Source organism: Lepus europaeus, chromosome 1, assembly GCF_033115175.1.
Source record: "Lepus europaeus isolate LE1 chromosome 1, mLepTim1.pri, whole genome shotgun sequence".
In the NCBI taxonomy this organism is placed as follows: Eukaryota; Metazoa; Chordata; class Mammalia; order Lagomorpha; family Leporidae; genus Lepus; species Lepus europaeus.
The window spans coordinates 31,554,288-31,838,286 of NC_084827.1; the positions used below are offsets into that span (position 1 = coordinate 31,554,288).

General features: G+C 39.4%; 1 protein-coding gene across 1 annotated transcript; it reads right to left on the minus strand.

Moving 5' to 3' along the window:
- Positions 1-33,035: 33,035 nt before the first annotated feature.
- CFTR (CF transmembrane conductance regulator) lies at positions 33,036-241,204 on the minus strand. Its single transcript, XM_062207464.1, has 27 exons — positions 241,091-241,204; positions 205,226-205,336; positions 201,187-201,295; positions 183,147-183,362; positions 178,802-178,891; positions 177,777-177,940; positions 176,107-176,232; positions 170,866-171,112; positions 168,368-168,460; positions 160,821-161,003; positions 146,772-146,963; positions 117,374-117,468; positions 115,549-115,635; positions 113,536-114,259; positions 111,162-111,290; positions 103,787-103,824; positions 102,780-103,030; positions 99,484-99,563; positions 90,010-90,160; positions 87,279-87,506; positions 84,635-84,735; positions 70,938-71,189; positions 61,635-61,790; positions 47,508-47,597; positions 37,075-37,247; positions 36,054-36,159; positions 33,036-35,103 (listed from the first exon to the last, which is right to left on the minus strand). Exons 1-27 carry the CDS (start codon positions 241,141-241,143, stop codon positions 34,903-34,905), a joined length of 4,446 nt encoding a protein of 1,481 aa, XP_062063448.1. The 5' UTR covers positions 241,144-241,204; the 3' UTR covers positions 33,036-34,902.
- Positions 241,205-283,999: the final 42,795 nt, after the last annotated feature.

Genomic DNA, 283,999 nt, shown 5'->3' on the forward strand with positions numbered 1-283,999 from the left:
CACATTGAAAAAGGCATGAAAGAAAGAGCTGTAATGCTATCCAAACCCTAGCACTAACCAGTGCAGTGTGGAAAGAAGTGTCTCCCACTAAAGGGTGGGAAAGGTATTATGAATACTGGATTTAGACCTGAAACCAAAACTAGGCCTATCTATGACAAAGCCTCAAGTTGAACAGGACCCCACTGCCTCTACCCCTATGTCAGTACTTGTGGACTGAGACTTTGGCCAGGGGTCTGACTTCCCCACCCTTCCTAATATCCAGGAGATGGTGGAATGAGACTTTAGCCATCAGAGAGTAGGGCGAGACAGTGAACTTAAGGGCTTTGCTTTGAAGTTCAGTGCCAGCATCAGGCGGAAACCTACACTTTTGTAGAACAGAGGCATTTTGACCTGTATCACTGCCAGAATCACACAGGTGCCATACACCCTGAGAATGTACAAGGCCCAGCGACTGAGAGACTTGGGTGTCACTCAGCTTAGTGTCAGCCTGGGCAGTCAGGGATTGTGTCCATTCCCTGTTCTCTAATCCCAGGAGAAAACTTAGCAAGACTCCAACCGCTGAGGAGTAGGTGAGAAGTGGAACTTGGGTTTTTGCCTTGAAGCTCAAAGCTGGGCCTGCTGTGGTGAGACCCAGCATCAGATAATCTCAAAGGTCTCCTCTATCCTCAGATCACTCAAAGAAACAGACTCTAGATCTGTCCCAGCATCAAGCTGTCATGTGCCTTGGTGGGACAAATGAGTATGTCAGCCTATATTACCCCAGCCTCCCACAAGGCTCGGTATGCATTCACGAGACTGTGTGAGGTCCTGTAGCTACAAGACTGGCACCTTAGAGAACACAGACTGCATATTGGACCTGCTAAATTCCTCACTGGGATGATTCCAATGGTCTTGGTCCCTAGGTCAGTGACTACAGAGCCTTTGGCCCAGTTACAAGTGGAGACCTATTGCCGCAATCAATTGATTTTAATGCCCGATCAACATCACTTGTGTTTAGTTGCAGCAGTCTTGAACCACAAGTCCATTTTAGTAGCAGTCAACAACAGTGGGCCTTGGCCCTTCCCATGCTGGGCTGGTTGCGGAGGAGGGGGTGTCAATGGGCTCTAAATGTGACCTAGCTTGGCATAGTTGCCCACAGGACTGCTAACTCCTTTCCTCTCTCAACTCTGGGAAGCAAAACATACAATAATTGTGTGGGGGCATAGTGTGTAAAGCTGCTGCCTGCAAGGCTGGCGTCCTATGTGAGTGCTGCTCCATTTCTGATACCACTTCCTGCTGATGGCCTAGGAAGATCAGCAGAGGATGCTTCAAGTGCTTGAGTCCCTGACACTCACTTGAAAGACCAGGATGAAGCTTCTGGCTTTGGCCTGACCCAATCCTGGCTGTTGCGGCCATCTGAAAAGTGAATCAGCACATGGAAGATGTGTGTGTATGTGTGTGTGTATGTGTGTGTATGCATGTATGTATGTATGTGTGTAGCATTTTCAAATAAATATTTTTTTAAAAAAAAGAATACTTGTGCGCTTGGGGGAAGAAAAGATAGATAGGTACTAAGATATTTCATAAAAGCTTGGGGGTGGCACTGCAGGAACTAGTGTGCTCTTGCTGGACTTTGAATTAGTGCTACCATGATCCTGAATATACACATGCCAACCTGTGTGACCCCTCTAGGATTTCAGGATGGTATTCCTACAACACTAACCATACTGGAATAGAGTCAGAAATCCCACAAGCTGTTATTAAGACACATGCACACCTGCTGGGTCCAAAAGGAACATCCCTTGCCCCCACTGGTGCTGTCATTAATTTAAGTAAAGAAGATTCAGGGAAACTAGAATACAGAATTCAACTAGAAATAACAAACTATAATAGCCTACCAAACCAACATCCACATACACATCTTCAGGAAAAAGTCTTTCCACAAAAGTCACTCATTAAAAGTGATAGAAACAACTGATTTGCCAGATGTGCAAATACAAACATAAGGACACAGGACCCAGAAAAAAACAAGACAATATGATACCCCCAAAGGAACACATTAATGCTTTAGTAACAGACCCCAAAGAAAAGACTGATGAAATGCTGGGCAAAAGATTCAAAAGAATGATTTTAAGGATGTTCAAAGAATTATAAGAAAATATACATAGATAGTTGAATGAAGTCAGGAAAACATATGATACTAAAGGGAAATTCACAAAGAGATCATTTTTCTGAAAAGAACCAGACAGAACTCTTAGTAATGATGAATTAAGTAAAAAAAAATACAGTTGAAATCCTGAGCAACAGACTAGATCACTCAGAATAAAGAATCTGAACTTGAAGACAGGTGTTAAAAAGTGTGTCAGTCCTACCTAAAGAAAAGAGGTGGTGGGGTCTTGCTAGATGAAGAAAAAAAAAATGAAAACAGATTGACATTTTGGGGATACCAATAAATAAGCAAATATTTGAACTGTAGGAATTTCTGGGAGCAAAGAGTAGTAGAGGCTTAGAAAAGTTATTCAATGACATAAGTGCTGAAAACTTAATTTGAAGAGATATATGGAAATCCACATATAAGAGGCTGGTAGGACCCAAGTAGACATGATGAGCAAAGATCCTCAGGCTGGCACAGCACCAGCCATGGCAGCTATTAGGGGAGTGAACCAATGGAAGGAAGACCTTTCTCTCTCTCACTGTCTATAACTCTCTCTGTCTCTCTCTCTCTCACTGTCTAACTTTGCCTGTCAAAAAATAAAAAAATATAAAAAAAGAGAAAAGATCTTTGCCATGAAGCAAACAGAATTTTGTTGTTTGAAGGAAGAAAATATCAGGTCAGATTTCACCTCCATTAGGTAACATTAGGTAAACAGATCTTTCAGCAGAAACCTTATAGGCCAGGAGGGAATGGAAGGATCTATTCTGAGTTCTGAAAGAAAACTAAGTGCCAATCAAGAATACTTCACCAGGGTAGTAATCTTTCATAGATGAAGGAGAAATAAAGACTTTTCAAGAGAAGTGAAAGCCAAGGGATTCATTACCATCAATTCAACTTTATAAAAGATGCTTATGGGAGTTCTACACACAGAAGTAGAAGATAGATAAGAACCAATTTGAAAACATGTGGAAATATAGTCTACTAGAAACAGAACAAAGGATATCAAAAACAGACTTTTAAGACTGCCATTACTTATCAACATAAACTTAAATGTTGATGGACTAAATACCCCAATTAAAAGATATAGACTAAGTGAATGAATGGATTTAAGACACCCAATGATATGCTATCTATAAGAAATGCACTTTGTTGATTAAGAATTGTACAGACTAAAAGTGAAAGGTACTCCACATTAACAAAAAAATGCAAGCAAGAATAGCTAAACTTTCATCAGAAAAAAATACTCTATGACAAAAACTGAAAAGAGACAAAGTCACCATGTAAAAATCTACAGATCAATTCAACAAGATATGGCAATTGTAAATGTCATATGCACTTAATGCTGGTGTAGTACATTTTTTTATTTCTTGAAAGTGCAATATACACTCACTTAACAAAAGTAACTGGCAAAGTCAAACAGCACTTACATTAAGAGAAAAGCTGACTAGAGAAAATTTTATCTTGAACACCTTACAGTAACATATTTGCAGTTGCATTTAGTTGACCTCTGTTGCTGTGAAGAATACAGTTCTTGCACATGGGCGGATGAATGATTTGTACATTTTTCAAATGTTCACTGAATGCCACTGAATACATATGTACATTAAATTTGAGAAAGAATTGACTATCTCCAGATACACTTCATTTTTAGAGATCTAAAGAAAATATGCTGCTCAGACTTATGAGTCACATAGTGAACACATCCCAGACTCTGCCAAACATCAAGTCTCCCTCATTCCTCCTTAGACATCAGATGCATTTAGGGAACTTATTTGGAGGGTTCTCTGGGCAACATTACATGCTGGTACTCATAGTGCTCATCAAAGTACTTGCCTAACAAATCTGCTCACGGGCCATCCTGCTGGCATGCAGCAGGTGCAGAGAAACTGTAGCATGAAGAGTGGGTACAGCAACCACACATCCATGTCCGGTCAAGGCAACGACTCGAGTGAGAGCATCTGCACACTCCTTTTAAAGCAAACATTAGATCTAAAGAGAGAGATAAACCCCAATACAATAATATTGAGGGCATCCATACTCCATTCTCATCAATGAACAAATCATCCAGGCAAAATTCAACACAGAAAAGTTGAAATACAGTCTAGATTAAATGCACTTACCAGACATTCACACATGTTCCTCCTAACAGTTGCAGCATGCATATCCTTTTCATCAGTACATGAAAATAAAATTTCTCTAGGATAGGCCATGGATCAAGCCACAAATAAGTTTCAACAAATTAAAAAAACACCAAATCATATCACATATTTTTTACACCAATAGAATAAAACTAGAAGACAAAACTTGAGAAATTATAAAATATTTGGAGTCTAAAAAGCACACTCCTGAATGAACCATGGGCTATTAAAGAAACCAAGAGAAATTTAATAATTCCTTGCTACTAAAGAAAATGGAAACACAGCATACCAGAAACCTTTTTGCTACAGCAAAAGTAATACCAAGAGCAAAGTTTATAGTAATAAGTATCTACATCAAATAGAGCAACAACAACAAAAATTAACAACCTAACAATGCATCTCAACAACTTGGAAGATCAAGAACAAACTAAATCCAATATTATTGGAAGGAAAGAAATAAAGATCAGAGCAAAAATAAATGGCATAGAAAATAAAAAAGCAATACAAATGACCTTGGAATGTAGAGTTTGTTTCTCTTTTAATTGTTGGACTTGTAGCTAAACTTAGAAAACAATAGTGATAACAAGATCACAGAAGAAAAGTAGATATTATAACTGATACCATATAAATAAAAAAGATCAATAGGGACTATTATGAACCACTATAAGCCAACAAATTAGAAAATCTAGAAGAAAGGGAGAAATTTCTAGATACATGTAAGTTACCAAAAGTGACCCAAGACAACAGAAAAATCTGAACAGAACAGTAAAATAATGTGATTTAGTCAATAATCAAAAATCTACAAACAAAAGCTCTGGACCAGATGGCTTCACTGCTGAAATCTACCAAATCATTAAAGAAGAACTAACATCCATTCTTTTCAAACAATTACAAAAAATTAAAATGAAGAGAACCCTTCCAAACTTATTGTATAAGACCAGCATTATCTTGGTTCTGATCAGACAAAAACACACCAAAAAAAAGAAAACTATAGGCCAATATCCATGAACATAAATGCAAAAACTCAACAAAATTCAAGCAAATTGAATCCAACATCATGTCAAAAAGAACATTCATCATGATTTAATGGAGCTTATCCAAGGACCGATTCAACAACTACAAATCAATAAATGTGATAAATCAATAAATCACATCAATAAAGTGAAGGATAAAAGTCATATGATCAGGCCTAGTGTTATGGCACAGTAGGTTAATGTATCATGTGTGACAACAGCATCCCACATTGGAGTGATCTGCTTCCAAACCAGTTTCCTTCCAATGTCCTGGGAAGGCAGCAGAAGACAGCCCAAATGTTTGGACCCTGTCACCAGGTGGGAGATCAGGTTGAGGCTCCAGGCTTCAGACTGATCCAGACTTGACTATTGAGGCCATTTGGGAGTGAACCTGCATATGCAAGATCTCTCACTCTTTCCCTCTTCTGTCTTTTTGCCTTTTGAATAATTTTTTAAAAACAATCATATGGTTGGAGGGCAGCATTGTGGTGTAGTGGGTAAAGTTGCCAACTGCAATGCCAACATCCCAAATGGGTGTGGATTCCTGCCCCAGTTGCTCTACTTCTGATCCACTTCCTTTCCAAGGGCCTCAGAAAAGCAATGGACTATGGTCCAAGTATCTGGGCCTATGCCACAACATAGCAGATCTGTGTGAAACTCTTGGTTTTGCTGGCTCAGTCCTGGTCATTGCGGGCAACTGTGGTGTGAACTAGAAGATGGAAGATCTGTTTCTTCCTCTAATGTTTTCAAATAAAAAGCAAGTCTTTAAAAATCATATGATCATCTCAATAGGTGAAAAGCATTCAATAAGTTTCAATACATAACAATTTTGAATTTATGAAATATAGAAGGAACATATCTGAAATAATCCACATGACAAATCTACAACTAGTATCATTGAATAAAATAAAGCTGATCTGATCTAAGATGGCTGAACAGAGAAAAGATGTGAGTTTGACCACAGCAAGAAAACAGAAGAGGAGAAACTTCATTCCCAGAAGACAGCTAGAAAGAAGTTTGCAACCGAATTCTACAGAAAAAGAAAGACTCCATGGACCAGTGGGGATGGTACAGTCATGCAGCTGCCAGAGGGACATGGCAGTAGCAATTGGGATACCACCAGCAACTCCCATAGCTGGTGGCTGGAGGAGAAGCTATCTTCTTGGAGCGAGGTAAGACCATGTCACTGGTGATATTGCCTAAGGGAGAACCTCATAGACCCCAATAACTTTGAGTCTTGCCTGGAACACTAGAGAGGGGTAGGATGCCCACCTAAAAATTTGAAGGGAGAGCACATTGCTTTCTTCCCATCTCTACAAAAGGGTGCCCAGTGACAAGCAGAGAGGGGGCACCACCTTAATAAGGAAAGTAGAGGCTACTGTGGCCTGTGCAACTGGGTGATTTTATGAGAGGGATAAATTCATGGTTTTCACTGTCTTTGAGTCTGCCCTGGAGAGTTGGTTGGGTACCCACAGAGGCCTGTGAAGGACGCCCCTTCCCTCACTGTATCAAGGTATCTGGATTTTACTTGACAAGGCAGAACATTGACCAACTTCTTCTATCAGGCAGGCAAGTGGCTCCTGCAGCAGTTCTCTCCACAGAGGAGACTCATGGGACTGCAAGTGGATCCCTTGCTCTCTGTGACTCTGAGAGCCCTGTGTGCTATGACTGGGAATTCTGTGACTGTACAATAGGGTGTGGAGGTATAGTTGGGTCTCTGGACAATTGTGTCAGGCTTCAGAGGCTCAGAATTCCCCAAGTGCCTGGGGAGGGTCATCAAAGAGGGTTCTGTGCTCATACAGGAGAGAGCATAGATCCATTGTGTGGTTTGTGTACCTGCATAGGTGGGTTGTGTAGCCACTCTGGGTTCACCTTGTGCAGTTAGAACAACTTGGCAGAGAGGAGACGAGGCTGTGACCATGCCAGCCAATGTGATCATACTCTCCTCACTGCTGCTGATAGAGATCTACCACATTGACTTGGGTGTTACTCTGGACTCTTGCCCCACCCTCAAGCACTACCCAGAGCTCCCTGGCCCACCCATCACATAACTCTGGATATCCACTTAAGGAGCAGGCACTCCACTAACCCAGAGGTATACTTCAAAAATAAAAGCATATTCCCACAAATGCCTAAAATAGAAATACAAGAAACATGAATAAGGAAGACAATATGAATCCCCAAAAGGAGCATAATATGTAAATATTAAAATTGAAAATGAAGATTGATGAAATACCTGAAAAGTAATTCATAAGATTACTCAAATGCAGAGATGCAAATAATGAAAGTTAAAAATCCATATATGATATGAATGAGAAATTCTGCCAAGAGATAAATATTTAAATCAAACTGAAATATTAGAAATGAAGAATTCAATATGTCACATAAAATACATTAGAAAGCCTTAACAACAGACTTGATGAGGCAGAAGAATATCTGAGCTAGAGACAAAGAATAGCATTATAGAATGATTAAGGGATCAATTCTGTGGGAAAATGACTATTGAAAATGTATATGTACCCAATGGTAGGGCACCTGGCTGTTTAAAACAAATGTTAATAGATTTAAAGGGAGACATAGGCTTTAATATAATAGGGGACTTTGACACCCTACTTTCATCAATGGACAAATCAACTAGACAAAAAAAAAATTCAAAAAAAACAGAGCTAATCTATACTATATCTGATATTTACAGAACATTTACAGAACATTTCATCCAACAGTTGAAGAATACATATTCTTTTCATCAATATGGAGCTATCTTTAGGACATAACATATGCTAGGCCATAAAGCAAGTCTCCACAAATTCAAAAACTTGAAATCATATTTTGTATTATTTCTGACCTGACCACAATGAAGCTGGAAATTAACAAGAAGTTCTATAAAACATGCTATAATATGGACACTGAACAACACATTCCTGAATGAACAGTGGGTCATAGAAAAAAAAAATCGGGAAGAAAAAAAATCCTAGAAACAAATGACAATGACAATATAACATAAAAACTATGGGACTCAGCAAAAGCAGTGTAAAGAGGAAAAGTGTATAGCAATTAGTGCCTACATCAAGAAATTAAAAAGTCAAGTAATTGATCTAACAACAGATCTCAAGGATCTAGAAAAAGAACCAAACCCTTGGGGGCCAGTGCTGTGGTGCAGTGGGTTAACACCCTGGCCTGAAGGGCTGGCAATCCCGTATGGGCACCAGTTCAAGTCCCAGCTGCTCTACTTCCAGTCCAGCTCTCTGTTATGGCCTGGGAAAGCAATAGAAAATAGCCCAAGTCCTTGGTCCCCTACACCCATGTATGAGACCCAGAAGAAGCTCCAGGCTCCGGATCGGCGCAGCTCCAGCCATTGTGGCCAACTGGGGAGTGAACCATCAGATGGAAGACCTCTCTCTCTCTCTGCCTCGCCTCTCTGTGTAACTCCGACTTTCAAAATAAATAAATCTTTCTAAAAAAAAAATGAACCAAACCCCAAATTAGTAAGAAAGCAATACTAAAAATCAGAAGAGAAATAAACAAAATTGAAAAAAAAAAATGAAGCTGAAGATGAAGAGCTGTTTATTTAAAAAAATAAACAAAAATCAATGCACCACTGGCCAAACTAACCAGAGCTACTAGACAAGAAAAAGATACAAATGGGAAAAGAAGTCAAATTATCCCTGTTTGCAGAGGACTTAGTCCTGTACATAGGGGAAACAAGACTCCACTAAGAGGTTATTGGAACTCTTAAGAGTTTGGCAAAGTTGCAGGATATAAAATCAACACACAATAATCAATAGCCTTCATAACACAAACAAAACCATGACTGGGAAAGAACTTGTAAGATCAATACCGGAGCGGCAAGATGGCAGAATAGGAAGTGAGCACATTGATAGTTCGGAAACACACAGGTTAATAACAGTGGAGATACTGCAGGGTCAAGGAAGAGTAGGGGAAGAAACAGCAGAGGAAACTCTTCTGGAACTAGTGATTCACAGTGGACCTGCGTGGAGAGCGTGGGAGCCCAGGTTCGGGACACCAGCAGCAGAATCAATGCACCAGCGCTGGAACGCAAGGTGAGCAGAACCTCAATAGCCCGAGACACCAGCGGGCAAGCAGAAAGAGGAGACTAGAGGGAATGAGGCTTGAAACCCCGTGGGGAAAAGTTCACCAGGCTAACTAGAAGAGAGAGAGGAAAAAAAAAAAAGTGACCGATACAGACACGAGTTTCTCTCTCTCCACTCACCCCTCAAAGGCTAACAAGACAAAGAGCAGTCGCCATTTTGGACATACGTCATAAGCAGGGCGACCTCAGGTCAGCACCAGCCCTGAGCCTAGCAGAAAAACCTGACTCTGGGGGGAGGGGTGAAATAACAGGAGATTAGGATCTAACTTGGCAACCCAGTGGGAGACTGCAGGAGAATTGGAGCCCACACTGAGGGCAGCAGAGATTCCCTGTGTGGTTCTTGGGAAAGAGCTTCTGATCTCTGGCTCCTGTGGGTATATCATTCACCTGCTAACTACCTCCAATTACGTTCAGCTGTGCGGAATTACTTCCCTTTTGAATCAAAAAAAAAAAAAAAGAAAGAAAGAAAGAGATTTACCACGCCTAACCTGGGAGTGTCCTCTTTGACACACCCTCAACCCTGAGGAACCAAACACAGCTCTCAGGCCACACTCATTTCAAGCCTCTAAGGCTCCACCGAAAGCAGACAGTCCACTTAATATAGAGCCATATTGTAACAAGAAAAAACAACTCAGTGAAGAAACCAAATATCTCCAACATGCCAAACAACAAACGCAAAAACCGAGGAAACAAGAACAAGGAAGACACTATGACGCTCCCAAATGAAAAAGACACCCCAATTCAAGATTATGAAGATGATGAGATAGAAGAAATGCAAGAAGCGGATCTCAAAAAATTGATAAGAACATTAAGAAGTTCTCAAAAACAAATTCTTGAACTACAGAAATCCTTAATGGACAAGATAGAAAATCTCTCTCGTGAAAGTGAAATATTAAGGAGGAATCAAAATGAAATGAAACAACTAGTAGAACAAGAAACTGTTATAGTGACAAGAAATCATAATGAAATGAAGAATTCAATAGATCAAATGACAAACACATTAGAGAGCCTTAAAAACAGAATGGGTGAAGCAGAAGAGAGAATATCAGACTTAGAAGACAGAGAACAGGAAAGGAAACAGGCAAACCAAAGAAAAGAAGAAGAAATTAGAAATCTAAAAAATATTGTCGGGAATCTACAGGATACTATTAAAAAACCTAACATCCGGATTCTAGGAGTTCCTGAAGGCATGGAGAAGGAGAAAGGATTAGAAGGCATTTTCAGTGAGATACTAGCAGAAAATTTCCCAGGTTTGGAGAAGGACAGAGGCATCTTAGTACAGGAAGCTTATAGAACCCCTAAGAAACATGACCAAAAGAGATCCTCACCACGACATGTTGTAATCAAACTCACCACAGTGAAACATAAAGAAAAGATCCTAAAATGTGCAGGAGAGAAACGTCAGATTACTCTTAGAGGATCTCCAATTAGACTCACAGCAGACTTCTCATCAGAAACCCTACAAGCTAGAAGGGAATGGCGAGACATAGCCCAGGTACTAAGAGAGAAAAACTGTCAGCCCAGAATATTATATCTGCAAAGCTCTCATTTGTGAATGAAGGTGAAATTAAGACTTTTCATAGCAAACAGAAACTGAAAGAATTTGTCGCCACTCATCCTGCCCTGCAAAAGATGCTTAAAGATGTGTTACACACAGAAACACAGAAACATGGTCATCAATATGAAAGAAGGTAAAGGAAGGAAACCTCACAGCAAAAGATCACAGGAAGCTCAATTTCTCTTTGACATAGAATTAAACTCTGATGCTCTGTTAAAGCAATGTGTTATAGTAATCTATTATGTTCTCTTGATGTCTGTTAAATTCTAATTGTTCAAAAACAGCTGAATTTTTATTAAGAGCTATGGGTTATTTAAATATGTGCTTATTTTCAAAGATTTGAATAATCACCTTGTAACAATGATCAAATTTGGTCTATGTTATGTCATGATTTTAAGGAATCTTATTTCAACCAGATATTTTGGATTTTGAGCCTTCTTGGCATTCTTGACAGGCATTCAAAAAATCAAAGTTCCAAACAATCTGGACTCTAAAATTTCCAGTAAATCTTGGACTTTGGTTTTTCCAGTTTGGGCCCAACTGAAAAAATCGAAGGACCTATGTCTCTCATCTTATAGAGACACCAAATAATCAGGCTATTTGGATTATATTAGAAGTACTGTCAAGATGTGACATGGTACCAAATTTTAAGTTTCTATAATGGAAAATGCTATTAATACAAATGTTTGAGAATTAAAAAGTCTAATGATCTTGTGTTACTAGACATGATAGTTATCTTAATGAGAAAGCCCCAGAGGCCTAAAGGGTTAAATACTTGTAAAATCCTACAGGTGCTTTCAAAAATACTGTGAAGTAAGCAAGTGCCTCTTGTTGGTTGATGAGTTTATAATTTTAAACATGGCGACTTAAAGTCTTTTGTCATCCATACTTATATATGATGTGCTGCTCATAAAACTAAAGCGTTGTTGGTTCTGTATTTAGCTGTCCTCCTATAGGTTCCTATGGACTTTTTCCAGCCACTTCTATTGTAGTCAGTACTTTGGGATGGCTCTGTAAACAGATGAAGCCAATAATGTATTGACAGTACCAACTAAGAGAAAGTATGGTTAACAGGTTACTAAAAACAAAAAGGAATTCAAATCAATTGGCAATCTACAAAAAGAGTTAAAGATTTTAAAAGCTATTATTAAAATTGCTATATTGGACTATTATGCTATGTTATATGTGTGTATATATTGTATGTCCACATGGGGAAATTTTATTAAGAGTTTTATTTTAATTGGCTTATGATTGCCCATAAATTTAAGCTGCTAAATTTAATCAAAGATACATTTTAATTTGTGTGACCTGAATCTGTGTATCATATGTTTTAAACTTGTTGGTAGAAAGAAACTAAAATCATTTTATATGGTTGTGCTTAAGTTTACTGGTTAAACAAACTACACCATGTTAGATATTTAAGAGGTGTTTCCAAATACATGATTCTTAAAATTTATAGAAGGCATTGGACCTCCTGGTAAATGTTTTCTTAAGTTGTTATCTAATGGTTGAAACTGTTTGCTAAGTATTCATGTGATATTGCTATTGTCAGCAAGCGATCTAGGACTTGCTCCCTCATTTATCTATTCTAAGCCCAACTTGTTCTTTCATTTCTCTATTCTCAAGGTAGGAAACTAATTCTATTATGAAGGAATCTGTAGGACGCACAATTTAATCTTTAGACCTTATAAAAGAGATGGCTAACAATTTTCTGTAATAGCATAGCCAAAATAAGAACTTAAATAATAATCTCATAGCTAGATTTACTTCGCCATCAGTGAAGTATACAGTAAGTAGAAAAAAAACCTCCCTTTCAGACCAAAGGGAAAGAAAGTTTTAAAGTGAGAATATAATTTGCCTCATGGGCATTGTCTACCTTAGAAAAACTACTACAGAACATGCCTGTGACTATAGACTTGTAGTTCAAGCCACCGAAGATTAGAGAGGGGACACGGGCACTCCCTTGACTTGCATCCTCTGGTCTGCTTTAACACAAACCAGGAGGAAAAGAAAGCTAGGTGTCAGAAGCAATGGGTGGCAGGCCTATAAATGGCTGAACTGTACAGTGATCTGCCCTCAAGGAGACCCAACAGGCCAGCCCACTGCAGTGGATTTCAATGAGGTAAGCCTGGGCTTCAGCAGAAGTCAGCTTGTGAAGAGCCCTGGCAGCTCTGCCAAGAGTTGGATCACTGGAAATGGACCTGCCCTGGAGTCGAAGGATGCCCAGGTCAGAGCCACAGATCTTAGTGGCTCTAAGCTGAAAAGCCCTTCACTCAGCCCAACTTCCAAAGTGACCACTGCAGCTGAGGGGACAGCCAAGTAGGGTCAGCAACATTGAAGGCAGAACTGTAAATTTCCTGTTAGAGATGCCACCTGCCTTTACCTGGCCAGCTCTCCTCCCAGGCCAGCCAAGTAATGAAAGTCAACAGAGTGCCTTCCCCTAGGAGGTTCACACCTCCCTTAGGATATACCCCAAGTGAAGAGATAGATAGGTCTGGGCCTCTTAACTTACAAGGCCTAAAGCCCAACAGATTATTATCAAGCCCCTTCTATCAGGTTCTACTTGCTTCTCAATCAGAAAACTTAATTGTAGCTTAGACAGCACCTTTCTTAGCTCCTCTAATAATGACTCTGTCCTTTGTTCTAGACCCTGTCTAGTGCACTTGGGCCTCATTTCTTTGTAATCATAACCTCTACTCTACCACCAATGGCTCTACTCCCAACCTGTGTGTACTGATGGTCCTCTTCCCCACTTAATGCTGTATAATTGTTCAGACCTGGTTAATGCCTCTCTTAGGATCATTGGTTACTATCCTCACCCTGTCTTTTATGACCTTGTCTAAATATGATCAGAGTCGGCAAACTTGGAAGGCTTCCATAGCCTTGGCAACTCATGACGACAGCCTAGGGTGGTTACTGGCACCATAAACTAGAGTGTCAATTTGTTGGGTTAACAACAGGAGTCACTGTGCACTTGCTCCTCATGTGGGATCTCTGTCCATAATGTGCTGTACATTTTGATTTAATGCTATAACTAGTTCTCAAACAGTATGTTTCACTTTGTGTTTCTATGTGGGTGCAAACTGTTGAAATCTTTATACTAAATTGATCTTCTGTATATAAAGATAATTGCAAATGAATCTTGATGTGAATGGAAGGGGAGAGGGAGCGGGAGAGGGGAGGGTTGTGGGTGGGAGGGAAGTTATGGGAGGGGGAAGCCATTGTAATCCATAAACTGTACACTGGAAATTTATATTCATTAAATAAAAGTTAAAAAAAGATCAATACCATTCACAATAGCTACAAAAAATTTAAGTACCTTGGGATAAATTTAATCAAGGCTGTGAAAAATGTCTACAATGAAAGTTATAAAACATTAAAGAGAAATAGAATACACCAAAAAAGGAAAAATGCTCCATATTCATAGATTGGAAGAATTAATATCAAACTGCCTATACTATCCAAAGCATTTTACAGATTTAATGCAATTCCCATAAAAATACCAAAGATGTTCTTCTCAGATCTGGGGAAAAAATGACACTTCAATTCATATGGAATCACAAGAGACTTCAAACAGCTAAAGCAATCCTATAAAATAAAAATATAGCAAGAGGCATCAAAATATCTGATTTCACGACATATTACAGCTGACACTGTGGCATAGTTGGTTAACCATCTGCCTGTGGCACCAGCATCCCATGTGAGTGCCGGTTTGAGTCCTGACTGCTCCACTTCTGATCCAGGTCCCTGCTGATGGTCTGGAAAAGCAGTAGATGATAGCCCAAGTGCTTTGGGCATCTGCACTCATGTGGGAGACCCAGAGGAAGCTCCTGGCTCCTGGCTTTGGATCGATCAAGCTCCCACCATGTGGACATTTGGGAAGTGAACTAGCAGATGGAAGACCTCTCTTTCTCTCTCTCTGCCTCTCAAGTAAATGAATAAATCGTTTACAAAAAAAAAAATCACTGGCCTTTTTATATACTAATGATGAACTCACTGAGAAAGAAACTGTAAAAGCAATCCCATTCACAATAGCTATAAAAAAATACCTTGGAATAAGTTTAACCAAGGATGTGAAAGACCTTTACAATGAAAATTACAGAACACTGATGAAAGAAACTGAAGATACAAATGGTGAAATGACCTTCCACATTGATGGACTGGAAAAATATTGTTAAAATGCCCATGTTACTGATGTACAGATTCAAAGCAATCCCTAAAATGTCAATGCCATTCTTCACAGAAATAGATATAACAATCCTAAAATTCATAGGGAAGTATGAAAGACCTCAATGGACCAAACAATCTATTATTTTTTTTTTGACAGGCAGAGTGGACAGTGAGAGAGAGAGAGAGAGAGAAAGGTCTTCCTTTGCCCTTGTTCACCCTCCAATGGCTGCCGCGGCCGGCGCACCGCTGATCCGAAGCCAGGAGCAAGGTGCTTCTCCTGGTCTCCCATAGGGTGCAGGGCCCATGGACCTGGGCCATCCTCCACTGCACTCCTGGGCCACAGCAGAGAGCTGGCCTGGAAGAGGGGCAACCGGGACAGAATCCGGCGCCCCGACCAGGACTAGAACCCGGTGTGCTGGTGCCGCAAGGTGGAGGATTAGCCTATTGAGCCACGGCGCCGGCTGTGGACAAAACTATCTTAACAGCAATGAAGCTGGAGATATCACTACACCAGATTTCAAGACATACTACAGAGGTGTTATGACCAAAACAGCATGGCAGAGGATTAGCCTAGTGAGCCACAGCGCCAGCACACTGGGTTCTAGTCCCATTTGGGGAGCCGGATTCTGTCCCAGTTGCTCCTCTTCCTGTCTAGCTCTCTGCTGTGGCCTAGGAGTGCAGTGGAGGATGGCCCAAGTACTTGGGCCCTGCACCCGCATGGGAGACCAGGAGGAAGCACCTGGCTCCTAACTTTGGATCGGCACAGTGCACCAGCCGCAAGGGGCTGGCCGTAGCGGCCACTTTGGAGGGGTGAAACAATGGAAAAAGGAAGACCTTTCTCTCTCTCTTTCACTATCTAACTGCCTGTCCAAAAAAAAAATAAATAAATAAAATAAAAAAAGCATGGTATTGGCATAAAAATAGGTACATAGAATATAACAGAATAGAAATCCCCCCAAATTGATCGACACATCTACAACAAACTGATCTTTAGTTAAGATGCTAAAAACATACTGGGAGAATGACAGTGTCTTCAATAAATGGTGCTGGGAAAACTGAATATCCATATGCAAAAGATTTAAGCTTAACTCCTACATCTTACCCTATAAAATCAATTCAAAATGGATTAAATACACAGATATAAGACCTAAAACTTACAAAATTACTAGAACAAAACATAGGGGAAACACTTTAAGACATCAGCATAGCCAACAACTCTTTTTAGACAATACCTCAAAAGTGCAGGCAACTAAGGAAAAATATAGAGAAATCAAACTCAGAAGCTTTTGCACAGCAAAAGAAATAGTCAATAAAGAGATAAGCAAAATAGGAGAAAATATTCCAAACTATACAATTGACAAAATGTATTAATATTCAGAATATATAAGGAACTAAAAAAAACCCTAAAACTAAATAATCCAGTTAAGTAATGGAAAAATAGTCTGAATAGACATTTCTCAAATATACACATTACCTGTCTTTAATGTGCTGTACATTGCTATTTAATGCTATAATTAGTAATCCAATGGTAGTTTTTTCACTTGATGTTGCTATATGGGCAAAATGTTGAAATCTTTACCTAATATATACTAAACTGATCTTCTGTATACAAAGAGAATTGAAAATGAATCTTTACACGAATGGAAGGGGAAAGGGAGCGGGAGGGGGGAGGGTTGCGGGCGGGAGGGAAGTTATGGGAGGGGGGAAGCCATTGTAACCCATAAGCTATACTTTGGAAATTTATATTCATTAAATAAAAGTTTTAAAAAAATATATATATACACATTACCAACAAATACATGAAATTTTTGTTCACTAGTCATCAGGGAAATGCAAATCAAAACCACCATGAGGTATTATTTCATTCATTAAAATGGCTGTTACCAAAAAGAAAAAAATACTAAATACTGGTAAGGGTGTGAGGAAACAGGAACATGTATACATTAATGGTGGGAACGCAAATTAGTATATCCACCATGGAGAACAGTATAGCGGTCCCTCAAAAAGCTAAAACTAGATCAACCATGTGACCCAGCTATATCACTTCTGGGTATGTATCTCAAGGAAATGGAATGAGCATATGAAAGAGGTACCTGACCCATATGTTCATTGTGACACTATTCACAGTAGCCAAAACATGGAGTCAGCCTAGATGTACATCTTTTGATGAATGGGTTTTTAAAACACAGTAATTACACACAAAGGAACATTATTCAGCCACAAAAAAGTATGAAATTCTGACATTTGCAACATAATAGATGGAATTTGAGATTTCATGCACAGTGAAGTAAGCCATGCAAAGAAGAATGTTTTTTCTCTCATGTGTAGAAGTTTTAAAAAATATATGAACTTAAAATAGTGATTTCTAGAGACTGATAAAGATGGGGAGAGGGAAAATAGAGGCACATTGGAAAACTGGTACCAAAACATCAGATAGAAGTAACGTTCTAAATATTGCACTGACGCCATGAACAGGAGTGTCAAATTGTTAAATCAGCAACAGGAGTCACTGTGTACTTACACCCCATGTGGGATCTGTCCCTAATGTGTCGTCTAAAGCCAAGTGATGCTATAACTAGTACTGAAACAGTATTTTTATACTTTGCGTTTCTGTGTGGGCACAAACTGATGAGGTCTTTACTAATTATATACTGAAGTGATCTTCTGTATATAAAGAGAATTGGAAATGAAAAAAAAAAAACAACCTGGTGTTAAAATGGAAATGGCATAGAAAATTAATTAATTTGAAAAAAAAATTATGTAGGATCTCTGTCTTTAATGTGCTGAACATTACTATTTAATGCTATAATTAGTAATCCAATGGTAGTTTTTTCACTTTATGTTGCTATATGGGCAAAATGTTGAAATCTTTACCTAATATATACTAAACTGATCTTCTGTATACAAAGAGAATTGAAAATGAATCTTTACATGAATGGAAGGGGAAAGGGAGCGGGAAAGGGGAGGGTTGCGGGCGGGAGGGAAGTTATGGGAGGGGGGAAGCCATTGTAACCCATAAGCTATACTTTGGAAATTTATATTCATTAAATAAAAGTTTAATAAAAAAAAAGAAAAAAATAAATAAATATTGCATTGTACCCCATAAAAATGTTCAACCATTGCCTGTCAACAAAAAAATAGAACTAAAATAAAGAAAGCAATCAGTGTGAGGACATTGGAGGTTTGCCCCACACAGCATTCTGACTCCTGACCTACTCTAGGAGCTGCTGCTCACCTGAGGATCCCTTTAGAGTGCAATGATTCAAAAGAACTCTCCTGCCTATGTTGTCGTTGACTGTAGGCAACACTCAATATGGCTACACTAAGGATGGTTAGATGAAGCAGGGATTGAGGCCTGGTTAGAAATGGGATCATTTCCTCTCACAGGAAAAATGTACATGTGGACAGACCCTCAATCTGGCTTGTACCTCAGAGCGGAGGGGAAGGTAGCCATGGATCTCCAAGGCCTTAGGGGAAAAGTTCCCAAAACTAGAGAAGGTAACATCATAGAGGTGACTTGTTGGCAATGATTTCCAGTTGAAGGCTGCCATAGTGAAAAGAGAACATAAAAACATATCGGCCCGCCTTTCATTGTAGGTAAATAGTCTATTGTGTATCATCCAGGCTTTGAATCCCCGGGCCAGGAGGAATTGTGAGACTGATGAGAAAATTTCCCATCCTGCCCCTCCTATCCTAATAATATACTCGTGTCACTAAAGGAGAAGAGTGAAGGATTCCTTCTTGTGACCTTCAAAGACCAACAAATTCAGCTGCCCACATGTGTGCTAGGACATCCCCATGGGGTCACTCAACAGCATATAAGAAAGCTGGCCTCTCTCCTCCTTACCTCTTCCCTATCTATAGCTTCACGACAAAGCTAAAGACAGCCACATGCCAGCTCTTATGTTTGATAATGACTGCCTTGATTGCAAAAATCACTTGTTGGCCTCTTATTGTGGGCAAAGTACATAGTTTCTGGGTAATTGAACTCTTAAGTGAGTAATCTAGTAACTTGGAAAACAAGTACTCACAAAGTTGCCCAATACAAGGCTACCAGGGTAGAGAATTGCATCTCAATTAGAATTTGGCTAGAATCCCAGAATTTCCCAGCTGTCCCCCAGTGCACAGATGAAATGAAAAGAGTTCAAGTCCAGATGAGTTACAACCAAAAATCACACAGGTCACAATAGAAATATGAAGAGCTCCAAAGATCAGATCTGAGCCTGTGGGAACACCTCACTCCCCCTCCCCATACACAGACCCACCTGCCACCCTTAAATAGAGCTTTACCTCCTTAGACAGATGCTCTGCTCTATAAGAGGTAATGAGGCACGCTTATGATTTGTGTCAACGTTAAATCAAAAATCAAGGAAATTCGATGAAGAGGCTTTAAGAAGAAAGCCTTGTAAAAACCCGATAATCGCTTTTCCAGATTGAATTTTTCTCAAAGCTAGGGATTAAGACAAGCTCCTCTCATTCATGGAATGGATAATTTTGTGGAAAGTTTAAGAAAATAGTTAAGAGAAGGTCAACCAGTTTTCTCAGCTATATTTTTTTCAGAAATATATATTTCTCAGAAATATTTTCCGTCTTCAAAAGGAACATTCTCTGAGAAGTGGTAGCAGATACCTGTGGTTATTTAGCTTGAAATTTCCAAACTCCTAGCACTTGAGCTAAGGCAGCAACAGTAACAAGGAGCACCCAAACTCAAGTGGGGCCTCAACATTTAAACGCATCCCCGTACGACTACATATATCCCCTAGTCAGGGGACCCATGACAATCAGAGCTCTGAGCCAGTTGCTGCTTTGCCCCAATACATGTGCGCAAGGCTCCAAATCCCTTTCTAGTAGCCACCCACATATTCTCATTTTTTCTGAACATCATTACTTCAAAGTTCAGGGAAACCTCTTAGAGTGCAATTCATTCTTCCACCTTCTTATATCCCCAGCATTTCTGCTCCCATCCTCATTTATAACTGATGACTTCCTTCCCAATTTATTAATAAAATTTGAATTCACCAAAAGGAAACTCTCCCCCCCTTGCAAAATTTGGCATTGATAGAAAAAACTTTCACTTTTGCATCCTCCCACCTTTCAGCCTGCAGTCTCTCGTTCCTATGGGTAGAAGCCCATGTCCTCACTAAAGGTGATGCCCCCTCTGTGCCCTCTCACTACTCAGCATCTATCCTGAGACTCTTCTCAACTCTCTCCCCAGCTCCGCCAACTCCTTGTAGTTGATTGGCCCCCACCCCGTCCACTCTACCAACAGAATATTATTTCCTCTATCTTAACAAACTTCACTTGACCTACCCCACATCCACCCATTTCTCTCCTTTAGATAAAACTCACAAAAGTCTACATTCACTCCAGCTTCTTTCCTCCCAGTATTTTCAATCTCAATAAAATGCTCCTATAGAACTAACCATATTCTATTGTTTGTGTTCAATTCTCATTCCTCATAATTGACATACAGCATTTGACAAAATTGCTCCCTCCAAATCACACGTTTAACTCACATCTGAAGACGATTCTCTAAATTCCATTTCTCCATATCATGTCTGCTTCCATCTCTTTCTCCAAGGCATCAAGTTTACTTTTTCTTGAGCCCTCCATTCCCTATTCATTTTCCCATAGGCCATCCCCAACCTTTAAAGTGCCTGTTGTTCACCTGAAAATCCTAAGAAAAATGCTGATATTGATTCTATTGCTCTGGAGTAGGGTTTGAGATCATGTGTTTCTAACAAGTTCCAGGTGATGCTGCCAATATAATAAGAATATGGTTTGGACAGCTTTTCTATTTCTGTCTAATCTTGGGATCTCTCTTCTGAACTTCAGATTCTCTACGAAACTGCTCACTTGCCATTCCCCTAGGATGTCTCAAACTTAACCAGACTCAAGCAGGTCCCCTCCCCCACCATCTTCTCCTCTCTTCCAAACTCAGGAGATAACAATTTCATCCTTTTAACTTCTCAGACCAAAAACTTAGCATCACCCTGAGTCATCTTCTATTTTCCTACTTTATATTCAATTATCAGCTTTTTATTTTTTAATTCTATACTCCTGCTGTGAGTGTTCTGTTTGGCTCCAGAGATGGTCTGCAACCTGAGATCCCTGGGAGGGCAGAGCAGGGCTGAAGGGCTCTGCCGGGAGAGACAAGCTTAGAAGACTACAGCCTACCTGGCTCATCTAGCACCTTGCTGGAAAGCAGAGACATCACATGGAGAGAATCAGGGAATTACACTTGCTCTCAGCTTGGAAATAATGACTCAGGTTTACTCAGGTGTAGTTAGTGTTAGTCCCTCGGAAACATAGTGCATTAACTGTAAATAAATGCATGATCTAAATGTTGCCACTCTCTTCAGTCCACAAATTGCCATACAACAGAGGTGCATCATGATCTGTGGCCAGTTGTGCCCCTTCTTTCAAAGACTGATGGTGATTTGTCACTAAGCATCTGTCATTCAGTCTAGCAGCAAAGAGTGTGGAGTATGTGGTTGTAGTTATGTTGCCCCCTTGTCTCTCAGGGCTAAATCCACACGACATTTTATAAAAATAGATAATTGGAAGAGGGAACTGATTAACAAACATTAAAATGCAGCAATGAAACAAAGAGTGATAATACTGACAATGAAACTTAAACTGATTGGCGATGGAGTTATGGAAGAGAAAGCAGACTGTGGGAATGTCGACCCTTATGCTGCTGGAGAGAGTTTCCAAAGGCACTCAGTGGAACTTAATAAAGGCAAACTTAAAAGTGTAAATAAGAGTGGTTGTGACAAAAGGGACGAGGGTGTTCCAGAGGAATTGGCATCAGCAAGGTTCATTACATTAAATGAACGCTTGGAGATACTTCATAACATGGATGGCACAGAGGATACAATTTTTGGAAACTAATTAATACTTAGAAATGAGTATAACAACTTGCCAAGTCATATAAAAGGTGCTGTCTTCATATTGCAAGTTAGATGACCAAAGGCAAGTGTTGCTCTAACTACTCTTGACAATGTGTTTTAAGTTAAAAAAAATTAATTCTCCATGTTTTTTCTTATTTTTATTTTTTGACAGGCAGAGTTAGAGAGAGAGAGAAAGGTCTTCCTTTCCGTGGGTTCATCCCCCAAATGGCCGCTACGGCCGTCTCGCTGCAGCCAGCACATGCTGCGCCGATCTGAAGCCAGGAGCCAGGTGCTCCTCCTGGTCTTCCATGCAGGTGCAGGGCCCAAGCACATGGGCCATCCTCCACTGCCTTCCTGGGCCACAGCAGAGAGCTGGCCTGGAGGAGGGGCACCCGCGACAGAATCCGGAGCCCCAACCAGGACTAGAAACCAGGGTTCTGGTGCCGCAGGCAGAGGATTAACCAAGTGAGCCGTGGCACCAGCCTAATTCTCCATGTTTTATCATGTAAAATAGTTTTACCATTTTCTCATTTCCCTATTATAATCAGAGTTTTTCATTATTAATTTTTAAAGGTGACGGAACAATAGTTTTCTCATTTAAATTGCTTTTCATGTTCACATTTTACTAGTCCTGTGTAAAGTAAGGATTACACATATTTCAAGACAAACTAAAACAATGATATTTATTGCATGAATATTTGCAAATATTAAGGAAAATTTTATCAGTTATATTAATGGTGATATGATGTGTTTAAAAACAAATTAAAAAAAGAATGAGGGGCAAGAGTTTGGCCTACCAGTTTAGACACTGGATAAGATACCCATGTCCCATATCCAGAGTGCTTGGATTCTATCCCAAGCTCCTGACTTAGTCTTCCTGCTAACGTGGACCCTAGAAAGTGATGGCTGGATTGAGTTCTCAGCTCTCTACTTCAGCAACGCCACCCACTGAGCCATTGTGAGCATTTGGGGTGTGAAACAGTGGAAGGGCTCTCTCTTTGTGGATGTGGGAGACTGCTTTTCATAAATGTATAAATAAAATTTTACAAAAACAGAGAAAGCCTTGTCTTCAGAGATATATACGGTTAAAGTTACAGGTTGTTTGGATTTGCTCATAGTAATATAGAAGGTAACTGAGGGAGCAGAGAACAAATAAGATTGTCCATGAGTTAACTGTTGAAGCTTACTGAAAGGGACATAAAGCTTCCGATGCTATGTTTGCTTTTATATATATTTGAAATTCAAAAAACAGAAGCTTTAATTGAACCAGAAAATGATTTTAAAAACATAGTAAGTGTCTCAGGCTCACTGGAATGTTTAATTCTACTGTGTCTCAATGGCCTACAACATTGCTTGGTTCAACTACAAATGCCTGGTGTGGGCTCTTCACAGGAAGGAAACTGGGTCTGCACAAGGACACATTGACTCCCACTCTGGTTCCTCAAGGACACTGAGGCGTCTGACCCGACTGGGAGGCAGGACAAATCAAAATGTCTTCCTCCCAAGAGGGTTGCTTATGGTCACAAGTTTGCTTATCTAACTTTTACTTTAGAATATTAGTAAGTCTTTGGTACCTACTTCCAAAGAACAGGCAAAGGGGAAGAAAGATGGTTGTTTGAAAAATAACCTTGTTTTTTTTAAATTAACTTATAGGACTTCGACAAAAATGGTGGCCAATCAATTGTAACTCAATGTACTAATCCTTTCTTTGAATGAAACAAAGAAAGCTTAGATTCATTATACTATAATTTTTGCTAAATTATGACTTTATAGGGGTTAACTGCAAGGTAGATTTTTAAAATTTCTTTAAGTGCTTGTGTCAATCTTTGTCCATCAAAATACAATTCAGTTTTAGTTCCATATACCAACATATCTGTCACTGTGATAGTTAAAAATCACTCCTATTATTCCATCTGTGAAAGCTGGATGAGATATAACATAGCTGAAGAGCTATTTATATGCCCCAAATTAGTCAGGTTTAATTTTCAATATTCAAAATGTGAAGGATAAAATGTTTTGGAGATTTCTAAAAGCTAGTGTGTGAAGTTGGGCACTCATTTCTCTGGTTGGCACGTTTTGGGGAATTGGCTATGCTTTGCCATAGAAAAATCTCCACCAGGGGGCAGTTCTTGAAAGTTTATTTGTATTTTGTAATTTTGTACTTTCTTCAATGGAAGTTGTATTGGAATTGTACCACAATTTTTGGTCTAAGCAATGATTTAGAATGATTGCCACATTAATTTATTTTGCTACATGAAATTAAAGGTTAGCATTAGAATATTCACTTAAACAAAAATTTTACTGTCATGATACTCTGCACCATTCCATTTCACAACTAGAGAAATGGATATTTAAAAACAAATGAGTATTCCCACTGTAATAAATTAAGGAAAAGCTTGCCACTTACCAAGCAATCTCTCTTCTTTGAGAAAGTAGCAATTCCTTGTGCCATCAGTGGAGAGTAACTCCAGTCTGCTCAGTTGTGCACGTCAGGAATAGCTTCTAATTCCTAAGGTATGGAGTAGGAGTTCTCAGGCCCTGGTGTATTTGCCTTGCCTTTATAGGTTTTTTTCATTGTATCCTTTAAAAGGGAATTGTAATTGTCCACACCTGCTTTAACAGGTCAAACAGGTTTTTGTATTGAGCTCTTTATAAACCCCCTTCTAAATTGTCTACCAGATAATATTTGAAGTTCTTTTTTTAGCTAACTACTAAAATATTTACTTAGGGGGTTTTATTAGTCTTTCAATCTAACAGTTAGCAATTTCCTAATACTGGAAGGAAATGTATTTGTTTCAAGCTGTTTTGCATCTTTTGTTTCTCAGAATGAAGATAAAGCAAATGAGAAATAGGAGTAAATTAAGAAGGTGTGTGTAGGAGGGGAGTGTGCATACTTGGAGACAAGTAAATCCCAAAATTCCAGACAACAGTACAGAAAAAAACAGGTAAAAATAGAAAGCCTGTGGTTAAAACCTTTACTTTGAGAAACGGAAAATAAGACGACAGAAAATCTGACGTGAGGAGAAGCCAAAAGTTGGGATAAGTATAAGCGTGCATGACCCCCATCCTCAGTCTCAACACTTAACCTCAGCTTTTTTCTTTTACAGGCCTTTCAGAACTGGGAGTCTTTTGTCTCATTTTATTTGCAATCGACTCCCTACAGTTTTGCTTTTTTTTTTTTTTTTTTTTACCTAAAATGAATTAGAAAGATTTCCCAGTTCCAGCCCAGCTATCAGGAGCATGGATGTTTTCACTTTATCCTAACAAGCTGACTGAACCAACAGGCCTCTGAGACCCTCCCGAAAAGCAAGGTCACAGGGCAAACTGCTGGCCTACCATTGGAGAGGCAGACAGACAGGTGGAGAGCATCACAATTAGCTTTGGTGGAATCCCTTGCACCAAACTCTCTACAGGAAGCAGTGCTGGGAGGGTGGGAGGAACTGAGCTGCAACTGGAGGATAGTAGGGGCCAGAATGCACCACTCCTGGGAGACCAGTGAGAGGCAGTGCGTATTACCCCTAGCAGCTGCACCAGGTTACCACTCCTGGGAGACCAGTGAGAGGCAGTGCGTATTACCCCTAGCAGCTGCACCAGGTTCTCAAGGAGAATGTTGGAGAAAAATCACCCTGTGCTGCTGCTGGGGTGAGTGGGGAGTGACCATTGTTTTAAAGCCCCACAGCTTTCTGTTATGTTAACAAGCCTGCCTTCAGGAGAAAGTAACACCTGAGGCTAACCTGTGGTTCTTCTCAGATCCTAACCTACCAGAGCAGAGGGAAACAGCCAACTCCAGTCCCTCTAGCCATCCTGCCCCAACTAAGAGGGGGGAAAAGTCCAGGAAATACAAGTGAAGTTCAGAGTCCAAGTACTCAGGTTGCTGAGACCCAGTCATAGGGACCATGGAACACCATCGCGACCACCAGCCAGCCCTGCTCCGCTCACTGCTCACTGCTCCCAACCCAAACACACTTACCTACATTCCCCAAGGCCTATTGACCACAGTTCCTTTTCACAGTAAATGATGCCTGCATTTGAACAAAACATTAGCAGGCACACTGAAAGGGGAAAAAACGCAGCTGGAACACTGAACGAGCATTAGAACCAGAGTTAGACATGGCAGCATGTTGCAAGCATCAAACCAGTAACTTTAAAAGTTTACTAATAAGCTAAGGCTTCAACGGAAAGTATGGACAACATGCAAAGAACTGGGGGATCATGTCAGCAGAGAGGTGGAAATCCTAAGAAAGAATCAAAAAGGAGAACTAGACATGGAAACCACCCTAACACAACAAAAATGGTCTTTCTGGGCTCTTTCATAGAATGAATCCGACTGAGGAAAGAAACTCTGAGATTGAGATTAGACAACAGAAATTTTCAACAGAGTCAAAAAAAAAAAAAAGATTGAAACAAGGACAGAACAGTCAAGAACTATGGAACAAATACAAAAGATATAACTTAATGCATAACCAGAATACTGGATAGAGAACAAAGAGAGGAAGTAAGAGAAGGAATACTTGAAGTAATAAAGATTAAGAATTTCTCCAAATTAATGTCAGATACCAAACCACAGATCCAGGAAGCCCAGGTAACATGAAACAGATTGAATGCCAAAAACACTACACCTAGGCATATCATGTTCAAACTAGCCCAAATCAAAATTTAAAAAAAAAAAAAAAACTTGGAAGAAAGCAGAGGAAAAAGAAAACCTTATCTATAGAAAGGCAAAGATAAAAATTATATCTAACTTCTCCCCAGAAATCATGCAAACAAGAAGATAGTAAAATTTTCACTGTCAAGAGAATAAAATTTACTAACCTGAAACTCTGTACCCTGTGAAATTATCCCTCAAAAGCTTAATGAGAAGGACTGGTGTTGTGGCATCATGGGTTAAGCCACCACCTGTGAAGCCAGCATCCCATATGAATGCTGATTTGAGTCTCTGCTGCTCCACTTCTGATCTAGGCTTCCTGTTAATGCACCTGGGAGAGCAACAGCAGATGGGCCAAGTATTTAGGCCCCTGCCACCCATGTGGCAGACCCAGATGAAGCTCTGGCTTTGGGCCTAGCCAGTCCAGCACAGCCCAGCCTTGGCTATTGTAACCATTTGGGGAGTGAACCCAGTAGATGGAAGATATCTGTTTCTGCCCCCCCCCTCCATCTCTCCCTCTTTCTCTGTAACACTACCTTTCAATTAAATAAGCAAGCCTTTAAAAAAAGAGAAAGCAGAGTCACATAAAATGCTCAGTAAAACTTCAAAAGACAACCGTGGAAAACAAAATAGAAAAAAAAAAAAGAACAACAAATGGCAAACAGTAACAAATGTAGTAGATGTTAGTCTCACTATATCAATAATTTCTTTAACTGTCAAAGGTATAAATACATCAGTTGAAAGAAGGAGCATTTGACCTGGTGGCTCAAATGTCTGCTTCCCATATGGGAGCACCTGGGTTCAATACCTGGCTCCAGTTCCTAACTCCAGCTTCTTCCTAAAGCAGATTCTATGAGGCAGCATCAAAGGATCAAGTAGTTGGGTCCCTGCCATCCACCTGGAAGATCTGAATTGAGTTCTTGACTCCTGGGTTCAGCCTGATTCAGTACTCCCCCACCCCAACTCCACCCCATGCTGACAGTGGAGGGCATTTGAAGAGTGAACCAGTGGATGAGAACTCTCTCTGTTTCTCTCTCTGGAAAAAGGAAGAAAAGAAAGAAAGAAAAAAAAGAAATAATGAGACTCCAAGAAACCTACATAACTTTTTTAAAGATTTTATTTATTTATTTAGAGAGTAGAATGATGGGGGTAAGCAGGGGACAGAGCTTCCCTCCATTGGTTACTCCCCACAAACCTGCAACACTACAGGATGGGCCAGACCGAAACCAGAAGCCTGGAACTTCACCTATGTCTCCCATGTGGGTAGCAGGAACCAAATACTTGAGCCATTATCTGCTGCCTTCTCAGGCACATTAGTAGGAAGCTATATCTGAATCAGAGCAGCCAGGACTCCAGCCAGCCACTCCAGAATGGGATGTTGGCATCCAAAGCACCAATTTAACCTGCTGTGCCACAAAATCTGTTCCCCCTCATACTTAAAGTCCCATGTAGATTAATAAAAAGATCGATAAAGTTATACTATGGTAACACTAATCAAATTAGGAGCAGCTACATTAATTTTAGATGTAACAGACTGAGATCAAAAGAGATAATAGAGATAAAGGGACAGAAGTTTACACTCCAAGGAGACAAGATGCATACCCACAATCCTCAGTGGGGATGCATCTAACAACAGTGTCAAATTCCTGGGGCAAAGACTGCAGCAACTGCAAGCAGAAGTAGATGAATCTGCTATTACCTATGGGGTTGACCTTGCAGTAGGAGAGCGGAATCAGAGGACTGACAGCACCTGACATCGATGACTTTGGCTTCGAGTTGATTCAAAAGGCTGAAGTAGCACAATGTGAACACTGTCAATCTCTAAACTCTGTATGAAAGTCCTCTTTAATTCTCCCTATCTCCTCCCTCAGAGAAAAGCTATTCAGTGCTGAGACAAGTACCTCTGTACTGCACTTGATCTGACCATCCCTTCAGGCCATGGCTCTTACTTACTACTTTACACCACTGACACTGGTATTCCACACGGCTTGTCACTCCAAGGCTCATCCATTTGCTAGCCCTCTGCATTTGATGCTTCTTCCCTCACTCCTCTATACCTCAAACCAGGGTTTTTCACAGTTGGGTGGACATAACAACATTGGGAAGAGCTAAACCATGGTTCCCACTGTCAGCATTTCTGCTTCGGTACATCTGGTTGGAACTCCAGAATGTGCATTTCTTCAAGTTCTCAAGTGATCTAGATGAAGACAGTGCAGGGACCACATTTTGAGAGGCACTATTCTTGAGAATGACCAAAACCCACTTACTAGAACAATCTACTATGAATTTTCTAAGTCTTTTACTTCCTTCATTGTTTATGTTTTCAAAATCCATAATCTCCAACACTATGCTGCAGTCTTGACTCCCTTTACTTCCTTTAGGCATCCCCCAACCTGATCGAACCAATAGCTGCTTTTTGTGCACGCCCCATGCCTCCTGTTAGGTCTTCTGCCTGGAGCACCCTTCACTAGTTCAAGTGCACAGTTCATATATTGAAGCCTCATTCTAAATGTCACTTCCTGTATAGAGCCTTCCCTGAGTAACCCAACACCCTGCCAACTGATACCAACCGCTTCCTTTTCTGAATTCCTATGGCATTTGCTTGTTGATCTCTTATTCAAGGGCATATCAAGGAGTTTTTTTTTCCTAGAACTTACACAGTTTAAGAGTTGGCTCTTTGAAGAATAAGTACAACAGGGTTATAAACACAAATCAGTACAGACCTGAGGGTAGGACTCATACAAGTGAAGCTCATGGAAACATTAGCTTTGTTAGTGTCACCGGAAGCCTGCCTGGGGTCTTTGGATCTCACGTTCTCCCTATTAGAGTGTCATTTCCTGATGCAGACACTTGGTCTTGTTTTTGTCTCTCAGTTTCTCTACCTGTCCCCCTCTCTGCCTGTCTCTGTTATTGTACACCTGACTGACATCACCTGACAGGAACAAGGCTTGATATAAAGGTAGATATAGTAAGTAAGACAGTATAGTGTGGGCAAAAAAAAAAATGACAAATAGATCAAGAGAACTAAATACAGATTCCAGAAATATGTCCACATATATTTCATTAGTTGATCTTCAACAAAAGAGCAAAGCCAATGCAATGGTGCAAAGATAATCTTTTCAACAATGGTTCCAAAATAACTGAACATCCACATGTCAAACAATAAATCTAGACACAGACATATATTCTTCCCAAAAGTTAACTCGAAAATGGAGCATAGTTCTATTTGTAAAATTCAAGACTATAAAACTCCCACAAGGTATCATAGGAGAAAGTGCTAGATGACCTTGAGTATGACAGTGACCTTTTAGGTAAAATGCCAAAGGCAAAAATCCATAAAAAAATAATTATTAAGCTAGATATCATTAAAATGAAAACTGCTGCTCTAAGAAAAAAAGAATGAAATGGTAAGGACCGGGAGAAAACATTCACAAAACACATACCTGATAAAGGACTATTATCCAAAATATACAAAGACCTCTTAAAATTCAACAATAAGAAACAAATGACCCAATGAAACAATTGGCCAAAGACTTTAAAAGACATCTCACCCAGGCAGACAGACAGCTGGCAAACAAGCACGTGGAAAGCTGCTCTCCCTCAAGTGTCATCAGGGAAATGCAAATTCAACAAGATTCCACTTGTATTAGTCAGTGTTTCATTACTTTAACTAAAATACCCAAGAGCAGCTTCTCGGAAGGAAAAGGTTTATTTCAGCAGACAGTTGGCAGGGTCACAGTTCACTATCCTGTGGTGCTGAGGCTGGCAAAGGCAGAGAGGGTATACAGAAACTATGAAACGCAAGCCAGGAAGCAGACAGGGAATGAGCTGGAACTCTGCTTAAATAACCAAGCCTCTCAGAGAACGACCTACTGAGGGCAAGTACCTAATGATCTGACACCTGCCACTGGGCCCACCTCTTAGCTGCTCTAACTAGATGGAGTCTCCAGCCTGATCCATCACCAATCACCATTAACTCTTCAACCCTTAACATAAGACTTTGGAGTTTAAATGTCTGCATGAGCATGGGGAACCACGTTCCATTCAGTGCATAACACAACTATATACCTATTAGAATTGCCCAACTCCAAATCACTGGAAATACTGAATGCTGGCAGAGTTACAGAGCTACAGGAACTCTTATTCATTAATGATAAGAATACAAAATAGTACAGCTACATTAAAAGCATGGCATTTTCTTTCTTCCTTTTTTTTTTAAAGTTTAAAAGCAAGATGGCATTTTCTTACAAAACCAAATGCATTTTTTGTTAAAAAAAAAAAGATGTATTTATTTATTTGAAAGGAAGAGTTATGGGTTGGGGGGAAGGAATCTTCCATCGGCCAGGTCACTTCCCAAATGGCCACAACAGCCAGAGCTGAGTCAATCTGAAGCTGGGAGCCAAGAGCTTCTTCCAGGTCTTCCACATTTGTGCAGGGATCCAAAGACTTGGACCATCTTCTACTGCTTTCCCAGGGGCATTACTAGAGAACAGGATCAGAAGTGAAGCACTCTGGACTCAAACCAGCACCCATATGGGATACTGGCATTGCAGATGGTGGCTTGACAGCACCCCTAAATAATATTCTTGAAAAGGCAAAACTATGGAACAGTGAAAAGATCAGTAAGTAGTTCCTAGGAGTTCGGGGAAAGGGAAAGATGAATAGCACAGGGGAATTTTAGGGCAGTGAAACCATTCTGTGTGATTCTATGATGGTGACTACATTTCATCATACATTTGTAAAATCCCATCAAAAGTTTACCAAGGACAAGCCCTAATGAGAACTAGTTCTGTCACTCTTCTGTGAGGTTCTGTGTCAATGCAGGTTCATCAATGATGGCAAATGCACCATTCTGTTGCAGAATGCTGACAGAAGGGAAGGTTATGCATGGGTGCAGATAAGGGATATATGTGAATAGACTTATTGCTCAGCTTTGCTGTGAATTTAAAACTACCTTAAAAATAAACTTCAGTAACTCAAAAAGAATAATTAGAATAGAGAATGCTTAGAGACTACCCTCTTGGGGTTGTGAAAACAAACATCTCCCAAGAAGAAAACTTGGGGCTGGATAGAGAGCCTGGCACACGGCAGCACCTGTGTCCTTGAAGAAGCTAAATAAGAAAGCAATGAGGATCAAAGAAGTATCATCAATTGAAAAACAGCACTCTGGACAAAGAAAAACTACTCAATTTCTTTTTTTAAAGACTTGTTTATTTGAAAGACAATGTTACAGAGAGAGAGAGAGAGAAAGAGAGAGAGAGAATCTTTCATTTGCTGGTTCACTCTCCAAATGGCCACAATGGCCAGAGCAGGCCTATGGGAAAGCTGGGAGCCTGGAGCTTCTTCTGGATCTCCTACATGAATGCAGTGGACCAAAGACCTGGGCCATTTTCTGCTGCTTTCCCAGGCACCTTACCAGGGAGCTGGATCAGAAGTGGAGCAGCTGGGACTCAAACTGGCACCCATATGGGATGACAGCACTGCAGACAGTGGTTTAACTCACTGTGCCATAGTGCTGGCCCCAAACTACTCAATTTCTAATGAAGAAATAGTATTTCCTTTGATGAAGTTTTTTTTTTCTCCCTTATCAAGAGCTATCTAGTAGTTACCATTATTTGAATAAGTTTTCAAAGAAATACATGGACATTTATGGATTCTAAATATTTTATGCTCTATAAGCCTCCATTTTACAACAAAGATGGTCTTGAAAGTGATACAGGGGTATGAAGTGTTACTTGCACATCTCTGTTCCTAGAAGCATTATCCAAAAGGTGGAAGCAACTCAAGTGTTCATTGATGGATAAATGGATGGCAAAATGTAATTTATACATACAGAGATTATTATCCAGCCTTAAAAAGGAAGAAAATTCTGATCCATGCTATAACACTGATGAACCTTTAAAAATATTATTCTGAGTGGAATAATCACAAAAGAACAAACACTGTAGGATCCCACTCCTATGAAGTATTTAAAATAGTTGAATTTGTAGAGACAAAAAGTAGAACAGTTGTTGCCAGGGACTGGGGGTAGAAGGCAATGGGGAGTTGCTGTTTAATGCATAAGGAGTTTCAGCTTTGCAAAATGAAAAACGTCCTATGAACGGATTATGTTGATGGCTGCACAGCAACATGAATATATGAAATGCCACTGAACTGAATTTTAAAATGGTAAATGTTATTGTGTATGTTTTACCAAATAGGATAACTTTAAAATGTGTGTCTTATTTCATCTGAGGTTATTAAAAGGCTATGTGCAAAAGAAAAATTTTTGTTTTATGTTCCATGAAGCCTAGAGACTGGAGTAAGAGATGGAGGAGGTGGGATGAATGAATACATCTGGAAACAGCTAAGTTTCACACAAATGTATGGATTTTATTGACAGGTGTTATTTTCTTACAGTAATAAATACAATGCAATCTTCTTCAGGGTTAGCTTGAAGTAGGAATGGCAGTGTGTCCTTGGTAGGAGCAGTCGGACTTATGGTACCGTCTTCTTCAGAACTACATCTAAGAGACAACCTGAGTTCTGGGCAAGAGCCACGTAGGTGTGTGCAACATCATCAGCCCTGATGTTTCTCTTGACACTGTAAAAGTGAGTCATGGCCTGGGCCATATTACCCTAGGTTCTTCTCACCCAATCTTGACATAATATATCATAAAAATATCTAAAGGCATTAAAAAGTCAACATTGCAAATATAAAATTCTTTCATACAAATATAATTCATAATATGATCATTCTTAAAACACAGCATTGTTATGTAAGAGTTTGAAACATTATCAAAATAAATATTTTCTAGAGAAAATTTTATTTGCATCACAAAATTATAAAAAAAGCATATAAAACTAATTCATGATTGGCTCTTCTTTGAGGTGTCTCCCATTCCCTCTCTCCTTCAGAGCAGACAGTATGAAGCACGTATAGTTAGCCTGAAGACACACCACCATCACCATTTAGATCTAGATGCTCATATTTCCTGTGTGTCCACTATAGCACCCATGGCCTATCTACCCATGCATTTTCTACTGAGAGCTTCTCAGGTAAGAAGGGCTTCCCTGTGACAGTTTGCACAACACACGTCTCCAGCCATCTTCCGGTCCATATGCCTTATGAGCTTGTTATATCCTGGAGGTCAGGGAAAGTCCTGTCAATTTCAGCATCAACAGAGCTGCTCTGTGCATTCTAATTATCTGACTTGGCTAGATTTTTGGTAAAGCTGGATGGTACTAACCCTAATCTGCACAATTGGAAGTTCTCTTTCCTGACCACCACATGTTGAATGGGACACTTATACACTCCTCCAAATGCCTGCAGTGGCTGAGACTAGACTGGGCTGAAACTGGAAACCTGTAACTCAATCCAGGTCTCCCTTGTGGGTGGCAGGAACACAATCACTTGAGCCATCACCTCTGTCTCCCAGGGTTTGCATTAACAGGAAACTAAACTCGGGAACCAGAGCTGAGTACTGAAGTCCAATATGAGATGCAGGCATCTTCACCTGCATCTTAACTTCCAGGCTAAATGGAACGGGGCTTTTATTGATGTGATGCTTTTTGACTCTTACAGTATTCTAACACTTCCTCAGAAATGAGAGCCAGAATGCTTGGCAGACAATGAATTGTCATGTGCCACCTAAAGACAGGGACATATTTTGAGCAATGAGTCATTAGATAATTTTGCTGTTGTATGAACATCCTAGATTATTACTGCAAACCCAGGCTATGTGTTATACATATACATTGTAGATATAGTCCATTGTTGACAGAAACATCACCATTCAGTGCATGACTGTAGTTGTGTTTCTAAATATCTTGAAGAGAGGAGAGAAAGGGGGATATAAATTTATATGAACTACTAAAGTTTCCAGTTACCATTACTTAATCATTCCTCTAAGAAGCATGATTTCAGTTCTTCAATAAGACAAATGAACAAGTTTCACTAAACAGTAAGCTAAACATCTAACCTGGCTGAATTTTATAGCTGCCTTCCCAACTACTACCAAAGGGCAAAGAAAAACCCCAGGGGTTAATCTTCAAGGATTTGAAGTACCCTTCACATGATTTGACCATGGCCAGGAAGCCATCTATATAGATCATAAGAATGTCCTCAACTCTTTGTTCCAAAATGTTTGCTAAAAAAAAAAAAAAAAAACATTATTTCTCCTTGTTTTCTGAGGCAGAGGCAACTGTTTCTCCCCCAACTCTATGAGGGAATGTCCCATGCAAACATTTGCACTGGCTCTCTAGAGCCTTGTTTCTTGTACTTCTTCTTCTGCCTCCTCCTTCAGAGCAGTGATCTGGGGTCGAGACTTGTGCTTGCTTGAGTTCCTGTGGGGGAAGAGCTTTGCCCTGTCGGAGGAGCTGATGGCCTGCCGGAAGAGGCTCTTCTCACTCAGCAATTTCTGGATGGATTCATACTGCCGCACTGTGTTCTCTTCTATGACCTAGGGAAGTGGCCATTAGTGAGATCTCCCACAGAAGACAGGTCAAGCCAGAGTAGGGACAGAAACTGGCACAGGCTCAGAGGGTAATTGCAAGGAGGAATGATTCATGTGAGATCCCTTAAACGGTGTGAGTCCACAGCACCATAAAGAGCTGCATCTCTTCAACAGTGGACCTGAAGCTTCATTATTCCAAATTGGTCAGGAGGTACCTGACTTTATTATGCTTCCTTCCTGCGTTAAAGTGAGCAAACTCAAGGCCAGAGGAAAGAGGACTTCAATCACTTCTTGAACTTGCCCACAGGAGGCACAGAAGTTGTGTGTCTGCCCCCTAATTTGTCTCTTCCAGCTCTCAGTAATAATAATGATAATAACCATCCTGTTATCCTTTGCCACCTGTAGGCTCAAAATCCCAAGAGAAATGACATGATACATCACCCTCAGAACTTCCTCCTGTGACAGTTTTGAAAACACAATGAGAAGATGACTGAGAGAGGCAATAACCTGAGAGCCAAATGACTGGAAAAATGAAATCAAAGCCCCTCAACTACTACATTAGAATCGCAACTCAGATGTAAGATAACTAGGCCTGTCTTGGGCCACATCCAAGGAAGATTTAGTCACAGAATAAGAATACCTTTTTTATCCAAGATAGGACAGTCTTTTTTTTATGACTTAGTTTCCAAGTAAAGGGATCAAAAAGTGTAAACATCAATTTATAAAGTAATTTAGTAATATGCTGCTATTTTAGTTTACTGGATTTCAAGCTTACTTCACAGCTCAAATGAAAGTAAAAAGCTTGTGCAGCTATTTTGAGTAGAGCTGGGTGGTTACACAGCTCATTTTAATGAATAAATCTGTACATTGCTGCAATTTACAGGGATTATCATATATGAGATTGTTTTCAAGAATTACAGGAAAATGAGAGCTTAAGTAAATGTATAAAGACTCACCAGAAATCGTTGGCATTCCAACATTGCCTCTATCCTGTGTTCACAGAGGATTACTGTGCAATCAGCAAATGCTTGTTTCAGAGTTCTCCGAATTATTTGGTATGTTCTAAAAAAGAAAGAAATTACACATAAAACATCACAGAAATGGATAACCTGCCTTTATCCTTGCTAATAATTTCTTTAAATTACATCTCTATTTACATACTTTCTTTTAAAAAAAGATTTTATTTATTTATTTGAGAGGTAGAGTTGCAGACAGAGAGAGGGAGCAAGAATAAGGTCTTCCATTTCCTGGTTCACTTCCCAAATGGCCACAACAGCTGGAGCTGCACCAATATGAAGCTAGGAGCCAAGCTTCTTCCAGGTCTCCCACACAGACACAGGGGCCCAAACACTTGGGCCATTTTCTACTGCTTTCCTAGGCCATGGCAGAGAGCTGGATCAGAAAAGAAGCAGGAGGGATATGAACTGGTGCCCATATGGGATGCTGGCACCATAGGCAGAAGCTTAGACTACTATGCAACAGCACTGGCCCCTCTATTTACATACTTTTAAAATAATATTGTTTTATTTTAGAGTTAGCCACAATCTTTGGGGGTAGATTCTAGGTACCCATAAAGAGGTCAAACATTTTCAAGAAAATTTCATAAACAAGTACATTTTCATAAAGAATCACCAGGAGTTCTTAATTTTATATTATGTTTATGGTATAAATGAGACATAAAGGAAAGTCATAAGGATCAGATTATGCCAATGTAATTCTTTTATCATATGTTGACAAGGGGGAGGAATTTGTATGAAATTCCAAACTACACTCAAAAGGGTACACAGGGCTTTTATACAAATAAATGAGTATTTGTGTTCAAGTAGTGACTTTTTCACTGGGCAGTTATTAATATCTGCAGAATCTCCCATTGCAGACATGACAGCCTAAAGAGAATTTGTGTCAATATGAAGTAGGTTTCAATGTTTCTGCTCCCACTATGCTTTTATGCTATTATTCAGAATTTCTGAAACTCACATAGGATCCAGATGAGCACTGGGTTCATCAAGCAGCAAGATCTTTGCCTTACTGAGAACAGATCTGGCCAAGCACATCAACTGCTTATGGCCATGGCTGAGGACATAGCCCCCATCCACAAGGACAAAATCAAGCTTCCCAGGAAATTGTTCTATTACAGATCTGAGTCCAACCTGCAGAAAAAAAGAGGGAAAACATGTGCTTAGAGAGGGTAGTTCAAATATCTCAGGGATAAAATCACTCAAGAAGTTGACATTCTAAAAATAAACATGAGAGTTCTGGAAGCTTAAATTTCATATCTACCCCCATCCCAACTCCTACTATTCGAGTTTGATTGAGCAAAAGTCTATTTAAATCTTGGCAAGTCTAAAGGATCAGCCTATGACTTATTTCAGCTCTGTGCTTCAAATATCCATGAAACATTCAATAAGTATCTATTATATGCCAAGTACCCTGATATGCATCAAAGAATAATGGTATGTAGCTTCTGCAATGTTCAGTGTTTATAAAGGTCTACACAAATAATTCCAACACAATTGAATACATGCTGGAAAAGATAAAATTATAGAATGGAATTATTCACTCTATCATGACAACTTATATAGATAGGATAGAAGGTAGCATACAAGAGGAAGGGAAGGTTTGATATGCATGATTCCATCCATCCTCATGCTACCTTCCATCCCTACTTTACCATAACAGCAGACAAAAGCACAGAAGAATCAACAAGGAAGTTTTAAAATTTATATACAGCAATTCACAACTCATCTCTTTGTTTCCTAGATTCTGATTGTAAGAAATTAATAAAACTATGAGTTAAAAAAGGCTAGGGTTAAAGCAGTGGTATATTAGTAATAGATTCAAAGGCTCTTAGACATGAAGATTGTGTTAGAGTCAATGGTTTATTTTTTAAAAATAGTAAAATAATGGTAAAAAATAATATTTTTATAAAATAGTAAAAAAAAGTTTAAAAAAGCAAATGAGATAAAGATACTCATTCTATCAAAATAAGACCAACATTATTAAGTGTTTGCTCTCGTCATATATTTAAATGTATTTAAGTAAATATGCACTACATGTTTAGTCTTTGCAAAGTACTTCTGAGTAAATGAGGACCAAAGAGATAAACAGATGATTGTCTCCTGTCCTTCAGAAATCTGAAACTTCATATGGGTAGATAGCATATGTTTTCACCCAGCTCTAATATAGGTGGAATGAGATGATGGCCTTCATAGATAAATTCAGAACGACCCACATCATTGTGTTTCCCAGCAAAAATTCACTCTATGGCATCAGGTATATTGCGGATCTGTGTTCCTGAACTGATTTCTCATTAAAACAATGGTACTTTGTGAGAATTCTTTAAAGTTTGAAAAGTGTTTCTGAGATGATAGAGCATGTAAGAATATTCATTAGACAAGGGGCACTACTCTGCTGTATTCCCAAAAATTCAAACATAAAACTACTTTGGGACACAAAACCTAAGAATGTGAAGAAAGGATCTTGTCAAGGAGTTAGAGGATGTGTATCATTCTTTCCGTCTTCACACCATCGGTTTTTATTATTTCAGTCCATGAGTCCACCACAGACTCTCCCTTCTTGAACCAAAAACAAACCCCTTCCTTGCTCCAGGTTCTCTTCAGCTACCACTCAACATCTGCCCACTTTGTCATCTAGAAATCTCAAAAGATTAGTGTACACCTGTTGTCTTTACTGCCTCATACCACAGAACGTGTTTTCATCCTAAAACATCTATTTCGTCCTAAAATATCTATTTCTTCTTAGAAGAAGCCATTCACTCCACGGCCTTTTCTTCCTATTACATGTAGAGGTTCTCTCCCTCTTCCTGTTCCTTGAATTTAGTTTCCCTCACCCCCAACTCTCCAAACTCTCCCCAGAGAACTGTCATTTTCAGGGTATCGGTGGCCAGCAATAAGTTAATGATTTTCAAATCTTTATCTCCAGCCCTCTTTCCAGGTACTTCTTAAATCCTTCTCCTTGCTAACCCCATGATAGTGACCCTATTCTGAGCCATCATCATCTCTTAAGCATCTCACTCGAAGCCCCAGTGAGTTGAATCCTCCATTTGTGACACAAACACCCTAGAGATCTGCCTGAAATGCTAGTCTAACCACATCATTTCTCAGTTTTAAATTCTACAGTAGGGGCCAGTGTTCTGGTGCCAGCCATGGTTTAAGTCAGTCTGTGACACTGGCATCCCGTGTGGGCACTGTTTGAGTCCTAGCCTCACTTCTGATCCACCTCCCTGCTCATATGCCTGGGTGCATTGGTGAGGGGGCATCAGAGGATGGCCCAAGTCCTTGGGCCCCTGCACCCAGATGGAAGACCTGGGTGGAGTTCCTGGCCCCCGGCTTCAGCTTGGCCCAGCCTTGATCATTGCAGACATTTGTTAAGTGCTCCATCAGAGGATGGAAGATCTCTCACTTTTTGTCTCCCTCTCTCTCTGTAACTCTGCCTTTCAAGTAAATAAAATAAATCCTTTAAAATATTTCTATAGTGGTTCTCTTCTGGGTATAATAAAATCTGAGCTCTTTCAGATGGCATCTAAGGCATTCAGAATCCAGACCCCTCCACTCATATTCCCAGCACCAAATAGTCAGTAGTTCCCCAAGCACCTTGACATTCTCAGGTTTGTGCCTTCTGAATATCCCTGATCATCTCTTAGGGCATCCAGACACCCAGTCATGGTAGTATTTGTGCAATTCCCTCTGTTAGACTGTGAGTTTCTTGATGGTAAGATGTGCTCCTCAGCTCTGTGTCCTTTGTGCCCATTCTGTCCACTTTGTCAGCCTCAGCACTCTTATTCATGCAGGACTCTACCAGTGTTAGGAAACTTCTAACTTTATGAGTTGATTTTTAGAGAAGACTTACAGAATCACAGGTCAAGTGATATGTCTTAAATCACCCTCTATAATGAAGAGCTAAAACCAGGACTCACTCATCCACCCTTAAGTTTTGATTCATATTTCATTCAGTTATCATTCATTCAAATTGTTATATTTGGCCACCATTCATCTAGAAATTCCTTATTCTTTAAATACATATGTCAGTATAATCTTATTAGTACTATAATCACATTATTTTTTAATAGATAAAAATACAAAATTTAGTTCAGTTCTATCAAAACTAATAATTTTCATTCCTACCTATCATTAAAAATAAGTAGATTAAATAATCAAATAAAATGCAAAGAACTTTGGATCATAGGGATTTTCCAGCTTTATGCTGTTGAGTTAATAAATTGTATGTACTCCCCAAGCTGTTAATAAGAAAGGAGAAATTTTGCTTTGTGACACATAAAACTAAGCAATGTCTAGCAGTCTATAAAGGACTGGTCACTTTATACAGAATGTTGACTTTTGCTATTGCTGCACTCTGGAATGTTATGGAGTAAGAGTTTGCTCTTGTGACAGGGACACATGAAAAAAAAAATCCAAAAAGTGAACTGTGGTTTAACTGAATAGTCCATTAGTGGGCAGTTATAACAATAGATGCTGCCAACTCCTTCTGAGATTCCTTTTGCCACTCTCCAGGTTTACCAGGGCACATTTTCAACTTCAAAGGACACTCTTTCTGCTATTTAACTTGTTCTCTAAAACAACTTGCTTAACCATCAATAAGGATAGACACTATTTATAAGCAATTTAAAAAAGCAAGCATTTACCAAACAGGCATTTATTCTAAAACAAATAGTCCTAGGACTTAGACCATGGACAATGCTGCGACAGCTCACTGGGATAAGCCAGGCTATAAGGCAGGGGTCAGGGGATTACTTGGAGCCACGACATTCCCAACCAAGGTCCTCAGACCTCTCAAGGCTCAGTATACTCCTTGATAAAATAGGAATGGTGGTGATACCTGCTCTGTGTCAATCTCAAGTCCATTTTATATTTTTTATATTTTTATGTGTATTTATAATTTGATAGTATGCAATGAAAGGACCCTTCATTCATTCACTTAGTCAGTGTTTGTTGAACACTGTCCATGTGTACCACACTACGCTAAGCACTGGAAATATGACAGTGAATGGGACATGACCTCTAACTTACAGGAACTTGCAATTCAGTGGGGGACATGGACAAGTTAGGAGGCAAATCTCCATCCAATATGAGGAAAGGCATAAAAGAGCTGAGGGTAAGAGATCCATGTCAGACACCAGGAACCTCGGGCACATATATGAGAAGTGCTGTGTGAGAGGGACCCGGATGATGACTAGGACCTAGCAGTGAAGGGCTGAGAGTGGTTCCCAAGCGCAGAGAACAGCATGTGGAAAAGCCTCTGGTGTCTTAGAGAAACCAAAGAAACAGCACAGCTGATCATAGGAAGTGGAAAGGTAGGTATATTAGTCAGCTTTCCATTACTACCACAAAATACCTGATATAGGCCTGTAATGAAGTAAAGAGGTTTATTTTGATTTAGAGTTCTGGAGGCTCAAGTTCAAGACTGGTTGGATATCTGGTGAGGCCAGAGGACAACAACAGCAGAGCATGTGCCAAAGAACCACACGGTGAGCCAGGAAGCAGGTGTGGGAAAGCTGGGCCCAACCGGGCTTTTATAATTATCCTTTTTGTAAGAACTCCCTTCTGAGGGCACACCCTCAATGACCTAAGGGCCTTCCACTAGCCATATCCCTAAACATCATAGTGGATTGGATTAAGTGTCCACTTTCCAGTAGCAATCACATGATTTGGTGGTTTAAACATCTTCATGAGTTCAGGAGCTGAGTCCCATTTAAACTATAACTTTTAGGGAGAGGTTAGAAAGGCAAACAAATACCAAATCATGATCTGTAAGTTACCTTAAACAGTGTGGGCTCTGTCCACCAGGAAGTAAAGAGCCATAGGAAGGGAAGAAGCAAGTGGTCAGATGCAGAGATTAGAAAGATCACCAGAAGTGCAAGGAGCAGTGCCAGCCAGGAGCCTGCTTCAGGCATCCTCTCAAGAGTTAGCAGTGATGTCAGGTGGGGATGAAGGAAAGTCCACATATTCTAGGACAGGACTCGAAAGATACCCAGGGCCTAGTGGAGAAAGTTGGGGGTCAACTGTCCAGGTCTTGGCTTTGGGTAACTGGAGGACACTGATACCATTTGCTGCAATGAGGAATACAGGAAATGTGTGTGGGTGGGACAGATAAGAATTTTATTGACGTAAGGAAGTTTTCACCTGCTGAGACACCAGGTAGGCACTCTGGGAATAGGCAGATTTGGGAAGTATCGACACAGACATCTGAAAGCCAAGACGTGACATATAATTTCCCATGAAGTTTAAGTAAAGTGCGACAAGAATCAGAATCTCATCAAACATTTAAAGGATGACCAGGCAATGGCCAGGTGGAAACATGAATATAATAACTTTTACTTCATATTTATTATTTGTAAGGCATTGGGCTGGGTCCACTTTACATAAATATTTGAAAAGTTACAATAAGCCTAATAATTTATTAGGCCACAATCCTAGGGGGTCAACGTTTTCACCCTGGGATTCAGTCTCTCTCAAGATTCTCTTTTGTCTATGCAGATGGTAAAATCAGTTTGGCACTGTTTTGGAAAGCAGTTGTTTGGGTCTGACTTGTGTTGGGAATGAGCAGATTAGACCATTTAAGTTCAAGGTCTCTGAAACTCTCTTTCCTTCCATCAGAGTTGCTTTCAGTTCCCTTAAGTTCCCCCATCATCACAATGAAGGTACAGACTTATGGCATAAAGGGAAGGGAGGAGGGAGCCGTGCTTCCAAGCCTTCAAGTTAGTAACCAGACACAAATCGTCACGGTTTCACACAATCTAGAAAAAGGTTCCAAGTCCAAGCTAGAAATAAATGTTTAAGAAAACATGTCTTGCCTGACCCTGTCATCATGTATACCTTTTATTTCCATTTGGGAGAACAGGGAATTATGTAGGAGAAGCTACTGGGCTAGAATTAGTTGTCTGGCTGCCATTACTCAGTTCATTTCCTTTAGAGACACAGGCATGCAAAGGTCACAGGGAGATCTGGGTGAGATAACACACATCCCAGCTTGTTCCGGACAGTGCTGGTTTATACCTTTTGATCCTTTCTGTCCAGTTGAGAATTTGACACACCTCCAAATGTTCTTTTTGGATGAGTTATTCTACCAACCATATAGGACTAAAACCTAGCCCTTGTAACTTTTAAATCCAAATGCCTTTTCTTCTACTCTAGGCTGTTGCATGTTTACTTGTGTGTTATTGGCATATGCCCTCAATAAAAACTTGTCATTATTCCTCAAAGCACATCACATTAAAGTTATAACAGCCTAATTGTTATTTATACACATCAATTAATACAAAGAGGATCAGTAAAAAGATAAACCTAAATATGAACTACTCAAATAAAACTAAACAGATTTGCATCATACTGGCATTTAAAATCATAACCACATGTTCTAAAATTTTAGATAATTTTTATGATCCTGCTTCCCTGTAAATTTTATTGTGACTTGGCAATACTTGCAAATTTTATAGTCTAATGTCTTTCTTCCCAAGTTTCTCTCCCATTACACTGTGTTCCTATAGTTTAGCCTCTGAAGTCACATCAAAGATATTAAGATGTGTCACTTGCAACTTGGTTAATGTTTTCTTTAAAATCCCCGTGTTTGTTGGGTAATAAGGAAACTTTGATAATGAAAACGGTTAAATCTAAGTGCATTTTATTAGGGGCATGTTAAGGTTGGGCACTCAACAGGTAAGTGTTTAACACTTAGAAACATTCCAAAGCTTCTGGCAAGATCCACTCTGAAGGGAGGTAGGAGTGGGAAGAACATTTGGGATAAACACAAACTAGGCCATAAGGACCAAAAGTGCAGGAAGCAGAAGAATAAAGTTGTTCTCTAAAAAGACCTTTGAGTTTCAACATTCTTAGTTCCTGTGATTCTATTCTGCCAACATCCAGATGTTAAACTTGCTAAAGTTTAACAAAATAGGACACTCTGTGTTCCCTTTCTCTTTAACACAATGCCCATGTTTCAAAAAAAAAAATTTATAGCAAGAGTATTCTGTTAAAGAAAGCAAGAATTTCATTCTAGCTGTCCCTTCACCCCTCATGCTCAAGTTCTCTGCATAAAACCTCCACTTACAAGGTGTCACCTGCTGGCTAAATAGAGGATGCCATTTAGGAACTTTGAGTTTTGATCCATATATTTCCTACATGATACCTTAGTAACTTCAAGATGGTGTTTGCCTCATCCAGAACACGTGGCATTTTGCCCAGCAGCACTCACAGTCCCGTATCTCCAAGGCGCATGGTGCCTGGTGGCTTTCAGAGAAGGCTTCAGTCATCTGAAGGCCTTCCAGGACAAGCACTATCCTTCTGTGCTAAACCTACGCCTTCAGGGGAAGTCAATCACGTGAGACCAAAATCTTCTCCTTGTGCCTGAAGAGTGTCAAAGCTCAGGAAAGGAGCAGATGAGAATGTGTGGAGAGATGACCCCTTATATCAGGTATTTCTGATAAGCTCAGTGCACTGAAGGTGTTTGGATCTCTCCTAGATCATGTCTCACACAATGAAATTGGTCATGGGGAGAATGTCAAAGTAATGCCTTCTATGGGGTCTGCGATAGATTGAATGTTTACGTCTGCCACCAGATTCATATGTCCAAATCCTAACCTGGCCTTTGAGAGTGACCAGAGTTAGTTCACCCTTTCGGCCATGTAAGAATACAGTGAAAATACATCCATCTGGGAGGCCTTTGCCACATACCAAATCTGCAGACAGCTTGATCTTGGGCTCCCCAGTCTCCAGAACAGTGAGAAATTTCTATGGCTTACACCCCTCTTAGCATATGGTATTTTGTTACAGCATCACAAAGAAGCTAAGATAAAAATTGGTACTGAGGGTAGAGTGTCACGATAACAGATACCTAAAATTTTGGATGTGGTTTTGAAACTGGGTAATGCGTGGTAGAGGCTAGAATAATTTAGAGGTGAATGCTGTAAAAAGCATACGTCGCTGTGACTGAATGGACTCTGAAAGGTGATTCTGTTAAGGACTCAGAAGGAAAGGAGCACTGTAGACAATGGTATGAGCTTCTTAGAGAAAACCCAAGTGGTGGTAAACAGAATGGTGGCAGAAACACGGACAGAAAGGGCATTCTTATGAGTTCTCAAATGAAAATGTTATTGAGCAATGGAGAAAAGAGCATGCTTGTTACAAATGGTAAAGAATTTGGCTAAACTCTGTTCATTTCTCAGTGTTTTACAGAAGGCATAACTTGCAAGCTATTAAACTGAATATTTGGCTGAGGAAGCATCTAAGCAAAATGTTGAAGGAGTACCCTGGTTCTTCTGGACTATTCACAGTGAAATGTGAGATAACAAATGACTTAAAGATAGAAGTGTTAGTAGAAAGAGAAACAGAACTTGGAAAGTTCTCAGCCTATCCATATTGTAAACAAAATGAGAAGTCCTGCTTAGGAGAGAACATGAAGGGTATGGCCAAATTTTATAAAATTACTGTGGACCAGTCATTTCTACAGACTCTAAGAAGTAGTCATCAAGACAATGAGGGGGATTAGTTATCCATCTAAACAGAAACCAGCACCAATAGTCCACAGTATGGAAGGATGACCCTAAAGCCATTTCAAGGATCACCGGACTGTGCCTCCAATCATAGGCCTGGGGGCAAAGTCCTACAAGACAGAAGGATTTCAAAGGAGGGGCCATAGCTTCCTTGCAGCACCTCCCATCACAGCCTCCACTCCATGCTCTATCACCATGCTCCTCAGCCACACCCAGTATGGCTCCTGCAGACCCCAGTGTGGCATGGGCTTCATGCAGCAAAGCTGTAGGAGCATGGCTGCCTCCACCTAGACTTTGAAGGGTGCCCCAGAGAGCTTCAGGGCCCCAGAAGAGAATCAATACAAGGCTAGGGCTACCTCAGGGAGCCTCCACTGTTTTGCCCAGTGGAGCTGTTGGGGGAAAAGCCACACCTAAGATTTCAGACTAGTAGAACCACCAGCATGCAACTCTAGCCTGGAGGAGTCATGGCTGAAAGATTCAGGCACAGGACCACGGTAGGGGTGAGCCACCCAAATCCATGAGGACAGGACCTCTGACCTAGCAGGTCTTAAAGGTGGGACTCCCTCCCCCCTTCTTCTGGTCTCATCTAGTAGACCCAGAGGGCAGAGCACTGAACCTAAAATTATTGTTAAGCACTAAGGTTTTAGACTTGCTTGGGACCTGTCACTCCTTTCTTTCCTATTTCTTCCTTTTGGAAACGGAAGGTTTATCTTATGCCTGATCCAATATTTCATCTTGGAAACATATAACACGTTTAATTTCAGAGATTTGCAAATATGAATTAATTTGACTAAGGGTGAATAATACTTTAAAGTCTCAGCCCATCTGATTTAGATATTTAGATGAGTCTTTGGACTTGAAGATTTTTAAGTTGATGCTGGAACAAGTTAAGACATTTTGGGCTGTTAGAATGGGATGATGTATTTCTCATATGAAAAAGACATGGAATTTGGGGACAGAATGTTATGAGAACATAACATAATATTTGTGTTTCCCTAGTAATCTTATATGGAAATACTAACCCTCACGTGGTGGTAATAGATGAGAACTGTGGAAAGTAATTAGATCATAAGGATGGAGCCCTCAAGAGTGGGATGAGCACTGTAGAAAAGAGATGCCATTAGCCGGTGCTGTGGTTCAACAGGCTAATCCTCCACCTAGCGGCGGGCACACTGGGTTCTAGTCCTGGTCGGGGTGCCGGATTCTGTCCCGGTTGCCCCTCTTCCAGGCCAGCTCTCTGCTGTGGCCCGGGAGTGCAGTGGAGGATGGCCCAAGTGCTTGGGCCCTGCACCCCATGGGAGACCAGGAGAAGCACCTGGCTCCTGCCTTTGGATCAGTGTGGTGCACTGGCTGCAGCACGCTGGCCGCGGCGGCCATTGGAGAGTGAACCAACAGCAAAGGAAGACCTTTCTCTCTGTCTCTCTCTCTCTCACTGTCCACTCTGCCTGTCAAAAAAAAAAAAAAAAAAGAGAGAGAGAGATGCCACAAAGCTCATTCATTCCTTGCACTGTCTAAAGACATAGCAAGAAGGCACCATCGATGAACCAGGAACGATATCTGCTGGCTTCATGATCTTGGGCTTCCCAGGCTCCAGACTCTAAGCAATGATTTTTGTTGTTGATAAGCCTCACAGTCTATACTCTTTTGTTATGCCAGCCCCAACAGAGTAAAACAGAGGCTGCTAGGTGGAGTCTTGGCAGTGAGGAGAAGGGTAGGTTTAATTCAAAGTACTGGGTACTCCAGGTACACAAGTATTAGGTACTCCATTTAAAAAATCGTATGCCTATGCAAACACACACACACACACATGTGTAAAATTTCTCAACCATGACAACCAATCTTATATATGAGCTACTTCTAAAATCATCTAAGTTAGTATTCTTACCTCATCTGCAACTTTCCATATTTCTTGATCACTCCATTGTTCATAGGGATCCAAGTTTTTTCTAAATGTTCCAGAAAAGATAAATACTTTCTAGAGCAATGAAGAAAAAAAGAAAATATGAATATACTAAACATCTCTATTTTTCCTCATCTTATTGTGAAATAATTCATGTAGGAAAAATATTTTTAAATAATTTAACAAATATTCATGCACTTACCATGCAGTTTCCTTAAATTTTACTATTTTGTCATGTTTCCTTTATATTATTTTCAAGAAACAAAAAAACCAACATATTAAGCTCCTGAAAACATTTTTCTAATCCCAATGTCTTTAGAATAAAGAAATTCAGAAAAAGTTTGTTGTGGCAAGTTAATTTCTTTTATTTCTAGCAATGCTCCTTATTATAAGCAAATAGATATAAAATCTTAAAGAGTAACCTTCTGGGGCAGTGCTGTGGTGTAGCAGGTAAAGCCACTGCCTGCAGTGCTGGCATCCCATAAAAGCACTGGTTTGCCCCAGGTGCTTCATTTCCAATCCAGCTCTCTGCTATGGCCTGGGAAAGCAATAGAAGATGGCCCAAGTCCTTGGGCCCCTGCACCTGTGTGGGAGACCCAGAAGAAGCTCCTGGCTCCTGGCTTCAGAACAGACCAGCTCTGGCCATTGCAGCCATTTGGGGAGTGAACCAGTGGATGGAAGACTGACATATATTCTCTCTCTCTCTCTCTTTCTGCTTCTGCCTCTGCCTCTGCCTCTCTGTAACTCTGCCTTTCAAATAAATAAATCTTTAAAAAAAAAAAATGGGGCCGGCCCTGTGGCACACTAGATTAACCCTCCGCCTGTGGCGCCAGCATCCCATATGGGCACCGGGTTCTAGACCCAGTTGCTCCTCTTCCACTCGAGTTCTCTGCTGTGACCCGGGAAAGCAGTGGAGGATGGCCCAAGTGCTTGGGCCCCTGCACCTGCATGGGAGACCAGGAAGAGTCACCTGGCTCCTGGCTTCAGAAAAGCGTAGCTCCAGCTGTTGCAGCCATTTGGAGGGTGAACCATCAGAGGGAAGACCTTTCTCTCTGTCTCTCTCACTGTCTGTAACTCTAACTGTCAAATAAATAAATAAAAAATCTTAAAAAAAAAGTGACCTTACAAGCTAAAATTAACTTGTCAGAACAAATTTATGAGTTGTTAATTAATCTTCTTTGTATTGATTTGACAAATCTAGCTTCCAGGGGATTTTAAAAATTTATTTACTCCTGTATTTGAGAGGCAGAAAGACAGAAAAAAGAGAACTCCCCAAATGCCAGTGACAGCTGGGGCCAGGCCAAGGCCAAAGCTGGGAGCAGGAAACTCAGTCAAGATCTTTCACATGCGTGGCAGGAGCCCAGTCACTTCAGCCATCACTGCTGCCTCCCAGGGTCTGAGTTAGCAGGGACTTGCAGCCAGGAGCCAGAGGTGGATACTGAACCCAGACACTCCATATAACAAGCAGCTCTCCTAACCTCTAAGCCAAGCACCAATCCCTCAAAGGGATTTTGAATTTGCAACTTACAGATACCCACTCAAACACATATGTTGATCAAGGCACACTTCTACTTCTACTTCTACTCTACCAGATAGGTAGAGGAGAGGGTACTACCAAGAACTCAGTTTAAAAGAGGGAACCACGCTGGCGCCACAGCTCAATAGGCTAATCCTCCGCCTTGCAGCGCCAGCACACCGGGTTCTAGTCCCTGTTGCGGCACCGGATTCTGTCCCGGTTGCCCCTCTTCCAGGCCAGCTCTCTGCTGTGGCCAGGGAGTGCAGTGGAGGATGGCCCAAGTGCTTGGGCCCTGCACCCCATGGGAGACCAGGAGAAGCACCTGGCTCCTGTCTTCAGATCAGCGCAGTGCGCCGGCCACAGCATGCAGGCCGTGGCGGTCACTGGGGGGTGAACTAACAGAAAAGGAAGACCTTTCTCTCTGTCTCTCTCTCACTGTCCACTCTGTCTGCCTGTCAAAAAAAAAAAAAATGAATCTTAGTGAAGAATGGGATGGGAGAGGGAGTAGGAGATGGGATGGTTTGTGGGTGGGAGGGAGTTATGGGGAGAAAAACCGCTATAATCCGAAAGTTGTAATTTCAAAATTTATATTTATTAAATAAAAGTTTTCTAAAAAAATGACATCCAATAACAATATTTAGTTCCTTCCTTGCGCACATGGATGAATTGAAAGAACATTTTTGATGTTAATGTTTAGAATAAACAAAGGGGAGTAAAGAACATCATTGCACACCCTAGCTTGTACAGATTGCCTTATATGGAGAGAGAATGCTCAGTGCCCATCTCATCTGTGAAGAACTATACACAGCAAGCTGGCCCCACATTACTGTGCTGTGTGTCTAAGGTTGAAGGGGCGTGTCCTCACCAAGCCCAACAAGTTCAAGTGCAGAGGTCACATCAGAGAGCTCACCCTCACCCCACCCCCATGCCCCAGGAATAATTTATGGCTTAAAGAAGAAAGTTGTTGCCAAATATCTCAGGAATCCTCTAGAGAGGCAACCAGAAGCCTTTTGCTGATATTTCTCAGGTTAGGAGATACCTGCATTGCTCTACAGAAGTGAATGTAACAATTACGTATATGACTCATAGGACCATGAGACATGATGGATATAGCTGTACACCCTTCTCAAAGCTTCTAAGTAAATGAAAGGAATGTTCAAATAAGCTCAAAAGAGCAGGTCAAAGGGCATTACTCAGGAATTCTGACAAGCTAAAGAGAATTTAAAAAGAAGTGGCTCTGAGAACTTGAGTCTATTCATTATTTAAGCAATTAGGTTTATTTAGCACCTAAAAGTCGAAGGCTTGCCAATAGAAGTTTGCCACATAGCTTTTAAATATATATATCTTTTTATGCAGTGCTTCTTTATAGAAAAAGTTTCCAGCATTTTTTAGAAGGACAGGAAACAGTTATGAAAGGATCAGAGCATGGGTCGCATGCTTCAGAAAGCGGTGACTATCTGGATGCCCTGCCTTAGGGTGGGCTTACCATGTGCCCTCTCTTGGGATAGGCTCAGAAAAGGTGTGACTGCCATACATCTGCATGTCACCCTAATGAGATCAATTATTCTGCTGCACATGAAGAAATGCTGGCTTGGAAATAAAATTAGATTTAAGCAGACATTATTTAAAGGAAGACATACAAATAGCCAACAGGTACCTGAGAAAATGCTCACCATCACTAATCATCAGGGAAATGCAAATCAAAACCACAATGAAAGATCACCTCAAAATGACAAAAGATAATATGTGCTGGCCAGGATGTGGAGAACATAAATAAGTGAATCCTTTGTGAAAAAATTATATGGAGGTTCTCAAAAATCTAAAATCAGAACTATGATGTGATCCAGCAATCCCACTCCACAGTATATATCCAAAGGAAAAGAAATCAGTATGTCAGAGACATCTGCACTCCATGTTTATTGCAGCATCATTCACAATGGCCAAGAAATGGAAAGTCCTGAGTGCTCACCCACTGATGAATGGAAAAGGAAAACATGGTAGTACACACATCAGAATACTAGTCACAAAAATGGATGGTGGTAGGCATTTGGCTTAGTGGTGAAGCTGCTGGTTAAGATCCCACATCCCAGATCAGAGTTCCTGTGTTTGAGCCTTGGTTCTGCTCTTGATTTCAGCTTCCTGCTACTGTGCACCCTGGGAGGCAGCACATGATGATCCAAGGAGTTCGATCCCTGCCAGCCCTGTGGGAAGCCTGGGTTGAGTTCCTGGTTCTAGGATTCAACCAGGCCCAGCACTAGCCATTGAAGATATTTGGAAAGTAAACCAGCAGATGGGAGCATTCTCATTCTCTTTCTCCCTGTCTCTCTACCACTCAAATAATAAATAAGTAAATAAATAATTCACTTAAAAAGGATAAAACCTTAAGAGAATAAGCCACACACAGAAATACAAGTACTACATGATTTCATGCATATGTGGAGTGAAATAAAAAGTGACCTCAGGGAAATTAAAAATACAATGGTGGTGTACAAGTTACTAGAAGGTGAGGAGGGTAGAGGGAAGGAAGAAATGGGAAAAAGTTGGCTGATGGACACTAAATTATTTATGAGTAACAAATTCTGGGGTTGTATTCCACAGTAGGGTAACTATAGACAATGTCAATGCACTGTATATTCTTTTGCAAAACACTAGAAGATAGGATTTTGAGTGCTTTCACTACAAAGAAATAGTAAATGTTTGCAGATAGTTCTATTGACTCCAAATGGATATTACACAATGTATGCATGTATTACAATTTTACATACTTCCTAACAAATACGCATAATATTTATGAATCTGACACATTTTTTAAATGAAATAAACAGTGGAAAAAAAAAACAAGTTCTAGTGCTCCATTGCAAAGCAGGATAACTACAGACGACGATGGCAGCCTCCATCATCCAATGGGCTAATGCCTCCCTTCTTCTCAAATCTCCTCCATTTCTAGGCTTCCCCATCTCAGCACATAGCACCTTCAATTCCTGCATCCAGAAACTTGGGCATCTTCTGTGACTTCCCATTCTCCCTGATCTTCCAACATGAAATTAATCTTCAGTCCTATGGCCGGTTTTCCCAAAGTACATGTCAAATCTAATTATTTCTCTACGTTTACTGCTACCAAATAGTCAAAGCCACCAAAATCTCCCTCTGCACAACTACATGGTACAAATCACATAATTTTATTCACCTTTTAAAAAACCCTCCACTGCCCTGAGAGCAGAGTGAATATCCTTAAGATGCCCCAGGACACCGTCCATGATTTAGCCCTTCCACTTCTTCTGGCTGCTTGGTGTGCTTCTCCACTCCCTCCCCGTCCTCATTGCAGCCAACCTGGTTTGCTCTCCCACCTGCAACTGCACACGGTTTGTTCTCCCTTCCTGGGAATCTCAACCCCTACACTCCTCTCATGGCCACTACATCTTTCAGGATGCAAATGAAATGTTACTTCCTCAAGGGCATCTTCCCTGATCCTCAAGCCAAAAAAAAAAAAAAAAAGCCTCAGTTACATGGTCTCACACACCTATACTTTATTTTTCCACAATAGATTGAATATTATCTATGTATCTATGAGCATTTTAATGTTCATTTCACCTACTAGACCATTACTTTGCTGTGTATCTTCCCTTTAGCACAAGACATGTACATACTCATGCTCAATAAATGTTGCCTTATGAATGTTGAGCTGAAGCTAAGAAGTAAAAATAAAAAACATCAGAGTTTTCACCCTACTGAGGAATTTTTTTTTTGGCTTAGACGGAAAATACATATACATTCATATACCCTTCATGTATAGTTCTAACCCGCTGTGGCACAGCGGGTTAACACCCTGGCCTGAAACACTGGCATCCCATATGGGTGCCCGTTCGAGACCCAGCTGCTCCACTTCCAATCCAGCTGTCTGCTATGGCCTGGGAAAGCAGTAGAAGATGGTCCAGGTCCTTGGGCCCTTGCACCCCCATGGGAGACCTGGAGGAAGCTCCTGGCTCCTGGCTTTGGATCGGTGCAACTCTGGCCATTGTGGCCAATTGGGGAGTGAACCAGCGTATGGAAGACCTCTCTCTCTCTCTCGCTCGCTCTCTCTCCCTCTGCCTCTCCTCTCTCTCTGTAACTCTTTCAAATAAATAAATCTTTAAAAAAAAAAAAGAGATGTGGTACAAATGATTGGAAGTATCCCAATTTTAAAAAATAATTATATTAACGGCCGGCGCCGTGGCTCAACAGGCTAATCCTCTGCCTTGCGGCGCCGGCACACCGGGTTCTAGTCCCGGTCGGGGCACCGATCCTGTCCCGGTTGCCCCTCTTCCAGGCCAGCTCTCTGCTGTGGCCAGGGAGTGCAGTGGAGGATGGCCCAAGTGCTTGGGCCCTGCACCCCATGGGAGACCAGGAGAAGCACCTGGCTCCTGCCATCGGAACAGCGCGGTGCGCCGGCCGCAGCGAGCTACCGCGGCGGCCATTGGAGGGTGAACCAACGGCAAAAGGAAGACCTTTCTCTCTGTCTCTCTCTCACTGTCCACTCTGCCTGTCAAAAATTAAAAAAAAAAAATAATAATTATATTAAGAAACCACTAAAACTTTGATCACTTCTTATAATTGCTTATGAAATGGTCTCTCCTTTATTCATAATAGTGTAACAATTTATATGATATTTACATTAGTATATTACATGCTAATCAATTTTATTTAAAATAGGATATATATAATATTAAAAAATATGAAGGAAGAAATCTGTTTGTTCAGCACTCTGGCCTCAGAATCAGCCCTTAAGGCATTTGGATCTGGCTGAAGAGCCCATGAGAGTATTTTAGGCATGGAAAGCCAAGATACTCTGGAAACAAACAAACAAACAAACAAAAACCTAAATGAGAGATCTCTGCGAGTGAGATCCCAGTGGAAAGAACAGGGCCATCAATGAAGGAGGTACCTTTCTCTGAAGGGAGGATTGAACCTCCACTTTGACTATGACCTTGTCTAAATATGATCAGAGTTAGCGAAATCAAAAGGCCTCCATAGCCTTGGCAACTCATGACTAGAGCCTAGGGTGATTACCGACGCCATAAACAAGAGTGTCAATTTGTTAAGTCAACAACAGGAGTCACTGTGCATTTACTCCTCATGTAGGATCTCTGTCCTTAATGTGTTGTTCAATGTGAATTAATGCTATAACTAATACTGAAACAGTATTTTACACTTTATGTTCTGTGTGGGTGCAAACTGTTGAAATCTTTACTTAATATATACTAAATTGATCTTCTGTATATAAAGAGAATTGAAAATGAACCTTGATGCGAATGGAATGGGAGAGGGAGAGGGAGCGGGAGTTGGGAGAGTTGCGGGCGGGAGGGAAGTTATGGGGGGAAAAATCCATTGTAATCTAAAAGCTATACTTCGGAAATTTACATTTGCTAAATAAAAGTTTAAAAAAATCTGTTTGTTAATGTTAGACATCCAAAAGTTTTAGGTGCAGTAAATTTGATACCACTCAAATTCTGTAGTTTTTTTTTTTTTTAAGTTTATTCTCTAGCATAAGATAATGAAGTGAGTTCTCCTTTAATTTTAAATTAGAATTAACTAAACAAACTGGTTAAGTTAGAGATCAATTTCATAAAATCAATCAGACATTCCATTCTCATATTATAAATAGAGTCTGGCACTCTCTTGCTTCCAGGCGTGCTAGTTGATATCTTAAGTTCTGTTTTCAAACTGAACTTTCTACAAACTCATCCCTAAGCTGAAAGCTTTCTGGACGTCATCTAAGTTCTTTCCCCTGCAGTGCTCACGAACAGCTGGGGCCCTAACTACTTGCCTGGTTTGGCCAACATGGCACAGTCAGATCCACTGTGCAGCAAAAAATATACCCAAAACAATCCATCATAATGATTCTCTAATCTCTTCCATAATGATTCTTGCTTTAAAGAAACTGCTCACTAATAGAAAAGTTAGAGTGTTGCAAATATTTGATGTTTATTTAATCTCATGTATGGTATATAAAGAGCAATTCTTGAGACCGAGACAACTAAAAAGAGCACATTGCTCATGACGTGACCAATCTCTTTCCCAGCGCCAACTCCACAGCTCAGAGGAAAGAGCTGAGGCCATGCACAGTCCTCAGCAGTACTCATGTGTTACTGCAACCAGCAAAATGCTTAGCACTGAACGGCGAATGAAAAGCAAAAACGCAGTTTGCTTTCTGTGGTGACTCTAATATAAATTAAATTAGAGGGATGGCTTTTTATCCTTAAGCACGTGGTGCTGGTATTTTTAGGGCTCAGCACTACATATACCATGTATAGCACTGGAATTGGCCCAAATGCTTAAAATTTTCACAGTGATTTTGAACTTCCTCTTTGACAATGTCTGCAACATCTTATAAACTGAATCTGGGCAATAAAATTCCATAAAATGTGAACAAATCCAGATTTTTTTTTTTTTTTTTTTGGGCAGGCAGAGTTAGACAGTGAGAGAGAGAGAGACAGAGAAAGGTCTTCATTCCATCATTCCATTGGTTCACTCTCCAATGGTCGCTACAACTGGTGCCATGCCGATCTGAAGCCAGGAGCCAGGTGCTTCATCCTGGTCTCCCATGCGGGTGCAGGACCCAAGCACTTGGGCCATCCTCCACTGCACTCCCGGGCCACAGCAGACAGCTGGCCTGGAAGAGGAGCAACCGGGACAGAATCCGGCGCCCCAACCGGGACTAGAACCCAGGGTGCCGGCGCCACAGGCAGAGGATTAGCCTAGTGAGCCAGGGCGCCAGCCAACATTAAATGATGCTTAAAAATAAGTGTTCTGACCAGGTTTTTAGTTAAGATGCCTAATCTCACATCTCAGTGCCTGGGTTTGATTCTGGGCTCTGGCTCCAGACTCCAGCGCAGGGGAAGCAGTGGCACTGGTTCTGGCAATTGGATGCCTGCTCCCATGTCAGAGACCTGGACTGAGTTACCACCTTCCAGCTGAGTTCAGCCCTAACTGAGCCCTGGCCATTGCATTTGCAGACATTTGGGGAGTGAGCCAGTGGATAGGAGCTTTTCCCCTGTGTTCCTTTCTCCATATTTCTCTATATCTCTACTTCTCAATAATAATAAAGTGTTGCTTTGCTTGTAGGAACACCTGTTAGCTAGAGCAAGAGGAATAAAATATTTCTCAGTGAAAAATATTAGAAGTTTATAACAAATACCGGGCAATTCTATAATATTAATGTACATATATGTCATGTCATATTTGTATGTACATGATAGCACCTGTGATAGTCAATTAATGTTCATTGCAAAGTTATTTAATGGTTCACAACCTTTTGATAATTCAACTTTTTAGTGTACAATTTCAAACATAGCATTAGAAAAAGTATTTTCTTAGTCGTACTGTGTTATCAAAACTTCCTAATGTTTGACTCAGAAATTGTAAAAATGTACTTACATTCACACCAGTTACTTTTCCCTTTTTTCTTCATTCCTTCTTTTTTTGTTGTTTTCTTTTCTTTTCTTTTAGATATATTTAGGAGACAGACGGTGCCAGCATCCCCTATGGGCACTGGTTCCTGTCCTCGCCTGCTCCTCTTCTGTTCCAGTTCTCTGCACCTGGCTTGGGAAAGCAATGGAGGATGGCCCAAGTGCTTGGGCCCCTGCACCCACATGGGAGACCTGGGAGAAGCTCCTGGCTCTTGACTTTGGATGGGCTCAGCTCTGCCTGTTGCAGCCATTTGAGGAGTGAACCACCAGATGGAAGATATCTGTCTCTCCTTCTTTATCTCTAACTCTGCCTTTCAAATAAATAAGTAAAATCTCAAAAGAAGATTTATTTATTTTGAAGTCAGAGTTACAGGAGGCGGGGAGAGTTAGAGATAGGTGGAGAGGGAGAGGGAGAGGGGGAAGGGGAGGGAGAGGGAGAGGGAGAGATCCTCTATCCATTGGTTTCTTCCTCGGACAGCCACATCTGCTGGGGCTGGGCCAGACCAAAGCCAGGATCCTGGAGCTTCTTCCAGTTCCCCAATGAGGGTTCAGGGAACCAAACACTCGAGCCATCTTCCATTCCTTTCCCAGGTGCATTAGCAGGGAGCTCGATGGGAAGTGCAGCAGCCAGAGGCATGTTTACCAGCTACTCCATCACGATAGTCTTGTCCCAATCTTTTTAAAACCTACACACTTTAGGGATTTTTATGGGCTATCTTAATATCACATTCTTCATGAATCCAATACAAAGGTGAAGGAGATAGGACCCCTAACCTCAAAGGTACTATAAATAGTAGTAAAACCCACCACAGCACAGTATATTGTGCTTTTCTATGTATCAGGGAGGAGCGTAAGTACTTTTTTATTTTTTAAGATTTTATTTATTTATTTGAGAGGTAGAGTTACAGAGAGAGGGAAAGATAGAGAGAAAGGCCTTTCATCTGCTGATTTACTCCCCAAATGGCCACAACAACCAGAGCTGGGTCAACCTGAAGCCAAGAGCCAGGAGCTTCTTTTGGGTCTCCCATGTGGGTACAGGGGCCCAAGCACTTGGGCCATCGTGTACTGCTTTCCCAGGCCACAGCAGAGAGCTGGATTGGAAGAGGAGCAGCTGGGACTAGAATAGGCACCCATATGGGATACTGTTGCCACAGGCGGAAACTCAGCGTGTTACCCCACAGTGAGGCTCCGGGGTGTAAGTACTTAATTATAGCCGGCGCCACGGCTCACTAGGCTAATCCTCCGCCTTGCGGCGCCGGCACACCGGGTTCTAGTCCAGGTCGGGGCGCCGGATTCTGTCCCGGTTGCCCCTCTTCCAGGCCAGCTCTCTGCTGTGGCCAGGGAGTGCAGTGGAGGATGGCCCAAGTGCTTGGGCCCTGCACCCCATGGGAGACCAGGAGAAGCACCTGGCTCCTGCCATCCATCGGATCAGCACGGTGCGCCGGCCGCTGCGCGCCTACCGCGGCGGCCATTGGAGGGTGAACCAACGGCAAAAGGAAGACCTTTCTCTCTCTCTCTCTCTCTCCCTCTCTCTCTCACTGTCCACTCTGCCTGTCAAAAAATTTAAAAAAAAAAAAAGTAAGTACTTAATTAGATAACTCATTCAACTCTCACAAAGGCTATCACTATGCCCATTTTATAGGAAAGGAAGCCGAAGCCCAGAGAAATTAAGTAACTTGCCTAAGATTATACAGATTAAAATACATGACACTGGTCGAACCACAATCCTTAGTAAAAGTGATCAAGTGTTTACTGACTCAGGACAAAACAAGGTAGACCCAGTTCCTATCATGTAACTTGTGTTAGGCATATTATAAACCAAAAGAAAAGGGAAAAAAAGTCTGTTTTATTTTACATTTCTATTTTGTTTTTTCTACTAGTCTTCATCAACTGACAATTATTTTGAGTTTAAATCTTGCTTCCTTAACTAAAATGTCTGTGAAGTTTTACAATACTAAGTGGAAATTAAACAAGTAGACAGATGATTTTAATAGAAGACATAGCGGAAGTGCGAGGAGAAATTTATAATCAAGGTTATAGGTCCCATCTGGGACTGGAATTGGTCAAAAGTCTCAAATCCACAAAATCTGAAGGTTGCTCTTAAAAGTTTAATTTGTGTGTATCTTGTAATGAAGGAACACAAGGAAAATGAGGAGGAGAAAGGCACAGCAGTGGAAGCAGAAGGAAAGGAAGGAGACACCGATGTGATGGGCTGGGGTTTGTCATCATTACCCACAGTATTCACTGAATAAGCCATGACTCCATCAGTCGCCATATGAGTACCTATGTTGAATTCATCATTTTGGTTACATTCTTTCTTCCTTTGAACCCTGACTTACAACAGTGAAATTTCGAGCTTGTTATTGGAAATCCATAGGTTGTACTCAGATCTCACTGTGACATATCAAGGCCAAATGCTATCTCCACCTCTAACTGTAGAATCTGTAAGATTTACAACTTTAAGCATATGGAAATTTTAATAATCATTAAAAAGTCAATGATTAGTACACTGAGTGGGAACTGCTGAACACCCAATTTCATCGCTCTGACCCACAGATGCGTGTTTTTATCCTATCTCATGTACTCCACAGCAGAGATGTCCCAACTCTCTGATGGGAGTCATGTGAGCATGGATTATTTTATCATAAAATCGCATTGCAAGAACAGGCCTAGTCATTTCCTCAGAATAACCTTCAGCCTTTCAAACCTGTAAGTAAAACTCTACAAATAGTTAAAATTTTTTTTTAATGTTTTCCTGAATTCAGTGCTTAACAAGGTTCAAGGCTGTTGCGCAACTGTAAGCTTGGTGTTTGAATTGACTTATGCCAGTGGCACTCTGACTGTAAGCCTCATTGTCGTTACAACCTCACAGCTCACATGTAGAGGAGAACAAATGAAAGGAAATTCCACCTTGAAATGTACACAATATCCTGTCTACCAGGCTGTTGGATTCTCTGAGACTGCTCTCTCTGCTACAGGAGAGAACGGAAAGCAACCCGCAAGGACTTGCCAAAACCACTGGCATCTTGTGATTGCACAGCTGATGTTTTAGGGTCACTATCAGAGAGAGGGGAAGCTCACTGTTCAAAATTCCTGTGTCATGTGTTTGAAAACAAATGAGCACATGACCCAGGAATCTCTGCTGTCTCAGTGTCAGAGACCTTAGATCTATGTCCTTGCAAGTTCTGCAAGATAGAAGGAAGAAAAAATTGGGAAGGCAAACAAAAAAATAGCTCTCCTCGGATTTGTTTTTGTATTTCTTCTTCCTTCTTTATGATCATCCAACTCCAAGGAAGGAAAAAATTACTTAATCTGAACTTTCAAAGCAGATTAGGAAAATAAAGGCATCTCCGGTTTGCCCTCTTCCTCTCTTTTTGGGCATTCACATGATGTTCAAAGGTTGTCACTAGAGAGGAAATAGTACTGTCTACAGAGCCCTTCTGATCCTGAGAGAACAGTCCCAGAAACCATGGTCACCAACAGGCATCTGAGAAGATCTACATCAGCGTCAGCCAGCATTTGTAAAGGAACCTCTGAATGTATTTTGTGTTTAATTCTTATAAAGCTTGACCAGTTTACGCCACATGAATGTACTGAAACAATGCACTGTGCCCCAGAAAGATGTACACGTATTACATGTTAAAAGCTTTTTTGAAAAAAAAAAAAGTTATCATAAAGAAAAAGGAAAAGGAAATAAAGGCAAGTTTGGAAAATTTACTTGGGCAGAAAGGCAAGATAAAGAACTTTCACAACGCTGCTACACTCAGATCTCCAGATCTTGCACAGATTCCTAAGTAGAGTACATAGTAAAATAAAACATCACTACATGCACTGGAGTCCTAGTGAAATGGAAATTAACTCTTAGAGCTCGCTTATTCTAATGGGCAGATTTGTGTGAACAAGAACAGAAGAAAAAGGAAAAAAAGAAAAAAGGAAACAGAAGTTTTACTGTTGTTGTTTAAAAATGGGACCAGAAGATAGTCTACACTGAAAAACACACTTCTCTGACAACCAGATTCTATTCCAGGATCTTCAACATTTTTCTTTTGTCTCATGCTATCACCTCGGGATACCTGCATTTCCAGGTTTTCTTTATCTTACACCATCTGACAATTCCTCTTTTTCTTTCTGAAAGAAACAGTACTGTTTACAAAACCCCAACCAGAATTAATCTTCTGGCAACATGGTAAAGTCTAGACAAGTGAATTCAAGCACCAGCCAGGCAGTTACAATATTTAGTGCCTCATTAGTTGAAAGGAACAAATGTCTCCCCCAAGAAAATCTAGCAAGAAATGGAATTTCTTTTCTCTGTCTGGATGTGTAGTCAGTCTACCTGGACATGCTTCTGGCATTTTCATTTTGTATTAAAAACAGAGAACTGTTGGGAGAACCATGGTAGTACAATGAGTTCAGTCCTTATTAGAACAAAGAGATGGAAGTGGTCATGAAAACAGTGAGAACAGCCATAGAGATGAGAGCAAATACTGGCAGAAACACAGCAAATGCCTTTCAGATTTGGACCCATAAAGACATCTCTTGGTTTCCAATTAGATCGTTTTAAACTGGAACGGTAGCTATTTCTCTCATACACAAGAAGTCCCCTTGCACAATAACACAGAATAATACTAAGCCAGTGACGCTAGGGATACCTTTGTGACCCAAATCAGAGTGACATTTAAAAAAAAGTACAGACTAATCTGAGACGGTGTTTGTTACCTAAAGAACAAGAACCCAACCATTACACTTTGCATTTTCAATTCCACTACCAAGTGTTTGCTCTTTCAGGAGAATGTTTTATGTCTTGCACGGCATTTCTCAACCTGCTGTGACTGCTAACTTGGAGCTCAGACTATAAAGCAGTGAGAAAATCGCACGTGAAAACAAAAGCCCCAGGCTCTCACTGCAGATCATGTCTTCAGGGAAATGCAATCAAAACTATGAACAATTTCAAATAACTCTATGTCCCACAGAGAATTTCAGACTTTCAGAGAGAAATTTTTCTCCCTACCTGCACACACAAAAACAGACAGCAATTCGTAATGAATATATTTGACAGGGTAATCTGAATTTCTTAAGTGCAAGTGTCAAATAATGGTGAACATGTAATTCAGCTCTTGTTTTCTTTTTTTCTGGCTGAATCTCTTTACTCACCTGTGGGACCACTCCAAAGGCTTTTCTCCACTGCTGCAAAGTGATTGAATCCCAAGACACACCATCAATCTGGATTTCCCCTTCAGTGTTCAGTAGTCTCAAAAATGCTGATAACAAAGTACTCTTCCCTGAGCCAGTCCTTCCCAAGAGGCCCACCTACCAGGGGAAAGTGATAGATTACTTCTGTGACATAGATGCCACACTACACAAATAATTCAGAACAGCACTTCAGTAACAACCATCAGGAAAATTTCGCCCATCACCACGGAAAGATTTTTCATCTATTCATTCAAATGGTTTTGCAGGATCCCAATTATGAGCACTATTGACATGGTTGGGAAGAGCAACAGAATGTAGAGCTCCAATCCTGCTCCCTGCTAATGCGTCTGAGAAAGCAGCAACAGATGGCCCAAGTGCCTGGATCCCTGCCACTCAGTGGGAGATCTGGATGAAGCTTCAGACTGCTGCCTTTGGCTTGGCCCCAGCCTGGCCACTGTGGCCATTTGGAGAATGAACCAGTGGATGGAAGATCTGTGTGTGTGTGTGTGTGTGTCCTTCTCTGTGTAACTCTGACTTTCAAATAAATGAACAAATCTTTATTTAAAAAACTAGAAGCTGGCTATAAAGAACTAGACCCAGCACCGGCTTCATTTATTGCTGATCTTTACTAACAACAAAAAGGTTGGAAAATGCCTTTTTGCATTAAGGAAGAGCAATCACTGTGGCTTAATGCACATAAGAATGGACTCAACTCAGAAGTCCTAGAAACAGATCAATCGCTTGCATATAAACTTGAAAATTACTTAATAGAAGCTTATTATTTAGTTACCATCCCTGAAAAATTAGCCAAGTATCAAGTTCAAGCCTGACAATAAACAAGAATATGTACAGGGAGTACCTCTATAGCCAGAGAAGGCCAGTTGAGCCAAGTCCTCCCCACACCTCAGTGAATAAGCACTTGGATAGTTGTCAAATAAAATTCTTACATATACCCTGATTGGCAAGAGGGAAACTTGAGACAGCAAAAAGGCTATTAAGGAGAACAAAACAAAGCAAATAAACTATCCTTGTTACCTGAAGACTGTAAAAAGCAAGGCATAGACGTGCGGATACGTGCATTGCTGGAGAGATCCAGTGCTACAGACAGGCCACAGGGAGGCCAACTCTGTGTCCTGAGGTCAGCTCACCTCCCAGCACCTGAGGAAGGTGCTCTGATAGGGCAGAGCCTCCCACAGTCATCAGCTGACCTCTGAACAGACTGCCTGGCACTTAGTAACACTGAGTAAATGGCCTTCCCCTTACGTCATTTCTACTTTATTTGTAATTGTTTGGCCTCTTTACAGTATAGTGAGCATATGGTCTTTTTATTAATTGACACTTAAAAACTGTACCTATTGATGGAGTATCATATGTTTTGATACATGTACACAGTGTGTACAAGGGGTCTTCAAAAAGTTCATGGAAAAAGATGTTATGAAAAACAACACATAGATTTCAAAAAAATTGTACAAAAAAGCTTATTTTTTAATTCCATCTCTATAAACTTTTAAAATATTTTCATGATATTCAAATCAGGGTAAGCATATCTGTCTCCTCATTTATTATTTCTTTGTGGTCAAACCACTCAAAATCTTCTTTGTCTAGCTTTTCACACTATCTGTAGTAAAGGATAGCTTGATTTTTTTAGTTTTCAATTCATTAGAACTCAGAACTTTAAAAATACATAATATAAATGAATCTCTAAATGCTTATTCTCAATTTCTATACATATCACCAACCTGTAATAGTACATGGTCCACCACAAACGTCTTAGAGTATATAACAACCCATATGATATAATAATAATAACTTACTGAACACTTATTAGTGACCTGATAATAAAATAGGCCTTTGGGGTAAGCTGGTAACAACACTGATAATGGAAGATCTCTCTCTCTCTCTCTCTCTCCTTCTCCTCTCTCTCCCTCTCTATGTAACTCTTTCAAATAAATAAATCTTTAAGAAAATACAAATGACAATATCAATATTTCTAATGTTAAAGACTGTCCTCCTATCCATCACAAAGGCTCTATAATAAGATTTTCACAAGTGTTTATTCTCTGCTACAATTGAGAAAATCAGGTCACCTAAAGGTTATGCACAATGCTCTGTTGAGTGTCTTCATGGCACAAATCATAATCAATAATTATTTATTTTGTCCTTGGTTATTTTTTGTGCTTATCCTAAGAATGTAAATTCATAAAGGGCAGCATAGCCTATCTTATTTTCCATTTGATTCCCAGTACTTATACAAAGTGCTCATACAAATACTTGTTTGGACTGACCAAAGGACAGGCAAATGGAAGGACGAATGGATGAATCAGCACATGAATGAACACACATAATTAGCTGATTGAACTAATAAATAGAGTTAGTCAATTTTATCAACTCTTACTTTAAAATTCATGTGGAATTGCATACCCACATTTTCATTTCTGAATTAGCTCACATTACACAAACACATTCACTAGATGTCATGGGTTTTCCAACAAAATAGCAAGGTCTTCTATAAGCCATCTGAATGTGCCGGAAAGGCAAGGTATGAGGGAAGAGAAGAAAAAGTTCAACTGGGATGTGATTTGCTCTAAGTTATACTAAAAAAGTTTGCTAAAAAGTGGCTTCAGATCCAAATCCCTGTATCACTAGCCAAAGTTCTAATGAGTAGGATAAACGACTATGGTCCCTCTCCCCCAGAAGTAAAGAGTATAGTTTTTAGTGAATTCAGTTTTTATATGGGGAATCCACTGGATTGAGAGGCAATTTGTAAATCTTTGTTTAGCTTTAACGTTTTCAGCTATTGCTCTGGTTTCTCTGTATCACTGAGTCACTGGTAATGCATTATGTCTAACAGGTTTTTCAATAGCTAAGAATCTCATTGGTTTATACCTAACAAAGCCTTTTTGTTTATATAACTGGCACATATAATTCTTTTCCAGGATTTGTTTTTCCAGGCTTCTCAGTGATCTATTAAAAAAGACTAAAGTACTTCCCGCAAATAAGCTCTTAAGACATATCTTAATTCCAAGTCAGTGTTTTCTAGTAACTTCAGTGCACCTCCTGTCTGAGAATTTTGGACTGAGATAAGTCAAAGTATTATGTGGAGAGTTAAACAGTGCTGAGCGTGGTGCTAGTTGTAATTGCACTGTACCATGAATAGAACAGTCTCAGGACATTCCTCTCAGTGTTTTACTTGTCATTTTAAAGCTGTAACAGATAGAAATCTGTTGTAATTATTTTTCACATCCTTGTGGTCTCCAGAAATCAGGATGTTAAGTCAAGTGAAATTCAGATCCACAAGGTGACTATACTTGTTCCCACATCTCTGTTGAGTATTTGAATAAATAGAGTCTTGAGAATCTGCTGTACATACACCCAGGATGCGTTACTTTACACCAACTTTTTTCAAGACAGAAAATGAGACACATTTAACTAACCAAACAGGCTCTTAAGTGCTTGTGCTGATACGAGATGAATCTTTGGAACTATAACTTACTGCTAACATTTCGATATTTTGAAGGGGCTACAAATGGAGAAAGCAGATATGTCCACCCAAAAGAATATATCTTGAAGTACTGTTAAACATCTATTTAATCAAAAGAATATCTAGATATTATGACATACAACATACGTATCTGAAGAATTTTGGTAAGTCCAGGTTTATCATGAAAGAAGAGACTCCAAATTAAAACCCCAGCCTGCATTTTGAGAGGGAAAAGAAAAGGAAAAAAAGGAAGAGATACAATCAGGCTATTAAGATTCAGATAAAAAATCATCAGCTTTTAAGAACAGGCTATTTGAGATTTAAAAGAAAATAGACTTTTTTATAGTAATGGTTGCAAAATACTTGCTATATTTCTCATGCATTGAAAAAACACTTTTAAAGTGTAGATTCTATGAATTAAATGCCTCAAATAAAAGCAAATAAAGTAACAGGACATCTTCAAAGTAAATACTATGGACAAAATGTTTTAATATGAAGATTGAATAATTTTCTGTACAAAATGTTATTTTTTGCCATCTATTCACCATATCATCAAGAATATAGAAATCCACTAAAAATTAAATGATATGCTTACATAAGCCCTAAATTTCAACTGCTTTTTTTGTTTTGAAGAAAAGTAATCTACAGTGTTTCTGTATACCCAAAATGATAAATTAAATAATTAAATGTGAGTCTACTTCTTAATGGCCTAGTCCAGCCCTGGCCATTGCAGCCATTTGGGGAGTCAATTAGTGGAAGGTTTCTCTCTCTCTCTCTCTCTCTCTCTGCTTTACAAATAAAAGAAATTCATTGTTTTAAAGCAAAGAGATGGAGAATGCTATTCTATACTAACACTGTTTCGAAGGAAATTGTAGTAGGTATATTATTTTTGTAAAGCAAAGATTTTAGAGAAAGGAACATTATCAAGAATAAAGGGGTCAGTGTTGCAGCACAGATGGTTAAGCCACCAACTGCAATACCAGCAGCCCACATGAGCACAGGTTCCAGTCAGGCTGCTTCCCTTCTGCTAATGTTCCTGGAACGCACCAGACCATTTGAGAGACCAGAATGGAGTTACAGGCTTCCTGGTTTCTGCCTGGCCCAGCCCTGGTCATTATAGCCATTTAGGGAATGAACCAGCACATATAAGATTTTCCCACTAGTCTCACACTAGGAATAGAGGGAAACTTCCTCAACTTGATCAAGAATTACAGTCCTATAGCCAATACCATTCCTAATGGTGAGAAACTTGTGATTTTCTCAATAAGATCAGGAACAAAACAAGGATATCTACTTTCACCACTGCTTTCAACATTATATTGAAAGTCCTTGTTAATATAATAAGACAAGAAAAGAAAAATGAAAGATATAGAGATTGGGAAGGAAGAATGAAACTGTCTGTAATCACAGAGGATATGATCATCTATATAGAAAATCTTAAAGAATGATAAAAATTGGATGTTTTTATAAACATTAGTAATTACAGCAAATTTGTGAGAATGAAGGTTAATATACAAAAGTTGATCATGTCCCTGTACAACAGTAATGAATAAGTAGTATTTGAAATTAAAGTAGCAATACCATTTACATTATGATCTCCAAAATGAAATATTTAGATATAAATATAACAAAATACATATAAGATCTACATAAGGACAACTGTAAAACTTCAATGAAAGAAACTGAATAACTAAATTAGTAAATAATCCATGTTTATGGATAGGAAGACTCAGTACAAAGTGTTTTTGAATTATAATGGTTCAAATCATTATTTTTTAAAACTAATAATGATGTAATACACATTCAGTGAAAACTGAGCACACTTCAGATTTTGAATCTGACCTTTTCCCAGGCTAGTGACCTGCAGTTTGATACCATCTTGCTGCTCCCTATCAGCTGCATGATCATGATAAATAACTGATAATCTACAGAGCGTTGAGTTTCTGAGCTATAACATTCATCAGGATAGATGTATTAAACGCACTGAAACTTATTTTCAACTTATGGTGGTTTGATCAGGATGTAACTCCATTATGAGTCAAAGAGCATTATAATGTCACGATGTCAGTTAATCCCAACCTTATCTACAGATTCAAGGCAATCACAATACAAATTTCAGCGAATGATTTTGTGGATGTCTACAAACTGACTGTACAACTGACAAATTTATAAGGAGAGGCAAAAAAACACAGAGTAGCCAACATAAGACTGAAGAACAAAGTCAGAAGACTAACCCTCCTGACTTACATGACTTAATATAGTCAACTTAAAACCTGGAAGTAGCAGAATATCTTCAGTTGGGAAACATTTTCCTTCCCAATTCTTGGATTCAAGACTCTGTCTAACTCTACTTATCTCCTTTCCTCTTGTCTCACAGAAAATCTACTTTACTTCAGGCAGGGGCGAATACCTCCACACTGCATTTGGTCTGACCATCACTTCCCATCATCATCATGAGTGTTCTAAATGGCTTCTCGCTTCAATGCTCCCACATTCAACCAGCCTTTAGCAGCTGGACTTCTGCCCATACTCCTCTACGCAAAACAGCTCTCAAACAAGTTTTCTGACAGAAATACATGCATGGGCACACCTGGGAAGGCACTAAACACTGACCACTGTCTCCATCGGCAGTGTCTGACTGAGGTGCCCCAGAATGTGCATTTCTTCAAGTTTTTGAGCAATGCAGATGATGCTGGTCCACTGCTCTTGAGGATGACCAGAAACCACTTACTAGCAACATCTATTAGAACGTTCCAAGTCTTTTACTTCCTTCACTGGTTTAGTTTTCAAAATCTGTAAATTTTCATCATTATGCTCTAATCTTGGCTTCCTTTATCCTACAGGCATCCTCTAACCTAACCAAACCAGTTATTACTTTCTGAGTATGCTCCATGCCTCCTGTTAGGTCTTCTGTCTGGAACACTCTTCCTCACACACCTTCACTGGGTTAGGTGCACAGTTCAGATCTTGAAGCCTCATTCTAAATGTCATTTCCTGTATAGAGCCTTCCCTGAATAGCCCAACTCTCTGCCAACTGATACCAACTGCTTCCTTTTCTGAATTCCTATGGCATTTGCTTGCTGATCTCTTATTCAAAGGCATATCAAAGGGTTTTTGTTGTTGCTGGTTTTTTGTTTTTTTTGTTTGTTTGTTTGTTTTTTTTTTTTTTTTTAGCCTAGAATTTATACAGTTTAAGAGGTGGCTTTTTAAAGAATAACAAAATTATAAATACAAAATCAGTATAGGCTTTGAGTAGTTCTTGGACAAGTAAAGGTCTTTGAAACATTAGCTTTGCTAGCATCACCAGAAGCCTGCCTCAGCCTCACTGGATCTCACTGGATCTCCTGGTACAGACACTCCCTTCGCCCCCCTCTCTCATTCATCTGTTCCTCCACCTTCTTTTAAGTTAGAGAGGTGGCATATGATGAAAAAGAACTTCAAAGTCAGATGGATCTAGGTTTAAAACCCTTGCCTTCTCTAATATGAGTGATTTCCAATTCCCCAAGAGAACCTAAAGCACAACATGCAATGAATACTTACTGAACACACAAGGTCTACTCTGTTTATGAAGACTCAGAGACAATGAAATGCATGAACATAGTACTTCTTCCTCACTTTGCAACAACTCTGTAGACAATTCTCACATCCAGGAAATTTTCTACAGGTATGAGGTCTCTGCAAATTCTCTCACTCCTCTAGGGCTTCACTGAATTTGATTTACTGGGCAAGTAGACACCACTATAGCAAAGGACAGGGAAGATGTGTGTGGCATAATTTACCAAAGCTTTCACACCTAGTTGATATCAACCTATGTGTTGCTATTGTTTATAATGATACTAGCTAGCAGCTTTGGCATCCATTCTGTGATCCAAGGACAACACTCTCAGCTGCCGATGTAAGGCAAAACAGAGTAATTAATTGTGTTTTTTCTGATGGGAGGTAGGAGTCAAGACATAATTAATTTTACATAGCTCTAAAGCATAGCTAATATATAAGTTCAATATTGAAGCAAATACGTCAAAAAATTCAGACTTCATCAGGGTTCTAATCTCAGCACAAAGACCAGTCTTCATCTAGTACTGGAGTAAATTCTATCTAAAATGCAAAATCTTTCCATTTTGCCCCCTTTAAAACCATTTTCTCTCATAAATAGAAAAAAATAAGACAAATCCCATTTTTAATGAACAGAAATGTCTTAGAGAATTAATTTTATTGGTACATAAATTTATTTATTTTAAGAAAAAAGATGAGTCAAAAAGTCTAGCTTCTCATAGTAAGTCATTTAGCATGGCACTTTTTTCTTATCTTATACTCTTTTTAAAAATAACTTTGTCTCCTCTGCCTATCTGTAATTCTGCCTCTCAAATAAATAAAATCTTTTAAAAATAAAAAATTACTTTGTGCAATGCATTATATGTTTATCAAACATTAAGAAAAGTTAAGTGCTAACAATCTGTTCTTATGCCTGTGTTAGTGATGGTGGCCTAATAACTTTACCAACACTATATTAATAGTTTTTGAAACTCTATTTAAAATTAATCACAAAGATAAGTTCTTAAATTCGATTTTCTGAAGAACTGGCTCAAGTTGGTAATGTGGAGCAGCAGGTTAAGCAGCCACTTGTAATGCAAGCTTCCCATATTGCAGTGCCGGTTTGGGTCCTGGCTGCTGACCTGCCAATCTGGCTCCCTGCTAATGCACCTGGTAACATAGCAGAAGATGGCTCTAGTACTTGGGCCCCTACCACCCATGTGGGAGACCCAGATGCAGCTCTGGGCTCCTGGTTTGACCTGGCCCAGTCCCAGCCATTGTGGCCATGTAAGGAATGAAAGACTCTCTCTCTCTCTCTCTCTCTCTCTCTCTCTCTCTCTCTCTCTCTCTCTCCCTCCCTCCCCCTGTTACTGTGCCTTCCAAATAAATAAAATAAAGCTTAAAAAAAAAAAAGAACTGGCTCTCTTTTATATTATATCAATAAAAAAGAACATCAGTCAGAAGCATATAAAACCTCTGTCTGGATTTATAGCACAGTGTAGAAGGAGAGATTTGAAGACAAAACAAAACTATGTTTACAGAGCATGAAGTACACAGAGGATGACCATCTCCTTCTCTAAGAATCAATTCCAAGAATCAGTATATATTGACAAAGTTCCTTATATGAGTTCAGCCTAGTGCTGAGATCCATAAGAAACATTTCAAAATAATGCACAATTATTTATGCTCAGGAAACAAAATATTTCTTAGTAAATTCTTTTTGTTTAGTAAGTAATTTTTGCTTACTAAATAATTTGGGAAAAAATTAAACAATTGACATCTTAATGAAAATCCCTAAAAAGTAAAAGCTAAAAATCAAAAGCCACTTGTTTGACACTTCACACTGTGCAAATTAGATAAAATTTAAGAAGACATTACATGGAATCAGCAGGAAAATATTCTCTTATTGGAAGATATTTTCAAGATAAAAAATCTTAAACATGTTATAATTGGGGTTGAATAGTATCTTTAGTTAATAACTTAGCAACAAATGAAATATCCCATAATACAATTGAAAATATCCTGCAATCACATTGAACATTAACCTAGGACTCCACAAATTAAATTTTGCATGAAAACTAGTAACTCCATATAATCTCCATATAATAGTAACTTGAAATGTGAATGCTCAGTATTGATCCTAGTCTACAATAATAGTGTTACAAATGAATTCTCCTAACACATTGCTTTAGGCTATCGGGCTTCGCTTACTGAACACAGGTCTAACAAAGCAAGCAATGTTGAAATCTCACCCTCTGGCCAGGACTTATTGAGAAGGAAATGTTCTCCAGGATGGCATTTCCGCTGTCTATATATTTTGCTGTGAGATCTTTGACAGTCATTTGGCCTCCTGAGGGCCAGACGTCATCTTTCTTCACATGTTGATTCTCAATAATCATAACTTTTGATAGCTGGCAGTTACTGGATGGTTTGATGGATTTGGTAGGCTTAGTTTCTTCTGTTGGCATGTCAATAAACTTAAAGACTCGACTCACAGATCGCATCTGAAAGGAAATTAACAAAATTTTATTTTGGTTTAAGAATTGCAGACAATGTCATAATTAATTTGATGTCTCCTAAAAAGTAAAAATAAGATGTGATGCAGATTATTCATCACTCGGCTGTCAGTTTTCAGTGAACTAACAGGAAATAATTGGATATAATTAAAAGCTTAACCTTAGAGAATTAACCAGAAGTTACATAAATGGGTTCTGAATAGACCTGTTTATTTTTGTGATCACTTAATTCTCAGTTATGCAAGCCATACATAAACAACCAATCTATTCTCAAAGAGAATAGATGATGTCAACAGGAAATGTTTACTCTACAACAAGCAGTACTGTACAATGCTGTGCAGTGGGTATTTTATAATAAAATTTACCACACCTCAAATCACTACTGAATATTGCTTTTCTCTTGAACTACTTTAATAACTATCAACAATTCTTTATGTCAACGGGGTGGTAAGTGGACTCTTGATGCTTTGTCAATTTTAAGTAACTTCACAATAATCTTCAAATAAATTTAAGTCATCAGCAGGCATGCATCTGTAGTTAAATAATTAATTATCTATCTAAGTTTCATAAATGTCCATTTCCAGTGCTGAGAAAAATGAGAATACATATATTTGAAATTAAATATGCATTGACTTTTTCAACCTATTTATGTAACAATTATGTACATCTTTAATGTGCATAGAAATAAAGAATTTCAACTATTTTTAAAGGTGTTTACTTAAATTATAAGAACATATTTCTCAGAATAATTATGCTTTATTAGATTCAGAATATGGTTTTTATAACAGCTTTGCATATGCTAGGTACTCAATAGATATTTGGTCAAGTAATAAATGAGTGGAGGAATGGAGATGTTACTGAATAAATATAAATAAATAAAGATGAATAACAAGAAAGAATTTGAAAATTTTGTATCACTACAATTTTATTTTTAAAAGACCATCCTTGTCATTCAGCCCTTCCTATGTGTTAATAGCTTGCTAAACAAAATTTTTACTGCTATTTTTTGAGTCTTACTAGTAAATATTGATGTTGGTTTTGTTCTTAAGTAACCTTTACAATATTAATGTATTATCATCTTATTTATAGCTAAGGCTTAGATTTTAGAAACAATTTTTTTAAAAAGTGGAAGAAATGTATTTGGGGCATTTTCTTGTATTATTTCTATTTTTCATTATCAAAAGGTAAAATTTAAAAATTCCTATTCTTTGTATGGAATGATTGATGCACAATGTATATGAGTTTAGATACTGATCCTTAATTTAACACATTCAACACCAAGGATTCCATCTTAGCAATTCTAACTTTATTGCCTGTTTTCAATGCCATTTATCAAGTCCCCTGTTTGTGAAGTTCTTTCTTATTTCTAGCAGTTCTTACTTCAGTTATCTTCATCTTGAAAGTATCTTTGAATTATCATCAATAATCATTTAAGGTTCAAGAAGATAACCCTTTTAAGTTGAACCAATTTTTAATAGAATTGAAAGGATTCAAAGCCCACACCCATCATAAATAACTCTAGAGGAGGGAGGCTGTAATAACAATTGTTCTCACGTGTAATATTTTCAATTCTGAACTATGAATGACTTTAAAATGTTATTAATCCTGATTCATTACTAAACTTTAATTGAAGCATGCTCTTGAATTTCATTCTTTAATTTTCTTTCTTTCTTTTTTTTTTTTTTTTTTTTTTTTGACAGGCAGAGTTAGAGAAAGAGAGAGACAGAGAGAAAGGTCTTCCTTCCATTGGTTCATCCCCCAAATGGCTGCTATGGCCGGCACGCTGCGCTGATCTGAAGCCAGGAGCCAGGTGCTTCTCCTTGGTCTCCCATGAGGGTGCAGGGCCCCAGCACTTGGGCCATCCTCCACTGCCTTCCCGGGCCACAGGAGAGCTGGACTGGAAGAGAAGCAACCAGGACAGAACCAGCACCCCAACTGGGACTAGAACCCAGAGTACCGGAACCGCAAGCAGAGGATTAGCCTAGTGAGCCATGCCGCTGGCCCATTCTTTAATTTTCAAAGAGAGTTGCTAGTCTATAGAAGGTCTGGAAGAGAAATTAGAATTATCATCAAAGTGAAATTACCAGGGAAATAGCTCAAATGCTTTTGAAATACCACACTGTATTTATCCCACATACAAATAGCATCCTTCTCTTGAAATGATTTAGAGAAATACTCAAATGTAGCTTAACTTTATGAAGTTGGGACTATTATTGCTGTATGTCAATTCAATGAATAATTCTAAACTATTCTTTGTTAAGCACTTTAGTATATCAAGAAGGGCACTATGTTAATTCTTCCAAACAATCAGTAAAACATCTAAGTATTGCTGTTTAAATGACTCAAAATTATACATAGTATTTTTATTTTATTTTATACTATTTTTATTTTTCATTTTATATATTTTTCAATATTTTTATAACAGCTATTTTGGCACCAACCAGGAAAATGTTATATACAATTTTCTTGAGTCTAAGTACTTGTGTTTGATTACTGCAAATTACACTGTTCATGATTGAGGCTCAGCACTGAGGATGAATCCAGAACTTCTAATGTCAAATGTGGTAAATGGAACATACCCATCAAATTTAGAAAGTGAATCTTTCTCCAACTCATCATTTTTTATATAGGATAGTTGCTCAAAGTGGCTCCAAATAAGACCATTGTAGTTACAGCATAGTCAAAGAAAGTGGGTAGTGCAGACACCTGTATCACGGTTAGTTTCATAACCACTGATGTGACTAGATAATATAACGAATTTCAAACCAGTTCCTTGTATCTCATGGGTTCTTCACTTTAAATATTCTACCTCCATGGGCTCTGGAGGGAGAAGTCTCATTCTAACCAGAGCAATGAAAATCATCTCAAGTCTTTCAAGTTTCAAAAACTGGCTTTTGAAACTCAAAATTAGATATTGAGAGTTTAAAATTTTTGAGCCATAGGAATACTGGATTTTATGCTTCAAACACCAAAACCTTAAAGGCACAAAGCATCCAGTTCATTCAAAAATGGCAGCCAAGACAAACTTACAACTGAAATACAGCGACTCTCCCCATCCCACAATCTGAGTCAAGGAAGCTTATCCACAAGTGGCAGTAATAAGAGGGCTTAGATATCATTTCCTCTAAAAGGGAGTCTTTTCATGCAACCCTGGTTCTATTGGTTCTATCCTCAAGGAGATCTGTGGGTTCTAAGAACAGGAGGCTTGAGCCTAAACTCCAAAATGAAGCCCAGTAGCCCAGTGCATGGCATGACACAGGAGTGGTAGAGTTCATGTTCATATCATGTTCAGGCACAAATGACTTGATATGACCTCAAATTTCCCTGTAATTCCAGAGTGATTCTAAGAAGAAACGAAATTAACTCTTTTGATTCCTCAAGGGCATGGAAGAAGCAGAGAGAAAACTGAGCAAAACACAGTTCTCAGAACAGGAAAGCCAAAGATTACATCTACCAGGACCACACACCTCCCGGTCAGATAGAACATCAGTGCATCAGAGACAATGAGTGGGACCCCGGGACAATGTGGGGCTAGATAGACACTCCATTCTGTAAACTCTACTCAGAACCTGGCAAGATCTCTGAATTCACTGAGATTGTTTCTTACATTTAGTAGAATTCATGTTCAAATAGAAAATAAATACAACTACATTGAAAGTAAAGTCATATTTCACATGCTTGATTTCATAGCCAAAACTTCATGGCTACATCTAAAGATAAACCTAGCTTTTATGGAGCCTGAAGCTTAGGTAACTCGGGGGATTCCTTTATAAAAAGAATCAAAATCATGTATATACTCTGAAGTATAAGGCCTCCTAATGGGCTCATGTGAGTTAGAGGACCTGAAGCTTACATCTCAAGGGCTTTAAGCTAAAGCCATACTCTCTATTACCATCACCTTGTTCAAAGCGTTCCTTGTTGTTGTCAAACAATGGAATAGTCAAAGCATTCCTCTCCTTCTACAGCTTAGCACCATGCAGTTATTTTAATAAATCTTTGTTCATAATGAATGAATTCATTGTTCTGGTTAATCCTCCGCCTGCGGCACCGGTATCCCATATGAACACCGGTTCTGGTCCTGGCTGCTCCTCTTCCAATCCAGCTTTCTGCTGTGTCCCTGGAAAGCAGTAGAGGATGGCCCAAGTGCTTGGGCCCCTGCACCCGAGTGGGAGACTGGGAAAAGGCACCTGGCTCCTGGCTTCGGATTGGTGCAGCTCCAGCCATTGCAGCCATTTGGGGAGTGAACCAACAGAAGGAAGACCTTTCTCTCTGTCTCTCCTTCTCACTGTCTATAACTCTACCCCTCAAATAAATAAATAAATAAAATCTTTAAAAACAAAAAAACAAAAAGAAATAAACACTTAAAAGAAAAAAGATGATTCCTAACTCCTCTATTCATATGTCATTGACAAAGATTGAAAAAAAAAAAAAAAGAAGAAGAAGAAGAGAAGGTTTCAAAACCTCTTCAGGAAGCCAGACTCCTCTACCTCACAAAAATATCTGCTTCCAGCCTTTTGGTTGTTGAGAAGCCAGGGCATCAAAATTTTACGTAAAACCTAGACTATATGCCACAACACACCCAAAGCCATGGTAATATAAAATGTACTTCCTATGTTTGAGATCTAGCCAGCAATGCTCTAAAGAGACTACCTGATTGGGGCTGGCACCGTGGCTCACTTGGTTAATCCTCCGCCTGTGGCGCTGGCATCCCATATAGGTGCCGGGTTCTAGTCCTGGTTGCTCCTCTTCCAGTCCAGCTCTCTGCTGTGGCCTGGGAGGGCAGTGGAGGATGACCCAAGTGCTTGGGCCCCTGCACCCACATGGGAGACCAGGAAGAGTCACCTGGCTCCTAGCTTCGGATTGGCGCAGCGCACCGGCCGTAGCGGCCATTGGGGAAGGGGGGGGTGAACCAACGGAAGGAAGACCTTTCTCTCTGTCTCTCAATCTCTCTCTCACTGTCTAACTCTGTCAAAAAAAAAAAAAAAAAAGAGAGAGACAGAGAGAGAGAGAGAGAGACTACCTGATTTATTATAGGAAGATTGCAAGAATTAGTTGTACAGAGATCACTCTAAAAACTCTCAGAATAGGAAAAACATCACAAATATCACGTGCTTTACAGGAGAAAGTTTCAAACTGTGAAGTACTTAAAAGGGGAAAATAAAATACTTTTAGCCATAGATCCAAGTAGGTCCACACTAAATGCTCTTTTGGCACTCACTAACAAAGACCCAGACCCAGGATATAGACATTACGATAATCTTGAGGTCATGTATGTAGATTCCAGAGACAGTGGGTATAAAAACAGACTCTCCAACCACAACATATTCTTGAAAACTCAGTCTATCTTTCTGCTTCTTGCTTGTACTTCTAGAACACCTGAAAAGTCCATCAAGTACCATATTTCTATAAATTATTAACAACATAATGAGTTACTTAAGGAATACTATAAACTCTAGTCCTTTAGTAAGTTATTATAGTCTGCTTTCTACACAAATGGTTTACATATTCTAACTGGGGCCACTCCCAGGGCAAGTCAGTGTCACTTTTTTATGACTGTCAGAAGTGATAGAGAAGGTAATCTTGAGCAAAGGAGAAAAAAATGCATTACAATTAATGATAAAAGGCATATCCTACATAAACAATAATTTAGAGTTTCAGTAAACGTGATACTAAGTACATCAACAGGCAAAGGCAGACACCAATGTTTACCCCGGTTGAATAAAAATTACAGTAAGCCATTATTTTGCCTAAGCTCTTACACCAGACACCAACAGACTGGATTAAAAATCAAAATGGACTCACTCATGCTAAAACCTGAAACTGATCTGCTTATCTTCCTTCCCAGAGATGACAGCCAAATTTCCCAAACAGGTCAGCTGCACTCGGCATAATAACAAAGCTCCCCTCTGCCTTAAATCTTATTCAAAAAGGAAACTTGAAGTAACCCAACATTAACCCTTCAGTTAATTTTCTTTTATACATTTTTGCAAACTTCTTTTTAATATTCCAGAAATCCCTTGGGGTTCTCATTTGCCTCTTCTACATACTCAAGACTCTAAAATATAATAATGTTTTCTCTTTCTCGGTTCTTGTAACACAGTGGTTCAGTTCTTTGATCGCCTCTGATAATCGTGGTGGTGAACAACTTAATCCACGAATTTAGCATTTGGGGTTCTACACTGATAGGTGATTTGTATAATACCCAGAATAATGCCTGCATATTAAACTAATCAAGAGTTGAAATTGTTCATATAAAAAGGGTCCAGAAGATAGAAAATATCAGAACTGGCAGGAACCTTAAAAATTTTCCAATTAAAACTGCTTCATTTTACAAAGCAGATAAATGAGAACTTCACAGGCTGTGACTTGCCTAAGGCCTCACAGCTTCTTAGGTGTCAAGGTCAGCATGGACTGCAAGGGCACTTCTCCCCCTACTCCCTCCTACCCCTCATGTCCTTCTACATGATATGGAGAATGGATATACAGAATAGCCAGATGAAAAGACGTCTTGGAATAGAGGTCAAGAGAGGAAAATATACCACAGAGATCATGAAATAAAAAATAAAAAATAAAGAATTCATGATGAAGAGACCAATAAAGAGGAAAAACCAAAATGGATTTTCCCCCTTAGAGTGTTATGGCAGAAAGTACTTTCAGTATGGGAGAATGAAGGATCAGGAGCCATGAAGAAAAGCCAGGTTCCCCTGTTCTCCTCCCACCAGGTTTCTTGTTGGTCATTGAACAATCAGTCACTTGATCTTTACTGGAACTCAAAATAAACACAGGCAGTAAAAAGACAAAGGAGAAAGAGAGGGAGTTTCTATTGACAGAAAACTGTTCTCAGATTGCATCAATCTTTCAATAACTTTCTGAAGCCTCATTAACTGGAATTTAAATGTGAGCCCTGCAGATACCATGTCTTCCCTACTCAGCCCAGTGGCTTCCTTCCTCTTGTCTTATTAGGAACACACAGTTCAGTAGGGTACCATCGAATGGAAACAGGGCTGGTTTACCTGCTGCTTCACTCAGAGAATTAAGCAAGCAGGATAATGTTCCCAGATCTTTCAGTTGTGCTCACTCTGTGGCAAACACTTGGGAAATGACACAAATTAACTGCCTCATTACAACAATGCAGGTATGAGCACTTTATTGGTTGCCAGATGCCTTGATATCACGAAGCTTAGAACATCTCCTTGGGCACTTTTTCAAGCTCTTGTTTATTGATTTAACCTTGATGCATATACAAAAGTAGAAATCTAGATATGTACTGATTTTTTGAGTTATATAATGATTAAGTAGATAAGAATAAGAGAAAGAGAAGCTTTATGTTAATAAAAAATGGTAGGCCTCTAGTTAATCCAAAGAAAATAAACCAGTCACAGCCTTGCTAATTAAGGAAGCAAAAGATAAGATATAGGATCATAGCTTGATCAATAACAACTGTAAGAAAACCCACCTAATGTTTGAATTTGGAATATGAAGTTAAAAGGAATTAACACTTCACTTTTCATTCCATCTACAGGATGCTAAGGGAAACACAATTGAAATGAATAGAGATACATATGCACAATTTGTATTTAAAAGAACAAATGAGAAATAACAGTTCTTAAAACACTGAGCTATCGGCCGGCGCCGCGGCTCACTAGGCTAATCCTCCGCCTTGCGGCGCCGGCACACCGGGTTCTAGTCCAGGTCGGGGCGCCGGATTCTATCCCGGTTGCCCCTCTTCCAGGCCAGCTCTCTGCTGTGGCCAGGGAGTGCAGTGGAGGATGGCCCAAGTCCTTGGGCCCTGCACCCATGGGAGACCAGGAGAAGCACCTGGCTCCTGCCTTCGGATCAGTGCGGTGCGCCGGTCACAGCACGCCAGCCGCGGCGGCCATTGGAGGGTGAACCAACGGCAAAAAGGAAGACCTTTCTCCCTTTCTCTCTGTCTCTCTCTCACTATCCACTCTGCCTGTCCAAAAAAAAAAAAAAAACAAACAAACAAACACTGAGCTATCAATTGAAATAACAAAAAAAAAAATCTCCAAACATGGGATTTTCCAGTGAGAATTATTAAATATGATAGTGATAATTTAACTATTTTAAAATTTTTTCTGGGGGTGATCAACAGCCTATTAAAGTATATTATTCATTAGAAGATCATGTTCAGATGATTTTTAGACTACATTGGTAGGCAGAATAGAAGTTTGTCCCATTTCAGGCCAGTGCCATGGCTCACTAGGCTAATCATCTGCCTGCAGCACCGGCACACTGGGTTCTAGTCCTGGTTGGGGTGCCGGTTCTGTCCCGATTGCTCCTCTTCCAGTCCAGTTCTCTGCTATGGCCCGGGAAGGCAGTGGAGGATGGTCCAAGTGATTGGACCCTGCACCCGCATAGGAAACCAGGAGGAAGCACCTGGCTCCTGGCTTCAGATTGGCGCAGCGCGCCAGCCATTATGGCCATTTGGGGGGTGAACCAATGGAAGGAAGACCTTTCTCTCTCTCTCTCTCTCTAACTGTCTAACTCTGCCTGTTAAAAAAAAAGAAGAAGTTTGTTCTATTTTAATGATCTCTAGAGACCTTGCATATATTTTGCAGGGATACTGAAAAGGAACTCATCCTCTAAATGTCAAGTCTACTGGAAGACATTTGACTCATGTGTTTTATGAACATATAAACGTACCACGATGGCAGCTGGATGCTTATTTAGAGAGCAAGATAAAGGTCTAAGCTAGAGATACGAATTTATCATTTATCAAAAAAAATGGTTTGTGATCCATGGGGTTAAATAATAACAGCTAGAAAGAGGGGGGATGAAAGAAGGCTGGATTATAGCTGGCATTTAGAGGTCTACAAGAGGAGAGAGGCCAGCAAAGACGACTAAGAAGGAATCATGGAGGTAACAGTAAAATGAGAAGGGAGTCATGTCATGAAAGCGAGACAGAAAGGATCACAAGAAGGATTTGTCCATAGAAAATATCGCTGAGCAACTGAGGTAGATAAGGATACAGACATTGGCATTGGCATTCACATTGGCATTGGCAAGATGTTGGTCCTGAATCATGGGCATAATGAGAATGAAACGAAGTTACTTTGTGTAAAGAACAGAAGGAAAAAAATGGAGAAAGGCACTTTTCCAAGAAGTTTCACTGTGAATAGGTCAGACAAATGAGGTGGTAGCTAGGGACAACAGTAGAGTATTTTATGCCAGTACAAGTCCCACAAAGAAGGGGGACATTGCATAATATTGGCCTGTACCTAGGAGCAACGGCACAGAGGGGAGGGAGGGAAGTTTGAGTGAAGGTGCAGCAGGCTGGTGCCTCTGATGGGAAGAAATGGGGGAATTTTCTCTGGTTGCTTCTATCTTTTTTCTATAAGTATATATCAAGGTCATTGGCTGAAAGTGCAGGGGGTAGAACTATTGGAGCACCTGAGACGAAAGCTATCTTAGAGAACAAAATAAGGAATTTATTAGGAAAATGTAATGCAAGGGTTACTGGATGGTCTCAAGTGCCAGGATTTGAGATGTATGATCATAAATACCAAGTGACTCTGGGGAGCAGACGAGTGTTATTAGCCAAATCTTGCTTTTACTAGTTGCATGCTAAAGAAACATACACACCTGGTGTAAGCAACACTTGGAGGTTAAAAAAAATAGCACCATGTTGCCATTTTTTCTAACTTCATAGTTCTGTGGAAGTTTGACTCTGTATTCATGTCTAAGCTAGGCCAGACAGATAAATGTAACAGTTTCCTAAGTAGCTTTGCACTAAAGAGTTCAGAGTGTATGTGAAATAAAACAGCCTGTGTGTTCCAGTTTATAGTGAGCTGTAAATTCAGTTAACAGCTTAGTAAAATAACAACACGCTGAGCTTTTACTTCACACCTCTCATATTAACATCACCATAGAAACATGAAACCCAGGGCACAGCTATATCTACCTATCCACTACATGCAATATAGGCCAAGATGAAAATAAAAAGGCTTCCTATATAATTTGAGAAACTGCACAGGTGACAGCAGTATGATGGGAATTAACAATGAGATAAATGCCCACAAATGCCCAGGAAAGGCTATCTGGCAGGAAAACAAATACCCACATATTCAAACAAAAGAACATGACTTTTTAAAATGAGATCAAAGGCAAATATTGATACTTTTCATAGACCGTATAAGAACATAATAGGTCCTTGAGAAGATCCTTATGCCACAGATGAAAGACACAAGGTCAAAACACAAATTATAAAGCCTTGGATGCCCATGTGAAAAACGTTAGTGAAAATACCTTACAGAAATTCTCATGGAGATTGGGCATGCAGAATGGATATACTCCAACTAAACATATGACATCAATGTGTAGAGGCTACCACAGAAACCAAGCAATTAATATGACAAAGATAAAGGAACTGTTCAGAAATAAGGTGAAGAGATGTTTTTAGATAAAGAAGTATAGTGCGTGAGAATTTTAAAATGTTTTGTTGAAGTTTTAGAAAGTTTAACAAAGAATTCAACAAATGCAAGCACAATATTAATTGAATATTCTGCTACTTTCTAACAGGAACAGTTTTACTTACATTTATAAGACCCAACTCCAAAAACATACTGGAATAAAACTAAGTGAAGAAAAATGTGGAGATACCGAAAAGAGCTGGTAAAACTAAAAAGAATAATATTAAAGGAAAAGAAACTCTACTCACATCATGTTGAGGCTCAATTATATTACAATGAATTATTAAAGTACTTAAATAAAAATACGAAGACACATAGGAAAGAAGATTGAAAGGAAATTTTGAGGAGGGAGAGAGGGGAGAAATATGCTGACGAGGACACTGACTTCCCACATAAAAGTATACAGGTTCAATACTCAGGTCTTTATCCAAGTCCAGCTTCATGCTATTGCAGACCCTGGGAGACAGCAGGTGATGTCTCAAGTAGTTGAGTTCCTGCCACCCACATAGGAGTCCTGGACTGAATTCCCAGCTCCTGACTTTGGTACTGTCTAGTCTCAGCCATGGTGGGTATTTGGGGAAGCAATCAATGAATGGGAGCCCTCTCTTTCTGTCTCTACCTAACCAAATAATACATTTTTTTTTTTGACAGGCAGAGTGGACAGTGAGAGAGAGAGAGACAGAGAGAAAGGTCTTCCTTTGCCGTTGGTTCACCCTCCAATGGCTGCTGTGGCCGGCGCACCGCGCTGATCCGAAGCCAGGAGCCAGGTGCTTCTCCTGGTTTCCCATGTGGGTGCTGGGCCCAAGCACTTGGGCCATCCTCCACTGCACTCCTGGGCCACAGCAGAGAGCTGGCCTGGAAGACGGGCAACCGGGACAGAATCCGGCGCCCCAACCAGGACTAGAACCTGGTGTGCCGGCGCCGCAAGGCAGAGGATTAGCCTGTTGAGCCACGGCGCTGACTCCAAATAATACATTTTTAAGAGCCATGCAACAGTACTTTTTAAATATTTATTTATTTATTTGAATGGCAAAGTTACAGAGAGGCAGAGAAGGCGGGGAGTCTTCCACCTGCTGGTTCACTCCCCAAATGGCTGCAATGGCCAGAACCAGGCCAACCCATGCCAGGAGCCAAGAGATTCCTCTGGGTCTCCCACGCAGGTGCAGGGGCCCAAGGACTGGGCTATCTTCTGTTGCTTTCCCAGGCCATAGCAGAAAGCTGGATTGGAAGTGAAGCAGCCGGGACTCAAACAAGCACCCATATGATATGCCAGCACTACAGGTGGCAGCTGTGTCCACTATGCCACAGCGCCAGTCCTGCAACAATATTTTTAATTATCTTTTATCCTACAGTTTTTAATAATGATATTTGTTCTGATAGGAATTGGTTATACAAATTTTATAGCTGAATAATGTTCTTGGTTTGAAAGTAAATGACTGGTCTCAGGGAATAGGGAAAGGAACTTAAGTAAAAAGTGTAATTTGGGTTTCTGGACTCCACAACTGCTGTAATTAGGAATGAAGAATGATTTTAAGTGCATTTCTCCAGAAAGACCAAAAGAAGTCAATGATACCGCTACCCAGATCAAATATACAGTCTGACTGAAAATTATACATCTGGTTTTTAAACTAAAATTGGGAAAATCTGTATAGCTTCCTTTTCTCTCTTACATATAAATACCACTGTGGTTCCTGCAATTTTAAGGAATCAAAAGAAGTTCTTTGTACATACTAATAAAGAACACACATGTTGTAAAACATTGACCATGCAAAAAGGCAGAAGGTAAATGATTGACATGTTAGAAATAAGAAGGGTGCCATCTCTAAATACTGTGGAAAATTAAAAATAAAAAGATAGGGCCAGCACTGCGCTGTCCTAGGTAAAGCTGCCACCTGCGAATTTGGCATCCCATATGGGCACTGCTTCAAGTCCCAGCTACTCTACTTCTGATTCAGCTCCCTGCTAATGTACCTGGGAAAGCAGTGGAAAATGGCCCAAGTTCTTGGGCCCCAGAATCCATGTGGGAAACCTGGAAGAAGCTCCTGGCTTTGGCCTGACCCAGACCTGGCCATTGCAGCCATTTGGGGAGTGAACTAGCAGATGGAATCTCTCTCTCTCTGCCTCTCTGCCTCTTTTTCTCTGTGACTCAGTAATTCTGGCTTTCAAATAAGAAAATAAATTTTTTTAAAAAGGAAAAGTAATATTTATGAAAAAAGTTATGCTGCTAAATTTGAAAACCCTCTATATAGAAGTACTTATTAAACAAGTTACCAAAGCACAAACTTAAATAAGCACAAATAATGAAGAAAATCGTGAATAAGGTTAAATTCATTCAACTTAAAAGCTTCAATTCATCAAAAGACAGTATACTGAGGAATTATGCTTGAACTGTACAGAACTGATAGTTGGTCCAGAATTCATAAGCTCCTACAAATCAGTTACCAAAAAAATAACATTAGTTGGAAAATGAGCAATTGACATGAATAAGCATTCACAGAAGAGAAAAGCCAAATGGCAAATAAGCATGTACAAGCTACCTGTCTTTTTAGTAATCACTTTCCTTCCACCAGATTGCCACACTTAAAAAGTCTCACAACATCAAGTGTTGCCAGCAATATGGAGCTATGAAACTTCTGAGATTCTTTTGAAGAGAATCTACACTGGTACAACAGATTTGAAAGCAATTTGGCAACATCTGATAGAGTGTGGATCAATTCCATGACCCAACAATAGTACTCCTAGGTATCTGTACTAGAGAAGTCTTAGGCAGAGAAACATGTGAACAGTCTTCTGTTCACTGAAGCATTAGATCTTCATAGTAGTCATATGGATGAAAGAAGAGCTACGGGTTTAATGAAAGGTGCACGGTGGCCTTCAATTAGTTTGCAGAATTTTATTGCTTAAGCCATACATTGGGTATATAGTTATCCCTTATGTCATCATCTACATTTTTGTTTTTTCTTATATTTTTCACCAAACTAAAAAAAAAAAATAATGACTTACCAAGCTATCTACATCTATGCTGGAGTTCACAGCCCACTGCAACGTACTCATGATATTCATGGCTAAAGTTAGAACAATACCAACTCTTCCTTCTCCTTCACCTATAGATGGAAAAGACATATCAAAAAATGTTGTTTCTCTCTTCTGTGAACTGGTCTACTCATGTCTCTTTTATGCCATATTTCATACTAAATTCACATTTCAGTTGTATACTAACTTTAATGATCTTTCATTTCAGTTCACCACAGCCTCTTAGCAGTAGCAAATACCCTGCATATAGTAGGTGTTCAACACATGTGACTGAATATTGGGAAAAAATTGCTCTTTTTAAAAAAATAAAGCAGCTATTGAAAGGGTTGTTGATATTGGGTAGATATCAAGTTATCTTTTATACTATTACTCTATAAGTAGTAATAGTGATAGATACTGGAATAAGCAATAGAGAAAAAAAAATTCCTGTGTTCAAATGAGCTCCTTTAGTCAGAATCAAGAGCAAAGGGTATTTGAGAAGCATCTGTAAAATGTATACATGTGCTTCCCAGCTTTTCAAGGAGAATTTTCTCTGCTAATCACATGCTGTTGTAAAGAAAGTGGACTTAGAGCTCATTGGGCAACCAGAAGATTAAGAGGGCTACCATTTGAAAAGAGAAGATCACCCATTATGTTAAAAACAACAACAAAACCAACAAAAGATTAGTTTACTTGAGAAGAACTATACTTCTTGAATCAGACTAAATGGTTTTTCAGGGCTGGGGGGACCACTAATTAAAACTCATAAATATCCAGTATTATGGCTCTAAAATTCCCTAGGAGGAATATTCTTAAATTATTTATAAATTTGTTATCTTGCATGATAAAATTGTTACAAGGTTCTAAAACTGGGAGAAATAATTCATCCTGTTATTAATTGAAATTTTGGTAACCACAAAAATTTCCAAAAGAAGGTATAACATAGAGAGCACATACATGCTCTTTGTCCTAAATCATTTATTTTAAATAGGTACAAAGCTACTAAGAATTCAGTATATTGCTTGTTCTGAAGGTTAAGATGAGAATAAGATAAAATTTTAATACCATGTACTATAACATTTATTGGGTATTTAATATGAACCAGGCACTACACTGAGTTTTTTGCACAGATTGTATTTAATACTTGCCACAGACATTATGGGCTGGGCACTATTATTGTGTATATTTACAGATAAGGAAAATGAGGAGTTTAGGAAAGTTAATTCATACATACAAGTTAGGATTCAGCTAAAGACCAGAAGAGCCAAGGATGAAACAAGTTGGGTAGCCAACAATCACATTGACTGAGCGTCTAATTTGATTGGGAGGTTCCGTACTATACTGATTTTTAAATGTTTTGACTATGACCCCTGGCAAATCAGGACTTGATTCTACTCTTAACCATTATGTTAGAATACATGACACATCAACTCATTGAATTAATTGCTCACAATCTTCCTTCAGATGATTCTGACCTCTGAATCTGTTTCAAATAACTTAAAAAATGTAAGATTCTCAATCTATAAAGATGTTTCTTTCATAAAGTCATTTGTGACTTTACATTCCTTTCATAAAGTCATTTCCCAATGAACGAACATCATGAACCTGTTATCCTCATAGCAGCTAAGTAGACTACAGTTGGACGTCTCCCTGAGACAAAAGGAGTCCATTTTCTGAAAAACTCTCCTGTTAATTTAGGGGACCAGAATGAAAAGGCCACATAAAGTCCATGTGGCAAGAGTGGTAGTACACCCAGAAAACCAGACTTCAGGGAGAAAAATGAATGAAGGTGACTCAAAAATGAAACAGATCCAGGTCAGCATCTGGACTCAAGAGATGAGACAAATAGCTGAGATTGACTCTCTCATGACAATGGTGCCACCTGTCCTGGGTCTCCTTGAACCCTCCTTTTGATCTGTTCTCAAATCTAAGCAACACAGCAGAATGGGCATGGATCCTGCCTTTTTGTCCATTGTCATGTGGTATCATGTTTCAATACTTATGGCTCAGACGTTCAATTTCTTAAATTAGGGGAACTCATCTACATACATAGGTTTTTATTTCACCTTTTTTTGAAATATTCTGAAATTCAAAACATTCGTATTTGGAAAAGTATGGCAATTTTATTTATTTCTCTTTTGAGACAGTTTTTCTTCTTTCAAAGTTCCCATTACATAATGAATTTTATAAACTACTTGCTCAAAGAACAAAACTTACCAGCTAAGGGGATTATGTGTATCTGTGTGTGTAAATGTAGGTTTTCCCTCCTCTTATTCAAAGAGCTCTTTAAAATAGAGATCTATCAATTCTGAAGCCAGGGATGTTTACCAAGATGAGCATGAAGAGACAACATTTTTCTTTAAATCACAGATTGACATTCTGTGTGGCTCAGTTTTTTAAACAGTACAATCATGAATATTACTATATATAACTCCAATTCAAAGAAATTATTTGTTCAACAATAAAATAGTAGAAATTCCAGGAGATCATTTTTTCAACAATAATCCAAGTTTTTTTAAAATTTAAAAAAATTTAAGATATCAAAACTGTTTAAGCCATAGGAATATAGTATTTCATTTACTGACAGAGTTTTCACTACAAATGCTTAGCTGAATAGTTAATAAAGTCATTGTACCTGTTGTTAAAATGGAAATGAAGGTTACGGCAATGAAGAAGAGGACAAAAATCATTTCTATCCTCATTTGGAACCAGCGTAGTGTTGACAGATACAAGAACCAGTTGGCAGTGTGTAAATTCAGAGCTTTGTGGAACAGAGTTTCAAAGTAAGGCTGCCGTCCAAAGGCACGAAGTGTCCATAATCCTTTCAAGCTTGTAACAAGATGAGTAAAAATTGGACTCCTACCTGAAATGTTCCATATGAAACAATGCAAACAATGCAAACACACAATTCAATTCCATATTAGCAAGTACCTGAACAAGATTAACTTACAGTAATACCATAACTACTATGGGTCAGAGATGTTGATCATTCAGTGCCATACTTTGAATACATATGATTTGTTATGTTATATTTATTAAGGATTTACCCTTTTTTACTTACCTACAAAATATGGGAATTTATTATAAAATTACTACTATTATTTTTTCATATTTCTCTGCTGCCATTACTTTTTTTTTCATTAATCCCAAATACATTCCTGCTGGAAAAACAAATTTCTTTTCTCTTGAGACCTATTTTTAAGTGCCTCAATTAACAAAGTTTAAGGGAATTGATTCAGTGGATGATCCTGGAGGCACAAACATATTGAAAATTCATTCCGTGGCCGGTGCCGCGGCTCACTTTGCTAATCCTCTGCCTGCGGTGCCAGCACCCCGGGTTCTAGTCCCATTTGGGGCGCCAGGTACTAGTCCCAGTTGCTCCTCTTCCAGTCCAGCTCTCTGTTGTGGCCTGGGAGGGCAGCGGAGGATAGCCCAAGTGTTTGGGTCCCTGCACCCGCATGGGAGACTGGGAGGAAGTACCTGGCTCCTGGCGAGATCGGTGCAGCGTCGGCAGTAACGGCCATTAGGGGAGTGAACCAACAGAAGGAAGACCTTTCTCTCTGTCTCTCTCTCACTGTCTATAATTCTCTCTCTGTCTCTTTCTCTCACTGTCTAACTCTGCCTGGCAAAAAATAAAAAAATAAAAAAGAAAGAAAATTCATTCCCTGAAAATGCATCCCCACCAAAGCTGTTATGGAAAAAAGATGCTTTCCAAACAGAGATTGGGGCATGCAAAATGAGAGCCCCAAGACATAAAAGAAGGCTATCTACCCTGGCTCCTAGGTTCAGTTCACCCCAGCTCTAGCCATTGCTGCCATCTGGGAGTAAACCAGGGGGTGGAAGATCTATTTCCCTCTCTCTCTTTCCCTCTCTCTCTCCCTCTCTCTGTAACTCCACCTCTCAAATAAAATACTTAAAAACAAAAGAATGCTATATAAAGACAAAAAAAAAAAGCGAATAATTTTCTCTAATATAATTAGGGAAATTTTCTCTAATATAATTATAGAACCAGAGAAACCTTTGGTAATAGCTGCACTCTAATTTTTAAAATTTAATTGATATAAGTAAATTATGAATGAGTGTCATATACACCAACCCTGGTAAAACTCTCTATAATTGTCTTAAAACCAAAATGGAGCCACATGGTCATTAATTAACAAAAAGAATTACCATATTCCTAAGGTTGTAATTATGAAGTCTATGACGTTTGTAACTCTAAAGCTGTATATTTCTGCATACATTCCTATGGACTTACTTTTAAGGGAACAGTTTAAAAACTTGTCATGGGACCCAAAATCCCCTTAGGCTGGGTGGTAAAAATACCATCTTAAGTATTAAAGTGATCATATGGATAGAATTGAATATCTGGTAATAATAATATAATTAAAAGGGAGTGAATGCTCCAACATGGGCAGCAATCCACGCAGCAGACTCACAGAATGACAATCACTTTAAATAGCATTCTGACCTCAGAATCAGCCCTTAAGGTATTCTGGTGTAGCCGAATTTCAGGCATGGAAAACCAAGACACTGTGGCAAAAAATGTTCTACATGAAGGGCCTCTGTGAGAGAGATCCCAGTGGAAATAAGTGGTCATCAAAGAATTCTCTTAAGGGAGGAGAGAACTTCCATTTTGCTTATTGCCTTGTCTAAATGCTGATGGAGTTTGAGGATTCAAAAGCCTTCCAAGCCTAGGCAGCTTATGTCAAGAGCCTCAGGTGGTCATGACATCATACATAAAAGTGTTAATTGTTAACTTCTGTCCTCAGAGTTGTATTATAATTATGTCTAAGTGCTCACAAAAGATGTATCATTCTTAGGTGCTTCTTTAAAGTTAATTAAGTTTCTAAAAAAATAAGTGAAATTAACTTCAATATGCAATGATTTTGAACAGCCCTTGGCTTAATTGTTGAGGAACAGTGTTTTTAATGTGTTTTTTTTTGTGTGTGTGTGCAAATTGTTGAACTTTTTACTTAGTATAGAGTTGGTCCTCGTTATAAAGTTAATTGAAAGTGGATCTTAGTGGAGAATGCAAGAGGGGTGGGAGTGAGGGTGCGAGGGGGATATGGTGGGAAGAATCACTATATTCCTAAATCTGTACTTATGAAATGCATGAAATTTGTATTCCTTAAATAAAAGTTTTCATTGGGGAAAAAAATTAAAAAAAAAAACACTATGAATTGATTTCAAAATTTTGTTCACATCAAAATAAGCTTTTAATTCCAGAAAGAAAAAAAAAACAAAGAAAAAAAGATACAACAATCCATATGTAATTTGTGATGCAGTTTCCTCTTATGTACATATACTTAAATAGCTTACATGGCTTTTTTTTCCCCAAACTGATCACCGCATATTCAGCATCATACCTTCAGATTCCAGTTGCTTGAGTTGCTGTGAGGTATGGAGGAAGTATGCTCTCAATAAAATAAAGGCTGCTATCACCGGAACTGTTGCTAGGAAGATGTAAGGTTTTAAAACCGAAACCACTGCTATGGCTCCAATCACAATTAACAATAACTGTAGAATCAAAGAAAATACATAAGTTAGAAAATGCTGGAATTACAAAGCAAATAAGGTGACATCAGTGATGTTACCAGTCTGTTCTGTTCTTAGAGACAGATATCTTCCTAGGGAAGACAAGCATGTCAAAGAACACTTTTCACAGGTTCTGTGACACTGTTAAAAACATTATTTAAGTCACTTATAGTAATGTTTTTAGAGAGATTGAAAACATGATGTTTTTGATCATGGGGTATTCTTATTTTCCAGCCACTTTAAAGAGTTGAATGACAAAAACATTTTAAATAAATATGAATGCTCTGAGCTGATTCTCCTAAAATATAAATTAATTGAAATTTTTAAGATTTTGTTTTTATTTGAAAGCCAGAGTTACAGAGTGAGAGGGAGGGAGACAGAGAGGGATATCTTCCATCTGCTTGTTCACTCCTAAAATGGCTGCAATGACCAAGGCTGAGCCAGATTGAAGCTAGGAGCTAGGTGCTTCTTCCCACATGGGTATCTAAAGAAGTGCAATTTCTTTTTTTTTTTTTAATTTTTTTTCTTTTTTTTTTTTGACAGGCAGAGTGGACAGTGAGAGAGAGAGAGAGACAGAGAGAAAGGTCTTCCTTTTGCCATTGGTTCACCCTCTAATGGCCGCCGCGGTAGCGCGCTGCGGCCGGCGCACCGTGCTGTTCCGATGGCAGGAGCCAGGTGCTTATCCTGGTCTCCCATGGGGTGCAGAGCCCAAACACTTGGGCCATCCTCCACTGCACTCCCTGGCCACAGCAGAGAGCTGGCCTGGAAGAGGGGCAACCGGGACAGGGTCGGTGCCCCGACCGGGACTAGAACCCGGTGTGCCGGCGCCGCAAGACGGAGGATTAGCCTGTTGAGCCACGGCGCCAGCCAAGAAGTGCAATTTCTAAAGATGATGACTTAACCAAAGAATAATAGCCTAAAGATGTATTTAATTCCACCAGTAGTTCTGTCTATATAAAAATAAAAATTTTAAAAATTAAATTGTGCCCATAGATTTCAGTTGGATAAAGTAATTACATTTGGGTCATCCTCTGTTGGTTTCCCAGGCACATTAGCAGGGAGCTGGATCAGAAATGGAGCAGCCAGGGCAAACCAGCACCCACATGGGATGTGGGCATTTCAGGAGGCAGATTTACCCACTATATTATAGCACTGGCCTCCCTGAAATACTTTTACTTTGAATGAACTTTAGTATGTGTTTCATTTAGATTTTTTTTTCATCAGGCATTCAGAGCCAGAGTTGTGGTACAGCAAGTTAAGTTACCTCTTGCAAGATCAGCATCCCATATTACAGGGTCATTTCTTGGTTGATAGATTACTGGGTACATATGACCTACCTAATTTGAGTCATGAAGACATAGAAAACCTAAACAGAACAATAACCAAGACAGAACTCAAATCAGTAATAAAGACTCTCCCAACAAAAAAAATCCCAGGACTGGATGGCTTCCCTGCTGAATTCTACCAAACATTTAAAGGAGAACTAACTCCAAATCTTCTCAAGCTATTCAAAACAATCAAAAAGAAGGGACTCCTCCCAAATTATTTCTATGAAGCCAGCATCACCTTAATTCCTAAACCTGAAAAAGATGCAACAGAGAAAGAGAACTACATACCAGTCTCTCTGATGAACATAGACACAAAAATCCTCAACAAAATACTAGCCAAACAAATCCAAAAACACATCAAATAGATCATCCACCTGGATCAAGTGAGATTTATTTATGGTATACAGGAATGGTTCAACATTCACAAATCAATGAATGTGACACATCATATTAAGAAATTGAAGAACAAAAACCATATGCTTATCTGAATAGATGCAGAGAAAGCAATTGATAAAATACAGCAACCTTTCATTCTGAAAACTTTAAGCAAATTGGGAATAGATGGAACATTTCTCAACACAATCAAGGCAATTAATGACAAACCCATGGCCAACATCATACTGAATGGGGAAAAATTGGAAGCAATACCACTGAGATCCACAACCAGACAAGACGCCCACTCTCACCACTGCTTTTCAATATAGTCGTCAAAGATCTAGCCAGAGCCATTCGACAAGAAAAAGCAATCAAAGGGTTACAAATTGGGAAAGAGGAACTCAAACTAGCCCTATTTGCAGATTACATGATCCTATACATAAGGGATCCAAAAGATTCCATTAAGAAGCTATTGGAACTCATAGAAGAGTTTGGAAATGTAGCAGGATAAAAAATCAACACACAAAAATCAAAAGCCTTTGTATATGCAGCCAGTGCCACAGCTGAGAACAAGCTTCTAAGATCAATCCCATTTACAAATAGCTACCAAAAAATAAAATACCTTAGATTAAATTTAACTAAATATGTCAAAGATCTCTATGATGAGAATAACAAAGAAAGAGAGGAAGATATAAAAAAAATGGAAAAATCTTTTTTTTTTGGGGGGGGGGGCAGTGGTTCTTTTTTTTTTTTAACTTTTATTTAATGAATATAAATTTCCAGTATACAGCTTATGGATTACAATGGCTTCCCCTTCCCATAATTTCCCTCCCACCCGCAACCCTCCCCTCTCCCGCTCCCTCTCCCTTTCCATTCACATCAAGATTCATTTTCAATTCTCTTTATATACAGAAGATCAATTTAGTATAAATACTTCAACAGTTTGCACCCACATAGAAACACAAAGTGAAACATACTGTTTGAGTACTAGTTATAGCATTAAATCACAATGGACAGCACATTAAGGACAGAGATCCCACATGAGGAGCAAGTGCACAGTGGCTCCTGTTGTTGACCCAACAAATTGACACTCTAGTTTATGGCGCCAGTAACCACCCTAGGCTGTCGTCATGAGTTGCCAAGGCTATGGAAGCCTTCCAAGTTCCCCGACTCTGATCATATTTAGACAAGGTCATAAAAGACAGGTTGAGGATAGTAACCAATGATCCTAAGAGTGGCCTTAACCAGGTCTGAACAATTATACAGCATTAAGTGGGGAAGAGGACCATCAGTACACACAGGTTGGGAGTAGAGCCATTGGTGGTAGAGTAGAGGTTATGATTACAAAGGAATGAGGCCCAAGTGGACTAGACAGGGTCTAGAACAAAGGACAGAGTCATTATTAGAGGAGCTAAGAAAGGTGCTGTCTAAGCTACAAGTAATTTTTCTGATTGAGAGGCAAATAGAACCTGATATAAGGGGCTTGATAATAATCTGTTGGGCTTTAGGCCTTGTAAGTTAAGAGGCCCAGACCTATCTATCTCTTCACATGGGGTATATCCTAAGGGAGGTGTGAACCTCCTAGGGGAAGGCACTCTGTTGACTTTCATTACTTGGCTGGCCTGGGAGGAGAGCTGGCCAGGTAAAGGCAGGGGGCATCTCTAACAAGAAATTTACAGTTCTGCCTGCAATGTTGCTGACCCTACTTGGCTGTCCCCTCAACTGCAGTGGTCACTTTGGAAGTTGGGCTGAGTGAAGGGCTTTTCAGCTTGGAGCCAATAAGATCTGTGGCTCTGACCTGGGCATCCTTCGATTCCAGGGCAGGTCCATTTCCAGTGATCCAACTCTTGGCAGAGCTGCCAGGGCTCTTCACAAGCTGACTTCTGCTGAAGCCCAGGCTTACCACATTGAAAGCCACTGCAGTGGACTGGCCTGTTGGGTCTCCTTGAGGGCAGATCACTGTACAGATCAGCCATTAATAGGCCTGCCACCCATTGCTTCTGATGCCTAGCTTTCTTTTCCTCCTGGTTTGTGTTAAAGCAGACCAGACGATGCAAGTCAAGGGAGTGCCCGTGTCCCATCTCTAATCTTTGGTGGCCTGAACTACAAGTCTATAGTCACAGGCATGTTCTGTAGTAGTTTTTCTAACGTTCATGGATTAGGAGAGTAAATATCATCAAAATGTCCATACTACTGAAAGCAATTTACAAATTAAGTGTGATACTAATATAAATACCAAAGACATTCTTCTCAGATATAGAAAAAATGATGTTGAAATTCATATGGAAACACAGGAGACCCTGAGTAGCTAAAGCAATCTTACATAACAAAAACAATGCCAGAGGCATAATAATACCAGACTTCAAGACATACTACAGGGTAGTTATAATCAAAACAGCCTGGTACTGGTACAAAAAGAGATGACCAACAGAACAGAAAAGAAATGCCTGAAATCAATCCAAGCATCCACAACCAACTTATCTTTGACAAAGGAGCTGAAATCAACCCCTCAAGCAAGGACAGTCTCTTCAACAAATGGTGCTGGGAAAATGGACCGCCACTTGCACAATCATGAAGCAAGACCTTTACGTGACACCTTTCACCAAAATCCACTCAAAATTGACTAAAGCCCTAAATCTACAACCTGACACCATCAAATTATTAGAGAACACTGGGGAAAACATATAAGACATCAGCATAGACCAAGAGTTCTTGAAAAAGACCCCAGAGACACAGGCAATCAAAGCCAAAATCGATAAATAGGATTACATCAAATTGAGATGCTTCTGCACTGCAAAAGAAACAATCAGCAAGGTGAAGAGACAACCGACAGAATGGGAAAAAATATTTTCAAATTACACAACTGATAAGGATTAATAACCAGAATATATAAAGAGAATAACAAACTTAACAACAACAAAACAAACAATCCAGTTAATAAATGTGTAAAGTACTTAGACATTTTTTAAAAGAGAAAATCTAAATGCCTGACAGACACATGAAAAATGCTGAGGATCATTATCTGTCAGAGAAATGCAGATCAAAACCACAATGAAGTTTCACCTCACCCTCGATAGGATGGCTTTCATACAGAAATCAATAAAGAATAAATGCTGGCAAGGATGTGGGGGGAAAGGTGCCCTAATCCACTGTTCATGGGAATGTAAACTGGTAAAGCCACTATGGAAGACAGTATTGAGATACCACAGAAATCTGAATATAGACCCACCATATGACCCAGACAGCCCACTCCAGGGAATCTACTCAAGGGAAATGAGTTCAGCATATGAAAGATCTATATGCACCTCCATGTTTATCACAGCTCAATTAACAATAGCAAAGATATGGAATCAACCCAAATGCCCATCAACTGAAGACTGGATAAAGAAATTATGGGATATGTACACCATGGAATACTACACAACAGTCAAAAAAAGTCTGGTCATTTGCAACAAAATGGATGAAACAGAAAACATCATACTTAGTGAAATAAACCAGCCCTAAAGTAACAAATTCTCTATGTTCTCCCTGACATGTGATAACTAATAGAGCACCTAAAAGACAACATGTAGAAATGAAATTGATGATTTGAGAAGCAATAATTATGAACAGCCCTTCTCTTGACTGTTGAGGAACAGCTTCTTATTCTATATTTTTATATTTTCCTTTATAATATTTTCCTTATCTTTTTATGTTCCATAAGATTCACTGAATGCTATACATAACATAGAGTTAATCATATGTGTAAAGTCAATTAAAAATAAATCTTAGTAAAGAGTAAGAGTGACGGCCAGCGCCATGGCTTAACAGGCTAATCCTCTGCCTTGCGGCGCCGGCACACCAGGTACTACCCCCGGTTGTGGCACCGGATTCTATCCCAGTTGCCCCTCTTCCAGGCCAGCTCTCTGCTATGGCCCAGGGAGGCAGTGGAGGATGGCCGAAATCCTTGGGCACTGCACCCGTATGGGAGACCAGGAGAAGCACCTGGCTCCTGGCTTCGGATCAGCGAGATGCGCCGGCCGCAGCGGCCATTGGAGGGTGAACCAATGGCAAAAAGGAAGACCTTTCTCTCTGTCTCTCTCTCTCACTATCCACTCTGCCTGTCAAAAAAAAAAAAAAAAAGAATAAGAGTGACAATAAGAAAGAAAAGAAGATGAGGGGTAGGAGTAAGGAGGGAGGAGTGGTGGGCACAGTGGGAAGAATCATCAAGACCATAAAACTGTAATTGTCAAATGTATGAAGTTTTCAACAAAGCAGTATAGTTCTACATACACTCATACAGACTTACCTATAAGGGTATGACTTAACAACTAGCCATAAGACCCTAAAATCCCATAAGCTGGCTGATAAAAGCAGCAGCTTAAGTGTTATAGAGATCAAATAGATAGGAATAAGGGGTAAAGTGACTGTATAGATATGATGAAGAGTTAAGTGATTGCATAAATAGGACTAAGTGTTTGGAAACAATACTAGACAGAATCAAAAAGGAGTGAAGGCTCCAACATGGGAAGCAGTCCATATAGCAGCCATAGAATGACAATCACTTTAAGTAGCACTCTGACCTCAGAATCAGCCCTTAAGGCATTCCAGTCAGGCTGGAAAGCCCAGGGGGAGCATTTCAGGCATGGAAAGCTAAGGCATATTGGAAAAAAAAATGTTCTACATAAAGGATCCCTGTGGGTGAGACCCCAGTGGCCACAAAAGAAGGAAGTACTTATTTCTGAAGGGAGGACAGAACTTCCCCTTTGCTTATGGCCTTGTCTAGCTAGTGGATCCAAAAGGCTTTCATGGCCAAGGCAGCTCATGTCAAGAGTCTTGGGTGACCACTGATGTCATACATAAAGTGTTATTTGTTAAATAAGCAACAAGAGTCACTGTGCACTAACTTCCCATGAAGAACCTCTGTCCACAAAGAGTTGTACCATGAGACTTAATAGTAAAACTTGTTCTCAGGAATCACTTCCTCTCAGTCTTGAGAAAAGCAAGCACTTGCTCCATAAGAGGATCCTTTAGGAATCCACATCACAGCCTAATAATTTAGAAAAATTAAAGGCTCTGGTTTAAAATATTTGATACCTCAATTATACAAAGAAACCTGAAATTCTGCTCTAGTTTTTAATTAATAATAGATTAGATGGAAGTCCAAACACAGTATAGAAGTCCAAACTAAGTATAACCAGAGGAGTTCACAATTTGAAGGATTCCCTGTGATCAATTACTTAGCAAAGGCAAAATGAATTGGATTTGTACTATGTTTTACATTGTCATGTTTATGCTTCTGAATATTAGACACCTTTATACAAGAAAATAAAATGGATAAATTGAGTTCTACCTAACCATATGTAAGGCAACAACACCTGAAGTTAACAGCATTACAAGTTGAACAGAAACTATTCAAATTATCATAAAAGAAAGGATTTGAAAGCCACTACATGTGTCAAAAAGGGTTAATTTAGAAAATAAATATTTAGGAGCCAACATTGTGGCACAGTGGGTTAAGCTATAGCCTGCAATGCCAGCATCCCATATCGGTGCTGGTTTGAGTCCCGGAACCTCTACTTCCAATCCAGCTCCTTGCAAATACACCTGGGAAAGCAGTGAAAGATGATCCAAGTGCTTGGGCCCTGTACCCACATAGGAGACCAGAATGAAGCTCCTGGTTTCCATATGGCCCAGCCTAGCCCTGGCCATTTAGGCCAATTGGGTACTGAACCAGTGGATGCAAAACACCTCTCTTTCTCTCTGTCTCTCTACTTCTCTTTCTCTCTCTCTGTAACTCTGCTTGTCACATAAAATAATAAATCTTTAAAAAAGAATAAAATAAAAATATTTAACTCTCTCAGGGATTTGTGAACTTGAAATTAATGCAGAAGATTCTCAGTGCATCACAAAAGTATAAAAATAATCACCAAGGGACACCAATTCATGAACATTTTTACAATCAAGGTCAAGATGTTTACACTAGGGCTGGCGCTGTGGCATAGCAGGTAAAGCCACCTCCTGCAGTGCCAGCATCCTATATGGGTGCCTGTTTGAGTTCTGGCTGTTCCACTTCTGATCCAGCTCTCTGTCATGGCCTGAGAAAGCAGGGCAATATGACCCAAGTCCTTGGGCCCATGCACCTGCGTGGGAGACCCGGAAGAAGCTCCTGGCTCCTGGCTTTTGATCGGTGCAGTTCTGGCCATTGTGGCCAATTAGGGAGTGAACCAGTGGATGGAAGACCTTTCCCTTTCTATGCCTCTCATTCTCTCTTTGCGTAACTCTGACTTTCAAGTAAATAAACAAAATATTTTTTAAAAATAATCATCAAGATAATCTGCTATGAAAAAAAAAGATGTTTACACTGCAGTTTGCATCTGATTTAATAATATTGTGATTGGGACCAGTCATTTGTCAGCCTAGAATGAGGAACAAATGTCCAGCATTTAAGGAAAGATACAGGAAACTCCTTCAAATGTATGACCTCAAAACATGGATGAAAGCATTGCAGTAGCTGCTGCTGAGTTACATCTCTAAATAGAGCAACTGAAGGACACCCAAAGGCAAAAGGTCACCGGAGCAGTAAGTATACTTGGTTGTGTCAGTCATTTCAGATGAGGCACCAACAGTCTGGTTTTTCTGCATTTGCCAGTGTTGGCTGTGTACACACACATATATGGAGCCCCTACTTTCATTTTATAGGTTTCCTCAAGTGCAGAATTATTATTGTGGAGGAGTGGGTCGGTGACAAGAGGAGCATGACTCATGCCAATGGGCAGCACTCTGTTCCAACTGCTTTTCCAAAGAGATCATTGGGGCTGTGGTGTTTGCTCCTGGGAGCTTGACTTAAATCAGACAAGTCACTCAGGAAGCTATGCTCAAACCTCGTTCAACCGTCAAAGTTATCAACTCACAGCTGTCCTTAGGTCTGTCACTTATGCTGTTGTAACGCGGTATCCCCAAGGTCACTTTCATCTCCACTTTCCCCAGCAGTCAGTCATCCCACGTCAGAGAGCCAGCCTCACATTCAAGCCACCATGGAGGTCTATTCACAGCAGTCACTGAGGGACAGCTCACGACCAGCCTCGGAGAATCCAGAGCTTGTCTTTCCTTTCTACTCTATTTGAAAGCATATCTTCCTATCTCTCCCTGCTTTAGGGTCCTGTGGTGGGAGGACTGGCTAGCGGATCTATGCCAAAGTGTCCAGGCATGAGTCTAGCTTCAACTGTAGCCCACCCAGGGAGTTGGTCTTCTTTCAACACAGGCCTGTGGAGGTAAGGGGCCTTCTATCAGATCGTGTTGCCAGTGTTAAAACTGTCATACTTTACAGCCCGTGATTTGGGGGAAGAATATCTTTTATGGTCTTTTATGCCTTTCAAATTGTTTCCAAATAGACAGTCATTTCTTCTAAAGGTCGGATTATCTTGGATTTGGGTCAGATAAACAGTTCTTATTCCTGAATTTACTAAATTTACACCTATTTTGAAGATTTTTAAAATTCACAAAATTCATACAATAGCTAGGATTTCAACTCTCAAAAGACATGCTGAACTCATTTATTTTTGTATTTTTTAAAAAATAATAAAAATACAAAAATACTTAATAATGATTATTTTTACAAACCTGGATGAAGTCAAATATGGTAAGAGGCAGCAGATCATCCAGAACGGCTATATCCTTGGAGAATCTATTAAGAATCCCACCTATAATACAAAGGAAGATAAATTCCTCAAAAATAAATAATATTAAAAAGATATACCAATATGTTTAATACTGAGTTTGGAGCATAACAGAAACTCAAATAAGCATTATCACATACTCATATAAAGATTTCAAAAATCTCAGTGTTGTCCAATGATTCTAAGTAACTATGTATTCACTTTACTGTCTCTTACTTTTAAACCTTTGGAAAACATAGATTTCTGTGATTCAGATAAAAACCAATGCCTTTAATAGAACCCTTATTATAAATGATGTCAGGAGTGGATACTCATCCTAATATTACAACCTTAGTCTTGCAACTTTGAGTTTAATGATAGTTCACTGGTTATCCTATCATCATCTCCCTTCTGTCCATATTCCGTAACATAGGGCTCTCCTCTGGCCATATCTTTCTGACATACCCTGCAAAATCCATGGCTGCCCTCTCCCTGCCTGCTCATTACATGGATCTCTTTGTCACCTTCTCTCTTTCCATGGAAACTTCTTCTCTGGCAATCCAGCCTCTGCCTGCCTTCTATATTCCAGATGCATATTTATAAGTCTGATCATTTGTGGCTTCAATGACAAAAAGGCATATAAGTAGCATTAGCCATTTGCCAAGCATAACACCAAGTGCAGAGATAACACAGGGGAATAAGCCAGGCTCCTTCCCCTTGAGGAATACATTGTCTACAGAAATTAAACTTACAGTTAGGTTAAATGTAACATAATGCCATACAAAGTGACATTGAGACTTATCATTCAACCCCATTAACTGCAGGATAAAGTCCAAAATTCTTAGTTTAATATTTAATGCTTTCTACATGTGGCCTAAGTCCAGCTAACTAGTATAAGCTTCCCAGACCCAAATAGCCCACTTCAGCCAGAGTGGTCCATATTTTTAAACCCACTCTACACCTTCATACCTTTCTACTTTCGCCCACATGGTTACCTCTGTCTTTCCTCCTCATCTCTATTGGTCAACATCTGTATCTCTTCCCTTACCCAACTCAAATATCCCTCCTGCAAGGAAGGATCAGTGTTTGCTCCAGCTGGAATTAATCTCTTCCTCTTCTTCACACACTTAACACATTTTATCTACACCTCTGCATTACATATAGTGACTATATGTATCTCTTATAGTACAGTCACTTGTGCACATATCTTTTTTTCTAGATTTTAAATTACTAGAGGTCTAAGGGGATAATGCCACATTTATTTTGCATTACCCAGATTTCCAGGAAAATGCCAGGTAGGTAGTAATTATTCATGAATATTCATTGATGAATATATTTTTCAACATATTTGTATAACTTTCCACAAATAAGCCAAAAATTAACCCATGGTTTTTGCTTATGTTTAGAAAATGAAAGTGTGCTTTGGTGGAAAAGAATATCATTGTGGTGCTAATATTTCCAATGATAGAGTTTTTTCAAAATAGGCATTCACACTTTCATCTAGTCAGTGTATTTTGCTGAATGCCTATGATGTACTTGTGTGGCTTACGGTCATTTAAAAGCAACATGGTAAAATCTTTCAAAGAGTCAGAGAAAATCAGGATCAATGTACAACTGCAAAAGGGCATCCCGGAGAGAAATCACAAATACACACACAAGCAAGGAGGCCTTGTTTGCAGCTAAGTACAGTGGATAGTATCTGAGCAACACAAAGAGCACAATGAACCATGAATAGTAATGCAGATAGTTTCCAAAGCAAGCATAATGCTTGCATATAGAAATGGAGGGAACAGGTAGGGATAGGGAAGGAACAGAGCAATGTTGTAAGATTATCTTGCTGTCTCGGTTCTCAGGTCCATAAATGAGGAAGACTATGAATGACATAGACATATTTAGGAGTCATCCTGCAAGGCAAATGAAAGTTTGGGAAGTAAGATGAATGAAAAAAATGAAATAATTGATGATAAAGAAACAGTTTTGAATGGAATGAGAGGCTGGGAAAAGTAAAGAGGTGGAATCCAAAATGCACCCCTACAGAAGGGAAAATATGGGACACTGACATCTAGTTCCTGTTTGCTGTTAACAGGCAAGTAAATTCTCTTGTTCCATTCTCTCAAAGATAATTAATCTTTCTCTCACTTTACCAGTAAGGCCAGGGCTTAGAGGAGCAACCTGCCCATTATCACCTATCTTACTAGGTCGAGCCACAATTCCAGCAATGAGCATGTTCTTTCCAGTGTGTCTCATGGTCCATGTCTAACTCCACCAGAAACTCAGGAAAATCCCCTGCTCTCCCTGGATCTCATCCCTCTATGAAACTGAAATAGTTGTATTCATTTAATTGGACCTACTGTTGGGCCTAAAGTCCTTAGACTGAAACAGAGGGTGGTGACAAGCACATCCACCTGAGGCAAGGCTTTGGTGCCACTCGGGGCTTCTGAAAAAAGACAAACACCTTCCCATATCTTAACACTGGAATTTCATGACTTAGAAAAAAAGATGGGTATTTCTTATCTTGAGATTCTTAGATATGAATCACTGCAAAACAGATCTCTATAAGGGAAAAAACCCTGGGGCAGAGGAGGAAAGTGGGAATCCTGACTAATTTCGGAGCTCTTAATGTGAATTTATATAAGTGGATAACAATGGAATTGAAGGCTCTCAAAGTACTCTATTACCCTAAAGTTTTATCTTGTTTTGTTGTGTTTTAATGTTTGGTTATTACTCTTTCTGTGACTTTAAATATGGTAGCAACAAAAATGATATTAAAATGTATTTGGGGTTTCCAAAATACATTCCTCTCCCCAAAATACTACAACAAATTTATAGAACATTCACATGAAGCTAGATTATTCTACTCCATTATCAGGAGGAGAACGTTATATTTCCTTCGATCCCTTCAAATCTCCTCCTCTTTGAGCAATACTAGACCCAGGTAACAAGATGCCTGGATGAGAGCTAGACTGATATCTGAAAGGAGAAGGACAGTTGACCCAGAAGAGCCTGCCTCTGCCGCTACCGCCCCATCGGCATCACATCCTAACAACCGGAGTTACTCTGATTAGCTGGGCCAGGACTGGCAGAAGCAGCACATCACATGGTGTGGACTGCAATATCTGAGAAATGCATATTCACTCAAAAGGAGGCTGAAAAAGGACAAATGCACCTGCACAAAAACTAAAAGACTACCAAGTAACCAACTATACACAGGTCCTGCTGATGGCAGATCACCAGTGTCATTTCGCATTCTTAGTCAAGTACCTGCTTTCAACGTGTTGAGTGTTGACATGGGCGCCTGAAGAACAGAATGTAACATTTTGTGGTGTAAAATTTTCGACACTGTGATTAGAGTATGCACCAGTGGCAAACCTCTGAATAATCCCAGTGCAAGCAAGGTGTCAGCTACTCCCACATAAATGTAAAAAAAGTAGTAAGAGCTGGTGCTGGTGATAATCACGGCATAGCTGCTGTTCCCACTTTTTGTACTATTCTCTTTGTCTTGAGGAGCAGTGCTGGAAAGCAAAAGGGAAATTGTTATTTGGCAACCTGAATTGCCTACTGACTTCCCAATACATGTGAATGAAACTAAACTTAAGCCCAAAGAAACATAACCATTGTAAGACCAGAGCTTGTGCCTGTATTATCAGGAATTCACTATTCCTACAAAGTAGGTTAAGTTTTCTCAGCATTGAAACAGATATGATTGAGCATTACTAATCAAAATACTGAGAGGTAATACTAAATGTTTAATGTTTCAAATATTCTTATTGCATTTCATGGAAAAAGAACACACCTGGGTGCTGTAATGCTCATGATTGAAACCAAATACAGTTGGCCCTCCCCATTAACATGTTCCACATCCATGAATCCAGCTACAGATAAACATATGGACAAATATTTTTGTGCTGGACAAGTACAGACTTCTTTTTCTCATTCTTCTCTAAACAATACAATGTAACAACTAGTTACATAGCATTAACATTGTATTATGCACTCAAAGTGATTTAAAGTACATGGGAAGATTTACAAAAGTTACATGCAAATACTATGCCATCTTATACAAGGAACTTTAGCATCTATGGATTTCTTGACATCTGCAGGGGAGTCCCTGGGACCAACCCACATGGATATAGCGGAAGGACAATAACTCATTTTTCCACTACCACAATACTGGAGGGAGATGAAAAATAGTGAATATTACAATATTTTACAAGACAAAAAAATAAATGGAAACAAACACAATCCATAACAATACAAGGAATACTCACTTTCCAAATAGCCACAACACAACCAAGGAGGCAGCCACCTGGAATGGAACAACACAGTTATTTTCTTCTAACATCTTTTCCTATTCCTCCCACACCCACCTCTAAATTCACCATAAACAACATCAAAGGACACACAGTTTCATTTTTTCCTTCAATCCAGCAGCTACAGTCATTGTTCCAAGCACCACTACTTGTGGTAAGAACACATTCAGTTGATGGAATTCAGTTTTCACTGAAGTAAACATTTCACGGATCTTTTCCTTTATTCAATAGAGATTATTCATTGACCCTCATAGGAAAGCTACAAGCACAGCTGTTTAAATTTTAAAATTAGGGTGTTTTTTTTTTAAATAAAGAAACAAAGAGCCTTCTGGCAGATAATTAACCTCTATTCTTACCATAAATAATTTCATTTGCCAGGCCATGATTATGGAAGATTATTACCTGTGAGATTAATTAATTATTGGAAAAGGTGAGATTAATATTTACGAAAGTCAATTAAAGGTTTAAATGCTGAGCAACCTCACAGCTTATGAGTAAAGATAAGGTACATTCAGGTTAAAATATACATTTTTGGCACTAGAATTACTTAAGGCGGAGGGTCTTCTCCAGGTGGAAATATTTGGCTAAAGATTAAATGTTCTATAATTATATCTGGTTTTTTTTTTTTTTTTTTTTTTTTGGACAGGCAGAGTTAGACAGTGAGAGAGAGAGAGAGAGAGACAGAGAGAAAGGTCTTCCTTCCGTTGGTTCACCCCCCCCCTTCCCCAAATGGCCACCACAGCCTGTGCACTGTGCCGATCCCAAGCCAGGAGCCAGGCGCCTCCTCCTGGTCTCCCATGCGGGTGCAGGGCCCAAGCACTTGGGCCATCCTCCACTGCCTTTCTGGGCCACAGCAGAGAGCTGGACTGGAAGAGAAGCAACTGGGACAGAACTGGCGCCCCAACCAGGACTAGAACCTGGGGTGACGGTGCTGCAGGCGGAGGATTAGCCTAGTGAGTGGCGGCGCTGGCCCTATAATTATATCTAAACAAACAAACAAAAAAAATTAGCAACTATGATCTTTGACATTTAAATCATCTGCACTCTGTTCTACTCCAATTCAGCATTCCTTATTATAAATCTTGGGGACAAATTTAATTTTGTATTGGTGCCATCACAATTGTGATACTAGCAATGGCCCTTAAATTAAAATAATTAGCCCAGCAATAATTTTAACCAGGGAATGAAAGAGAAAAAGTAAGGCATTGTGAGTAAAATAATCTTGGAAATGAACATACAGAATAAAAGTAAATAGGAAAGGAGCAAGTGTACTTTAAATAAGATATCTACATGTCTTATTTCATATTTGAATTTACTTTAAGTATTTAAGAGTATTATATTAAAAGTTGGAGAACGTTCAGCATTTATTAAGAAACTACATTCTGAAGTATTGTCCTTTAAAAGGGTGTGTAAGTTTTAGTTGACGTATAAGTGAATTTATATATACTCAGATTCACATATATATTCAGATATAAGTACAATGGTTTTAATTATATTTTCGTTATTATACTCATAGCTTCCCCGTACTGTCTCAGTAAAAACTATCCTTGTTTACTTGAAATTTAAGTAAATTCAAAGTGAATTTACTTAAAATCAAGCAATAACCTTGCCATTTTAAACATCTTTGTTTGAGTATAAATGTCTTTTAATTTTTCAAGAAGTATCAAAGTACTCAAAATCCTATATAAGGGTATATGTCTAAGGCACTTTTGGTTTTTCATGAGTTTTTTTTTTTTTAGATTTATTTATTTTATTTGAAAGAGTTACAGAGAGAGGGCAAGAGAGAGAGAAATCTTTCATCCACCAGTTCACTCTCCAAATGACCACAACAGCCAGGGCTGGGCCAGGCCAAAGCCAGGAGCCAGAAGATTCTTCTGGGTCTCCCACACTGGTGCAGTGCCCCGGGGACTTGGGCCATCTTCCACTGCTTTCCCAGGCACATTAATAGGAAGTTGGATCAGAAGTGGAGCAGCTGGGATGCAAACTCACATCCATATGGGATGCCGATGTTGCAGACAGAGGCTTAACGTGCTGCATCACAGCACCAGACCCCACTCTTTGGTTATTATATTCACCTTTTGTTCCCATTATACGAGTGTCAATAATGTTGTCATTCCCAACATTTGCTTAATGTGAATAAAGCTTAGAAATGTATATTTTATAATCTTTACTAGTAGAACAAATAACCAAGGCAGTTTTCTAAAGAACTGGGTTAGTCATCATACTACACAGTGGTTCTCTGACTCAATCCACATGGAATGACTAGAACAAAAACATTTTTAAGAACTTGACATAACAGCTATAGTGAAAATATTTGAGGTAGATAGAAACAATTGAGTAAGTAAGTTCTATCATTTCATTTCCAAAATACTTTGTGGTTATAAAGTTCATACAATTTGTGATAGAGTGACAATCCTAGAATATTAAGTGGAAAGGAAGTAAGATCTTAATTTTCCATTTCCTCACAGTTTTAAATGGCACTCCACATCACATAGTCCATAGTATACTTAACACAGATAGCAATGATTTCCAGGTCAAATTATGATCCAAAAACACACAGACCAGTGGTTAAGTAAAGCCACCTTAAAAGTATTACTATCATTCAGGAATAGCAGTGATGGTATAACCACTGGTATAAAGTCACAGGGGGATTCCTCATTAACAAACAGACTTCAGATACACCAATCAAAACCAAACCCTTTGGTTGTTACAAAAGAAACTAGGGAAATGTCTCCTAATCTATTATTTGCATTTCTTTGTTATCTAGTCAGTGATGCACTGGCTAGCAGGTGCACTAGAAAGACCAACATTACAGAAATGTCATTTTCCACTTGCTTAGTGATAGTATCTCATAGGATATTCCTTTATAACAGATAAAATGGTACAAAAGTACAATGAGAGACTAGCTCCTTTCTCAAAATGACACACTAATGATAAGTGAACAGACCAGACCGAGTAATCTATTTTTTCAGTTTAGCAGCTTTGAAGAAAAAGCTATTTTTTAAAAGATTTACTTATTTATTTATTTGAAAGGCAGAATTACAAAGAGAAAGAGGGAGAGACACAGATCTATCTGCTGGTTCACTTCCCAAGTGGCCACAATAGCTGGGGTTGAGCCAGGCACAAGCCAGGAGCCAGGAGTTTTGTTGGGATCTCCCACATAGGGGCAGGGCCCAAGGAATTAGGCCATCTTATGCAGCTTTCCTAGGCGCATTAGCAAGGAGCTTGATCAGAAGTGGAGTAGCCTGGACTCAGACAGGTACTCAGATGGGATGCCAGTATCAAAGGCGGTGGCTTAACTAGCTACACTACAATACTAAGCCCCAAAGAATGGCCTATTTTATATTGCAAAAGGAAAGTATATTGGCCTTATTCTAAAAAAACATAAATATAAAAATTGAAATGTGACCATTATTAAAACTAAAAATAGATAATCACTATCATGGAGAAAGAAATGTATCTTAATCTTTCTTTAGGTTCTGTGATCACTAGTATGAGGCTCTAAATGGGGTTCAAAAGAATTAAACCTCTCATCCTGGATTAGCACCTATCCCATGATGTCAAATACCAATGAGATATTTCAAAGGTAATGAGAAGTGGACACTATACTAAGGAGCATAGTCTAAAAGAAAAAAATTATATAAAGTTTGATTCAAAGAAGGCAACAGAATTATGAACACTCATGAATGATTTAGCTGCATATCTGTGCATATAATTTTTTAAATTACTATTTTTCTTTTATTATCAAGGTTTTGTTGTTTATAATTTTACGTGCCAGTTAATTGGCAATGCCTCTAGGACACTGGCCAAAAGGCTCTTAATATATCAGATTATTTCTGGCCTGAAGATGGCATTATCAGTTATTTTGACTATTAAAAAGATAATTTTTGCCATAATTGCGATTTCAACTAATAATGGATCATTAAACAGCATTAACATCTGCTGCTGTAATTTAGTTTCTTGCCTGATAACAAAGACCATTGACTTCTTGATTGAGCTAATAATACTGTACACATGTACAGCAACTCAACACATTAATTAATAAATTATACACCATACTGAAAGATGCCTAAGTTCAATTCTTCAGAGTTGCATGAGATAACCATACTATAAATTATTAGAAATCACTGCCACATTAAGATCCTTTATTCTACATAAAGATAATCAAGTAATTTTATCTTTCCATGTTCAGGGTCAAAGGATTCACAATTACGAAGGGTTGGTTGAGATTAAATGGGGCATAGGCTGTTTCATTCTCATTAATGTTAGTCATTTGGCATGAATGGAAAAGATTAATGAGGTAAATGTGAAATACATTTCAATGCAATATTATTACTCATACAAGAGTGTGTCAAATTACCCAACCTCAAAGTTTCGTAAAAGTATAAAACAAATCATTGAAATATTCATCATATCTCTGTTATGGACTTGTTCACCTCAAACTACCTTGAGCTGTAGGGTTAATTATATGGAATTAAGCATATTTATGATAGCAGCAGCTAGCTTTGCTTACTGTATACCAAGCCCTGTACTGAGTGCTTAATTACCTTGATGTCTCTTTACCAACAAAATGGCCTACGAAGCTGGTACTATTACAATCTCCATTGTTTGGAGGAAGAAATTGAGTGTCAGGTTAATCAACTTGCTCAGCTTCACAGTGTTAATAAGACAGAGTTAGAACTTACACCCAGGGCAGGCTAGTTTCAGAGTGAGCACCCTACTGCCCTGCATCTTGCACTAAGCCTCCATTTGGCTTGTTAGTTTAAGACAACAATTGCAAAAGAGATCATCAATCTCAAGGACCAAATGGAAACCAGCGGTTACTTGGTGCAGTAATATGTTTAAATTTCTGCTAATACCTTTAGATACTGAACACCATCTTACATGATTATGGAGGAGTGATGAGACTTTATGTAGCCTTCTTAATTGAGGTTAGAAACTACCTAACAATAGGAAAAATGTATAGTTCCGACTATGGGCTTTGGTTATTTGTCCACTTCTATTTGTTTCAGAAGAAGCAGTTCCTTACCTCTGTCATTTCTTTCCTGAAGACATCATGGGATATTAGGTTACATTTAGGCGCTATATTGGGACACACCCAGGGTGTCCCCTGGAACAGATACCTGGAATTATTATTCACAGACTGAATCCAGCCCACAGATGGTTTTAGTTGTGTCCACATTGTGATCATTTACTGGCTTTTGCTTAATCAATCACCCAATTGAAAATGGGAAAATTTACAAAAAAAAAAAAAAAATCTGGATCTCTGGCCTACCTTGATAAATAAGATCTGTCAAAACTGAACCCAGATTCACTCATGGCAAGTCCTCAACTGGTGCTGAGCTGCAGTGGTTCCTTTTGGACAATCAGGAGCAAATGCTCTCCTCTCAGCTTCAGCCATTTCACTCACAGCTCTATCCTGCCAGGTCCCTTAGCCAGATCCATCCACCACCCAGTTTCAGGAACCTTTTGAGTTCATGTGGAGTTGAACTTACAGTGTTCTGTGCTATTTGCATTCCCCTCGTCTTTTTTCCCACCTGATAAGGTGAAGGACAGCAAAGGCATGGCAGAGAACCCATGCAGATGCCACTGAAAACATTTCTGTAAGCAAGTGGGTGATTTTTTTTTTAATTTGAGAGAGTGACAGAGAGAGAGAGAGAGAGAGCGACCATGCTCCTATAGGTTGGTTCACTCCCCAAATGCCTGCAACAGCCAGGACTGGGCCAGGCCAAAGATGAAAGCTACAAACAAAATCCAGGGCTCTCATATGGGTAGCAGAGACCCAAGTACTCAAACCATCACTGCTGGCTCCTAGAGTCTCCATCAGCAGGAAGCTGAAATCAGAAGCCACAAAGTGCACTGAACCTAGGCAATGTGAAATGGTATAGGGACATCCCAATCAACAGCTCAACAACTGCGCCAAGTGCTACCCTCAAGAGGCAGATTTGAATCTCTGAAAGTGTTGTTTCAAATATTTCCTAAGCCCCTAACATATATTTATCTCATTTTATGAGAAACACTCATTTGAAGAGTCACTATCTGCCTATTAAATAATGTCATAGCTAGTCAGTTATATTTAAAATTTAGCAAAAATTATTCTCAGTGTTTAATTTCAATCCATACAAATGCCTTCTGTTTCAAAATTCTGAATCAGTATATCAAAAACTGCTCATAGCTAGAGATCTAATGTGTAATATGAGGATTATAGGCAATAAAATTGTAAGGTATCTAGGATTCATGCTAATGAGTAGATTTTAGCTGCTCTTATCACACACACACAAATGTGGTAACTATGTTAAGATGATAGATATGAAACTTTATTTCACTACAGTAACATTTTACCAAATGCTTATAGGTATTCAAGGTACATCATATTATATGATAGACCTCAAACATACATAATTGGAATGGATATTGTAGCACAGTGGGTTAAGCTGTTGCTTAATCCATTTCTGAGTAACACTGAAGTACCAGCTACGTTGCATTCAATCCAACATCCTGCCAATGCACACCTTGGGAGGCAGCACATGATGGCTCAAGTACTTGAATCCCAGCTACCCACATGGGAGATCCAAACTGGGTTCTGGGCTCTTGGCTTTAGCCTGGTCCAGCCTTGGCTATTGTGGCGTGAGCCAGCAGATCTCTTGATCTCGATCTCTCTCTCTCTCTCTTTCTTTCTCTCTCTTGCTCTGCCTTTTAAATAATTTTTTTTTGACAGGCAGAGTTAAACAGTGAGAGAGAGAGATAGAGAGAAAGGTCATCCTTCCATTGGGTCACCCCCCCAAATGGCTGCCACGGCCAGCGCACAGCGCCGATCCGAAGCCAGGAGCCAGGTGCTTCCTCCTGATCTCCCATGCAGGTGCAGGGCCCAAGCACTTGGGCCATCCTCCACTGCCCTCCTGGTTCACAGCAGAGAGCTGGACTGGGAGAGGAGCAACCGGGACAGACTCCAGCGCCCCAACCGGGACTAGAACTCGGGTGACAGCACTGCAGGTGGAGGATTAGCCTAGTGAGCTGTGGCGCCGGCCAATAAATTTTTAAAATTCAAAAATATACACATAAGAAAATCTATTTTCTAAAAAAAAACTCTCGTATGTAGTAATTCTATTTAAACTTTTTTATATGCTATGATTAAGTAATAAATTATCCTTAACTATTCCATTTGTTGCTTTCTAAAAGCTAAGAGGTATTTTTTAAACCATGTCATTATATACCATAAGATTATATACAGTCATATGTATGTGTACATATACACATTTATATGTCTGTACACATGTGTGCTCTTAATTTAACTTGCAGTCACAGTAATATTCTTACAACATGACATTCTTACCTCAGCTAGAAAAATAACTATGCACCAAATTAGCACAAAAATCAAGCTCCTGTGGACAGTAATATACCGAAGGTATGTATTCCATGTGGTCACTGTTGGTATGCTGTCCACATCATCAATAAAGCATTCCTGAAAAAAAAATCACAGCTATTACAATGAGATAATCTCATTTCATACCACCACTGCTGTTTGATTTTGAATGTGTGGAAATAAAATAACACTATTTGAAGCTAAGCAAATTTTAACAAATATAAACCATTATGAATGCAATGTGTGATGTCACCCCATAACCAACATAATGTCCACAGGAGCAATACAGCTCTTTGAAAGAAACACCATAGTTTTCCAAAACTCTAAAAGTATATCATTAGTTCCATCAGTGTATTATTGTTGGACAATTTTACTATTATAATGCTTCCTAGAATGATACCATTAAGACGAAGTTCCCTGGAGCTCCCCTTGATTCAACTCGTTTCTTTGGGGGTTCAGAGGCAAGCAGAGCTTGGAATTTTGCTAGCTGAAGAGATCTTCCAAAGATTGAAAACCAACTACTATTTGCACATTCCTCAGTAGCCTAGGATTCCCGGCTGTGACTTAAATTACATAATTCTAATCCTATTCTCCCAGAAGTCTTCATGTGCAATTTGGCAAATATCATACAAAAGTTTAGGGAGCAAAAAAGATTTTGGATAGCCCAAAGGGAAAGACAGCTGTGTTTCTCAATCAGTCAACCAAATTCATAGAGGAAGATAAGAATTATGTAGAAGAGTGTGTAGGTTGTATGTGTCCAGGAATCTATCCATTTGAAATCAAATATAGCACACTGATTTTGGAGACAAAGAGGCCTAAATTTGAATCTAAGTCTATCATTGACATCCCAGAAACGACTTCAATCCAGGTAGATGACTGGAATTCTCTGAACTTTAGTTTACTCATCTGTAGATGAGGATAATGATAGACATCTTAGGATAGTCATAGGGACTAAGTTTATCCCACTTGGGACAGAAATCAATCTATGAAACAGAAACTAACTTGGGGCTGGCACTGTGGCATAGTGGGTAAAGCTGCCATCTGCAGTGCCAGCATCCCATACGGGCGCTGGTTTGAGTCCCTGCAGCTCCACTTCCAATCCAGTTCTCTGCTATGGCCTGGGAAAGCAGCAGAAGATGGCCCAAGTCCTTGAGCCCCTGCACCCACAAGGAAGACCGGGAAGAAGATCCGGACTCCTGGCTTTGGATCTGTGCAGCTCCGGCCATTGTGGCCAAATGGGGAGTGAACCAGCAGATGGAAGACCTCTCTCTCTCTGCCTCTCCTTCTCTTTCTGTGTAACTTTGATTTTCAAATAAATAAATACATCTTTAAAAAAAAAAGAAAATTGACAGAGTCACCAATTAAACAAATTAAAAAAATAGAAACTATTTTAATCAAGGGATCACTCTTAATTTTATAGACTCAGGTTTGCGAAATCCATTTAGATTTATATTAAACCATAAAGATGACAGGAATACTGAACGTATGTATTTTAGGGAACATCTATTGTTCTATTTCTTCATTTTACAAAGAAGGAAATGTTGGTCAAGAGACGTCAAATGACTCACGACTTGCCAAAGGGCACAGTATTCTTAGATAATCTATGCTATTAAACAGCAATTCATTACAACTCTGTCTGTGTTTATTTCACTAAAGGCACTTAAGTTTCCTAGTAAAAAACAGTAACAAAAACTCTCCCCTTGTATATGGCTTCCTGTTTTAAGAATAAAAGCATTCCATTTTTCAAAGCAGTACTTTTATCTGAAGTCTAGCATTCGTAGACGTAGGGTTTCACATACTCTAAAAGAAATCTTTTCAGAAACCCAATGTATAAACCAAATTCGAAAGATCAAAAAGCCTACACTCACTAAATTCAGGCAACACTGATGAATAAGCTAGAAAGTGAACTGGTCCTGTCTAGAGATTACATGCTTAAATACATCACATGCGTGTAGGCCACCTCGGTAAAGATATATTGAGAGACTGCTCTTTAAATAACCAAAGCTACTATTTGTTTACAGATTTATTTTTACTCTACCTCATCTGACAAGAGTGCAAGGTGGTTTTAAAGCAGCTGCTTCCCAATGTACAGGAATGATTTTCACATTAAAAGATCCACTAGCACGTCCTTACTCTGACTTTATATTTTAAGGAAAAGAAATAGCTAATTGTTTTAAATTTTGAAGTTACTTACATAATTTACAGACTTTAGACTTTCTAAAATCTTATAATAAACTTCATCTTAATCTAATTATTTGAGTAAGTTTTGCTACATATCACATACTGCAATCCACTCAGCTGCATCCTATAGGGGGAATACTTTATACTAATACTTTATACATACCTTTAAGTCTTCTTCATTAATCTCTTCACTAATTTCCAAGCCACTTTCTTGAGATAACCGTCTTGAATATATGTCCATTTCAGTCAAGTTTGTCTGAGGGGCCAGAGACATTTTTCGTGCAGATGTGGTTGTCCTTCTGTAAATGCTGGGACCTTGGCTGACCGAGTGTGTCATCAGGTTCAGAACCGACTGCCTCCTGCAGCCCTGCAGCATGGGGCCAGTGTTGATCATGTTGCTTCGAGGTAGAATCGCCTCTCCCTGTTCTGAATCTGGAACCAAGGATAGCCTCCGCTCTATGGATGCATCCGAATCTTCTTCAATGCCATTCATTTGTAAAGGAGTTTTTGGTACAATAGAAAATTTTCTCATAGAGTTGATTGGATTGAGAATAGAGTTCTTCCGTTTTTCCCCCAACTCTCCATTCTGTTTAAAAGATTGTTTTCTGGTATCATTCCAGGAGATACTAGCATCTCCTTCTAATGAGAAACGCCGTAAGGTCTCAGTTAGGATTGAATTTCTTCTTTCTGCACTAAACTGGTCAAAAGAATCATATCCCATGAGCTTTGAGCTAAAGTCCGGCCGTAGACTTTGGAGTTCAGAAAAAGTACCATAAAAATAGCTGCTGCCTTCATGTAAAATTAATATTTTGTCAGCTTTCTTTAAATGTTCCATTTTAGAAGTGACCAAAATCCTAGTTTTGTTGGCCATCAATTTACAGACACAGCTTTAAGAATATAAAAAGATAGAAAATCTCAATTTCATAAGTATCTCATTATAAATAATATATGTATTTTATGTTAGCATTTTATTTGTGTTTGTATAAAATCATTATCATTCCATTTTATTATTGTTCTTAAAAATGATTCATCCTCTGTGGTAAATATTCTATAGTAATTAATTGAGTACCCCTTTAATAATTACTGCATGAACTAGCATACTGCATTATAAAGTTGTATGCTAGCTCTAGAATGAAACTACTGTTCTAATAGCAAGTAAAATTTTGACTGAGCAAATAATTTATCTTCTGTGTCTTAGATTATTTACCTAGAAAATGAGGGAATTGTGAGGTTATCATTAAGGTCCCTGGAGGTCTATATTTCACATATCACCTAACATGTCAGAACTTTCTTGTTCTTTACATTTTCCTTTAATTTCCTTTTATATTTTAGGTTTACCACTAATTTAGTTCTCAAGATCTTACATTAAAATTAGTATGATTTGTTAACAACAATAACAGAATTGCATATAAAAAGTTGACTCCCTACTAATAAACATTTTCTTCTAGAAGCAAAAATTCTAGAAAGAATGCAGTCATTTTATACACACAGGCATATACATTCTCATTGCTTAAAATCTTTATTTATACAAGAGTATAATGACTTCTCTCTTAATAAATGACTTTATATTCCGTGAAATCATTTTCCAACTTTGAAATTGAGTCATATAAACAACTGTTCCTCTTAGGAACTTCACAGACATTGAACCCTCAATGAACTCCAAGAAAATGCAGATGTTAAGTTTAGTGTGACTGAGAAGCAGGTCTCCCAGGAGATTTTGGGGTAAGTGATTGGTCTGAACATTTACCTACAGTGAACCATTAAGCCATTCAGCCAGTGTGGCTCCTTCAGAAGTTTAGTCTCCAAGAAGGAGAGAGAATAACATACTAATACACACAAAAAAGGAAGTAAACATTTTAAGTATAGTAACCAATCTAAATAATAGAAGATATGTAATGAGACAATAATAGTTTAAAAACGACATAGATAGAGTTTGTTATATAACAGTACAGCAGTGGAAGAAGTTGGTAAAGCATGAGGTGTTAATGGACAGTACCTTCAACCTTGGCCATGACAGTGAGCTCAGATTTGAGTAGGTGCCATGCTATTTGCTGCCACTCAGTCTAATAATGGTGGACATATTTCTCAAGAAGTAATAATGCAGACTATTATGGCATAGTCATTCCTTCTTGTCATTTGTCATGAGCATTATAAGTAAATAAATTCAAAAACATACCTCTCAAATATTTCTTTTTCTGTTAAGACATCTAGATATCCAAAAGGAGAGTCCAATAGGTACAAATCAGCATCTTTGTATACTGCTCTAAAATGAAAACACAAATTGAATTAGCTTTCCTCCATGCATCCCATGTCATTATAGACACATTTCTTTTTTAAACAGTAACTACATTCACTTCAGTGTGGTCGCCACATTCACTCACTGAAATAACACTGTTGTCAACACAGTGCAGAAACAGTATTGCTAGAAACGTCTTTCACGTATGGGACTTTCATGATGTAGATGACTTGAAATGAGAAATGGAGAGACAAGATATAGATGGCTTTGTGGCTTTTTTTTTTTTTTTTTTGACAGGCAGATTTAGATAGTGAGAAAGAGAGAGAGAGAGAGAGAGAGGTCTTCCATCTGTTGGTTCACTCCCCAGATGGTAGCAATGGCCAGAGCTGCGCCGATCCGAAGCCAGGAACCAGGTGCTTCCTCCTGGTCTCCCATGCGGGTGCAGGGCCCAAGCACTTGGGCCATCCTCCACTGCCTTCCTGGGCCACAGCAGAGAGTTGGACTGGAAGAGGAGCAACCAGGACAGAATCTGGCACCCCGACTGGGACTAGAACCTGCAGTGCTGGCGCCGCAGTCAGAGGAATAGCCAAGTGAGCTGCGGTGCCGGCGGCTTTGTTGCTTTTTGCAACAAATTTTGCAATTCTTGATCCTTTTGTAAGAAGAAAAGTGTCATCAACCAGCACATGGTTAAGAAAAGTCACAAAAAAGCACATGTGGCAAAAAGCCAAAGTAAAATCTAAAAGAATTTTTGTAGTATAAATTGTTTTTGAAGACAGACAAGAGCTAATGTAACCCATAAAAATATACCCTCAAAGTCTTCCTCCTCCATCAGTTCTTACTTCTTTCATTCGTTCTCTCTCTCTCTCTCTCTCTCTCTCTCTTACACACACACACACACACACACACCAGAATAATACAAAACAACTGTAGGTACTCCATTAGATTCCTGTCTAGCAATTTGGAAGTAGGAGTTAGAAGGAAAAAGAGCCAAAACATCAATACATGTGATTTCTTCTTTACAACTATGGCAACACAATGAGAAGAACTGTGTTCCTACAAAACTTCAAGAACATTTGACGTCCCACATCACCAATACCTTTTTTCACTGAAAGTTACAGATTAACCACATGCCTTTCTCTTGACACAGGTTAAGGATCTCTACTTCTCTCTGACAGTTTCTCAATGCTTGGAACAAGAATGTCTTGACCAACAAATCTCTTAGCCCCATAATGTCAGATGTGCTTGTCTTATTTATTTTACTTTACAGACTACAGACTTTAAACCAACTGATATCATGTGCCTTGCCATTTAATCATAGAAATTATTAATTATAGTGAAAATTTGGATAATGTATGTTTGTATAAACCAAGAAGCATAAACAGAAGCCCAAAGCAGATAAGTACATTGTAGAGGGTAGAGGTGAGTGATGGAATTCACAGAAATTTACATCTTGCCTTTCCTTATTCTATGTAGAATCCCTAGGTTTTCTGTTTGTCATAAACTGCAGCATAAGGAAGACAAATATATAGTATATACATATCAAAATAAGGGTAATGTGTTTTTGAAAAGCCATCATATTTACCAAACCTGAATACTGTATCATTCTCTATAGTTATTAAAAGTGATTCTCAACCCACTAACCATAAAACTCCAGGAATTTTTAAAATTCTGGAAACAGATGCCAAAGCAATAGAGAAATGTCTATAATTTTCATATGCATGATAGTTACAGCAAATGCTTGGTAGACCAATAATAAGATACTCACCTTGCTAAAGAAATTCTTGCTCGTTGACCTCCACTCAGAGTAATTCCACCTTCTCCAAGAACGGTATTGTCTTTCTCTGTAAACTTGGAGATATCCTATTATCAAAATAGAAAATTAGAGAGGCATTTTGGTATGTTGCAGATGAATTTCAAAGGTACATTTTCTTTCAAACATTATCATATATATGTTCTTTAAGCACATTTAAAATTTTCAACATTGCATTTTTATTATTTCAAATGACATTAATTCATTTGGCAAAAATAACATTGTTAACATTTTAGAACTAAAATTTTCCTGAATTTTTAAAAGGTCATTCATGGTCATTAAATCAGATACCTAAAAGTAAAATATTTGAATATTTATGGACATGAAAATATACCAAGGTCACCCACAGGCCCATCACACAAACCCAAAGGCTACTGACACATTTCCTTCCAATTTAAATGCTTTGAAAGGAAATCTCCCGAAGTTTATAAACCTCCTAATAAGAGAAACTAAGTAATGCTGTTCACACCCCCTGCAGGATCTAAGCCTCTTCAGACCTGCCCACCCAGGTAAACCCTTCCTCACGCAGCCTCTGCATTCCATTCCTGAGTCCTCTCCCCAATCACTTGACCCTTCCTGTCACCTCTCTGCCACATATGTCATCCCTTCACCCAGTTAACAAATTTGGCAACAACCAATCTAGGTTTTCTAAGAGAAAATTAGAGTCTATAAGAAATAACCCTAGACTCCCAGGCATTGTTAGTCTAATTTACAAGGCAAGCCACACTGCTGGAAAACGTTAAATCACATTCCAAAGACTGAATTAACCATTTAAGACAGATGCTAAAACAGTACATAATTAATTGGTAAATTAATTGTACAGAAAATAGAAGTGTTTACACAATGTTGCAAAATGTATTCAAGAAGACATGGAGTTTGAACTGAGACTATAAGAATAGGTGGTAATCTTTTTAACACGCCTCAACCCTCAAACAAACAAAAACTCTTTTATCTCCATCAGTACACTGGCAATTAGCAAGACAGCTCACAAGTGTATTTTTCTCTCCTGCCCCATATTTCCATCCCCCAAATCCCACTCTCTGTTGAAAACTAAAATCATTTGAAGAAAAAATGATTTCCCCTATACAAGTAGATACAGACAAAATTCAAGCTTTTGTAGAATTTTGCAAATTTTCTAATCAATTATTAAAAAGAGAGAAGCTGCTAGGATTATTACTATTTTCCCTTTTTTTTCAAATTTGAACGCAATATCATATTAGTTGTCAGTTGAAATTTTAAATTTTTTTTAAATTTGCACATGTAAGTAGTTACCTTGAAAGTATGATTATAACAGTTAAATCTAGGGACTGGATTATAATTTTACAAGAATTTACATAATTCTAATTCAAAATTTATGTAATTAAAGAAGAAAGGAAGAAAGACAAGGGGAAATGAAATCAGTCAGATTTTAGGTTATAAAGAGGTATTTGCAAGAAAAGAAAATGAAGAAAGCTATACAAAGGGCATACAAAAAGAAGACTGGAAAAGAAATCATTGTCAGGAGATGTAGACACCTGGGAAAAAAAAGCAAGAAAATACTGGCAGAATAAAAGAGATAAGGAAAGTGAAGAAGGAGATTAAAAACAAAAACAGATAGAAGTTAATGAACTACAGGCTACATTTTAATAAGTACCCCTGAATTTAAATGTCCAAAGATCACAAATGCGATTTTATTACAGATAGGATAAATAAAAGGCTGCTTCAGATTTTCTCTCTTAGGATGCTATAATATTTATATTTTAAACAAGTAAAGCAAATAGGAGGAAGGAAAATAAAAAGTATTCTCTTCCATCTTTCCTATATGAATAGGGTGAAACAAAATATTAGAGGAAAAATTCAGAAAATATTCATGTGAGCTCAATCTTTACATGCTCAGATCAAATGGAACAACATCAAGTTCCCCCTACAAGGACCAGAAACAGCACCACCTGTAGCCTTCTTGATCTCCAAATTCTGATTTGAGGCTGGCTGAGGGAAAGGAGAAAACCTGTTTTAAAATTGAGAGATTCAGGGAAGGGAACTTCGAGAAGATCTCTTGGTATCATGTTGCTCTGTCCATGTCGATCATCAAAAGTTACTCTGGTCTTTCTCATTTTTAAAGCAGTATCCCCCTGAGCACTCTAGCAATGCACCTGTAACCAGCCTCAGGGCCAGGTCTTTTCAGCACTCTCAGCCAGCATGCCAGGGCCTGCAGCTCGAGTGTGCCACACCAGCCTGGGAGAACACCTGATGAGAGACAGGACCTGCAACACTCTTTTTCTTTGGCCTGGTTTAGAGAGAATGGGATTTCTCAATGTGAGACCTTCCCCCCATGCTTGGGAAAGTGTCCAGGTTGTGCATATCCTAAGGCAATAACATGAAGAACTGCATCCAAGCGTCCTTGCTCTGGAATCACTGGAGAATAGAAATGTGGATTAGATCTGTGATACCCACTTTCAGCACTACGGGATGTCACATAAACTGTGCTTGCAGTGGTTGCTCAGTAAGCACCCAAGCTGGAATACTGACTTGGATAACATGAGACCCAGAATCTGAACCCCTGTCTCTCAGCTTACTGTGAAATGTTACTCAACAGCTCTGTGACTCAAATCCTCTAACCCAAAATTGAGTCAAATAGTTTGTGTTTCATAAAGTGAGCTAAGAATGCAATTCAAGGAAATCGCACTTAAAAAGCAATTCACCAAACACAACCAATGGTTAAGAATGTTATACTACTATAGTATAGTGATTACTTTAAAATTTACTATATACGGGTGAAATGGTAATTTTTCCATTTAATTATTGCGTATAGCCTATGCCTACATTCCCACTAAACTATGTTCCTAGATCTGTCTATATGAAATACATGAAAGTTGTGTAACTTCAATAAAATGTTAAAAAAGAATTGAAATTATGTGTGTGTGTGTGTGTAGTTCAAATGTGGGTAGTTCAAATCCCAGCTACTCTGCTTTCAATTCAGCTTTCTGGGAAGGTAGAAAATGATGGCCCAAATACTGGTCCCTGCCACCCAGGTGAGAGACCTGGATGGAGCTTCTGCTTGACCCAGTCCTGGCAATTATGGGTATTAGGGGAGTGAACCAGCAGATGGAAGAGCTCCCTCTCTCTCTCCGTTTCTTCCTTCCTTTCTTCCTCCCTCCCTCTATTGCTGTCTCTCTCTTTCTCCCTTTCTGCCATTATGCCTTTCAAATAAATAAATATTAAAAAAAAAAAGCAAAGCAATGGAAAACCTGACAATCTAAGTGGAATCATTTTAATTCTAAAATAAAACTTCAAACAAATTAGAAGAAAAATGAGCAGCAATACTGGCCAAGAGCAAAGTGGTCTGTTTTCCAGCCCAGCCTCTACTTCTAACTGACCAAACACAGCTCAGACAAGTCTCTGGGCCTCCCTTGCCTCCTTTCCCCATCTGCAATTGTCCTCTATGAAGACAACAGTATCTTCCTTTCACAGCTGTAAAAATTTGAACTGAATTTAGACTGGTCCATAACATAGGGGTCCTTCAAAAAATTAATCGAAAAGGGAGCTAAAAAATAAGTTTCTTTTGGTGCAAAAAATTTCTAAAACCCATGTATAGTTTTCTCATGATATGTATCTTCCATGAACTTACTGAAGACCCTTCATACATCCCAGTACTGGCAACTCCTGACATTTTATAATGACATATTTACCAGTGTTCTATAAGAAGCCTTCTTTTCCACTGGCCTTGAGTCAAGCATTTACTCAATGTGCTAAGGTGCCCTATTCTCCCATGGGCAGAAAAGCAGATCCATGGTCTTTATCAGCATTTATTGTAAGGAATGTGCAAGGGAAGAGCCCAGAAAAAGTACTGTAATTGGACTCAGAGGCCCTGGGTTCAAGTCCCATGTTGGTTTGGCCTTGCCAGATGTACTGTTGTTGAAATTAAATATGTAGGGGACTTTAAAACAAAAAGTTAGGATTCTATTTTAGATGATTTTGTACTATCTTTTCCTTTTAATATTTTATTAATTTACTTGAAAGAGAGTTACAGAGAAGGGAGGAGAAAGAGACAGAGAGAGAAAGAGGGGGGAGAGAGAGAGAGAGAGAGAGAGAGAGAGAGAGAGAATCTTGCACCCGCTAGTTCACTTCCCAAATGGCCAAAATAGCCAGGTCTTGGTCAGGTTGAAGCTAGAAGCCAGGAGCTTTATCCAGGTCTCCCACATGAGTGGCAGGGGCCCAAACACTTAGGCCATCCATCATCTACTGCTTTAACAGGCCATTAGCAGAGGGCTGGATCGGAAGCGCAGCAGCTGGGACATAAACCGGTGCCTGTATGGATGCCAGTGTCACAGGTAACAGCTTCAACTGCTATACCATAATGCCAGCCCCAAGTCAGGATCTTAAGGGTAAGGTAAAGGTAGAGATGCTGTTCCTTCTCAGAGAGGATTTGATTTCTTTCTGCACCTTCCAAACAACACCACCACTCTGGAGATGGCCAGTTCATTTCATTCTACAATGTTCTATTGTTCTATAATACTTTTATATATCCAATTACCTTATTTTATACATACATAAACATATGTTTATATATTACAAATATATATACACATATTTTATATATATATATAAGCTGAAGGAGAGGAGGCAGGTCCTCTACCTTCTTTTTTCTAAGAATTTTATCGTTCTTTTAGAACTGTGAATAGTTGTTGACTTGAAATTTCTACTAACATATATTTTGGCAGTAAAAACAAACAGAAATATTTTTAAATTCTTGCATCTTCTGCTGAAGACAAATATACTACTGAATGAAAAATACCTAGTTAGATACATAAATATTTTAGTGATCAACACAACAGTAACCTTCTTTATGAGCCAATGTCAGAATAACATAATAAGTAAGTAGATTGACTGATACAAGCTACCTTCAAGACAATTCTGTGCTTGGGTTCATTTTATTAAGTTTTTTGCAGTCAGGAACAGACTGGACAGGAAATGTAAGATTTTGGATTTCACCCTCCATCCTTTCTTTAATTAAAAATTTTATCCAAGGAATAATTCAAATTTTTATTTGTCAATGCAATAAGAACATAATCTTCATTTCTTTGAATCAGGTAACAGGAATGGTTTATTAAATGCATAATTTTCCATTGAATTCATGTCATATACAATATTCTCATACTTACTAAGATCTATTTCTGGGTTCTCTGGTTCCTCTGACCTATTTGTTATTACCATACTAAAATACTAAAATTTATGTTCTCTGTGCTTTGATTTTTTTAGTGATTTAGTATTTGACAAAATCTAATTTTTTTATATTCGTTTTTTCAAAAGGCATAGATACAGACCACAAGAGGGAGAGAGAGATCTTCCATCTGCTGGTTCACTCCCAAAATGGCCACAATAGTGGGGGCCGGGCCAGGCCGAAGCCAGGCCGAAGCCAGGAGCTTCTTCCAGGTCTTCCACATAGATGTAGGGGCCCAAGCACTTAAGCAATCTTTCTCTGCTTTCTCAGGAGCATTAGCAGGGAGCTGGATTGGAAGTGGAGCAGCTGGGACTTGAACCGTTGGCTCTATGGGATGCCAGAGCTATAGGAGGTGGCTTAATCCTCCACATGCCAGCCCCAACAAAGTCTAATTCTTATTCACAAATATTTAGGCTTTTTGGTCATTTAGTCTCCCACATAAAAACAATATACACAATAATAATATAAACAATAAGAAAGCTAACACATATTGAGTGCTTACTTGTTATACACTGTTTTAAGAACTTTATATGTATCAACTGTTCTATTCCATTTATTTAAATATAAGGAACTGAAGATTGGAAAATATAAACAATCAAATACAGTCAATTGATTTTTGGAGCCAGGATTTCAATCAAGATACCTGCCTATGAAGCATGCATTCTTCAGTACTTTTTAAATATTTTCTCTCCATATGAAATTTATTTCATTTAACTAAATTTCATTTAACTAAATTCTTTTTTTATTTTTTATTTCATAAATGTGAATTTACAAAGTGCAACTTTTGTATTGTTGTGGCTTCCCCCCCCAACCTCCCTCCCTCCCGTGGCCCTCCCCTCTCCCTCTCCCATCCCACCCTTTATCGAGTGTCATTTTCAATTACCTTCATATACTGAAGATCAACTTCATTTAACTAAATTCTAAAAATAACCTTACTGAAATATACACAATTCTAGATAGTGTTCACGTTTTTAAAATGCTAATTTTTAAAAAAATTATTATCCATTAATTCAAATTTAATTTTAGATGCTTTAAGAAGAGTTTATTTTTCTTCATAAATGTCCTATAAATTTCCTATTAGATTTATCCCTAAATATTTTATAGTCTTATTATTTTGAATTGAATACTTATTTTACATTTTAATTTCTACATGGTTAGGACTTAGTACAGAGAAAAGTGAATGATTTCTGTATATTTATCTGTACTCCAGTCATCATATAACTAACATGCTGAGTCAGAGAATTTAAATAGTAATTAATTATAGCTTCTTAAGAAGAAGTTAAGGAACTGGCATTGTGGTCTAGCTGATTATGCCACCACTTGAGACACCAGTCTCCATTATCAGAGTGCTGATTCAAGTCCTGGCTGCTCCCCTTCCAATCCAGCTCCTTACTAATGTGCTTAGGGAAGGCAGTAGATGATGGCCCAATTCCATGGGCCCTTGCCACCTTGCCACCAGGATGGAGATCCAAGTTCCTGTTTTTGGTCTAGTCCAGATCTGGCTATTGAAGTCATTTAGGGAGTGAACCAGTGAATGAAAGAGCTCTCTTTCTGTCTCTCTCACACACACATACATATTCTCTCTCTCTTCCCCTCTCTCTGTTGCACTTTCAAATAAATAAATCTTTTTTTAAAAAAAAAAAAGCTAATCAATTGTAAATTAAATTGGAGAAGGAAGATTGACATTAGAAGGTTTATAGATATATTCTAAAATTTTTATATTTAGATATCTTCATTAGTAGAGTTGAAAAAATGGTTGTCATATTAAAATTACCTTAAGGAGAGATCTTCAGAATAACTTGAAAAAGCTCTATATTGGTAGGAAACTTATTAGGTTTCAAGTCCTGGACAAGGCTTTACATTTAGCAATACTTTTCTTAATAATATTAATGATTGGGGCCAGCACTGTGGCATAGCAGGTAAAGCCACTGCCTGCAGTGCCGGCACCCCATGTGGGTGCCAGTTCGAGTCCCAGCTGCTCCACTTCTGATCCAGCTCTCTATTATGTCCTGGGAAAGCAGTGAAAGATGGCCCAAGTCCTTGGGTCCCTGCACCGTGTGGAAAACCCGGAAGAAGCTCCTGGTTCCTGGCTTTGGATCAGCGTATCTCCGATCATTGTGGCCATTTGGGGAGTGAACCAGCGGATGAAGACATTTTTCTCTCTGCCTCTCCTTCTTTTTCTGTGTAACTCTTACATTCAAATGAATAAATAAATAGTTTTTAAAGAAAAAACTAATAATAATATTAATGATCTATAAAATGTGATCTTAATGTGATCTTCATTTGCAAATATAGTACATCTTTTTTTTTTTTTTTTTTTTTTTGACAGGCAGAGTGGATAGTGAGAGAGAGAGACAGAGAGAAAGGTCTTCCTTTTTGCCATTGGTTCACCCTCCAATGGCCACTGCGGCCGGCGCATCGTGCTGATCCGAAGCCAGGAGCCAGGTGCTTCTCCTGGTCTCCCATGCGGGTGCAGGGCCCAAGCACTTGGGCCATCCTCCACTGCCTTCCCGGGCCACAGCAGAGAGCTGGCCTGGAAGAGGGATAACCGTGGTAGAATCTGGTGCCCCAACCGGGACTAGAACCCGGTGTGCTGGCGCCGCAAGGTGGAGGATTAGCCTGTTAAGCCACGGCGCTGGCCCTTCAAATATAGTACATCTAACCGGAAGTTATCATAGTTATCATGCAGGCTATCCAAAATATTAATTGCAATGATTTGGGTACGTATTCATTTGACTGTACATAGATATATGCATATATATACACTCATGTATGTATGTATGTATACATGCATTGTATACTGTATATATGAGTACACATATGTACATATACATGTAGTCACAGAGCTTGCTCCATACCAGCTACTATTATGGTGCTTAGACTCAATTATTGTACATACATTAAAAGGAAATGATTATTTTCTTTCTGTGCTAGGTTACTAGTTCTTATAAAAAAAAAAAACATGTGAGAGATATGGAGTTCCTACGAATTTAGTTTTCCCCCTTTCCAAAGATTTATCCTCTTCAATCCTGTGATATAATATAACACAGTAACAATTGACTTATCAAGAATACGTGTTACATCCCATGACCCTAAAACCTAGGAAAGACAATTTCTTTTCAGTTAGTAAGCATAACTTGGTTGAAGAATAACTTTAAATACAGTAGACTCTGATCCACTTAACTCTGAACAATTCAATTGTTCACTCATTTAAACTGATCATGTCACATCCTTTCTCAAAACCACAAAAGAATTAGATCCATGTGACCTCTAGAATGAAATCCAAACTTAAAAAACTGACATACAGGACTTTTCCCTGGTTAATTCTGCAGTCTGAACTTTCAGCACTCCCTCATACTGACCTTATGCTTTAACCACAAATTCTAAAGTTCTCCAAACTTATCAGGCCTTTCATCATGATATTCTTTTGCATCTTCGGTTCCTTTCATCTAGAATGCCTGTCCTCTACTTCTCCATCTGACAAACTCCTTCAAAATCAATAAAGATGTCACTTCCTCTGAAAAGTCTCCCATGACTCCCCTGACAGTCACACCTTCTATTCCTGTATGTCATCCTTTTTTTTTTTTTTCTGTATATTTACACACCACTAACCTCAAAGACTCTGAACTCCTCACAGGTAAGGGGGAAATGATAATTTGTTCTCTGTCAGGGCAGGCTGAATTATTGTGGCACATGTGTTGCAAGCAGTGAGTGAAGCATTTTAGGTAGCACGGAGACAGTGAAAATAGAGCCTTGGGTTTCAAGAGCTTACAGCCTAGTGGAGAGGACGGTTCAACTGGGGCATGAGTTTTTGAGCTGAGCTTTTCTTCCTCTGCCCAGCCTTGTGGATCTGGGTCCTCACTTGTCTTTACGGCCAACTTGAGACCCTGTGATTCCTCCCAGAGGACAGAGGGCGTTCTCCAACTCTAAGTAATAAATATTGCTAAGTAATAAAGTATTGTCATTTTAAAAGTATATTCTTATGTGACAATAAGCAAAGACATGAATGGAATCCAATACATAACACATAAACTCATGCATTGATTGGAAATTAGATTAATGGTGCTAAAATGATAACCTGTAGGAAAAAGAGGGACTACTAAAAAAATTGTCTTGAGAGACATGGCTTCCCATATGGAAAATAATAAAATTAAATTCCTAACTCACACCAAATACAAGCATTAATTCTAATTATTTGTAGTCTTAAAAATGAAACATGGAACTTTGAAAATTATTGAGAATATGGAAGAATATATGTGTGATTTATGTTATAAAGAATGTCTTAAAGAGAAAATACAAAAGTACAAACTATATTGGAAAATATTTATAAAAGTGACCACATGAAAACTAAAACTCTCTATAACAAAAGATACCACATCCACATTAGAGGATGATAATGTGACATATAGAATGTAACGTTCAGGTCCTCCAAACTGTAGATGCCAAAACTGTATTATGTGCAAATAGTTTTTTAAGGGAAATATTTGTGTAAGAAAACAGAGAGGGAAGCAGGGAAGGTTATGAAACCTCAATGCAAATCTGACTGCTGAGTGAAAGAAGAAGGAAAAAAATGATGGATGGAAGGATGTTAGACCACTGTTCATCCAAGGGAGGTCTAGCAAAACCATCTGGGAGTACGTGAACCAAACACCAGTATGTAAAAAAAGCCCAAGGTCTCCCAAATTCAGAGTTGCTTTAGTGTTCCTGCCACAGGCATTCATTCACAAGAAAGGAATAGTGTCCAGGCAAAATCTTAGGGAGGATTATCATCAACTGGGGACCTTGCTTGAATATGATTCCTATAGCAACTGCCAGTAAGACACATCTCCCTCTACCACAAAAACTTACCCCAAAATTATACATATATATGCATAAACATACAAATGTGTATATGTACACATGAAACCAGAATGGTAACAAATATAAAAATATGTACAAACATAATTCATAAATAAAAACAGAACTGCTTTTTAGAAAACAAGAGGTTCTGATTTATAAATCAGAATGGCAAAAATCTCAGTATCTGCAAATAAAGAGAGCTTTCAAAGAAGGAAATGGAAATTCTTGTAAGATGGCTGATAGGGCTATAAATTGATATAACCACTTCAAAGTGCAATTTGGCAGTACCTAGTGAATTTTTTTAATATTTATTTAATTTATTTTAAAGTCACAGTTAGAGAGAAAGAAAGGGAGAGATAGAGAGGTCTTCCATCCACTGTTTGTTCCCCACCCAAATGGCTGCTACAGCCAGGGCTGGCCAAGCCGAAGTCAGGAGCTTCATCGGGGTCTCTCGTGTGGGTACCCAAGGACTTGGGTCATCTTCTGCTGCTTCCCAGGCACATTAGCAGAGAGTTTGATTGGAGATGGAGCAGCAGGGGTTCAAAGGGCGCCCATATGGGACACAGCATTGCAAGCAGTGGCTGAACCTGCTAAGCCACAATGCTGGTCCCCCTAGTGAAACTTAAATGTACATATATTTGCATATCCTGTGATCCTGCAATTCAGCTGCTAAGTACATATGTAAAAAAAAAAAAAAAAAAAAAAAAAAAAAAAAAAAAAAAAAAAAAAAAAAAACTCTTGCGTACATGCAAAGGAGAAATTTTCAAAAATATCCATTGCAGTGTAAAGTAATCTAAATGTTCATCAGGAACAGAATAAGAAAGTAAAATGTTAACACATTATAGGTACCACATCCAGTTAAAATGAAATATGGGTGGGTGTTTGGTGCAGTGGTTAAGATTCTTCTGGGGACATCCCATACCATAATGGAGTATCTGTATTCAAGCACTGGCACTGTTTCCAATTCCAGCTTCCTGCTAACATATATGCTGGGAGGCAGCAGATTATGGCTCAAGTATTTGGGTACCTGATATTTTTGTAGGAGACAAGGATTGAGTTCTGGGCTCCCACCTTTGGCCTGGCTCAGCTGGGCATTTGGGGAATGAACCAACAGATAGAAAAATCCCTTTCTTTCTTTCTCTCTCTTCCTCTCTCTCTCTCAAATAGGTGAAAATAATAAAAGCAAAAAATCTGACTTTTAAAAATAATAACTAGGCCGGCGCCATGGCTTAACAGGCTAATCCTCCGCCTTGCGGCGCCGGCACACCAGGTTCTAGTCCCTGTTGGGGTACCGGATTCTGTCCCTGTTGCCCCTCTTCCAGGCCAGCTCTCTGCTATGGCCCGGGAAGGCAGTGGAGGATGGCCCAAGTGCTTGGGCCCTGTACCCCATGGGAGACCAGGATAAGCACCTGGCTCCTGCCTTCGGTTCAGCACGATGCGCCAGCCGTGGCGGCCATTGGAGGGTGAACCAACGGCAAAAAGGAAGACCTTTCTCTCTGTCTCTCTCTCACTATCCACTCTGCCTGTCAAAAAAAAAAAAATAATAACTAAAAAATGAAATAGATTTTTACATATCAGCATGTAGCTAGATCCCACAAAAGTGACAAGAAACAAGCAAGTTGAAGAATTACGTGCACAAATTATACCATTTATATAGACTTTAAAATCATCCAAAAAAACTACTAAATATTCTTCATAGGTAACTATATGTATATTTGGGTATAAATTCATTTAAATAGATTGGGAAAATACATGTCACATTTATAACAGTGATTGCCTAAAGCTTGGAGATTCGTGGAAGAATGATGGTAAAAAGGATGGAGGGAAAAGCTCCACCTACACATTGTCTATGCCCCTAACAATCAAATTAAGGAAACAGGGATGTTGTTATATGAATATTTCCCATCTGAAAAGATGCTGGTAACATAGATCACCTTTTAAATGTGTGAAAATAAAATGGTCCTGCATCTGAAAATATTTGATGTCCTAAGTGAGCCACAGTGTTTCACTTCTTTTTCTGGACTGACACCATTCATGGAGAAAAATGTGTACCTCTGGATAACTGGAATTTAGTGAGTATCTCAGAAATAATCATATAAAGCTGTTGAGACTGAAATGAAACAAAACAGTGTGGACAGATTGAGGAGGACTCTGATTTAGCCCGCTATTTTAAACCAAATACATTGGTAACACCAGGATCTGTATGAACACAGCTATTCTGATTGCGTGGTTTATGGTTCATGCGGAGATTTACTGGCATTTGGCTTTCTCTATTTGATTTAACATAAAGCACTGTTTTGTATGCACTGTTATTTATCTTAGGGGTGTTGGTTTTCAGCCCTCAGATACTCGCCTCTGTGAAAGTCACAATCTGAACAGAAAGTTATACCACCTGGTGCTACCCTGAGTTGTTAATAAAGCAGTGTAAGAGAAGGGGCTGCTCAGAGAAGCCTTGAACAAGAAGACAAATGCTATTTCTCTGTACTCACATTGCAGGTTCCCTGGTGCTACCTTGCAGTTATCCACAAAAACTATTGGGGGAAATGAGGGAAATCACTGGAATTAAAATGCTGGGTATAATTTGGCATCATAAAAAATTAATCATAATATTTAAAAGTTTATATTTGATTTTAAAAATCTTGAATTGTATATCATATAGCAAATATATTATGGTTAATATTTTTGTGGAAAGACTCTGAAAAAAACTTTCTTTCAAACCATCCTCCAGTGCCATTTAAATTTAAATAATTTTCCCAGCACAGTTTACCTACAGATAAAATTGAATATCTGGATCATTAGTTCTTAAAGCATGGTCCTTCTGACCAGAATGGTCTGGACAACTTACTTTAAAACTGCTCCACCTCAGGGCCGGTGCCGTGGCACAGTAGGTTAAGTCTCTGCCTGGGGTGCCAGCATCTCATATGGGTGGCCGTTTGTGTCCTCTTCTGATCCAGCTCTCTGCTATGGCCTGGGAAAGCAGTAGAAGAAGGCCCAAGTGCTTGGGCCCCTGCACCCACTTGGGAGACCCGGAAAAAGATCCTGGCTCCTGGCTTCATTTCTGCCCAGCTCCAGCCGTTGCTGCTATTTGGGGAGTGAACCAACGGATACAAGACCTTTCTATGTCTCTCCTCCTTCTCTATAACTCTGCCTCTCAAATAAATAAATAAAATCTAAAAAAAAAAAAAAAAAAAATGTGTTGCACCTCGGGGCCACCATTATGGCATAGTAAGTAAAGCTTCTATGACACCAGCATCCCATATGGGCGCTGGTCTGTGTCCAGGCTGCTCCACTTCAGATCCAGCTCCCTGCTAATGTGCCTGGGAAAGCAGCAGAGGATGGCCCAAATGCTGGAGCCTCGGTCACTCACATGGGAAACCCGAAAGAAGCTCATGGCTCTTGGCTTCAGCCAGGTCCAGCTCTGGCCAGCCCTGGGGAGTGAACCAGAGAATGGAAGAGCTCTCTGACTCTCCTTCTCACTGCATAACTTTTTCAAATAAATAAATAAATCTTTAAAAAAAGAAAACATTGCACCCCTTAAGAGAACTTGGGCAGGGCCCAGGAATCTGCATTTTAACCTAAGACTACAATGTTTACGAAGGCCTGAGCTGCTCACTCAGACATGTGTTCATTCGCTGGCTTCCTTTACAACATGCTGGTCAGAAAGGCAAATGCCAACTTCAAAGGAGTCTGTGTATTGAGATTGTAAAACACTTGAAAATAGATAAAGAGTACTAGAGAGGGTCAAAGTAATATTATAGTAAGTGCACAATAAAGATTAACTTAGTTTATTATTAAGGAGTGTATAAAATATCCAGTGTGATATACTGCCTTTCCATGCAAGTGTGTACCATTTCACTTTCTTTAAAAAAAAAAAAAGGAACCAAACTCCGTCACCCTAACATTATTCAACTGGATCACATGAACCAGAAGTTGTTAAGGAGAAATTGCTAATACAAAGCTCATTAACTCTGACCTGAACATACAATGGGGCAAGGATATAGGGTGTTATTATATTGAGAGAGAGAATTTTAAAGAAAGGGTGGAGTGTTACACTTAAGGATCCTGTGTAATTTTGCAATATTTGCAGAGTACATTTGAGCTTCCTGTGACTATAAACCTTGGTTTATGGGTGGCTTATCACTTTTTAAAACAACCTTGACAATAGAGATGCTTGTGCGGAGAGGAGAGTGAGAAGCTGAGGTTAAAGGATCATGGACTTTGGAGATAATGTCATTCAATAAAGCAGGTATTTAGCAGTGAATCATTGGCCCACTACCGCCATTGTTATTAATATTTAGTAATTGCTAAGTACTGATATGATGATTTAAGTACAGGAAATTGGGCAACAGGATGAGGGGAAAGAAGTGTGAAGGGAGCAGAGGGAACAGATTGGGAGAAAAGAGGAAGGGAAATGAGAGAAGGTGACAGAGCCAAGAGAGTGCTGGAAAGAGAGAGAAAGAATTAATTAAACACTTTTTGCAGGTGGCTATTATAAATGAGAGTATGTTCCCAGGAGTGCTACATAGCTCTATATGATATATAGCAACACAACTAAATTTCCACAGTAGAAAACAAGACACCCCTGAACTCATAATTGAAAACTGGGGCTCTCTGTTAAATGTATATATATATATATATATATATATATGTATGTATATATATATATATAACATATGATCTTGTGAGTACATACATAATTCTGCTCATGTCTCTGTGTCTCTTTAGTTTTTATTTTTTTTTTCATGTGTTGGAGGGAGTCTGTGCTTGTATTTGAAACTGAATTTTAAAAACTAAAGCAGTTTTTGGGGTCAGCGCTTTGGCATACAGGGTAAAACTGCTGCCTGCAGTGCCGGCATCCCATATGGGCAGTATTTTGAGTCCCGGAGTCTCCACTTCCTATCCAGCTCACTGCTATGGCCTGGGAAAGCAGTAAAACTTGACCCAAGTCCTTAGGCCCCTGCACCCATGTGGGAGACCCGGAAGAAGCTCCTGGCTCCTAGCTCCTGGCTTTGGATTGGCGCAGCTTCAGCCATTGTGTACAACTGGAGAGTGAACCAGCAGATGGAAGACCTCTCTCTGTCTCTCTACTTCTCCTTCTCTCTCTGTGTTACTCTGACTTTCAAATAAATAAATAAATAAATATTTTTTAAAAAACCTCAAGCATTTTTTAAAAATGTAAGGTATTTGAGGTAAGTGTACCCAAGAAAATGAAATTCGAAAAGACACCTGATGGGGCCAGTGTTTTGGCATATTAGGTTCTGCCTACAGAACCAGCATCCCAAATGGGCACCAGTTGGAGACCTGGCTCCCTAGATGATGTAGATTCAGCTGGCCTACGAAGTGGCATATAAGAACTGCTAATTCCTTAACTATCTCTTCTGGGTCTGTCCACCCAAATGCAGGGACAAATTCAAACCCTGAAAAAGAATTCATGGTTCTTCATTGGTATATTGCTGTGTTTTCTTGAACGTGGTCCTGCTTTGGACTTCCTAACATGTTTTCCAGGTCCTTACTAAGTCTCCAGCTTTGCAGTTTAGTTCCTTAGGAGATGGGCCTCATACTTAACCATTCATCACGGCTGAAGTGCCTCTCATCACCTTATTCTTTGAAGAGCTGACCAACTTCCCCTAAGCAGCCTTCTCTGCTGGACTGGCTATCTACCTAATCAGGGCTCCATATTTTAAATTTAAGGTTCTGATGCCTGAAGAACAGCTTCTGCCCCAAGGGGAAAAGAAAAATAGAATATAATTCAAGAGACTATCTGGAAAGATGTGCTAGAATGGGTGGTTTTTCCAAGATATACATGTTAGTATTTTGGTAGCTGAGTATCTTTTATAGTAAAATAAATATTCTGAAAATCTTTTTAAAGTATGTCATGGGATCCTCAACACAATTAGCCCACTAATGTTTGATATCAAAATCTCCTTTACAAACGGCAAATTTATAGTCTCAAAGGTTTAATAATACTCACACTGTGAAATTTACTAGCACAAAATTCTAATTAAAAGCCTGCAATGTTGGTGCCGGCATTGTGACACAGTGGGTAAAGCTGCCACCTGTGACACTGGCATTCCATATGGGTGCTGGTTCAAGACGCAGCTGCTCCACTTCAGTCCAACTCCCTGCTAATGTGCCTGGGAAAGCAGCAGAAGATGGCCCAAGTCCCTGGACCCCTGAACCCACGTGGGAGACCAGGAAGAAGCTATGGGATTCTGGATTCAACCCGGCATAACCCCACCATTGCAGCCACTTGAGGAGTGAACCAGCAGATGGAAGATTCTCTCTCTCTCTCTCTCTTTCTCTCTCTCTCTCTCTCTCTCCTCTGTAGCTCTGACTTTCAAACAAATAAAAAATAAAAAATCTTTTTAGAAAACACACCTAAAACTCTGCAATGTGCAAAGGATAAGTCATTACTAAGATAGAATTTCTTTTCAAATATGCCACGCTTCTAGGGCATAACCAAAAGATAAGTAGCCAGATGATCTGGATTCTATTGCTGGTTCCACCAGTTATAAGACATAAAATCCTGAACAAGTTTGTTAACTTTTCATGCCTTTTCCTTAAAAAAAAAAAAAAAAAAGATTTACTTGAAAGACAGAGTTACAGAGAAAGGTAGAGCCAGAGAGAGAAAGGTCTTCCATCTGCTGGTTCACTCCCCAAATGGCAACAATGGCCAGAGATGAGCTGATCCAAAACCAGAAGCCAGCAGCCTCTTCCAGGTCTCCTGTACAGGTGCAGGGGCCCAAGGACTTGGGCCAGCTTCTACTGCTTTCCCAGGCCATAGCAGAGAGCTGGATCAGAAGTCGAACAGCTGGGACTCAAATAGGTACCCATATGGGATGCCGGCCCTGCAGGCAGGGGTTTTAACCCACTGTACCATAGGGCTGGCTCCTCATGCCTTTTTCTTAAAAAGTGAACAGCAATATTTCACAAATTCCTAGGCACAGCATCTTCATTATCTCCTTCCAGTTTCCATATTGACGTAAGTCAAATCTTATAAAATATTGCTTTGGTTATGGTGCTTCCTTAAGAAAGAAAAGCAGCTGTGGAGGAGACAATTATTAGGACACTAAGCACTGGGTTCCCAGGACTCATCTGCAGTCAGGGCCCTGTACAGAAGTGGATTTCACCAGTCAGAGGAAATATGAAAATGAAGGAGAGGCCCTTCCATCTTTCTGTCCCTTTTTTGGTCTTGGTTTTTGCTTTGTCTAGGCTGTAAGGGAACACACACACCACCACCTTCATTGGGGCGATAACTCTATAACAACAAAATGATGAGCAAACTGCACTGGAAACATAAACAGACAGACATGCTAGCACAGATGAAGTGGAACACAGAGGTCTGGAAAAGCACTCCCCCTCCCCCCCCCCGGCAGCCTATACATAACCCTCCTTCCAGTGTGCCTATTGTATTTACCACTGTTGGGGGCTTCTTGCTTATTTATAATCTGTCTTCTCTAAAGTAATTTGTACATTACATAAGAATAAGGACTGTCATGTTTATCACTGTTTCTAAAATGATGCTTGCCACATGGAATTAGCTCACTAATCATTTCTGACTGAATGACTCAATTTCCCACTACACTTCTGTCACAGAGGCATCTGCAGCATTTTATCTTTATTCTTCTTACTTCAACAGAAGAGCAGCATCTATACCTGGCTGAGTCTAACCCAGCAACACGTTCTAGGGTTTCTGCCTCCTTCTGCTGTAAGCCATCCCGTTTCTCTTTGCACCAAATCTTCAACTGTTTGCCTCCTCAGGCTCATCCTTGTTTCAGTGTCCTGTTCTTTACTGACAAATCATATTGAGTACTTTCTGATCATTTGAAAGGCTTTGATTTTTTTTTTTTACTTATTCATCTGTGAGGCACAGAGACAGGTTCAGAGATACGGCTCCCATCCACTGGTTCATTGGTTTACTCCTCATATGCCCACAATAGCCAGCCTGGGCTGCAGCCAAAGTTGGGAGCCAGGAACTCAATTTAGGTCCAATATGGATGGTAGGGACTCAATTACTTGGATACAGTTTCAGTTAGGATGAATAAGGTCAGGATATCTTCTGCACAGCATGTTGACTATGGCTGTGCTGTTTTATTAAAAACTGTTAAGAAACTGGATCTTAATATTCTTACCACACACATACACAACTATGTAATTGATAGACCTTAATTAATTTGATTGTGGTAAAATTTTACAACATTTACATATATTTAAGCATCATGTTATACATGGTAAACATACAATTTTATTTGTTGATTATACCTCAAAAAGCTGAAAAATTTTTTAAAATAATTAATTACATTTTTAAAACTCACTTGCTGGGGCCAGTGCCATGGCGTAGCAGATAAAACCACGCCTGCAGTGCCAGCATTTCATATGGGCACTGGTTCAAGTCCTGGCTCTTGTTCACTTCCAATCCAGCTCTCTGCTATGGCCTGGGAAAGCAGCAGAAGATGGCCCAAGTCCTTGGGCCCCTGCACCCACGTGGGAGACTTGGAAGAAGCTCCTGGCTGCTGGCTTCAGGTTACCTATGGCCATTGTGGGCATCTGGTGAGTGAACCAGTGGATGGAAGACCTCTCTCTCTCTCTCACTCTCTCTCTCTCTCTCTCTCTCTCTTTCTCTCTCTTTTGCTCCCCCACCCCACTTCTCTGTAACTATGCCTTTCAAATAATAAATAAATAAATCCTTAAGAAAAAACTTGCCACCATCTTTCACTCATCCCTTTTTCTCTCCCCTCATATCAAAATAATGACTCCAGCCATTCATTTGACCTTCTAATTATTTCAGGAACCAAGCAGTTTCCTTTTCCCTGCTGTCCTCACCAGCAGATCATCACCATCTCTCACCCAAGTCACTGAAACAGCCTCTAAAGGGTCCCCCTCCCCCTGCCATGCCCCTTCTCCAATAATCCATGCTCTATGCTGTAGCCAGAGACACCTTCAAAAATGGAAATATGCTCCTACCACCACTAACTCCTAGCCCTTCAGTGAGTCCTACGGCCCTCCACTTAACTGTCTTCATGTATCCTATAAAGTTAATATAACTTCCCTCTCCCAGTATCACCTCTCACCAAACTCCTTCGTTTCCAGACTCCAGCCTTACCACACCACTAACTCCTCAAAAGTGCCAGGTGCTCTCTTGAGTCCAGGCTCGTTTCATTCTGCACACCAGCTACAGAGAATTATCTATAGCTCCTTGAATGTACAAAATCCTCTCTTGGCTCTAGGCTTTGTACATTCTCTTCTCTTTCCAGAGTGTTCAGCAGGGTTGTTCTCCACCCAGATGACTTGTACTCATCCATTATCTCTCAGCTGAGATATCACTTCTACCAAAGAAGCTTTTCCGGACCTTCTACAACCAGATAAAGTGCTGTTTATCTGTGCCTACATAAGGACCTTACGTTAAGCAATATCATAGAACTTGTCAAACTGTGATGGCTTTTACTTGTTCATTTTCTCCACTAAAATGAAAGTCCTTTGAGGACAAGGACTTTGTCCAGAGTTAAGACAATCCCTAGTTTAATGTTTGCATTCATAAGTATTTGCTAAATGAATGAATGAATGAATGAGTGTGTATGCTTGTGTATTTCTCTCCCCCAAAGTATCTGTTAAGTCAAAAACTCCATACAAACATCTGTGTTATACTTGCAGGCAGCATCCAGAATGCCTAACACAGTGTTGTGTTCACAGAAGTAATTCAACAAATACTTTCTGAAATCATTATTTAATCAAATCCAACTCAAGGGTAAATAGCTTTGTAAATGAAAAGTAGGCATTATAGACTTGGTTCTATAAAAGTAGCAGTGGTAACACAATCTGCCACTTTAAGGATTGCTTTGAGTATTCAATCTTTAGGAACATCAAGGTTCCCTTCCTGGGAATATCTTCACGAACATTTCTCTCTGGCCATAGAGTCAGGAAGCTAATAAGACACCCAGAACCAGAACCAGGGTGGATTAGATTGTAAGACAGCTACAGATTTCTTTGAGGCCCCTTCTATATTTAAGGTTTTTAAAAACAAGTGTAAGATCTTTTCCCATGTCCTTAAACTAGACATCGCTTTACTATGGAGAACTCTGTAAGTACAGAATCAAGAATCCCAATTCTTCAAGAGAGTTGAAATATCAGTCACATATATAATGACACATTATGGTTTTTACCTATGGAAAACTTAATGATTTTTTGTCTCTTATCCACTCAGGCCTAGCTTAACTATCTTAATTTCATTATTTTAAAAGATTTATTTACTTAGTTATTTGAAAGGCAGAGTGACAGAGGGAGGGAGAGACAGAGAGAAAGGCCAAAAATGGCCTCAATGAATCAGACTAGGCTAAGCCAAAGCCAGGAGCCAGGAATTCCATCGGTCTCCCATGTGGGTGACACGGTTCTAAGTACTTGGGCCACCTTCCACTGTTTTCCCAGCAGGGAGCTCTATCAGAAGTAGAGCAGCAAATACTTGAACCCACACAACAATATGGCATGCTGGCATAACACACAGCAGCTTAACCCGTTGGGCCATAGCACCAGTCCTAATTTCATTACTTATTCATGGGATAGCTTGGTCTCAGACAGCTATAATTACCTTTGTGTGCTACTGTTCTGTTGACTTGCCCAAATCTGACTAGGAGGGGCAGGCTTAAAACTGTTTTGGTTTTGGAGACATATGATCTTTCATTTGTTAACTTAATAATTATTTCTACAGTTGTGATCTTAATCCTTAAATCTTAGCTCACACTTTTGGAATTCAGTATATTTGCACTTTAACTGCAAACTCTATGCAAAGCTGTCACTATGTAAGCGGAAAATGAGGATTCAATCAAAGCACGCCAATTCATGCCAATATCATATCAGCACAATGCTGATATGAATGCTGATATGAATGTTAGCTACAATTGGTTTTTAAGTTCCGGGACTCAAATTAAGCGAAACAGCAGTTTAACTTACCAAGTCCTATGGCTTTCCTGTTTGGTTCTGATTCAATAGTTTTAGAAAATGGATGTTCTTTTTTTTTTTTTTTTTTTTTTTTTTAACAGGCAGAGTTGATAGTGAGAGAGAGAGAGAGGCAGAGAGAAAGGTCTTCCTTTTTGCCATTGGTTCACCCTCCAATGGTCGCTGCAGCCAGCGCATCGTGCTGATCCGAAGCCAGGAGCCAGGTGCTTCTCCTGGTTTCCCATGCGGGTGCAGGGCCCAAGCACTTGGGCCATCCTCCACTGCCTTCCCGGGCCATAGCAGAGAGCTGGCCTGAAAGAGGGGCAACCAGGATAGAATCCGGCGCCCCAACCGGGACTAGAACCCGGTGTGCTGGCGCCGCAAGGCGGAGGATTAGCCTGTTAAGGCACTTTGTGTTTCTATGTGGGTGCAAACTGTTGAAATCTTTATACTAAATTGATCTTCTGTATATAAAGAGAATTGAAAATGAATCTTGATGCAAATGGAAGGGGAGAGGGAGTGGGAGAGGGGAGGGTTGCGGGTGGGAGGGAAGTTATGGGAGGGGGAAGCCATTGTAATCCATAAGCTGTACACTGGAAATTTATATTCATTAAATAAAAGTTAAAAAATAAATAAATAAATAAATAAGAAAATGGATGTTCTTGCTTCATATCACAATAAATAGCTGTAGGTGCTTTCAAACTTAATTACTTATCAGTGGAAAATCACAGGTAGTTCAAGGTACAGTTAATGTGCTTTTTCTGGTTTAGGGTACATAGTTGAATGTGTTTCAAATATCCATTTTAGACGTTCATTATGTGTTGGGTACTACTGAGTGCAAGTGCTAATATCTATGCCACCTTCTTTATTTTCAGTTCTCCCAACTGAATATTTGTGAATTCTCCGACAGTGGTGGGTTGACCATTCAAAAGTCAAGCCTCAAGTCTGTCCTAAAAGTTAGTTTTGGCCAGCCCTAGAGATCCAGAGGTCAAATTCACATTTAATTAGTCATGTGGTATCTACATGATGGAATTTCTAGAACCAATGTTAACTCATTTCTTTGCTCTCTTCCCTCCCATTTTTCATACTTCTTGCCAACTACCCTCCTAAGAATTTTTGCCAATTTCCTTTCCAATTTTATTTTGTTCTAGTGGCTTAAATATGAAAGCTACCAAGTGGTGGTAGAATAAAAAACACATGAAAATTTTACCCTCTTCATTTTACATGGTAAATATTTTCTTTACAATGCATATGTAATGGCTGTCATGACAGATTCTTTCTTAATGTGGATCAGTCTGTGGTTTCACAAGTATTGCAACAACTTTGTGGAAACCAGTTACAAATCCTAAGCTCCTGACCTCCTTCCCATACTCTCCACCCCTACCTCCCACCATGCACTACTATAAAAGCCAATGACTTATCCAAAACCAAGTACTTTCATGAGAGCGAGTCACTGAATAAAGACAGGCCAAGTATTCATTACCCAAACACTCTTCTGCCTAGAATTCTATTCCTGTTAGCCATGGAGCTATGTGGTAGACTATGGTATTGATCAACTGCAGTAGAAGTGGAATTCTGGACAAATAAAAGACAGGAGGACAGGGAAGTCTGTCTCTCCTTTAATAACAGAATACAATTATAATTTCATGCAGGATAAGTAAATGAACTAGGACCCAACGATATTGATTCCTCTTTTTAAGCTAGCACAGTCTCCAGGGGCAGTTACAATGGCTACATATGTTTAGGAGGACTGTAAGGCTAGTTTGGTTACCTGAGAAGAAAAATGAGAGGACAAGTTAACGGTTACAGAGAGGCATATGGTATTTTTAAAATTAACTATAAATTTGGCTAGGAATCCATTCTGTTTAATCTGGATTCAAAGCAGGATATATAAGTATAAAGCACTGAGCTGCTCCTAAAAGAGGACACTTAAAGGTGAGGAATCTGCACATGACTTGCCTACCCACAGCTTGCATTGCAAACTACTCTATCAACAGAAAACTATCTCCATGCCCTTCCCTGTGATAAAGTCTTCAGGCTATCCCATGAAGAGATTCAGTTCCAACAGCAAATTGAAAACAGAAAACTATGTGAAATATGCTGTGCATGCTTTCTCCTATCCAAATTTACACCTGCCTGCCTGCTCCTATGATACTGAGCATTATAACATGCACGAAGTGTTTTGCAGATCTCAGAGCTGAGCAAAAACAGAAGTGAGGAAGAGAAAATTCTGTTCTCACCTCCAATTCCAAGTTTGGATGTAACCCATTAAGAAACAGATCAACTTTGGCAGTCAGAATGAAAACATACTGATTCGCAAATGTTTGTGTTTGGTGATGAGGCCACACGGCGAATATTGAGGCCTCTGTGCTGGCACCATTGGCTTAACCCTTGGGGATTCTGTAGGTAACACAGGTTCCCAGGAGCAAAACTCCTCCACACTTGAAAAATAAAACCTTCATTTGTCCACAGGTATTCTACTGTATTAAGGTTCTCAGTGTCCATTTTCAAAGGTAAGAACACTTACTTAACAAGAACAAGATTAGGAACTTTCAAGCCACTGAACGTCGGGCAAGCTTCTGCCTTTGTCAAGATGGACTAGCACTTTCAGTTACTTGTACTTTTTACTTCTAGCCAACATGTGGTGCCATACAATTGTCTGCTCAAACTCTGAACTCTGAGGCTCACAGAAGAACATTTTCTGAGCAAAATTCTTGCAACGGGCATGCCTACTTCAAAACATTTCCAAGACAATCATCCAAGAAGAATTTACCATTCTCTCAATGTGCTAGGTGGAGTATACTAACATAATGTTTTTGGAGTTGCTGTTCTCAAGGAATTCACCATGTGGTTGCATAGATAAGAACAACAGATATGAAACATTCAGCATAGAGAAGAGAATTGCATACACTAATTTTCTCATTGGACTCACTATATTCTTCCAGTTTAAAGTACAGAAATTTAGGAAATACCTGGGTGCTTTTGCCTGTTGTAAGAATACTAGGAAAGCTTAAAGTTGTAGTTACAAAAGTCAGCAGGACAGGAAACAGTAGAGATGCAAAGATTCTTTGAAATAAAAAGCTGGATATTTTATTTGATACTGTTAAAACTTTCAAATAAAGGAAAAGTGTCAATTGTACACAAACAAATGAAAATGAATTATCAGGGCTTTGCTGTAGCATAGTAGGCTAAGCCTCCCCCTGTGATGCTAGCATCCCGTATAGGTACCAGGATGTGTCCAGCTGCTCATCTTCCAATCCAGCTCTCTGCTTTAGCTTGGTAAAGCAACAGAAAATGGTTCAAGTGGTTGGGCTCCTGCACCTGTGTGGGAGACCTGGAAGAAGCTCTAGTTCCTGGCTCCTGGCTTCGGATCAACCCAGATCTGGCTACTGCAACCATTTGGCAAGCAAACCAGTGGATGGAAGACCTTTGTCTCTGTCCCACTATCTGTCTGTAAATCTACCTCTTAAATAAATAAATAAATAGGGAGCCAGCACCATGGGTCACTTGGTTAATCCTCCACCTGTGGCGCCGGCATCCCATATGGGCACCGGGTTCTAGTCCTGGTTGCTCCTCTTCCAGTCTAGCTCTGCTGTGGCCCGGGAGGACAGTGGAGAATGGCCCAAGTGCTTGGGCCCCTGCACCCACACGGGAGACCAGGAGGAGGCACCTGGCTCCTGGCTTTGGATCGTTGCAGCACCAGCCATGGTGGCCATTTAGGGAGTGAACCAACAGAGGGAAGACTTTCTTTCTGTCTCTCTCTCTCACTGTCTATGACTCTACCTGTCAAATAAATAAATAGATAAATAAATAAATCTAACCAAAAAAAAAGAAAATGAATCATCAATATTAATGACTATTAAATCTCACTAGAGGCACCTTTCATTGTTATTTTGTTAGCAAAACCTGTGATCCTCTGCACTGATGAGATGTCTCACTTCCATTCAGTTCATCCCCACATCTTTCTCTCCTAAACCCATAGCACTTCTACCTATCCATGTTTCCAATTCCTGTTGGGAAACAATTTATTTGTTCTCAAATTTCCTGATGAAAAAGACTCACTTTCCCAAATTCCCATTTCTCCTGTTGCCTATTTCCATGGATATAAATAATACATAAATATGACATTCCTTATATTTCCATTCCTCTAATTTTTCTCTTTTCTATTCCATCTTAAATATTATCTAGATTAGTAAAATAATTTATTTTGACTGCCAAAGTTGATCCATCTAGTCAGAATAGTGACTAACATTAATTATAATAAAAGCTACTTATTAAAAACTTTCCTGTGCCAGAAGAATCTACAAAACTCAACAAAGTAGATAATATTATCCCCAAATTACAAAGCATAAAACTGAGTACATAGAAAAGTATAATAATGTTCTTTAGAAACTTGTTTTTTCCTTTTTCTTTCTTTCTTTTTTTTTTTTTTTTTTTTTTTTTTTTTGCTATTCCACATGTCCACCTTAATTCTGCTTCTCATTATCACAGGCAAGTGTTATACCTTAAATTTGAAGCTCCCCCCAAGACCAAATTTCTGAGCCTAGTATAGAAGGAGATGGCTCACCAGCTTCTGTCCTCTCTAATCATTATCCCCAAGTTATACTCTAGTTCCTATCAAAATGCTTGTGTTGGGCTGGTGCTGTGGTGCAGTGGGTTAAGCCACCATCTACAGTGCCGGCATCCTGTATGGGCACCAGTTCAAGTCCCTGGCTGCTCTGCTTCTGATCCAGCTCCCTGCTAATGCACATGAGAAAGCAGCAGAGGATAGCCCAAGTGCTGGGACCCCTGAACCCATGTGTGAGACCTGGAAGAAGCTCCTGGCCCCTGGCTTAGGATTGACCCAGCTCTGGACACTGCAGCCATTTGGGGAGTGAACCAGCTGAAGGATCTCACTGATTTTCCTCTCTCTGTGTAACTCTTTCAGAGAAATAAATAAAAATCAATCTTCAGTATATAAAGATAATTGGAAATGAAAAAAAAATATGTAGGATCTCTGTCTTTAATGTGCTGTACACTGTTATTTAATGCTATAACTAGTACTCCAACAGTATTTTTTCACTTTATGTTGCTATGTGGGGGCAAACTGTTGAATTCTTTACTTAATATATACTAAACTGATCTTCTGTATATAAAGAGAATTGAAAATGAATCTTGATGTGAATGGAAGGGGAGAGGGAGCGGGAAAGGGGAGGGTTGCGGGTGGGAGGGAAGTTATGGGGGGGAAGCCATTGTAATCCATAAGCTGTACTTTGGAAATTTATATTCATTAAATAAAAGTTAAAAAAAAAAAAAACAGCAAAAAACCTTGTGGTGGCCTATGTCAACCAAATGGTTTCATGTCTTGTGGATCTGTTCAAAGTTTCCTCTGTCTAGAATTTTTCTACCTTTTATTCACTCATGGTGATTGTTTTTACAGACAGTCCCTCTGAACTTGCCAAGCAGGCTGATAGCCTTCAGCTGAGTCCAGAGAGTCCAGTTAACCCAACCTTTGTTGCACCACAATGAACTGGTCACAAAGATCATCTGCCACTATATAAGTGACTATAATTTTCCAAACAACTACTTTTGTCATGATCAACATGCATATTGATGGCTTTTCACAATCCTTTAGCTTTATGGTTCCCTTACGGTTTACCTTAACTACACAAACCCCCATCTTATCATTCACTACCAAGGATAAATCTAAAAAGTATTTCTCCTATGTCAGGCTCTTAAACAGCATTCTCTACCTCAAAGGGAACAGGAAACAAGCAAATAGTACAGATTTTATGCTAGGCACCTTATATGTATGTCTCAACCTTCTCAACAACCCATTTACTCATCATGCTCCCAGTTTACATCAAATGAACCTTCTCCTCACTTCACTGGCACCTCTAATGTTTGTTCTTAAATGGAAAATTCCTCCAAGGCCATAGGTTTCATTCTTGTCAGCCTTGGAATTCCATTGTGAATCATTCCATCAGAGGTCCTTAGCCTTGTTTCTTCACGTAGAGATTAGTCCTTACAGCAGGCAGACCCAGAAGGAGTTCCCATTTCCTCTTTCAAACTTCACCTATAAACACACCTTTCATTGTCTACTTAAGCATCAATTAAACTCTGTATTGATATGTTTATCCCACTTTTTCATGAATCCTAGAACTTTATGGGTTATAGTCTATCCATATTTTTTTATTTCCAGCACCTATTGGTGTATTATATAAAATACATAAGTGGCCGGCGCCGTGGCTCAACAGGCTAGTCCTCCGCCTTGCGGTGCCAGCACAGCAGGTTCTAGTCCCAGTCAGGGAGCCGGATTCTGTCCCAGTTGCCCCTCTTCCAGGCCAGCTCTCTGCTATGGCCCGGGAGGGCAGTGGAGGATGGCCCAAGTGCTTGGGCCCTGCACCCTATGGGAGACCAGGAGAAGCACCTGGCTCCTGCCTTCGGATCAGCGCAGCGCGCCGGCCGCAGCGCACTGGCCACGGCGGCCATTGGAGGGTGAACCAACGGCAAAGGAAGACCTTTCTCTCTGTCTCTCTCTCACTGTCCACTCTGCCTGTCAAAAATAAAATAAATAAATAAATAAAATAAAATACATAAGTAAGATTCTTTACCTTCTTGTACTTAAAAAAGTTAGGCCCAAAATACTTATTGTATTTTACCATGTAAGCAAAATGTCCTGAATATCCAAACTTATAAAGATGGAAAGGAGATTAATGGTTACTTAGGACTATGAAGGAGGCGGGTTAGGGACAAGCGAATGGGCATTGATAGCCAATGGGTATGAGGTTCTTACAAAGGGGCCAAAAATCAAGTGATGGCTGTACAAACCTTTGAAAATGCTAAAACTACTGAATTATATTCTTCAAAAGTATTTTTAAGGTTAGCCACACAGTCAGAAAAAAAAGAATATATTCTTCCTCTTCTCTTCCTTCTTTCACTATTTTCTAAGAGTTCTATTTAGATATAAATCACATACTACACATACTACACAATCTTTCACAAGGCTCCCTACTATGAACCATTCAGAAGATGGACTAAGTCTTATTTAACTTGGTATTCCAGGACTTAGCTAAGTATTCAGAAATTAGTAATTGTTCATTCCATGAATGAAGAACCCACAGCTTTGAATTAACTACTAGTAGTATACCTAAGCTTTATTTTGGGTTAAATATATATTTTATTAGTTTCTATGGAGGATCAAACCACCATTTATAAAATCATTTCTATAGAAAACTTAGATTCAAAGCAAGAACCAAAATAGTCTACCAGAAATCTTCTAATACCTTTCTGCTCATAAGAAAATGAACTCCATGATTCATCTTGCAAGGCACTATGACTGCAAGTCCCAAACTTGGAAACACATCAATTTTTTTTTTTTTGTAATAAATGCAGGGTTCCAACCTCAAGACTGTGAAATACTATTTCTGGATGCTGAAATTTTGAAAAATGAAGAATCCAATACTTTTATACAACAAATTTTCATTATGCTCTCAAAGTATACAGAAACAAACTGGAGCTTTAAAAAAATTTTAATGAGTCAGTATACACTTGGGGTTCCATTTAGATAACCTTGCGGCTCTCTTGTAAGAACTGTATTTTCCATCTAATTCACATTTTCCTTTATTTATATTGTATTTAAGCTTAATTTTTCCCATTATAATTTTTCATAAATGGCAATGTAAAAAATTCATCAGCACCAAATACTATCTATCAAAGATACTAAGTTTTAATCAGAATCACTACTCAGGTAAAACTTTTGGCAAAACTCATAATAATATACTCTGGACCCTAACATTTACATCAGTAATTATTGAACCTACTATCATATCCTTTTATGGTCTCCACTTGGAAAATTTTATACTATTTTCAGATAATTAGCCTATTGGTCAATATTACATTTGCTAGGAAATGATTCAACAGTATCATCTTCATTTTGCCTGCTTCCGAGAATGGTAATCACAAGGTTATACTGCTGTATGTTCAACGTTGAGGGAAAGATACTGTCACAGTTTTCTCTCTCTGATCCTACACTGGCAGCTCAATACTGGCTCCATTAGCTTATGGTGTTATTAAAATTCTCTTACATAATTCTGAAGTATCTTTTTAAAAACTGCACACTGTATAAATGTCCATTGAGGACAGCTGTCCCACTAATGAGTGAACAAAATTCCCACCATTTCATAGTTTTTAATATACCAACCTAGCCCATCATTTAAAAAAATAAATTGCATCTATTTTATGTATTTGCAAACTTCTAAAAGCAGTAGTCACGTGTTTTATTAATGGATCTACCTGTAGCAGCTTACCCACAGAGAAACCTTCAATGTATAAATACTAAAATTAATAACAGGTAGTTTGGAAGTTTTATAAGCATAATCAGAAATTTTTCATGTCATTGATTACCTCTTCTAGTTGGCAAGCTTTGATGACACTCTTATATCTATACTCATCGTAGGAAACACCGAAGATGATGTTCTCTTTAATGGTGCCAGGCATGATCCAGGAAAACTGAGAGCAGAATGATATTCTTCCGCTGTGCTTAATTTTACCCTCTGAAGGCTCCAGCTCTCCCATAATCATCATCAGAAGCGAAGTCTGGAAACAAAGAACACCGACATGAAGTCATTCGATCAAATCACTGCCAGGATTCACTTGGCTCCAATTACCATCCTCAACAGAGGTTCCTACTCTGATTTTTTAAGAATCTGTTAACTCATTTGATTCAAAACATTTAAGTACTTCCTGTTCCAGGTATTCTGCTATGCACCAAAGAAACAAAGGCGGGGGTGGGGGAAATGAAAGACAATTACAATCCAGTGTGACAAGTGCCAGGTAGAGGTTCACAGAGAAGGGGCATCTAATTCAGAGTGTTGGGATAGGGTTGGAGGAGGCCCAGGTCAGATAAGTGCCAGCTAACATTTGTGTTGGGTGCTGAATCCCAGTGCTTGAATTATATTAATTTATTTAATCCTCACAATAATCCTACAAGGTACCTTCAGTATTCAGAAGACTGGATTAGATAAAGATTACATTAGAAGAGGTCTAATCTAAGGAAGATTAGACAAAAGGGTCTATTCAGGTAATATCGTCCTCACAAGACTCCTGAAGTGTAAAATCATTCAAGGTAGGATAGACCAAAAGGAAGTTTCACTGAGCAAAAACCTCATGTAACTGTGAAGTAAAAGTAATAGAATTAGCATTGCAGATCAGAATGTAAATGTTGTGTGACCAGACAGTAACAAGTATAAAAACTAAGTAAACCAAACAATGAAACGGGGTGTGGGTGTGGAATGTACAAGAAACTTGCAGATTGCTTTATCAGGAAAAGCTGGAAGTCAAAGGATATCATTTAAAGCTAACAAACCAAGTAACAGAAGCATAAGTGTATTTAACAATACAAAATTAAACATTAAGAAAGATAATAGTATTGACTAAAATTGACCAGAGGAAAAGGCAGTAGTAGAGGAAAAGCATTGATTTTTATCTGTGAACAATGATTTTATTGGGAGCCAGGGCTATGCCACAGCAGGTTAAACCTCTGTCTGCACTGCTGGCTCCTACACTTCCCATCCAACTCCCTGCTAATGTGCCTGGGAAAGCCCTGGAAAACCACCCGGAACTTCGGCCCCTGCCACCCTCCGTGGGAGACCCAGAAGGAGTTCCAGGCTCTGGGCTTTGGCCTACTAATGACCCAGCCCTTATGGCCATTTGGAGAGTGAACCAAATGATGGCAGATCTCTCTACCTCTCAGTCTCTCCCTCTCTGACTGTGTTATTCAAATAAAGAAATAAGCTCTTAAGAGTGATTTTATCATATTAGTGAACTAACATGCACACACAGGTATGTACATAGTCACAAATGCAAGAACCATCAGACAGCACAGCATATTTATAAAAAATAGAGAAAACAATATGATAGAACTCGACAAAAGATATTTACAAAGTCAGCTAATAAATCTCAGTAAAAGGAGGTGATGGTTGTGGAGCTATGTACATGCGCTTAATACCATGAAACTACATGATTAAAGATGGTTGAAATGGTAATTTAAAAAAAACTTACAAATTCCAAAACATATTAGGCAATATATCCAAAAATATTTGTGGAGGATATACTTATAATAAAAGTATATAAATTAGGATTTTTTTGGTTGGCTAAACACATACATTAAAAGCAAAACCAAAATTTAAAAAAAAAAACAAAAAACCTTCAACTCTATGTTAAATAAAAGAGGCACAATGAAAACAAAATAAAATAGAATCTGGTAAGTTAAATAAAGTTAAATCTGGAAAGCACAATCAAACAAAAAGAAAAATTGTAATTTACATATTAGACAAGGAAGAATTTAGGACTAATGTCATCCAATGAAAAAAAGGCACTCTGGGGCCGGCTTTGTGGTTAAGCAGGTTAAGTCACTGCCTGAAACACAAGCATCCCATATGGGCACTGATTTGTGTCCCAGTTGCTGCACTTCCAATCCAGTTCCCTGCTAACGTGCCTGAGAAAGCAGCAGAAGATGGCCCAAGTGTCTCTGCCCATGCCACCCATGTGGAGACCTGTGGAAGCTCCTGGCTCCCAGTTTCAGGCTGGCCCAGCTCCAGCTGTTGCAGCCATTTAGGGAACAAGCCAGAGGATGGAAGATTCTATTTCTAACTCTGACTTTCAAATAAACAAGTAAAATTTTTACAAATAAATAAATCAATTAAATAAAAAGCAATATTTATGAGGCAAAAATTACAGAACCTCTAAGGAGTAATAAGGAAAAACAGGTAGTGGAAGACTTTAATTCAACTCTTTGTTAAGAAGATCCAAATATCACTGAGTAATAATGTCAATTTAATATCTATATTGAACTCTATTCTATTAATAGAAAATATATAAATAAAGTCTCTTTTAAGTGGCCAGGGAACAAACACAAATATTGACTATTTATTAAACAGATGAAAATGATCATAAAACATGACAATGATCATCATTTCTAAGAAGTGGAAATAATATGGCCAACAGTCTCAGAAAAAAAAAGAAAATTTATTTTCTTTCTGAAAAATGCCAAGCTTTCCCTCAGGAAGCTTTTGGGTCAAAGAGCAAAGACCAACCAAAGCTACAGATTTTCTAGAGAACAATATAATAGAAACACTACATATCAAATAAAATCCACAATATATATCTAAAATGTTACCCAGAAGAAAAGGAAAGACTCAAAAATACAAAATTTTTTTTAAAAAAAGAACAGAATAACCAGAAGAAAAATAGAACAAATTAATAAACATTAAATCATAAATCAGGGGCCAGAGTTGTGGTGGAATGGGTTTACCTACTGCTTGCAACACCAGCACCCCATATGGGCTCCAGTTCAAGTCCTGGCTGCTCCATTTCCGATCCAGCTCCCTGCTAATGTACCTGCGATGGCAGTAGAAGATGGCCCAAGTGCCTGGGCCCCTGCACCCATGTGGAAAACCCAGATGAAGCTCCTGGCTCCTGGCTTTGGCCTGGCCCATACCCAGCTGTTGTAGCCACTTGAGTTATGAATCAGAAGATGGAAGATCTCTTTTACTGCCTGTCTCTCTATCTTTCAACTTCTCTCTCTCTCTTTCTCTCCCTCTCTCCCTTTCTAATTCTGCCTTTCGAATAAATAAATCTTCTTAAAAAATGAAATAATAAATAAATGAATTATGATACAACATAACAACTGAAATGAATAAATGTAAAAGCTAGTCGTTATGAAGTTTATTTTTTACATATTTATCTAGTGAACAAGAAAACCATGATCAAGAAAGCTGCAGGGGCCAGCACTGTGGTGCAGTGGGTTAAAGCACTGGCCTGAAATGCTGGCATCCTATATGGGTGCCAGTTCTAGTCCCGGCTACTCTTCTTCAGATCCAGCTCTCTGCTATGGCCTGGGAAAGCAGTAGATGATGGCTCAAGTCCTTGGGCCCCTACACCGAAAGAAACTCCTGGCTCCTGGCTTCAGATATCTGGGGAGTGAACCAGCAGATGGAAGACCGCTCTCTCTGTCTCTACCTCTCTTTGTAACTCTGTCTTTCAAATAAATAAAATAAATCTTAAAAAAAAAAAAGAAAACTGCAAACATACACTATAAAAAGATGGAATAAATTAACAGTAGAGGAGAGACTGCTTTGAAAAGCTGAATAAAATGGATAAATAAGAAAAACTGTGTGGCTAAACTAACCTTAGATGACAGAAAAAAAATTACATAAACTGATTTAGATAGAATAAATAAATAAAATTCTCAAAACCCATATCTAAAAAGAACAAGAAACCCACACAGCTTCTTGGATTCTATCAGACAACTGAACCTGCTCATAGTTGGGATGCCTTTGGGTTCACACTTTGCTCCTTTGGAATCTCAGCTGGTTCTGTCTTCACACCAACAGACTCCACTCCCTGGAGTCTAGTCTTGTACATCCTCTAGTTGGATGTCAAATATGCATTGCAAACTTAACATTCTAAAATCAAGCTCCACCCAAAGCCTGTTTCTTCCATAATCTTTCTAGTAAATGGTACTTTCATCATTCCAGTTACTCCATCCAGAAAGTTCCAACTCTGCCTTTACTCCTGTATGACTTTTCTTATATGCCATCTTTCACCAATCCTTTAATCCCATTGGCTCTTCCTTCAAAACATGTTCTGAATCTGACTACTTCATACCACTTCAGTCTCTGCAGGGATCAAGCCACCATCATCACTTGTCTGAATTAGCACAAAAGGCTTCTAATTCATCTCCTGGCTTCTGCCCTTGTCTTCCTACAGTCTATTTTGGAACATTGGCCAATGTGGTCCTGTTACAATGCAGGCAAATGATATTATTTTCTGATTAATACTCTCCAATGGTCTCTAATCTCACGCAGAACAAGAGCCTTTTTACAAGGCTCTCTATGGTCTGTGCACCATTAATTCTCTTACAATATTTTACCCTCCATGGCTCATTCTACCTGCTCCACCAACCCTTTTGCTGTTCTTTGAATCAGGCAAGTGCATTACATTTGCTCCACCCTCTACCTCCTACAAATCTTTACTCAAAGGGTACCTTTCAATGAGAGATTTCCCATTCCACCTATTTACAAAATTTCACCCTTACCCCAAGTCTTCCTTCCTTGTTTTATCTTAATAGCATTTGTCATCCCATGACATCCTACATCCTATATTTACTATTTGTTTGCCCTCTCCCAGTAGAACATGAGCTCTCTAGGATGGGAGTGAAGACATGTAGGGTTTGCTCATGACTGTATCCTCAGGGACTTGAACAGTCCCAGCACAAAGAAGCTATCCAATAAACTATAATTACTTGATGACTTGATTATATTTTAATGCCTATATTAAATGGTAAAGGCTCAATAACTTTAAAAAGTGTCTTATTGATACATAAATAGACAAAACTCACAGCCCAGAAGCCAAAGTATGAAAATAGATCCAATGCATAAATGCATTATTTGATAGAGGTGGTATCTAGGACTATGGAGGGACAGATGGAGTATTCAATAAGTGGTGGGAGATAACTGTATAGCCATCTGGAAGGAAAACAAAATATTTGTATCTGTATTTACACTAAATGCATAATGAAACCCAAGCAGGACAATGAAGTAAGAAATAAGACCATAAAATATTTACTTATAGAGAACATGAGAAAATGCCCTGAGTGAAGACAGATTTTCTGGGGTTGGGCACTGTGGCTTAGCTGGTTAAGCTGCTGCCTGGGACTCCCACATCCCATTACAGAGTGCTGATTTGAGTCCCAGAACCTCCACTTCTGATCCAGTTTCCTGCTAACACATCTTGGGAAGCAGAAGATAATGGCTCAAGTATTGTGGCCCTTGCCATCCAAGTTGGAGACCCGATGGAGTCCTGGCTTCTAGATTTGGCCTGGTCCATCCCTGGTTGTTGTGGGTATTCGGGGTCCAACAGATGAAAGAGTCCCCCACCCTGCCTTCTCTCTGTCAGTCAATTTCAAGTAAGTGAAAATAAATAAACATTTAAAAAATTAAGGAAAGTCAGAAAGTCATAAAACAAGTAAACCACATTTTAAAAATGTCTAATGTCAACATGACATAAATATTTTAACAAACGCCAAATAAGTAATTTCCCTTTTATATAAAGTGATTCTAAAAGAAAAAAGAAAAATACTACCAGCCCATTAGTAAAATATACAATGTATTTGAATAGATATTTCACTAAAATTAATTATATAAGTGACTTTTAAACATATAAAAAGAGATCACATATTATTCATAAGAGAAATGTGAATTTAAAATATACTGACATATGCTTTTCCCCTATGAGATTGAAAAATTTCAAAAATTAGATAATATCCTCTGTTGGTAATGCTCTGGGAAAATCAGCAATTTTAAAAAGATTTATTTATTTATTTGAAAGAGTGACAGAAAGAGAGAAAGAGAGCAAGAGAGAGAGAGAGAGAGAGAATCTTTCACCCAGTGGTTCACTCTCCAAATGGATGTAATAGCCCAGACTGGGCCAGACTACACGGATGGTGGGGGCCCAAGTACCTTGACCACTTTCTGCTGCTTTCCCAGGCACATTAGCAAAAAACAAAATTAGCACTCTTCTATTTATGAACATAAGTTAGTATAACCTTCTGGAAGAAAATTTGGCAATATCTATCAAAACTGTAAGAGTACAAATACTAAACCACTTCTAAAAGCTATCTGATACACTTGCAGACATTCTAAATGGCATGTATACAAGGTTACTTATAGTGTTGTTCTTTATGTTAGCAAAATACTGGAAACAATCCAAATGTTGATCAACAGTGACTCAGTGCAATAGAGAATATTGATCCACACAATGGAAGATTAGACAGCAATTTTTTTGAACGTGTGTCTGTCTGTCCATTGTTCTTTGGACTGCTGTACCAAAATACCAAACTCAGGTGACTTCTGACCCAAAGATTTTTCTTTCTGACAGTTCTGGGGGCTGAGCAGTCCAGAATCAAGGCACCAGCAGACTTGGTGCATGACGAGGGCTTGGTTCATAGACATAGCTGCCTTTGTGCTATGTCTTCGCTGGCAGAAGGGTAAGTGTCTCTCTGTGACTTCTTTTATAATGGCACTAATTCCATTCATGAAAATTCCACCCATGTGACACAATCACTCCCCCCAGCCAAAAAGGCCACAGAACTGTTTCCGTTGTGGTGTGGACTACAGAACTGAAAACCCCTGACCACAGAGAGATGCCATAGCCAAACTTTGCTCAAGGTTCTGGGATTGCAAGCTCTTACACCTGCAATGCTTCCTAAAAAGAATCCAAGGGAGTTTCCTCAGTATAGGACACTTAGTGTAGATGAGAACAACAAAAGTTGTCGGAAAGATGTCCAGTTGATTTGTGAAAAAGTGTGTATGCCCTGCTATGCACTACGATAGTCCTTGGGATAGAAAAATGAAGATGATGTGTGCTTTTTCAATCTAAATGATTCTAACAGGGGATAGTGATAAAATTAAGCATGACATTATTTCAGCAGAAAAGTAATATATATGAATTGTTGAAACTTTGGAAAAGCCAGGAATATAAAATAGATGTAAATTCCAGTGATAGCATTTGTCCTTCCAGATAACATATATAGACACACACACATACACACACACACTTACATATGCTGTAATAAAATGTAGCTCACAATGCACATACCATTTTGTAAGTGGTGGTCTTTCTGCACTTAGTTAAGAGTGTATCACTCACACCCTTCAAGTTCATTCTTTTTTTTTTTTTTCTTTTCTTTTTTGACAGGCAGAATGGACAGTGAGAGAGAGAGAGACATAGAGAAAGGTCTTCCTTTGCCATTGGTTCACCCTCCAATGGCTGCCGCGGCCGGCGCGCTGCAGCCGGTGCACTGCGCTGATCCGAAGGCAGGAGCCAGGTGCTTCTCCTGGTCTCCCATGGGGTGCAGGGCCCAAGCACTTGGGCCATCCTCCACTGCACTCCCGGGCCATAGCAGAGAGCTGGCCTGGAAGAGGGGCAACCGGGACAGAATCCGGCGCCCCGACCAGGACTAGAACCTGCTGTGCCGGCGCCACAAGGCGGAGGATTAGCCTGTTGAGCCAGAGCGCCGGCCCAAGTTCATTCTTAAATACCACTTTTATTGATGGAATAACATGTCATACACCAGCTCTTCCAAACCTTATCTCACCAATCCCCAATTCAAATCCATTTGCCATGCTTTTCCTCCTCCCCTCAATTTTAGGCTATGGAAAGAAAGGTTTTATGAAGAATTTTTTATAAAATCTCTGCGAACATATTAGGATAAGTCATAGAAGTAGAAGAATTATTATTTTTAAGACTTTTGATAGCTAATATTTAATGCAGTGGAGTGAGGTTTTACTTAAAATGTTACCATTTTCAAGGATCTGATCTTATATTTTAGCTAGATCTTTTGTCTGATAAAATTATAAACTGTTCCATCCCCAAAAAGGCAGCATCTTGGATAAGTTGGCAAACTTTATTTCTCAGAGAAGTTTACTTATTCCTGAGGGATCATTGCCTTCAGCTGAGTCTGTCTTTATAACTCCCTCCCATACCAGGCAGTTGTAACACCAGCTAATGATTATCTGCTTATTAATCTTTAATAGAACTGTCTGAAATGAAATTGCTAGCAAGTCTTGCAATTTTTAATTGCAACACTATTTTTACTCATCTTTCATAGAATTGGCCTTAAATACCTAAGCAATGAATTTTTAAAATAAAATGAAACAAAATTACTGCCTCTCGCCAGAAAACATCCTTGTTTAGATTATCTGTAACATCTTTAGTATCAACTGCTTTGATGGTGTAATTTCTTTTAACAGTGAAAATTCTAGTAATGTTATACTAGAAATAGAAGAAAAACATAATACTCTAAGAAGGAAAATGCTATGGTAAGAAGAAAATGCACAACTATAGCTACTTTACTCAAAAGGCCTATTTCACACATAGGAAAACAACCAAAGAAAGAAGCAAATTGTTTTACTACCATTGTGGATACCAATTCAATGATTAGAAAATTTCTGTGGCTTTTGCTTCCCATGTCTCACACTGCATTCTTAAAAATATAGCTCTCCTCATCTTAGATAATAGTAAACCACTGCCTATCTGGAGTCTTTGTTTATTTCCATTTTTACTTGATGGTGGCACTGTTGCTTTCCCCTTTCTTTCCTTCCTTTTTCCTCTCTGCTTCCTCCCCTCCTTCTCTATCTCCTATTCTTTCTCCCCACCTCCCCTTTTCCCCTTTCCCTTCTTTTTTTTTTCTGACCTATACCCTTAGGTACAGTTCCAGAAAGTACTTCAAAATGCTTCATAAGATCGTTACACTTTTTCTTACACACAGTTCAAATGAGAGTCAAATGGGAACAAGGACCTAGTATTGCCAACCCTAAGACAAATACTCATTGCCCCTGGTAGGCTTTTCCAATAAGAGGGAGCCTTTATTATCTCTAAGTTGATTACTTTATGTGCTTTGAACTTATTCCTCAGAGAATTAAAATAGAACAAATGTTAACCTTTATCTGCATGATAGCTGACATCCTTGAAAATCACTATAAAATCTTCTCTTCCTTGGATAATAAAGTTTGATCTGTTAGCTCTCTCTCTTTTTTTTTTTTTTTTTTATTTATTTTTGACAGGCAGAGTGGACAGTAGAGAGAGAGACAGAGAGAAAGGTCTTCCTTTGCCGTTGGTTCACCCTCCAATGGCTGCCGCGGCCAGCGCGCTGCGGCCGGCGCACCGCGCTGATCCGATGGCAGGAGCCAGGTGCTTCTCCTGGTCTCCCATGGGGTGCAGAGCCCAAACACTTGGGCCATCCTCCACTGCACTCCCTGGCCACAGCAGAGAGCTGGCCTGGAAGAGGGGCAACCGGGATAGGATCGGTGCCCCGACCGGGACTAGAACCCGGTGTGCCGGCGCCGCAAGGCAGAGGATTAGCCTAGTGAGCCACGGCGCCAGCCTGTTAGCTCTCTCTTTCTAACCCACTTGAGAAATGTTTTGCCAAATATCCTGGGTTTATGGTAAGTTATTCTTATGGTGGGATGTGAAGGAGAGACCAATAAGTGAATAAATTAATGTGTCTGATGGCGCTGTGGCGCAGTGAGCTAAAGCCCTGGCCTGAAGTGCCAGCATCCCATGTGGGCACTGGTTCTAGTCCAGGCTGCTCCTCTTCAGATCCAGCTCTCTGCTATGGTCTGGTAAAGCAGTAGATGATGGCCTAAGTCCTTGGGCCCCTGCACCCAGATGGGAGACCCAGAAGAAATTCTTGGCTCTTGGCTTCAAATAACGCAGCTCCGCCCGTTGCGGCCATCTAGGGAGTAAACCAGCAGATGGAAGACCTTTCTCTCTGTCTCTTCCTCTCTCTGTAACTGTCTTTCAAATAAGTAAAATAAATCTTTTAAAAAATTAATGTCTCTATGTTTTCCCTCAAAAACCACTCAATTCTATATTTTTTCCTCATAATATATCATGAGCAAGTCTATATTCTAAAATTCTTTGTCAACAAAATGGGGACCTGCTTACATCGATACTGAGGTAAAAATCTAAGCAATGATTTTCTTCTAACAGTGTAAAAAATGCCTATGCAAAAGACTGGTAAAAATGGATGTTTCAGTTGTTCAATGAAATTACTGAATGCCTATCATGTGTAAACACCATTCAAAATCTAAAGATGAGTAAGTAAAAGGTCACCAGAAATATCAGGAAATAAAAACCAGAGGACATTATTCTTGGAACCATTTATATTATACCCAAGCATTGTCCTAATATTAACGTAAGAATTTCTGAAAACACTTCTCTCAGAAAATGACATATGATGCAGACAGAAAATCAAATAAGAAACAGGAGAGTGAATGGGACCTACTAGACATCTATAGATCATTCCATCCAAAGCTGTAGAATATACATTTCTCTCAATAGCATATGGATAAATCATATGGTAGGTCACATAGATCATACAACTACAAAACAAGCCTGGACAATTTTTTAAAGCAGAAATCATATCAAATATCTTTTCTGACCTTAATGCAATAAAACTAGAAATCAGTAACAAGGAAAACTTTGGAAACTACATAAAAACGTGGAAATTAAGTAACTTATTCTTGAACAACCAATAGATAAAGGAAAATTAAAAAAAAAAGTTTTGAAACAATGAAAATTGAAACACAACATACTAAAACATATGGGATTCAGCAGAAGCAGTACTAAAAGGTAAGTTTACATCAATCGATGCCTATATCAAAGTAGAAATATCTCCAATAAAGACTTACCAAGGAACTAGAAAAACAAAAACAGATAAAACAAAAATTAATAAAAATTAAAGAAATAATAAAAGAGCACATGGTGAGCATCTGGCCGAGAGGTTAAGACACCAGTTAAGGTGCTGATATTCCATATCAAAATGCCAGGTCAAGTCCTGGCTCTGTCCCTGACTCCAGCTTCCTGCTAATGTGGACCCTGGGAAGCAGCATGTGATAGATAAAGGAGTTCTATCCCTGCCATCCACTGGGAGGCATGGATCCAGTTCCTGGATATCAGCTTCTGCCTGGCCCAGCAGATGGGAGCTCTCTCTATTTCTCTCTCAAATAACAGCAACAACGATACTAAAGACTCAGCACCAATAGATGACAGACACTAAAACATATACTAAAATACAATCAATGAAGCAAGAAGCTAGTTCCTTGAAAAAATAAAAAACAAATTGAAAAGCTCTTAGCTAGACTAAGTAAAAGAAAAGATTCAAATACATAAAATCAGACATGAAAATGGTGACATTACAACTACACCACAGAAATACAAAGGACTGATAGAGACTACTACGAATAACTACATGGTAACAAATTTGATAACCTAGAAGAAACACAAATTCCTGGACACATATACCTTACCAAGATTGACTCATGAAGAAATAGAGTACATAAATACACCAGTACTAGGTAGCAAGGTTGAACCAGTCATTAAGCTAACTCCATCAAAGTAAAGCGTATCACCAGACAGCTTCATTGCTAAGTTCCATCAAACATTTAAAAAAGAATTAACACTACTTATGCTTAACTTTTTTCACAACATAGAAGAAAAAGAAATTCTTCCAGTTCATCCTATGAGACCAAACTTAACCCTGATTAAAAACAAAAACAAAAACTGGGGCGGGCACTGTGGCATAGTAGACTAAGCCTCCACTTGCACCACCCAGCATGCTATAGTGGGGCCAGTGGGTGTCCCAACTGTTCCTCTTCTAATCCAGCTCTCTGCTTATGGCCTGGGAAAGCAGTGGAGGATGGCCCAAGTGCTTGGACGCCTGCACTCACATGGAAGACCTGGAAGAGGCTCCTAACTCCTGGCTTTGTATCGGCTCAGCCCCAGCAGGCTGTTGAGGCCATTTGAGGAGTGAACCAGCAGATGGAAGACCTTTCTCTCTGTCTCTCCCTCTATTTGTCTATAACTCTATTTATCTATCTCTCAAATAAATAGATTTAAAAAAAAAAAAAACCAGAACAGGACATAACAAAATAAGAAAGCTACAGGGCAATATCCTTGATAAACATACACAAAAAAACCCTCAACAAAATACTAACATACAAAAATCCAACAACACATTCAAGACATCATTCACTATAATTAGGCAGGAATCATCCTTGGAAAGGATAGTCAACATATACAAATCTATAAACATGATACACCACATCAACAGTTAACTGAACCAAGGACAAAAATTACATGATCAATTCAATAAATGTAGAAAAGATATTTGATAAAATTCAACACCCCTTCATGATAAAAACTCTAAGCAAATTAGATCTAGAAGGAATATAAATCAACATAATAAAGGCCAGATTTGTAAAAAGTCAACAACTAACATCACACAGACTTGAGAAATCTGAAGGGTTTTTTTCTAGGATCCAGAACAAAACAAAGATGTCCACTTGCACCATTTTATTTAGCATAATACCGTGAGTCATCGCCAAAGCAATTAGATGAGAGAAAGAAAGAGCACCCAAACTGGAAATGAGGAAGCCAAATTATCAGCTTGCAGGAGAGAAGATCTTATATATAAAATGCCAAAGACTTCACAAAGAAACTATTAGCACTAACAAATTCAGCAAAGTTGCAAGTACAAAGTCAACACAAAAAAAGGTAGTCTTGTTACATATCAACAAAAAAAGAAAAAGAAATCAAAACAGTACTCTCATTTCCAATAGTTACAAAATAGATACATAGGAATAAACTGAATCAAACAGGTGAAGGATCTATACAATGAAAACTATAATTTACTGATGAAAGAAACTGAAAATGACTCAAAGAAATGGAAAAGCATCTGAGTTTGTGAACTGAGAGTGTCCGTATAGTTAAAATGCCCATACTACCCAAAGTGATTTACAGACTGAATACAATCCCTATCAAAATACCAATAATATAATGACATTTTTCTTTCTTTCTTTCTTTTTTTTTTTTTTTTTTTTGGACAGGCAGAGTTAGACAGTGAGAGAAACAGAGAGAAAGGTCTTCCTTTTCTGTTGATTCACCCCACAAATGGCCACTACAGCCAGCATGCTGTGCTGATCTGAAGCCAAGAGCCAGGTGCTTCCTCCTGGTTTCCTGTGTGGGTCAGGGCGCAAGCACTTGGGCTATCCTCCACTGCCTTCCCAGGCCATAGCAGAGAGCTGGACTGGAAGAGGAGCAACCAGGACAGAATCTGGTGCCCCAACCGGGACTAGAACCCAGAGTGCCGGCGCCGCAGGTGGAGGATTAGCCTACTAAGCCACGGCGCTGGCCAACATTTTTCACAAAAATAGAAAAAACACTATTAAAATTCCTAGGTAGCCACAAAAGACCCAAATAACCAAAACAATCTTGAGCAAAAAGTACAAAGCAGGAAGCATTATATCACTTGATTTTCAATTACAAATTAAATATTACAAGGCTTCATAATTAAAACAGCACAGTATTGGCATAAAAACAGATTGATAGACCAGTGGAATGGAACAGAGAACCTAGAAGTAAAGCCACTCGAAAAACAATCAACTGATCTTTGACAGAAGTGCTAAGACTATGTGATAGAAAAAAAAACCAATCTTTTCAATAAATGGGTAGTAAGTTACAGTTAGAGTAAAAAGTTCTAGGGGTCTATTGTATATTAAGGTGAATATAATCATCATGTAATTTAAATAATATATATTTCTCTGTTTAAAACATGGGAGCTAGAGGATAGGATGTTGAATGTTTTAGCTATAAAGAAATGTTAAATGTTACAGGATTTGGATATATTTACCCCAACTGGACATTATACAATGTATACATGTATTGAAACATCGTATCATATGGCACAAATATGTATAGTTTTTGTTTCTGTTAAAAAACTTGAAGAATTTCTCCAAAACATCTTCGCATATTACAGAAAAAAAAGCTAGAGAAATAAGGAGGAATGCATGGCAAATTACGTTCTTAATGATGAGAAAAAACAGCAAATACCTTTCCAGCACCAGTAGATCCAGCCACCGCCAACAGCTGCCCTCTTTCTATCTTGAAGCTGATATCTTTCAAGACAGGAGCACCAAGAAGTGAGAAGTTACTGAAGAAGAGGTTGTTATCACCATTGGAGATTTTTCTATCATTATTGTTTTGCTTTGCTTTCTCAAATAATTCTCCAAATCCCTATAAAAAATTGAAAAGAAAAGATAGTGTTCTCAGATATTTTCAATAGATAACTGTTTTATGTATAACTAACTTAAAGCAGATGGCATATGACCCATTATACCACATATTTTATTAGTTTACAGTACAAAATTATATGTCACACAGTTTCTAGAATGCACAATCCAAGACATTGGAAACTTAGAGTTGTAATGAAAACACTATTGCACTTTCTCAAATCTTTGTCCATTATCAAATTAAATTACATTTAAATTAATTAAAGACTGAATATGCCCACACTTACTTCCTATAGACTAGTTTATAAACATTATTATTTAATACTCAGCATAAAACAAGAGGTAGATTTTTATAATGCTCTTCGTTCAAAGCTATAGACTGTGACTCAGAGAGGTTAAATGACTAAAGTTATATAATTAGTTGGTCACAGAGTGGAATTACAACCCAAACCTGACTTCTGTTCAGATTGGTGGCAGCTTCCAAGAAACTCAAAGCATTTCCTGAAGCAATTATCACTGAATATAAATATGAGCTGATTTAAATGAATCCATTTATGTGAGAGTAGCTGGCAAGGAGAAAACCCTTTGTCTATTACCTGCATGGGAAGTCTTAGGATGGTGGTCTTCAAACCAAGGGAACAGCCCTGCAGATTAGGAGGAAACTGGTTCACCTAGTTTTACGGGGAATCTGTTTTCAGATCCTCAACATCCAAATGTCCTCTCTCCTAAAATAAATCTGTCCAAAAGTTTGCCACATCATTTCTCTTGAGTTTTCCCTCATAGCTGTCCTTCCCTCACCTTACACAGAAGAGAGGACCCTCTCACCTACTCTGCGAGTGTGAGCCTTCCATGCCCCACTCCACAGAGGATGAAATCTATGGGGGGCAGTTAAGCCTCCAGCTGGGGTGCCCACACCCCCATCAGAATGCCTGGCTTTGAAGCCTGGCTCTGCTCCCACTTCCAGCTTCCTAAGGCTCACTCTTCAAGGCAGAAGTAGCTGGGTCCCTGCAGCCTGCTTGGGAGTCCTGGCTTGAGTTCTGATTCAGCCCTGGCTGTAAACCAGCAGATGAGAGCTCTGTGTGGCTGTGTCTGCTCCTGCCTCTCAAATAAATAAAAAGTAAATTAAAAATCTGTAGTTAATTTTTTTCATTTTCAATTATCTTTATATACAGAAGATCAATTCAGTATATACTAAGTAAAGATTTCATCAGTTTGCACCCACACAGAAACACAAAGTGAAAAATACTGTTTTAGTACTAGTTATAGCATCACTTCACATTAGACAACACATTAAGGACAGATCCCACATGAGATGTAAGTACACAGTGACTCCTGTTGTTGACTTAACAATTTGACACTCTTGTTTATGGCGTCAGTAATCTCCCTAGGCTCTAGTCATGAGTTGCCAAGGCTATGGAAGCCTTTAGGGTTCGCTGACTTTGATCTTATTCCGATAGGGTCATAGTCAAAGTGGAAGCTCTCTCCTCCCTTCAGAGAAAGGTACCTCTTTCTTTGATGGCCCCATTCTTTCCACTGGGATCTCACTAGCAGAGATCTTCCATTTAGGTCTTTTTTTCTTTTCCATGGTATCTTGGCTTTCCATTCCTACAATACTCTCATGGGCTCTTCAGCCAGATCCAAATGCCTTAAGGGCTGATTCTGAGACCAGAGTGCTATTTAGGACATCTGCCATTCTATGAGTCTTCTGTGTATCCCGCTTCCCATGTTAAATTGGAAATTGCGTAGAAAATTAATTAATTTTTTAAAAATATCATGTAGGCTCTCTGTCTTTAATGTGCTGTACACTGTTATTTAATGCTATAACTAGTACTCCAACAGTATTTTTCACTTTGTGTTGCTATGTGGGGGCAAACTGTTGAAATCTTTGCTTAATATATACTGAACTGATCTTCTGTATATAAAGAGAATCGAAAATGAATCTTGATGTGAATGGAAGGGGAGAGGGAGCGGGAAAGGGGAGGGTTGCGGGTGGGAGGGAAGTTATGGAGGGGGGAAGCCATTGCAATCCATAAGCTGTACTTTGGAAATTTATATTCATTAAATAAAAGTAAAAAAAAAAATCTGTTATTTAAAAAAAAAAAACCTGGGCTTAAACAAAGGGACCATATGAAATGTTTTTCTCCTGAAAGAGACTGTCCCATAAAAGCAAAGCAAGAAATATTGAAGAACCAATCTCATTTCACCCAGATTTCACATTTAAAGCAGTGTAACTATATGTCTTACCTATCTCAGAATAAAATTTCAGAAATGAATTAGGGGATTAGGCATTTTAATGAACTAGTTAAGTAGTTGTTTAATTTCTAATAATGAATAAATAAATTAATAAATTATTAAGGATCTAATCCTCATCATAAGATTTTTTTAGATAAATCTGATATATTTGAAAATAATGTCACACTATGTTGACAGAGAAATCATAGCTGATTGGCTTGACCATGAGGATTGACTTCATAAATGCATGTATTTTCTCTGAATTAAATGCTCTGAAATTGCAGCTCTAAACTTTTGACAAAAATTCATTTAACACACTTAGACAATGCAATAAAAAGGAAATTATATCATTTGTCCTCACTTAAACCTAGGTTGAAAAATCTATGCCAACTTAAAAATGTAGAGAGGGCATATTTTCAAAAATCCCCTTTGGGAATATATAAGCAATTAAACTTGAAGACCATCATCCTGAGTTCTTATGATATGTATGGGTGAGTAACACCTCCTCAGTCTTCAGACAACTGAAAACAGAGTTTTTAAGGAGTGGGCAAATAAAAGTATTTAAAAATGAAACAAAGGCATTTGTTATTCTCTTATTCACGCATTTACCTAGTAGATACTTATCATGGAGCGCCATCTCTGTATTCCAGGCCCCTTCAAAAATCCCACATGATAGAATGCCATGTGGTCAGCATAACAAGTAAAAATCACACAGAGCCCTATGGGAGTACATCGAGACAACAACCAACTCAGCCTTGACCAAGCAAATATCAGACACTCTGGGCTAGGAGGGACATAAGGGGGTGGCCGTGGGTTTCACAAGAACAAGAATGGTTATAGATGTCTCAAGAAGATCCATGTGCGCGCACGGTGATTTAGCCTTAAAAGAACAATATATGCCTCTGAAATGATGAGAGGCTGTGTCAAATGTGTATTGCAATATGACAAGGCTGACACTTGGGTACTGTGCTTAGAAGTGGGACCTTTACCCAGTAAGCATTCAGACCAATTGTTACTAATAACTTTTACTTCTGATTACATAAGACACTTATTGAATTCAGGATATGTTGGAAAACAGGAAAGCTGAAAGAAGAAAATGGAAATCATAGGCCATCCTACCACTGAGAAGTAACTGTTTTAGCATGTCAGTTGATATTACTTAAAAATCACACACACAACTCTTCCACTGACAGAAATTATATATGATGTTTGTGACCTGTTTATCCTGACTTTTAATAAGATGTAAATATTTTCACACAAGTTAAGTTGTCTTAACATAATTTTTGATTACATGAGATTATCATAAAGCATAGATAAACTATAAATGCTTTTCTATTATATGGTTTCCTTTTTATAAAATGTAATAAAAAGTTCTTTGATGTACATATTTTGCTATGACTCTTGGGGCATATGCTTTTTTTTTAATGCTAACCATAAAATTTAGTAAGTAGAATTTCCAAAGCAAAAGGCATCACTTTCTCAGTCTTTTGGCTAAGATCAAGCACAAAGCAAAAGGTATGTAAAATTCTAAGTATTTTGGAAGGTGGTTCCAAACTTCCCACCAGCAATAAATGTAAGTGCTGATTTTCAGGAATTCTTCCTTTTTTTAAGATGTATTGATCTATTTGAAATAGAGAGAGAGAGATATCTATCCACTGTTCACTCCCCAGATGGCCACAATAAGCAGGGATAGGTCAGGCTGAAGCCAGGATCCTGAAACTCCATGTGGGTCTCCCACATGAGTTCAGGGACCTAAGCACTTGGACCATCTGCTGCTTCTTTCTTCAGGCCATTAGCAGGAAGCTGGATCAGAAGTGGAGCAGCCAGGACATGAACAGGTGCCCATACGGGATGTAGTCACTGGATCCTCTGGCAGTGGGTTAACCCCCTATGCCACAAAGTTGGACCTGGTGTCCAGGAATTCTAGCAACACTGTTGCTTTTTAGTTAGGGTTTTGTTTGGTCTTTGACTTTATTTGTAGTTTCATATGTGAAAACATTATCTCACTGTATTTATTTGATTCCTATTCAGGCTGAACACTTCCCACGTTGAAGGGTCCCTGCAGTTGGGAGGGAATGGCTGAGACAGCCTTTTTCTTCCTCCCAACCTTGCTCTTATCCTTCAGCTACCTGGTGGTGGCTGACAAGTCTTCACAATGCTCAGAGCCTCAGTGTTTCGAGTTGTGGAGGGTAAAAATGAGTTCAAGATATAGATGAGAGTGTGGTTTACAGTAAAGCAACAGTCACTCTTTTGTTGTTTTTGAAAAATAAGTGGCAAAATGGTGAATGGAAAAGATGCTTTAAAGTCACAGAAATCTAGGCTGACATCTTAGCTCTGCCCTCACCAGTTGTGTGACTTTGTTCTAGTTACTTAAACTCTCTAAGCCCCATCTTCCTTTTTTCTTTTTTTTTCCTTTTCTTCTTTTTTCATTTATTTGACAGGTAGAGTTATAGACAGTGAGAGAGAGAGACAGAGAGAAAAGTCTTCCTTCCATTGGTTTACTCCCCAAATGGCGGCTACAGCCAGTGTTGTGCCGATCCGAAGCCAGGAGCCAGGTGCCTCCCCTGGTCTCCCATGCGGGTGCAGGGCCCAAGCACTTGGGCCATCCTCCACTGCCCTCCCGGGCCACAGCAGAGAGCTGGACTGGAAGAGGAGCAACCTGGACTAGAACCCAGAGCCCATATGGGATGCCAGTGCCGAAGGCGGAGGATTAACCTAGTGCGCCATGGCACTGGCCCAGCCCCATCTTCCTAATTATTTAGGCAGAAATTGTAGCTACTCACAGGTTGGGATCAAGGGAGGAGTTGTGTGTAACTCAGCAGGGACTTGCCTTGCATGACACCATCAAAGGAGATGGAGAATACAGTGGAAGGAGCAGAGCAAGGACGATTGGGGAGAGATGAATATGAAGGACTTGAGGAGCAAGCAGGGAACTTGGAAACACATATGTGAACCTCAGCAAGGAAACGAGCCAGAGATTTGCACTGCAGAGTCATCAGCACGTTGGTGTCAGTTAAGTCTGAGTGAGGTCACCCAGAGAAATGCATGAAGGAGAAATGGCGGGGGGACCCAGTGCTATAACACCTCTCTGAAGGAGTGGACAGGGCAGACTCAGAATCTGTGGTCTGAGGCTAAAATAACCCAGAAAGAGTGGTTCATTAAGGCTAAATTAAGTAGCGAATTCCAGAAGAACAGAACATTTTTTATAGACTGATAAAGGGAAAATTCAGTTTGTAATGTGGTGTGGTCCAAAAAGGTGAGGACGTGAGTGCAGTTTGGATAGTGAAGGATAGAGAGGGATAAGCTTTGAGGTAGACAGAAGCAAGGGAAGAGATGTTATACCTTGAAAATATGCAGGTGTGAGAAGTCAGCTGAAAAAAAAATGTGTTGCAGCTTCCAGGGAGAGAATAATTGCTAGCCGCTGTTCTGAGAAGAAGGAACAAGAGATATTGGCTCAGAAAAGGGCAGAGGGACATACACATCTCTCTTTAAGACAGGAAAGTAGGAGGAAAAGATACTTCCAAAGGTGAAGAGAGAGACTGAAAGCACTCAGACGTGACAATGGCCTCTATTTTCTATGTTGTAGAAGCCACGGCTGCCTACTGGGTGTGTGTGCAGGTCATGGGAGACATTGGGAATATCAGGAAAGTGATAAGCATTCTAGTAGCTTTTGGGAAAATGGAAAAGGGAATCAAAGACAAATGAAATGAGTTGCCCAGGATTATAGCCCCAGTTGAGGTTGCAACAATAAATGTATAAAATTTACAGCTGACTAACAATGTGTGATTTTCCCAGATTTCATTTCCTTCTTCTCAGCTGATAAAGGCAATGCTTTGCAGGAAAAATCAGCAAGAAGAAAAACGAATTGAGAGTGCAGCTGGGAGAAGAGCCAAGATGAATGGTCTTGGAATAAGCCAAAGGTAAATCAGGAGATTTTCCAAGGGGAGAATTCAAGAGCCTAAAGATCTTGATGAAACTGAAAGGCAGTAAAGGTAGGATTCCAAGATGGAGAATGCCAGTTAGGGAGTTCTGCACTGGGAAGGAGATGGTAGTCCTGTGACACTCCCAAAGCACAGTGGTCTGGGAGCTAACAACGCTCAGGATACAACTTAGAGAGAAGGTTTCTGAAGTCACCAGAAAACAAAAGTTCTAAGGACAGCACTGGAAGGAACATCCTTGGGGACCTTGAAGACTCAGACATGACAGCAGAGGTTTAACAAGTCCCACCACCCCAAATATACGCCATCAAGGACTGTGTGGAGGAGGATACCACCAGAAGGGAGGCTGTGGTACATTAAAAGGACTCTCGACTATGACATTTGTTCCAAACTCCAGCTTCAGCCCTTACCAGCTGTGTGAGCTGAGCTAAATCCCTCAACTTTGCAAAGCCTCCATTGTTTTATCAGTAAAATGAGAATATTAACATTATTTTGGCCCTAGGAATGATGTGGGGATCAAAAGAGATAAAACATAAAAAGGGGTTTATCCTGGTGCCTGGCAGAGGGTAACAGCTCCAGGAATGCCACCTGTTTTATTAGCTGAGGTCAGAGAAAAATGGAGGTGTTTTGCACTGGAGTGAAAAACAATGACCTGCAAATAGCAGTGAAACCGTCAACCTTCCTGTTTATCCTCTCTCATTCATCTGAAACTTGAGGCCAGTGAAGGTCATAGCTACTAAGGAACCAGTATGAGCATGGTACTCTGATGACCACTTTAAATAAATGATCTGTCAGTCTTCATAACAAACTTGCAATGTCAACATCAACACCCTCTTTGTAACATGGACAGCCAGAAGCCACACGAGGTGAAGTGGCTCCGTGGAGATTACTCAGAGTGAGCAGCAGAGCCCGGATTCAAACCCAGATCCAAAGTCTATGATCCTTGGTAATTTTCTGATCTGTTACATGAAATAAATTATACAACTGCGATAGGAATAGAGAGATTTTTATACTGTATCTAATATCCCCAGGTGTCTACTTCTTAACCTTATAAAATAAGTGGAAAGATCATCCTTTCAGTGCTAGCAGCTGTATCATCATTCTAACTTTATTTTACACCAGGATGAAATTCAAATTCACAAGGGAGAAAAATGTTTAAGTGTTTAGAGCAAACAAGCAAAAAAAGAAAAGTTCCGACCTCTTCCCAGAAGGCTGTTACGTTATCCATCACGACCTCTGTAGTTGTTAAGTTGTATTCCAGTGTTTTATATTCTTGCTTTTGTAAGAAATCCTGTTTTCAAAAACAGCAAAAACATATCATAGGATCAGAATAGTAATAACACATTATTATATCTATTTTACATTCTAATGGGGTTACATCTTGAACATGGAGTTTAGTAACTAAATTAGAAATAGTTTCTTACCAATTTTATAATGGTGTGCTAAAGTTAATTCGTCAAGCCCTTGGCCGGCGCCGTAGCTTAACAAGCTAATCCTCCACCTTGCGGCACCGGCACACCAGGTTCTAGTCCCGGTCGGGGTGCCGGATTCTATCCCGGTTGCCCTTCTTCCAGGCCAGCTCTCTGCTATGGCCTGGGAAGGCAGTGGAGGATGGCCCAAGTGCTTGGGTCCTGCACCCGCATGGGAGACCAGGAAAAGAACCTGGCTCCTGGCTTCGAATCAGCGAGATGCGCCGGCCGCAGCGGCCATTGGAGGGTGAACCAATGGCAAAAAGGAAGACCTTTCTCTCTGTCTCTCTCTCTCACTATCACTCTGCCTGTCAAAAAAATAAAATATAAAAACTAAATAAATTTGTCAAGCCCTGGGATTCATCCACCTTGAAATTTAGTCTTTAAACAAACAATATTTTATACAGCTTTTTATACATTGGGTTTTTTACATGCAATGAGTTTTTCCTTGCATGTTAGCCTTAGTGATGCATTTATAAAGGACCCCTGAGTCACCCACAAATGGGTCTCAGTCCAATATTAGGACAGAGGGAAAACCAATATCCGCATCTTCATAGAACCCTCCTTCTTCAAGTCATCATAGCATCACTACTCTGGGCAAGGTTAAAGTAGAAAGACCTGATCTATCTGGTCTTAGGCACCAGCACGGCTCTAAGGGATAGCCTGTACTGGAGACTCCCAGTCACAGTTTTCCTAGGGCAAGCAGGAGCTTAGGGAGAAGAAAAGCCTGGTTCTCGCCTTGCTTCTTGCCTTTCTTCTCTGCTCTTTTCGAACTCCTGTGTGGTTTCTCTCCTTTGGCTCAGCTCTGTTTTCAACACCTGTTTCTCTGTCTCTGTGTTCCTGTCGAGTGACTCTCTGAGACTCTATAACATCCTCTCTGGGTCTCTCTCTCTCTCCCCTCTTCCAGTCTCATTCTCCCACTCACAGGAATGATGGGGTTAACAGAGGCCATTTGACAATTCCCAGAGCTCCATGCACCACTTTGTCTGAATTCCAGATCTCAGTCTCAGCAGTGAGACAGGTGATACAGTTACAGAAGGGGCTAGCTACGGATCACCATGAGCCTGGCAGGGCAGGCCCTCTTGGGATGAAGGGGCTTCCCCAGCATGTGGGGAACAAGGATGCCGTTTGCTGGATGTCCCAATTCTTCAAAAAGGGCTGAAGACACGAACATGTGAGAGTATGTGTGCGTGTGCGTATGTGTGTGACAGAGAGACACACAGAGAAAAAAACAAACTCCCAAATTTTAGCCACTGATAACTAATTCAAGTTTTAAAACTGCAAAGGTTAACAAAACACATCTAGGAGCCAAAGTTAGGCCCATGGACCGCCAATTGCAACCTCTGGCACACGTTAAATGATGGCAGAACCACCTAAAAGTAGCTTACCCTCCACTCTATATTTTTATTTCTGCCACATGGCTTATTTTCTTATTTAAATAAGTATCTAAAAACAAATAATAAGATATCTTTATATGCTTACTAACCACATAAGGTCACTCAATTCGTTCTGTAGAAACTGAGTCTCCTCACCTGAAGACTGGAACTTCTCAAAGCTGAGAGTTCTGTTCCATTGTTGAGATTTTAAGGTAACTAATGTGGCATATAATGCTTTTCTCATCCATCCTACTGTCCAGGGAAATGTTGGGGAAAGTTTAAGGTGAAAAGTCCTAGTATTTGCTGGGGAGTTTTATAATGTTGTAATTAAGAAAGTTATTTTCTAAATTTTTTTGCACTTTTGCAAAGTTCATTTAAAATTGATCTATTGACTGATCACTTGGATGAAATTCTCCAGAGTACAGAAAGAATTTTCTTCAATTGCCTGGACTCGAGAGAATCTCACAGACCTTCATTCTTATTTTTTACTAGGATTCATTACAGGGGCTCTTAAACCATGTATATGAAGAAATTTCAAAGAGTTGTAGAAGAATGAAATTAAAGATAAGTTTGCTTTAGTATAAAAAAGCTTGAAATCCACGCAATGTCTCATAAAATGCCTCTCAATGAACTTTATGAAGACTCCTCTGGGCATGAATTTTAAAACTTTTTTGCACCCAAATAAGCTTACCTTTTAGTTCTATCTCCCATGAGCATCTGAGGTGCCCCTGTAGCCATCAGAAGAGGAAACCCTTATGCATGAAATAGCCCAAACCCAAGAATTCATCTGCTAGAAAAATCCCGAAACGTGTCGAAGCGTGAATATACGATGCCTGCGTGCGGTGCCTTACCTGGATTTTGTTTATTGCTCCAAGAGAGTCATACCATGTCTGCACAGCCCAGGGGAACTGCCGAGTAACCGCCATGCGCAGGACGATGCAGAATGAGATGGTGGTGAATATTTTGCGCAGGATGATCCCTTTGGTAAGTGCGTAAGGAAGCACAGATAAAAACACCACAAAGAACCCTGAGAAGAAGAAGGCTGAGCTGTTGAAGTATCTCACGTAGGCTGCTTTCCGGGTCAGCTTCAGTTCTGTTCTATTAAGAAATAAATAAGAATGGTAAGAACCTGGATGTTATTTTCCTTTTCAAATATCTGGCATTTTAGACTGTAAGCTCTGAACGTGAGCCATAGTTCTTTCCTCCTGTGTTCTGATCCTGGCTCTGTGTTATAGGAGCTGTGTGGCCTTGGGCAAGTTATTTAACCTTTCTGAGCCTCAACTACCTTATTTGAAAAGGAAATAGTAATGAACATACTTGGGATGCACACATAACCTATACAGATTATTTTAGGGGCTGACATTGTGGCGTAGTAGGTTAAGCCTCCCCCTGCAGTGCTGGCATCCCACATGGGCCCCAGTTCAAGTCCTGGCTGATCAAGTCCTCCACTTCTGATCCAGCTCCCTGCTAATGGCCTGGGAAAGTGGCGGAAGATGGCCCAAATACTTAGGATGCTGCACCCATATGGGAGACCAAGTGGAAGCCTCTGGCTTCAGATCAGCCCAGCTCTGGGCCAATTTGTGCCAACTTAAGCCATTTGGGGAGTAAACTAGCAGATGGAAGATTCTCTGTATCTCTCCCCCTGCCTCTGTAACTCTACCTTTCAAATAAACAAATCTTTAAAAATAATATTTTTAAATTATAATTATAATTTTCAGGTATTACATTATTATATATTTATTCACTTCATTATTAACTTGTAAGATTTGTAAGGCATAATTTTTTGTTGGTTGGTGGGTGGGTGCTTTAAGTAATCAAATGTGAAAATGAGGACAATATTGAAAGATTTATAAAAGATAATTCTCTGATTTCCTAGTGGATTTTTTTTCAGGCTTATAGGTTTCCCTTGGTTTTAGTTTTTCTTTATTTTTTCTTAGCAAAACAAATTTTTTGCCTTTTTATTTGTACTTTAAGACATGTAACATCATGCCTATGTATAGGGTACTATGTGAGGTTCTGTTACATGAATACCTTGCATAATATCCAGTTGGGGTAAATATATGTATCCTTTCAAATATTTAACATTTCTTTACAGTGAAGGCAGCCAAACTTAGGTTTTTCTCAACAGAGAAATATACAACACATTAGCATTATCTATAGGTACCCTACTGTGCAATAGAACTCCAGAACTCCTTATTCCTAGGAAGCTATAACCTAGTACCTGTCAATCAACCTCTCCCTGTCCCTCCCTCTGCAGACCCCTCCCCTGATTCTGGTAACCATCACTATGCTTTTAACTTCTACATGACACTTGTCTTTCCATGCTTGGCTCTTTTCACTTAACAACATGACATTCAGTTCTACCCATGTCGTTGAAGAAACAAGATTTGATCCTTTTTTATGAATAAGTAGTATTCCATTTTATAAATATGTTACATTTTCGTTATCCATTCATCAGTTGAAAAACACTTAGGTTGTTTTCCTTTCTTGGCTGCTGGGAATGCTACAAAAACATGGAAGTTCAGATGTCTTTTCAACAGAGTGATTTTATTTCCCTTGGACACATACCCTTGGAGTGAGATTACTGGATCACATGGTAGTTCTTTTCTTAATTTTTTGAGGAACCTCTGTCTGGTATTCCCCATTGCTGTACTAACTTACTTTCCCATCAAGAATATGCAAGGGTTCCCTTTCTCCAGATCGCAGCCAACATTTGTTATCATTTATCTTTTTGATAATAGTCAATCTAACTGGAGTAAAGTGATATCTCATGGTGGTTCTGATTTGCATTTCCCTGATGATTAGTAATATTGAGCATTATCAATGTGCCTGTTTGTCATTTGTATGTCTTCCTTTGAGAAATATCTGTTAAGATCTACTGCCCATTTTTTAAATTGGATCTTAATGGATTCTTAAAAGTTTAGAAATTTTAACATGGCTTTGAGGAACACTGAAAATAACACATAGGTCACAGGGGAGTGATTCTCAAACTGTAGCATGGATAAAGATCACCCCAGAAATCGTTCAAATGAAGTTTCAGGCCCACCTCTCAAAGACACTCAGTAAACCTGCAGTAGGGTTCTAGAAGCTACCTTTTAGGAAAAGAATCTAAGTTATTCTGTTACAGATGGTTCTTAAAAAATTATAGGATTAGGTACTGCATCCTGTCTGGCTCCCTTATTTCAGGGTAATTATTTGCAATCATACAATATTATGTTGTAATTCTCTAGCTTGTATTGTAAATGTGAACTAGATTACAACAGGCATAACATAGGGAATGAAGAGGGTGGCGAGAACTGTGGACAATGTTACCTCAACCCCGCTCTTCTAGGAATCATGAAGATTGAAGTCATTTGTGATCCTTCCCCTCTTGCAGGGAAAGGACAACTGAGCTATGAAGAGAGTACTCTGGTGGCAAGGAGCATTGCCTGGGCCATGGCATAATAAGGGTGGCAGCTGGCATTTGGGCACTAGTTCCATGCACTTATACAATTCAGAAGAACAGTTTTCATGCACAGGTGACAAAACTTGAAGGAAATTTTGTTAAGCCTGAAAAAACACTGTAACCCTGGGCACACTGATGAAGAAAATGGAGTTCCAGGTGCCTAGGGTAGATTGCAAGCACGGTATAATGTGAACTAACATTTACCTAATTCAGCCACTTGATACTAGAAACAGATTATGATGTTTGACCTCATCTGAGTTTGAATCCTGGCTCTGCCAGTTATAGCTATGTGTTCTTAAGCAAGTCACTCATTCCTCTGACTTTGTACAATCTACATTTAAAGAAGAGAAACATAGTACCTCCCTGTGGAGCTCTCAAGATTGAATGAGAGCATAGCAGAGGGTCTAATACTTGGAATCTACCATGTGTGTTATTTCTCCTCAATAGAAAACAGAAAAATATTGAATAGTTTCATATCAATAAAATGATAGAAAGCATTGGTTACAAAAATGTTAACAATAAGTCAAAATATATTAAAAACAATTGTGAAGAATAATAAGAAGAGGAGCTGTGAAAAAAAAAAAAAACACAACAAGGACCATTGCTATGGCACAGCGGGTTAAGCCTTAAGCTGCCACTTGTAAGCATCCTGCATCCCATGAGTCCTGGTTGCTCCACTTCTGATCAGCTCCCTGCTAATGCACCCGGCAAGGAAGCAGAAGATGGCCTAACTGCTTAGGCCTCCCTGGATGGAGTTCTACTTCTCCTGGCCTCAGCCTGGCCAAGCTTCAGCTGTTGCAACCAGGAGAGTGAACCAACAGATGGAAAGTCTCTTTCAGTCTCTCCCTGTCTCTCCCTCTCTCTCTGTAACTCTGCCTTTCAAATAAATAAATGTTTTAAAAAGAGAGACAGAGAAAAAAGAATAATGGATCCAAGAACATTTATAAGAACCACCCAGAAGGCAGTACTCACCATAATAAAATCACTAACACTTTATGAGTCATAAAAGTATTTTATCAGTTTCTTATAAAAAAAAATCAAAGTGATTTTATCACCAAAGAGCAATAAAAGAGTAGATTTTCAGGGAGCTTTGCATAGCCTTTGGTCCTATTCAACAGTGGCACAGGCTGAGGTCATTACTCCTTGGAAGAGCATCCTGTCAGTCTCTTCCAGAACATTCTATTTGCTCTGTTGAGAGGCAATTCTTGCTTCCCCATATTTACGTCAGTACTTTCCAGCCTTTTCAGGTAACAATTTCATGCTGGATTATACAGGTTACAACCAAACATTAGCTATTACAATTGGTCAAACCGAAATTCAGAGTTAAATGGATGGATTTCATCATTTAAGGAAGAGGAAAAAGAAAAAACCAAAGTCAAGAGAAGTCAGCAAGGAGACTGAGCTGCCCACGAGCTGATCATGAGGCTGAAAAAACCAGATCCTCCAATAACCTCCTCACCAGCCTTGCTGCGCCTGCACCTAGGCACAAGAGTGCCAGCAGGGACAGGTGAGATGGAGCACTCCCTTCTTGACGAGAAAAACTTCTGCCACTAAACAATCCCCCAAGATCCTCAGGAATGTTTCTGGAAAGAAAATGCTATTCCTTTCCTGGGTTTGTCTTAAAAAGGCATAACAGAAACAGGTGGCCCGAAATGTTGGGGAAATAAACACTCTTTTACTCCTTTTATTTACATGGCAAAGGGCTTAGCTTTTCAGCATTTCTTCTGTTGTTCCAATCACACACCTGCAGCTCAGCTACCACTGTCCATGATACAGCAGGCTGAACTCGCAGCCAGCCACACTCACTCCTTCCCAGAGGATGCTTGCCTTTCCAGTGTGTTTTTCCCTGTGAAACTCATGTGCTGCACATCTTGAAACTCTGTCCCTTTGCAGTATAATGACAGCTGATGAGTCTCTTAGGAGCTTTTCATTGTTTTAATCCAGTTTGTAGAACACGGAACTTGACTAATGAAAACGGGTTTCTTGGCTACAGAAATGCTCTAGTTTATATTTTACCCCAAATTACCTCAGCAATCACATCTACTCTGTGCTGTACTCTTTCTATTGCCAGATATAATCTTTACTAATCAGCAAAAGGTAATCTGAGGTGAAAAAAGACTAGAAATAGGTGCCAAATAGTGACTCTCTCTCAGAAGGTGGATTTTATTTCCTGAACTGACTTCTCAGGTAAATGGTTTACAGAAACACAATTTATGATTTTTACTATGTTAAGGAAGCATAAACATTATTTTGACCAACTGGAGGACTTTTTCCATTTTTTCATGAGTTAACATAGAAGTCAAGAAAAATCCAATCATGGAAAATCATTTATTTGGGTAAGAATTGTATGTTGCAATCAGACTGCAGCGTTCTCATCATTATTTTAATGAACCAAACGTGTTAAGCACCTAACAATACATAGGAGAGCCTTTCCTTATAGCGTAAAATAGTATGCTGGACCAACTATGTAAAACTGTATATAGTCCACGAAAATGATCTTATATAAATAACACATGAGTACTGAGAGAACTTAATACAATTATTTGTCCAAACTTCAAATTTATGCTAGCAGTCCACCAAGGCAGAATCATCTTAAAAATATTCAAGATAAAATTCTAACAATCTTGTAATTATCATAACCACTTACTGTCTTAGGTTTTCAATCATTTTTTCCATTGCTTCCTCCCAGCAGTATGCTTTAACAGATTGGATGTTTTCAATCATTTCTGAAGTGATCACTAGTCTCTCATTGATCTTTCCAGCTCTTTGATCCCTGTAAATCAATCAGTCAATTAAATACTAGAAACAAACTGTATTCTAAGAACTGCTCAAGTTTTTAAGAAAAGCCACATTTCTTTTATTAAACATTTGAGGCATTTATTTTATTATCAAATAGGTGGTAACAAAAAGAAGAGCTGCCATTTAGTAAATGCCTCCATTTTGAAAGTCACTGTTACATAGATTCCACGTAGGATTCCTAACCCTTATGGCAGTGGTTATTTCCATTTCAAAAACAAACAAACAAAAACATTAAAAAAAAAAAAAAAACGGAGACTCAGTGAGGAGAAGTAGCTTAACTAAGGTCACTTAACTAAGAAATGCGCAATCAGGATTCAAGCATAGACCTGACTGCAAAATTTGTCCATGTTTTTTCACACTCCAGCTGACAAACTCAAGAAGTCCTCTATCATAAAATGTAGTGGAATGAGAAGGCCATGCGAAGGTGGCCACTGGCAAGCGAGCGTCAGTTAGTCAGGAATGGCTTTGAAACCCACCTGGCTTTGGAAACTGCCTAGCAACAGGCTGTGATTGGATGGCTCTGGAAACTGCCTGGCGACAGGCTGTGATTGGATGGATTTGAAACTGCCTGGCAACAGGCTGTGATTGGTTGGGGTATAGACCGCCCCTTGACCAGATTGGCTGGTCTTGGCTATATAAGCTGTTGTACCAACTGTAATAAACAAGTCTGCCGGCTGCTCGCCTCAAGCCTGCTTTCACCCGACTCCCGGGGTCTGTGTGTTGACTCCGCGCCTCTTGCCCCCACCACGCTGCTCTTCTCAGAAACGAACCCACTGCAACATTGTGGAGAAATCAACGGCAACACTCTATCATAAGCAAGATGGGTATCACTGATTCTTTCTGTAATAAAAGTTTAACTAAGGCCCTGTGTGATGACCTAGGAAGCAGTGTATGGAAAGGCAATAGACTACACAAAATTTAAGCATTCTTTTCAATTGACATAAATCTTGTACCAATTTTAACCAAAATTTTACAATCTATAAAAATGCACAGAATCAACATATTTATCAAGAAAAATTTCTATAGAGGGGCCAGTGCTGTGGCACAGTGGGTAGGGCCACTGCCTGCTGTGCTGACATCCCACATGGGTGGTACTTCAAGTCTCTGCCATTCCACCTCCAATCCAGCTCTCTGCTATGACCTGGAAAAGCAATGGATGATGGCCCAGGTCCTTGGGCCCCTGCACCCATGTTGTGGGAGATCCAGAGGAAGTTTCTGGCTCCAGGCTTCAGATCAAGCCCAGCTTCGGCCATTGTGGCCATTTGGGGAGTGAACCAGCAGAGGGAAGATCTCTCTCTGTCTCTCTCCTTTTCTCTGTATCTCTGTCCTTCAAGTAAATAATTTTTTTTTTAAAAAGTCTCATCGATTTAGGAAGTATAATTTGCAGCATTAAAACCTCGCCTTTTTACTGACACCCAGGATCACAGTTCAGTGCACAGAGCAGTCTCGGTGTTACTAGAATGGACTTCTGGAAGACCTGGTTTAAAATCCTTTGGAGCCATGAAAACAGATTATTACCTGTACTTCATCATCATCCTCCCTAGCCCGGCTTGAACAAGGGCAAGGACTATTAGGAAAGCAAGGCCGCAGAAGGCAGAGGCCTGTAGTAGCTCCCAGAGCAGCCCCATCAGCAGAGTCACTTGCAGAGGTGCAATCCACACGAAATGGGCCAGCGCGAGCCCCTGGAAAATGAAAGCACAGGAGAACAAGTGGCATTCTATCCTCTTCCTCGCAGATCAGACAATTTTGTATGAAAGAACATGAGCCCTGTGGACTTCTGCAATCCAACACCTCATGCTTCTGAGCACACTGAAATCCAGGCATTCCTTACAGGAGCTCACAGCGATGTGCTGAAGCGTTCTCCACACAGCCTGGGTTTCCCCAAGGAACAAGCTTTGGATCACTGCATTTTTAAGTATGTTTTTATTTAGTGGAACTGATACTGAATAGCTCAAGTATCATGTCCAGAATTTATTTTCAATACATATTTCTTTTTAGATAAAGCAAGAACCATCATTTAGAACACAAAACAATGAAGAACTCAATCCAGACAGCTACACAACTCTACTAACAGAGATACGCAGATTAAAACATGCCTGATCCAGCAGAAATTGACGTAGTATTTGCTGTGAGTCCAATGTTATGTTAACTACTGGAAATGCAAAGTAAGTAAAACACATTAGTTGTCCCCAAGGACCTTGAGTGTATCTGTCACATAAGATGGCAGAGGACAAGAATTGCCCAGAGTATCATATTCAGCCAAAGTAAATAACCAAGTTAAAGTATTAAGGGGAAGCAACGTCTAATAACGATTAAGTTCTGAAAATATTATTAATAGCAAGCTAAGGTGCTTTCGAGCTGGGAGGCTCCCTCAGGCTCAACTCACTACCCAAGTTAGTTTTCTAGGTTTCCAAAAACAGGGAAGAGCAAGAGGGGTCCCACTTAACCACCTATTACTGTTATCGAACTTAGGAGAACTTCACCTTTGGGGATGTATGATTTATAACAACAATGCATAAGAGATTAAATCAATAGATACATACTTCATCAAATTTGTTCAGGTTGTTGGAAAGGAGACTAATAAGTTGCCCAATACTTATTTTATCTAGAACACGGCTTGACAGCTTTAAAGTCTAAAAGAAAAATGGGAAGTTAGGTGAGGTCAACAAGCAAAAAACAAATACATTTATAAGTAATGCAACAATACAGCTGAGGAATTAGGTTACCATGCATGCATTTTTAGGATGAGACAGTGAAAATCATCTCCAGTTCATCCAGCTTAGTATCTCTCAGAGTTATGAATACGTCTCTCAACAGCAAGCATTATGCTGATGCATCTCTGATTATTCTATTTTCCAGCATACAGACAGGAACTATTTTTTTCTTCCATAGTAGGAATGATATTGTACTTAAATACCCATTTTTATAATGTAGAAAGTCTTTTTCTCTGTTTTTTTTTGTTTTGTTTCATCTTAAAGGATGAAGCCAAAGCAGTATTGAGATTAAAAGCTTAGCCTCTAATTTTTCATGCAATCCCATATAACTCATTTGAATAAAACCAGTGTTAAAGGCAATACTTGCATGTTATGAAAAACTGAAACATTAATATTTTTTAAAAAATTATATTAATTCAAAATCTTAAATTTTATAAAGAAAAATACAATGACTTACACAAAATAGTTAAGTAGATAAAGTAACTTTTATCTACTTACTTATCTATAAATTAACTTAAAAGTGATTAGGTAAATGAATTAACTATGATGATGAAAGACCACAATATTAGTTTTCCTGTAAAATTTAATAGGATTTGATTTGCCATTAGATGCCTTTGATTGGAAAGTACCCATCTAATATTTGTTTCAACTGAATCCATCACATATTTATTGAGTATTTAGTAGACGAATCAATGTCTACTATGTCTGAAGGACTAATATTGATTTGTTAAAACTTAAGTCTTCCCTTAAGGGAAACTAATACACAAATAACTGAATAGAGATGATAAATTAGTCAAGGAAAATAGAAAATAATAAGATACTGATTTGCACAGTATACAATGTATACATATATTGGAATATCACATAAGTATTTAGAATTTTTATTGTCAATTTTTAAAAATTAAAAAGAAAAGAATAGGCTAGTTAAGAGAAAGTTCACACTTCTGGTTAGAAAATCTGGAAAAATTCTATAGAGATGGATTTGGAATAATGAAAAATGTTTATATAAGTAGAGATGGAGAAGAAACCAGGGCATTTCATTCCAAAACAATGTCAGAATAATTCAAGAGGGCAAAATCCAATAAGCTGGATCCTACATGATTAAGAAACAAACTCAATCTCAGGTGACTTTCTGCACAGGGCTTACCACATAGCTGTGTGCACAGTAAGCACTCAGTATTCGTTAGTTACTTCTGCATTTTTGAAATGCACAGGCAAAGCTCAATTTTTTTTTGTATGGAAAATTTAAAGTAAGATGTATCATAATTGCAGAATTTGGAATAAGGTAAAAAAAGAAAAAAAAAGAGTGCTCTATCACAAAATGTGGAACGTTGCAGGAAGGGTCCTAAGCACCTGCTACAAAGATACAACAGGTCATCTCTGGGAGAGGGTGAGACTTGAGAAGGACCAAAGCAGTGTCACATGAAAACACACTTGCATTCTTTGTTGATGATGTCAAGGGAGGCCAGTAAGTGTGGCTAGTGATGTAAAGCAAACTGGATAAGAACACAGATGTTCCATGTTGAGAAAGACAAGATAGTATCTCACTTAACATCAACCTATTCTGGCCCAGAAAGTACAGGTGTTGCTGTGTTTGTACTACCTGTTACACAAGGACTTATTTACAAACCAACCTTATCTGTCTCACCTCCCTCGTAGCCTATAGCACCTCATGCCTTCCTCTTCCTATGTCACACTCTTGGATTCACCACTGCCATTCTAGTATGTACTTCATTTTCTCTAATACTTGGGAAATCTCTCCATCTCAGGGACTGATTTATCTATTTTACCTTTATTTATTTACTTACTTACCTTTGGTATAGTTTGTGTACCAAGTTGGTCTTAAGTTTCCTTATCCAGAAAGTACAAATAATAGCACTGACCCCATGGAGTTGTGGGCAGATACAATGAGACTGTGTAATTGAATCATTCAGAAGCTTGGTATGCATTATCCCTACCTATTAGTTGTCATTACAACATCCACTTTTTAAAATATTTATTAAATTAAATTCAACTTTCTTTGACATGAAAACTGTGTAGATTCTCTGTCCTGAAGAATACCTAATAATTCCTTCAATTCTGTAAAATTTCTGCATCAAAACACAATTTGTGTTGATTGATCATCCATTTTCTCAGTACTTGTGATCTGAAGAAATTGCTGCGGAGGCAATTGGATTAAACTGTGAGCTCGATTTTTTTCATCTGCCTCCATAAAAGGTGTTTTAGAACAATAAAGTGTGGTTATCAAGGTTTTGTAGCACAATTGACCTTGTATATATATCATGAAGGTGTTATAGGTTAATTATTAGAGGTGAATTTCAGATCCACGCCACTTATAAGCCAAGTACATAATGTTTTTACACTGGGATAGAAAAAAATAGAAGAACAGTAGGGCAACATCCAAATAATTCGATCAAAACCACTTTCTGTGATGACTCAGCAGATCCAAGTAGTCATAACTGGTATTTAATCAGGTTGAGGAAAGAATATGCCATTGAAATGACCTGAAATCATGTTTATAAAGTAGCTAAATGTTAATTTGAATTCACCTAAATCATTCTTTAGTATCTTGGATTTTATCTTAGATAGTATACACACACAAGTGCAGAGTGTTTTTGTATTATGTCAATTCATGTACTATTCCAAAAACTTTAAATTTGCAAGAGTTACAAGATGATAAAAATCCAACTCAAAATAGCTAACAGCTAGTTAAATTGGAAGCTTATTGCTTGGTTTATCACTAACAATTGTACATTATACCAGGACTAAGTACTTCAAAATTTAGGAGCTTTTCCACCAGCAGGGAACTCCAAGAGCATCCAACAGAAGCTGTGCAATTATGTAAACCTCTCAAATCCTGTCTTCCTCAAGATAAACAAGAGTGGTAACCCTTACCTGTATACAGTGCAGAGCCTTCTCCGAAGCACAGAATATTTTTATATTTCCTTTATGTGAATTTTTAAGCTGCGAATCTGATGGCCTCAATTTTCTTTTGACACTGAACGTTTTGTAAAGGAAGTCATATCCATACACTTTGTTGCAAGATGTGAATTATTGACACTGAACTAACTGTGTACTGTCTGGAAAGGGTCCCTCAACTTTTTTGGCTTTTTTTTTTTGTATTTTTTTTAAGTTCTTATGAGAAGGGGAGGGGAGGGTAAATAAACCACTGTGTGTCTGGGTGTAATCTGAAGATTGCTCCATCTAGATTAGCAATCTGCTCTTGATTATCCTCTGCTATATATAACGGTGCTGTGAGGGAGGGGAAAGCATTTTTTCAATATATTGAAACTTTTATACTGAATTTTTTTGTAATAAACAATCAAGGCTACAAATTCTTTTAAAATAGAAAAGAGAAACTCTGTAAGAAGGCAATATTAATCTAATCATCATGTGAGCCCTCTGGATGAAGGATTCCACAACCTTTGTTTTATGGTTACTTCTAGATTCTTAATTCGTGCGGGGGGAGGGGAGGCAGGGAGGGGCGGGGAAGGGTTTCTCTATTAAAAGCGCATTAGCTGTGTTTTTTAAGATAGTGTAACATGCTTAAATTTCTTATGTGACGTTAACAAATAAAAAAAGGTGTTTTAATATTAACAAAAAAAAAGATAAGTTTGTCTTGCTGCAAAATAATTTTGAAATCCACAGATAGTTTTTCATAATTCACATTTTCTATGAACCATCTGAAGATCCCATCATAATGTAAGGATTTCAAAAAACATTTGCACCAAAATAAACTTGTCTTTTAATTTCAATTTCTACAAACTTTTTGGAGCACCCTCCTACTCTTGTTACTGAACATAAAGATACATGGTACTTAACCAAAAATTGATATTTTTGTCAATGACTTTTATGCAAACTTTGGGCATTATTTTAATAGAGAACCATGGATTCAAAAAAATTTGATAACATGACTAATGAAAAAAAGAAACCTATAATACAGGCAGCTTACAGAAGATGCTCAATAAAAAACAGTTAAAGTGAATTATTAAAGGAAATTAAAACTTAATTAAAATTAATTGCAAACATCAATCAAACACAGATTAAATTAAAAGCACTTTTTTTGTTTTGGTCAGTGTCTTATCCTTTTACTTACCAGAACCTATTTTATGGCATTTAAAATATGTACCAAGGAGAATATACAGACCATGGAGACTGTGCAAGGATGTCTTACCTTCTTATAAATCAAACTAAACATGGCTATTCTCATCTGCATTCCAATATGATGAAGACCAAAAATTGCTGGGTGTAGGAGTAGGGTCCTCACAACAAAGAGTAAGCACAGGCCTATGCCCAGGTAAATGGCAATGGAGCGCTCCACCTTGTTATCGGGATCATAGGAAGCTATGATTCGCCCCAGTAGGAGAGGCTGTACGGCTTTGGTGACTTCCTGCAGAAAGTGAAGAGGAGAGAAATTAAAAATCACCTCTCACAATTTCATCTTTAGGGGAGTAAGCAAAATGCACTTACACAGAGGATCACATCATATATAAAACTCCTGACACTATTTTTAATCGCTGAGTACTGTGAACTAAGATTTGTTTTAGGATTATAGCAAAAGTCGGTGGGAGACAAGTTTATGTCTAAGGCATTTTTAACTAAAAAGTAATAGTGACCATCAAGCAAAGGTGTTGCTAATTAGTAACACTTCCAGAGCACATAACAGCTTCTAGAATATTACCCATTTGATTTCAAAACAAATTTGGGGCTCAGAGTAGGCAGTATTATTTTCAGATGAGAAAATGGAGTTAAGAGAGACCTAGTGACTTGATGTCATTTCACAGAACTTGGAAAGTGTTCTGAGATATGACATCACTTTTGGAATGAACATCACTTCTCAAGACAACCAACCACAGAGAGAGGAGCCAGCAGCAGGAGGGAGGGCCATGCCAGCCCAACTGTATTTGAATGTGCTCCTTAACTGTCTCAATGGGGTGGACGTCAATGCAGGAGTTTGCTGCAGACTCACCTCAGGCCCTTTGCCCATGACTCATGGACTCCTCAAAGGCCTGATTCAAAGAGGGAACATGGAAGTTGTGTTTTTCCAAATCTCTCACCAGGTCTTCCACCAACTACTAAACCAATTGCCCATCAAATTCGCCACCACTTTTCTACAGTGCATAGGAATAGTTTTGAACCTGGGGATCTGAACTTGGGATATCCAATTCTTACTCTTCTTGCACAAATGCCTTCAGAAGGGAAAGACACATACTTCCCACCCCCATTTTGTTCTTTTGTGACCTAGTAAAGAGGGGATCTGGAGCTAAGTCATGCCAGGAAATGATGTTACACAACTGGGCCCATCCCAAATGCATATTGCTGAGCTTTAATGCATTGCCACCATACTGCCCAGGATTGCTCTGCTTTGCCTATAATTTTGCTTTTGTTTTCTATTTTATATATCTTGTCTAAACTTCAAGTGCCCAGTACTACAAGCTCCTCATTCTCAACAGATGACCATGCTTTCTACACCAACTTCAGCACTGCAAGGAATCCTGACCTAGAGACAACTGTCACTGACTGACTGCTGGCTTTGTGTAGCTTCCCACTCTACTTTACATTCAACACTTCAGTTTTGAATTAACTGTGTAGACCAAGGCGCCACACACACACACACACACACACACCCCTCAACCTTTACCTTTACAAAAGTTTTCAAACTAATAACAAACATGAAATACTATAGTACTCTCACTTCACATACCATATTTTAAATACCAGTTTGAAATATAGCATAGCATTTTCTCCTTAAGAGAAAATTGTGGTTTTTTTTTTTGTTTGTTCTACTTAATACTATTGGTTGAATTCTGTAATCAATACACAGTTATTCTTAAGTGTTGAAACTTAACTGAATATAAGAGTGGAAATAAGAGAAGGAAGAGATGTATAATTTGGGACATGCTCAAGCTGACTTGCCCCAAACGGTAGAGTTAGAAACATACCAGGGGATTCCAATTCAATTCCATCAAGGTTGCATGTACCAATGCCATCTCACTAGTCCAAGTGATCGATTTCAGTTCACAACTGATCATAATGATAGGACTAAGAGTCAAAGGGATCACATAAACAAGACTAGTGTCTGAATAATACTAACCGATAGAACAAAAAAGGGAGAGAACGATTCAACATGGGAAGCGGGATGCACAGCAGACTCATAGAATGGCAGATGTCCTAAACAGTACTCTGGCCTCAGAATCAGCCCTTAAGGCATTCGGATCCAGCTGAAAAGCCCATGAGAGTATTTCAGGCATGAAAAGCCAGGACACTCTTAAAAAAAAAAAAAATGACCTAAATGAAGGATCTCCACGCATGAGGTCCCAGTGGAAGGAACGGGTCATCAAAGGAGGTACCTTTCTCTGAAGGGAGGAGAGAACTTCCACTTTGACTATGACCTTGTCTAAATATGATCAGAGTCAGTGAACTCAAAAGGCTTCCATAGCCTTGGCATCTCATGACAAGAGCCTAGGGTGATTACTGATGCCATAAACAAGAGTGTCAATTTGTTAAGTCAACAACAGGAGTCACTGTGCAATTACTCCTCATGTAGGATCTCTGTCCTTAATGTGCTGTTCATTGTGATTTAATGCTATAACTAGTACTCAAGCAGTATTTTTTACTTTGTGTTTCTATATGGGTGCAAACTGTTGAAATCTTTACTCAATATATACTAAACTGATCTTCTGTATATAAAGAGAATTGAAAATGAATCTTGATGTGAATGGAAGGGGAAAGGGAGTGGGAAAGGGGAGGGTTGTGGTTGGGAGGGAAGTTATGGGGGGGGGCCATTGTAATCCATATGCTGTACTTTGGAAATTTATGCTCATTAAATAAATGTTAAAAAATAAAATAAAATAAACAAAAAAAAGAAAAAAAAAGAGAAAAATCGCTTAACTTACTACCCAGATAGAACATAATAATAGTTTGTCCCAGCCTCTGAGGAGTGCTGCTTTCTTTTTCTTTCTTTTTTTTTTTTTTAAGATTTATTTACTTATTTGAAAGGCAGAGTTACAAAGTGAGAAGAAGAGACAGACAGACAGAGAAATCTTCCAACCTCTAGTTCAGTCCCCAAATGGCCGCTACAACCAGGGCTCAGCCAAATTGAAGCCAGGAGCTTCTTTCGGGTCCTCACTTGGATGCAGGAGCCTAGAGACTTGAGCCATCCTCTGCTGCTTTCCCAGGTGCATTAGCAGGTAATTAGATCAGGAGTGGAATAGCTGGGACTCAAACCAGCACCTATATGGGAAACTGGCACTTTAGGCAGCAGCTTAAGCTGTTGTGCCACAGTGCTGCCTCTGAGCATTGTTTTTAAAAAAGAAAATAAGCAATACATTACTACTTAGTGTGTATCATTTTATGCATGCTTTGAACTTTTGTTACATGGGTATTCATGTTTAGAAGATATAAATATGTCTACACACATATATATGTATAGAGAATTGTTTCTGATGTTTTAAATTCTATATACATGACATTCTTTTTGTGCTTTTTCTTTTTTAATTTAACATATTTTTTTTTGACATTTACCCCCACTGATACTTGCATAGCTGCTTCCTTTATTCTAAGTGCTGTTTAACTTGCCACTCTTTGCCACCGAAAGACCAGGTGTACTTTCGAATTATTCTACAGTGGTGCAATTGGGTTGTTTCCACTCTGAAGCTGCATTACAAGCAGTGCAAGTGTAGGCCAGGCCATTTTTATAAAATTCCATTTATGCCTACCATATTTTCTCCAGAATGGATCGTTTCATTTCAAAATAACTCCTTATATTAGGAAAATTTGCAGTTGAGATAAATCTTGGATTTAAAAGTATATATCTGCACTACATTTTTTATAATGTGCTTACAGCAGCAATATTTCAACCTGAAAATTATTTTAGATTAATATTTCACCCTAGAATCTTTCTATATAATGCTGTTTTTCATAAACAAAGGTCAATATCACATTTACTTTGATTCCTCTTTCTATTAGTAGTGGCTTTACAGCTGGCTAAAAGGCTCTCTTGAGCTGCAAGGCTCTGGATGTATTATCCATATTGGAAGAACCACCTGTGGCCATGAAGCAACAAGCAGGGAGTATTGGTGTTTACCAGATAAAATTCCAAATGCAGCATCACTTCTTGTTTATTGAGAGACAATAACTGGAAGTGTATGAACTGTGAATGCACACCTCATGAAATTAACTGCTTATATCATGATTAGCATGAACACTTTCTCCCTTTTTCAGAACTCATTCCTCTACACGCACACACACACACATACAGATACTTCAAAAAGTTCACAGAAAATCAAATTAATGGATAAATGTATTATAGGGCTAGAATTTTTGAAATATGTACATAGTTTTTTCATAATATGTTTTCCATGAAATATTTGAAGCCCCTCCTATATATGAATTTCAAAAATTTCTATCCCAGAATACTTTTATCTTTTACTTCCATTTTTGTACAAATCTTTTGAAGTGTCTTTGTATATATTTATACACACACACACACAAAGAAACAGAGACAGAGGTGCCAGTGCTGTGGAGAAGGTTAAGCCTCCACTTACAGTGTTGGCATCCTATATGGGCACCGGTTCAAGTCCCAGCTACTCCATTTACCATCCAGCTCCCTGCTAAAGCACCTGAGAAAGCAGCTGAGATGGCCCAAGTTTTTGGGCCCTTTCACCCATGTGGGAGACACAGAAGAAGCTCCTGGCTCCTGGCTTCAGCTTGGCCGTGTCCCAGCCATGGCAGCCATCTGGGGAGTGAACCAGCCAATGGAAGCTTACTCTCTTTTTCTTTCTTTCTCTCTCTCTCTCTCTCTCTCTCTCCGTCTCTTTCTCTGTATCTCTGCCTTTCAAATAAAATCTTTTTAAAAAGAGAGAGAGAGAAAGATACAGGGAGACAAAGAACTCCTGATAGAAATTACATCAAAGAATACAGAATCAGTGTGAACAATACATTGCAAAAAGTAAGTATATAGATATTTCCAAAAAGTAACTCCTGTTTATGGAATGCTTAAAAGAACATTCTGAGAAAACAGATAACTATTTTAGCAAATGAGCTGTAGCACAGACTTTTTAGTTAGAAATGTTCAGTTTTGCATAAGTTTGTTTTTCTTCCTGTTGATTAATTTGAACTAAAGTCTCTCATTGGATCTCCATTACATTTTTCCATAGCCTCTCATCTCCATCACAATAAACTCGTTGAATTGTTATTTTTGTTGCAATTCATAGCAAAGCAATTAAAATGTGTTAATCTGAATGGTATGCTTATTTTATAAACTTTCTTCAGTGAGTTCGTTGTTATCTTGCCTCAACCAAAAAAGGACATCATCATCTTTTGAGTGACAGTGGCTATTTCACAAAGACACTGGTGGTATCACTCTGGCAGGGCATATGTTCACAGAATAAAATGCAGTTGATTTTTGGTAGAGAAAATTCCAATAGTAGGACCATCTGCAAATAGCAAACCAACATAAACTTCACCACCAAATAGAGCTGTTACAATTCAAGGACAAAATTAGCTCTCCATACCCCACCCCTACTATAGTTTTTCCTAATCTGTTTTGAGCATCATGTTCTCTAATATTGACAATGGAACCATTTACAGATATCACCTGATTATTTTTTATTTGGAAAAGAAAACAATGGTAACTGATACCCAGCTCAATCTATGAAAAGGCCAAGCCATTACGAAAATCGCTCCAGGAGTGAATGAGACACGGTCCTGAATTCTCCATACGCAACACCTCTACGCACCTTGCTGCTCTTTTTCAGGGGCTCAAGAAATCTCCTGGTTTCCACCTCATTAACTCCTAGCAGCAAGTTGAGCTTGCATGTATTGAGGATTATTTGAATATTTAGTGACGTTTTCATTGCTTTTTATGAGACACCGATGAAGATGGAATTCACTTAATGACTCATCTTGATAAGACAACTCTAATAACCAGGTTTAAAAATGTTAGCGTGACAGTGACAGGAACACCGACTCCAGAGCCATAAGCCTCAGGTACCTGCACCAGCACCTTAATGACACTCTCTCTGTCACCTTAGTCACTTTCCTTCTCTGGACAGTTTTCCTCACTCATAAACTGAGACACAGGGCAAACTGATCATGAAGGTTCATCCAGGGCTAACATCTCTGATTTTATGATCTGAGTCTTAGGAGTCGCATGGAAGAGATTAAGTGTTCCTTGGGTAATTGTCCTGGCCCACATCCTGCCACGATTGCCAGTGTTCTTTATGCTGAGAGGAATGCAGGTCTGAATAATGTGAGTTCAGAGATCACACATGGGTAGAGCAAGTAAGGTTAGCAAATACTTCAAGTGACTGTATTCTTGGTGGGAATAATCAGTGCCCTGGGAAAAGTTAGAATCCTGACAATACCTCCATGTTGTGCGTAGTCTCACAAGGAACTTTCAAGATCAGAGCTCAAAGTCATTGTAAATGAGTGTAAATTCTTTGACTCTTTCTTTGCTACCTGCATACAGAGAACAGCACCAGACATTTCTAGAGATGGAAAAGTCTGTGTTAGCTGGATCTTCAGCCCATGAAGAGAAGCTCAGTTGAAAATAGAAAATAGGACTCAGATTGTCAACTAAATTATATGAATAAGTCCTGAGATAACTTTAGTTTAAAAATTATGGTTTCAAGCCTACAGCACAATTTTTTCTAATATAATTAGAATGGTTGAAGAATTTCCAAGGTTATAGTTTCTGTTGCGTGTGGTCACTTAATAAAACCATCATCGTCATCTCCATTTGTTTTAAACATTCTTCCTAAGGAAATCTAGGACAGTTTAATACTGAGAAATCAATTAATAGAATACCAATAGACTACAGAAAACGGCATGATTATTTCAATAAGGACTAATGAATGTGATAAATCTTTAATCTTTGTGTCTGATAAAAGTTCAGAATAAACTTGAACATAAAGATAATTTGTTACCCTGAGAAATAACTTCTCCCTCAAAATAACAATCATCCCCACCATTAATAAAACCCTAGAAGCTTTACCTTTAAGGTTAGAAAAACAACAATAAGAATACTGGCTGTTATGAAAATTCAACTCTTTTCTGGTTGTTAAAGCAGTCCAACAAGAAAAATTATTGAGATATAAATATTGGAAAGAAACAGCAAGAAATATCATTATCAGCAATATGATTATTCATATAACACTTTTAATTGAATCCAGTGTTTACTAGATAGAGTTCAAAGATAAATATATTAAGAAAACAGATTTGTGTAAACCAAAAATAAACAACTATCCCATTCATAATAACAATATAAAAAAAGATATAACACCAATAAGATAGAAAAAGAGATATGTTGCAGAGTACATGCATATTTCTCTAGAACATATTTTATATAATATTACTAGAAGATATTTTAAAAGTCTCAAAGGGAGAGACTCAAAAGTTCCTAGAAATAAAAACTTGATTCTGCCAAGACTACATTCTCCTACATGTTATTTTATTATGTCATTTTCATCAAAATTCCAAGTGGACATTTTGGAAGTAAACTTTTAGCATCATAAGAACAGAGACCATCTATCTTAATTGTAGTGACAATGCCAACCCCATACACAACACCTAGCACGGAGCATCTCCTCAACAAACATTTGTTGAGTCAGTGGATAAGATGATTCTAAATTTCACTTGGAAAAAATGAGTCTAATCAAAAAGCACTTAAGGAATAAGAATAATATATCAGAGGATTTTCACTACTGGATAGTACATGATAAAGCTATATTATTAGGTGGCATGACAAAGGAATAGACTAATTGATCTGAAAAGTCTAGAAATAGATCCAAGCACATGTAGTATTTTCATATATAATAAAATATGTCATTTTAATTTAGTGGAAAAAGGTGATTAAGCAATAAGTGATAGAAAACAATACATTTAGCTTTTAAAAATTAGCTATCTATCTCATACATACATCAAAATGAATTCCAATGGATTAGATATTTAAATGTGAAAAATAAAAAAATAGGTATCTTCTTAAATAATCTTTGGGTGGGGTGGCCTTTATGAAAATAGAATGCCAAAGCAGAAAACAAAGAAAGAAAGAAAGAATATCGGATTTTCCAGCAAGTTTTTAAAAATTAAAAATTCTGATTGTTAAAAATAATCTAGGGGCCAGTGCTGTGGTGTAGCAGGTAAAGCCACCACCTGCAGTGCCGGCATTCAATATGGGCGCAGGTTCAAGTCCTGGCTACTCCACTTTCAATCCCGCTCTCTGCTATAGTCTGGGAAAGAGTAGAAGATGGTCCAAGTCCTTGGGCTCCTGCACCTACAAGGGAGAACCAGAAGAAGCTCCTGGCTCCTGGCTTCGGATCGGCCTAGCTCCAGCCATTGGAGCCATTTGGGGAGTGAATCAGCAGATGGAAGACCTCTCTCTCTCTCTCTCTCTCTCTCTGCCTCTGTCTCTCTGTAACTCTGCCTTTCAAATAATAAAAATAAACAAACCTTAAAAAAAATAACCTAAACCTCACCAGAAACAAAATTACAAGGTAAATGATAAGCTGGAGAAAATATTCTCTCTTAACCAATACAAAAAAGACAAATAAACCAAAATAAAAATAGACAATATGAAAAGACAAGTCACACACAAAAAGAAATATAAATGCATAATTGATATACAAAAACAGCTTAAACTCACATCCAACAGTAGTACAAGTAAAAATGATAATACTTTTCACTTAGTAATTTGAAAACATTTTAAAATGATGATCCATGGGTAATGACTGAATTTTCATACTTTAGTATTAGGCCAGTAAATCAGGTCAACTCCCCTGGAAGGCAATTTACTTGTATTTGTTCATTTAGAGTCTAGTAAATTTGTTAAGGTTTAGCTTTTAAAGGAATGTGTATTGAAGGACTAATTATAGTAGTGAAAAAGTGGAGGTAATCTAAATTTTCAACAATATTTAAGAACTTATTAAGTATATTTTGGTATAACATGATTCATTAAGACGAGTAGGTAGAAAAATATCTAATGGGGGCTGGTGTCTGGCACAGTAAGACACCATGAGATGGGGCCGGTGCTGTGGCATACATAGTAGGCTCACCCTCCACCTGCAGCTTGGGCATCCCATATGAGTACCAGTTGTGTCCCTGCTGCTTCTCTTCTCATTGATAGAGCTCTCTTTGTGGCCTAGGAAAGCAGCAGAGATGGCCCAAGAGCTTGAGTCCCTGTCCCACGTGGGAGACCCAGAAGAAGCTTCTGGCTTCTGGCTTTGGATTAGCTCAACTCTCATTTGGAGAGTGAACGAGTGGGTAAAAGACCTCTCTCTCTCTCTCTCTCTCTCTCTCTGTGTGTGTGTGTGTGTGTAAAACTCTGCCTCTCAAATAAATAAATAATAATAATTAAAAGGCACCATGGGATATCCACATCTCAAATTGGAATGCTTGGATCTAAGTCCTGGCTCCACTTCCAATTCCAGCTTCCTGTTAATGTGCACCCTGAGAGACAGTAGATGATGGCAGAAGTAGTTGCATTCCTGCCACCCACACAGGAGACCTGGATTGAGTTCAAGGTTGCTGGCTTCAGCTTCACCCAGTATTAGCCATTGCAGGTATTTGGGAGTGAGCTATCAGATGAGAACAAACTCTATTTCCTTGTTTTTCTCTCTGTGCCTCTAAAATAAATTAGAGAACATAAAAAGAAGAAAAGTAGATTTGTAACACATTATATAAAGGAATGATCACCTCTCCTGTTTAAATATATAATCCCCTGAGCAAGAGAGAGCTGCGAGGATAAACATCAAATTTATCAGTGAGAATCTGATTATTTTTTCTTTTCTTTTTTTTTTTGACAGGTAGAGTTAGACAGTGAGAGAGAGAGAGAGAGACAGAGAGAAAGGTCTTCCCTCCATTGGTTCACTCCCCAAATGGCCGCTATAGCCGGCGCGCTGCACCAATCCAAAGCCAGGAGCCAGGTGCTTCCTCCTGGTCTCCCATGGGGTGCAGGGCCCAATCACTTGGGCCATCCTCCACTGCCTTCCCGGGCCACAGCAGAGAGCTGGACTGGAAGAGGAGCAACTGGGACTAGAAACCAGCGCCCCAACCAGGACTAGAACCTGGAGTGCCTGCACCGCAGACAGAGGATTAGCCTAGTGAGCTGCGGCGCCAGCCCTGATTATTTTCATAATCAGTAAAAAAAAACCTACAAGAATAATAATGGAAGACAGTGAATATGCATCCACCCAGAATTTAAGCTAACAGTACCAGCTTAAAGATTAAAACACAGGCTCAGGCTTCTGCTGACAACTATTGTCAAATTCTGGCTTATTTTGATTCACTAGACTCTGATGGGAACATTCAGCTTCATACAAATTGTTGAAAGAAGAGTTCTTCCATTTCAGCACAGAAAATGCAAGTCTATTCACGCCTGATCCACTGAAAAATTATTTAAGAGGCTCATTTTTAAATATTTACCGCATTTTACCACAAGTTTTGTAGTTTTTGCAAAAAATATATCTACCTCATATGAAAAGGAATCTCAAAAATATATTCTTGAATCATGCTTTTTATTTAATAACTAATTAAAATGTTTTGCTTTTGGTATTTTCCTTTTAGTGTTTATTGATTTCATCATTGTTGGTAACATCTTCAATAGAAATATAAGCTATCTTCTCTATATTTCATAAGAAAAAATGACAGGGGTTTGCACTGTGGCAGAGTGGGTAAACCCACTGCCTGCAGTGCCAGCATCCCATATGGGTGCCAGTTCGAATGCCAGCTCTTCTACTTCTGATCAGGCTCCCTGTTAATGTGCCTAGGAAAGATGGCCCAAGTCCTGGGCTTCCAGCACCCCATGGGAGGCACCCACGTGGGAAACAGAGAAGAAGCTCCAGGCTTCTGGCTTCGGATCGGCCCAGCTGCGGCTCTTGCGGCCATTTGGAGAGTAAAACAGCAGATGGAGAATCAATCTCTCTCTCTCTCTGCTTCTGCCTCTGCCTCTCTGTAACTCTGCCTTTCAAATAAATAAATAAATCTTTTTAAAAAGTAACAGAATTTGCTGTGAAAGCAGCAATAATAGGTATAGTCCAGAAAATACAATGGACTATGTGTTTAAAGTACCATGCTTAATTCCTTAAGTAATATTTAGAATCAATCACTTTTCAACAATATTCTCCTGTATCCTGTAAAAATAAATTGTTGCTGTAAGACTTGCTAATAGCATATATAAAGTAACAAGTAAATAATACAGGTTTTATACACATTGGTAGAGAATCTACTTAAAATAAATACTAACAGCTAGATAATTAATGTAGCACTGAAAATGTAGAGCATGTTTTTTTTTTTTTTTTTTTTTGACAGATAGAGTTATAAACAGTGAGAGAGAGAGACAGAGAGAAAGGTCTTTCTTCCCTTGATTCACTCCCTAAATGGTCGCTACGGCCGGCACTGCGCCAATCCAAAGCCAGGAGCCAGATGCTTCTTCCTGGTCTCCCATGTGGGTGCAGGGGCCCAAGCACTTGGGCCATCCTCCACTGCCCTCCTGGGCCACAGCAGAGAGCTGGACTGGAAGAGGAGCAACCAGGACTAGAACCCGGCACCCATATGGGATGCTGGTGCCGCAGATGGAGGATTAACCAAAGTGATCCACGGCGTAGTCCCGAGCTTGTATTCTATATAGTTAACTCATTCAATCCTCACAACAACTCTATGAAATGCATGCTATCATTATCTCTACTTTAAAATAAAGAAACTGAAACAGAGAGAGTTTAAATAATTTGCCCAAAGTTATACAGCTCACAAATGGCAAAACTTGGAGTTGAGCTGAATGAGTGGACTCCAAAACCCCTCTTATGTTTCATAATCTTAAATTTTGATTTAATAACCTTAAATCAAAACGAAAATGTTATAACTGCATTCTCTCTCAGTGGATTACCAACCCAATCATGACAGCCACTTCAATATCAACATAACACATCAAGCTATAAGTTAATATCACTATAATTTAAGATAAATGCCATTTCTTTAGGCCCCCATATCATGGACACATACTTTTACAAAAGGGAGGGATAGTAGAGATGGTACACAATATTGTAGCCCTTCTTGTTGCATAGTTTAGAAAATTGAGGTCCAGGTGAATTCTTTGATTTCCCCAAATCATAAAATGCATTTGTGGCACTAAACCATACGCACATCTCAGTAGAGTTCAGGAAAAAAAAAAAAAAAAGATGGGACAACTATGGACAAAACACATATTTGAGTGCATTACATAAATTTTAGTTGATCTCGCTCCTTCTTATTGGTTAGTTACTGTAAAATACAGATAGCTACAAGAAAGAAAGGTATACCATGTTCCTACAAAGGAATGAGAGAACCCATTATGTCATCCCCTCATATCTAAATTGTAAAAACCATGAGCGCAGGCAATTTCTAAGTTGCAAATTGATTTTGTCCCACAATATCACATGGAAGAACAGGACACCAATTTTTCCCTTGAATAGAATATTTTACTGAGCATGGTGTTGGCTTCAAAACGCCAGTATAATGCAAAATGCTCTTGAAGAATCAGCCTGTTCCCACAGTGCCTGTAAAAATCTAACCAACCCATTTAGCAAAGTTTCTGCAGAAGATGATGGAATATCTCCCTCTACTGAAGTCTGGGAAGTCAAACCAGAGAGCTCCTCTTAGCTTTGGCTTGGCCTTCTCCATTCTCCAGTCATCCCATTCTCTCCCCTAGAGTCTTGGAGTGCTTGTTGCTGGTGGCAACAGGTAGAAAGTTTATAATTAGTAGGGCCAGCACTGTGGCATAGCACATTCAGTCACTGTCTGCAACAACCACAACAGCATCCTATACGGGCACTGGGTTCGAGTCCCAACTGCTCTACTTCCGATCCAGCTCCTGCTGTGGCCTGGGAAAGCAGCAGAAGATGGCCCAAGTGCTTGGGGCCCTGTACCCACATGGAATATCCAGAAGAAGCTCTGGGCTCCTGGCACCTGGCTTTGGCCTGGCACAGCTCTGGCCATTGCAGCCATTTGAACCAGTAAATGGAAGATCTCTCTGTGTGTGTGTGTGTGTGTGAGTCCATCTCTCTCTCTCTCTCTCTCTCTCTCTCTCGTAACTCTGCCTTTCAAAGAAGTAAATTTTAAAAACTAAATCTTTAAAAAAATAGTTAATGGTTAGCATGGGAATTTCCATTAAAGCTCTAGGCAGGTCCCCTTCACCTTTGTTCAAAGGCTTCTCAGCCCAGTTTAGTCCAATGGTTTCTCTTTTCACAGCCACTATTCCTTCCACTGGACTTCACCTTCTTCCACTACCCTCTCAGGCCTTGCTTTTCAAAGTGTGGCCCTTGGGCAAATGGCGTTACCACTCAGAGTGCTCTTTGAACCACTGACTCTCAGTCCCCACCAAAACCCCTGGCGCCAGAATCTCAACCGGATTCCTAGGTGACTAGTACCCATATAAAAGGTTGAGAAACACTGCCTTTCTGTCATTCAAAGTGTCATCATCCCTTTTCTTACATATGTTCAAATATTATCATTAAGAAAGGAAATCAAAGTAAAAAGTTCTCTTTGTATGCCACCCCCAATGCTCTTGAATATTCAGTAGACACGCTGGTGCTTATCTCTCTCTGGTTCTCAGCCCTGGCTGTACAATTAGAATGACCTGGGAGCATTTCAAGCATAACACTATCCCAGGCCCCATCCCAAACTAATTAAATTATGTCGACTAGGGTCTAAAGATTGAAGTAAAAATTCCTTACATTTCCAAGAAGAAATCTAAGCACCATGAACTTCCAAGTGTTCTTGTCACAAGAACTGGTGCGGCATGTGTGTTACACATAGGGGATCTAGAAGGGAGTAGAACTACTGAGGGTATAGGCAAGTACAGGTAGTGCAGTGTGTAAGTCACTGTGGGGTTAGGAGGAGCGGCTAGATATGGAGGAATGTGAGAGAGGCAGCACACAGGGAGCCAATATCAGGGAAGACACACACAAGTCAAAGTGCCTAAGGCAGGGACTATCTGTGTGCAGAATTCCCCAAAATGTTTGTCAAGGGACAAAGATTTTCCTTTGCTATACAGACTGTGGGATCTGACAATGAGAACACTGGTCATATGCATACCCACTTGTTTCCTTCAAGGCCTTAAACTTCTTGGGATGTAATGAAGAAAGATAGCTGGACCCCAGTGGCACTGACATGTGTCTTAATTTGAGGGTGGGAACATGCCCAGAGCTGTCTAGGAATCAGGAATACTTTTGAGTGAATGAACGCTCATGAATTTTTTTAGTAAGTGCCTTAGGATAATCATACTCTCCCAGGAATGTGCTTATGGAATTCCCTCTACTTAGCTTCCCCAGACTATCCTTAGTTGACGCCTACACTGTGTTTTCCAACAGCCAGCGTCTCCGTTTTGCTGGGAGTTCTTAAATGTTAACAACGATGTTGTATCTGGCAGTGGAGTCAGATGAAGAAAAAACAAATGTCTAGTTAGTGGTGAGAAGCCATAGCTAATATGATTTAGAATTACATCAGTATCACAGAGACTAAGTTCCTTCGTGGTGGCATTTCCTTTTTCTTAACCTTTCACAGTTACTAGCAAATTTTATTTTATTCTCAGTGCTGAAACCAGCCAAATGGCTTTTTACACCACAATCATGATTTAGACAGATGAATAACGAATCGACATTCTAAAAGTAAGTTCACATAGTTCAAAGCAACTTCAAGAATCCTTGCTCATTTATCCTTGCTTGTTGAATGGAAAGGAGAAATTCCCAGAAATAATAATGTAAATAGTATGGCATTGACGTCACTTATTTGAAAGGTTACAGGTCGTATTAAAGCAGCTAAATTTTCTGCTCTTCTTGTGAGGGACAGTACTAACACAGTTGAGAGATCAGGTGCACGGAGCAACTGGACTCATCTAAATAAGCACGGCGGTTACCTAAAACCTTTGAGACAGACTTTTCACCACTTGCACTTCTGCAAACTGCATGGCCTCAGCAAGGCCTCTGCTCTGCAACAAGGGTGGAAAGCCCACCGAATCGCCACATGCATGCCAGCCTCGGGGTTCAGTTCCCTCTCTGTGCCTTCTCACCAAACAATGCAGCTGCTTTTCCCAGTGAAGGCCTTTGTCCGCCAACAGCTGCTTACCAACAGGAGACAAGACTGCCTTTCTAGCCGCTGGTTTGAGAGCTGTGGGCTGAGGCATAGGTTAGCCCAGAAGGGCCTCTTCCCTGAGCCCCACACAGGGATCATTAGTATACCGTGACAGGCTTTAAGATCATTAGTTACCATGAAAGGCTTTACGATCCTTTTGGCTGGGATCTTTTCAGTCTTGAGAAGCTTAAGAACAACTTAGTCCTTCTCCACAACTATTCCATTCTCCTATCCATTAATTTTGGCTATCTGGTTTGACCCTTAACCCTATTGACTCTTGGGTGGATTTTATACAGCTCCTTCCCAGGACTTAAGCAAATGAGAAGATTCTGATTGGTTTCCTTGCACTGCTACCTCCTGTAAGTTTTCTGCTGATTTGCATCTGAAGTGACCCAGAAGGAATCCTGAGCCTTCAAGCTTCTGTTGCCTGTGCCTCCTGAGCAGACTCAGAGAAACCCAGCAGAATTAAGGCTTCTGTTGAGTACCTAAACACAATCATGATAAACACAGTTACATAGACATTGCAATCTAGTATACTGCAACAGCCATAGGCAGTGGACCCAAGAGACTGGGTATTATTCCAATTTATCATATGCTTCAAGTTCATGGGAAATGGAATTTAAAAATTAGCTTATGGTGGAGTTCAGCCTAGCAGTTAACACACCTGCCTCCCTGACAAGAAGACCTGGGATCTATTCCTGACTCCAGCTTCCCACCAATGCAGGCCCTAGGGGCAGTAATTGGGTCTTGGATTGTATTCTCAGTTCCTGGCTTTGGCTCCAGCCCAGCCCAGGATGTTGTGGGCACCTGCAGAGTGAAATGGCAGAAAGGAATGCTCTTTTTGTCGCTCTCTTTCAGCCTCTCAAACAGATGAGATTTTCAAAAAGGCATTAATTTTGGTATATATGGATTTCAAAATATTTTGCACCAAAATAAAATTATACAAAAATTTCATTTTTTCACAAACATTTTAAAGTACCTTTGTAGTATGCGTGTGTATATATATAATTTCAAAATCCAGATTTTCTCCTAGATTATATGTGTGCATACATGTGTGTGTATGTATGTACATACATATGAGAGAACTTCCAAAAGTTCACGGAAAAAATATTTAAAAGAAAACTTTCTTTTAGTGGAAAAAAATTTGGAAATTCACACTTTTTAAATAATACACATTTTCATGAACTTTCTGAAAGCTCCTCATGTATACATATGGTACATTTCCTAATAAATCCATATGTGTTTATACATATATAGTACAAATTATCATATATTTAGATTTATTTTAAAAGTCAGAATTTCTTTCAGAAGATTATTGAAAGCATTGGAAAACACTTGGGACCTAATCATTGTCATATTTGTCAAGATAAATATTAAAGGGGGCCAGCGCCGTGGCTTAACAGGCTAATGCTCCGCCTTGCGGCACCGGCACACCAGGTTCTAGTCCCGGTTGGGGCGCCGGATTCTATCCCGGTTGCCCTTCTTCCAGGCCAGCTCTCTGCTGTGGCCCGGGAAGGCAGTGGAGGATGGCCCAAGTGCTTGGGCCCTGCACCCCATGGGAGACCAGGAGAAGCACCTGGCTCCTGGCTTCGGATCAGCACGATGCGCCGGCCACAGCGGCCATTGGAGGGTGAACCAACGGCAAAAGGAAGACCTTTCTCTCTGTCTCTCTCTCTCACTATCACTCTGCCTGTCAAAAAAAAAATATATATATATATATATATATATATATATATATATATATTAAAGGGGGCTGGCGCTGTGGCGTAGCAGGTAAAGCCGCCACCCCCAGCATTGTGTGCTGCTCCACTTTCCATCCAGCTCTCTGCTACCACCTGGGTGAGCATCAGAAGGTGGCCCACGTGCTTGGGCCCCTGCACCTGCATGGGGAACCCAGAGGAAACTCCTGGTTCCTGGCTACAGATTGGCCCAGCTCTGGCCTTTGCAGCCATTTGGGGAACAAACCAGCAGACGGAAGACCTCTTTCTCTCTCTCTCTGCTTCTGCCTCTCTGTAACTCTGCCTTTCAAATGAATAAATAAATCCTTAAAAAAAAAAAAAAAAGCCAATCCATTCTTTAAAAAAAAAAAGATAAATGTTAAATGGATATTTCTTAGAGTGCATGGACTAATATCCTTAAAGCATCTCTTTGGTAAACATTGTGGCACTGATAATTCCCTGGGGCATCAAGACCAGTACCAACACAATACAAGTCAGACCGTACTGTACATTGCACCCCCCAAAAAAAAGATTGTGTACAGTCTTTACATAAAGACTAAACAAGTTTAAACTTCTCACTTCCTCTTAGAGATTACAACCAAGCATTCAACATGATGCCCCAATGAGGTAGAAAATAAGAGACCTGGGTCACATTTGATGGCAGCTGAGGCACTGAAATGCTTCAAGCCTGGTTTCCACGCCTATTGCTGTCTTCAAACTGATAAAGACACAGGTTACTGAGAAAATACACACAAGAATACCTCACTGCTCAATTTTTAAATTTTGCTATTTTATTTGAAATCATTCAGTATGCAGACATGATTTCAAAATACTACAAATATAGTATTATATACAAATATAATATTACTATAAATAATAATATTATTATAAATATTATATTATATTATAAATAATATTATTATAAATATTATATTATTATAAATATATTATAAATAATATTATTATAACTATTATTATTAAAATACTACAAATATAGTATTATGTACCAATATAATATTTGGCTGAATTTGACATAATTCTTGACATTCTCCTGTTGAATACAGGGAAAGAAAAGCACCAATAATCTTACATGCTAGTAAGACAACATGATTTGGACTTATAACAGACAGAATATAATTCTTTTAAAACAAGCAGTTCATTTTGCTGACCCCATCTTAAGATGTAAATCACAACCTGTGTTCTAGAACATCCTAGTTGCAAAGGATTTTTTTTTTAACTGAACTTTATTCAAGTTCTTGGTGGTTGTTTTGTGTTTGGAGTTGGATTAGTACTTTATACCTTTATACCTGTTCACCAAATTATGCTAGTCCTTCTGTAATCATAAAATGAATACAATTAAGTTATCCATAATTAATTTATAATTGAGATCCTTACCCCTAAATATAATAAGATTCCATAGAACATAAATCTCCAGAAAAAGCACCTCCGAAGGGCATTAATGAGTTTGGGTTTTTTCTTTGAAGCCAGCTCTCTATCCCATTCTCTGCAAAAGAACAAAAAGTGGGACCAATAAGTTGAATGTGCAAATATTTGAGTTGCCCTGTTTCCCTTAACACAGTTTGGTTCACACAAGTATATCCAATGAGATTAACCCAAGTGATTACAGAGACAAAACCTTGTGGAGACTCCAACAGCAATTGCTCAGCCAGAGAAAGTAGCAGAATTCAATGCTATGCTGTATGTCGCTCTGCAGGGATTTAGCTTCATGAAAGGACTACATTGTACACAGTAAACAAAAATGCTGGAGTTCTTAAGGGCAATGAAAAGTATGGACAAATAAAGTATAGCTCAAGCAAACACACACACTGCTGTGCTTACAACTAGATGGAAAACAATCAATGGATAGATAGGCCGGTGCCACAGCTCACTAAGCTAATCCTCTGCCTGTGGCGCTGGCACCCAGGTTCTAGTCCCGGTTGGGGCGCCGGTTCTGTCTCAGTTGCTCCTCTTCCAGTCCAGCTCTCTGCTGTGGCCCAGGAGTGCAGTGGAGGATGGCCCAAGTGCTTGGGTCCTGCACCCGAATGGGAGACCAGGAGGAAGCACCTGGCTCCTGGCTTCAGATCAGCACAGCACACAGCACCGGCCGTGGCAGCCATTTGGGGGAGAACCAACGGAAAAAGGAAGACCTTTCTCTCTCTCTTTCTCTCACTGTCTAACTCTGCCTGTCAAAAAAATAAAATAAAATAAAAATAAATAAATAAATATTCTAGATCTCCTACCCCCACCCCTGCCACTCTATCCCATGATCTTTATCTGTTTAGAACTTTGGCAGATTTTATAAGATTTAACTGTCAAACCAAAAACCTGTGAAAATGCCTTGTGGATTTTTCTGTGATTTAACATGAAAAAAACCTGTCAGACTTGCTATTTTAAAGTGGAGATACGGAAAGTGGTGCAGCCACTGTGGCAGACAGTATGGAGAGACCTCAGAAATATGAGAATAGACCTACATATGACCCAGCCATCCCACCCCTGGGAATTTACCCAAGGGAAATGAAATCAGCGTATGAGAGAGAGAGTGATCTCTACTCCCATGTTCACTGCAGCACAACTCACAATAGCTAAGATATGGAATCAACCCAGATGCCTGTCAACTGCTGACTGGATAAAGAAATTGTGGTATATATACAGTATGGAGTACTACTCAGTTGAAAAAAAAAAATGACATCCTCTCCTTTGCAACAAGATGGATGCAACTGGAAACCATTACACTTAGTGAAATAAGCCAGTCCCAAAAAGACAGATATCATATGTTTACCTTGTTCATGGTAACTAATAGAGTACCTAAAATGTAATGTATTGGAGTGAAATAGACATTTTGAGATTTTATGATTGTTTACAGACCTTGTCTCTTCCGTAGAGGAACAGTGTTTTGTTTTATTTGTTTTTTCCTCTTTATACTATTCGTTGAACTCTTTTACTTAGTGTAGGATTAATTATATGATGAATAAGCAAACTGAAAACAAATCTTTATAAAAATAAGAGTGTGAATGTCAGAGGCAGGAGGAGGAAGGGTTGGAGCATGGGCGGGAGGGAGTGTAGGGGGTGTCACTATGCTCCTAAATATATATGAAATACAGGAAACTTGTGTGACTTAAATAAAATTTTAAAAAAAGAAAAAATAAATTAGCATTCATTAGAATTTAGATACTCAACACTTTATATATTACTCTGAACTTGTTGATAGTGCTACAATGAATTTTGTTTATATATTTTATCTCTCTAGTAATTTTACATTTTTTATATAATATCAGTCATTTTATATTCAATAATTCAGTCATTTCAACAAACATTGAAGATAAGTTATATGCTAGGCTGGCCCTACTCATTTTTTAAAATAAGATTTATTAATTTTTTATTTATTTCAAAGGCAGAGAGAGGAGGAGAGGGGAGGAAGACAGAGAGAAAGAGATGTCTTCCATTTACTGTTTCATTCCCCAAATGGCCACAAGGGCCAGGCCAAAGCCAGGAACTAGGAGCTTCTTCCAGATCTCCCAAGTGGATACAGGGGCCCAATCATTTGGGCCATCTTCTGCTGCCTTCCCAGGTACATTAGCAGGGAACTGGACTGGAAGTGGAGCAGCTGGGTCTCAAACCAGTGCCAATATATGGGATGTTGGCATCATGGGAGGTTTAACCTTTTATGTCACAATGCCAGCTCTCTAGACCCTACTTTTGGCCAGTGGGAATACATCCATCAAAAAGATCAAAATTTTAAAAATATTCATGATTTGATGGCACTTAAACACACCAAGTGCTCAATAATAATAGTTGGTCCTTGACTGTATAAAGATGATCGACTACTTCTACTAGCCTAATTCTTTGAATGAAGAAATAAGATTTAATATCTTACTTTGCCTTGGAAATGTCAAAGGGAATGCATTTAATGTAAATAACACAAATTTCATGTCAATTCAACCTTTTTATTTTGGTGCAGTAATTTAGTAACTTCTTTCTTCTGTTTTATAAATTATCTACTTATCTGAGAGGTAGACGGGGAGAAAGAGAGAAAGGGTTCCCGTCTGCTGTTTCAGTCCTCAAATGTCCACAAGGACCAGGGCCTGATCCTGGAGCTGGGAACTCAATCCAGGTCTCCCAAATGGGTGACAGAATCCCAATTACTGGAGTCATCACCCCTGACTCCCAGGGGTTGCATCTCTAGGATGCTAGAATCAGGGGTGGAGCCAGGAATTGAACTCAAGCACTCTGAAGCGGCACACAGGAATCTTAACTGCTAAGCCAAACACCTGCTCTCTCTTGTCTTTTTCCTGCCACATCCTCTCCCCTTCACCTGGTATCAGATCCTGTGCTGCTGCCATAAGACCCAGTTTAGCTCATGCACAAATCCAGGGGCTGAGCATGGGACACAAGGGACTCACAGGTCTCTAGAAAGGCAGGCAGTACAGATCTGGGCTCTATCATCCATTACTTGACAACTTACATCATCTCTCTAAGCCTCAGTTTGCTCTACTGTAGAAGGGAAACAATCACACTTTCCTCCCAGAAATACTTTACCTGGCATATAATAAGCATTACAAAATATGAATTGTTTACATTTTGTAAAATAACCAACAGTTATTACCTTAAGATTTTTCCAGAAGTACATTTGTTTCCACATACTAAAATTTTGGCCAGCTCTGTGGCATAGCCAGTAGAGCTGCTGCCTGTAGTGCCAGCATCACATACAGGTGCTGGTTTGTGTCCTGGCCACTCCTCTTCTGATCCAGCTCTCTGCTATGGCCTGGGAAAGCAGTAGAAGATGGCCCAAGTCCTTGGGCCCCTGCACCCACAGGGGAGACTCAGAAGCTTCTGGCTCCTGGCTTCAGATCAGCCTAGCTCTGGCCATTATGGCCCTTTGGGGAGTGAACCAGTGGATGGAAGACCTCTCTCTCTCTCTCTCTCTGCCTTTCTGTAATTCTGCCTTTAAAATAAATAAATAATCTTTAAAAAAAATTGGAAGCAAATATACATATGAGCTGTCTTCAAAAAGTTTGTGCAAAATGTATATTAAGGAAAAACTGTGCATGGCTTTCAAAATTTTTTGCACCAAAGCAAATTTATTCCTTAACTGCATTTTTCTGTGAACTTTTTGAAGTACCCTCATAATTTGCTTCATAATAATATTACTTCAGTCTTCACAAAATCCATCTCATATCCTTTAAAGACAGGTAAATTCTCAGAATTCAAGTATTTTCTAGGAAAAAAAAGTAATTTCTCAGAATGATTACTTTCTTTTCATTATTTTGTTGGTAATTCTTTAATTGGTTAAGACTTAAGCAGGAAAATCAAATGTTCCTCCTTTACACACGCCATTTTAAGAAGTAAGCCCTCTAACACATTAGTTTTCTACTCTCTGAAGAACTAGTAATATGAATTTCTCTCTTCAACTAATAAACAGAGCGCATGAGCATACCTCTCCAGCTTCTCAGACAGGTTGTCTGCAGAATCAGCAGAAGGGATTTGGTAGATGTCGGACAATTCCAGGCGTTGTCTGTACCCTTTTCTCAAAATCGGTCTAGTCCAGCTAGAAGAGAAAAGAGACAGATGTGAATATTCACCTGATTTGGATTCCAATGCCAATTCATATCTTCTGATGTGTGGAAATTAGTGCATGCATAAATACAAGAAAAAACAAGCCAACATAAACAAATGCCAGGCTTCGTATTTTACACCTTTTAAAGCACCTTTTAAAGCATCAATGCCCCTGAACAAATGTGACCGTCACTTTGTCAGAAGGGACTAGGAATAAAAGTATAATCCCTCCAGGGGGAAAAAAGCAAGCCTTCTATACATATGAACCATTCTAGATTTAAAAGATGTTTTGTTTTGTTTTTCAAAATTATCTCTTAGGTTGCCCATAACCTCTGCCAGAATGCCAGTCTAAGTCCTGGCTCCTCTGCTTCCAAACCAGTTCCCTGCTAATCCACCGGGGAAGTAGGAAATGATGGCCTAAGTAATTGGGCCCCTGCCACCCACAGAGGAGACCCTAATTCTGTTCTGGGCACCTGGCTTCAGTTTGGTGCACTACAAGCTACTGCGAGCATTTGAGGAGTGAACCAGCAGGTGAACTATTTTCTCTCTCTCTCTCTCTCCTCTCTCTTTCTCTCTCTCTGTCTTTCAAATAAATACATCACTTTTAAATATTTTTTTTAAGATTTAAAAAACTGTCTCAAAATAACCATATACTGAGAGTTTACGGAAAATGGCTAAAGTCTAGCTTCTACCACTTCAAATATAAAATGAACAGTGAATAACAATGGACTCCTCATTGACATCTGTCTACAATTTTGTTACTGTAGCACAAGATACTGAGCTATGAACTCACTGTATCTGCGGAAGGAACTGACTGCAGCCAGAGGGTTGGTGAGAGTTTGTTAGAAATGTGTTGATTCACTTATTACACCAAAATCATTACATGAGGGTGGGGATGATAATGCTCCTGTTTTGTCTCCTCACCCACAGCAGTTTCACACATCTGCACTCCAGGCAGCTAATAAACCACATCTCATGATGGAAATTAATGAAGCTGCATGAGAAATAACCAGGTAGGAGAGACTCCAGTTATTTTCAAAGACTGTGTATAACTATTATGGTTAAGGCAGAAGAATCTTCACAGAGATTCGAAAACCTAAAAGGAAGAAGGAGAAGGAAAAATAGGGAAGGGAGGAATTGTGAAATAAACACATAAACCACGTAGAGAGAGAAATATCTAAATAACATCCAAGAGAATGAGACCTTACTCAGGAGAAATTTCATATGTTTATTAAAGAAAGGAATTGAAACTGACTTGATGATTCCTAAACCTAAGTTTTTTTCTCTCAGCAGCTTTCTTTTCCCCAGATAATTCTCAAATTTGGCATTATTTGATAAAGTATCAAAATGTATGTTAAACCACAAAAAAGTAAAAGGTGGTGTTTTAGCAAAACCTAGGTAGTAAGATAAACTCATACTAGGAAAAATACTCTAGCAAGGCCATTCTAAATAAAAAGAGGAAACGCTGTGCCAAATGCAAATGTGTTGATATTCACAGAAGGTTTTCGAGTCTACCCTCTCCGCCCCCACCCACAGGGTCCAGATCCTTCTTTACACTTCCCTGGTATCCAGCTTCTGCAAGAGGCCCCCACCCTATGTGCCTGATTTGTCCTTCATTAAAACTTGACTGTATTTGAGCCCAGCTCTTATGCAAAGTAATCAATCATTTCGTGTTAAGACATTACCAAGGGACTATGGTTTAATAAGTCACTTTTTCCAATTAACCTACAATATTTGCATTTTAACAAGAGCTTTCTCCAACAAAAGGTGATAATTAGGTGTAGGATTCATTGCACAGTCTGTTGCATTGGTAATTTTTCCTGGAGAACCATGATGAAAATAGTTGAGGTTGGCCTGAACAGAACAGGAAAGGCACTGGGATCATGTGGCATTTGCAGTGGGTGGGGCTCACTGTCCCCATATCTGTCACAGAGACTGGATGGTAAAGTTGGAAATACAGGTGGCAGTTAGGCTATGAAAAGCCTGGGACAGCAATCTAGAATATCATTTAGGTTATGAGACTTTGTAAACTTAAGAAGAAACTAAGAAGTAAAAAGATGAAGCAAATGTTTACTACTAAGAAAACACTGTGTGTCCTTTCTCTCTGTCTCTCTCTCTCTCTCACTGTCTATCTGTCAAATAAATAAAAAAGGGGAGGGGGGGGCCAGAGCCGTGGCATACTTGGTTAATCCTCTGCCTGCAGCACCAGCATCCCATATGGATGCCGGGTTCTAGTCCTGGTTGCTCCTCTTCCAGTCCAGCTCTCTGTTGTGGCCCGGGAAGGCAGTAGAGGATGGCCCAGGTGCTTGGGCCCCTGCACCCGCAGGAGAGACCAGGAGGAAGCACCTGGCTCCTGGCTTTGGATTGGCATAGTTCTGGCTGTGGTGGTCATTTGGGGAGTGAACCAATGGAGGGAAGACCTTTCTCTCTGTCTCTCTCTCTCTCTCTCTCTCTCTCTCTGTCTACACTGTCTAAATCTATCTGTCAAATAAAAAAAAAAAAAACACTGTGTGTATATAACCCTATCCAAAGTGTTTTCACAAATTGGGATTTGAATCTGAAAATTTTGAGTAGACAAAATATAAAGGGATCTTTGCTCTACTTTAAAGGATAAAGAAATAGGGCTCAGAGTTGCTGAATTTGTCTGAATCCCTAAATGGCAAAGACTCGATTTTTTTTCCTTATGACTTCCTTTCAGATTTCCCTATTTAAGAAAAGTAAGCCTCATGGGTTGAGTTATTCAAGCAGCTGGGAAGCCAGCCAGAAAGCCAGGGGAATGTGAGCCAGAAGGCAGACAGAGGTGTCCTGCACATCCTCTTCTCCAGAAAACAAAAGCAAACACATTCACTGCACTGGCCAATTTCTGTGGTGTAAATACCCTCACTGAGACCAATTTTAAGCCACCAAATAAATATGAAGTCACTGTACCCCAAGTCGGGAAGAGATACACAATTGCACAGTATAACATAGTACATGCACTACACAGGTACCATGAACACAATATCAAAAGCATGGATGAAAGTAAGTAGTGAAATAATGAGGAAAGAGCAACTTTTGCATTTTATCACCTTTGTTTCAGTGTAATTTATTTAACTATAAATTTGAATTTACATTTGAAAAATGTAAATTTTAATAACAGTTATGCTTAATAACCAGTTCACAAATTTCCTGAAAAGTTAACAATGAGCTACAACCAACCACAGGAAATCACTGACTCCCAGGTGTTTGAAAGGCTTAGAATAAGGGTAACAGTACTGGGGATGGGGAAAGAAACCTGCAAAAGTTAGTAAACAGGAAAATGGGCTCCACCCACTGGTTAACCTTGCATTTTCGTTATGTTTGAAATCATCAATATATGATACTACATTTACAAGTAAGCAGAATTTTAGTATCTGTCAAACATCATATAAAAAAGATATTTTCAAAATGCTACAAAATAAATTCCCTCAATCCCTTTAAAAGTGTGTAAACATAACTCTGTTAGCCCCTTTCTAAGTCCCAGTGGTCACTCCCATCACTGAGTTCCAGCTCATTTCAAAGTTACACAGCTTATGAGTTGCTTTTAAAAAAAGCTCCCTGGGGCCAGCGCCTTGGCTCACTTGGTTAATCCTCCACCTGTGGCGCCAGCATCCCATATGGGCACCCGGTTCTAGTCCCGGTTGCTCCTCTTCCAGTCCAGCTCCCTGCTGTGACCCAGGAGGGCAGTGGAGGTTGATGGCCCAAGTCCTTGGGCCCCTGCACCCACATGGGAGACCAGGAGGAAGCACCTGGCTCCTGGCTTTGGATCGCCACAGCGCCGGCCATAGCGGCCATTTGGGGGGTGAACCAGCGGAAGGAAGACCTTTCTGTCTCTCTCACTGTCTATAACTCTACCTTTCAAATTAAAAAAAAAAAAAAAGCTCCCTGGGTAATCTGTGCTCATTTTAAGGTTATATTATACCATGACCTCTAGGTATTTATGTATTTTATGTGTTTGTGTATTTCTTTTGTATGTGTGTAGATATTTTCATTTTATTTGAAAGGCAAAGAGAGAAAGCTCTTTCACCCACTGATTCACTCACCACATGCCCACAACAGGCAAGGCTGGGATAAGTCCAATCCAGGAGACCAAAACTCCCAGTGCTCCCACACAGGAGGCAGAGACCCAAGCATTGGAGTCATCACTTGCTGTCTCGCACGGTATGCATTAGCAAGATCTAGACAGGAAGTGGAGTAGCAGGGACTCAATCCAGGCACTCCGATATGGGATGTGTGTATGTCCCAAGCATTGACTTAGCCATTGCACCCACCCCTGACAATTAGTTTTGATTATAAAGAGTGCCATAGCTCAGCATCACCAAGTCAAATTCAGTACTATAAAATCCCTGTAGGGTTTGCCACAGTGACCTTATATTTGTATATTAGAATAGGATTTTAAGGTCAATCATGAAAACTAAAGTCTGTAAACTTCATACTTCCCAGCAATCAACAGTCATCTTAGAGAAAGATTGTATTCTGTGGTGGTTTAACCAAGAAAATTTAATGAAATTTCTGCCCCCATCAAGCAGTTCTTCATGCTTACCTCAGGCCAGTTTTAGAAATATGAAAAACAAACTTCTGAGATTAGACACCAGGGGTGGGTGCTTGGCTTTACAGTTAAGACTCCTTGTCACAGGGCCACGCTGTGGCATAGGGGGTAAAGCCACCACCTGCAGTCCGGCATCCCATATGGGTGCTGGTTCAAGTCCCAGCTGCTCCTCTTCCGATCCAGCTCTCTGCTATGGCCTGGGAAAGTAGTGGAAGATAGCTCAAGTCCTTGGGCCCCTGAACTCTTGTGGGAGACCCGGAAGAAGCTCCTGGCTCCTGGCTTCAGATCCATTGCGGCCATTTGAGGAGTGAACCAGGAGATGGAAGACCTCTCTCTCTGCCTCTCCTCTCTCTGTGTAACTCTTTCAAATAAATAAATAAATAAATAAATAAATAAATATTAAAAAAAAGCCTCCTTGTCCCATATTGCACTGCCTATGTTTGATGAAGAATTCTGGCTCCTGAAATCAGCTTTTCACTAAAAGGGGTTAGAAGGCAGCAGGTGATGGCTCAAGTGGTTGGGTTCCTGACACCCATGTGGGAGAAGGATCAAGTTCTGGGATCCTGGCTTTCAGCTGGCCCAGCCATGGCCATTACAGGCATTTAAGAAGGGAACCAACAGGTAGCAGCTATTTCTGTCTACTGTATGCAATATTAATTAATGCAGAACTCCAGCCTTATGACTAATCTTGAGTATATTGAACAGACTTGAATACATTTACCAACATCCAGTCAAGATTTTTACCTCAGTATTTGCTCTATTAGAAATCAGTGGACATCCAGTGTTTCATGAGTCAAAGCAGGTACACCAGACTCACCAAAGCAAGAAAGTGCTGCTCTGCCTTCTGTTGGACTCTGCTACTTTTTTCCTCTCCTAATTGATTTTTTCTTTGACAGGCAGAGTGGACAGTGAGAGAGACAGACAGAGAGAAAGGTCTTCCTTCCGTTGGTTCACCCCCCAAATGGCCGCCACGGCCGGCGCACTGCGCTGATCTGAAGCCAAGAACCAGGTGCTTCCTCCTGGTCTCCCATGCGGGTACAGTGGCACAAGGACTTGGGCCATCCTCCACTGCACTCCCGGGCCACAGCAGAGAGCTGGACTGGAAGAGGAGCAAGAAGGACAGAATCCGGAACGCCAACCAGGAATAGAACCTGGGGTGCAGGCACCGCAGGCAGAGAATCAGCCAAGTGAGCCATGGCGCCAGTCTTCTAATTGATCTTATCCTTCTCTTTCATTCATAGACAGCCAACACTTATTGACAGAGCATTTATAAGTCGGTATACTTAAAAACTGTGACAGTTTACAAAGTTCTGGCAAGTTCTTTTTTTTTAAATATTTATTCGTTTATTTGAAAGGCAGAGTTACAGAGAGGCAGAGGCAGAGAGAGAGAGAGGTCTTCCACCCACTGGTTCACTCCCCAAATGGCTGGAATGGCCAGAGGTGGGCCAATCTGAAGCCAGGAGCCAGGAACTTCTTCTCCCACGTGGACGCAGGGACCCAAGGACTCGGGCCATCTTCTACTGCTTTCCCAGGCCATAGCTGAGAGCTAGATCAGAAGTGGAGCAGCAGAGACTCAAACCAGAACCCATGTGGGATACTGGCACTACAGGCTTTACCTGCTACACCACAACCTCTCTGGCAATTTCTAACAGAAACTAGCTAATCATTAATTATGAAGCAGCAAAAAAGAGATCTATACATATTTTAATAAATCATAAGTTTTAAACCAGCTTTGAAAAAAACTTCTAACATGCAAAATACACTGTTCTGTTCACTTAGCTATATGAGGTTTCTGTCTTCATTGGAGAAAAATGCTACCACTTGATTTTTTTAACACATACTCATTGAAACTGTACAATATTTAGTTTTAGTTCTTAGGATAAAATTGAATTTTTGTATAGAGTGATATAATGAAAAGAATTTACCAATTTTATAGCCACTATTAAAGCTTTGATTTACACAAAACTCATCCTCCTAAAACCTCATAGTTTATAATCACTTTTCCATTTGACAGTTGGCTTTTGTTAAGCCAACAAAAATATATATTTTCATCTGCTAAAATTTAAAATGAAAGTTAAATATCATGTTTTCAATGATTTCATTTGTGTAAAACAATTGTATTAGCATTGCTTTTTCCCTTACTAGTCAAAAAAAAACCAAAATAAAATAAAATTGCAGATTCAAACCATTAGCTATATGATACTTTTCCAAAAATACTGATATGATAATGCACCTAAAGATTAATATTCTTTTTTCTTTTTATATGGAATCACCATTGCTAAGGGGGATTTTTAAATTACCTTGTGTAGCCAAATTCAAATAAACTAGAAATTTTGTCAACCAATCTATTTACCATGAGTCTGAAGCAACCCACATGCTCTGGGTAGTCTCAACCAAAGTAAAATGTTGAGAGCAGACAGAGGAAAGAGGGGGAATCATTTGAACAGACTGTGCTGATAAGTCCCAAACTCCTGAAGCATGGCTCTGCCACTTTGCTTTAGATATATTGACAAATGGCTAAAATAGGAAGGAGTGTTTTAAAATGAAAAGTCATCGAATAACTACAAGAATTTTTTAAAAAACCTCATATTATACCATATTGAACAGCACAGTTGTTCAATCAACTTAAATTTGATGTTATCTTATAGTCAGATATAATTTTCCCTAAGAATTTTAGTGAAAATAAAAGGCGAGAAAGTAGTAGTGTTCAGTTCTTGAAAGTCTCATGTGAACTTATAGACTTCAAAAATGCACTCCGCCGGCACCGTGGCTCAACAGGCTAATCCTCCGCCTTGCGGCGCCGGCACACCGGGTTCTAGTCCCGGTCGGGGCACCGATCCTGTGCCGGTTGCCCCTCTTCCAGGCCAGCTCTCTGCTATGGCTCGGGAAGGCAGTGGAGGATGGCCCAAATCCTTGGGCCTTGCACCCCATAGGAGACCAGGAGAAGCACCTGGCTCCTGGCTTCGGATCAGCGCAGTGCGCCCGCCGCAGCAAGCTACCGCAGCGGCCATTGGAGGGTGAACCAACGGCAAAAGGAAGACCTTTCTCTCTGTCTCTCTCTCACTGTCCACTCTGCCTGTCAAAAAAAAAAAAAAAAAAAAAAAAAAAGCACTCCAAAGCTATGTATTTGGGTCAGGTTCATCATTCCCTCTCCTCTGACTGCTTAAGACACTTAGCACAATATTTGCCCCATGAAATGGTGAACTCAATCAGTAACCACTGGGTCAGTTTGATCAACCTTAGGAAATACATATTTGCTCAAAATTAGCCACTGCTATGTTACAGAGTTAATTATTCACGAGAGTAACTTTAATGAGGGGATTGTTCTTTTTTCTCTCTCATGATGGATGTCACTAATGTAGTCAATGTATTTCAGTAGTCCTGGAAAGCTAATTTTTGCTGTTCAATAAAAGACAAATTCTGAAAAATATTCTGGAGACCTAAGATTTACAACTGTATAAGCATCCTAGGGGAAATTAATTTTTGATCCTTATGCTTAATGAATACAAATATTAAGTAGAAAATTAATCCATGAGATGTTTCTAAATATAAACATATTAGGAACAAAACATATTAAGAAAATGTCCAAGAGATAGTCTATTTTCACCTTTATATTCTTAAATGTTTATCAGTGAGTATGTTTGACTTTGGAAATAAGCAGAGAGTTCCTTGTATTTAAGCACTATAACTGTAATTATAATACATGAATTGCAATGGTAAACTATGAACATAAACTTTTTGGTCAAATATGTTCTAACTCCATAATTTTCATAATGCTCACTTCAATAATAATATCCCATAAAATCATATTTTCTTAAATGGTTGTTTGAGATGATACTTCATCATTTTTTAAAGGTTTTTTTTTTTTTATTTGAAAGGCAGAGCTACAGAGAGGAGAGACAGAGAAAGATCTTCTACCTGCTGATACACCCCCTAAATGGCTGTAAGAGCCAGGTTTGGGCCAAAATGAAGCCAGAAGCCAAGAACTCCATATCGTGTTCTTCCACGAGGCTGTCAGGGCCCAAAGAACATCATCTGCTGCCTTCTCAGGCACATTAGCAGGAAGCTGGGTCAGAAGCAGAGTAGCAGGGATGAATTGGCTCTCTCACATGGGATGCTAGCATCAGAAGTGGAGGTTTAGCCAGCAGTGCCACAGTGCCTGCTTCATGTACTTCATCTTGAATTATGCAAAGCCCCAGTCACATGATTGCCACTTCAAATCTACTGCTGAAAAATTCAGAGATGTTTTATTTTAAAATTGTATTTATTTGAGAAGCAAAGAGACAGGCCAAAGTCAGGAGCTGGGAACACAATCCAGGTCTCTCATGTGAGTGGCAGGACCCAAATTATTTGTGCCATCCATCACCATCACCTCTTAGGGTCAGCAGTAGCAGGAAACTGGAGTTAGGAGCCAGAGCTGGCTATGAAACCCATGGACTCCACTGTGGGACAAAGGCATCTTGACCACGAGGCTAACCTGCCACTCTTCACCTAGAGATTTTAAGAAGAAAGGATCATTCTAGGGTGTAACCCTGTCTCTATCATTTCTCAGCCATGTAACCTTGGAAAAAACACTTAGGATCTTTGAGCTCCATTCCCACAACAGATAAGAACTACCTTGTATTCATGGCAGCCTAGTTCAAGAATGTCTGTAAAACATTACAACTGTACATTTTATGTGCTTTTTCATATAAATTGCTTGGTTTTGGTATAATTTTTTGGAACATTAAAATTTATTTTGGGTAAAACAATAACAGTTAATATTACTAGGGTACTATAAAGGTTTCACAAAATTCCAAGTAATTTACATATGTTATTTCATATCAAATTTAATAATTTCACAATTTATGAAGTAAATCTTCATATTTTCATCTCACAGATGGCAAACTGAGGTGAAGAAGCTTCAATGATTCAAAAATAGGACCTATTTGTAACCATGCTGGAACTAATTCTAAAAAGCTGCATATACTTAGATACAATACCAAAAGCAAGAATAGCCATAACAAAACACAGACATTATCAAAACTAAAAACTTCAAAAGACATCATAAAAAAATGGAAAGATAACTAGTAAAATAACATTTTTGAAAATCCTATATCTAATAAAGGACTTGTAAAGAACTGTCAGCTCATAATAAAGACAAACAATCCAATTTTTAAAAGAGTGAAGGATCCAAGTGTACATGTCTCCAAGCAGATATACAAATGGCCAATAAGTATGTGAAATGATACTCCACATGACTAAGCCTTAGGGAAATTGCTACAATTAGAATGTATGTTCCTCAAAATTCAGTTCAGTCCTAATGTCTCATGCTGATGGTACTAAGATGGTGGAAACTAAATCCAATGATAGTGTTGGGGCCTTGGGGAAGTGACTAGATTAGATTGGCTCACAAGATGGGGGCCCATCATTGGCTCCTGGTTGCTTTATAAGAGACCAGAGAGGCATGCATGAGCCCTATCTCTTGCCACACGGTGCTCCTCTGCTGTCTCAAGACTCCACCAGCACAAATGCCATCACCACACACCATATCAAGGGGGCCACCAGTCTTGGACTTGAACCTCCAAAACCGTGAGCTAAATAAACCTTTTCTTTTTATGAAGTTAGTTGCTTTGAGTGTTGCCTTGTAATAATGAAATCTAACAGAAAAATGCAAGTCAAAACCACAATGGGGGTTAGGTGTTATGGCACAGCAAGTTAAGCCTCTGCCTGGGACCCCCACACCCCATATCAGAGTGCCAGTTCGAGTCCTGACTCCTCCACTACCTGATATTACACCTAGGAAGCAGCAGATAAGGGCCCAACACTTGGGTTCTTACCACCCATGTGGGAGACCAAGATGGAATGCCTGGCTCCTGGCTATTGCAGAGATTTGGAGTCTGAACCAGCATATATAAGGATCTCTCTCTCTCTCTCTCTCTCTCTCTCTCTCTCTCTCTCTCTCGTGCATGTGTGTGCATGTGTATGTGTGTGTATCTCTCTCTTTCTCTGACATTCTGACTTTCAAATAAATAAATAAATACTTTAAAAAAAACAAAAATTTTTCTAAACATTTGATTTTTCACTTTTATAATAAGTGAGACCAAAATTCCCGTTATAGTGACTACAACACTGTAAGCCTTTTCAAATATGTCACTATCTGGGTGGCAGCTAGTTTAAAATTATATTCATAGCTCAAGAGATCTAAGCATTGGTGACCTGCAACATGAGTTGCATGACTCGTTTATTTCCTGCCTCCTAGAAACAAGGAGTTTAATGTCTGAAACTACTATGAATTCAGGGGGCAGGGAAAAAGTGGTAACGAAGACAGTATTGTAAAGAAACCAAGGAATGTATACCTACCTTGGGCATTGCAGGACTGCTTTTCAAATTTTTTAAATAAAGACTTATTTTAATTATTTGAAAGGCAAATTGACCTAGAGAGGGGGAGATACAAGAAAGAGATCTTCCTCCCATCTGCTAGTTCACTCCCCAAATGGCCACTACAGCCAAGACTGCACCAGGCCAATGCCAGGAGCCTAGAACTACATCCTGGTCCCCTATGTGGGTGGCAGGGACCCAAGCACTTAAGCCATGTTCCTTCTGCTGCTTTTCCAGTTGCATGGGCAGACAGCTGGATCAGCAGTGGAGAGCTGGAACTCAAACCAGTGCTCATATGGAATGCAAATGTTGCAAGTGGCAGCCTAATCCACTGAGCCACAATGCCAGCCCCAGAAGACCAATTCTTCCAGTCACATCTACTTTACTCACATGATGGATTTCAAGGGATTGGAAGGCACCAAACCTTGCTACAACAAAATACCCTGGGGTAGGCATTTGGCACCATGAAGTTCTGCTTAGGATGCCTGCATCCCATTCCAGAGTCCCTGGGTTTGAGTCCAATTTCTCCCCTTTCAATCCAGCTTCCTGCTAATGTGTGCCCTGGGAGGCAACCGATAAAGGCTCAAGTACTTGGGTCTCTGCCACCCAAGTTCCAGATTCAGTTCTGGCTTCAACCTGTCTCAGCCCTGCCTGTTGCAGGCATTTGGGGAGTGAACCAGCAGACAGAGGAACTCTGTGTTTCTTTTTGTCTTTGTGCCTTTTGAACAAATTAATTAATTAAAAAAGAAAAAAAGAGGAAGGCAGCTTGCTTCCCCCAAAGTGAAGAGTCCAAAAGAGAAAATAAGCAAGGAGAAAGCTGCTATACCTTAAAAATAAATTTTAAGGAGCCAATGCTATGGCTCAGTGGGTTAATCTGCTGCCTGCAGTGCTGACATCACACACAGGCACCAGTTTGAGTCCCAGCTGTTCCACTTCTGACTGGGCTCCCTGCTAGTACACCTGGAAAACCCTTGGAAGATGACCCAAGTGCTTGGGCCCCTGCACCCATGTGGGAGACCTGGAAAAAGCTCCTGGCTCCTGGCTCCTGGCTCCTGGCTCCTGCCTGGTCCAGCCCTGTCTGTTGCAGCCATTTGGGGAGTGAACCAGCAGATGGAAGACTTTCTCTCTGCCTCTGTCTCTCTCCCTCTCTGTAACACTGCTTTTTTCAAATAAATAAATAAAAATGCTACTTATCTCGAATGAGAACAGAATAAACAAAGCATCATGATTTACAGTTAATGGCCCATCTACTTTAGAAAAGAGCCTCAGAGTGTCTTTCCATGATTGGGTTTGATTTTTATTCTATTTGGGCATGGAGCCACTAACAAAAGCCACGAAACTGACTGTTCCTGAACAATTGGCTCCAAAGACAGGATGACTAACTGTCTCAGAAAACTGCCACATCCTGCAGCTCACTGATGAGAGTTCTTCTCAGACGAAGAAAGGCAACTGAGGCCATTGCTCTCCAGTTTCTGATCCTTTATTTCCATTGGCAGTAAGAAATTCATTTGAAACCCAGACAATAAGGAAGGAGGCAAATGGACTGGCCTTGAGATTTTATAGTAGAAGAGCCACTGTGTTATACTGGCAGGCATTTTTCAACGCTTACAGAGAGAAACTTGTGCACCTGTCACCAGTGTTCCTGTGGAACAATCCTGTTCCAGAGCACAGAGCAGAGAAGCAATTTCAAGCTTGCCCAGCAGCAGCAGAGAGGAAAAGAAGTCAGGCAAGCTCTTCCCCTCTTCTGTCTGAGGGAGGAGCAAAAGGCACATCCCTGAATGATATGAGAATTTCTCCAACACAACATGTTGATTGAAAGTGACTGGTATTTGTTTATAATTGCTCAAATTATTGGGTTCTCCTCCCTCCCTTTTTCGAGAATGCCATCCTTCTTGAGGCTCTCTTTGTTCACCTAACTTGTTCATTTGCCATCATTAGAACCCAAAGGAAAGCTTTCCAATGCCCTTTTCTGTCCTTTGGCAGAGAAAGACCCAGGTCCTGGGCCAGCGTTGTGGCGCACCACACTGAGCTGCTGCCTTCAATGCTGGCATCTCATATGATAGCACCGCTTCTAGTCTTGGCTGATTTGCTTATGATCCAGCTCCCTGATAATGTCCTGGGAAAGCAGCAAAAGATGGCTCAAATGCTTGAGACACTGATCCCAGCAGGGGTGACCTGGTGGAACTCCAGGCTTCAGCCTAGACTAGCCCTTTGGGGGGAATAAGCCAGTGAGATATTCTCTCTCTCTCTCTCTCTTTCTCTCTCTCTCTCTCTCTTTCCCTCTTCCTATCCCTCTCCCTCTCTCTCTCCCTCTCCCTCTCTAAATAAATAAAAAGTTAAAAAAAAAAAAAAAGATGGCCCACCTCAGGCCTTTGCAGCCATTTGGAAAGTGAACCAGTGGATGGAAAATCTCTTTTTCTGTCTTTCCCTCTCTCTCTCTCTGTAACTCTGCTTTCAAATAGTAAATATAATAAATAAAGCTTTTTCTTAAATTTAAGAAAGAAAAAAAGACTCAAGACTTTTCCAAGCCATGGCTGTCATTCTAGAATTAATTCAACATCTGGAATTAAAGCTACTTGCTTTTTCTCTGTTGATGTTTCTCAAAATGTGGAGGTGACTTATCCTCTTTTGGGGACAGAAATATCCTGAGAAGCTCTGGGCTGTGCAGTAGAGTCAAGGACCTGTGGAGAATGAGCCACCACATCTCTGTCTCTGTCTCTCCCTCTCGCTTTCTGTAACTCTGCCTCTCAAATAAATAAAATATTTTTAAAAAATTAGTCACCACAGGCAAAGCACACCAGACCTTCTCATGGCCAACATCTAATTCCCAACATGGACAAAATATCAGTCTTAAATTCTTTCTGATACTTTCTTGCTAGTTACTGCCTCAAAGAGACTTTTATAAAATGTTTTAGAAACATAATTCCATCTGACATAGTTTGAAGATAAGAAGTGTATCTGTGGGGCTGGTGCTGTGGCATAGCAGGTAAAGATGCTGCCTGCAGTACCAGCATCCCATTTGGGCGCTGGAGTGCCATTTGGAGTCTTGGCTACTCCACTTCTAATCCAGTTCCCTTCTGATGCACCTGGGATAGTAGTAGAACAAAGTCCAAGTATTTGGTCCCCTGTCACCTATGTTACAGACAAGAATGGAGTTCTTGACTTCTGGCTCCCATCTGGCCCAGCCCCAGCTGTTGCAGCCATTTGGGAAATGCACCAGAGGATCTAAGATTTCTCTCTCCCTCTCTTCTCTATGTCACTCTGCCTTTCAAATAAATTAAATAAATCTTTAATAAATAAAAAAGGCTAATACTCTAAGGATAACAGATCAACATGGCAGAAGGAAAACAAAGCTGATTTTTGAAAATTCAGTTGTAATCTATTGGGTCTCTAAGATTTTGCTTGGAATCATCTAAATAAAGAAACGATGAATCATCTGGAATTATTCTTATTTGTCTTGCTCTTCTCTTCACCCTAACTGGCTTGTACCATCTCCTGTTATGCTGTTATGTGGCTGTCACTCCCTGCTGTTAAGGAATACTTAGGACAGTTGCCACAGTGAGTTCTCAGGACTGGAAGAGCCTCATGGCTTTGGATTCAAAGTTCCCCACTGAAGATCACCGGCTTCTGATGGCACTTTAACCTTGTTATCTTCCACTGTTATTACTTCACCCTCTAAAAAGACAATCGCAATGTCCTGCAAACTAAAAGGCAAATTCAGAGATGGTGCATGTACGTTTGACTCGAGATTGAAGTTTCAGAGTTTGAGGAGCAATCATTAGCACTACTTCTCATTTGCTTGAAGCCTATATCACTGAGAAAATGCCAACAGCAAAGCTCTCCAGAGGTGCATGGGAGAGCAGCAGCAGCAGGAGTGACTCAACCTGCATTCACCCCATGGTGAATTCCAGGGAAAAAAAGGGAGCAAGACCGGTGGCAAGACAGACTGGTTCTAAGTTTACTAAGGAAATAAGACTCTACTCCAAGGCCTGGCCTAAAATCCCCTTCACTTAATCCTCACATCCTTTTTCATATAAGCAACCTACAGGTAAATACAGGTGTGAAAAAACTCCTAAGTTGATCCTTTTTTTTTTTAAACTTTTATTAAACTTTTATTTAATGAATATAAATTTCCAAAGTATAGCTTATGGGTTACAATGGCTTCCCCCCTCCCATAACTTCCCTCCCGCCCGCAACCCTCCCCTTTCCCGCTCCCTTTCCCCTTCTATTCATGTAAAGATTCATTTTCAATTCTCTTTGTATACAGAAGATCAGTTTAGTATATATTAGGTAAAGATTTCAACATTTTGCCCATATAGCAACATAAAGTGAAAAAACTACCATTGGATTACTAATTATAGCATTAAATAGCAATGTACAGCACATTAAAGACAGAGATCCTACATAATTTTTTTCAAATTAATTAATTTTCTATGCCCTTTCCTTTTTAACACCAGGTTTTTTTTTTTCATTTCCAATTCTCTTTATATACAGAAGATCAATTCAGTATATAATTAGTAAAGACCTCATCAGTTTGTGCCCACACAGAAACAAAAAGTATAAAAATACTATTTCAGTACTAGTTATAGCATCACTTCGCTTTAGACGACACATTAGGGACAGATCCCACATGGGGTGTAAGTACACAGTGACTCCTGTTGCTGATTTAACAATTTGACACTCCTGTTCATGGCGTCAGTAATCTCCCTAGGCCCTAGTCATGAGTTGCCAGGGCTATGGAAGCCTTTAGAGTTCGCTGACTTTGATCTTATTCCGATAGGGTCATCGTCAAAGTGGAAGTTCTCTCCTCCCTTCGGAGAAGGGTACCTCCTTCTTTGATGGCCCCGTTCTTTCCACTGGGATCTCACTCACAGAGATCATTCATTTAGGTCTTTTTTTTTTTTTTCCATGATATCTTGGCTTTCCATGCCTGCTATACTCTCATGGGCTCTTCCGCCAGATCCGAATGCCTTGAGGGCTGATTCTGAGGCCAGAGTGTTGTACAATGTAATACTTTATCCTTTTTAGTATTTGTTGTTGTTCTTGTTGTTCTAGTACTAGTGGTTGAACTCTGTAATTAACACACAATTACTCTTAGGTGTTTAAATTTTAACTGAAAAGTGATCCCCCTTAAATCTAAGAGTGGAAAAAGAGAGGGAGGAGATGAACAATTTGGAACATGCTCAATCGGACTGGCCGCAAATGGTGGAGTTAGAAATGTGCCAGGGGATTCCAACACAATCCCACCAAGATGGCATGTACCAATGCCATCGCACTAGTCCAAGTGATCAATTTCAGCTCACAATTGATAGCTCTGATAGGTCTAAGAGTCAAAGGGATCACACAAACAAGACAAGTATCTGCTAATACTAACTGATAGAATCAAAAAGGGAGAGAAAGATCCAACATGGGAAGCGGGATACACCGCAGACTCATAGAATGGCAGATGTCCTAAGTTGATCCTTTTTTACAACAGGAAAACAATAGGAAATGATTGATTCATTAATTGATCCTTATGAGCAATTTAAGAGTTGAAAATGATCACTTTTTGCCAACAGATCATTAAAAACATAAATCATGACAGTTTAGGGAAAATAATTTATTGGCATTTAAGAAGTTTTCTCACCTTAAAATGCTATGATCTTTTGCTTCCATTCACGCTTTAGGAAAATGGACTTTAAAGGAAACATCCAGCCAGATTCTCTTCCCTTTGAACTCTGCAGGAGCGCCCACTGAATAAAACCATTGATAATAAGGTAGCTCTTACTTTGTAAAAGGATTCTCCTATTACCATCACCAGCCATGTTATTCTTTGGTTCAGCCAGGTCACACTGAAGAAAAATTAATCATTTCCTTGAAATAAAACCTGACCTCTCTTTTTCTGAGAAATCTGAAGGGCACTGAAACTGTTTCATATAATTACCTATGGGCAAGCATCTCTCCATGCCAGGTTTAGTTCCCCTCCTGTGTGCTTCAACTACCCTGTCCTTGAACCACACTTGTCTATTAACTCGTCCATGCATCCTGCACACCCCAAGCACATGGGTCTCTAATGTCCACCAGGAGAACCACTTGACCTATCTTTTTTTCTCTTTTACTGCTGTAACCCCTGAACCTAGCACAGATCAGGGAAAGTATTGCCATTTAATGTGTTGAATTGTTGAATTAATATCACATTAAACTTTGTTTACTGATTTAGTTCCCTCATAAGACTAACTTTCTGTGGACAGTGTAGTTATAAATTTCATCTATCTCCATTGTCTTGTTCAGTGCTTGGGAAAGAATGGATTAATGTGTTAATTGGTTAATTACACAAACATGGTACATTTATAGCCCACATGAGGACACTGATTGCAGATGGGTGTGGCTTAGCCATCACTCCTGGGCAAATGCATAAAAAGCCTCCCCTCTAACACTCCCAAAAAGAGTCATAACCCTTTTCAAGTCGACAGTAAAGGCAAGGCCAGATGACAGAGTCTACATTTATACAGGAAAAATTCTTTAATAACATTCCCTCCCTTTTTCTGAGTCATAACTTAAGCTGATAATCCTAAAACTCCCAGACGAGACTATTTAATTCTCAATAGTTTTCATACATAGCACTCTTTGTTATTAAAACATTCTTCCCCGATATTTAGCCTTTGCCTTTTCCTTATTCTTGGTAGAAATGTACCAATATTTCATGATTAGTCCTTCAATCTTTTTTTTTTTCTTGATAGGCAGATTTAGACAGTGAGAGAGAGAGAGACAGAGACAGAGACAGAGAGAAAGGTCTTCCTTTCCATTGGTTCACCCCCTAAATGGCCGCTAAGGCCGGCGCGCTGTGCTGATCTGAAGCCAGGAGCCAGATGCTTCCTCCTGGTCTCCCATGCAGGTGCAGGGCCCAAGGACCTAGGCCATCCTCCACTGCCTTCCCGGGCCAACAGCAGAGAGCAGGACTGGGAGAGGAGCAACCAGGACAGAATCCAGCACCCCAACCAGGACTAGAACCCGGGGTGCCAGCGCAGCAGACAGAGGATTAGCTTAGTGAGCCGCAGCGTCAGCCAGCCTTTCAATCTTCTAAAGAGCAAATGTTCACTTTTCTTATGACTCTTGTGACAGTTTCCATGTTATCTATGTATCATTACACATGAGGCCCATAGAACTTTTAAAAGGTGTTGTAGGGGCCAATGCTCTGGCGTAGTGGGTGAGGCCACTGCCTGCAGTGCCGGCATCCCATATGGGCGCTGATTCGAGACTCAACTGCTCCACTTCCCATCTAGCTCTCTGCTATGGCCTGGGAAAGCAGTAGAGGACGGCCCAAATCCTTGGGCTCCTGCACCTGCTTGGGAGACCCAGAAGAAGCTCCTGGCTCCTGGCTTCAGATCGACACAGCTCTAGCTGTTGTGGCCAACTGGGGGGTGAACCAGTGGATAGAAGACCTCTCTCTCTCTCTCTCTCTCTCTCTCTCTCTCTCTCTACCTCTCCTTCTCTTTCTGCATGATTCTGACTTTCAAATAAATAAATAAATCTTAAAAAAAGTGTTATAAATTATTGTAAAAATTATTGTGACTTGTTCCATGTCTTGTATTTTCAATTTCAAATTACTTCCATATCTCATTCTGCTCCTGAGGACTCTTATTAATAGGCTGAATTGTGTCTCCCCCAAAATATTTGTGTCCTAACACCCAATACTTCACAAGGTGACCTGATCTGGGGAGAGGATCTTTACAGGGGTAATCAAATTGCAGTGACGTCATCTGAGTTGGCTCTAATCAATATGACTGGTGTCTCATTAAGAGGGGAGCTCTGGACACAGGGAGAGGTACACAGAGAATTCCATGGGTGACGTCACAGCAAGTTAAATACCAAGCACTGCCAGCAGAGCCTCAGAAGCTAGGGGAAAGGCATGCAACAGAGTCTCACTCGAAGCCTTCAGAGGAAACCACATCTGCCAACACCTTCTTGGACTTCCAGGCTCTAGAACTGCAAGGCAATAAATTTCTTTCATTGCACTTTGTTATGGCAGCCCTAGAAAGTAAAACATGGGCCCTAAGTAACAGGGAATGTCCATGTTTGAATAAGGCACTCATGGGAATAAATGAATAAAGGTGGGACTCTGGATATGTAAAATAAGTTCAAACATTGAGGATGCCGGTAAATGGCAAAGCAAAGGCTGGCAGCGTGGAACTAGGCAAGGGCCTCTGCAGGAGTGTGAGCTCCATAAATTGGAGGAGGTACTGGGTCTAGTTCACAGGAGAGAAAAGATGCTTTCTTGTAGCTTGGACAGAAAGATCAACAACTGGTAGCTGCATTAATGCTGCTGCAGCTGCTAATAGTGTTTACCAGTTATTAAAGAGCCACTCTGTGTTTGGCATTATTTGCTGTCATTTAATGCATAAAAAGTGCTTACAGATGGGATGGCTAATTTTATGAGTCAATGGGGAGGGAGTTTGGGGATAAGATTGACATTTAAATCAGTGAACTTGGGTAAAGCAGTCCATCCTCCCTAATGTAGGTGGGCTTCATCCAATCAGATGAAAATTTGACCAAAACAAAAAGACCAGCCTCCTGAGCAACAGAATTCCCCAGAAGATGCCTTCAAACTCGAAGTGAAAATGTTAGCTCTCCCAGTCTCCAGCCTGCCAGGAAGCCCTGCCAATTTCAGACTTGCCAAACTTCAGGATCGTGTGAGCCAAATCCTTATAAGAAATCATATTATATTTACTATTGGTTCTGTTTCTTTGGACAACCCTGACTAATACACAAAGTAAACACTCAACGCTTGTCAGATAGCATGATAAAGCCATGCTGTGTTAAGATGAGGATAAGTCATTGTGGCTGAGAGCAACTGAGGTACAGAGGGATTAAAAGAATTGCCTAAGAACACATTGTTAATAAGTCACAGAGTCAGAATTCCAGGCAAGACTGATTCCAAAGTGCATGCTTCTTCCGCTATATAGGAAGGTACAAAATGGATCTGAAAGAGAAGTTTAATTTGAAATATATGCATAGTTTTTTTTTCATAATATGCACTTTCCACGAACTTCCTGAAGACTTCTCTATGCAAAGATTGTCAAAAAATTTTTGCACCAGAATAAACTTATCTTTTAATCCCATCTTGCCACAAACTTTCTGAAGTACCCTCATATTGCTTATAAGTGAGAGTGAGGATAGAGACAAAGAACAATGTACAGGCAGGCGTAAAGAGAAAATCAAAGAAAGGTCAGAAACAACCAACTTGGAAGAAACCACTTCAGCGGCTTTCCAACTGTGAGCCCCCATACCTCCTCTAGTGATACTTTCCAGAATCCACTAATTTTTGATTTGAAATGTCCATATATCTTCTTATCTCAAAAGGAAGAATAGAAATACAACACATTCTCTAATATGTTACAGGCCAGTTTTAGCACACAGGATGCCTCTAACTGTTACTGTTTTCAAGTTAGCTGGTTAAGCACACACTCTGTAGGAAAGCTTCCCTGATTCTTCTTTGCACATATTTAAAACTATTATGACCTGAAACCTCTTATCTCTGCATTGTATAGTGAACATGTTACTATATACACGTGGGCCAAGCTCAGTTCACCTGTACATCCAAGATCTCATCACAGCAAACAGAAATATTGATATCATCATGGATTTTATTATACTTTTCATCCTTAGTCACTGTAAGGTGACTTTGATTATAAGACTCACCATTAACTTAACACTAGCCTTTCCAAAAAGAAATACTATCTTCACTATGCACAGTTAATAAAAATCAATAACATTACATACTTATTCGTGCAATTACTTACATCACTTTCCTCTTTAAAATCAAATTTAAAGGTTTAGTCTTAGCCTTCTTCGCCTATAGGTCAAAAAATACACTCCGGATTCGCTCTTGGCCTTTCAGAGCTATGAATAGGGTTACAGTGACAAGATGCATCCAAAACACCTTCACCTGCAGACAAGCAGTATAATTTCAAGGCATAATGAAGTGCTGAGGTGGGCAAGCTCTACTGTAATTACATCGCCTGGCACGCCAGACAAACTTCAGACTAAATATTACCTGTTCCTTTCAAAACTAGATCACAGAGTAGTCTTTCCCAATAAATACCAAACAGCACATGCAACTGAAGTTAGAAGTCAACCGTGTAGGGGGCAGCCCACACAAGAAAACTCCACTGAGTATACACCTTTTATGTACCACTGCTAAGTTCCTATACTGAAATTTATTGCTGGGCCTGAGAGCTTACACTTTTGTTGTTTACATCAATTACAAGAGGTATTTCAACTACAGAAAATTAACATTGTGAAAAACATTAGCATGTATGACTAAGAAAATATGAGTACCACATAAATGCTATATAATCACTTTAGCTTTTACTTTGGAGCAGGAGTTAACTGTATCTTCATATTTATGGAGAGGGTATTGTCATTTATCATCACCTCTAATGGTCTGTACAGACATTCCAAGGAAGAGTTTATTTGAATTTTGGGATACACTGATAAAAGTATATATTGGATTTTTGGTTTTTGTTTTTAAAATTTATTTGACAGGCAAAAAGCCAGAAAGAGAGAGACACAGAGAGACAGAGAAGGAAAGAGCGAGCTCCGATCTGCTGATTCACTATCCAAATGCCCACAATGGCCCCAGGTCAGGGTCTGAAGCCAATCCAGGTCTCCCACATGGGTGGTAGAGACCCAGTTAATTGAGCCATCACAAGGCCTGCATTCACAAGAAGCTGGAGTCAGGAGCCGGGGTCAGGACTCAAACCCAGGCACTCTGATGCAGATGTGGGCATCCTGACCTGACTCTTTACCTTAACCACTAGGTCAAAAGCCTGTTATTCACCCTCTTAATTCCTCACAGTAAAGTATTAAATTTCGAACATGAAGCTGCAAGGACACACTCAAATCATACGCAGGCCCTAGTAATAAAGATAGAAGAGCAGAAATGTCTTCAGAAAAAGAGTAGAAAATGATAGACAGGTAGATATGGAAATCTGAAAAACAATGAAGGGTGATGGCTCAAACCTAGATGGAACAGTCAGGATAAGTACAATCAAGGTCAAGTCCTTTGTAACTGAGCTGTTCCTATGTGACAATGTTTGGCTACTGTCATTCTTTTGACTAACCACACCTTTCATTCTTCAACTAGACATTTAAGATTTTAAAGATCTCATTACCCTAAAACAACACCCACCCTTCCCCCCACCATAAAATTAATCACATGGATCTATGCAAAGCAATAACAGTGATTAAGCGGAGAGCATTATTCTGGTCTTTTCAAGAAAAACTAAATCTCATACTTACTTAAATATTATTATTTATTATGATTGTATTCAAACCATAAGTTGCAGGTATAAGAAAATGTTTAAAATTTAAATATGAAATTAAGCAAAATTACTTATATCAGCAATTCCAGTCTAGGTTTGTGGATAGCATGGTATGCTGGTTAAGAATAGATTTCTAGACTTAGACCAATCCAAGTTCATGTCCTGACTTGTATATACTCTTTAACCTTTCTAAACAACATATTTCCTATATATATACTGAATCTAGAAGTGTTTGAAGAATTCACTGAGATGTAAAAAGTGCTTAATAAACGTTAGGAGTAATAGAATGCAAAATTGCAGACTTCAAGAACTACTTAGAGAAAACCTGCAATTCTTTGGCAAGTTGAATTATTTCCGTTTCTATTGTTATTGAAGAGTGAACTTTCAGAATTCTCTTCCTTGGACCCTAAGGTTTTTAAAGAGGGATGTAGGGAGAAGAGGTTAATAGAACTAGAAGAGGGAATCGCCTCCATACTCATAATTTCATATTTATTCTGTCAAACTCTATCTTTGGTCCTCAGATCTTTAGTACATTTTCCCATCTTTTACTAATGGTGAAAAGAATGGAGATTCCTTAAACACATAAATTACTGATAATCTTTTCATCTTCAACCCAAAAGTTTTTTAAATCAGGACCATGGACCAGAAACTCATTCTGAAAGTGTCTGCACAAACTCTGTACCAAGTTTTTGCAAGTATCAAGGGCTCAATATTTATGCTGGATAAGAACATATACATAGCATGCATGGAATAGTGAATGAATAAATAAATAAAAACCACATTGTATTTCAAAATTAATACTTTTACACTAGCAAGTTCATATTGTAGTGGTTATCTTTCTGGCTACTAAAAGTGCAATGTATAAAACTTAGTTCTGATGTTGTTGGGATTGCTACCTCTGGGCTTTAATTTCACCAGCTTTAGAAAATCATAATACAGGAAGCAAAATATCAGATCTCATTGCAGTTATATATTTTATACCCTGAATTAACTAATTCATGTAAATGCCTCATGTCTAATGGTATTAATGATGTTGGTCTATATTAGCTACATAATCCAATCAATCCCGCAGGGATCAATCCATTCACTTCCAGAGTTTTCATATATACATATGTATATATATGAGAGTTCTTCAAAAAGTTCATGGAAACTGTGTTTTATAATAAAAATTTGCATTTATTCCATTTTTTTCACCAAAATAAATTCATTTTTCAATGCCATTTTCCCACAAACTTTCTGAAGTTAAAGAGTATATACATGGGACGGCGCCATGGCTCACTTGGTTAATCCTCCCCCTGCGGCGCCAGCATCCCATATGGGCACCAGGTTCTAGTCCCAGTTGCTCCTCTTCTGGTCCAGCACTCTGCTGTGGCCCGGGAAGGCAGTGGAGGATGGCCCAAGTGCTTGAGTGCCTGCACCTGCCTGGGAGACCAGGAGGAGGCACCTGGCTCCTGGTTTCAGATTGACACAGCGCCGGCCATAGCGGCCATTTGGGGAGTGAACCAACGGAAGGAAGACCTTTCTCTCTGTCTCTCTCTCTCACTGTCTAACTCTACCTGTCAAATAAAAAAAAAAGAGTCTATACAAGTTTCTTGTATATATTATATATTGACTTTAAGAGTAGTAGAGAATACTTCTCAGTAACCAGCTGAAATGAACCAGAAAATAACATGAGCTCTTAGACACGAAAATCTACCTTAGAGCTGAAATGTAGAAGTTCTTTTAGTAGTACAAACTTGATCAGCCTACTTAATTTTTTGAAACAATGTGTTCAGAGGTTCAAGACTACAATAAAATAATTGAATGTCCTTTTTTCAAAAATAAGAGTAAATTGTGATACATACATTTACAAAGAAATTTTAAAATAATCACTTTAACTGTTTGGCTTAAAATTAAATTGTCAGTCACCCTGAATGTTCACACAAAATTTGAAGATAAAACTACCTCAGAGGGGAAAGCCCATCTATAGCAATTTGGCTACTATTGATGTGCAGAGAAATATTAGTGTTCTAACTTCAGATAGAATTTTATTAGAAAGTCCAATGAACAACATAAGAAAAGGGAAGAAAAAATATTACTCGCCTACGTTGTACTTCAGAAAACAATTTGTTAAAACAAATTTTTCATTCAAAAATTAGACATTCATCTTCTGAATATCAGATGAAAAGTTTTTTAAATTCCATATTTATAATATATTTTAAGGTATACAATATGATGTTTCAATATGCCTTTAAAGGTGAAATAACTATTACATTTTATTAACATATCAATTACCTCATCTTTTATGGTGATCAGAACACCTAAAATCTACTCTTTGTGCAACTTTTCAATACAATGCAATACTACTAAGTATAGTCCTCACACTGAGTATCGGTTCTCTAGAATCATCCAGCCCACACAATCGCAAGTTTACACCCTTTGACATACATTTCCCCATCTATCTCCTGCCTCATCCCTAGTAACAATGGCCCCACTTTCTGTTTCTGTATATTTAGTTTAATTTAGAATCCACACATATGTGAGATCACGCAGTGTTTTCCTCTCTTATTGGCATATATCTGATAAGAGCTTAATATCCAAAAAATATAAGGAACTCACACTACTCAATAGCAAAAACATAAAAATCAGATAACCCAATTTGAAAATGGGCAATGATACTATATAGAAATTTTTCTAGGAATAGACATTTGACCCAGCAGTTGGACGCTGGTTAAGATGTCTGCATTGCATATCAGAGTACCTGCATTCAATGCCTGGCTCCAGCTCCTGATTCCAGCTTCCTGCCAATGCACACCTCGGGAGGCAGCAGTGGTGGCTCAAGTAATTAAGTCCTTGCCACCTATGCAGGAGACCTGGATTGAGTTCCTGGCCCCAGGTTTCAGCCCTGCCCATGGCTGGTCATTGTGGGTATTTGGGGAGTGAACCAGCACAAGACAGTGTTTTGTCCATCTGTCTGTCCCTGCCTCTCTGCCTTTTGAATAAAATTTTTTTAAAGAGAAGACACAAACCTGGATAACATTAATTCTTATTAGTAAGAAAAACTCCATATATACAAGCATAGCCTAACTGAATTACTCAACTTCTAATTAACAGGTATATTTTGAACGCTTACTATGTACCAGGGACTCAGACAGATACTGGTTACTAAAAGGAGATAAGATAGAGCCTCTGCATTGCAGAATATATTGAAAGATGTGTATGCAAAAAACAAAAAACAAAAAAAGGTAAAAAAAATGGTTAGTGGATTCTTTCTTATAAGTCAAAAACACTTCTGCAAAACTATCATCTAGCCATTAAGCCACCATTTTCTTCTTCTGAAAAGTCCATTTCTCACATCCAAATGTTTTACGTCCTTTGAAAATTAATGAACTATTGAATAAAGTAATGTTAATTATATATGAGCCTTAAAATTTTTTTTCTAGTTTTTTATGTTGAACTAAGAATTTTTGGAGTAGACATTTGGCCTAGTTATTAAGAGGCCAATTAAAACACCTGCATCCCATACTGATCTACCTGGGTTTATTCCCAGCTCTGCTCCTGACTCCAGCTTCATATTAAAGCTGTCTCTAGAAGGCAGCAGGTGATGCCTCAAGAAGTTATGTCCATACTTCCTGCATGGGAGACTTGGATAGTGATCCTGGTTAGCAGCTGCAGCCAGGCCTAGTGTCAGCCACCGTGGGCATTTGGGGAATGAACCAGCAGATGGAAACTCTCTCCCTCGCCTCCCTCTCTCTCTCTCCCTCAAAAAAAAAAAAAAAAAAAAACTAAGGAATTTTAAAATCATCATTTTGAAGCTAATTGCAATAGAATTTAAACAAAAAAGAAGGTTTCATGATTTGAAATTCTAATTTTGGCATCCATGCATATTGGAACACACTAATTCATTCCCATTTGTTTCCATATTGTCCATGGCTCCTTTCCCACTATAGTGGAAAAGACCATGTAATCCACAAAGTGAAAAATACTTACTACTGCTTTCCCTCTAAAGTGGCAGAAGTCATGTGGCCTCTACAGAAAAACATAACAATGGAACTGGTTTTAAATGCAGTGCTTCGGCCAGGCGCTGTGTTTTAACAGGCTAATCTTCCACCTTGCAGCGCCGGCAGACTGGGTTCTAGTCCCGGTCGGGGCGCCGGATTCTGTCCCGGTTGCCCCTCTTCCAGGCCAGCTCTCTGCTGTGGCCCGGAAGTGCAGTGGAGGATGGCCCAAGTCCTTGGGCCCTGCACCCGCATGGGAGACCAGGAGAAGCACCTGGCTCCTGGCTTCGGATCAGCACGATGCGCCAACCGCAGCGGCCATTGGAGGGTGAACCAATGGCAAAAAGGAAGACCTTTCTCTCTCTCTCTCTCTCTCTCTCTCTCTCTCACTATCCACTCTGCCTGTCAAAAAAAAAAAAAAAAAAAAAAAAAAAGCAATGCTTCTGTGTTACTGTTGTTTCTTTTTCTGGAACTCATGGAGATGTTTAAAATAAACATATTGGGCAAGCAGAGCTTCCTACACACTTTCTCTATGCTCCTGCCTCTAGAATACGTTGCTCACCCCCACCAGCATGGGTTTCATTTCCTTGTTGCTCCTGTAACCAATGCTAGATTCCAAGACCTGGTCCTTGAACCTCCACTAAACACAGCTGTCATCACCTCCAGGTTGCCGCTTCTTACACTTGATTTTCACATGCAATCCTACACTGCATAACAATGTTTTGGCCAATGAGAGACTCAATCTAGGTCCCATAATCACCTGGAGACATCACAGCCATCTCAGCTGGTTTAAGTGTACTCTGTGATGTCCACATAACAACAAAATTACCTATCGGCTATCGACACATTTCTCAGAACAGGTCCTTGTCGTTAAGAAACACATGACTGCACGTCTCACTGCTACCAGATGAAATTCTAGGTTCTGGAGTCTTAGTGTTTATTTGACACTTAGGAACAGCCATGAAATCAGATAGAAGGTAAGTGCACCTCTGTAGACACTGCTAAAAACAAGAGTTTTGTGTGTTTAAAAAGATAGAGTTTTAACATGAAACAAGGATACATTGCCTTTTCAAAAATATTGAAAATATTTTTAGCACCAAAAAAAGTCATGATTTTAGGTCAAGCACACATGATTGTGTGTTCTTAATTGTTCCAACTGAAAACACCATCTGAAGACGTTCTCGAAGGTCCATGATCTCTCATATATGTTGTGTCCAATGATATGCAAACCAACGCTAAAAGGAGGAAAGTTATGGGTGGGGGGAGGTTGGAGGTCAGAGGGGAAGGGGTTGTAGCTGGCAGGTTGATCAGAGGGAGTTCGGGATGGCTCTAGGTAGAATTTAGCTAGTGTCATCCCTGGAAGACAGCTGCGTGTTCCTGACTCTCTTGAGTCACACTGCACCACAATAAGGTCAAACAATGCACTTCAGTATTTCCTTGGTTGCCACCCCGGCCTTGACTGGAATTGTATGAAGGAAGTATTTAGAATTCTTGCTGTCATCTTCTTAATATCTCTTACCTAAGACTAAGCTCTAAATCACTTAAATATATTTTCAAATAATCATATTACCCGACCTTGAGCCACACGTGTCGTTTCCTTTTGTGTTTTGAGGAGCCCTAGAGGACCTGCTAGGCTGCTGTCCCCATCCTTCTTCTCCAATGGCCTTTTCTCCCTCCAGAAGCTGCACCACCATCAGCAGGTCAAGATGTCACCCTTGATTCTTCTCTTTCCTGCACCCTCCACCTCCAATCAGTTCCTAAACCTGTTCATATCAGATCCATCTCTCTCTCCATCCCTACTGCTACTCTGTAAGTTTATCTTTTCTTTTGCAAAACTGCAACAGTTTCTTGATTGGTCATGTCATTTGCCTGCTAAAAACGCAAGGGTTTTTACTTCCATTATGATAAAACTCAAACAGAGACGTGTGTTGTGGCACAATGTTGGAGTGCCAGCTGGAATCCCCACTACTCCACTTCTGATCCAGTCCCCTGCTAAGGGTGCTTTGAAAACAGCAAAGATGGCTCAGGTATTTGAGTTCCCATCACCGGGGAGACCAGTTGTTGGCTTCTGGCTTCTGCCTGACCCAGCCCAGGCTGTTGCAGTAAACCAGCAGATAGATCTTGATGTCTCTCTCAGTCTCTCTCTCTCCTCCACCATACACACTCTGCCTTTCAAATAAATGAATAAATCATTTTTTAAAAAAATAATAAAATGCTCAAAGTTTCCCAAGCCCTTGCTAGGGTTTCCAGACCCATTTCCCACAAATCCCTCTGGCAGGTTTTCAGGATGAACTTCGGAAACTGAATTCTCTGCAAGGCCATGCTTACTCTTTCTACCAGTCCCACGCACATCGGCTGCTTCTGAGTTCAGAGGTTTCCTAGCTCATGCTCATGCTCTTTGTCTGGATACCTCCTACTGAATAAGCCCCTCTAGGTGTGAATGGGAGAGACATTTCCTCAGCAAGCCTTCCTTGCCCAGCCTTACACTGGATTAGGGACCCCCACTGAGGACTTCCATAAAGCCCCTGAGAACTTGGGTGTCAGAGAATTCATTCCATGAAGGCAGCAACAAATCTTACATACCACTACCTTTCAATGCCTCACAAGGAATGCAGAAGGTAGTGAATAAATGAATGATGGCCTCCTCTAAGCTGCCCAGAATCATGACCTACAAAAGGACTGCTCTGACTCAGCTCCTTAGAGCAACCTATGGGTGCATTCTCTAATATATGGGAGTACAGTTTCTGGGCTCAGAGTCCTAACTACACTAACTTAACAAAAATCTTCAAATCATACAGAGAATTGGCAAGCCGGCTGTCCCACAAAGGCTAAGCCATAAGAGACCCAAGGAAATTCGATGGTGTAAGTTGCCCACGGTGCTGCTTGCTTAACTCCTGTTATTGGAATCCTGCCACCATGAAGGACAGCTGGAAAGTCACCCATCTACGATACACATAGTTCTCTATGGGGAAATCACACTGGAATTATCACCACAAAGATATTTATTAAATCCTTCTATTCAAGAGTCTGAAACAGAGTATTGTACTAAATAAGTTAGAAAAGGCCCTGACATCCAGGGCTTTACAATTTGAAATAGTCATCGAGGTCAGAAGACAGCAATAAGTTAGTAGAGCTTCCCAAGCAAACCTGACAAGCCTTGCACGTTGGATACAGCGGTGAGAACCAAATCTGTGAGAGCTCTGTAGGAATGTAATTCTCTACACAAAACAGTCTAAGAGTAAATTGACTTTTTACAGGCTTCCTACTAAAAGAAGCCTAAGCTCCTTGCTGTCACAAAGCTCTAAGTGAAGCCACTTTGTAATGCTAATTTCACACTGAAACAACCACATGGTAAGTTGGTTCTTGGGGAGCTGAAGCAAAGCAACTGAAATAGTCCTGTTTCATCTACAACAGTGCACTTGACACATTAATAAAGTAATCCTTCTGTCAGTGTCCCCAGACAACCAGACCCCTATCATAGTCTGTTTTCCCCTCTTGAGCGCATTGCTTTGCAGGGATTTTGCCCCAGGGAAATGCCCTACACAAGATGCGTCAGGAATCAGTGGATCAAAATGGCCCAAATTGCTACTGAGTCAGAGATGTTTTTAAAATTTTGACAAACAACATATAACTGCATGCTAAATGGTTAACACCCTTCCCTGATGGTTTTGCAATCCTATACTTATATTGTAACTCTATCACAGTGAAATTACAGGTTCCTGTGAAACAATAATAATATATTTTTATAGCAGTGTTCATTCAAGGAACTTTTAAACAAGTTTCAACATTTAGATATTGAATACTGTCACTCTAAGTCCTACTTCCTTCCATAAATCATAAGTGGAAAATCATGATTTCCCCAGAGTATCAGCTGGATCTGAGGGATATTTTTATTGTCACATCAAACATAAAATATTGATGAAGCAGTTAAGAAAAATAGATTCCACTGTTCTCTTTGGCAAGGAGTTGACTATTAAAACTGTACCATATGCTGTGTGTTTTAAGTCAAAAAGAACAGTGCTAGGAAGTCAAGTGGCTATTAATTTAAACTAGCACATAAAAACTATTCAGGCTACACTTCAAAACCAATGAGCAATTTTTAAAACTTGCAAAATTGAAAGAAACAATTATGTAATTACATATACAGATATTTTATGTATACATATATAATTATAGACTATCATGTACAAGATATATTTTTAAAACTGTAAAAGTTAAACCAGTAGAAATTCACACAAAATTTACACGTACCCTAAGTCGAAACTTCTGAACTATGTAATAACAAAACAAACATGGTCAGCAAAAGGAAGATGGATAGAAAGGAGTATAGAAGGACTGGTGTAGAGAATCCATATTTGTCAGTATTTGGGCACCAGTGTTTAGGACACAGGGGCCACTATCCCAGAGATGGGCTCCTCAGTCCCTACAGCAAATAAAGCCACGACAGGGTATGAAACCCTGGACTGTCTTCACTAGATAGCATTTGTCCATAGACTGACTAAATGGACTCATGGTATTCAGGCACCCTTAGCAGTGGCATCTCACAATATGAATTATTCATCTCATGTTGGCCTTTGTTTTATGCATCTATTTCTTTTGATTTGGACAGCCTAAACCTTGCCTGAGACGCAACCCTGAGATAACGGATAATTCTGATCAGGATCAGAATAGACCCTTGTTTCAGTAGCCAACATATTTCCATTGACAACCTTTCAAAGAAACCTCCAACAAATTGAAAAAAAATATTTATGGCTCAGTCAAAATTTCAGCTGTCTTCATGCACTATGAACATATCAATAAAAGAAATATAAAATAATTACAATGGACTTTTTATAATACACCATAATAATGTATAGCCAAGTAAGTTTTGTCCTCTTCAAAATTATTCTCTTTATGGACCTTTCATTACATAATTATTATAATTATGCTGCAATTCCCAAAGCATTTCCTTTTCTCTTAATAATTGTCTTTAAAGTTTGCAATTCAATTTATTGGATCACAGTAACTAAAACCTGTCTGCTAATAAGGCAAATTATGATGAAAAATTTGATGTTGAGATATAGGGAAAAATAATTTAGAAGCAGATTTAAGTGATCAGCCTGGACAACATGACTTAACACAAGCTACAAGTATATAACAATGACCATGGGGGGAGGTATTTGGCCTAGCAATCAGGATGCAGGTTAACACACTCACATCCCACGTTGAAGTATCTGGGTTCAATACCCATTCCAGCTCTTGACTCCAGCTTCCTCCTAATGTACATTCTGGGAGGCAACAGCGATTGTTCAAGAAATTGGGCTTCTGCCATCCTCATGGAAGACCTGGACTGAGCTCCTGGCTCCCAGATTAGCTGAGTCCAGCCCCAGCCATTGTAGTCATTTAAGGTGGGAACAAGCAGATGAGAGAGCTCTCTCTCTAGCTCTCTCTCTCTCTTTTCCTCTCTCTCTCTCTCTCCCCCTCAATCCCTCTGCCTCTCAAATAAATAAAAATAAAACAGGGGAAGATGCCTGGCCTAGCAGTTAAGACAGTACTTGAGACACCCACATTCTATATCAAAGTCCCTGAGTTCAAGTCCTGGCTCTGCTCCCAATTCCAGCTTCCTGCTAATGCACATCCTGGTAGGCAGCAGGTGATGGTTCAAGTAGCTGGGTCGCTGCTACCCAGATTGGAGAGCTGGATTGAACTCCCAGCCTTGGCTGTTGCCAGCATTTAGGTAGTGAGCCAGTACATGAGAGATCTATGTCTGTTTCTTCTGTTTCTTCTCTCTGTCTCTCTCACCTACTCTCTCTCTCTCTCTCCCTCTGCGTGTGTGTGTATCTCTGCTTTTTAAATAAATAAATAAATTTTTAAAACATTAAGGCTATGGTAACATGAATGACATTTAAAAATAATACTAAAAAATTTTTAAAAATGACTATGAAGAATTGAAATTATTATACTTTTAATGAGAAGAAATTTACATAACATTTTAAAGATAATTCCGCATTAAGAGATCAAAAAATACTTTGTTCAAAGGCAAAATAATCAAGGGTATGGTTTTCATTGGTAGCTATTTTCAGTGTCCACACCTATTTTAATGTATAAATTCTAGAGTACTTGTTTAAAAATCTCTCATTACTGTGTTTAACAATTACAAAAGTGTCTTAAAGTGTCTTACTATTAACCTGAAATTTACAATTCACAATCCTTGGCTGAATTTCCACCCTAGATGTTAACACTTTTTTTCTGGTCTTACTTGAGACTTATCTGTAGAATTTTTGCGAGAGTCCTATACCCAGTCTTATAAGAGATCTATGGCATTTACACTTGGTTTCTGTGGAGTTATACACAGCTCCTCCAATATAGATCTTAACTTTTTGTATGGATACTATGACCAAAACCAAGTTATAACACCTGATACATAGTTTCATACACAACCCAACTAGACAGGAAGGGAAACCAAGTTATAACACCTGATACATAGTTTCATACACAACCCAACTAGACAGGAAGGGAAATTCAGGGCATGAGAGAATAGAGAACAAATCAAATCACTACTTTAAAAGTCATAAAAAAATGGAAAATGGAAATATTTCTCCGAATCAAAAAAGCATAATCTTTACTGATAAACATTTGTAAATCAAACCAACTGGTAAACAAATCATAAATTTTATGCAAATATCACATCTAGTTTAAAACTATCTTCATATTTTATAAAGATTTTTCATAAAAATTACAACTTAATGTACTTATTTTCTACCATATTCATAAACTGAATTTTCTGTGGTAGCATTAGATTGTTATTTTATATATACGTATATATATATATTTGCATTATGATAGTTCACATGTCTCCCAAATTTGTACTTGATTTAAAATTCATGTAAAATTAAGAAAGTACTTTGGATTTTTTTCCCAAACATTATGATTTCCAATGATATAACCTAAACAACTAAAGAGCTATTTAATATATTCCATAACCCTGACCATAATTGTTTTACTCTTTTATGACTCTGAAACGGAAGGAATCATATTCAGAACATTAAATTCCAGTACATTTAACAACATATTATATAAGGATAAAACTTTTTTATTGCGTGCTTAGTGAGACCATGTTAGATGAAATTTTCCCAAATTCTCATATAGGCTGATTCATTGTGTATGCAGACTGATAGTCACAGAATTATACTTAACAAAGAGGAACTGCACTCCTTATATAAACAAGACACATGGTACTGTAAAGAATGTGCAAATGTAGTAATTTATAATGATAACAGCAGCTAACACTCACTGGGCTAACATAAACATGCGTTTTCTCAATCGGAGAACCCTTGGGTCATAAGTCCTATCAATCTCTAAGTTTGAATGGTCAAGTCACATGAACACAGAGATGTGACAGGATTTGCCTCAAGTCACACAGCTACTAAGCAGTAGATCTGGGATTGGAATCCAAAAGATCTGAATCCGAAGTCTGCTGCTGCTCACCAGTGAGCGACACTGCCTGACCCATTGCAGAGAGCAAGGTTTTTGCCCTTTAGCAGTAGAGCCCTGAAGAAAGTTCATAATCACTAGTTCTGGGTGATTGTCAGTTCCTCTAATAGTAGGAACTTAACTTTTAAAAACACACCTATTCTTAGAGCAACTTATTATAAAATAGTTTGGAGAAAAGAAATGAGTATGCTCGCAACAAATTTCATAGCCATTATAATACATTTTCTTTCCAAATCAACCTGACAGCTTTTTTAAAACTATCCTAAAGTTTGCCAATCTATAAAAATTGAAAAGCTTTGGTAGATGAACAATATGCTATTTTAAAGTCACTTAGTCCTTAGAATTAACCATGGGATATTCATTCTGAAAACTGCATTTTTAGACTGGCAATTGGGTTCCTCAAAGTGCTGTGGATAAAAAGTCTCCAATTATTGCCAATTAGCAATGTGATTTTAGAAGTAGTAGGAAACAGATAAACAGGCCAATTTTACAAAGTAATAAAAGGTGCAGTGAACATCAATAAGAAAGGCAGTTCCAAAGAGTAAAGTCCTTCTGCCCCATCCACAAGGAGATCTCCTTCAGGGGCCAGTGGCCTCTCCTTTGCACCTGGGTTTCAGGTTTGCAGTACAGTGTAGAGAGAATCAGAGCTCAGAGGGCTGTGAATCACTTTCTCACACACACATTTATGGGCATATTTGTAGCAGAGTTGACTTTTCCAATGCTAAAGCATGCTGATTCACTGGAGAATTATGAGCCTGGCAGCATCCTGGGAGAGAGCTGCCCCTATTGGTTCACTCACAGGTATAGCAACAGGAACAAAGTAGATGCGGTACCCAAAGAACACTTGAAACATGAAACGCTACATCTAATTACACTCCACCTAAGTCTCTGAATTTAAACTCTATTTTTAAAAATCTCATTAGAAGGAGTTTGCAAGCTTTTCTAGCTGCTCATTTGCAAAATAGGATAGGAGCGCAATCTCTTCCATGTCAGTTGGTTATAACTTCAGCATCTATTCCCCTGGCTTCACACTTTGCAAAATTCTGATGTTCTTAAATTTATAATAGGTACTATTAGCATTTTGAATATACCTATTTCAATGGATTTGATTTCCTTCATAACAGGAAGAACAATGGAATTCTGCAAAGGTTTGTTAGACTTACTCGGGATTCTTTTTTTTTTTTTTTTAATTTTTTTTTTTTATTTTTTTATTTTTGACAGGCAGAGTGGACAGTGAGAGAGAGAGACAGAGAGAAAGGTCTTCCTTTTGCCGTTGGTTCACCCTCCAATGGCCGCCGCGGTAGCGCGCTGCGGCCGGCGCACCGCGCTGTTCCCATGGCAGGAGCCAGGTGCTTCTCCTGGTCTCCCATGGGGTGCAGGGCCCAAGAACTTGGGCCATCCTCCACTGCACTCCCTGGCCACAGCAGAGAGCTGGCCTGGAAGAGGGGCAACCGGGACAGGATCGGTGCCCCGACCGGGACTAGAACCCGGTGTGCCGGCGCCGCAAGGCGGAGGATTAGCCTGTTGAGCCACGGCGCCGGCCTTACTCGGGATTCTAACAACGAAAACTTTGTTTAATCACATAATTTCCACCCACAGCCCCCATTTTTAATTCAGTCAACAAATGTTTTCTGAGCACCTACTACATGCAGGGGTGACACGTGGTATGAGTGCCAAGAAAACAAGTTTCTGAAACATGTATGGGGGAAACGGTGGCGCAAACAAGAATGTTTTATGAATAGCTTTGTCATTGATAAGTTTCTTAGAGAAATCGAAGAGAACAATTTCACAGTAGCCCACTTGGGTCTTAAGAGTCTACCTTTCCGTTGCAAGCAGACTTGGCTATACCCCAACAATGGGCTTCAGTTTATTCTTCTATCTCTTCTTAATGCTTTCCATCTTATTGCTCCAAATCCATGTTTTCTTTCGAAACCATGAATGACAGCGCATCTCTTAAGAACCGAGAACAAAAACACTAGTCCTGTCTCCCCGAACCCTGCCCATATCCTCTCCCTCCTCTTTCGTGGGCACGTGTGCTTGCGCAGCTCAGCTGAACACCCTCTCACCTGAAAAAAAGTTTGGAGAGGACGCCGGCCTTCTCCAGAGGCGACTTCTGCATGGTCTCTCGGGGCGCCGGGCTGCCTGCTGGGGCAGGCTGGGCTCGCGCTCCTACTGCCGGACGCCCTGCTCCTCTCCGCGCCCGCCGCTCACCCCTTTTTCTCTGACCTGCCGTGATGTCATTTGCCGCCAACTCCCCCCACCCACCCCCATGGCACACACCTCCCCTTTCCTGCTGCTCCTTCCCCCGCCCCCGCTGCCCAGGTTAAAAGCCCGGCGCTGCCAGGCCGGCCCCACACTCGCTCCAGCCGCCTTCTCCGCCCCGGCGCGCCCCGGCCGCTCCCCGGCCGCTCCTTCCTCCTCGCCTCCTTCCCGCCTGCGCCGCCCCACGCCTCCCTCGCCCGCCGCGGACTCCCGGCCTCCTCCCTCGCGCGCTCCGTGCAGCTCCGCGTCCCTACCGTCCAGCCGCAGCCCAGCCCGCGCGGCCGCTCTGCAGGTGCGGGCGGCGACGCCTGAGGACAGACAGAGCCACCAGCGGGAGCAGGAGCAGGAGCTGCAGCACCGTGGCGAGACTCCTGGACCTTCTTCCTCACCAGGTTCCTCCGGCCCCAGGACCTGCCGCCGCCAGCTCCCCTGTGCCTTCCTCCTCCTCCTCCTCCTCCTCCTCCTCCTCTTTCTCTTCTTCTTCCTCTTTCCCCGGATCCTAGCCAGGTTCGTGTCAGGTTTGCAAGGTGCATTTTGGAAAGGGAAATACCTCTCTCCTGCATCAAAATACAGCCTTGGAGAGCCGGCAGGTCCCGAGTTCGTGCCTGGTGGGTTCGCCCTCGCACCTCCATCGCGGGGCTGGGGAAGAACCCAGCGTTGTTAGTTTCAGGCTTAGGTGCGCTCCAACTGCGGCTAAGACACCTTTGGAGACGCACTTGGGGGGACGAAAATGTCAACATCTTGCAAAGAGGTAAGAGCAGATAGTGCCTTGCCCGTCGGTCGCCGCCGGAGAGTTGTTAGTTGTCTTTACGAAGTTTTTACTAGTCTAGCTTGCGTTTCTAAGGAGGCTTTTGTGTACCTAAGCGACAGTGACAACTGGACAGTGTGTAAACTCACCCGCCCTCCTATGGATTTCCTGGTCTCGCTCAGCAAAACGTCTTGACTACTGCGCCGGAAGGAATCTGGGCAGCCTTTGAAGCGAAGGTGGCGCATTAACTTTGATCTGACTGAATCTGAGGGCACCTACCCTTTCCCAGGCGTGGGCGCCTTCCTTCCCAGGTTTGGGTGCCTGTCGTGTGGATTTTAAAGAGCCAAGCCTTTAATTTCTGAACTCTATTGTAAAAAAAAAAAAAAAAAAAAAAAAAGAGCTAGCATAATGATAGAAAGGAACATGCATTTCAATTCATGAATGTGTTCTGCAGGTTTTGATCACTTTCCTTTGCATTTTAATGTCACCTTTTTCCCCTTCTATCTTAAATTGGGTTTTAAGAAACATTCACATTTTATTGCACCGAATTTTAATAGTAGAGAATAGAAGAGCAAAGAGATGGAACAAAATGATGACAGGATGAATCAGGAAAGAATTTCAGCATTTCTAATTCATGACCTTTGTTTCAAAGACTGCTGGTGTTTTCCTCTCTCCAGTATCACAAAACTTGAGGCTCTGTCTTCCCTATTGACTTTTCCCAGGAGTGTGAGTGAACTTACTCCATCCACTTCAACATCCTAAGTCTGTTTGTTTTCTACCTACTAGCATGACCCATCAAATGTAAGATACACATGTTGAAAACAATTGGCAATTATTTCCTTGTTGTTATCAATGAGCAATGACAATGAAGGGATGAAGAATCCACTTCAAGATTACAGAAGCTGACCAATGAGTATGGCTCAAGGAGACCCCAAATACTTTTCAACCAATCTCCTTCCTCTGGAAAGAATAAATAAAATAGTCACCTGAGTTCTTACTATTTGCTGCACATCATTTCATGTAAACCTCATGCTCACCATGTAAGTGTTGTTATCCTCAATCTTCAACTAGTAAACAGACTAGAGGAGTTAAATAAATGCCACTAATGATAAAGCCAAGATCAAACTCAGGTCTATTTCCAATCTCTCCTTTCAGCATATAGTATTGCTCCTAGTCAAATCACCCATGTAATTTTGTTTACATTATGCCAGCCACCAAACCCAGTCTTTCTCCTTACACTGGTTTTGTGAAATCAAAACTTTAAAACCTGTTTAACAATGCAACAGAAAAGCAGAAATCTATAAATCAAGCAGCTACCAGAATTATATATTTTAATAAATAACACTGAACTACAATATTCTGTCATAAGTGTGTACACACGCATGTATAGGAAGACCATAGATCATTACCATAAAAGCAACCCAAATTTATTTTGGCAGAAGTCAGTCTTCACTGTCATTCAGAACTTTCACATTGCCAGCAGACATGTCCAAATGAACTGACCCAGGATTTCAGTATTTGCATCTAGATAGGTGCTTAATACAGGAATACGAACTCATGCACTAAAGAAGTGTTTAAATACGACTGAAGGTCATGACTGAAATCCAACGCATGGCTTTGAGATGTCAAGTTAGGAAAGAGGTCAGTGGACCACGATGAGTGTTGAAGTGGACAGTAAGAAACAGTAAGATTTCTCTCTCTAAGCTACTCAACACCAACCCATATTATGTTGTAACAATGTTATAATACCCATAGCTTATACCTATTGGGTACCATATTGCCAGGCATGATGATAAATGCACCCATGGTTTACCTTTTCTAATCCTTTCAACACCATTGTAGTACAGGTAATTTTTCAATATCCATGTATTACATGAGAAGAACCCGAGATACAAAAGCAATTTTCCCAAGCAAGTTTCACAATTAATAATAACAAGAGGGTGGAATTTGAACCTAAATAGTATCTTATCTAAACCCAAACTTAATGACTACACATATTTCCCCTATAGAATTTCCTACTAAGTAGGACTGACCTTAAACACAAGAAATTGGGTGACTATTTGTGTGGCATCATTTTAAAGGAGCATTAAAAAGATCTAGGCAATGGAAGAGGAGATGATGAGAAAAAGAAGCCAAAATTTATTTAGCCACTACTCGGGCTTCAGCAAGGTGCTTCCCACAAAGCATCCTAGTATATGAAAGATTATGAGATAATCTTGTAGTCTTACTTTACTCATCCTGTCACACAGTGTCCGAAGTTTCACCATTAGAGATCGTGAGACTGAACCTGCACTATAATTTAACCATCATGTCAGCTTCATTTGCTTATGTTCCTTGGATTCTTTCCTGAGTAGGGTTTAATAGTGATAGATGAGTAGAAATCATGTGTGCACTAAAGACTGGCAAAATAAAGAGAGGAAAGAATACGTCACCTCCCTAGTAAAGCAAAGCTCATTACAAGAGAGAAGGCAAGGCACTGGCTTCACGCTCATAGGCTGACTGTGTTTGTCAGTTTCTTTAAGCTGGGAGGATAGGAGTGGCCACAGCTCTGCCATTGTGCCAGTGATGTGCTAGTGTGCAAACACAGGTTACAGTCTTACAACGTGTTTCAGGACCACAAGGAGGTGTCCTGGTACATGATGAAGCCAGATTATTGTTTACTTTTACTGTTTGCAACAGGACATTTGGTTGGGCAAATGTTTATAAACACACAGGCATATAAACCTCTATTTATATACATATAGGCAACTCTTCTTCCCCACAACCTCTTTGGAGGCAGGAATTGTGTCTTCTCTTTTCCTTTTGACATTCCTTACTTAGTAATAAAACAATCCAGTGACCATTTTCTCTTGGGGTTACTGACCTAATTGTTGAAATATCATCTTAAAGAAGAAATCAGAAGATATCCAGGGGATGAATGGCTAATGTTCTTCTTTCAGCAAGCAAGAGCTTGATGCTGAGGCAGATACAGAACAAAGAGGTACCTCTGCCCTCCAAAGCTCAAAACCTACTATGGTCATCAAAGTTCACAGAAGATGGTAGCAGTGCGTAGGGGAAACAGCTTGGGCTTGAAGGCAATAATGACCTAGGTCTGCAGTCCTGACACCATCTCTCTCTTAGCTGAGTGATCCTATTTAAATTATTTAACTTTTTTTGTCTCCTTTTTCTTTTCAGGAAAATGAGGGTTTTTTTTTTTTTAAAGGATTTACTTTATTCATTTGAAAAGCAAAGTGAAGTGAGAGGGTGGGAGAGAGAGAGAGAGAGAAATCTTCCATCTGCCGCTGATTCACACCTCAAATGGCCCAAATGGCTGGGGCTAGGTCAGATTGAAGCCAGGAGCCAGGAATTCCTTCAGGTCTCTCACGTGGGTGGCAGGGCCCAAGCACGTGGGCCATCATATGCTGCTTTCACAGGCATATTATCAAGGAGCTGGGTCAGAAACAGAGCAGCTGAGACTCAAACTGATGTGGGCAATGAATATATCATTTTTTAAAATCCAGGTTTGTGTCTCCCACAGAGATAGAAATATTAAGCCAAGACTGGAATCTTTTGCAAATAGGAACAGTTTATTTGACAGTCAGGGAATAACCATACATCACATGCACGAGTGTGGGCTGCCCTACACTGAGAAATACCCAATATGAGTGGGCCAAAGAATTTCCCATAGGCTAGAGAGAAAAGAGAAACTGAAAATGGCACCTATAATTAGGAAGGTCTGCCAGAGAGTGGGAGAGGACCAACAGAGACCAGTTTTCAGTGGAAAAAAGCTCCAACTACAGTAGCACCTCTAAATGAGGTCTGTGGCAGCAAGAGAGCTCTCTCCCACCTTCCAATTCATTTTATATGGAAGGGAGTAGTACCCTAATTGGATATATAAATGGAGTAGAGTCTTAACATGCATCCTGAGAAGGTGGGCATATCAAATTGACAGTTAAAGAGATAGGGTTACATTGCAGAGGTGCAAGAATTCCAGCTTGCTTAAACTTTACCTACATGCCTAGTTATACCATAACACTGTTGGCATTTATAAGGGATGCTGCTGGCATTGTAAACAGCAGTTTAACCTGCTATGCCATAATGCTGAAAATGAGATTAATAGTTTCCACATCACAGGATTGTTGAATAGATTAAGTCGGAGTCTCTCTGTGTCAGTACTGTGGAAATTTAGGGTTAGTAATAATTCTTTATTGTTGGGGGCTGGCCTTGCATTGTAGGATGATCAGCAGCTTCCCTGGCTTCCACCCACCAGGTGCTAGTAGGACCACTCCTCTGCTCCCCAGGTAACCAAAACTGACTCCCAAGATAGCCAGATATACTAGGGGAGAGGAGCAGGGTGAAAAGTTACCACTAGTTGAGAGCCACTGAATGAACTAAATGTTGTACATAAACAAACTTGGAACCTATTAAGTGTTCAGTAAATGGTAGAAATTGTATTAGGCCGGTGTCATGGCACAGTGCGTTAAGCCACCACTTACAATGCCTGTATCCCATATGGGTGTACTGGTTCAAGTTCCAGCTGCTCCACTTCTGATCCAGCTCCCTGCTAATGTACATGGGAAGCAGCAGATGATGGCTCAAGTACTTAGGCTCCTGCCACACACATGGGAGTTCTAGGCTCCTAGTTTTGGCCTGGCCCAGCCCTGGGTGTTGTGCTCATTTGTTGTTCTCATTTGGGAACCAGCAGATGGAAGAGTTTTCTCTTTCAAATAAATAAATGAGTCTTTTTTTTTTAAAAAAAAAATGTATTAGTCAGCTTTTAGTCGCCACAACTAAAACACCTGAGAGAAGTCACTTACAAAGGAAGGTTTATTCTTGCTTGGAGTTTTGGAGATTCACAATCCAAGGTGACTGATGAGAGTGAAGGCTGGCAATGGCAGGACTTATGCAGAAGGAAGATCCTATTTGGAGCCAGCACACAAAGACACAGGACACACCTTCATCCATGTGTTCCTCCTTGGAAAGCAATCATGATTCCATCGCAGGGCCCTACCTTAGCAACCTATTCTAATCCAATCATTTCCCAAAAGTTGCACCCCCAGGCACCTAATTTAATTAAGTTCTCACCCTCCTAGTACCGTTAACATAAGACATGGGGTTTAAATGTATGCATGAGTTGGGGAACCAAATCATATTAAAAGATTAGCAGAAATTACCATTACATATCACTGATTATAAATCAGAAACTAGTGCAACATTGCAAAATTGAATGCCACAGAAAACTGAATTCCCTAAAAACTGTCAGAACTCTCAGGAACATTGAATTCTCTCATTCCCTTTGAAGTTATTTGCATGTAAAGGGTACATGGAAGTGCTCATGGGAAAATGGAATTAAAAGTCTGAGTTTATCTTCTTAAAATATTTATTTATTTATTTGAATGGCAGAGTGGCAGAAATAGAGGGAGAGACAGACAGAGGGAGAGCAAGAGTGAAACAGAGATATCTTGCATCCAGTGGTTCTTTCCACAAATGGACTCAACAGCCAGATCTGTGTATGGCCAAAGCCAGGAGCCAGGAACTCTATCTAGGTCTCCCACAGGGGTGCAGGGGCCCAAGTATTTTTCCTGTCTCCTGCTGCTTTCTCAGGCCCTTTAGCTGGATTGAAAGTGGAGTAGTTGGTACTCCAACTGGTGCTCAGATACAGGATTCTGGCATTGCAAGTAGCAGCTTAACCTGCTGTGCCACAATTCCAGCCCTCCTGAGTTTATTTTATCCAAAAAAAGATATATTTTTAAAAAAATACATGGGAAATGCCTACTATGAAGAAACTATGCATGCACTTCAAGATGATCTATACCAAAATAAACTCATATTTTAATTCCATTTTCCATGAACTTTTTGAAGTACCCTTTTATTTGAACTAGATGAAAAGAGGGTAAAGCAGTGCCCTTGCCACTGTAAGATAATTTGCTTTTAAAGGCAAAACTTTTTATATGGTGGAAATGTCCTCATTTCCTTCACATTGAAATGACATCTGAAAGCTCTGTGTTTTGGTTCCTCGAATTTTTAAAAAATATTTATTTATTTATTTTGAAAGTCAGCATTAGACAGAGGGACAGACAGAAAAAGATTTTCCATCTGCTGCTTCACTCCCCAGATGGCCACAATGGCCAGCACCAGGCCAGTCAGAAGCCAGGAGCTCAGAGGTTCATCCAGGTCTCCCACATGAGTGGCAAGGTCCCAAACACTTGAACCACGTTCAGCTGCTTTCCCCAGGCCATTAGCAGGGAGGTGAATCAGAAGGGGAGCAGCTGGGACACAAACCAGTGCCCACATGGGATAGTGATGTCACAGCCAGCAGCTTTACAGCTACACGACAACACCAGCCCTGGTTTCTCTAATGTTAAGCTCATCAGCAGTAGTATTTGTAACAGTGTCCAGATGAAATTTGGCGCCCTGATGGGTCATCTGTAACTTAAAGGTAGCTAGTTCCTTAAAAATGAAGTCTTAAAGATCCCCAAGCTGTACAAAATGGAAGCTTATTAATACCACTAAAGAACTGGAACAATTTTGAGTACCATTTGGAATATAACTTTGTCATAAATACTCATACAGAAAGCTAACAAATCTTCTGAGATTTCCTAACACTGTTGTTTATGAAATGTTTCGTTATTTATATCAGTTCTCTTTTTCGTGTTCTCTGTTTTCTAGTGAAGTTTTCTTAGAGGATTCATAACACCAGATTAAATTTTCATAGTGATATCATGCTGAAAGCCAGATGCTATGTATAGAATTAAAATAATAATTTTGTAAATTGGAACTCTAAGAGGAAAAGGGTGATTTGTGTTCTCAGATGAGTTCTATGTTAATTGATATAAATGCCTTATGGAAGAGGTACATTCAGAAAGAGTAGTGCACAGCAAGTAGAACAGTGGATTATTTACTCATTTCTAATATTTCCCTTTAAATAGAAAACATGTAATAAAAACACTTAACATATGGCATTTGTAATACAGAATAAGAAGAGACTACATGGGAAATTTTACTGGATGTTGTATTATTCTCATAGTCTGATATCTAGTAGAAGTTAATATGCAAGTTCACCTGGAAAGAAAAAATATCCTCCCTCCACCCTACTCACGGAAAAGTCTGCCATCCAAAGACTCTGAATTATCACTGGATGACATCATGAACAGTATTTTCAGCTATAATTTTTTCAAAAGCACTCATTTTATGGTCATTTATTATACCAATCCATGAGAAAACAAACAAGGAAAGGACATGAAGCCAGGTACTCAAGGACGGCTTTTTCACACAGGAAATTAGAATTTGAAAATTCATGGGCTCAAGGTCTCCTTTCTGATCTGCTTTAACTTACCCTGTCTAGACAGGGTCTTTGAGATCTTGTTTTAGGGCACTATCCTTGCCATGTGTGGATCTTCAAGTTCAATGTGATTAGTGCAACTCTGGTGATTAGTCCGCAAGGTCAAAAGGACAACCCATTCCTGGCTCAGTGACTATGGCTCCATGGCCTCCACGGCATGCATCCCTGTGTCTTGCAGGGTGATTAGAATCTCCTCACTGCAAAACTGCTGAGAGGCAACGCTGATGAGACGATGACAAAACACTTTGGAACGCTTCTTTACAAGTATACAAATTATCTTTAAAGAAATCTGTGAATACCACTTCAATGCTTTTTTGGGACAAAACATGCTAATGAAGTAAGCTGAAATTGATAAACTTGTAACATGTTCTCATCTAAACAAGTCTGACCATTACATAGTTTTACCTAAAAACATAGACATAATTGTTTACTAAGAGCAAATTAAGTTTAGCATGATCTTGTCTTTGCAAGAAAAAAAATTATATGTTGTGTATATTTGTTTGCTGTGTAAACTAAGTATCTCAGGAAAAGCCCTGTGAAGTTGATGTATTTCATTTTTTTCTGCATCCCATTTTACAGATGGAGAGACTGAGGTACAGAAGGATAAAAGTCATGCCACATTCAAGGAAAGCTGCAAAATTTTTCTTGAAATCCAGTGGTCTGGCTCCAGAGCAGAGCACTTAATCCCAGTGCTATATGTGTAATTAGACTACATTGAACAGCTTTACTTGTTTGACTAAGGGGAGCTGCCTTTTACAATTTGTCTTCTTGCTTCTCTGTTTAGGTGAAGATAGGGACTTACCACAAAGGAGAATTTTCTGTTCTTCTGAATTCATCAAGTAGACCATCTTCACTAGAGCAAAGGAACGTCAGTGGCTATCCAGGAGGAGAGGAAAGAACAAGAGACAGAGACTACATCTTCCACTGCCTGTGAGGTTCCATGTGCTTAGAATCAACGTGAAGCATTGAGATGACTCCTGTTGGAGCACTCAAATAGACACACCAAGGACAACCAAGGACAACCATGAGAGGAAAGATTTCTGCCAATGCCTACTGCATGATGTCAGATGGGTTGTTCTTGACTTCGCAGCTGAAACTGGAACTTGCTTTTACTCATCAGGTACTGGAGAAACTTTGGAAACTGCTATAGCAACTCTGGAAATCCAAGGAAAATGTAGTCTTGGGTGAGACCGAGGCTGAGAGAATGAGATAGAGAGATCTTCCTCTAGGAACTGCGGTAACCTGGGCAAGGATCTGTTTCCACAGGGTGATAATGGAAGCATCTGACTCTGTGGGAGGCCTATTTTCATCAGTGACACACTGCCGTGGTGACAGGGGCTCTGCAGCAGAAAATGGGGTGTGGCATGTGACTGCAAACTGGCCAAGTCTTCCATATACTCCCTTTCACTGGTGTTTGGAAACGGGAATTAACCCCTGGACATAGAAAACCCCAAATTTCTTGGACAACTTGGGGTAGAGGAAGTCCTTAAAAAGAGTTTCTGAATTTCCTACTAACTTCAATATTAAAAAGTAAAAGAGAGAGAGAGACCTGTGACCTTATTTATACCCTAAGAAGTAGGTGAGAGGAGATATACAGATTGCATAAACTACATGTTTGCATAAGCACTGAAAAAAGTGCAAAGATGTATGTTATCAGCTTATGTCATAAATTGCTAAACTTTTAAATATTGTTTCTCAAAACAAAGACAAGAAATGTATCCTGGGAAATAGGTGACTTTCTGACTCCCTTCCAGAAATGTTTTCTGGAATGGCTAACGTGTTCCAGATCTGTGCCAAGCAGGAGACACAATAAACAGTTCTGCTGCAGCTTCCACTGGACTTCTCAGATCTAAATTTGACTAAAACTGTAGCAAAGCAAAGTGTTAGTTACCCTCTCCCAAAGAAAATAACCAACGTTGTTGTCTCTTTCATTTATTCCGGATTCTCCATAGCCTTGCAAAATCTAAGGTAACTTCTACGTTTCCTTCTGTTTCCTTTCTTTCTTCTCCACCCTAGGTCTGAATTCTTCTCCCACTCCTGGTTTTAGGACTGAAAACAAAATCTCAGAAACCATGGAACACGGCAACAAAGATTCCCTATTGGACGTAGAAGGAAAGCACCTCCATCAGTTACTTTCAATGTTTCTCCCCAGCTGGTTCACTGGGAATGAATATTCTTATAAACATATGTGCTTTATGTATCTTCTGTAAGTGCTGCAGTTCTACTGCATCTCATGTTTTGCATCTAAGAGCATTAATTTCTTTTCAATGTAAAATAAGACACAATTTTTAGGACTCTGTTTTTTTCCCTTAAAAAACATACAAGAAGCCTCACAAATGGAAGTGACTCAGTCCTCTGTTTCTCTAAAAGCCCCCTGCAAACTCACCACTCATCTCAGGCCAGCCTCCAGCAGGTGAGGAATAACAGCATGTTCTCAAGACCATGTCATTGCAGAACCCCACCCAGGGCAAAGCTGGAACTCTGCTCCTCAGACCCCTCATGTCAGGCGGCCAGCATGCCCTCAACTCTAATGGGGAACAGAAACCTTGAACCTTTCTGCACCTGTCTGGTGCTTGGCACGGTGGGAACCCAGCGACTGACAGCTCCCTGGAGGAGCGCCCAGCCATGATGGAACATCCAGTCCTATGCCGTAGGCGTCTTGCCAGCCAGCAAGCCAGTCACCAGCTGCAACTGCGCTGCTGTGGCTTTCAAGACCAGTCTGGTCATGATTCCAACTGACTGTGGGAATGCTTCTTGTAATTACCTATCAAAAACCAAAGCCAATCAATCCTGGAAATTCTTTTTCTGGAGTCAAATGAGCTGGGAAGAAGTAGCCTATTTGATTATTATGTCATATTTTGCTAGCTTTCAAGAAAGTGAATATGAAAAACAATGTGAGATAAATTTAGACTGAAATATCTAAGAAAAAATGCAAACCTCTACTCGATCACCTCAGTGTGCTCTTGAGCATATGCCAAAAAAATGAGGCTTGCAGCAGTTTAGATAATTCAAAAAGATGCAATATTTCCATAATCTGTATGCCTGTATCTCATGTTGAAGTACCTGGGTTCAAGTCCAGTATCTGCTCGCAATTCTAGGTTCTTATTGACACACACACTCACACACCTGCTGCTGGGAGGCAGCAGGTGAGGTGAGGGCTCAAATACTTGGATCCTTGTTACTCATGTAGGAGACCCAGATTAAGTTCCCAGCTCCTGGCTTCAGCCTAGCCCAGCCCCAGCTACTGCCAGCATTTGGGAGTAAACCAATAGATAGATTCATTTCTCTCTCATTTCTCTCTCTCTCTCTCCTCTCTCTCTATCTTTCAGGTAAATAAAATAAGTAAGTGTTCATGGGAAAAATGCTATTATAAAATTTATTGTCCATCAGACAGCATGGCACAGGGATTTAGAATTCTTGCGTTGAGGGGGAGCAAGGTTTCCTCATTTTTGAAGTGGGGAAGAAAGAGCTTCCATCAACAGAGTTGTAGTGAAAATTAAATGAGTTGATTGATGAAGGATAATTTCAATAAACTGTGTGTTTCCAGTTTCACTGCCTCATGTTAATGCTGAGCTGACTCTTCTATCATGCCTTGCTTACATGAGTATGAAACAATATATATAAATATAGTATATGCTATATGTTACATATATAGATTGTATAATCCTTCATTATTTTGAAATGCACCTCTTCTCAACCACTTTTATTTTTTGTTTACTTTCTTCTGAAGTAAGGGAAAGTACAACTCAATAGTAAGAAAAGAGAAAACCTAATTTAAAAATAAGCAGAACATCTGAACAGACACCACACTAAAGGAGACATACAGATGGCAAATAAGCATATGAAAAGATGCTTATCATCAGCTGTCATTAGGGAGTTACAAATTAAAACAATGAGATGCTGTCACTGGCCTTTCAGAATAGCTATAATAATAATTTTTAAAAAACTGGTAATAGGATCACTGGCAAGAGTTGCTGATGGGAATGCAAAATGGCACAGCCACTTTGAAATATAATTTGGTGATTTCTTTCAAAGCTGAATACGGTCTAGTCTTAGACATGAGCAAGCAAGAGTACATCATGCTCCCAGGTAGTTATTTACCCAAGTGATTTGAAAAACCTGCATGCAAATGTTTATAGTAGATTTATTCATAATGCCAAAAGCTGGGAAAAAAACAAGATGTATTTCAGTCAGTGAATGGATAAGAAAACTATGGTACATTTGTATGATGGAATATTACTCATCAATAAAAAGGAGTGAACCATCAAGCTACAAAAAGACAGACACATCTTATATGCCATTTCTAGTGAACAAAGCCAGTGTGAAGAGTCTATGCACTGTGCTGTTTCAGTTATATGTATTGTGGGAAAGGAACAGCTATATAGAGATGGTAACAGATCAGTGGTTGCCAGAAGTGGGGAAGGGAAGAGTTTAATAGGTGAGGCACAAGAGATATTCTGAGAGCAGTGAAGCAATTTTGTTTGATGCTGTAATGGTGCATATAGGACACTCTGCATTGGTCAAAACCCATAGAATTTACAGCACAAATAATTAACCTTAATGGACTTGAATTTAAATAAAAATGGGGAGAACAGGGAAATCCTCAGGAAAGAAAGCCAAATGCAACAGAAGAATCTGTTACAAATATATGAAGCAATCTCAACAGAAGAGATGGGGAGGGGAAGGTTCTAAACAGTAATTTTGGAAATGAGTAGCGTCTGCAAAATGAAAAGGAAGAGAACCAGCATATATGCCATCCCAGCTGACAAGGTTATATTCCTCAATTGTACATCTAACAATTTTCACATTATTATATACATAAACTGGAAATGAAAAGATAAGCTAGTAGATGGAAAATGGTGAATGCCAGGTCTCTCACAGTTGGAATGGGAAATGATATGTAAGCAAAGGAAAGAGGCAATGATGATTTATGTTGGGGGCAGGTGTTTAGTGCAGGGATTAAGTGCTGCTTGTGATATCAGCATCAGCCTTTAGGTTCAAGTCCTAGCTCCACTCTCCACTCCAGCTTCCTGCTCATGTGCACCCTGGGAGACAACAGGTGATGGCTCAGCTACTTCAGTTCCCACCACCCGTGTAGAAAACCTGGATTGAGTTCTGGCTCTTGGCTTTAGCCTTGTCCAGCCCCAATGTTACAGACATTTAGGGCATGAATAGATGAATAGAACATCATTCTGTGTGTATCTGATTCTCTGCCTTTCAAGTAAATAAAATTTTTGGAAAAAGAATGATTCATGTTGTAATGAAATAGAATTGAAGACATTATGAATTCAACATTTACTTTAATAGAGGAATAGATGGTTACATATAGACATATGTGTATATACTGGTTAGTATACACACATATGTGTTTTCTTGCTCTGTCAGCTGAGAGGCCCTACAAGCAATAGCATCTCAATAGTAGCCAGCACACCATGGTACCCAGACTTTGGATTCTAATACCATCTTCCAATAAAAGGGACCACAGATCCCTTTAGGTCTGGGACAGGAAGTACACAAGTTGAGACTGGAGCCTCTTATCTCACCAGAAAGTAAGAAAGTGCTAAAAACCAAAACACAAAGATGGGGGTATTCCAAAGGGCTATGACAATCAGCTGAAAGAGACCACCAATAGACTAAGATGGAACAGTTTGAGCAATAAAATAAAGTAGCATTCAGTTATCATCCAAAGTATAAAATAAATACACCCAAGTGTATGCTGACTAAATAAATTGTTAAATAAATCAATGGGGTGGGGAATAGGCAAACTTTCTGTACAGAAAAACTGCAAATAATTTCTATAGGTACTCTACTCTCAAGGAGGTGGAACTCAACTCCTCATTCCTTAAGCATGGGCTGCTTAAGCATGGGCTTCCTTCCAAAGGGTACAATGTTGGAGGGGAAAGAAGCAAACGTAATTTTTCCTTGGAGAACTACTACAAACATTACATGCTGATAGCATGCACCCTTGATATGATGTGAAGAAAGTGACACTTTACCTTTGTAGTCCTCCTCCAAAAGACCATAATTCCAGTGTAATCAAGAAAAATCCCAGTCGAGGGATATTCTACAAAGCACTGAACAGTATTCTTGAAAACTGTCAAGGTCATCAAAAATAAGGAAAGCTTGAGAAACCGTCACAGTTGAGAAGAGTTTAAGGAGATAGAAAGCTAAATGCAAAGTGATCTCCTGGACAGGACTGTGGAATAGAAAAAATGTCACTAGTTAAAAACTGGGGAAATTTGGGTAAAGTATGAACTTCAGTTAATAATAAAGCCAATATTGGTTTTTTTTGTTTCATTTGTTGCAAAGGTAGCATACTAATGAAAAATTTTATTAATAAGGGAAACTGGATAAGAAGTACACAGGACCTCTATGTAATATCTTCATAATTTTCTGTAAGTCTAAACTATTTTAAAACAAAATTTTTATTTTAAAAATATGGGAAGAAATTTTTAATGATTTTGGTATATTTTCTATGAAACAAACTACTAGCAATTTAAACATTGAATAATCTTTAATAATAATAATATTTGAAGCCCATAGGATCTTTTTATCTCATATGTAGCATTTTCAAAATCAATCTCTCCAGTTATTTTCCTCAATTAGTTATTTTGCTTGCATGAGTGACCATAGGATGTAGGGCTTAGAGCATGAACTGCCTAAGTCTGGAAAACTGTCCTCCAATTGGGTTACTCTGCAAGCTTAAAAAATTTTCTGCCAGCAGTAGGAATTAAGTCGTGTAGAAAATGACAGCCAATGAATATTATTTAATTAAAAAAAAAACACTGAAATTTGTGAGCTCAGAAAAGCTCACAAGGAAAATAAAATTTCAAGTTCCTTTGTCAACCCAAGACCATCAAACTGGTCTGCAGTTACCCAAAAATCTGTCATCATTACTAAGGAGATGGAATTTGTCAAGCATGCCAAAGTTTCAAGATAATATTAACTACTCACTATGATATTTGTATGACTTAAAAATAAAAGTGAGTTTGGCCACATAGTGATGACAGATTTCCACTCTCATTGAATTGATTTTTTTTTAAATTGATTTAAAAATATCAGATTAAAAGAGATTCGACTTTAAAGTTCTATTGCTTCTTTTCTCTATGAAAACATTTTACGTAAGCATTAATTGTATCTCTGAGATTCTATTTCCATCTTTCTACTTTCCTCTCTTATTCTTCTGTGTTTATCATTACTAACCTTCAGCTTCACAAGTTTAAGTAGAATTGCTATGAATTAACAAACAGGTGTGAGGCAGGACGAGCCTTCTAACATGCTAAATCTTTTGTGTTTCCCCCATTTAATTATTTCGATACCTGTCTGAGATAAGCATTATGAGTATGCCATTTTACTCTTGAGGGAAAAAAGATGCAAAATAATCCTTAACATATTTACCAATAGCCTCACACCTAGTACAGGTAGTCCCGAATTAGGCCTAACTGATCCCAAAACCACGCTTTTTCACTATATTATTGTAGAATAAAATGTCATTCAGTGAATTAAAATCATTACAATGGGATATTGTCAAATTAATTTCCTTTAGATTTTTAACAAGAAACCTTGAACTGAGAAAAATATTTGTGACCTTTGTTTTTACCATGTAACACCTATGAAACACTGTGAACTCTGCAATCTAACTGGCTTCTCACCATCACACAGATTTTTGGCATTTAGCAAAGTATACTGCATAGCCATTCCTTTGAGTCCCAAAAGGCCCATATTATAGAACAAAGGTTAAGGAAGAAAGAATCAAAGAGCAAATGCTCACTTCTCACCCTTCCTACACTCAAGCCCAGTTGATAGGGCACCTCTCATTGAAAAGATCAGGCCTGAGCTCAAACCTTTGTCTAGCACCTATAGTTAACAGAAAGAGTGGAGGTGAAATTATGGGTATAGAGGGTTGAATTGGGAATTCCATGTGGTTATCTAAAAAATAAGGACACACACTGAGTTTTGTTTTTTAATGCTGCAGTGACATAGTAAAACTTACAGTCTTTTAAAACAAGATAGGTTTTAAATTCTTGTTGAAATCTTTGCCATGGTAGAAACTATGTTGCATGTTTCACAACTGTATATAATTAAAAGGACTTTGTACAGGAAGTTTGTATTTTCACACACCTCTTGGCTCTATATGTGGCCTACTCAAGTGGAAAGTACTTGTCAGTATAAGAACTATCCTTTCGGGCCGGCGCCGTGGCTCACTTGGCTAATCCTCTGCCTATGGCGCCGGCAACCTAGGTTCTAGTCCCAGTTGGGGCACCAGGTACTAGTCCCGGTTGCTCCTCTTCCAGTCCAGCTCTCTGCTGTGGCCCGGCAGCGGAGGATGGCCCAAGTGCTTGGGCCCTGCACTCGAATGGGAAACCAGGAGGAAGCGCCTGGCTCCTGGCTTCGGATGGGCGCAGCGTCGGTTGTAGCGGCCATTAGGGGAGTGAACCAACGGAAGGAAGACTACTGTCTATAACTCTCTGTCTCTCTCTCTCACTGTCTAACTCTGCCTGGCAAAAAAAAAAAAAAAAAACAAAACACAAGAACTATCCTTTCTGGCATTTTTGTCTATGCAAGTTGTCTTCTCGCAGTTTGGCCTTAGATTTTACAAAACATCCTCATTTTCCCTGCAAATTCTTTATCTATAGCACTTCATACTGATATGTATTTCTCCCAAGTTTAAATTATATTGTGATTCATTTAAAATGCTAGATCCTCTTTATTTCTTTGGAGCCTTTTAATTATAAAATCCTTTTAATTATAAAATAATTTTACAATAGGTCATCCATGTTAATTTAATTCAATCAATGAACTATTGTCATTTTATTTTTGCAAAGATCTATTTTGCAAAGACTTATTTATGTGTTTGAAAGGCAGAGCGACAGAGAAGGAGTTGGGGGGAGACAAAGAGAGAAAGATCTTCCATGCACTGGTTCATTCCTCAGATGGCCTCAATAGCCAAGTGGAGCCATGATGAAGCCAGGAGCCAGGAACTCCATGCTGGTCTCCCACATGGATAGCAGGGACCCAAGTACTTGGACCCTCCTCCTCTGCCTTCCCAGAAGTGTTAGCAGGAAGACAGATCAGAAACAGGATAGCCATGTCTCAGACAAGAACTCTGATATGGATGTCAGCATGACAAGTGGTGGCTTAACCCTCTGCACAATGCTGGCCCCAACAGTGGCCATTTTAATGACTAGTGCTTGCTTCCAGGTGTGCTTGATTTCTATACCCTAGACTGAAAGATGATCCATAAAGACACATGATTCTTTCATTTTAGAGGAAGGATGTCTCTAACTAGAAGATTTAAGCTTTATTGTCCAATGGCAAAGAATTATTATTGATATGTTTTAACACATAGTAATGATCTTCAAATATTTAAAAGTAATGAGGGTCTTCATTATTTTGCATCCCTAGGCTAATTTCAAGGCAAAAGAATATGCTTATTTTCATGAAGCATTCAACCCTGTTACCAAATCAGAAGGACAGCCTGGGGCAAGCATCTGGCCTCATTGTTAAAACACCTCTTGGGACACTTGCATCTCACTTTGGAGTGCTTGGGTTTGATTCCTGGCTTTGTTCACGATTCCAGTTCCCTACTAATGCATTCCCAGGGAGGCAGTAATGATGGCCTAAATGATTAGATCCTTGCCATCCACTGGGGAACCTGGATTGAGTTCCTGACTCCCAGGTTTAGCCTAACTCAGCCACAGGCATTGGGGGTATTTGGAGAATGAACTGTCCATCTTCCTGTCTCTCTTAAACACATAAAATAAATAAGGGAAAATGTTAAAGAAAGCAGAGTCACAGAGGACATAATTTGTGTTGTCACATACCACATGCTGCTGAAAATACAGTTAGTTTAGATAGCCAGGCAGTAGAGATGACCCCTTTATTTCCTCCCCAATGTCTGGTTCCTATCTGCTAAACATAAAACAACAAAAAGTTAAATTTAGACATTTAATTAGATGTCAATATTAACTTTCAATCTTACTTCTAAATAACATCATATTCAAACTAAACATGCCAATTAACACAGGATATTAACATACAGCATCTTTTCAGTGTGTACTTAAGTTTAAGTCTTATTAAGTGTCTTCCATATGGGAGGGCTCCTCACAGGATCTAAGGTGTCATCTGACCCAGGACTCAGATTGAGTATTATCCCAAAGAGAGAAAGAAGATAGTCACCATACAGGGCTAAACTTGTGTCAGTTACTATACTCTGTCAACTAAAGGGCACTGTGGAGTAAACATTTAAAAATCCCATTATTTCCTTACAAACAGCAGAGTTACATAGGGGAACATTATAGGCATGTGTGTGTTTTCATCACATCCATTCATTTAATCTAACGCTTGAAATATGCCACAATTTTGAAACCTAGGCAGTTCTTCAATTTCTAATATACTGGAGGTTTGAGAAAATGCAAATAGTCCTGGCCTCCCTAAGTGGCTCTGCCAGGTGCAGGATGCCAGCTTATCTCTGAGGACAATAAGACACAGTCATGGCTATCAAGGAATTCATAGTCAGCACCTACATAGAAACAAATATACAAATCCCTATGGTGAGTGATGGAATAAGATGAGGACCATTCTAGAGAAGCAAATAGCCAAGAGACTCAGGGGCACCAAAGGTCATTTCCAGATAAGAATGAGGGGCGTTCAAGAAGAGATGTCACTGAAAACTGATCTTGAAATTCAAGGGGCACTTGACAGGAGAGATGAGCGGGAAAAACATGAGCAGAGGGACACATGTTCTTTAGAAACAACACTGTTTGCCAGAGCAGGAAGTTCATGTGGAAAATGAGATTGGGATCATGTTCAGAGGCACAAATGGCAAGGTCGGAGTCCCCTGCCTGCTATGGTTGACAGAAGGACGTCAGTATGGGCATTTTGAGCAAGGAAGTAGTGTCATTGGATTGCATTTTAGAAAGATAAATCTGGAATAAACATGCATGGTGGCCTAGTGGAGCCAGGTGGGATGCAAGAGCAAAGCAGTAGAGGCTGTCGTGGTGCCCTTCAGGCAGAAGCATCATCACTCAGCTTAGTCAGAGGTTTTTCTGTTTGCTGGGCTCTGAAGATCCCTCCTTGCATTCTCCCTCCACCTAAGTCCCAAACTATAAACATGTCTGTTGTGGGCAATCAGAAGTTCTTTTCTGTTCAGTGTTTTGAAACATGCTTTATGAAGACCAAGGGGATTCCTCTTCCAAGGTCACACTTTTCTTCCACATGCAGCTTGATTCCCTCCCAAGCACTAGATCTCCTCCACTCACATGGTCATTGCACAGTCAGGAAATTCCAGTGTCACTTCTTAATACCCAGAGGCATTCAACCCCAGACAACTAACTGACAACATTATTTCTCCAATTTGCTCAGTGAAGTTCAGTGTCAAGAGTCACCCAAGTCAAGGCTGTTTTCCACTGAGTAGGTAAAGCAAACAGAATCAGCAGTTCTGAGAATGAGATTATTAGTTTTTTTTTTTTTAAAAGATTTATTTGAAAGACAGAGCCAGAGAGAGCGAGAGAGAGAGAGAGAGGGAGATCTTCCATCTGCTGGTTCATCCCCTAGATGGCCACAAGGGTCAGCATGCCAGGAGCCAGGAGCCAGGAGCCCAGAGCTCCATTCAAGTCTCCCACGCTGGTGGCAAAGGCCCCAACACTTGGGCCATCTTCCAGTGCTTTTCTCAGGTCATTAGCAGGGATCTGGACTGGAAGTGGAACAACGGGGTCACATATTGGCACCCACATTTTTCCCACTTGATATGATCTTCCAGGCTAATTCAATAAATAGACTAAACTTAAAATAAGTATATCAACTTGTAAGAATAACTAATAATTGTAAAGTACTTATGATGTGCTGGCAGTGCTCTAAACACTTTATATAACCTTGCTGTCTGCTAAAAGAAAAAAAATTTCTTAAAAATAAAGTTCTCAGAAAAAAAGAGGAAAGAAGGAATTTCTAGTTCTTAGAGTAAGCAGTACGAAGATTTATCTTCCCAGGGATAGAAACTACCCTCTTTCTTCCTGCTCTTGTACTCCAGAACAATGGCATTATTCACACTGAAAAGGCAAAAATCCAAATAGCCGCTTGACTTTTGATTTAACAAAGGTTATGTGCAAGCTGTCCTGAGCTGTTGAATTACATAGGTTATCAAACCATCTACTGTTTTGAAAAGGATGTTTTATTATTGATTAAACAAATTTAAAGTTGCAGGAGAAAACATCTTTATATACCTACAAAGCTATATTTAAACATTCCTCTGGGCTACGCTATTGCAAAAAAGAGAAAATAAACCAGCTCGTCTCATTTGGGCTCTCTTTAATTATGTTTAAAAGGTACATTATTTGATTAATAAAAACTTCACACCATGCTTAACAACTTGGCATGTTGAAACAATGATTAAATGTCTATATTAAGATGTGTTTGGGAAACATTCACATAAACCTATCTATAAATGAATTAGAAAACTATTTAGAGGAAGATTCTAATTAATTGAAATTACCCAAAATAAGAAGGAGCATTTTTGACATATGGCTCCAATGTAGAGAATATTTACATTTTTCAATGTAATCATCAATTTATAAGTTTAAAATTCAAAGTATGAGTTTCATTGGAGACTCATTAATTCAAATATATAATAAACATCAAAATGCATACTTGCTTCAATTATTTTTTAAAATAGAATAATAAAAGTGAAAATTAAACAACCTACTATGTGATCATTTCAGAAAAGTGCTTTAATAGTTTCCATCAAGGCCAAGAGAAATACTTTGATTTTCTTCCCTCCTCCTTACCCGCCCTCTGCTGGCAAGAAGAGAAAAGTGAACAGGTGCTTCAGAAAACATTTTTAAACCGAAATATTTAGTGTTATAAACATTTTCATGAGATCAGATTAGTTTGCCCTCATATTATTCTACCACTTACACTGTAAACAACTTTCACACATTAAGTATACTGCCTATGAGTTAGGAATGAGATGAAGAAAATGTCTGAGGCCTGGAAGTAGTTCACTATTTAATATAGTTCAGGTAGATGACCAAGATAAAATAAGGATACAAACATCTGAAAATGCAAGAATGAGAGATATATAATGTAATTTCTATGCTAACATCCTAATTGACAAAATAAACATGGTCTGGATGAGAGTCCCATTAGACGTAGTTCTTTTTTTTTTTTTTTTTGACAGGCAGAGTGGATAGTGAGAGAGAGAGAGACTGAGAAAGGTCTTCCTTTTTGCCGTTGGTTCACTCTCCAATGGCCGCTGCAGCCGGCGCATCGTACTGATCCGAAGCCAGGAGCCAGGTGCTTCTCCTGGTCTCCCATGCGGGTGCAGGGCCCAAGGACTTGGGCCATCCTCCACTGCCTTCCCGGGCCATAGCAGAGGGCTGGCCTGGAAGAGGGGCAACCGAGATAGAATCCAGCGCCCCAACCGGGTCTAGAACCCAGTGTGCCGGCGCCGCAAGGCAGAGGCTTAGCCTGTTAAGCCACGGCGCCGGCCAGAAGTAGTTCTAACTAGCTGAATGATCACATCTAAGAGTCTGATTACTGGATCACTTAGAGTAGTTCCCCCTATCCAACATTTTCACCAGTGCTATGAATAAAGATTAGTGAATCCAAATCCATAAAGATCTTGGCACACTGGACATTGAACAACCTCTACCATAAAAAATTAAACCAGGAATTACTCCACAAGTTCAAATTTTGCACAAACACAAGATTGATAATGGAACCATTTGTGATAGAGACTCTGATGCTTCCGTTATTAACAAACTCATGTGTACAATGTGATGCAAGTGCAACGGAAAGTTGATAATAACTGCCTTCACTGAACACTTGTAATGCCAAACAGACACTGAACACTTCACAAAATAATGCACATTTAGAACTGTGACGGCCTGACTCTAATTCTCAAAAAGGGAGGAGCTTAAATTTAATTTTAATTTTAATTTTTTTTTTCTGGGGGATAAGGATTGGGAAAGGACAATCTCTCAATATTTTAAGATCCTCTCAACAAAAATTTTAATTTGGTAAGTTTAGTATAAGTTTCCAAATCTTTATATTGTGCTCATTATGAAAACGCAAACTTACTAGTTGTATAATATGGCGGCCCTACACTGTAAGTAACTGAAGTTTTTAGACTCACTTATGGACACTCTTATCTTTAAAATGATCTTTTAAAATTTTTACTATATGTACGGTAAAAGGTAGACAATTCATATGGCTATAACTCAATAAAATTTTGCAACATGAATATACCCAAGTAGCTACCACCAGATCAAGAAACAGAATATACCATAGAGTGGTTTTTCGCACAGTGGTTAAGTCACAGTTTGGGATGCCACATCACATTTTGAAAGGTCTCATTTGAGTACTGGCTCCTCCATTTCCAATTCAGCTTCCTGCTAATGCATCCTGGGAGGCAATAGATATGGCTCAATTACTTGTGTCCCTGTTATCCACATGGACAACCTGGATTGAGTTTCTGGCTCCTCGCTTTGGCCTGGCCCTGGCTATAGTGGGCATTTGGGGAGTAAACCAGCAGAAGGAAGTTCTCTCTCCAACTGTCTTTCTGTCTGCCTTTCAAATCAAAATGAAAATAAATCAATAAAAGTTAAGAGAGAAGCAGTGTATGCTACCAAAACAGAAGCTTCACTATTGTCACCTTTTGATCATTACCCTCTCTCAAAAGAAACTATTCTGACTTCAGCACCCTAGATTTGTTTTGCCTGTTTGTGACTTTCAAGTAAGTAGAATGACAGTATATACTCTTTAGTGTCTGGCTCCTTTGACTCAATTCCTGTTTGCAGGATTCATCTATGTTGTAGTATGCAAAAATATTCCTTCTTTTCTATATAGTATTCCATTGCATATACATATTTGATAAATTTACCATTCTACTGTTAATGAATATTTGGATTGTGCACAGCTTTACATTGTCTTAGGTATATCTTATAATAGAAAGTCTGGGGCATGGGATTGCAAAATGTCAGTACCAAGCCATAAAGTACATTCTATTAAAAGCATATGGGAGTTCTAGTTCCATACCAAGATATAATACTTGGCATTATGAGGGCTTTTGTTTTCTTTTATTTAACTTTAACTATTGTGGCAAGTTATAATATCATGATTTTAAATAGCATTTTATGATTATTGATGAGTTTCATTATATTTTTATGTTTATTGGCCAACTAAATGAGCTCATTTGTGAAGTGCTAATACAACTCATGTGATCATTTTTCTTTTCTTTTTATTTTTATTTTTTGACAGGCAGAGTGGATAGTGAGAGAGAGAGACAGAGAGAAAGGTCTTCCTTTTTGCCATTGGTTCACCCTCCAATGGCCGCCGCAGCCAGCGCGCTGCGGCCAGCGCACCACACGGATCCGAAGGCAGGAGCCAAATCCTGGTCTCCCACGGGGTGCAGGGCCCAAGCACTTGGGCCATTCTCCACTGCACTCCCTGGCCACAGCAGAGAGCTGGCCTGGAAGAGGGGCAACCGGGACAGAATCCGGCGCCCCGACTGGGACTAGAACCTGGTGTGCCGGCGCTGCAAGGCAGAGGATTAGCCTATTGAGCCGCGGTGCCGGCCTCATGTGATCATTTTTCCTTTGTGTTGTGTGTTCTCTCTCTCACTGACTTCTAGGAGTTCCTCAGATGTAACACATTGCAAATACTTGCTTCTGTTCTGTAGGCTGACTTTTCACTCTGTTAATGGTACCGTTCATTGAATGGAGAGTCTTAATTTTAATGAAGTTCAATTTATTAATATTTTCTTCTATAGATTGTTGGAAATCTACAACTACCTTAAAAAGCAAAATCTGTGCTTCTTTCTCTAGCATCTGAGCCTCTCAATCCCTCCTGCTAGTTGTCTTGAGCAGCAGAGAAAGTGAGTAGGAGATATACAACGTTACCTTCAAATATTTGAAAAGCTACTATAGGGAGTGAAAATATTACACTTGTTCTGCATAGTCACATGAGAGGAACAGGATCCATGCTGGAAAGTGAGAGGAAGGAGATATAGTCTGACTCTCAAATTCTATGTCTGGGTGATAATGAGGAAATGATGATGAAAAGAGGTTGTGTGTTCTTCCTGTCACTAAAAGTATTAAAGTACAGACAAATGGACAGCTTGTTGGAGACAGAAATTACAACAGGTAACCTTTAAGCCAATCCATCTGACTTTAAAAGTGTTGCTAAAGCATGTGATGTGAGATGGTATCATTACCTTATATATCATCAACACAAAGAAGTTAGTGCTGAATTTCCATGATACCCTAGTTTTTCTCTTACTAGAATATATAAATCTGTATAAACTCTTATTTACAACTATGCATATTTTCAGTCTCTACACATGCCACTATTCAAGTAATACAGCAATTCCTTTTACCTTAAATTTTCCTTTTGAAAGTTTTTAAAGGAAAACCCTCCAGGATTTGTCAAATAAGATTATGATTGTCCTCAATATGGACTTCAGGATTTCAATAATTTTTCCTTTTCACCTTCATCTACTATTAAGATGATTTATGTCAGTTGATACTATGGCAGCAGCAGAACCCTTCAGGTCATTGTTTACTCTAAATTGCCATTTTCTACATATTCTCCAATAGCTTCATATATTTCTTGAAGTTTGGTGGTCAACATTATGCAAAAATTTCAAGAGAGAACATGCTACTAAGTTGGCAGTATACAATACTACTTAAACAATTGAACCCTAGAGATAAATAGACCTAGTTCCAATCCCATCCTACCACTTACTAGGGCATGTTACCTAAGCTTTCTGTACCCCAATGTTCTTACTTATAGTGGAGATAAAAAGTACCTACCTCATTAGTTATTAGGAAGATCAAATAAAATAATGATCAAAATATTTAACATAATACATAGCTGATAGTATATGCTTTCTTTGAGAAGGTGGGAAGGTATATACAATGGAATATCAATCAGCCATAAAAATGAAGTTCTGATACATGCTACAACATGAACGAACCTTGAAAACATTATGTTCATTGAAATAAGTCATACACAAAAGAAAAAATATTACTCACAGATAGGCAAATTTATAGAGATAGAAAGTAAAACATAAGTTACCAAGGGTTAGAGCACAAGAGAGGGGAGTAAGGAGTTACTGTTTAATGTATACAGAATTTCTGATTAGGTTGATGAAAAAGTTCTGGAAATGGATAATGGTCGTAGTTTCATTGTGAATGTACTTCATGCAACTGAAATGTGTCTATTGCCACTAAAATAGTTAAGATAGCAAAATTTTGTTATGCATATTTTGCCAATTTACCAATTTTAAAAAGTAAAATTAAAAAAATGTTACAAGTGCACTGTCATTTTTAAATTTTCTAATTCTAAGAGAAGGTATACAGTGACTTTCAAAAATCATGTCACTAAATTATCATTTGTGTTATTACATATCCAAGAATCATTTGCTTGACATGATTCTGTGAATCCATAATAAATTTTAAATTAACATTGGAATGTCATACTAGGGTAACCAATACCAAACTTTTCTTTTTAAATAAGTAACTATCCCAATTCTTTATTATTGGTTTCTAAGTCAATTCCTAAATGAAGCAAAGCTTATCCTCTAATCCCATAGTGTATTTTTTTAAAGACTTATTTATTTATTTGAAAATCAGAGTTACAAAGAGAGAGGAGAGGAAGAGAGAGAGAGAGAGAGAGAGAGAGAGAGAGAGAGAGGTCTTCCATCCATTGGTTCACTCCATAGAAGGCCGCAACAGCCAGAGCTGCGCCAATCTGAAGCCAGGAGCCAGGAGCCTCTTCCAGGTCTCCCAAGATGGTGCAGGAGCCCAAGGACCTCGGCCATCTTCTACTGCTTCCCCAGGCCATAGCAGAGAGCTGGATTGGAAATGGAAAAGCTGGGCCTTGAACCGGCACCCATATGGGATGCCGGCACTGCAGGCAGGGTGTTAACCCGCTGCACCACAGCCCTGGCCTCTAGTGTATCTTTTTAATACACAGTTCTTGGGGTACATATTAGATGTGTGAAGGGGTAGTGTGACACAGCAGGGAGAAGGAAGACTTTGTTAAAGGCATTTTTTCTAATGTAAATAAGTTATATTTATGAGTTCCTCTTTTTTAGATAGCTATTGATCATTTCCTTGAACTAAACTTGGTTGGTCGGTATGATTTCCCATTGCGTAAATCATACAGTTAATGTCTAAATAGATCATGTTTGCTTAAATATTCAACAATTACACCATTCACTACAAAGTCTGTCTGCTTCCCTGATCTTGAAAAAAAATGAACAATCTGTAATCAACAAGGACCTCCACTGGAATGCTTTGTGTGTGGATCAATTACACATTCATTATTTGTAGTGATAAAATGGCCACTTTAGTCAGCAGCAGGTAGTATATTAACATGTACTTGGAAAATGAATTGCTTTGTGAGCACTACCTGGCCACATCATGTTGTTTCTCAATCTTTAGTGTTTCTGATTCCTAGTTAAATATTCCACAGTATATGCTTATTACTATGTATTTTTAAAATCATGGCTATACCTGCAATTTGTTTCACAAAAACATCACTTCCAATACTTAAAGAGCATCTTAAAAGCTAGAGGAAGAATTAAAATACTCTGGAATAAAGAAAAAAAAATATATATATATTCTTCCACGGAATCTAATTTTCTGTGACAGAAAATATTGAATTTTTTTCTAGTGATAGCTTTTTCTTATCAGAAAAATGCAAAATGTGAAACCTAATTTTGTCCAGAGGAATACATTATTTTTTAAATGTTTATTCATTTGAATTTATGTGAAAGGCAGAGTAAAAGAGAAACAGAGTGATATCTTCCATCCACTGGTCCACCCACCTCATCCTGCCAAATGCCTGCAACAGCCAGGGCTTTGCCAGGCAGAAGCCAGGAGCCAGGAACTCCAAATGTATCTCCCATGTGACTGACAGGGACTCAAGTGCTTCAGTCATCAACTGCTGCCTCTTCCCCCCACATACACCTAGTACATATTTCAGGAAACCATATCAAAAAGGAGGCAGGATTCCTCCCGACACTCCAATATGTGTTAACATAACTCACTGCACCACAGTGCCTGCCTCCAAGGGATACATTCATAGGTTTTCATTGGATGTTCTTGGCCCAGCAGTCAGCATGGCTGATTACAACGATGTACCTATGATCCTCTTTGAAATACTCTCAGTGAAAAGCACATGGTGTAGAGGTAATTGAACATGATCACAGATGCACTCCTCATGCAGAGTCACTCTATTGTGCTACCATTTGTATGAGCAGTGGAGGAACCTTTTACTAAGGAAAGAGGCCTGAGCAAACCCTCATGCTCCAATAGAAAAAGACGTCAATGTAACACGGTGGCTAAAAAACAGGATGGAGGTCTGTGGTAAGTCAGGTTCTCCAGGAAAACTTGAAATGAGTTTCCTTGTCAAGTGGTTCATTTGCCTATACATTCAAAAAAAAAAAAAAAAAAAAGGAAGTAAGAAAGTAAGATAGGTCAGGAGAAGTAACAATGTGGCTCAGTTAGAGACTAGCTTCAGTTTGAACCCTTAGGAAAGGTCCAAAGCACAAGTTGCACCACAGCATTAACCTCACTGTGAGGGCATTGGTCAGTGCTTCATAACCCCCTTCACTCAGTCACTGAGCAAGATTTAATGACAGGATGGTGCTGGTGTTGTGGCATAGAGGGTAAAGCTGCAGCTGCAACACCAGTATCCCATATGGGCACCAGTTTGAGTACCAGCAGCTCTACTTCCAATACAGCTCCCTGTTAATGGGCTGGGAAATCAGCGGAAGATAACACAAGTGCTTGGGCCCCTGTCACGTGCAAGAGAGACCCGAAAGAAGCTCCTGGCCATTTGCTGCGGCCATTTGCATAGTGATTCAGTGAATGAAAGCTCTCTCTCTGTCTCTCCCTCTCTCTCTCACTCTCTCTCTCTCTCTTTCTCTCTCTCTATATATATACCCTATATATATGTATACATATATATATATATATATATATATGCCTTTCAAATAAATAAAATCAATGTATTACCTTATAACCACACAGGAAACACTTAGATGTTATATTGTCATTGGTTCTATTTCTTCAAAAGAAATTATGAATGACTAATTGACCAAAAAAACTATATATGAGTGAAATGGTTACTTTTCCATTCAATTATAAACTATAGACATTGTCAATGAAGGGCCGGAGTAACTACATTTTGAAAAAAGCGCTTCCATTCCCGGAGGCAGGCCCAACTTCCCGTAAAAGCAGCATCACTCTGGAGAAACCAAAACTTACAACACAACAGCTCATTAGCGTTCACCATATAAGGAAATCCCCTGGGTCCGAACCAATCAGGAACAACCACGTTGGATCAGGAAATACCAGAGGTGACCCTAGCCAATCCACTGTTACCAGCATCCCTCGATGACCTAACCCTGCTTTAAAAGGCTCCCGAGCACAGCTCAAGGCCTTCCTCTGTCCTCCACTGTGGGTTGGTTAGACAGGGTCCCTGCCACGGCTTGTACGCCCGAAATAAACCTTGCTTTTGCATTTCAGTGTGTTAGAGTCTCTGGCGGCATTTGGGGATCCAACAATCTGGGCACAACATCAATATTCCCACTAAACTAATCTTTTTGCTGTTACTTGTTAAACTTTTTATCCAGTAAAGTATTAATCCTTTTTACTGTAATGTAAATTTCAAATGTTATCTCAAAAACTAACAAAAATGATAGAAGGAGGGAGGGTGGGAGGAAGGAAGAGAATATCATTATGTTCTTAAACTTGCACCTACAAATAATATTGAATCTGCTAAAAATTAATTAAAATTAAGTAAAAACAAATTTTTAAATTAAATCTTAAAAAAAGGGTTAATAGTAGGGACAGGAGGATTCCTAGGCTCCAGGACAGAGTAATTCTCTTGAGTTATCAGCCCACAGTCCTTTCAACAGAAGGACAGACTTGCCACCAAGTATCAGGATTAAATGCACAGCAACATCTACTACAGGGTGTGGATTTTCTGATTTTGAACCCTATCACATTATTAGTTACGTGACACTTGGCAAACATTTGGGCTACTTGCTCTTGTGTTCCTTTTTTTATAAAATTTGGTAGAATGACCTTTGTCTCTCAAGGTACTTATAAGAATAAAAGATAATTCTTAGGCAGCGTTTGGGCTGATACTCATAAAAGTACTTAATAAATGATGCTTTAAAAAACACTAAATGGTGGGAATGATTATAAGGATGGCACAATTTCTTTCCATAAGGCATGGGATTTTTCAAAGCTACACAAATAAGAAAATCACTGCTGGCTCCTCTTCCAACATAACATTCCACAATAAAGACATTTGTGTTCATTTTTACCAATGTCTGTGCTGCACAACTGCCAAGTCTTCAGCAAATCAGGGGAGGTACTTTGTGAAAAAACCCAAGGTACGAAGCTTACGAGAATCGCAGCCTTTCCCAGAAGATACAGAGCAAGTGGCAGAAGTCATACCACTTGGCATAAGGGAGATAGAATGGAAAGAGAAAATGGTTGAACCCATGGGGTAGCTTAGTTCATTATGAGGACATGAGACACTTCGTGGTGGAGGTTGAAAGGGTGGTAATGTGAATTAACTAAAAAGGAGTAGCAATAAGTCCCTAGGGAATACCACATTGGTATTTTTATTGATGCTGTTTATATTTGACTAGCTTCAAGTCACAGATACAGGCTCAGAAAAAAGTGACATCTGTAATTGGGATCAATTTCAGTTGGCTTACCTGGACCACTTTTCTAGGGTTTTAAAATAAATCATGGAATAAACACAATGACTATAGGAGCTTATACTTTATCAATAAACATAATAAATAAGCAAATAATATACTGTAGAATGTAAGAAGGTGTAACTGATATGGAATTTAAAAATACAGAGTAGGATTAAGTATGCTAGAAGGTGGAGGAACAGATGGGAATATTAAATAGGTTGGTCATCGTGGGAAGTGGGATACACAGTAGACTCATAGAATGGCAGATGCCCTAAACAGTACTCTGGCCTAAGAATCAGCCCTTAAGGCATTCGGATCTGGCTAAAAAGCCCATGAGAGTTTCTCAGGCATAGAAAAAATGTGGCAAAAAAAAAAAAATGACCTCAATGAAAGATCTCTTGGCCGGCGCTGTGGCTCACTGGGCTAATCCTCAACCTGCGGCGCCAGCACCCCGGGTTCTAGTCCAGGTCGGGATGGTGGATTCTGTCCCAGTTGCTTCTCTTCCAGTCCAGCTCTCTGCTGTGGCCCAGGAAGGCAGTGGAGGATGGCCCAAGTGCTTAGGCCCTGCACCCACACGGGAGACCAAGAGGAGGCACCTGGCTTCTGGCTTCGGATCAGTGCAGCGCACTGGCTGTAGCAGCCATTTTGGGGGTGAACCAATGGAAGGAAGACCTTTCTCTCTGTCTCTCTCACTGTCTAACTCTGCCTGTAAAAAAAAAAAGAAAAGAAAAGGATGGGACTAATGAATGCCTTTAGGAGAGCATTTTAGACAGAAGAAACAACTAGGGCAAAGGACTTGGGAGATAAGAGTCTAGCCTGTTCAAGGAAGAGCAAGGAGCAGATGAGTGAGGTGGAGAAGGTTAGGAAATGAAGCCACAGGGGTGGCAGAGAGAAGAAGGCATGCATGAAATACAGGAGTGAATATTGGGGGACACTTTGCATAACCCTAGCAGTACCTCTCTCTTGTGACCTGGCTCGTGCTCCTCATGTCTAACAGATTAGAAGAAGTAGCCACCACTTTTCACTTGTTGAGATCTTGCTTCCTGTAATTGCTTTTTGTTGTGTTTGCCTACTGAATTAAACTCACTACTCTCTCCCCCATCTCCTGGTGCTAACCCCTACTCAAGTTTGTGACATTCTAAGGGTTTTTCTACAAGGAAGATATTTTCTTCCTAGCCCTACTGCCTGCACGCTCTCCCAACGAGCACCAACTTTCCCTGGTCCAAGAACTTCTTCTGTTGTATGCATCTCCATGCAGAGCTGAGTGAGTCCTATTGTCTGACTCTCTAGCCCACACTCATTAAAACACAAATAAGTTTAACGGGGCTTTTATGTTTCTTATAGGTATAATTAACTAGCAAATATCAATTCATCTTTGTTTTCAAAAGCTAGAGAATTTGAAAGTTCTGAAAAATTGTGCTTAAAGCATAGTGAATGCACTTAAAACATAATATTCCAGGGCCAGTGCTGTGGCGCAGTGGGTTAAAGCCCTGGCTGAAGTGCCAGTATCACATATGGGTGCTGGTTCTAGTCCCGGCTGCTCCTTTTCTGATCCAGCTCTCTGCTATGACCTGGGATAGCAATACAAGATGGCCCAAGTCCTTGGGCCCCTGCACCCACGTGGGAGACCTAGAAGAAGCTCTTGACTCCTGGCTGCAGATCAGCACAGCTCCAGCTGTTGCAGCCATCTGGGAAACGAACCAGTGGATGGAAGACCTCTCTCTCTGTCTCTACCTCTCTTTGTAACTCTTTCAAATAAATAAATAATAATACTAATAAAAACAATATTCCTTCTTGTCTTTCTCACCTCGCTTGGTGTTAGTCAATATTTGTTGGACAGGGGCTGGCACTGTGGTGTAGTAAGTTAAGCATCCACCTGTGGTGAAGCCAACATCCTATATGGATGCCAGTTCGAGTCCTAGCTACCCCACTTCGGATCCAGCATCCCCGATGATGGCCCAAGAAAGCAGTAGAAGATGGCCTAAGTGCTTGGGCCCCTGCACCTGCATGAGACACCAGGAAGAAGCTCCTGGCTCCTGGCTTTGGATCAACTCAGTTCCAGCCATGGCAGCAATTTTTGGAGTGAACCAGCAGATGGAAGACCTCTCTTTCTGTCTCTCTATTGCTTTCTCTGTCTGCCTCTTAAGTAAATAAATAAATCTTTAAAAAATATATTTGTTGGACAGCATAGACCCAAAGAGACCTACATTCAAATCCAAGCTGAAATCAGTGTTTGGGGACAAGGTAACTAAACTTGCTGAACCTCAGTTTTCTTAATGTCAAAATGAGGTTGACATATAATTCTTAGGATGATTTAAAATAAAATAGCATGAAACCCCCCCATTTTATAGGAACTTAATGATAATTCTCTTTTCACCTTAAATATATTTTCCTTTTTGTGTTGCCTCTCTCCATTTACCTTGCTTATAACACTTAATTTAAACCTTTGAAGCTTAAGAAAATCTATTCTTTTGTCCCTGTAATTTAATAACTTACTTAGGTCTGTCAATCTGGCTCTTACAAGAATGTAAAAAAAGCAAGGGCCATAAAGTCAGGTCAGAGCAAGGAGACAGCTGCCTCTTTCTCCCAAAATATAATAAATACCATTGAAACACACACTTGTGAAGTTTTGTTTGTTCTCTAAATAAGAAATTACGAGAGATATATTTCTGAAATTTTTCTTTGTGGTTAGAAAGATTACATCTATACCACTGGCTTTTTTTTTTTTCTTCAAGTAATAAGGTTTCACTGGGAATAGGGCATCCATTAGAACAGAAGGGACAGATAGAGAGTGCATAGTCACTTGGAACGGGGCAGAGCAAGGTTACTTGGGCAAATGGAAAGAATACACCTGGACAGACCAGGCAGGCGGCTCAGCAGAGAGCAGAGTGCTGAGTGCACAGTCTTTGTTTAGACTCCCAGTTTTTAAGGAAGTCTCTTTACCCCCTCCCCCTTCTCCTCCAGGGCAAAGGATGGGGAGCCCTGCTGAAAGGATTTGTTGGGTGAAAATTAGCAAATTTCTCCCCAAATTGGCTGGTGCAGGGCAGAGCAGAGGGGCCTCCCTTAGGGCATCTGTGAAGGTTTTATTGCCCCATGCTGTCAGGTCAGGTAACCCATTTGGTCCTGAGGAAAGAGAATTCTCCTGAGTGCTTTCCTTGGAGGAAGGGTTGGGACCACCTGGAAGGTTATCAGGGTCTGGGCAGGACTCTAAAATGCACAATGCTGGGCTTCTGGAGCTTCCACAGCAGGTGCATGTTTCTTCAGGCCCTTCTCACACACACATAGGCTAATTTTAAACCTTCTACCCAACATTTCCCCCATTAAGAGAAAATACCCATAATCTTATAGAGATAAATAGCCAAAGGTCCACTTTCTGTAACTACTTCAGAAGCGGACAAATGGCCTTAGAGATGGATATGGGTCTTTTTCTCTTGCTATCTGTCCTATGGTATTTAAGAGTGGCCTTGGGAAGCATTGTCCTGCTTGGTCCAGAGGGCTGGTCATCTTGTCTGAAGAGGTACACTGGAAGCCCTGTCTTAGAACTACCTGAAGCCAGAAGGTTTGTCTTCTGTTAGAACAAACAAGGGCATTCAAGCACAACAGTCTACAGAGAAGCAGAAAGAATGTGGGTGTTATGTTGCCACAGAGAGGCAATGACCAACATTTCCATGACCAGATGTGATGTTAGGCCAGATATTTTAGCCTTGGCTGACCTGGTTCTGGAGTTGTCTGGCCTTGTCCAGGAAAGCATGAACATGATTTTGTACCCATCTAGTTTGACCCTAGTTCAGGGCATTTTCTTGAGCAGCAGGTAGCAAGAATAGGGCCTGCCTGTTTTGAAGGACTGAATTAGCAATCCCTTTGTGAGAGCCTTAGTCATGGCAGCTGTTCAATGGATGACTGTGCTTTTGATCCGCTTCGGCCCCCTGCTGAGAGCCTGCTTTAGGAACTGATTTCCCTGTAGTGGGAATCTATAACTGCTAGGGAAGTGCTGGGACTGCCTGAAGTTTGCAAAAGTAGGAATTTTCTGCATAGCCACTATCTTCTCTGGGGCTGGTTTTCTCTCCCCAAGGGGTGAGGATAAGGGTTAAATAATTAACTCTCTAGTAGACTAGCTATGTTTTTTTGTTTTCCCCCCTCTGGATGCCTAGTAGAGCTACGTTTTGCTAGAAAGTTAAGCTAATGCACAAGGCCAGAGTCTCAGGCTGGCAGAGGAAACAGACTAATTTACATTTAACCATCTACATTTTGGAGTATTTTGTAACCCCCCTCAAAAGAGAGGCCCTTTACGTCCTTGGTGAGGACCTCTTGAAATAGGTGCAAGACTATCTAAGTTAGCTGTTGCTCTAAGCCCTGTTTTTAGCAACTGGAAGGAAGGGCTTTTTTTAAGCTGAGTAATATCTGGATAGGCTTTAAGGCCTGGCCAGGTATGTGTGAGGCCTAGACCTATCCATGGGTTGTTGGAAGAGAATTATGAGAGAGATGTGAATCTCCTTAAGGGAGGCACCATGTCGACTCCCATCATGAGGCTGGACTAGAAGGAGTGCTAAATAGGAAGCTAGTACAAATAGGCAACTTACATTTCACTGACCCTGAGCCATCCCCTCAATAGCAATGGTTAGAGTTGGAAGCCGGGCAGAGGCTGGGCAGAGCTAAAGGGTTTTTAACTTGAGGCCACAGGGTCTGTGGTTGTGAACCAGGAATCCTTCCACGCACAGAGCAGTTCCGTTTCCAGTGGCCTTGCTCTTGGCAGAGCTGACAGAAGCTGGTTTCAGTCATAACAGCTGCTTGCCCAAAGCCCACTCCTCATATGGATAAAGGGGGCCATTTGGGGGTGGATTGGCCTTGTTGGGGCTCCTTGATGGCAGATCATTGTGTAAAGCAGCCATTAATTGGCCTGCTGCCCATCCTTGCTCCACATTGCTCCTTCTGCCTAGCTTGCTCCTCATTTTCCTGGTCTCTGATAAAGTAGCCACTTGTCTATGTTAATGTAAGCATTCCAAACACAGACTTAAGCTAAATACATGCATGTTTAATTAGCCTAAATTACTATAAATGTAAACTTTTATATGTATAAAAGATCTTTTTTCAGACTCTACAAACTGTTTTATGAGCAGCCTGTGGCAATAATAACTGCATAATTCATTTTCAGTTAGAGTTCAGTTAACATTGGTTTTATCCTCAGACCAGTGAAAAATGAAAGCTATTTTGACATTATACATTTTATCTTAGCCAAAAGGATGAGAAGCAATTGACATATTAATATACAAATAAGATAAGTCTGCTAAAGGGAAATAAGCATCTCAAATTTGCTTTTTATAAATATAAAATATTGCAGAAATAAAACATCAATAGTGACTATTATTAAATGAAAAAAATGAGAAAAACTTTATAATTTTATTACAAGAAATTCGAATAAAAATTCCAACATAAAATATTCTGGATTTATATAAGTGAGTTTTTCATTTATTTCAAACAATAAGAGCAAAGTTTACAATTTATTTCCTACATTGAATTTACAATTACTTGGAATATTACATTTTATAAAATAGAGCTATAAAAATATGTCAAAATTTCAAGTGGAACTAGTTTCATGAAATACAGTATCTCAGAGATCATTGTTAAAAAACATTTAAGCTCATTTTTAAAGTTTTAAACTTTTGCCTAGCTGGGAAAATTGGTAGAATAATACTGATCTCAATTCTTCTATAAATGTAATTAAAATTATCCTATAAATAAAAATAGTATTATATATATATAATTGAATATTATTCAAGCATAAAAAAGAATTAAATTCTGTCACTTGCAGCAACATGGATGGAAATGGAGGACATTATGTGAAATGAAAGAAGTCAGATACAGAAAGACCAATATTGCATCTTTTCACTCATTTGTGGAAACTAAAAAGTTGCTCTGGGGCTGGTATTGTGGCTCAGTGGGTTAAGCTTCCACCTGCAACACCAGGGTCCCATACAAGCACAAATTCAAGACCCAGTTGTTCCACTTCGAATCCAGCTCTCTGCTAATGTAACAGGGAAAGTGATGGAAGATGTCCTAAGAGTGTGGGCCTCTGCCATCCATGTGGGACACCCTGCTGGAATTCCAGGCTTTTGACTTTGGCTTGACCCAGCCCCAGCTCTTGCAGCCATTTAGGGAATGAACCAGTGGATGTAAAATCGATCTCCCTCTCCTTCTTTATATTTTTCTCCCTCTCCCTCTGTCTCTTCCTCTTGCTGACTCTGCCTTTGAAATAAATAAATAAATCTTTTTTTTTTTAAGTTGGTCTTATAGAAGTATAAAGTAGTGGCTAGCAGAGCTTGAGAAGCATGTTGGGGAAGAGGCATGGAGACAAGAAGGTCAACAAGTTCAGGGGTCGGTTAGGAAGAATAAATTCAAATGCTCTACAGCATAGTAGGGTGACTGTGGTTGATAATTAATTGAATGTTTCAAAATTAACTGGGAGAGAGGATTTTGAATGTTGCCAACACAAAGGAGTGATAAAGGTCTGAGGCAATCTATATGCCAATTACCCTGATCTGATCATTGTACATTATATCCATATATTGAAATGGATCACTGTCCCCCTTAAATATGTAAACTTACCATGTATCAATTAAACATAAGCATTTATTTTTTTAAAAAACAAGAAAGAAAAAATGTATCCTAAATATAAACATCCATACCAGCAGGTAGCTAATGAAATAAGAATAATTTGACTTTATGTTAAATTTAAGCCCTATATCTCTTTGGTACAACTTTGGTCTAATATTCCCAATTACCAAATGCAAGTGATTACATCTACCTCTCTCTATTTCTCAGAGTTTCTGAGAAATCTTTGAGAGTGTGACTTTACAATTTTGAGTTAACTATGTGGCTTATTATTATTTGCTAAATAAGAAGGTATGAAACCAAGAGTGCACATTTATTTGATTTTATCATTAACTAATGCATTGGCCATTATACTAAACAACGTATATCTATGAAAAATCATTTGGAAGATCATTCACACCAGACTGTGGAGTGTGAAGTTTGTCTGTGGTTTTCCTTCTACCCTGCAGCAGAATTGCTGAGAAGAGGTTATTTTCTGGAGACCAGTAGAGTTGACCTCTGCTTTGCATCATTTTCTTGTGTGGCCTTGGTCTAACTTTTTTAAAATTTTATTTATTTATTTGAGAGGCAGAGTTACAGAGAGAGAGAGAGATAGAGAGAGAGAGAGAATGGTCTGCCATCCACTGGTTTACTCCCGAAATGGCTGCAACAGCAGGAGCTGGGAGGATCTGAAGCCAGGAGTCAGGAGCTTCTTCTGGGTCTCCCATGTGGGTACAGGAGCTCAAGCACTTGGGCCATCTTTCACTGCTTTTCCAGGCTGTAAGCAGAGAGCTGGATTGGAAAAACAGCAGTCAGGACTCGAACTGGTGTCCATATGGAATGCCAGCACCACAGGCAGAGGCTTAGCCTGCTACACCACAGTGCAGGCCCCATTGGTCAACCTTGTTTACTTCTCTGTGTCTTAGTTCCTCACTTGTAAAATAATAGATCAATGTACCCATTTCATGAATTTTTCATAAGGATTGCATGGATTTGTGCCTATTTCAAGACCCATTTACAACCTTCGTTTTCCTTTTCCTGCTCCTCTTTAAAGGCTACAAATCAGCCTTACTTGATTTCCCAACCACTCTTGCAGCTTGGGGTGCTGAGTATCAGTGCAGCAAAGGAGACATAAGCAGAAACCTGTTGGAGCTTCTTCCCTTCTGCACAAACACACTGCTTGACACATGTTGAAAATATGAGGACAAGACCAAGAGAATGGGGTAGCTGTTCTCAGAAAGCATTGTACCACCGGATCAACTATCCAAGTATCAAAAGAAAAAAAGAAACCATTTGTTTCTAAGTGACTGATGCTGGATATAGTCACTTGTAGCTAAAAGTAGTCCTGATATAGTTAATTCATATAAGATACTTAGAATAATTTTTAGCCACTGTAAATATTCAATGCATTTCAGATAGAAGTATTATTTTCTAGCTTATGACATGTAGTATGTAATTAATTTGATATTCACTAATCTGTGATACATATTTATCCAATGTATGTACCTTGTCTTACAATTTCAACAGTTGTAATATTAAAGTTCATTGTATTTTATAAGACTTATTTATTTGAAAGACCCCAGAGGCACAGGCAATCAAAGCCAAAAGTGACAAATGGGACTACATCAAGTTGAGAAGCTTCTGCACTGCAAAAGGAACACTCAGCAAAGTGAAGAGGCAAACAACAGAATGGGAGAATATATTTGCAAACTATGCAGCTGATAAAAGAATAATATCCAGAATCCATAAAAAGCTCAAGAAATTCAACAACAAAAGCAATCCAGTTAAGAAATGGGCAACTTGTCTCAACTGTTTAGGAACTGGCTTTTTTTTTCCCATACTATTTGTTGAACTCCTAGTATAGAGTTAATCTTATCTGTTTAAAGTTAATTGAAAATAAATCTTAGTAAAAAAAAAAAAAGGAGAATAGGAAAGGGAGGAGGAAGAAGAGTGGGAGTACAGGTGGGGGGGGTAGGTACAGTGGGAAGAATCACTATGTTCCTAAAGTTATATTTCTGAAATACGTGAAGTTTGTATACCTTAAATAAAAGTTTTCTGGGGAAAAAAGAAATTGAACAGACATTTTTCAAAAGAGGAAATTTAAATGGCCAACAGAAACTTGAAAAAATGCTCAGGATCACTAGCCATCAGGGAAATGCAAATCAAAACCACAGTGAAGTTTCACCTCACCCCAGGCAGAATGGCTCTCATACAGAAACAACAAACAAGAAATGCTATGGAGGATGTGGGGGAAAAACATACCCTAATCCCTTGTTGGTGGGAATATAAACTGGTGCAGCCAGTAGAAGACAGTATGGAGATACCTCAGAAATCTGAATATAGACCTTCCATATGACCCTGCCATCTCATTCCTGGGAATTTACCCGAACCAAAAGAAATCACATACAAAAGAGTTATCTGTACCCCCATATTCATTACAGCTCAATTCATAATAGTAAAAATACAGAATCAACTCAGATGTCCATCAAGTGATGATCGGGTAAAGAAATTATAGTACTACTTGGCGGTAAAAAAAAAAAAAATGAAATTCTGTCTTTTGAAACAATATAGACACAACTAGAAACCATTATACTTAGAGAAATAAGGCAGTCCCCAAAATACAGATATCATACATTTTCCCTGATATGTGGTAACTAATAGAGTACCTAAAATGTAATATATTGGGGTGAAACAAACATTTAGAGATTCAATGATCATTTATAGCTCGTCTCTACTGTTGAGGAACAGTGTTTTTTTCTTAATACTATTTGTTGAACTCTTTACTTAATATAAGGTTAACCTTAAGAGTATAAAGTAAACTGAAAATAGATCTTTGTAAAAATTAACAGTGAAACTAGGAGAGGGAGGAAAAAGGGTTGTAGCATGGACAGGAGGAAGATTAGGGAGGGAAGTATCACTATGTTCCTAAATATGTATATATGAAATACATAAAACTTGTATACCTTAACTAAAATTTTTATAAAGGTATAATTATGTGGTATTTAATTATACATTTATTAATGTGTTTGTCTTGCTAGACCATAATCATTCTGAGGTGAAATATCTTGTCTCTTCCTCACAATTTCATTTCTGATGCCTATAAAACAGAGATGTAACACAAGAAATATTTGTGGAATAAACTAATGCTATTGCATATCTCTCCCCTTGACTGTCTTGCATATATAAATTCTAGCCACTGAAAAAAAATTTTAAATATTTTTTATCAATTTTATACCTCCAAAAAAGAAAATTATCCTAACTGAACCTCACATAGGATTAAGAACTCAGGATCCTAACAGATTTTTTTCATATTTTTGAAACTAATAATATGTCTATCCTTATAAGAGATATGCAGAAATTATAAGAATGTGATAACATTCACTTTAAAGCAAGCTCTCCACAAAACACAACATCATCATTTATCATGGCAAAGTGAATGTATTCTCTGATCATCACTAACATCTGAGACAAAGTTTGCAAGTTAATAAAAAACAAAGCCAGGGAGGAACTAAATTTGAGTAATATTTATTTCTGGTGTCCAGATGATTTCTTGTCCTCTTTCTCTTACCGGTTTTCTATCATCAGTGAAGCAAGCAGAACACTGTAGCCACAAGTAAGTAGTTTTCTGACCCACTACAGGAAGTCACTCCAGGGGAATTTCTAAATCTTTTCAGACAAAACCAAATTACTGATTTCTTATCTGGCCAGGAATAAAGCTTGTGACTTACCTGAAGATGAATCATAAATTTATTCTGAGTCTGGTTTCCTAGTCAGATGAAATCTTTGGAAAGGAGTGCTTCCCTCTGCAGTGTGGGAGTAAAACACAGGATGCAAAGCAGCAGCCCACAAGGGAGACAGTGCTTGTGTGCACATCACCCTTTATTTTTTTTTAAAGATTTATTTATTTCACTTGAAAGTCAGAGTTACACAGAGAGAGGAGAGGCAGAGAGAGAGAGAGAGGTCTTCCATCCACTGGTTCACTCCCCAATTTGCCACAACAACCGGAGCTGCACCAATACGAAGCCAGGAGCCAGGAGCTTCCTTCAGGTCTTCCCATGTGGGTGCAGGGGCCCAAAGATTTGGGCCATCTCCTACTGCTTTCCCAGGCCACAGCAGAGAGCTGGACAGGAAGTGGAGTAGCCAGGTTTCGAACCAGCGCCCATATGGGATGCCGGCATTTCAGGCCAGGATGTTAACCTGCTGTGCCATAGTGCCAGCCCCCACATCACCCTTTCTGAGTCAAACCTGTACATCACCCTGCAACCACAGAGGCTGGTGTGAATTTGAACTATACTACTTGTATTATCCTGGATAGCTTATATAACCTTTCTGTACCTCAATTCCCTCATCTATAAAACAGAGATGATAATAATAGCAGTTACCACACAAAGCTACAGCGAGAATTAAATGATTAGTGGCTGCAAAGCACTGAGAGAATTGTCAGGGAACATGGAAGTGCTGCACAAGTGTTACACTGTAATGACTAAAAGCATGCACTGCACTACTCTTCCAGGTAGGTTACCTTGGGCAGGTGACTTTACCTCTCTGTGCCTCCATTTCCCCTTCTGTAAACTTGAGATAACATTTACTTCAACAGGATTGTGTGAGCAATAAGTGACTTAATATAGATAAAGCCCTTAGAACAGTGACTGTGAAAGAAGTCAGTCAGAACGGGCATGGTAAAAAAGGTAGAGAGAACAAAGGGGCCTCTGCTGTAATGTGGAACTTTTTCTTAGCCTAGCTGGGAAAACTGCCTGAGCTAGAAAACAAATATTATAATTAAAAAAAAGACATAAAGAATTTTATTGATTAGTTGGGAGAAAAGCAGGCTCTGGTGCCAAGCTTACCCAGAAGGCCGGGTGACTGGAATTGTCTGTGACCCGTCTTTGGAGTTTGGTGAAGACAAACGGCTCCGCACTGAGAGGCCCCAAGATAGATCTTTTTCTCTGTACTATAAAAGTCACAACAAAATGGGAGAAATGGGAGATAAGAAAGCAGGAGGAGGTAAACATACAAGGAATACTTTTCTTAAAGGATCTTGTACAAACTTTCCAGTGGGCATAAAACCTCTAGATCTCTACCTGTCAATGGCTTTTTCCATTTGAATAAGCCCCTCCCTGCTCTTTTCTGGGCACTTTCCCTCTTTTCTTTCAATCTCTCTCTACTCTTTTCAATAAAATTATTTTGTTAAAAACTGCCTTCTCTGTTCATCTGCGTTCTATTTCATCGTGGATAGAATAAGTTCCTGGGGTTCAAGTCAGTTGTAACAATTGGTCTATAGGAAGCACCATAAAATGAATTTATCATTATTATTGCTATTATTATAACCTTGGATTATAATTCACAGTATGCTTTTAAAAATTTATTAATTATTTATTTTTATTCGGAAGGTAGAGAGAGAGTTATCTTCCAAGTGCTAGTTCACTCCCTAAATACCTACAGTAGCCAAGACTGGGCCAGGCAGAAGCAAGGAGCAAGGAACTCCATCAAGGTTTCTCACATGGGTGGCAAGAACCCCAGCACTTAAGCCACCATCTGCTGTATACCAGGGTGCACAGTAGCAGGCAGCTGGGTTGGAAGTGGAGGAGGGACTCAATTCTGGGCACTCTGATATGGAATGCAGGCATACCAAGTATCAGCTTTAAGTGCTGTGCCATAAGACCCACCCCCAAAGCAAGATTCTTGAAGGACTGATCTATTCCAAGTCACCTGCTTCTTCTTCATCTTTTTTTTTTTTTTTTTGAGTCTGAGTCTCCCTAATCTGCTGGTTTACTCAGCTAGAGCTGAGACAGGCAACGCTGAGAGCCCAGGAACTCACTCTGGGTCTCCTATATGGGTGGCAAGGTTCCAACTACTTGAGCCATCACCTGGTGCCTCCTGGGGTCTACATTAGTAGAAAGCTGGATTTGGGAATTGTTGGGACTTGAAACCAGGCACTCTGGTAACAGATAAAGACATCAACAGCTGGGCCAATATCTGTTCCCTTTTGCTTCCTTGATCATTCTTAGGCCCCTTTATCATTCCCACTTCTTTGATGGCTTCCTAAAGGAACAATTCATGGCCAAAGATTTATTCCTGGCCCTCTGAGATCCTCTCCCTTCTCCCTTGGTAATATCATTTGCATGTGTCTATTTTTACCTCTTAGAAACATGACTTCTAGCAGCCAGCTCTGTAGTGTAGCAGGTTAAGCTGCTGCCGGTGGCATCAGCATTCCATGTGGGCAGTGGTGTTAGTAAAATGGTGCCATCTTCCTAAGCCCAGCCTGGCTTACTAGAAGTCAGGTGACCAAATGGCCCAATCACAAGGGCCAGCTCCACCCCCACCCTAATGGG

Excerpts from the sequence above, each read along its gene's own strand:
- CFTR (XM_062207464.1), bottom strand. The coding sequence starts at position 241,143 with ATGCAGAAGTCGCCTCTGGAGAAGGCCGGCGTCCTCTCCAAACTTTTT. Across the intron at positions 117,469-146,771 it reads AAGCTTGCCAACTAGAAGAG|GATATCTCCAAGTTTACAGA; the intron begins GTAATCAATGAC and ends TTTTGATAATAG. Across the intron at positions 35,104-36,053 it reads TGGAATGCCAACGATTTCTG|GTCATAGAAGAGAACACAGT; the intron begins GTGAGTCTTTAT and ends CCACTTCCCTAG.